The following is a 288,358-nucleotide window of genomic DNA, read 5'->3' as shown; positions in this document are numbered from 1 at the left end:
AAACAAATTATAATGAGGAGATCATACCAACTAAGAGAGTACACGATTAACAGAGCATAACTTCCGAGGTGTAACCAGGAAGAGAGACAGTCAACCAGTGATATGGTGTTGAATCATATTAGAGAAGTTTACATCCGACAGAGGTCTGTAAATCTAGTTGAGGTATGAAATATGAGGAAATATCTATTCCTGAGAAGGCACATAAGTGAGTTGGCTCGAGTGAATACATCAATTGATCAGTATGAGTAGGAATGATTGATGCAAAACAAATTTTACTTGAAAATTTTTTCGGTAGCTCCTTCTTGCGGATATGCTGTACATTCTCACAGGAATAATAATAGGGGAGCCTATAGTACCAAAGTTGATGTGTTCTTCCGGAACATGGTTGAAACGTAGGCGAAAGTGAAAATTTATGGTAATTCGAAAAAAGGTTTTGCGAGCTATGCCCTCTCATTGCTGAAATGAACCAGTATGAAGTTTTTCATGTCTAAACAAGCCAAAACCTGTGTCCAACAGGTTGAATAAAAATAAAAAAGTGTTTCCTGAAAAAAATTGTCATTGTTGCTCTAACCATGAACGAATATTCAGATATTTCCTCGTTGCGGTTCAAGAGTGTTTGTTTATGTCGATTCATCGGACCCCATCATCGAGATAAACCCGAGACGATCGGAGTGGACGAAAGAAACGGGGAAAATGGAAACAGCTCTCGCTCCATCGCAGTCCATATCAGCGGTCACTTTCAGCACTGTCATTTCCTAATGTTTGTTTGGTTACCTGAAAAGGGGGAAGTTGGTATTATTCATCAAGGGGATTTCTCCCCCAGGGATACACTTCCGCAATTCACCCGAACGATGCGCCATTTTTTACCCAGCCTCTCCGCCCCAGTTGAAGAATGAGTTACCACTTCTTATCGAATTTATTTTCCTCTCCTACCCGGCGGTGCGTGAAAGTGAAATTGTTTCATCTGCCCGGTGGAAGAGACACTTGATGCGCTGAATAATTTCATTCAATTGATACTGGATGGAAGAGATAAATGTAATCTTCGTAAAAACAAAAAAAGTTTAGGGTTGGAGGGTGAGCAGTGACATTTTTCAATGGTTTCAGTTACCAATATTTCCCATTTTTTTTTCAACACAAATCTGGGATCGTTCAGAGTTCATTCAAAAGACCGTCATGATACCATGAACAGATCTGCCGTTAGGGGAGCAAACGAAGCAGCTCATTGACCATTCCGAGCCGCATCGAACAGCTCAAGATGGCGACGATCTCCATTCGAGCGGGATTGTCGGATATATTTCCGAACTATTTAATTGCCAACTCTCCGAAACAAATTATCCCGTTTAATGTCATTCGTGGGGCGCAACGCAATCAGGATGACTGATGTTTCCGACATTTGACGGCATGTGGAGGTTGCCATTTATCTTGGCTAATTGAATTTCGGGATTCACGTACCGGATGAACGCGGTAGATATCCGGATTCATAATTACGCGGACTCCGGGGTTACGGAATCGTATATATTTCAGATGAATAGGTTATAGTTTACTTGACGCGTTATCCTCGAGTTTCGGGTTTAATCCGATGGTTTATTCGGGGATTCGGAGGGGTGGGTGTTTGTTTTCGATTAGATGGGTAGATTAACGAGTATTTTCTGCATTGCTTCTGCATCAGTTGTTGGTAAAATGTCTGTATTTTCGTTTTTTATTTCATTAATGTCAAATATTTCTCTGATAACCCTGGAAATTTCCATTTTAGGTTAGGTTAGGTTATAACTCTGGAAGTTTCTATTTCAGGTTAGGTTAGGTTGGGTTAGGTTAGGTTATAACTCTGGAAGTTTCCATTTCGGGTTAGGTTAGGTTGAGTTAGGTCAGGTTGTAACTCTGGAAGTTTCTATTTCGGGTTAGGTTAGGTTGGGTTAGGTTATAACTCTGGAAGTTTGGTTAACTTCGTTTATTACGTTAACTAAATGAAAGTGATGTGATCGACCAGGCAATTTCTTTGTTCGCAGTCAGATGAATAGAATACGTTGTGAGGAACGACATTTCAAGTTCAGACGTCGAGAACAAGAATAAAAACAAAACAGATGATTATCCAATACGTAAACGCAACATACAACTGGCCATGAGAAAATTAATTTTTTATGTTCTCGAAATTCCAGCCTCAAACACTCGAGAATTAGCATTGAGGGTCATTTCAATTGTCACATCAAACACAAGACGAATATTACATTTAATCCATTTAAAATCGAATGTCATATCGATCGGTATCATCGGAATTCCGGAAATGGGAATTTCTTCACCTTCATGCACTAATCAAAATATTTCTTTCGAGATGTTTCACTATTAAACGTGTCCGTTTGCATAAAACTCAACCTTCAGTTGTGAATCGTAAGGTGGCAAACCAGGTATATCAATAGGATTTAAAAACTAATTACGATAATTTTTCGATTCGTTATCGTTTGTTGCTTCATCAAGCTAACTTTCTTTCTTCCAACTCTGGAAGTTTCTATTTCAGGTTAGGTTAGGTTATAACTCCGGAAGTTTCCGTTTCAGGTTAGGTTAGGTTATAACTCTGGATGTTCCTATTTCAGGTTAAGGGTTTTTTAAGTGGAATCGACTGAAATAATGATAGATGTAGATTTTAGTTGGAACGTCTTGAGTTTCAGTTAGTCCAACTTGATGATTTTTTCATGCAAACCCTGTATATTTTGGATCCAAACAGCAAACAGTGTTATACAGAGTGGGTATTTGTCCCCTACGAATATTTTAACAGTAGATTCTTGAGGTGAAAAGAAGCAATTTTTTCCTTCAACATTTTTTCCGAGTCGGTTCGGTTTAAGAGATACAGGCTGTTGAAAAACCATAAGAAAATGTTATTTTTAGTTCTATATCACAAACGCTTTCATCGAATGAGATGAATTCCGGAATATAGTGTTATGTTATGAAAATATTTCGTGGAGAAAGTTCATTGTGAAAAACACTGCTTAATGTCTTTCTTGAATTATTATAATTATCTCAACTGGATCTTACTAGACAAGTCCTACTATCTTACTATGGTAAATCCATGAGCCAAACGCCCGTACAACTCAGCAGTGAGACTACACAACTCGAATTAAGTCAACTAAACCTGTACGTATCGTATCCCAACGTTCGACGTTTCCCGTCCCAAAAAACTTCCTTCCTCTCCCGTGTTCTCCCCGATGAGGATCGTTCTAGCGCGAAATCCTCGGAATCAAGCCGCCTCCGAGAACGCCGAGGATGTTCACATCCAGCATCACATATCGACGGTTTCGTGACACGAATGTGGGACGAACTCACCGACCCCTGGTGGCCCGGGGGAGTTGCAAGCCATCGCCGTAACTATTGTCTGTAGCTAATAGCGTGTTATGAATTACTTAGCTATTCGCAAAGTGAATTTATGTCTCGGGAGGAATAGCGTAAAGCCGATAAAACAATGGCATCGGCGTGTAAAGCGGGCTCTGCCGCATGGTGGATCTTGATCGTGGGGACGAAACGATCGAGGCAACCCTTTCATGTTTTGTTACGGGGTTTTGAATGGTCGGGGGTTTTTTTTACGATTCGGGTGAGGGTGGAGAAGGATCGATGAGGTTGTAACTCGGTCTCGGAATTATGCGGGTTTTATGGGTATTATCATTCGGAAAATTGAAATTGGGAATTTGTACACGCAACTGGACAAACTTTCAAATGGTTCCTTCCACCTCTAAGAAATGTTATTTTTTATTGAAGCAGAAGATTAATCAGGTCAAATTGACGTACAAACATGGTGAACGTCGTTTATTACGTTGACTAAATGAAACTGATGTGATCGACCCGGCAATTGCTGCGTTCGCAGTCAGATGAATAAATTACGTTTTGAGGAAAGACATTTTAAGTTCAGAGGTCGGGAACAAGAATAAAAACAAAACAGATGATTTTCCAATACGTAAACGCAACATGCAACTGGCCATGAGAAAATTAATTTTTTATGTTCTCGAGATTCCAGCCCCAAACACTCGAGAATTAGCATTGATCGTCATTTCAATTGTCACGTCGAACACAAGACGAATAGGACATTTAATCCATTTGAAATCGAATGTCATATCGATCGGTATAATCGGAATTCTGGGAATAGGAATTTCTTCGCCTTCATGCACGAATCACAATATCACTTTCGAGATGTTCCACTATTGAACGTGTCCGTTTGCATAAAACTGGTTGGATGCGATTCTTAACCTTCAGTTGTGAATCGTATGGTGGCAAACCAGGTATATCAAAATGATTTAAAAACTAATTACGATAATTTTTCGATTCCTTATCGTTTGTTGCTTCATCGAGCTGACTTTCTTTGTGGCCTCCTGGCCTGCAATCAAAGTTGTCAAGTTAGTGTTAGTGATGATCCTCGAACATTGGTCTGAAGTCAGTTGTGCAACGTTTCGTATGTTCAAACTCCTCCTCATTCCCATTCACACATTTCTTTGAGAATTTTCCTCCAAATTGATTCGCCGGTATCCCCTCTAGAGTAATTAGCTACATAACTGCATGAAAGAAATTGGAAGTAATCTCCAAATTAGATCGAAAATGTCTGAATTCCGGTCTTGAATTGGGAAGGGAGTATTCGGAAATACCTCCGATGATTAAAGAAGAAAGCGTTTCGCAATGGAAAGTGGATTAAATTAAAACAGAAATAAAACCCTAAATCAAGTCTGATTCACAGGAGATTGGAGTTCAGTTCGCTGACTTGGATGAAGTTTGGAATTCGAAAAAGGGGACTACAAAGGTATTAAGAAGGGATCAAGGGACGTCTTTATCGATACGAAAAGGTAATATTGCGTATTATTCTCGATTTAATCCTTCGATACACACTTTTGAATGAGTTTTTAATAAATTGAGTAGGTAGCAATTTGTACGTATATTTCCAAATGAATTGGACAGAGGAGCTGCTTTTCTAGGCTCAGATGTACTTCTTGCAGATCTGCGAGGGAAATTTCCCTTTCAAATGGTGCTTCAAATGACCAATGGACCTGGCGTTCGCAACATCCCTCCCGCTCGAGTGTACAAGTTGGGCAATCGATCCCATAACACCATGTTTTAATTAAACCAATTACCTTATCAGGGCCAAAGTTCGACCCGACTCGATTACATTGATTACTGCTTCGACTGACTTATACAGCTATACGAGGGCTGAATATCGAAGGAAAATTGCTGAAACGTTCCGTGATAGTTAATATTGAGTTATAGCAACGATTCTCCACGTAATAGCTGTGTATATAAATTCAATCGATGCTCAGGGATTAAAGTATTCAGATTAGCTGAGTTAATCGTCATAATTGTCTTCGTTTTGGTTTACTACTGAATTATTAAGTCAGATACATAACATCAGTTGATATAATTTCAATTTCAAGATCAGTCAAAGTATCAACAGATATACCATTCCGTCCTACTGACATATTTGTCGAGGTTGGAGTTGTGTTGCTCTGATGAGGTCAAATGAGGCTGAAACCATGGTCAGCATCTACTATTTCTGTTGAAACTTTGTATGATTGTGACTGAAGTTTGATTTAGATCGAAATGAACTGTAGAGAAAGCATTATCACAAATCTCCTAATCCTCGTCGACGCAAGACAAATATCCCAATGATTTTCGGCTGTCTGTAATACAAACGGCTCATTATTAGTCCATTATTTTAATCGAGAGTCGCTGGCAATTAAACCGTACAAAGAAGCACGATGTTAATAAGTTTAAGTGGGGAACAATGAGAAAAGTTAACGAAATTCGTTAATTGAGTCGAAACACGCGAAATGGATATTAAGATACTCGTTAAGATTAAACCGCGAAGCCTGTTCGGCAACCCCAACGTTTTCTGAGTGACGGCTGGGCGTTGGTTGGGACAGATCAGATAGGGAAATGCACAAAAAGCTTCGGTTTCGGCTGCAGAAATTCGTGTTCGTCAGTTTGTTCTCATTGAAAGTGAATTCGACACTGGGAAGGTGAATTAAGTTAATTATGTCACTTCATACTGCCATAATGACGTGTCTACAGATATATGAGGAAGCTGACTTCCTAGATACCGCAAATTTCATCTACTGAGGGACCCAGAAGGTACCTATGGTGTTTACACTGACAAAGACGCTCCTTCAGCAGTTCTTCAATGTCTAGAAGGTCAATTCCTGGTAGCAGGAGGATGTGTTTCTGTATAGGGATTGTCCAACTACAGAAACCCTACATCTGGATAGCTGTTCTGTGGTCTTCTTACGCATGCCCATGGGAGGATTTGGGTATAACAGACCCTAAACTTGAGACCAACGGAAAACTTCTGCAGTTTCTGCAACCAAGAGAATGTCCATCATCCTAAACAAGCATACGTTGCAAGTAGGTGTGCGAGTGCTATGGACTATAAGAATCATTTAGGCAAAAGTAGTGATGAATAGTTGAATTGAATCTTCGTGAAGTATGAAGTCGAATATCTAGGAAAAACGTAAATAGCAGGTTTCTGTGGAATAAACATATTGAGCTAACTGTTAGCACACCAACAAAGACCTTCATGACTTGCAGAAGTCTGGCTGGTAAGGCTTGGAGATCTTATTGGACAATAGTCTGAGGGAGTCCTGGATAAAAAACAAGGTAAACCTGTGATTGTATCACTGGTTCTCTGCCTAACTTGAACATCGAATCCAACCCAGGAGTTCATTGGAACTCTACAACTGGAGGACAAGATGTAGACTACGGAGTGACGAGAGTAGCTCTGATGGGGACACAATAGACGTAATGAAACCACCCTTAAATCTACAATCTTCGTGCATATTATAAATGGAGTTAAATTTTGAATTTGGTTCACTGCATGTGAAAAGTTTTCGTAGAAAACCCTTCATTTTCTATAACGATAACACTCTGGCCAACCCTCGATTTACTTCAAAACCTCTCGAAAGCCACTCTATAACACAGCCGCCTCGTCGTTGCAATACATCACGAGGTCTTTAGGTGAGTAATTACGGTCGGGCCCATAGAAACGAGATATGTGAGGTTAATTAGATGAAACTCCACTTTCGTGGAAGCAAGACGGAGAAGAGTTACCTCGAGTGTCTCGCCGGTTGTTTATCGGATTAAGAAAGTTCTAGGTGGCTCGGAAATACTGTGGCATCCGCGCCGTCTTTCTTATGATTAATGTAATGGGGGTAAAATGTTCTTTCGGACAATCATTCACCGAACTGGGGCTGTTTTCTCCGCGAGTGGAGAGAAATTTTCAGGACGGACAGTGGGATTATCATAAATTATTTCAGTTTATTTTGATATGGACGACAATTAGAAATATTGTCAAACTATAGACCGGTTTCGGTCCCTCATCAGTACACTGCAGTGTAATACATCTCAGGTGGACCGCTTTCACACTTTAATTGTTCAGTTTCCTCAACATTTGAAACATAATACACATAAAAATTATTCAAATCGAAGTATTTATGTGTTTTATTATTTGTCAGTTAGAGTAGCTGTCAGTCAGAGTTTCCATTAGGGGAGGTACATTGAAGGCTGACTTCTACGAATGGATGCATGGATAATGATCAATATAACCGACACTGATGGAGTGCCTCTGCCTCGAGCTCATGGAAATGTAACAATTTGCATAGGTGAGCTCATACGGAAACGTCTTTTATAGTCGGTGATGCATCTGTAGCTCGTGTCATCGCTTCGTCCCGCAGGAATTCGAACATTATTTTCATATCATCCTCCTGGGCCGAGGCAACGCGCCAACCAGGAAGGCATTATAACTAACGGCTTTATAACTCCCCGTATTATTTCCACACATTACGCCGTTTCTTATGCCGCCTCTTGGCAGGGATCTGCAATGCCGGCTAATGGCGGAAGCTCACATCCAAATGACTTCTGAGCCTTTTCCCTGTCTCCGTTCAGCAGAACGTCAATTATTCACCATGAGCGAGTATTATGGAATAATTTCCAGATGGTTGCTCGGAGCGTCTATGTCGGCGGAAATGGAAGATTCCGAAATGGGATTATATATTCAATTTCTGGGGGAACAATGAGCGTACAAACGCGAAGACGTATGTAGTTTGTACGGGGTTAACTCGGTTATTTATTCGGATCGCGTTTGTTGAATCTCATAAGTCATTTACCATTACGAAGTTTCCTCCTTCGCCAGGCCGGACCCAAGGCTCGCACTTGACTATCGGAACTCCCCCTGGGTTTCCACACCAGCAGAGAGATAAGAGAAAAAGAAACGCCAGTTCATACCAGATTGCGTTCTGTTGCCCTGGGTTTTTAACACCAGCAGAATAGATTCAGTTGAGAGGACTGAAATGACGTACCTGTCCTGTTCTTTGTTCGATCGAGTTCCCCAGCCATCTATTATTACGTTCGATTTCGTCTGGATACGGAGTTGATAAAGCATCAGAATCATATACGGCGTCAATCATCGGATCTTCATGAATAATTTCCCGAATGGCTACAACTATGTGTAAACATAGGCATGACTAGACGGAGCATTGGACGCAGATCAAACCGAACTAATATTTATGTTGAATTGTTCACGCTATGCGAGCGCGTCATGTATCGTTGACGTACGCTATAATCCTATTCCGTTCTCTCTTTGACGATAATGAACAGAATGCGTCGAAACGCACTGGGATTCGATTCAATTTTATCGGATAACGAGAAATTCGAGGTATTGGTCATAGGGTTTTCACACTTGTGTATGTAATTTTCGGGTTTTAAATCTATGATCGAGCTATCAATGTTATCAATTTTTTTCTGATAGGAGCCACTGTTCGTTTGGAAATATCTAATGTTCTATTTTTATTTTCAGGTGAGTGCAATAACGCTGTCTGTTTTTTGTGAACTGGAATAGGGTAAGATCTAAAGAAACTGTCCATTTAATACACAAACATGTCTCAATGGAAGAGAATCCAATGAAATGTAGTTGGGAGACTTTTTTCCAAATGCAACCCTTACTTCTCTACCAAATATGGATAGACTTCATTTTACCAAGGGTGATTTGGTAATTGGTGGATATTTTTATTGTAGTAATGATAAGATTCGAATAGGTTGCTCCTATAGTACGGATCGTAAGTCCCAAAACCTTCCGACGAACTACCCCCTTAGGATCGTTCTTTCAATTAGAAATTCGGAAGCCAAATTCGCGATTTAATCACTGCCAAGTGATAAAACATAAAAAATTCATAACCGGCCGTTTTAAAAACGCGTCTATGCGATCGGTAATTAGGAGCCCCCAGTACCCCGTTTTAATCAAGGCAATTATCGTTATCCCCGTCCCTGGCAGGGAGCGATGTTATGGCCCAATTAGATTATTGCCCCAACTGTGTTGTAATTGAAACCTGTTACTCTGGTGTGTCGGTTAGAGGTGAACGCGTTCCAAAAAAAAAAAATTGGGTAACGAGATTGTGATTTCGATTTGATTGGGGAGAAAATCTTTCTGAACGCGGTGTCCGATACATTCTTTTCGGAGTTAACGATGGGATAACGGGGGAGAATAATCCGCTAATATCAGGGAGGTAATGGATGACGCTTTGTTGCACGTTTTTCTGGGTTATGTTCTCATTTTTTCATTGGGAACAAGCGTATCTCCCAGAAAAATCATCTTAGAACTTGAAGTGTCACATATTCTGAAGAAGCAACTCGTCTTGTTATGGATCTGAGAATTTCATCCATTTTGGCAAAACTGTTCGGTCTTGAGGAAGTTTTAACTTAACCCAACTTTTTGGGAATTTTTCGAAGGTCATTTTTAGAGTGACTTATCTTCCAGGAAAATTATCGTGATCTGAAAATGATACACATTCTGAAAGAGCAACTCTTTTAGTATTAAATCCGAGAATTTCATTCATTTCGGCAAAACTGTTCGGTCTTGAGAAAGTTTTAACTTAACCCAACTTTTTGGGAATTTTTCGAAGGTCATCTTTAGATTGATTTATCTCATAGGAAAATTATCGTAGATCTGAAAGTGATACACATTCTGAAAGAGTATCTCTTCTAGTATTGAATCTGAGAATTTCTTTCATTTCGGCAAAACTGTTCGGTCTTGAGGAAGTTTTAACTGAACCCAACTTTTTGGGAATTTTTCGAAGGTCATCCTTAGAGTGATTTATCTTCCAGGAAAATTATCGTGATCTGAAAGTGATACATATTCTGAAAGAGCAACTCTTGTTGTATTAAATCTGAGAATTTCATTCATTTCGGCAAAACTGTTCGGTCTTGAGGAAGTTTTAACTTAATCCAACTTTTTGGGAATTTTTCGAAGGTCATCTTTAGAGTGCTTTATCTTCCAGAAAAATTATCGTAGATCTGAAAGTGATACATATTCTGAAAGAGCAACTCTTTCAGTAATAAATCTGAGAATTTCATCCATTTCGCCACAACCGTTCGGTCTTGAGGAAGTTTCAATTGACCCCATCTTCCGAAAAAAAATTTTTCTCAAGTTCTCAAAGGGGGTCCATGGCCCCCTCACTAGAACCGTCCTTGACCTTCGATTTGTCCAGCATCGAGCCTTCGTATGCACGTTTCCTACGCTGCCTGTGACCTTTATTCAAGGAAATCCCGCCCCCTCCACCGTACCGGGACCTATAAATTAATAGCCCCCGGATAAAAACCCAATTATTTTTTTCCCAGTTCCCGCAAGATTGTCCCCGGCGCGCGAGGCTTGGCATCAAAGAGCCGCGCTGTCGTCGAGCGAATAAAATACGTTCGGTCGAAATGGAGTCGAAAACAAAGCCGGAAAAATTAGCACCCTTTTATCTGACAAATGTGACACTATTCAAATGAAAACAGAGGAATATATTGTAGTCGGTCCTTCTTCTTGACTAGGGTGGGATAAGTGGTTTGACTTTTTTCGGCACCTCGCTCTCGTGATTTGTGTCTGGCGCGTTAGGAAGGAAAGGAATCTCTTGCGACAGTCTGTTGATGTCGGCGATGTCGTTTTTCGTTTGGGAAACGGAAGGGATTCTCCTGTTGGATTTATTGGACGTTGGCAGTGTCCACCTGCTTCGAAAGACGAATTTTCTTCATTTAACTCTACTTTTATTTCATATAACTTTACTTAACTTTATTTCATTTTCTTCTGCTATACACGATTCTTTACTCCATTCACTTTTATTTTAGCACTCGGTTGGCCATGGAAATTTGACACATTTCACTCTGTATAGTACGAAACTGTGGGGTTATGAAGCTTGTCAAAACATTTTTGGGTTTTAAATCAACGCTATGTTGCCCGTTCTACGTAAAAGTTTCTGTTATTACGTATTTTATCAAAATGTCGAATCTCTTCGGAAAATACGTGACGAACATAATTGAAGTTTATACAAACTGATTGAAGGCATACCAAATACAGTTATTTGCATGGAAAATACAAGAGATCAGTGTAATATCATGATATGCACTAGCTTTAGGAGAGTTAATGTTCGTTATCTTCTTTGTCTAAAGGTTGAAGACGATTCATCAGTTGTAGATTTCAAAAATATTAATTCGAAGATGAAATGCATATGATGCAGTGGTTGGGAATGGGTATCTCCCGAAGGAATTAACAGATAATTACAAGAATTTTAAATTCTTCAACAAAAATCATCTTGCATCAATAATAGTAAAAGGAATTAGGAAGTTTCAAGTCAAGATGAACTTCACCTTTGAACAAAAATTCCACACGAATAAACAATAAACTGGACAACTGGCGCGTATTTGTGACTGTTTATATTAATACATTGATATAATAACAATAATTAGGCATTTATTGGTACCAAGACATTTAAAATGTATCGGACAAGTCAAATGAAAAATAGAAAAATCAATTTTCGGGAACTTATTCTACGATAACATTAATCGAAAATGCTGTAGTAAACTTTTCGCGTTAATTCACTCAAACATAAAATTCTCAAATGCCAACACTTTTTTTAGTCTGCCAGTAGAAGGAAATTCTTTGTCATCCTCTTCATTCACAAACTTTCTGATTGTTGAAACATTCAGCTGAAATATAAGTCGTTTAGATTCAGATCAAACATTATATAAATTACATTGAATATGTTCGCTACCGTCTGACTTATTGTGGATTTTAGAATATCAGGGTATAACTATTTGAATGAGTGGACCTGAATTCTGATTAGCACTTCCTGAAATCCTGTCTCATTTTTCAATCACTTTCGGCATTTTCGTAATAAAAATTGATATTAGTTGTGGCAACGGCGTTATGACATTAACCACATTTCATGAGTGCCAACTTCACTCCGTTCTAGTTACAAAAACTTGAGAAAATTATTTCATGGTCAACCGACTGCTAAAATAAATGTGAATGGAGTATACTCTAATCTACTCTACTCTTGCTCTACACTACTCTTTATATACTCTCTACTCTACTGTTAGTGTAGTTTATTCCATTCTACTCTACCATTTACCATACTTTACTTCACTTTTGCTGTCTGTCTGAGGTTTAAGGTGACTTGGCAACGTCGTCAACCTCAGCTCACGTCTTCGATAGGGGATAACTTCGGCGAAAAAATCATTCCGCCCCGTTGAATCATAATGCATCAAATATCTGGCAAGCCCCTTCAAACTCTCCATAAAATTACAATATGGTCGAGGTTCCTTCTTCAGTTTCGGTCAAGTCACGACGACGACGTTTGATCGAGTTTGTTCTCCCCTCAGAATATGTCTCCCATAACTATGGGAGATTATAGTAGTCATAATTTACAAGGTTAACATGCAGGAGGGACATAATGGTCCGTTAGGGTGAATGCATTGGATGTGGTTGATTGATGATTGTCAAAATAGATTTGAGGGATGAAATGGGGAGTTAAAGATTGAGAGATTGGTCTTTGTTACAACATGGATGTGCCTTCCTGACTTCATCTTACTAGAATTTACACGCTGTATCATAACATAATTCTCATGAATTCGCCCCAGACGAAAACAAATATCCTCGAATAAAATATGAAAACGTAACCGCTCCACGCGTTTATCCTAATGCCTTTTCCTTGAGTACCCTCTCAATCCTGACCGTAAAAATTGCAGCACGACTTTGACTCGGTGAATTTTCATGCACCGTAAAATTGAGCGAATAGTATAGCATAGTCTAATTCGGCAAGAGTAACGTGAATGCAAATGCGGAAATTACACATTCAGAATTGTCGTAAAACATTTTTATAATGTGAAAGTTTAAATGGAAAAGCTTTCCACGTAGTATCCGGTTATTTCGCGATTCGTTGAGTCGAAATGAAGGTAATAAATATGATTTCCTGGGAGGATTCAAGTATCAGATGGATTTAAAGTGAGGAAGACACCAGGTTTGATTAACAAGAAATATGATTGTGTTTTTATGCCTATAATGAAACGAAGAACTTCGTTCAATAAGGGCGTACATGCTGATTTCATTTCCAATGTTTGTTATTGCTTCAGTTTTATGTTTTCTTATGCTATGCCACCTCAAGATATCATTAGTGAAGTAGGGTCTATTATATACTAAATGCAGTTTGCACGACATACAAAAAGAAGCTTGCTGAGGGAGTCTGCATGTTTGGGAGTTATCATGGTTGAATTTTGAACTTGATGACTGACCTTATAATTGTTGAACATATTGAAGCCCACTCTTTTTAACCCCTCCCAAGACTGATTGATCGGCTCTCCGGATTGAAGTAATCAGAGTTGCCAGGAAGGAGGACGCAGGATGACAGACGATGGACCCTAATTGTCGACAATCAATAATGTTAATGGTCGCGAAGGAGATTAGGGACCGTCCCTAGGACAATGTGTCTCGAGAAAAGAAGGATCATCCTCTTCTCTTTGGTCCATTTGAGGACGAGTTGTACGTCTCCGGTGGACGGTCGATCAAGTTCCGTGAGAAGTGTGCCGATGTTAGTGATGTCTTTGGAAGGATTCTAGTCCATCAATTAGATGGGTTCCGGATGTGGGTTACCAATAATCAGGGATGCTGAATTCTTTGAAACGATTTGAGAACACCGGATCTGTAATCAGCGTTGCCAGGGCTTCTTCCCTTGCGAAAAAAAATCGATTTTGAAAATCTCTTTTTTTATGTCAAAAATGAGCAAGGGGTTAGATCCCCTTAAAATGACGTATTTGCTACTCTGTCTGAAAATCAGGATGTTCTATTATTGTCGTAGGATATTGAGTGCATAGAAGTTCTTTTGAAGATCCTAGAAAACCAAAGAGTTGATGATTCAATAGAGAATTGCACACCACAGAGCTCTTCGAAGTCAACTCGAAAATGAAAAGTGGAAAAACAAAAAAACTTATTTTCTCCTAAACAGAGCCAGATATTTGAAATTTCGGTATGGAAATATAGGTTTTCGAACACGCTGAATCTATTGCGAGCAATTTCGAAAGCCTATCTACCTTCGTTCAGATTTTCATCTTGGAAATGGCAATTTTTAAAAAATCGCAATTTTCAATCTGCGATATCTCCTGTTATATTCGTCTGATCCAATTGGGATTTCCAGTTTTGTAATCAGCATTGCCAAGGCTTCCACCCTAGCACAAAAACTCGATTTCGAAAATCTCGATTTTTTGGGTCAAAAATGAGCAAGGGGTTAGACCCCCCTAAAATGACATATTTGCTACTCTGCCTGAAAATCAGGGTGTTCTACTACTGACTTAGGACATGGAGTGCATACAATTTGTGCTGAAGATCCTAGAAAATCAAAGAGTTGATGATTCAATAGAGAATTGCACACCACAGAGCTCTTCGAAGTCAACTCGAAAATGAAAAGTGGAAAAACAAAAAAACTTATTTTCTCCTAAACAGAGCCAGATATTTGAAACTTCGGTATGGAAATATAGGTTTTCGAACACGCTGAATCTATTGCGAGCAATTTCGAAAGCCTATCTACCTTCGTTTAGATTTTCATCTTGGAAATGGCAATTTTTAAAAAATCGCAATTTTCAATCTGCGATATCTCATGTTATATTCGTCTGATCCAATTGGGATTTCCAGTTTTATAATCAGCATTGCCAAGGCTTCCACCCTAGCACAAAAACTCGATTTCGAAAATCTCGATTTTTTGGGTCAAAAATGAGCAATGGGTTAGACCCCCCTAAAATGACATATTTGCTACTCTGCCTGAAAATCAGGGTGTCCTACTACTGACTTAGTACATGGAGTGCATACAATTTGTTCTGAAGATCCTAGAAAATCAAAGAGTTGATGATTCAATAGAGAATTGCACACCACAGAGGTCTTCGAAGTCAACTCGAAAATGAAAAGTGGAAAAACAAAAAAACTTATTTTCTCCTAAACAGAGCCAGATATTTGAAATTTCGGTATGGAAATATAGGTTTTCGAACACGCTGAATCTATTGCGAGCAATTTCGAAAGCCTATCTACCTTCGTTTAGATTTTCATCTTGGAAATGGCAATTTTTAAAAAATCGCAATTCTCAATCTGCGATATCTCCTGTTATATTCGTCTGATCCAATTGGGATTTCCAGTTTTGTAATCAGCATTGCCAAGGCTTCCACCCTAGCACAAAAACTCGATTTCGAAAATCTCGATTTTTTTGGTCAAAAATGAGCAAGGGGTTAGACCCCCCTAAAATGACATATTTGCTACTCTGCCTGAAAATCAGGGTGTCCTACTACTGACTTAGGACATGGAGTGCATACAATTTGTTCTGAAGATCCTAGAAAATCAAAGAGTTGATGATTCAATAGAGAATTGCACACCACAGAGCTCTTCGAAGTCAACTCGAAAATGAAAAGTGGAAAAACAAAAAAACTCATTTTCTCCTAAACAGAGCCAGATATTTGAAATTTCGGTATGGAAATATAGGTTTTCGAACACGCTGAATCTATTGCGAGCAATTTCGAAAGCCTATCTACCTTCGTTTAGATTTTCATCTTGGAAATGGCAATTTTTAAAAAATCGCAATTTTCAATTTGCGATATCTCCTGTTATATTCGTCTGATCCAATTGGGATTTCCAGTTTTGTAATCAGCATTGCCAAGGCTTCCACCCTAGCACAAAAACTCGATTTCGAAAATCTCGATTTTTTGGGTCAAAAATGAGCAAGGGGTTAGACCCCCCTAAAATGACATATTTGCTACTCTGCCTGAAAATCAGGGTGTCCTACTACTGACTTAGGACATGGAGTGCATACAATTTGTTTTGAAGATTCTAGAAAACCAAACAGTTGATGATTCAATAGAGAATTGCACTCCACAGAGCTCTTCGAATTCAACTAGAAAATGAAAAGTGGAAAAACAAAAAAAAATTATTTTCTCCTGAACAGAGCCAGATATTTGGAATATTGGTATGAAAATATAGGTTTTCAGACATGCTGAATCTATTGCGAGCAATTTCGAAAGCCTATCTCCCTTTGTTCAGATTTTCATCTTGGAAATGGCATTTTTCAAAAATTGCAATTTTCAATCTGCGATATCTCCTGTTATACTCGTCTGGTCCAATTGGGATTTCCGGTTTTATAATCAGTTTTGCCAAGGTTTCCACTCTAGCACAAAGACTCGTTTTCGAAAATCCCGATATTTTTGGGTCAAAAATGAGCAAGTTGTTAGACCTCCCTAAAATGGGCTTTCAGCTTACCAACTCCACTTATCGAAATCTGTAAACCTCAGTGTATAAAGGTCAACTGTAGGGCCGAGTCAATTCCATGGACAATTTTCAGGATCACTTTCTAAGCAACCGCCAAATAATTTTCTTCATCGTTCAGGCAAACCGAACGAACCATTCACCATCACGATACGCAATTCTATCAAGGCAATCCGAGACCGAATGGGAGTCATCTTCGACGGACAGAGCAGGAGCCAGAATTGAATCGAATATCTGAAAAGCCAACGCTGAAATTGTTGACGGCTATGCTTAACGTTGACAAGAGACCAACTCACGCCTGACAGCTCAATTTCCCCGTCCTGAATAGACCCGCACAGCACACACACGTCCGCGTGCTCGAAGCCTCTAGAGAGGGCGAAGAGAAAAACAGAGAGGCCGAAAAGAGTACGAGAGCCATTTTCGAGTCGTGTTTTTTTTTCTCTGTCGAACGAACAATTTGTCCGTCAATTAAATGCCGGAGAATTGGGACAATTTCGAGCCACCAAAATGGATAATTGGGGTTTTTTCTTCTTTTTTCTGGCCTTCTCTTCCCAAAAAGGGCTATTTGATTCATGGCGTAGGGATGAAAATCACTCTGCAAGTGTTTACAGAATTTATATTGATCTTTGAATCCTTCTAAGTCTTGAATTACATTTCTGAACTATTTATATTTCATCAAAATTATTTTTCTTACTGGAATATGTCTTCAAATTTCGTAGGGACAATATTCAATAGCCTTGTGATACTCAATTCATCATGAACCTATAAAATTCCAAATCCTACCTGAAATACCAAACTGTCTTTGTTTTCGTACGAGTATCAGAGATAACTGTTCCAAAATATGCACATAGTGTCTCAGTTTTTACTGTCTAAGTCTACTATAGTGCTCTGTGATTGAATTCAAGAAGTCACCGTGGGTTGAACGTGGCAAAAAATCTGCAGATAAGGTTGTTTCCGAATTGGCAATTTAGATACACTCAAGACTTCGTCATGAGAGAAACTCCGATGATAATTAAGCTTCCGGAGAGTTGCTGAAGTGGTAAAACTACGGTTCAAGAGTTTTATATCCCTAGTTGCGGACCACGTCTGCGATTTAATGCTCTCTCCCTTGATTTTACGATCTATCCACTTCCCAAAAGTGGCGAAATTATATTTTGATACAAAGATATCGTGCCACTTTGAGTGCCACCGAAGTTTCGAACAGAAACTTCTAGGTCTGAGGTTATTATTATAGAAAAAAAATTATAGCAAACTCTCCGATGTGAATTATTGTCGTGAAAGTGAAACAGTATATTATTATATTACTTTTGCACAATTACCTCTGGCTAAAAGGTATATCCGTTGTGAATTTTGGTGCCAGCTGAACATCCCTTGCCTCCCTTGACCACACCACTGACTTCAACATGCTATACTATCCAGGATATAAGTGATAAAATAAGGCATAATATTAGACCAAAGACAGAACCTTGCCTGGTACTCAAAGGGGTACCTTCATCTCCTACAGATGACCTTCGACACCTAATACTGCAGCTTTTCTAGTAAAATGTCATGAACAGCGGTATCAAAAGCCTCTGTAAAGTAGAGGTAGATCAGCTCCATTATTTCGTGGTGTTTCCAGGCAGTAGCAATCTTTCTGATACTCACCCAGATTGATGATATTACTGATCCTCCCCACCTGAGAATGTGGACGTTTCGGGAGTGTTTTGATGTTATCAAATGAACTAACCAACCTTTTTTCATAACAATGAAGTTATAACGCCTTCAGGCAATGAATACAATAATAAAAATAAAATTCAGATGCATACCACTCGCCGATGTGTTAGAATCTGAATTTGCCATCGTCAGGACAACTAAATGGAGAACGTTCCACCGAAGAAGAGCAGATGCTGACCATGGTTTCGGTCAAATTTCGGACGAGGTCATTTTCATTATGCTTCAGTTGTCGAAAACACTCAGAATAAGGTTGAAAAAATATCGAACACTGAGGCAGAACAACATTTCTTCCGATAAAACAAGTCCAAACGACATATGCGGTCGAGGAGGGTGATATTTCACCCTGAGCTCGGTAAAGTCGAAACTGTAAAACCATTCTGCCTTCATCGGAACGTACGAAACCCACCCGAACTGCACAAGCCTCGCCGAATACATATTTCTCCTGCATCCGCAGTAAATTCCTTTTGTCTGGGCGCGGAGAATTTACGCTGAGGAAAAACGATCGGGCCAGATCCTCACGTAACGAGCAGCGCTTCACATCCTGCTGTGTTATTCATGTGGTAATAAAGTCATATTTCTAGTTATTTTCAACGACGTTCTTATTACCGCGAATGCGCTTCTTTTTGTCATGTAAATTGTGGCAGAGGAGAAGAATCGAGCGCTTTCGTCTATGACGGTCCCCGCCCGTCTCCATTCTGTGCTACGTGAGGGGGGGGGGCGTTCTGCGAGGAGACGCGTTCCTGAGGAATCTCTCGGAAACTCGAAACTTTCGGAGTTTTTCCGAGTTCGCTTTGTTCTCGGATGGGGAAGTTCTTCCTCGTAAGTAGGACACTTGGATGATTGTAAGGGTCAACTTGATTTCGTCGAATAGTCGGAGATTTCTTGAAGTATCGGGTGATTTTGATGAAAAATCTTAAGCTTCAAACAGTGAAGCATGATTGCAATAGTTTGATAAGCAAGAATTGGTTCATTTCCTCACTAAAAGCTACTGAGATTGAATTTGAGCAATGTATCACATCTAGTCGAGCAAATGGAACTTCTACAGAAGTTTATTGAATGAAAAAGTCAAATATTATTCCAATTAAACATTGAAAAGAAAATCACGATAATAATAACAAAAAATTACCTGAACATACAACGTTGGCTGCCTATCCATGTGTTAAGAATGAGAATACACGTATACCTGAGATCTCTGAGGGATTGTGCATTGGAAAAACAGCTTACAATGCAGCATTCGACTGCGATACCTAAAACGTATCAAAATGCACATTCGAACCTCCATCGCTCCGTGAAAAATCCCGTCTCGCAACCCTTTAGAAAGGGACTGCTTGCTGCCCCTATCTCAGCATCTCTTGTTTCGATTATGCACACAAGAATGGAACATTTCATTTTTCGATCACGATAAGACCGCGTATAATGGGAGAGCGGAGAAGTACTGGAAACGCGGAGGAAATGGAAATTACACAGCCCCCTTTTTCTCTGAATTACGGAACGGCTCAACCCTGCGATATGATGTTTTCGGCATTGTAGTATTGTACGGGAGTTTTCCAATAGAGGCGAGTTGAGGCGGATCGGACTATTGCGTGTTGATACACTTCGGTCTGGGGTGGCACGAAGTTTTTTCAGAATCTTAAGGAAATGCAGCGTCCAGATGGTGGATGGATGAGAATGCTGCACGTATATTAGTAGTTCTTTACAGGCGGAAAACGAAGCTCCAGCAGTCAACCTGTAACGTATATAGATCATAGCATTGTTCTGAAAATTTGGGGACTAGGGTTCACCATATCTCTGAGATAGGTCAGGTATGGACAAATATTTCTTATTCTGAACAAAACCCACTCCAAGTACGACAGAAACCCTTTTCTATACCTAAATTTTTAACGGATACAAAGCAACATTGGAACATCCATCTCGTGATAACTTTTCGGAATAATGAGTAATCCCGATTTTCACCAGCTTCGAATGACGGAGTGAATTGTCAAAACCGCCTATACAACCCCCTCAAGCTATTCTTCTTCCCATTAATTAATCATCCCCCGAGTCGAGACAAATTCACCATCATCGGAACTTTGGACTCCCGGATTTTTTACGCGCCCGAAACCTCTAAAAGCGAGAGCGGAGAGAAAAAAAATGGTCTTTAAAAGAGCGAGACCGATCCACTCTCAGCACAAAATGAATTCGCCACTCGGTCGCGCGGCCATATTTCAACTTATCTGTCATACACTCGAATATAAAATTAAAAAGTGCTTTTCGTGATTTGCCGCAAAAACCAATTTTTCGCCTTCTGCTTTGTGCGAACTGCGGAGCCTGATAAAAAAACACGGTTTTGCTTTCTTTGCTCGAATCGAGTCGTTAGGGGGTTAGGTGGATCTTTTAATTCGGTTTCGAGAGGGCTTGTAGGTGATACTGATGGATTTGATGTGCCTGTGAGGATCGGCGAGTATTCTGGAGCCAATAAAAATATTATATCGGTGGCGACTCACTGCGTCACTTAAAAAACAGCCCGTAACGATCGAGAATTTTTCGCCGTAATCCGACGCGTTTAATATAAATGCAAATAGGAGCCGAGGGGGTCAATCAGCGGGGGGGACTCCAAGTGAGCAGCCTAAACAATAAACGGCCCCGTAGCAGGATGCCCAGCCGACGACGTATCCTAAATTCGGCGGGTATCGATATTGCCGGTGCTAATGGGATTTGGCAACATTTTACGAGGGCATATTCGCCGATTAAACGGTCTATATTAACCGTTTTATACAGTGATTCGGCAATTTGGCGAGTTATGAAGCTGTCAGGAGTGCGGTCACGCCCGGCTGAACGCGGGCGGTTAATTCAGCTCGTACGGCTTCTGATTAGTGGCTGCTGTACTGGGCGTTAATGGATAGTTGCGGAAAAATTCAGCTGGTGATTCACCAAAAAATATTATGGGTCTTTCATATGATTTGCTAAGATACAACTCCCTAAAGATGGCATTTGAGAAGCACTTACTGTTCGACGGACGAAAAGTGTTCAAGGACGAAAAGTGTATGCGGACGAAAAGTACTTGCCTCCAAAAATGGTCGACTTTTCGTTCGAAAATCAGTACATAAGATGTCATTTTTTGTTTAGGTCGATGAAAATGAACTATGAATGTATAATTTCATTTCAAATGCTTGCATATATTGAATTCAGTGACGCAATTCCTTGCTCGAAGGGTTGTTTTACTAGATGTAAATTGCTCAAACTAGACTACTGAAGCTGGAAATTCATTGTTAGCGCTTGTTATGAGCTGCAACACACAACTTCCAACAAGTTTGGTCTATTAAATCAATTAAGTGGAAGGATAGTGCGGAAACTTATATTAGATTCGTAGTCAAGAAGCAGAATTACGTTTTCGCTTCCGTTTACAGTTATTATTCTGAGGTATCTTTTCTATTTTCTGCTGGACAACTAAGAAAGGCATAAAAAAGGAATGGAGTTCACTTATCCATTAGAAAAATAATACATTTCTAGTATATTTGGAATAATTTCATCGAAAATGAAGCAAATAGTGATTGGGTTATTTTTTAATTGTAGAGAGGTTACAATTTTTCATATGATCATGTTGTTTGCTGTCAGTACTAGAGTGGGTTATGAACTTTCAGAATAAGTTGAGTAATTTGAACTTCTCTCAAGACAAAACTTAACATAAAAATTAAAATGGCTATATCTTTTTATCAGGGCCGAATCGAAAGAAATTGTGAAGAAAAAAAGTGTTTCTTTTGACCTCAAGAATTTACTGTTGAAATATTTGTACGAGTCAAAAACTGTATATAAAATACTGAAACATATCGTTATATTTGAATTAAATGATTAATTGCCTAGATGTTTGAGAAATAACACGTTTTTGAGTCAGGTAGAAAATTCCATCGTGAAAAAATCACAGTTACCTGAATTCTCCGTGTAAAACACTGAAAAAATTGTGTTGACGTTGATCAATATCGAAGGAATATCTGGGGAATTTGATCTAATATGGAGAATCAATCGATGAGCCTCATCAAATCACAAAATAAGAACAGTTCTCTCAGTGGAAATTTTTTTTCTCGTGAATCTCCGTCAAATATCCTCCTGCAGGGAGTCAAACTCCGGCAGTTATTATCCGCCAATTTTCCATCCTCAATTAAATGTTAATCGTGACTTCTGAAAGTTCCGCACTCGACTGTACAAAGCGTCTCCTCCTGGACTTTGCCGCTCGCAAATCTCATTTTAATGAGGCTTTTCCGCCCATTGAAATATTCGAATGTCCGAAGTTGGCCCTGAATTATTCGTTTTCCCCAGATGCAATTGTACAGTTTCATCGGTTCCGAACCGAGGACCGTTCTCGAATATGATTACCCCGCAGATTGCCCTTAGAGATGCCCCGACGCATCCAGCAATTTGCGGTGAGAGGGTGGGAAATGGTGGGATGTATTCCACCTCAAGTTTGGATGCAGTTTTACGCGTCTTTTCTCTTTAGTTTTTTCCCGTAGGGTGGTCAGTAATGTCGAATAGTAATCTCCGGTTATTGTTCTACCCTTATCCAAGAAATCAATCATGATTACTCCATGGCAATCCCAAAAAACTGAAGCAAGAACTTTTCCAGCAGATTTTTGGACACGAAACTTCTTAGGTCTTGGAGAACCAGAGTGTCGCCATTCCATCGATCGTTGCTTTGTTTCTGGATCGTAGAAATGTACCCAAGTCTCATCCAAAGTAACAATTTGTTTTCAAATCGAGCACAGATCGAACGCGATGCTTCTACCCTTGCACGCTTTTGGTCAACATTCGAACATTTGGGGATCCATTTTGCAGCAATTTTTCTCATGTCCCAATCGACTGAACTATATGATGAACGTTCGTATGAAATATTCAGTGCTTCAGATATCCGTTTCAGCCCAATTCGACGGTCTGATGAAATCATGTCATGAGCTGCATCGATATTTAGGAGGACTGACACAGAAACTGGCCTGCCCGATCGGTCATCATCTTCAATGGAAAATTCACCTCTTTTGAAGCTTGCAGTCCAATTTTTTACGGTCGCATACGAAGGACATTGAGCACCAAGGGTATTAAGCATTCGTAAATCTATATAAACAGTGAAAAGTCTTGAAAACACTTCTATACTTTGAAACCATATATTTATATCATACAGGTGACATGTTTCGGCCATTATCAAAAAATGAATATCTAAAATGTAGAGAACAATGGAAAATTAAAAAGACGCAAATAGAAATGTACATATAAAATTTGTAGGTTACACATTGGAATGAATAAATAAACAAATGAACAAATGAATAAAAAACAACAAAACGAATAAAACTTACGATTTTGGTTCCAAAATTGTCACGATAGTCAGTCATCCAAGTAAAAATATGTTCCACCCGTCTGTCTGACATTGATGTGTCACCTTTTTAACTTTTGACAGTCGACCTGATGTGTCTTTGTTGTTTACTGTTTATGAGTAACTATGTTTAATTGTAACTTTACTTGAAACTAAGAGCTTATATATTTTCACTTGGATGACTGACTATCGTGACAATTTCTTCGAACCAAAATCGTAAGTTTTATTCGTTTTGTTGTTTTTTATTCATTTGTTTATTTATTCATTCCAATGTGTAACCTACAAATTTTATATGTACATTTCTATTTGCGTCTTTTTAATTTTCCATTGTTCTTTACATTTTAGATATTCATGGTTTGATAATGGCCGAAAAAGGCCGAAACATGTCACCTGTATGATATAAATATATGGTTCCAAAGTATAGAAGTGTTTTCAAGACTTTTCACTGTTTATATGTACTCAACACTTCAAAAATGGGATTCTATGAGTTTATTCGTAAATCTGCTTACCTCTTAACCCTTTTAAACACAGGTAATTGATGATGGCTCGATACTCCAATTTTTCGATTTCATAATTTCGGTGGATATCTTCTTTCTTTTAATTTATTGCATAACTCTGGTTTATCTTTTCGACCTCAAACTTCACACTGACATTTCTAATGAGTTATTGTTCGTTGCTATGGTAACGCAATATTTTTTTTATGCATGGAACTGGTCTAGGCTAACTAGATATTAATACATCCCCGTAGTTGGTGTGTCTCTACTTTGAGATCTGGTGTCTAGCTCTCATTTTCTTAGAGAATTTCTTGATAAGCGTTCGATATCATCAGACAAACAGAGAAAAGGGAAAACCTGCTCAGACTAACTTCAGTCTGATCGGAAAAACTAATTGCCAAAAGGACCATAATAATTCATCATCGAAGATCGTCAATTCGTATTATCGAAGCTGAACGCCTCCCCCCACGAAAAGGACCTCATTATCCAGGACGAAGAATCCGATGAGAGGATCATCGGCGAAATTATTCCAGATCCCGACACGCCGCCGTCCAATCAATCCCGACATTCCGAAATTGCCGTATTGTTACGTCCGGAATTAGTAGCTACATCGTCGACGTCATCTCCAGAGACAAGGGACACTTCCGGACGGGGGTGCGGGTTCGCGAAAGACTCCGGAGAAAGTAGGAGCCATTGTTCCAGCGGAGAACGGCCGGCATTCCGGGAACAGGAAAAATTACTTAGGCAGGTGCTTTTGTGTTTCGCACGATGTTTCTTCCCAATTAAATATTAAGGAGACGAGAGTTTCCTAGCTGATTCGGTGACGTTTCTTTCCAGACTGTTTCTGACGCTGCGGGAGGAGTTTTTCCTCTTAGGAGATTGGAGTGGTGGATTGATTACCTCCTTTGGATCGTGTCCTGGAGCTGCTGTCGGATTTATTGGGGTTTTTTTGCTTTTCATCGACAGTGACGATGGGGAAGGATTTTGGAAATGAAAGCATCGACTCAATCGGGATTTAGTTCCTACAGGAGTTGTTTTGATGGCTTCATCAGTGTCCCAATGGAACTTTTCAGAGATAAGCTTGTCGTTCGGTGGTCAAAATGGCTTCTTTTGAGCACCTGAGCCAGTAGGCTTAGACATCTGAGTCTCAAGAGAAAGATGATAGCTGAAACTCAACACTTTGGTTGAATCTTCCAGCTCTGAATCATTCCAAAAAGTTGCTTAGAAACTCTAATACGTATCGTAGTAAAACATGCTAAACCCCCACTGGCTTTCTCCAGGGCATAGAGACCTCAAGAAGCCCCTGATGAGGATAAGGCTGGCAGAAACTGATGGCAGTATATTTGTGGGGAAGATGAAGGAACTCTGGGTAACCTATGTAGGTACCCGGCCTCGGCATTAAGCCAGATCCTTTTGATATTTTGTTTGGGGTGGACTATCAGTATATATCTCCAAAGTTTTGAACTTGGGTTTGTGAGTTTCGATAGTTTTAAATTTACTCAAGTTGAAAATCTTATTGTTTTTAAATGGGTGGTGAAACAAAACGCTCCTAGAGCCTTTCTACGATGATTTCAATGCACAACTATTTTGATAGAGATCACTTTTATTATCGATAGGATATTTTAGAAGATACGAGGATGTATTGATATCTAGTTAGCCTAGACCAGTTCCATGCATGAAAAGAATATTGCGTTACCATAGCAACGAACAATAACTCATTAAAAGTGTCAGTATGAAGTTTGAGGTCAAAACAGTAAACCAGAGTTACGAAATGAATTGAAAGAAGGAAGATTTCCACCGAAATTGTGAGGAAAATTGGAGTATCCAGCCTGTATTCAAAAGGGTTAAGAGGTAAGCAGATTTACGAAGATATGCTTAATATCCTTGGTGATCAATGTCCTTCGTATGCGACAGTGAAAAATTGGACTGTAAGCTTCAGAAGAGGTAAATTTTTCATTGAAGATGATGACCGATCGGAAAGGCCAGTTTCTGTGTCAGTCCCCGAAAATATCGATGCAGTTCATGAGATGATTTTATCAGACCGTCGAATTGGGCTGAAACGGATATCTGAAGCACTGAATTTGGACATGAGAAAAATTGCTGCAAAATGGATCCCCAAATGTTTGAATATTGACCAAAAGCGTGGAAGGGTAGAAGCATCGCGTTCGATCTGGGCTCGATTTGAAAACGATGTAGACTTCTCAAACCGAATTGTTACTATGGATGAGACTTGGGTACACTTCTTCGATCCAGAAACAAAGCAACAATCGATGGAATGGCGACACTCTGGTTCACCAAGACCTAAGAAGTTTCGTGTCCAAAAATCTGCTGGAAAAGTTCTTGCTTCAGTTTTTTGGGATTGCCATGGAGTAATCATGATTGATTTTTTTGATAAGGGTAGAACACTAACCGGAGATTACTATTCGACATTACTGACCACTCTACGGGAAAAATTGAAGAGAATCTAACCTTCTTACCAAACTATAACTATAACTAAGACTTCGTGTATTCCATGAGTGGCAAAAACTTAAGAAAACATTTCCTGTAGTTCCCTGGATGGACTCAGGATGCCGGTGGAATCATATCACATAAAACCAACTGAAAAAAATCCGCTGATTACGCCGCATCAAAAATCCGAACAATGAAGTTGCAAACTACCCGACCGCCCTACAAAGTTTCCCCCGAACCTCGAGTACAGACTCAGCGCAAAACTTCTATCATACCGCTTTCAATCAAATATAATAAGAGCAATTCAGCCCAAAAACGAAAAACTCCCGGTCCGTCCCCCCTATATTCCCCAAGCCAGAAACTGTAATTATCAACTATAAAATCGACGATAAATCCCGAAGTTTCGTTTTTATTTATGGCTGTTGCGGCCCCCGTACAGACGTACCATTATTTCGGGAGATTGGAGGAAGTTCACTCGGTGTAAATGACGTTTATGAGTTGCTTAGTTGTTCGGGAGGGAGGACAGGACTCGCTACGGTATCGGAGAGTGGCGTGGCTGTTGGCTGTTTGGGTTGACGCTACAGCTATAGAGCTACGCTCGCCTCGGAATGGATGGAGAGGGTTGCGACGAAAGTTTTCTCGGCGTGATTTATTTATACGCGACAGGAACTCTCCTCAGGATTTGAAATTGTTTCTCGAGAGGGTTGACAATATCAAGGGCGCTTTGAAAAAATCGGATTCAAGGAGTCTCGGAATTTCATGGAACTCGGTGCAACCGTTCGGTCTTGACGAATTTTCGAGGTGCGTATCTCCCAGAAAAATCAGCACGGATCTAATTGTGAGACACATTCTAAAAGAGCATCTCTTCTTGTAAGAAATCTCGAAATTTCATTGAGCTCGGTGCAAGCGTTCGGTCTTGACGAATTCTTTTGCGACCCCAACTTGTTGGGAATATTGCGAAGGTCAACTTTCCAGACGCGTATCTCCCAGAAAAATCATCGCAGATCTGAATGTGATATATATTCTGAAAGAGCATCTCTTTTAGTAATAAATCTCGAAATTTCATGGAGCTCGGAGCAACCGTTCGGTCTTGACGAATTTTTAAGCAACCCTATCTTTTTGGGAATTTTTCTAAGGTCAATTTCGACACGCGTATCACCGTAGATCTGACCCTTTTCTCTTTCCTCGAACAATTCACACATCAGCAGTTCCCCAAACACAGCCCCATAAAGACCCGCCCCCAGAACTCCATCTCAGCGAACCAACTTAACATCCTATTCAATAATTATCTTCCCTCGATTGAATCAGAACTCTCTCCATCATCGCCGTTATCATTTCCCTTCATTTAATTTCCTCCGCCGTGGAACTTGGAAGCGCCCGAGGGGCCGCGTCATCCCTCCCCCCCCCAACCAACCAACCCCCGTCGTACTATTTCAATATTAACTTTTCGCCCGGGTAAAAACTATGATTTCAATTAGCCGGATACGGCGATAGGCATCGGTCTTCGGCCGTTTTTGCGAACAACCCCTTTTTCCTCCTCGTCTTTTCGGGGATCCCGGATTAATTCGGAGCAAGCGGGCCGTGGACGCTGACCACCACGGCCTCCTGAGATATCTCATTCATTAGGTGGAAAAGGGAACGTCGAAATTTAATTATTTTGATTCGTTAACGGGAATTTTGCAACGACGGCGGAACGGTCGTCGGCGGTTTGGCGCGCAGGGCCGGATTGGTTGTTGAATGATTCGTTATCATTACGTCATTTCGCCAAACGTTGCTTGTATTCAAGATGGCGGAGCTATAACCCCCGGAATTTCGACTAAATTCCATTAAATTTCAATCCGAGTCTATCAAATTACATAATTGCATCAGGTCACTTATAAAAAAAATTGTTGTACCGTGTGATTCGACGTGGAAACAGTGTAGAAAATTGAAACAATTCATTGAAAGTGGTCTTGTTGACAGAGTGCTTTTATTGCCACCTTATTTCACCACATTCTTACGTCGGGTAAGATTGTAGGAGGGTTCCAACAAGAGGAAGATTGTGATGACAGTTGTAAATAATTTGGAAGAATTTTATTGGCGAGATTTATGACCAATATTGTATAAGTCACAGAGTTGTTTCAGAGGAACCTATCTCAAGCCCGACTTATAACACTTTGCGAAACACTCAAACGCTGTATCTACCCTATGATTCGGTCAAGTTGCAGAGGAGCCAAACGTATGGTTATGGTCAATTCTAATCGAATGAGAAAGGAACAGCCTTATTAAGAGTGAGTCTTTAACTCGTTCAAATATATTAACAGTAGATTCTTGAGGTCAAAAGAAACGCTTTCTTCCTTTGCCATTTTTTCCGAATCGGATCGGTTTAAAAGATACAGGCAGTTGAAAAACCATAAAAAAATGTTATTTTTAGTTCAGCTCACAAACGGTTCTATCGAATGAAATAAACTTCGGAATATAGGTTTCAATTTATTTGATAAATCTTTTTCGAAAACAAGATATCACCCACGTTTTCCAGTGTCCTTATTATGACCATTACGTACCATAAAAATACCAGAAATTCAAAGAACCCAACTCCTGAATAGGACGTCATTTTATGAATAGTTGAACGTTTTAAGAAATAAAAGTATTCCACATAGTTTCTCGTATAATGCGCCGTTTTCAAGCAATGTTCAAAAATAAAAAAATATTTGGAAAATTTTAGAAATTGGGTAATTTGGCTGAATACAACTCTGCTCAAAGGAACCACAGATGTGTAGGGTCACGATTCAGCTAGTTATTCTGAAGGTAATTCTTTTCGTCCAGGGTTGGCACTGCTTATTATGAAAACTTAAGATGGCTGTAACTCTTTATCAGGGCCGAATCAGAAAAAATGGTATGAGAGAAAAGTGTTTCTTTTTACCTCAAGAAACTACAGTTTAAATATGAGTAGGAGTCGAAGACTCATCCTGGAGATCTTCACGGAACATATATTTTTTACACCTGAAGTCCTGACCTGCGGATCTCCCCAGAGTTCCCTCTTTTCACCGATTCAGTTATCCCGGTCGTAGAAGAGACCTACTCTCACCCGTTCCTTCTTCCCGATTTGCTTATTTCAACAGTCATACGGGCCCAAACCGCATCCCTCCTGCTCTCGCTAATTCACGGGAAATCCAGTTCTGACAGATTAACACATTACGCAAAACTGGGCCCATAACCTGATTCGTTATCCCATCGCGAAATAAATTATGCCGAATCGGGATCTATTTCAGCGGAAAATTCTAAACGGACGCGCGTATTTTGCCGGCACGCCGATGCTGGAAATCGATATCCATTAATCATATGAAATCGTAATGGGATGCGCGCGCGTTTTTTTCCTTCTTACCCTGCGGAGTATCGGCATTTAGCCATTTTATCTCGGCGCTAGGATCATAAGTTAACCATTCTACAAGGTGCTCGCTGAATATTAAGAGAATATGCCGAAATCATCAATATAAGGTTTGAGGTACTGATCAAAACTGTAGAGGACACGTCGATGAAACTGCTAATTGGATCTTGGCGAATCTTTCCTTGAGTTCCTTATGATCGACATATTGAATGATGAGGTTGTTTTCAAGAGTGGACGTCACCAATTATCATAAATTAGCCGAATATTTGGAGGACTTCAAAGGTATATTAAGTATTGAATTCGGTCTTGAGAAGATTGGTTTCAATTTATTAAGGTAGCAACCAAGAGCCGATTTTAATGAATAGATTGGGTTCTTTGGAACCATTTCTTCAATTATTGTCAATTCAAATCGAAGTTTTGCGTTCAAACGAGGAGAAAACGAGGAAAAACAAGTTCGGCAACAAATAACACGTGATTTATTATGCCACTATCTGCACCCTACTATAATTAATCAATTTCAGAGGTAAGAACTTTATAAAGTAGGAAAACAATATGATAAAAACGACTTAAAATATGCCAGTTTCTCTGAAAGAACACATTCATAACAGATGTTGCATATAACTTAACAAAAGCTAAGAAAGAAGAGAATTTTGTAGAGTAAATACACAGAATATCTTCAAATACAACATATACATATGTATATACGTTTATCATCGATAAATTACCAATAAAATGGCGAGATTTTGTTAATAAATGAAACGACAACGTTTTTTCTCTGTTCACCATTTCTACATTAAGTCTCCGATAAAGTTGCATATTCAACGAATAACGTCACGTGCTGAAAAAGCAAACCCGTATCGCGATATCGAAAAAGGAAGAACGAGGGAAATATTCAATTTCTATGCACCGCGCAGAATACATTCCTCGTGGCATATGTCGAACTCCGACAAAGTTTATCCAATCTTGGCAGCGTCGCGCCGAATATTTGTGCAAACTTTTCGCATCTCGTGTAATCTAAGTTGGAATCACTCTATCTGTATAAAAAATCGCGCTCGGAAAGATCCTCAGAGGTGCGATATCACGGGAAACGACTTTCTCCGAATCGGCCGTTTATGGGTGCGGACCGGCAGGAAGTAGGATAAATGGTTTCAACTTCTGCGTTACATAATATAACTCTTTATTGTTCCCTATGGTGGTTGTTCGGTCTGCGTATTCTGAACGGGTGACGGACATAAGGCCCGCGAGGTCATTCAGGAACGGACGAAGGATAATTGAAGGAAACTATAGGAGAGACCTTTCTTCTGTGAGCTCAGTACTTGATCCCAGCCTGAAGAGTCATTACTTGTATGATCATCATGATAAGGAACCTCTAGTTGGTTTTATTCGATACGAATTTCACAATTACGAAGTGGATCCTCTTGTAGAGTTTTAGTCGCAGGATGAAGACATTTTTCTGGCACTGAAAGAGATGTGAATCAACCCAAAACAGAATCTGCCTAGGAGTACGATGAACCTAAACCTGGAATCTACCATAAGGATACGAAATCCTACAAATCTCTGGTTTATGAGTTTACCAGGACCTCAAGAAGGCAAGTGGCTGTATTGTTGTGTGTTTCAGAAAGTGCTTTTCACAGTCATTGCCTACTGGATGCTTTTCTAGTCGACTTGATGAAGTCTCTTGCAATCTTCAGGCTCAGTGGTTCTTCCTAGAGATTCCTGGTCATTTCATTTGATGTAAGGCCTTCTAAGAATTTACTTGGTGAGCTTTTATAACTCTTCTGTCAGTTTTCCTCAGATAACTCCTCAATATATAGCCTAACAGAAGATAAGGTTTCTTGGTGCTTTGTTTTTTCGTTTCATGTTCTGTGTATATATCATTACGTCAAGGAATGTCACTGATTGTTTTATTGGGCTTCCATTGTTTTCTGAGCTTTTGTTGGTCCGGGACCGGCGCTGCCTATCTGTCGTACATCTGTCAAGAACTTCTTCAATAGATAGCTGGACAGGAAATTTTCCTCTGGATGGGGCATGAGAGGTGGTCTTAGACAATCGAGGTTTCTCATTGAGAGACCATCCTCTGTGCCTGAGGTCAAAAAACTCTTAGCTCTTGAGAGGAAACAACTGAGTCTAGTGACTGGAGCAATGACTGGCCATTTGAATCTACCATAAGGATACGAAATCCTACAAATTTCTGGTTTATGAGTTTGCCAACACCTCGAGAAGGCAAGTGGCTGTATTGTTGTGTGTTTCAGAAAGTGCTTTTTATAGTCATTGCCTACTGGATGCTTTTCTAGTCGACTTGATGAAGTCTCTTGCAATCTTCAGGCTCAGTGGTTCTTCCTAGAGATCCTATGGTCTTTTCATTTGATGTAAGGCCTTCTAAGAACTTACTTGGTGAGCTTTTATAGCTCTTCTGTCGGTTTTCCTCAGATAACTCCTCAATATATAGCATAACAGAAGATATGGTTTCTTGGTGCTCTATTTTGCAGGCATCTTGGTACACCTTACTTGTATTGAGGTTATGGTTGGATTGGAAATAGAGATATTGTACTATGTTTGTTCGTTTCATATTCTGTGTATGTATCATTACGTCAAGGAATGTAACTGAGTCTAGTGACTGGAGCAATGACTGGCCATTTGTTCAATATTAAACTTAAATAGAATGGAACTGACTAGCTGTTCCCTGTGCCGCTGGTGCAGGAGCACGGATGAAACGGTTGAACGCATTCTGTTCTTCTGTATCAACCTCGAAGACTTAAGGATGACACACCTAGGAAACGCAACACCCACAACTCCTATGGAGAGTCGACTTGTGGCATTTTCGTCAGAATGTCACAGAGTTTAAGTCTCTCCAACTACAAGCGGACGAACAATGGGTCACGAGGCCTCAGTTCAGCCTAGTGGGGCATCACACGTAGAAGAAGAAGCCACAGTTTTGGCTTCAAATCATATGATTTCAAAGCTCTCCTCCCGAAGTCCTACCTCAATATGAAAGGCATTTGTTAGTACCTACTACTACAGCCAATTATTGTTGGTATAAGTTGTCGTCTACTGAAAGTATATGAGTTGTATATGGATTTAAGTTTTAAATGCAATTATTGCGTCTACATCCGCTGTGGTTCTTTCAGCAAGTGTGAAATCTGCCCCAAGTTTGTCATAACAGCATCCTGACAGGCGTTTACGTTCAATTCGGCGTCGATTTCGAAATTGCTAACATCGATCGCGTTTGATTACACGGGTGAATCGGCGTCGATCAATGGTGCACATCTATCACGAGGTAGCGAGAGATATACGGCGGTAGAAAGTCAACCGTGTGCGGCTCGCTGAGTGCGTTTCGATGTTTCACCTCCAGAGAAGGCTGGTCCCGATCGGCCCACGCTATAATTCATCTTTATTACAGGAGACCGACCACCACACAGCGTCGTTAGTTCTCATTCATGCAATGCATGTCGGCTACAGGGTCGAACAGCGCTTTGGGGGCGAATCGATCGGTATAGGGGAGTGGCGGTTTGGTATTTCGGCCGAAAATACACTGATCTATCAATTTACACTTGGATTTTCCTGAGACCCAATCAGAACAAGCATCTGGACTCCCAACACCTCAATTTTGCAACGGGAAATTTATCCCTACTCGTTTCTCTCGGAATTCATCGCGCGCGACGTCAAGGTGCAAAAAAGAAGTAATCCCCGACGAACTTTTTACGGGGTAAAGTTTCCATCTGACCCTCCGACGCCATGAATACCGAAGGTGTCAACCGGTGGACCGATATGGAAATTATCTCTAATAGGAAGCTGCCGTTCGGCTCGATATATCCCCGAATCACCGAGACACCGTCCGGATTAGATTTATTCTCCTGCTGGCTGCTGGTCCGGATTTATCGGGCTATCCTACGGTCCCCGGATGAATAATTCGCATTATCGAGTTGGGTGCATGTTTCCCGCGCGTTTTCAATACGGAAGACGGGTCGGGAAACCCGTATATCATATTGCTGGCGATTCTTTTACTGGCAAATGGCGGGTTACGCTTTTCAGACCGGTACCTGAAAGGATGATGAAGATCCTCATCTGTTGGGACCATTGCCCGTTATTATTCACTTTGAAAAATGAAGAACTGAGGAATTTATCGGTGAAAAAACAGAACCTTTTCATTGTTCGATGATGGCACGCCTTCTGCCAATCAGATTGGTCCCTTTCTTAGGTATGAGTTCTTAGTGACTCTGCATGAGCTCACCAGCGATAGTTACTCACTCATCTGAAACATTTTTCTGGCCATTTCTTCACAGTTTCAGGTGAAAGCGAAAATTCATTTCGAGTATTTGTAGTACAGAATGAGTTCATTCGAGAAATAGTAAAATGAAATTCCGTTAAGAGTATGGTTCGCTCAAATATCAGAACAAGGGTCTGACAAAGCCATCGCATACTTCCGATCAGATTGTTGAAGTACAGGGTGGGCAAAATTCGATGGAATTGAACGGCAGAGCTGTAACAACGGTTGCAAATTGCCGAATGCGCCAGGTCTAATTTTGGTGTACTCAAAACGACAGGTTTAGCCTTTGGCTTCTACGTAATATTCAAAACTGTATATTTAAGAGTCTAAAGGTACATCTAATATTCCATACTTATAATCTTAAAATAAGTTCTCAGTGTATCGTGCAACTAACACTTTAGTCAGTCTATCACTGTGAGAAAAGAGTACACTTTGCACATATCTTCGGTGGGCTAGAAGCAATCCATTCAGGACTCTTCCCGCGAACTTTTAATGGACTTTTTCCAACAAGATAAGCCGTAACAGAAGAACTATTAGTTCTGCAGGTTGATCCGCAACGGCGTCTCCCCGAATAAAAAACTCCACAATTCTCCCCGTCGCTGTCTCGTACGAAAATACAGGCGTGTAAAACATTTTTCAGCGCGGAGTTAAGAGTTCAAGAGTAGCGGGATAATCTCTTTCATCTCGGCATAAGCCGATAGCCCGATGCGGGCGTTTGCCGTCCCTTTAAAAAGCGAAATTTTCATCGTCGGCGTTTTCGGGGAAAGTTTTTAATTACCACCATATACCCTTTTTTCATTCATACTTGATTCGGGGTTTCTTTGTATTTTTATTATGTGTACCGGAAGGCTTTCGGTGCGAGACGGGAGATTTTTCGGCAGAGACGCAACTCACACAAAACTGTGCGGTGCGAATTATTGTTCACGGGATGTTAAGGCCTGGGTTAAGACTTGAAAAGTTGAAAATTCATGTCTGGGACGAGAGAAACATTCTGAATGGTTATTTAGCACTTTGTTGCTCCCAGATTGTTCAACATAATTCCAGAAGAGTTGAAGGCCTCCATATATAGGTATAGTTTTAAGGAGGAAGTGCAGAAGTGACTGAGAAGTATTGAAAGAAGGATCATACACGACTTGATTAACAACAGATGACATCCTGGAAGTTAGAGAGGACGCATGACGGAATATTACGATCCTGTTGTGAATTGTGCTTTATGTGGCTTTTTCAAGGAACTTTTAATGATGTATGGCATATATTTTCTTGAGTTGGAGTGAATATGTAGGTCACATACAAGTAGTGTGACGCTAGTTATTACATTACATATTATATATTATACTACATATTATATAGGGTGCATTTGAGGGTGAAGCTCTTTTTCAACAGAAGGTGGAACTGGTCAAAATGAAGCGTTCACCTAAACGAAACTTTCAGAATGACACGGTTGAAAACAAAATTGAAAATGATAACTGAAATAGATCCTAATACGATCCTAGACCGTTTGTTAGCTGAATTTTCGCAAAACAGTGGAAAAAAACTCATATCCTGATTCGACCATGTGGTTTCGTTTAGGATGTTGGCTCGTTCGATATTTACGTGGTAATGAAAATGGAAACTTAGGATTGCCGAATTGTTCTCATTATTTTTTTAGTAACTTACACGATTCTATGAAATGGCTCATTTCGATACCAACTGACATAAGAGACTTAGGACACAAGTGTAAAAAATAGAATAATACTTCAAAATCTCACCAATAAAATTCGTCCAAATTATTCACGAATTTTCTCAACAATGGGCATCACAAACTTCTTGTTCGAACATTCCAACAATCGTCGTAAAAATGGGATGAAATGGGGAAGCATCATAGCACTTTTTCAACATAGGCACTTTCAAGAAACTGCCTCGATTTTCTACATTTTTTTTTTCACCCTAAATTGCACGATACAACAATGATGATTCTCTCAAAAGTGACCTGATGCATCTAATCCGATGAACTTGGTACTGAACCGTTCATTGCCCAGCCATATGTTTATGTTTTGTTTCGTATTTGCGATGCCAGAGTCACCTTCCACAGTCCTGTACTTGAAATTCAATGAAATTTTGTCGAACTTCTATCTCAGCAATCTTGGATATTTTATATAGACAATTTTTGGTTAAAAGACTTATTTTGATGAGTTCTACCTTCTGTCAACAAAAAAGCATCACCTTTGACCAAGAAACAACTAGATATCAATCCTGATAATTGACTCCTCTCTTATTTTGGCCAACAGATGGCAGAATTCTGTCTTGTCTGGATGCTCCGACAAGTGTCGCCCGCCCGAAATTAATAAAAGAAACGAGTTCATCTTTCACGCTCTCCAGGACCAGGACCTCGGTCGAAGGAGCAAATATTACGAACCAATAAAAACAGGACGTGAATCCTTCCGACAGAAATTTTCCCTGGAAAAATATGAGCCCACAAGCGGCATTAATTTCACGGTCTCCCCGTTCATCTTGGCCTAGGGTCATTCTTTCCGATGGTCCTGCCATAGCGTAACGCCCGGAAAATAAAATAAGGATGCGTTAAATAATTTTTCAGGGAGACGTTTTATACGTGTTTTATATTAGCCGTAAATTTCGTCTATTAGTCCGATTTATAGGGTCTAGTAGCAATGGACGATCGGCCCTGGATTAAAGATAGGGGGGACCAGACTGAATTTATGGTCCGAGTAGAAGGGACGAATTTTCTTCCGATTGGCGGAGTTGGAGTTCCTGTTAAATTTTATATTGTTCGATACGGTCGTAAAATTTTTAAAAGTTACGGTTTGATGGGCGAAGATCGGAACTGTGAATACACGGTTGGTTTAAGGGTGGACGAGGAAATGGAAATTTTTATGAATCGTTCGACGATCCATTTGGAGTTTATCAGGACGGAAGAAATCGAAATAATGACGTCCACGACTATCTATATGGCAAATAACTGCAGTGTTTATGGGTTAGTTGATTTTCAGGTTATATTTCCAAGCTCATTTCAACCATTGAAATATTCCTGTTGGAATATTACCTGAAATACACTGCGCTAGTGATCAATAGTTTTTCTTTCGTTTGATTATCTACACTCCATCGCTATGCAACGCGAAACACGCAATTTGACCCAAGAGGAATATGCCCAAGCGGTAGTTTTGCGAGAAGAAGGGTGGACATACACAAGAATTGCAGAAAGGTTTGGAGTTTCCCATACAAGTGTGTCCAGAACGTTGCAGCAATTCAGGGAGACAGGTATGAATGTCCGAAGACCAGGACAGGGTAGACCACGGGTAACAACTGCCATTCAAGAACGTTACTTGAGAGTTTCTTCGTTGAGACAACGGTTTGCAACCGCTCGCCTCCTTCAAATTCAGCTTGAGCAAACTCATGAGGTGCAAATTAGCTCTCGGACAATAAGAAATCGTCTCAGAGAATATGATTTAAGGCCTCGTGTCGCGGCAAGAGGCCCAGCTCTTACCCCAGCCCATCGAAGGGCGCGTTTGGATTTTGCGAGAGAGCATATCCATTGAGAAGAGTCCGATTGGGAAAGAGTTCTCTTCACAGATGAGTCTAGATTCTGCCTATACCATTGTGATCGACGTTCCCTTGTATACAGACTTCCACATGAAAGATATGCTCAGTGCAATTTTCTGAATACTACTGGTTTCGGGAGAAGATCGATTATAGTATGGGGTGGAATATCTTTGACTGCTTGCACAGGCCTAGTGGTCGTTGATAATGGAGCTATGAATGCTGATAAGTATATAAGGAACATTCTTGAAGAGCGTGTAGTGCCATTTGCCCCATACATTGGTGAAAATTTCATTTTTATGGACGCTTATGCCAGACCCCATCGTGCGCGCATCGTTCAGGAGTACCTTGAAGAGGTCGAAGTCTCTCGAATGGAATTGCCAGCAAGAAGTCCAGATCTCAATCCGATTGAGCAAGTTTGAGACAACCTCAATAGTAGGCTGAGAAGTTCAGAGAATCATCCAGCTACACTTAATGACTTAGGAATCTAACTCAGAGAAATCTGGGAAGGATTAGATCAAAACATTTTGAGATCACTCATTTCTCATTTTGAGTATGAACCGTCGTTGCCGAGCTGTAATTAACGCAAGGGGTGGAAATACCAAGTATTTAATCACTTATCAGCATTTCAGTATTTTGAAAATTGTTCATTTCCCTTCTTTCACATAAGATTCGGTGAAATCCTGGATTTTTCTTTTATTTAATGTGTTTCGTTCAAAACCTTCCTGAGAGAACATAAAAAATAAGTTATAAAGTCAATGTAGAGTTAACTCTCATTAAAATTACGATTTTCAGAATGTGCGTTAATTTTTTTGCGCAGTGTTTATGCGAACAGCGGTCGTGCAAGTTCTACCAACATTCCAAATCCCAAGATACATAATTAGGTTACTTACGCCATGTACGTTTTCTCACGATACCATAACGATGGAGTATTATTCAATGCCGCAATTGATTTTTGCTACGTGACGCTGTTGCATGTCGCTCGTCTATTAAGGCTGCGTCTTGCTGCATAGTTTTCAACTACCGAATGCAGAGTTATGCAGTTTGTACTTCCCCCCTACATTTATGGGGTAGTTTCTGTGTTGACGTGAATGATGGTGCTACGGTTGGGAGGGCTAGGTGAAGTTCCATTTTTCATTCACGTAAAAGGCAGCAGCTTTGAAGATCGTAAACATTTTATTCCTTCACGTTTGAGCATGATCTGAATATTCTGAGCGCTACTCTGATTGGATAGTGATTGGATACAGCGGTTCTGGTTTTAGTGAAAGTATATTATTCCTCTTTAACTTATGTGTAATGTTGTGTTTTTGTTGATGATTATAGTAGTAATTTCGAAACTTTGAATTACAGTGTCCCACAAGGATCATTTTTAGCATCTCTTCTTTACGATTCATATCTTTATGATATCCCTACTACTTCTTTTGAGAATTGTGTATACGTTGATGATATTGCCCTCGCATTCTATTTGATCCTCACCTATTCAATGGTTACCAGTTCTTTCAAACATTGTACCTCCCCATACTCAAGGTCTGTTGAGAGTTGCATGCCAGTCACTCTAGAATCAGAGAAAATGAAGAGGCTGGCACACTCACCAGGACAAGAGCAGCAAACCCTTTCAATGGCACCTTTTTAGTGGCTGAACGATTCCAAAATGTTTCCTCCAAAGGAAATTAGTCTTGGGAGTATCAATAGAACAGTGAAAGTTCAGCTACAACACTCAGATTGGACAGAGGAGGTAAACCAATATTTCAAGTACTCACAAAATCTCTTGAAGTCTCCTGGAAGATGCCCAATTATGGAGTACGCTGGGCATGTTTGGTGGCCATCAAGAAGGAGGATGAAAATCTTGTGGATACAGGTTGTATGAAAGGAAACAGGCTAGAAGGTCAAGGTCTGTTGAGTGTTGCTTCCCACTCACTCTAGAATCAAGGAAAATGAAGAGGCTGGCATACTTGCCAGGACAAGAGCAGCAACTCTATTCAATGGCACCTTTTTTTGGTGTAGGAAAAACGTATCTGAAAGAAAAAATATCAGGAGAAGGAATAAACCTAGAGAAAAACACTCTGGCAGAAATTTTCGAGGCTGGAGAATTCCAAGAAGTTTCCATGAAACACTGCGAGATTTAAGGAGATCAATAAACAATAATCGCAGCTTCTTTCTAGCAGTAATACGAAATCCACCAGGGAAGGTCTAGGGAAATGTCAACTCCAACAAGTCATTAGCAGTCACCTTGTCCAGTGTCTGCTCATTCTTCAGTTTTTGCAGAGGATCTGTTCGAATTTGGTTGGATAACTGTAATTTTCATTACTTGAAGCTCAGTCTGTAGTGACATCGAGATCTCTGCTCCGTTTTTCCACCATATCAGCATCTACAGAGGTCTCTATCTCTCATCAGAAGTGAAACTGATCCAAATTGGCTGCCAGTTACTGGTAAACCATCATCAGTACACTTGGATAAGATTCCTTCAGTACAAAACGTACCTCTTACCAAAATATACAGGAATTATAAACTTCGAGCTCATTTATACACTCCGAGCCATCATAAGTTCAACTTCAAAACTCGTAACTCCATAATGTGCAAAAAGAATGTCCGAAACTTTTACGCCCGTACATACCCTTTACGACCGATTGTCTGCAACCTCCGGTCTGCAGTCTTTCCGACTCGGACAGATGCGCACGATACGGAATTTCCGAATAACCATTACAGAAATGAAAACACGGCCGGCATGGTTGAACGGATTCAATACGGGCGGGTAGATAGGAGAGATAGAGTATACCGAATTTGATGTTTCAGCAATAGAGGCCGCCTATGATATTGCATGCCATCATATCGAGACAATCGGAACGCTATCCGCATTGTGTCCGTTAAATGCGGCTACATAGGTTGTGGCATTTAGTAATCTATTACCTCGTCACGGACGGAATAATGAAATAATCCAAGGATTCATTAGGTCGGCCGTGATTCATAGCGAACGTCCGCATTCGATGGAATCGATGATGGAGGGTCTTTTTGGAAAATGTACAAAACGTAGATGGTGCATTCATTCAGACTGTGGTGCGCAAGGATTCAGGAAAGCTTCTGCTTTTGGTAGCCGGTCACCACTTCTCCTCAATTTGCAAATTGCTGGAAGAAGGTGCTGCAAGCAAAGAAGGTTTATTTTTGAGGAGTTTCACTGGAGAGCGACCTCGAAGTTCATTTTAACTCCTTTCAGAGCTGCTCTTGCCACAGCTCCATCCGTAGCTTACCCACAATTTCTAGAATCTTCCTTTGGAGGAAGCATTTTGGAATTGGCCAGCCTCGAAAATTTTTGCTAGAGTGTTTTCCTTTTGGTTTTTTCCTCCTCCTAATATGTTTTCTTCCAGATTTTTCCTATACCAAAAAACGGTGCTATTGAAAGGAGTTTCTTCCTGCTCCTGTCCTGGCAAGTGTGCCAGCCTCTTCATCTTCTTCGATTCTAGAGCAACACTCAACAGACCTTGTAATTCTTGCCTGTTTCCTTCCATATAACCTGATTTCACAAGATTTCCTTCCTTCTGGTTGATGGCTACCACCCTGTCCATAATTGAGCATCTGTAGGGCTTGAGGTGAACCTTTCAGCAGCTTTCGAGAGGTTTTGTGAGTACATGAAATATTGGTTTCGTTCCACTGTCGCATCTGAGCGTTGTAGCTGAACTTCCACTGTTTTATTGATACTTCCAAGACCAATTTCCTTTGGAACTGACCTCTATTATATCACCTGTCAGATAGACTTGACGACTCTATGTTATAGGGTCACTTTCCTATATCTGGAGCATCCACACCTTGCAACTCTCTGCCACCAGTCTCTTTTCCGAAGAGCCTTAACATGCAGACCTCCAGGTACAATTTACTTTTTCAACCTTGAAGGTTTCCTATCCTACAGATGATTTTTGCATGAGATCATCCATTTGATGAGTTATAACTCCTGTTGTGAATAGACTGATCTTCGAAAACACCCTTTATTTCTGCTCTCTACGAAGACTCTAAGCCGATCGTACAGCTTTCATTTCCGCCGATATCTCCTCGAATTTAGAGGCCAGATTAGAAGGCATTCCGCCACGTTGGTCCCGAAACACATCAAATAATCGCCGATAGTGGCTTCGGGCTCGAATAAAAACGGACGCGTCGATATTTTCAAGTTACCAGTCTTCGGTGCATTAACTCGATGACCACTTGAAAGGCCCACTAGGCAGTTATGAGACTCGCCGGTGATAAATCAGTTTTATCCGGTTCTAACTTCTGTACGAGAGTCGTAATTTCATTCTTTCCATTAATTCCTGGCTATACGGCCATTCGCGAGCGGCATTTCCCATTGTTCTGGATGGGATAAAGCTCTTATATGGGTTGGCGGACGATGAGGATAAAAGACTGGTTTCGGTACGGGGTGAAAGTGAAAGGTAATGTACTATGACGTATGGGGGTACGTCTGACACCTCGGAAATTAACGTGTATCACGTTGATAAAGGTTTAATTAGGTTGGGAGTAAATGTTTGTGTACGTGGGGAAAGCGATAAGATCCGGGAGAACGGAAAAACGCATGTTCCATTTCGAATGATGCAGACTGTTACTTGGAAGAGGTCCTAAACGAACAGAGCTCTGAATCATTGCAGAAGTTCGACTCAAACAACGAAGACTTATCAAAAGAAGAAGCATCACATTCAGCCTTCCTGAAACAACCTCTTCAGACGAAGTAACAGAGTATTAGCTCTGGCACATCAGAGTTTTGGCATCTCAAATATCAGTAAAACCTCAACTTTTGAGGACCAAGAAACTTCGGAATTCTTGACCTTTTTTGGCAATTTTTACCCAGAAGAGAGCGTATGACGAAAGTTTCATCCCCTGCTTCCTTTTGTAGAAGAACTCTTCAAACGATATCAAAATGATTCAGATCTTCCGAGTGGTTCAGCCAAAATCGATCGCCAAAATTCGGATATTTTCCCTAACTCAGCTCAAAAGATCACTGGATTGGGACCAGTTTCGATTGAATACCAGCCCCAGTTTTTGGATCACGTCTGCATCTGTAGAGAATCAATGATGGTTGATGAAATATTTTATGGGCTACTTATATCATACTTATGTATGCACAGATCACAGTGGAGGTCTTTGGTCCACAGCTATAATGGAAACTTGAGAAGAATACAGCGGCGGCTAGATCTGGATGGTGACTATCCATGCCTAGAGTGTGGAAGGATCTGTAGGTCACGGTTAGATCTCTTCAGTCACAGGAAGGCACACGGTCGCAAGTAGCCCTAAGAAATTATAAGTTTGATCGCAACGGTAGTCTGGTTTACGTAGATTTATTCTCGGATACGAGATTCAACAATGAGTATGCATATGATGTATCTTAAGGGTAATTATGTCCTTAAGGAGTGTTTTTCTGCAACTGGTTTTGGTGGGTGGCATACTTTCCAAGTTGAACTTGACTTTGGAGAGGCTCTTCTCAAACAGTTGCAGCCAAATGTTGTTTGTCGCTGACACCTGAATAGATAGCATCAATGTATTGTTTGCCTGAGTAACTTTCCCAGCTGTGGCGTTGGGGTGCAAGAAAATAGTGTTCTGGAGGTTTGGGCTTCTTACAAATGCCTTTATGTACTTCAGTTTTCACTGCCTGAAAAAGCCTGACATGCTGCCTCGTTCACTGAAGAAATAATGTTAGTTTTTTTGTTCTTTTGACAACTAGCAAGTGTGATACGTCCACCCATACGGAAAAAATTTCGGTATGTTCAAGAATTTCATTTTTACCGAGTAGTTATAATTATGGTTACCTGATTTCTTTGGCAGAACTTATTAATAAGAACTCAAGAACCATGAAATTCAATTCATGATCGAGTGGCTGTCAATTTTGAAATTTATTTCGGAACTCTCTTCAGAGGGAGCATCACAAAGATGCTGGGGATCCAAAAAACTACGTTGATGGTCCCAACACTTAACTCAGTTAAGGAACTCCAAAGCACCAATTGCCATTGTAACCCGGTTAGAACCTCTCCGCGACTTCGGGAAACATCGATAAGCAACCTTGTTTGGAAAATATTCCCGCCGATGATTGAAGTCGATCGGTTCAGACCCGAGTGATCCGCGCCGGGAATTTTTCAATAAGCTCATTATCGAGGCCCGATTCTCGACCGGAACCGAGGGAAAACAGATTTTTACTGCTTCCTTTGTGGTTCTCGAACAGCCGTCTAGTCAATTTCAGCGCCTTTCACGGCATTCGATAAATCTTCCGTCCGCGCCTGTTAGGACCTCTATATGCTACCTCAAGGCGTTTTCCAGGGAGACGCCTGGATGAATGGAGGAGATAAACGCGGCCTTCGTTCGGGATATTCGAGGCATCAATCAAAATGGGAGAGAGGAAGAAACTGCTGCTATTGCTCATTCGAATCTAGTATTCCGTTGTGATAAGATGGGTATCTTTTGGATCACCAGGAAAAACCAACTTGAGATTACTGAGAATCTGTCGGTTGTACTTGTTCTTGTTACTGTTGTGGTAATCTCTATAAACCACAATGTCAGCATCCCAAATCCAGCGTAATATTAACGGAATATCTCCACAAATCCACGCCTCCAACGAATATGAACAGCACTTTCATCTAGTCGTAAATGTCGCGACATCTCTGCATCCCCTACAATGTCTAGAGGACGCTTCGTTCGACACGTATACACGTATGATTGTTTTACGTCACTAGGTAGTAAAAGTCCGGATGAATACGTCCCGGAATTACTCCCTGGAAGAGCAATAAAATCCTAGAGCTCCCGAGGTCGGAAGGACCATTTTAATTTTCCGTTATTGGAACATAAACGGAGGAGAATGCGCAATAAAAGGACGGTATATAATGAGTTTTCGGTCAGGGGAATAATTCATCGATTATTGATTAGGGCAAGTCGGAACGGGTTATTTGTTTCGAGGTCCGTGAGAAAGAACAGGTGCTCCAGCATCTTCGGAAGGTGGAAAGAAGGTTTATGGGTGCGCTCCTCTTATTTATGGGTCTTTTATTTCGGGATTCGATGCTTTTTATGAAGTACAGGATGCTTTTGAACTGAGTGCCAATATCGGCTGTTTATAGATCTTGACCCATCCCCTGATATAATTTTCAGGATGTACATGTTGCCGATAGAGGCCTCTATAGGCAGAGACGCTAGCTTTCTAGACTTCTACTCAATTGTATCTTGAGAGGGACCTAAGAAGGGTGCACATCTCTACTATAACGGACAATTAGGACTCACTGTAGGCCCTGCATCTAGAGTACTATGACATAGTACCTTCAAGCCAATAGCCAGAAACTCCTATGGTGCCAGGTTTTGGTAAGAATCGAAAAGGCTGACCAAATTGAGAAGGACGCATTAACTTCCTGCACCTAAACCACTTTATAGTCATGGTAAAGACTAATGTAAGTCAGTGCAACAATGTGAACAATATGAATATCCTGTGGGGGAACCTTATTGGACTTGCAGATTCCATCTTTTCCACATCAGAAAGCTTCTTGAGCTTCCACCTGCAGAGTTTCACGAAACAGCTGAGTGGATAGTATCGTATAGGTTTTGTTGATCGAAGTTAGAAAAGCTGAACTCATTGTATGTACCTGTAGAGACCGAAGCAGTTGTTCAGCATGGTAAACATTGCATATACGGGAATTATGCTCTTCCAACAACTCAACAGATCCACGCAATGAAGCCAGATGAAGTTCTGCTGGAGAAAGAGCTCGAAAACACTTAAACTTGGCATTATCCTTCCTCCTTATTTGATGAGAGGGGACAGAAATCGGAAAATTCAATGTTAGAATTGGGACACTATACCCGGAGCCCAAAGATTTGATGTTGGTTCTGATTATACGAAGCTGAATTGAAGATGATTCTAGACTGTAGAACTCTGGCTAAGGTATGGGCATGCAGAATGCAGGAATCAGTATGTCAGTGACCAACGAGTCATCAGGGAAGCTTGCATTTCTTGTTCAGGGATACTGTAAAGAAAGAAATAAAATTTTTCCCAAGAATGTGTGGGAATTCCTATCATAATATCTAGACAATAAATTTTAACCCTCCTAACCATCGCTGGTTGTTTTGAAAAACTCACCAAGCCCCCAAGTCACCATCGTCGTCCATTGAACCAGCCAAACGTCAAATCTGCGTGGGAATCAGACTGACGGAAAACCGAATGTTGTGTAGTATATAAATCGTATTATCCTTACGGAACTAGCGGAGATGCTCCTGTGGGATTGCGATAAGCCGGTTTTTAATTGGAATTCCCGCATTGCGACGTTTCAGAAGCTTCCGATTGTAACTTTTTTTTCGTGGTAGATAGGGGTAGGGGAGGTGCGAATGGGAGGTCAGAAGAGACTCTAGGATTCAGTTGAAAGTTAGATTTTCTATCTAGTCTCTTCGATTCATATGTTTGCGCTTGATTACCTTTCTCCCTAGAGGTCTTCCAGTCCTCTTTCGATAGGGTACGCATTGCGTGTCTAGCTTCTATACCAGATCCGGAAACTATACTAATCACTAAACACAACCGACATACTATCAACTATCTGCCTCCGGAGTGGAATAAACGGTGGTGATAGTTTCAGTGCAGGTCGACATGCGAACGTGGCTTTTATTTTCATTGCCGCGATACGACTGTAAATTAATGCGAATCGCACTTCGTACACTTGGGGGTAAGTATAGAAGCTTGTTTGGTAATTTTCGACGATTCCGGTAGCAATTTGTCGCGTCAAAGTGTCAGTCTTATCCACCCTAGGCGCTGCTAGATGATAACGATATGTTATTTTGTTTCCCGTGTAGCTCGTTGAGGTTGAAAAGTGGAAATGTCAGTAGCAATTAGCCTCGCCTTTTTTTCGATGGTCTTGAACATTCGAGCTCCATCGAAACGACTATAGTGGCTTGTTTGAATCCTCCTTGTTCCTAGAAACGTCGTTATTGAATGGCAGTTGAAATTTTCGGATCATACCGCTCAAGTGAGGCATCTTTCGTATGAAAACCTAACCTATATCCTCTTCATCCCCGTTGACTCTCTCCTTCTACCCCCATTTCTGTGCAGACAACCAAAAAGCTAATTTCGGCGAGTCTAATGCCGAAATACGGGAGAAACATTTCGTATACGCCGTTACGTCAAGAAGTTTCCACTTATTCCTGTTTCGCAGCGAAATAATCCTTTTCTAAACCGTAGCTAAACGATAAAGACTATCCGGGATGGTAACTTCAGACCCAGGCTGACATAAAAGCGTCGTGGATACGAATTGAAGAGAGTCTGAAGCGAAAAGAAGCCAATTGCGGTCACAGAATGTTGTTATGAAGAACGTATTCGGTTCAGAATTACATCTATGGGTATTTTCGACACGGAATTGTTGCTCATTTCGTTTTCTCGGGGGCCAAGTACGTCCCTGACTCCGTCTGGTAGATTCCGAGCTATGGGGAGCATTTAGCCCAACTAAGCAGGGTGTTTAGGTACTGAAGATGCAGCATATTGCAGTTTACTTGTGGTCGTCAACTTCAAAAACGCAGAACACTGTTTGAAGTCAGAATACTCTTCTGAATTTTCATGTATTTTCCGGGAACCGCTGTTCTAATTCACTGTTCCCGCCCGTTTTAAAATTATGTATATATTCTTCTTCTTCCCAACCCTCGTAACTAACAAATCTGTAAACTATTCTCTCGAAACAGGAGCATCGTTTTATCCTCTTATAATTTCCATAGTGTCTCAGTCGACTTAAACCCCCGAAGCCGAATTGCTTAATAAAATCTTTATGTTCGCCCTTGCGAAATAAGACACCGCCATATTTTATCCGCCCCTCGTGTACCCCTACCCGTTGGTCCATGCAAATTCTGTTGAGTCCCCAGACGACGGTGTCCCCTTTTTTAATTAGACGTTGGAAAAGTTCGAAATTGCGGCATATGACGGGCACGGTTGCAATTGTTAATTCGATCAAATAGACCCACGAAGGAGGGGGTGGTTTGCGGCGTTGCCATACGTGTGTGTGTGTTTGGAGTAAGGACGTTTAGGACGTGCGGTAATCGACTAAACGTAATTCGAACAAAATGATGGGTTGTCGGGAGTTCAACATATTGATTGTTCTGATTCGGTTTGTGACCTGTCATAAAACCATAGATTACGATAATCGTTGGAAAATTGGGTAGTTCCACTCCTGGTAATGTTGAAATTCAAAAAAAATTCTCAAAGTAAACTCATTTGAACAAATTAAATGCGAAGATCGGAACGAAAGGATACACAGGATGTTTTCAAAGGTGAGGCTTTTTGTGACAGAAGGTAGAACTCATCAAAATAAGTCGTTTAACCAAAAATTGTCTATATAAAATATCCCAGATGGCTGAGATATAACCCTTAGAAGTTCTACAAAATTTCATTGAATTTCAAGTACGGGACTGTGGAAGGTGACTCCGGCATCGCAAATACGAAACAAAACATAAACATATGGCTGGACAATGAACGGTTCAGTACCAAGTTCATCGAATTAGATGCATCAGGTCACTTTTGAGAGAATCATATTGGTGTATCGTGCAATTTAGGGTGAAAAAAAATGTAGAAAATCGAGGCAGTTTCTTGAAAGTGCTCATGTTAGTTATGTTGAAAAAGTGCTATGATGTTTCCCCAGTTTATCCCATTTTTACGACGATTGTTGGAATGTTCGAACAAGTAGATTGTGACGCCTATTGTGACAAAATTCGTGAATAATTCAGACGAATTTTATTGGTGAGATTTTTAAGTATTATTCTATTTTTTACACTTATGTCCAAAGTCTCTTCTGTCAGTTGGTATCGAAATGAGCCATTTCATAAAATCGTGTAAGTTACTGAAAAATAATGAGAACAATTCGGCAATCCTAAGTTTCCATTTTCATTACCACGTAAATATCGAACGAGCCAATATCCTAAACGAAACCACATCGTCGAATCAGGAGATAAGTTTTTTCCCACTGCTTTGCGGTAATTCAGCTAACAAACGGTCTAGAGTCGTATTAGGATCTACTCCTTTCCATACAACTCTGGTTGGTTTTTATTCACTTAGGATGAGCAGAGTTTCCAAAAAACCCTCGAGAAAGTTGGAAAAATTAACCTATACATGTTTCTTAGACCAAGTGAATGACATCATATCTCGTCTTTTTGGACTAACTCAAAGGTGTGGTCCTTAGTTGAATCAGTTTTGTGATCAGAAGTTTTTTAGTGTGTTTATTATTCAATCTGGATTAGTCTCTATTACCTTGACTCACTTCAAAAACTCCACTTTTCTTCAATAATAAAGAAAAAAACAGGATAAACGTGAATTCAATCATCTGGATATATATTGCACCTCCAATTCATCTTTCAATTGATAACCTGAAGTCTAAACCGAGGTATCCATTCATTCGTGTCGAGATATAATGAGAAAAGACTTCCATTTCGAAAGTTTTGACTTCATTTTGACCAGTTCTACCTTCCGTTGAAAAACAAGCCTCACCTTCGAATACACCCTGTAGATACAGGGGTACCTATAGGATATGTATAAAACTCATAAAAAATAATGCCCCGCCGAACAATTCCTTGCTTCTTCACGCCTTTATCTTCACTCATACCGCGATCGGAAACGCCGCCAACGAATATAAAGCCACTTGTATTCAACGCCCGCTCCTCGAAACCACACAACGACCAACAACGGCGTCCCGTCATATTCGACGGCCCATCTGATGCCCCATTCGCAGATGTCCCCCGTCTCGACGATCCGATTTTGAAACGCACGAATTTCGACGTACGATTCCCTTTATTGCGGCCGAAACAATTTAGTCCCCCGTATCTTCCCCCACGTGTGACGTCTGTGCCTTTGGCGCCTCCGGCGTTCCTCGGCCGTTCATCCTGGATATTAGCCTGTCGGCTGACGTCCCCACTTCGATAAGCGCCCGACCATGTGTAGGTGTAACGGGAGGAAAGATAAGATTGGATCCTATCCGGCTCGGGGGTGTAGGCTGACTGCGGTATGGCACTTATCGCCGTTGATACCTTGTTAGTTGTCGCGCTGCTTGATTGTCCGAGGTCGAGATAATGAAGGGGGTTGTCCTGGGTCAAGTAGGGTATTCTACGAAAGCGCTGAAGGGCCACACACAAAAAAATAATCCAAATTCCGACTTGCTAAGTCAGAATTTTGAGATACAAGTCGGAATTCTGAGATACAAGTCGGAATTCTGAGATACAAGTCGGAATTCTGAGATACAAGTCGGAATTCTGAGATACAAGTCGGAATTCTGAGATACAAGTCGGAATTCTGAGATACAAGTCGGAATTCTGAGATACAAGTCGGAATTCTGAGATACAAGTCGGAATTCTGAGATACAAGTCGGAATTCTGAGATACAAGTCGGAATTCTGAGATACAAGTCGGAATTCTGAGATACAAGTCGGAATTCTGAGGTACAAGTCAGAATTCTGAGATTCAAGACAGTAGTGGGGCTAGAATTGGCCGAATGTTTTGTTGCATTCGATTGTTGCCGAATCATGTGAGCAAAATGCCCTCTGTAGAGCAGATTTGCCTCATTTAAGGCATGTATAGGCACATTTGGACCCTTAACCTACACCCACTCTATCTCTTTTCTTTCAAAAGTTTCAACGGACGTTATTGATTCTGACAAGCTCACAGAGCTTCTGAGGGGTTCGTCGTAGTATCCATATATGCTTGTAGGGTGACAATAAGTCGATCGCTTCTTCGTGTTTTGACACGATTTCCGAAGGCCTCTCGCGAGCACTTTATAGGGATTACAAAGGACTAATGGCCAGTTTCATAATCAAACTTAAAGCCCCTTCAATTTCAAAACTTTTCTTTAACCCTACCGAAACTGACACTAAACGAAACTTAAAGTGACTTTGAACTTGATTATGAAACTGCATGTAGGAATTTCGATAAAGTGCTCGAATCACTAAGCAGTAAGGAAGGTTTCGAAAAGTTCCCAGGAGCATAATTCTCGGGAGTACAAAAATACTCCAAGTGCTTTCACCAGCACTGAGCACGAAGCTTTGGGGAAGCTCAGCTATGGTGCAACCGAAGAGAAAAATAGAATATCATTTTTTTTTTTTGGTGTGGCACTTCAGCGCTTTCGTAGTATTTCAAGGTCTCTCTGAGTGACGGTGGTTGGCCAGTTCGATACAGACGTCCGGGCAACGTTCAGGTGAACTCGACCGTTTCCTAGGCTCCTCTCGACTGCATGATGGCCGCGTTCTTGCGAACGGATGGAGTTCACTCTGGGAGTTGAGGAAGTGCATTGAGTGACATCTCGTTGAGTGTCATGTGGCCCTAGGGTATGGGGTAGCATCTACTGGCATCTAATTCCACCATTTAATTCTTCTTTTTTTCTTTCAGGTGAGTCTCCTCAATTTACATAGTCTTTGAGTATGCAGTTGGAAAGTGGTAAGTTCAGTAACCTCATAGTTGTTTTGGTTCATTAGATTAGACTGTAAATAACACAGAAATCGCAAAGTGAGCCTTCCTGGACATATCTTGGGCCTCTGACAACACAACACACGTGTTTGTAAGAGAAGCACTTGTAAGACGTTTATCCCTCATGAAATGGATGATTGTGGCGATGACGACGAGGACAGCTGAAACCATCTCTGTCAAAACTACTAGCGGAACACCACAAGGTGTAGTAATATCTTCTCTGCTATGGAGTTTGGTAATGGATGAACTACTGCACAAAATAACTGAGCTTGTCTTCGAATCTGAAGGCTATGCCGATGATAAAGTAGGAGGTAAATTCGAGGATTCTCTCTGTGGTTTACTACTGCAGATCCTTAGAATTATTGAGCAGTGGTGCGTGTCAGTGGGGACCAAGACCACAGTAATTCTATTTGCAAGAAACCTTGCCACTATGAAATTCATCTCCTTGGGTGAAGATATCGCAGAATGGAAGTGGGAAGTCAAATATCTGGGATTAACCCTAGATAGCTAGCTTCTGTAGAATAAGCTCATCAGAAATACTTCTAGTACTGCGATAAGAGCCTTGATGGTGTGCAGAAATCTATCAAGTAAGACAAAATAACCTATAGAGCACGACAATAATACTCGACAAGGTACAAAGGCTGGCCTCTGCAAGGATCACTGGAGCTATGAGAACTTTTCCACCTAGACAACCTGGGGTATTCACATATCTCACACCTCTACGTCTAGCAGTAGATAGGGTGGTCCAAGAGGCCATCTTGAGAATATATAGGGAAGGTACAGGTATTGAGGCTCATTTTCATCATGACATGAGTATAACATCGGATCTGAGTATCAATATTATCTATTCTATTGAACTCATCTCTGCAACCAAACGGTTTCTTCCATTCCAATCTTCAACATTTCGATAACGATCAGTATTTCATACTGATTCAACAGTTACGACGCCAAATTCCATCATCTAAATGCAAGCGTTCATTCAAATTTCCCTTCCTTTGCATTCTTCGATTTTTAAATCGCGGATCACGTAGCTCTTATCGAGAATCCGACTGTACAACGATGAAATAAACGAATGAAAACACTCCTAAAGCAACGACAGAAAACAGGGTACAGCGGTGTTATATCTGGGGACGGAAATTGCAGATATAAATCCCTTTTCATTCAGTTGCAGCAAGATAAATATGGTAATTCAATGAGAGTCAAATAATATTGGATAATCCCCTCGACCCCAACTAAATTCCTTCGCCTTTGTTGGTGCAGTGGCGTAGCACGAGGGAGCTAGCAGGAGATCGAACTAGAATCACATCAGATAGATAGATAACCTCTACTACAATAACAAAACTTTAAACATAGTCTAGGTGAGCTTCTAATACTCTAACCCAGAGAAGTATCGAGAAGTCATGTTGTTGCCATAATAGAATCTGAAGAATGGACTAAGAAAATAATAATATTCCGATGTTGTACCTTCCCTGATCCCCCACAGCTTTGTGACGAGACGCTTATTTCTCCACTTGTCCGTGATTCTCTAAATAATGCATCATTATTTGCAGTCGGCCATGAATCAAGCCCAATCAGCTACGCCAATATTTGCTGCCGAGTTCGATCTTGTCTCGATCGGCTTGGAGTAGGTACGTCGCTTTTTGCATTATTGATGGCTTGCTGCCCCCCACTGCCGTCTTTACTCGTTCCGTAAACAAGGATATGGCCCTAGGAAAAAAAATGGATGGGGTTGGTAGATGCAAACTTGGAGCTAAGCGTTTGTTCATGTTCTTATCGTGCATAATTGATAGAATCATTGAAAAAATGTGCAAATATTAATCAGGTATACGTTTAAATTTTCATATAATTTTTGTAGCCATATCAAATGATGGCAAACATGCCGTGTTAGCTTTTTTTGCTGCCTTGTTGGCAGTATCTGGGAAGGCTTCAAGATGGTTATTTCCTGACTCAACTTCATGATCAGGTTGTCTCTTTTAAAATACTTTTTTCTTGGTTTATTCACTGTGTTCCTTGGAAGTGAGGGTTTGGCCAGAGATGCAAGCTGATGGAATGCCTGACGCATCTAGGTAACAAATCATTTTGAATTTTATGTGGGCCTATGGGAGTGCATGTTACCCACAGTCAGAACATGACCAATGAATTAAGGGACCAAGCATAGAAGCAAGAGCCCTGAAACATTTCATATGGCATATGATGTTGCTAAGTACATACTCATGGCATAACTTCGTAAAGACAAAGTTACTGAATCCAATACTAATCGTTGTATACTTTTTGAGTAACAACTCGAAGTGTAATCTGATGGAGACCGTAAGGCTTATCGCCCCTATCGGATCGCACTCAACATTTACTGTTGGATTTTATTAGTTTCACTTTCAGGTATTGCCTTATGCACTCTGCAGTTGTACAACGGACGCTCGCACTGTACAAATTGGAAATGAATGTATCGGTGTAACGATCGGAAACGGTGTTATTACACTGGGAACCATGATAAAGTGCAATTGTGTGTTGTTGGGTTTGCGCATTTACCCCACCGGGCACGTATATACGTTGTGTCCATAACAATGAAAACGTTGGTTTTCAGAGGATTTTTAGGTTACTCGTTTAATAATTCATTTTTACGTTATTCTGTCTGAAAATGATCTTCGAAACATGCGAAACTTGGGTGATAGAAGTGATTCATTGCTATAACTTGATACTTCAAGTCAATGATTTATTTTCGATTATTTCTTGAATAAAAGCCTTCATTTCATCCAATTCTAGATTGAATACACGATATACAGAAAAATGGTGATCATTATTTTCATAATGCACCAAGTCGGAATTTATAGAAACTGATAAACCCAGAAGTGCATTAACTTTCCCTTATTTCACGAAAAAAATTATTTCGTAAATATATAGTAGGTTGGTATAATTTTAGGATAAATCAAAGTTGAACGAACGTAAATGATATCGGACATGATTTTGGGCTGGGTGCGCTTTCTAAGATTAGATCTTTCCAATCAAAAATAATGAATTCATCACATTAATGCAGTTGGAAAATTAGGCCATTATTCTAGTCACGCGACTGTGTGAAGAATAGAAGTATTCCGATTGGATTTAATGCTATTGTTCCTGAAAACATTTGTTTCAACTACGAATGGGAGTAAGTTTTCAGTGGAGTTATTCGTTATTCACTATTCAAGTCAGAATTAAGTTTTTCCACTATCTATTCATTATTCACTGAGTTCAGAACACGTTGGTGATCTACGAGGATTTATTGAAGAATTCTTACCCTACTATAGAAACGAACAAAATTGTCAAAATATTTTATTACTCAACATATTCTCATCTTAATTGGAAACATTTATTACAGCGAACCTGCAACGTCTCTAGACCTTTCCAAAAAAAATGTTTCTTCTTGCTCTGCAAACCAGACCTCCACAGCTTCCATTACCTCCTCGTTGGAAGAAAATTTACGACTTTTCAAACCTTTTTTCAGTTGAGGAAAGAGATGATACTCGAATGGAGCCAAATCTGGTGAATAAAGGTGGTGTTCTAGTTATTCGAACCCTAAATCACAAATTTTTTGCATAGCAACATGAGATCTGTGTGCATGGGCGTTGTTCAGCAAAAATAAAACACCTTTACATAGCTTTCCGCGTCTTTTCTCTTAAATTTTTTCCTGTAGAGTGGTCATTAATGTCGAATAGTAATCTCCGGTTATTGTTCTATCCTTATTCAAAAAATCAATTATGATTGCTCCATAGCAATCCCAAAAAACTGAAGCAAGAATTTTTCCTGCAGATTTTTGGACACAAAACTTCTTAGGTCTTGGAGAACCAGAGTGTCACCACTCTATCGATTATTGCTTTGTTTCTGGATCGTAGAAATGTACCCAAGTCTCATCCATAGTAACAATTCGGTTTGAGAAGTCTACATCGTTTTCAAATCGAACACAGATCGGATGCAATATTTTTTTTACATGGAATTCGTATAGCCTAACTAGATGTCCTCGTATATCGAATGTTTCTACCCTACGTTTCAATCTGTATTGGCATTAACTTATGGTATGATGTGCATTCGTTGAAGTTGCATCATCCTTATGTTTCCTGGCTCATCTCGTATATCCTTACAAATTTTCCAGTTTGAAATTGAAGCTGTAGATCTCAGTTTCCGAGACTTTATAAGGATTCGTTTAAAAACGTCGAAAAACTCGCTGAACTTTTCACGAGTTCTCAAAGACATCGTGTTTGTATAAAAAGGAGCATAGACTTCCTTGCAACCACCCTCCCTTCCCCAGTTTCAAAACGAATGGCAGGAAGTCATTACTCTTTTTCGCATCTGTATTCCGGAGCGGTCCAAATTCATAGGATAGCCGAATTTTTAAATTTCACGACTAAGGGCGGATCCTCCAGACCGCCGCCACTCAGCTAAATGAATATTAACTCGAATCCATCGGATTAATAAGGAACTCTTTTACGTTTCCCCGAAGATGCACGGGAAAGGGGGCCAGTCAGCATCGACCCACAGCGATGGGATCTCTTTTCACGGCGGATTCTTCATCTCACCGTCCGGAAAATTCGGTGTTTGTCTCCACGTATTCCCTAACAAACTGCGAAATGAGATTTCGCAAATGAAGCGGATCCCCCTCTGCCTAACCGACCGAATTCGGGATCCCTCTTCATTTTAATACTGTCGAGTAAGGGATAAATGAGGAGTCTCGAAGATGCCGTAATAATTTGGGAAGTTGCGAGCAGTTATTCGCGGTGATTCGCAAATTGCTTGTGATACGAATCCGGTTCTTGAAAAATTGGTAATTGTCAGAGGGAAGTTGCAATCAGTGACATCAACCAAAGCCATGGTTGTTTTGATTCACAAGGATAATATTCTCAGATTTGTTACTAGACGAGTTGTTCTTTCAGGATATGTGTCATACTCAGATTTACGACAATTTTCCATGGACTAAAACTACACGGAAATTGACCATCGAAAATTTCCCAAAAAGATGGGGTCAGTTGAAACTTCCTCAAGACCGAACGAGTATTCCGAAATGGATGAAATTCTCAGGTTTATTACTAGACGAGTTGCTCTTTCAGACTGTGCATCATATTCAGATCTACGATAATTATCCTGGAAGAAAACTACCCTAAAGCTGACCTTCGAAAAATTCCCAAAAAGTTGGGTTAGGTTAAGACTTCCTCAAGACCGAACGGTTGCGCCGAGATGGGTGAGCTTCTCAGATTTTCTACTAGAAGAATTGCTCTTCCAGAACATGTATCACATTTAGATCTACGATGATTTTCCTGGAAGAAAACTACCCTAAAGCTGACCTTCGAAAAATTCCCAAAAAGTTGGGTTAGGTTAAGACTTCCTCAAGACCGAGCGGTTACGCCGAGATGGGTGAGCTTCTCAGATTTTCTACTAGAAGAATTGCTCTTCCAGAACATGTATCACATTTAGATCTACGATGATTTTCCTGGAAGAAAACTACCCCAAATCTGACCTTCGAAAAATTCCCAAAAAGTTGGGTTCAGTTGAAACTTCCTCAAGACCGAACGGTTGCGCCGAGATGGGTGAGCTTCTCAGATTTTCTACTAGAAGAATTGCTCTTCCAGAATATGTATCACATTTAGATCTACGATAATTATCCTGGAAGAAAAGCTACCCTAAAGCTGACCTTCGAAAAATTCCCAAAAAGTTGGGTTCAGTTGAAACTTCCTCAAGACCGAACGATTGCGCCGAGATGGGTGAGCTTCTCAGATTTCCTACTAGAAGAATTGCTCTTCCAGAATATGTATCAAATTCAGATATTCGATAATTTTCCTGGAAGAAAGCTACCCTAAAGCTGACCTTCGAAAAATTCCCAAAAAGTTGGGTTCAGTTAAAACTTCCTCAAGACCGAACGGTTGTGCCGAGATGGATGAGCTTCTCAGATTTTCTACTAGAAGAATTGCTCTTCCAGAATATGTATCACATTTAGATCTACGACAATTTTCCTGGAAGAAAACTACCCTAAAGCTGACCTTCGAAAAATTCCCAAAAAGTTAGGTTAAGTTAAGACTTCTTCAAGACCGAACGGTTGCGCCGAGATGGGTGAAGTTGTTTCGAAGATTCTAGTGGCATCAGTTGTGCCAAAAGCTAGAATGGATCGGGGCTTGAACCATTTATATCACTGAAAGGATTGGAAAAGTTCACGGTCGTTGGTCCGGAATATCGGCTTTCGTTTTCCAGCTGTGTCACCGTTGAAATCGAGAACTGACGCCGGAGGGAAAGCAGCAGTTTTTTTAAGCGATTTCCGTACAGTCCATTTCCATCCTTTAATCTGCGACGTCGGCCAATGTTATGATTTCGAATCGGAATTTTCGTAACGCCTTGGTCGGGCGATAGAGAATGGCAATTAGATCGGTTAACGGATATCGCTGAGCCCGTTTTGGGTGGCCCGGAACGAAGGGCACCATTAAAAAAAAAGATGAAAATATCCCATCCACGGTTCTGAATTCGATGTTTATGAGATTGGTTTTCGTTCGCTTTCGTTTCTGTTTTGTTTCTGATCCTGGATTAAGTTTTCGCGTTGACGAATTTTGAAACAGCTTCTGGCTCACTTACTTTCGTTTTTATTCGTCGAATTCGGAATCTTTTCAGAACATCGTTGTTTGGGAATTATCAGGAAATGTTCAGCATTTTAGTGTCTATAGGGCAGTGAATAATTTGAAAGAGGAAAATTGCATCATTATAGTTGATCGATAACCATTGTAATATCCTTTATCCTGAGAGAGTACAGAGTAGCGCATAAAATTAAAACGTCGTATAACCAGCGTTGTCAAAGCTACCACACCCTAGCACAAAAAATCAACATCTGTCATCAGGTGGTCTTACTCTGTCCTAGGATATGGAGTGCATACGGGGATATATCGAAAAATTCTTAGCCTACTATAGAACCAAAAAAAATTTCAATGTCAAAATATTGTATTACTCAACATATTCTCCTCTTAATTGGAAACATTTATTACAGCGAACCTGCAACGTCTCTGGACCTTTCAAAAAAATATTTCTTCTTGCTCTGCAAACCAGACCTCCACAACTTAGATAAACTTCTCGTTGGAAGAAAATTTACGACCTTTTAAGCCTTTTTTCAGTTGAGGAAAGAGATGATAGTCGGATGGAGCCAAATCTGTTGAATAAGGAGGGTGTTCTTGTGATTAAAACCCTAAATCACGAATTTTTTGCATGGCATGAGATTTGTGTGCAGGGGCGTTGTCCTGCAAAAACAAAACACCTTTGGATAGCTTTCCGCATCTTTTCTCTTCAATTTTTTTCTGTAGAGTGGTCAGTAATGTCAAATAGTAATCTCCGGTTATTGTTTTACCCTTATCCAAAAAATCAATCATGATTACTCCATGGCAATCCCAAGGAACTGAAGCAAGAACCTTTCCAGCAGATTTTTGGACACGAAACTCCTTAGGTCTTGGAGAACCAGAGTGTCGGCATTCCATCGATTGTTGTTTTGTTTCTGGATCGTAAAAAAGTACCCAAGTCTCATCCATAGTAACAATTCGGTTTAAGAAGTCCACATCGATTCTTCTACCCTTGCACGCTTTTGCACAATTTTTCACGGTCGCATACGAAGGACATTGATCACCAAGGGTATTGAGCATATCTTCATTAATCTGCTTACCTCTTAACCCTTTTAAATACAGGTACTTGATGATGGCTTGATACTCCAATTCTTCGATTCTCACAATTTCGGTGGATCTTCTTTCTTTTAATTTATTGTGTAGCTCTGGTTTACTCTTTTGACCTCAAACTCCACACTTCACACTTACTATTGTTCGTTGCTATGGTAACGCAATATTTTTAATGCTAGAAGTGGTCTAGGCTAACTAGATATCAATACATCCTCGTAGATATTGTTTTGTAGATTCTAGAAAACCCAATCTTAATTCCACACGGGTTCTTATTGCTCAACCTCCGACTGGCGTTAAAATGGAATTTCGTCGATAATCAAATCACTTACTCAGGGCCTCCTGCTCGTCATATCGATCGCGGATTCCCGAGCGAGTCGGACGTCCACCCAAAAATGCCCCTTGCTGCGGCTACCGGCCGCAACAACGTTATACAGCACGTTATTTACATCGTTCGACGGGCCCGAACGGCGTGCGATATTACCATCGTGATTTATGCGACCTATTAATTACGCGATTAGGGGTAGAGAGGGTGCAACGGTCATAGGTCGCGTTTACTGACCGAGATGTCAGCGGAAGGACCTGGACGATCCATCTAGCGGCCCGTCGATGCGGACAGGCCAACGGTCGTCTTAGGCTGTTCCTGCTTCGGTGTCGACTGATTTACGAGGCTCTGTGGTCCTTCAGGATGCGGACGCTACATGGTCGACTCAAGCAGAGGCACACGCATACTGCGGTTCAATCTGGATACAAATTACAGGATACCATTTTGCGAAAATGCGAAATATTGAATATAACATAAAGTTTTTCAACTATAATCATTTCAAATACAAAATAAAGATTACGAAATACAGTCAAGTGTCAGATTATGTAAATGGACAAGATCTAATTCAGCTTAGCTTATTAATCTGTCGTCCCTCTTCCAGAACTCTCATAGTACATCTACTTGCATATACAGGGTAACAATTTGAAAATTGCCAGGCCAATTATGTCTCGACAAGGATGTTTTCAGAGAAAATACCGGAACAGGTCAATCTCCTCAATCTTAGGTGTAGGGGTTGTTACAGCTAAGTTCTTAACAAGGAATGGAGGGAGAGCTATACCTCAATTGGAAGACAATAGTATTATGTAGAGGGACATATTTTCTTCCTGTTGTGGTTTAGCACACCCTCTATTCCCTATAAGGAATTTAGGGGTGACAGCCCCTACACCTAGGTTTGAGGAGATTTGGGCTTACAATTTTGCTCAAAATATGTCCCCCTCCCTTTAAAAATTGACCTGATCCGGCATTTTCTCTGAAAACATCCTTGTCGCGACATAATTGGCCTGGCAAGTTTTTAAATTGTCACCCTGTATGATTCTATAGGGCATTTAGAGGTGGGGCTTTATTGCCAGAAGGTGAAAGTCATCGAAAATGATCTACATGAAATATTCGAGATGACTGAGCTACAACAGGTGACTCTAACATTGAAAAAACGAAACAAAACAGAACCATATGGATTTGGGGTGGAACCATTGTAAAAATTCGAATGTGAAGACATCAGAAGGCAAGTTTTTTCCCATTGCTTTGAAATAATTCAGCTAACACACGGTCTAGGCTTGTATAAGGATCTATTTCAGTGATCATTTCCAATTTTTCTTCAACTCTTGTCATTTTGAAAGTTCTGTATAGGTGATTTTTGGTGAAACGCTTCATTTTGACTAGTTCTACCTTCTGTTGAATAGAAGCCCACCTTTAAATACACCCTGTATGTAGGTCATATACAAGCTAATATGTAGAGTTTCAAATTTCCCTGAAAACTATTGAATTCTTAATAATAGACATCTGATTCTTCTTCTCCTTCTTTTTCAGCCCTCTTTCATCCAGTGTCGGATGGCGGCCTCTGCCAGTTTTTTCCATGCTTCTCTCTCTTTTGCTTTTCTCATCCATTGCTTACCAACTGCAGCGACTATATTGTCTATCCATCTTTTTCTCGGCCTTCCCATGTCTCTTTTTGTTCCCGAGGTCTCCAAAACGTCATTTTGTGTGAACACCTCCCCACACTCTGCCTTGCAACATGTGCCACCCACTGCCACCTTAGTTTCGCTATTCTACTCATGATGTCAGATAGTTACCCTGGTCTTTTTTCGTATTTCGGTGTTCGGAATTCTGTCCCTTAAGCTTATACCCTGCATAATCCTATCCTTAGCCCTCTGGGTTACTCTAAGTTGTTCTGCCACTTTTTCTGTCATTGCCATAGTTTCTAGACCATAAGTTGCCACTGTTAATATACAGCTGTCGTAGGTAATTACTTATACAAGTTGAAAATTTGCATGTTGCTGATTACGACAATGAACTTTCCCTCTAAGACATTTCCAAATCTTGGCAGTTTCCGGTTGAACCGGAAACAACCAATTACAGACTCATCCCAAATGGCACTCCCAGTATATCTGCGCTTCGTCGTCCGCAGTAACTCCCATAACACCTCCCATAACAAATCAATGAATGTACCCATTTCCCAGTCTATCGCGGCAATAATTCCATACGAACAATACCAAAAAAGGGCGCTCAAACCGTCCCTATCGTGGTCAAAAAGAGTTTTTACCCTCCGCCAACCCTCCCACCCCCGTCCTACAACTCTTTTCAAAACTAAAAACAACGCCGACCGGTCTTGTTCCATTTGACGTGACCAAAGGTCTGCGCCTGCCTCCATAAATCCCGCGAAAGACCCCGGCGTTTATATTTATTCAGAGTGCGTAAACCGTTGAATGGATTATTCGTGAATCGGACCTACATCCGCGGTGTGGGGATCAAGCCTCGTTCTCGTCGACGAGCTATGAAAATGGCGTTGCACTTTTGCTTTGTGAGCCGATTTCAATAAGGGATCGACTGGTTTTTTACAGGCTCGGGGGGAGTGCTGAGAGAATGCGTTTTAGTGGTTTTCAAAGGTTTTCGACGGGGTTTAATTGAACTGATCACTCTTACTCTGAAAGAGGCGCCGACAAAGGATGGAATGTTTCACCTGTGAAGTATGCTCGATGGTCCTGCGTATGGAGAGCAGAGAGAAGGAGAACGAACGCCGTACTAAAAATGTGTCCTCGAAAACGGGGAACGTAGGCTAGGAGTCGCTGCGATCGCTGGGGGAATCAATAAGAGGCGGGAATCTTTGGGTCAATTTGAAATGAACTGCCACCATTTTGTTTTGTGTAACGTGTCACCGTAGTTGTTTTTATGACTTTTTAAAACATTTCCTCAAGTCCATGATTAATAAGCATGAATTTTTCTATTCATATGCAATAAAAAACCATAATTCTTATTATAAAATATTAAAGTAAACTAAGGGTAGTGAGTTATCAGCTTCATTCATTCCTAATAATGGAGAAATTATTGAAATTCGTAGGAAATTCAAGTGACTTAAAAAAATAATAACTACATACATGTTTATAATAGTTTATTGAACACAGGATAAACATATAATAGTTAATAGTGATAATTGATTTAATATAATCCTCGAAATTATGCAGGGTGAGTCTTTGGCTCGCACAAATATTTCTACAGTAAATTCTTGAGGTCAAAAGAAACAGTTTTTTCCTATACCACTATTTCTGATTCGTCCCTGATAAATAGATATAGTCATTTTGAGTTTTGATTATAAACTATGCCACCCCTGGAAAAACAATATTACCTTCAGAATAACAAGCTGAATCTGTGACACTACACGTCTGTGGATCTTTTAAACAGAGTTGTATTCAGCCAAAGTATCCAATTATTCTAATTTGGCAAATACTTTTTAATTTTTGAACATCAAATTACTAGAAAATGGCGCATTATACGTGAGGAATATTTTTATTTTATAAAACGTTCAAATATTCATGAGATAGCGTTCAACTCAGTTTCAAGAGTTGAGTTCTTTGAGATTTTGGTATTTTTATAGTACGTAATGGTCATAATGAGAAAACTGGACGACATGATATCTTGTGTTCGAAAAAGATTCATCAAATAAATGAAAAACTATATTCCGAAATTCATTTCATTCGATAAAACCGTTTGTGAGATAAAAAATAACATTAACAGGGTATTTTCAAACGTGGGGCTTTTTTACAGAAGGTAGAAGTCATCAAAACAAGTCAAGATGGCTGAGCTACAACCCCTAAAATTTCGCCAAAATTTCATTCAATTTCAAGAAAGAAACAAGAAAACAAAACGAAAACAGCCAACTTAAAGTAGTTTAAATCAAAAATTAGTTCTCCAATAAACGCCATAACACGAACTATTTACGCAAATTATTCACTTCCATGTCTGAGCAGTGAAGTTGACTTCTGTAAGGGCGGAAGACCAGTGGTCTGTCTAGAGTGGTTAACGCATGCCCTTCCCAAAACGACGACTTGTGATGAAAACTGCACGGTATTCTGAAGCACCCCATTCCGTCCAATATCCGAAACCGTGAATCCAATATCGGTTGTTCTATTAATTGTGAGAAACCGTGACTAGAAGGGAAGCATCTTCCAACCCTCTGCGTCCCCCGGACCATCCCCATTTCCCCGTTGATGGAACGCTCAGGAAATTAAACTCGGCCTATAGCCAGAAGAAACAGTCATTTATTCCCATTGCAATCGGGATTTATTTTAAAGTGGGCCGATCCCGATAACGCCGTCTACTACGGGGGCCATAATCTGGATCGACGTCGAAAAGTGGGCCTTAGCCGTCATGAGAAAGCGACATGTGGCGGGATGAGTGAAATCGGCTCACGGGAATTTTTCTCCCGGAAAGATGCTGTACTGCAGCCTTCCATCCCTCACGGATGGGGTGGGCTGAGGCGCTACGTGACCCACCTGAAAAAACATTTTCCGATAACCTGAAATGTTTTCCTCGCCGGAAGGATACATATTTATGTAGCCTTTACTTAGTGGAATAACAAGTCGATCGAATTGAACGTAAAAGAACGCTGTTTCTTTTCCTCACGCTTAGCGTAACACTTCGTGAAGGATTTTTACCTGACGTGTCCATAATCATGAGGCTCTTGAAACATGATTACTGATGTCGCTCTTCTCTTCTGGTGGAAAAATCAGGTGAGAATCAGAAAATACAGATTCTTCAGACCACATTATAGTTGAATCTACAGAATAGTTTCTATTGGTTCACGGTATTGTATCAGTGGAAAAATAAACCCTCTCTTGAACAACAGTACTATTACAAGAAGCATTTGTGATGCGAAGAGTGAATGATACCATTATAAAATAGATGTATGAGGTGTTGACCACGAGGGCAGCTGACACATTGATCATCTCTGTCAAAACCACTCGTAAGAGAAATATCTCTCTTCCAACGGAGCTTGGCTTTGAATGTGCAAAAAATTCCGATGACACAATATCAATAGTAAAAGGTAAATTCGAAGATTCCTTCTTTGACATGCTACAGAAGGGCCTCAGGATTATTGAGCAGTTGTGCTTGTCAGTAAGGCTGAACAATGACCCAACCAAGACAACAGTAATTCCCTTCACTCGAAAAAGCAGCCTTTCAGCAATGAAATCCATCTCGTTGAGTGGAGATATAGTAGAATGTAAGTCTGTAGTCAAATAACTGGGAATAAACCTAGACAGTCAGCTTCTGTCGAATAAGTATACTTAAAATACTGCTGGTGGTGCGGGGCTGTGACCCTTAAAACACTGCGATGGATGTTCGTCATGATTGCAAGACCGATAATAACCTTTGGAGCAAAAGTCTGGTTTGCTTAGACAGAACTAGAGCACCTAAGGTCGTCACAGATCTCACTCTACACTTCTACATCTAGTGATAGATAGGGTAGCCAATGGATCAATCCTCAGGATATCTAGGGAAGATACAATTCATTCATTCATTCATTGCTGCGTCCCGTTACCGAGAATAAATCTGCAAAAAGACATAAAAGAAGAGACTTATAATTTCTTAGGGTTAATAGCGACTGTGTGCCCTCCTGTGACTGAAGAGACTCAACCGTGACCTACAGATCCTCCACACTCCGGGTATGGATAGTCACCAACCAGATCTGGCCGCCGCTGTATTCTTCTCGAGTCTCCATTATAACTGTTCACCATAGACCTCCACTGTGATCTATCTAACGATAGTTGTTCCCAGTTATGATTGGCATTAACTGATTTAAGGGATTGATGTTGTGTATCCTTTAACCGCTCATACTGGCCTCCTGGTTTCCGGGCTCCCTCTGTCAATTCGCCATACATAGCTATTTTGGGGAGTCTTGTGTCTTGCATCCTCAGAATATGGCCGCTCCATCTGTTAATGGGAGAATTTAAGTCGAAAGCCTGGTCCTCTCTGAAAGTACATCTAATCAGCATTGAGAAGGACTTCAACACGATGCTATGAGAAACATAAGTACGTAAGAGGGTATGCAGTACCAGAAATTCCAAAATTAGTACCATTAAATGGTACACAGACCGTTCAAAACCACGATAGAGGTAGGCACCAAGTGAACACTATGGTTAGGCTTCTGTTCGAGCATTTTTCAGGCAGAAATCAAAGATGCGTAGAGATAAACTCTGAAAGAAACTATAAAAGGTGTGCCATAGTTACCCAGTCTGATGGTCAAAGCATCGAACTCTTATGTCACAGATTCAAAGCTGATATGGACGTGCCGAAGCCAACTTAATGAACAATAGGCAACAAGGTCTCTTCAGTCTAAGTTTCTGGTCACTCTGGAATCAAAGGAAACCAGGATGCCAACACAATCGCCATGACCCAGAGCCTTTCTGTGGCGAAGGACAATTCACCCATAAGAAAGAAGGAGTTACTGGAGAAGGAAGAAACCAAAAGTGGAACACTCTGAAGGAATCTTCCAGGAATGGATCATTCCAAAAAGGTCCTTCGGGATTTTGAAACTGCAGAATCCAAGGAGTATTTGGATCTGAGTAAAAGTGAGTTATGCCTCCTCACTGACCTCACAGGACATTGTCACCTTAGGAAGGATATGTTGGGAGGAGAAGAGAAAAGGAAACTGCTGTTCACCTGGCAACAGGATGCCAAGACAAGGAATGTCTTGGATGAGGAAGTTATGGGTAGAATGAGGACTTGGCTTCCCTGTCAGATACTGGGTTCATTGGAACACTGGAGCTGTTAGAACAGAACAGATGGGTGTGCACTAGACCTTAAGGTCCCAGTGGAATGTGACGTCCTTACAAAATCACAAACTATAGTTTGTTTTAGCTCAGGTAGCAGTAGAGCCGATACTTTAGTCGCAGAAAATTGATGTCTGTGGGATTCTAATGACTAAATATAACGTAGAATTTCTATAGCGCGTACAGTCTGTTCTTACCCGTCCATCCTTCAACCAGAGCTGTTCTTGTGCAGCGTTTCGCCGCTGATAATTATTTCCGTCCGTCATTTCTCCATTCAGGGAACTTCGTCGACTGCGTGTTTTCGTATTGATATTCATTTCAGACGTCAGACAAGAGTTTCATTCGGCCCGGCTCCATTGTACATTCCACGTCAGGAGGACCAATTTTAATCAACATTTTCCCGTATAAATGCGAATTCAGACAAAAACCGCGCAATCCCTGGGACTCGATATTCTCATCCACGCTGCCTGGACGGACTCATTTGCAAATGAACCGTCCCCAGATATCGAAAATTAAAGTTCGAATCAGCATATTTCGCCGATCTCCGACCGACGCCGAAAGTAATTTAGAAAATTGCCAGTTAAAACCCGTTCCGGAGGCTTTCTCGCCCCAGTTTCTAATTGTTGTTACGCGAACAGAGATATACAGAGTGAGTTGGGGGTAACGCACACAATTCATATCTTGGGTATTCACTTTTCTGTGAGAAAATGCTCGAACTACACTCCTGGACAAAAAAAGGCACCATAATAGTTCAAGGTGTGCATAGATTTTGATCATTTTGTTGTTCATTTGTAGCCTATTTTATCTAGTTTATCATCTGCTGTCGAGTCCACAGGAATTTGATTTGTACCTATTTGATGGTATATACTATTATACAGGGTAGAAATCGAGGTAGAAATGGAAGTTGAAATTTCCTGTAAATTTCTGAACACCCTGTGGAGGTAATTCGTGACGCAATTATGGGTTTTTTTGAATAATTTTTGCAGCCTGATCTTCTCTTAACATTTTCCCCTTTAATTCAGGTCAATAGCTCCTTCATGAAGAGAAATACTTTTATCAGAGGGAACTATATGCATTAAGAACAATAATGAATTGATTATACGAGGATATATTGATTTCTAGTCAGCCTAGACCAATTCCATGCATAAAAAAAATATTGTGTTTCCATAGCAACGAACAATTACTCATTAGAAGTGTCAGTGTGAAGTTTGAGGTCAAAAAAGTACATCAGAGTTAAGCAATAAATTAAAAGAAGGAAGATGTCCACCGAAATTGTGAATATCGAAAAATTGGAGTATCGGGCCATCATAAAGTACCTGTATTTAAAAGGGTTAAGAGATAAGCAGATTTACGAAGGTATGCTAAATACCCTTGGTGATCAATGTCCTTCGTATGCGACCGTGAAAAATTGGACTGCATGCTTCAAAAGAGGTAAATTTTCCATTGAAGATGATGACCGATCGGGAAGGCCAGTTTCTGTGTCAGTACCCGAAAATATCGATGCAGTTCATGACATGATTTTATCAGACCGTCGAATTGGGCTAAATCGGATATCTGTTCGTCATATAGTTCACGTCAATTTGGACATGAGAAAAACTGCTGCAAAGTGGATCCCCAAATGTTTGAATGTTGACCAAAAGCGTGCATCGTGTTCGATCTGTGCTCGATTTGAAAACGATGTAGACTTCTTAAACCGAATTGTTACTATGCATGAGACTTGGGTACATTTCTACGATCCAGAAACAAAGCAAAAATCCCATGGAAAGGCGACACTCTGGTTCTCCAAGACCTAAGAAGTTTCGTGTCTAACCGAAAATCTGCTGGAAAAGTTCTTGCTTCAGGTTTTTGGGATTGCTATGGAGTAATCATGATTAATTTTTTGGATAAGGATGAAACAATAACCGGAGATTACTATTAGACATTACTGACCACTCTTCGGAAAAAAATTGAAGAGAAAAGACGCGGAAAGCTATCCAAAGGTGTTTTGTCTTTGCAGGACAACGCCCTGAACACAAATCTTATGATGCCATCCAAAAAATTCTCGATTTAGGGTTTGAAATACTAGAACACCCTCCTTATTCACCAGATTTGGCTCCATCCGACTATCATCCCTTTCCTCAACTAAAAAAATGTTTAAAAGGTCGTAAATTTTCCTCCAACGGGGAGGTTTTAAAAGCTGTGGAGGTCTGGTTTGCAGAGCAAGAAGAAACATTTTTTTTGAAAGGTCTAGAGAAGTTGCAGGTTCGCTGTAATAAATGTATACAATTAAGAGGAGAATATGTTGAGTAATAAAATGTTTAAACATTGAAATTTTGTTTGGTTTCATAGTAGGCTAAGAATTTTTCAATATATCCTCGTATAACAACATTTTTGAGTAGACGCATGTTGGCTGAACGTCTTCAGAAAGAACTAGGAAGCAAGAGAGTTCTCGTGATATATATCCGTTGATGAACCCTTCACGTGGAAACGCCAAAACAACCCCCGAAAAAGTGGAAAGAAATTGCTCCAGTGTATCAGGTGTTTCTATTGTGTTATTTTCATCCCCGCGTCTGTAGCTGTTAGGAGGGTACTTCATAACAGCCGCAACGTTAGGTCTATAATCCCACATAGCTGTCACGGGGCGGCTGACTTGCCGGGGTCTCCCAGGGAAAAGTGACATCTGAAATGCAATTGCGATTGTCTGCGTGATGCATTCGTAACGTCCTTGACTGACAGTTATGTTGCGGATGCAAATTCGTAGGGGATGCGAACGATATTAACTTTTAAAGGGATGCCTGATAATATCTCGAAAATTGACTCGCTTAGGAGGGGCGCCAATGTTAATTCATTAATTTCGGCTTTGACAGTGTTTCATCTCGATCCAGACGAGATTGCGAAGGCCTGATGGGGAATCTGCGTGTATCTTTGTTGATGCAGGAATTTAATTTCGGCTTCTAGTTTAACGTCCGGCATCCCTGGAAGCAGATGCTTGGACTCCCTCATCTGAGAACTTGTTGTTTCGTCATCAAGACAGAAAATTGAAAATTTACCCCCGTCTTGGTGAAACCAGATGTTTCTATTTGGGACAATTTTGATCTTTTACCTCATAATTCAACCTGAACGTTGATACAACAGAAAACTGAGCATAATCTATGTATATTTTACTTTCTCTATACCCAATTTCTGATTAAGCAGATAAAGGCTGTAACTTGATGTGTTAATGAATGAAGGATTGTTTTGAATGTGCAGGTATAACGTCTTTTAGCACTTGCATGAGATCTGAGGATCAAGAATAACATAATAAATGCAAAATTTCAACCTTCAATTGGAATCCTCATAAAATATAGACGAAATGTCTGGATGTGATCTCATTTTCGTTCCCAGAGGTACTGAAATTGAACTGAAATACGAATTGCAACTCCAGTGTACACTCAACGTTGATAAATTGATAAAACGTTTTAAGAATCAAAGAGTGAAAACAGATACCACCTGATTTACTTTCAAAACTAATGTCAGATCAACCTATCATTAAGTTTGAATTTTATACGCAGGCGGATTAAATTCGAAAGAGTTAGAGTCATTGTAAATTATTGTGAGCACAGAGACATCTATTGTGAGTCTCGAGAAAATGGGAAAATTTCATGAAGGGCTCTGTTTTAATGAGAAATCAGATTAATGCGAAAGTAAATCTGCATTTCAATCAGATCATATCGAGAAGGATTGAATAACTGCATAACGACGATAATTTAAAGAAATTCGATCGATCTCTCTTGTACTGTTTTCAACCGTGGCTCCATCTGTGATGATATGGCTTCTCTACTCTTGCAGGAAACTGAAAGCTAGAAATCGATAGGGCATTTCCTGCCGAAACATCGTTCTCTGTAATTTCGTTCCGGAATGCTTTGCGTTGAAGCCACATCGCTAGATGGCGGTAGTATAATTGAAGAGAAAGACTATATATATATATGTATAAGCTGCGACTGATCACAATTCCTATGAGATAAGATCGTAGATATTTCATTCGATTGATTTTTCACGAGGAAATATTGATACGAGGAATTTTCCGACTTCCATGTTTCTGACTCGAAGTGACATCATCAGTGCAAAAGATACAAATATAACAATTCCCATAGAATAAGATATCATCGGAAAGGGTGCGGCATAATTACATTATTTAGAACCTAATATACATTCCCTTTTATTGAGTCACAATGTTTTCCCACGTGTTAGTGTTACCCGCAGTGGCGGCCGTTACGTGCGGACAGGCCACCGCAACATCGGACATGGTAACCCTTCGGGCTTTGTGTATGTTGATTCAATTATATCTGTGGTTATATCGAATCCATTGTCAGTCAATTTGTATCAATCAACCTGATGATAATGGAAATGCACTACGCGAAGAAAACACATGTAGGGGCACTTAATTGAATTCGTTCGTTTTTTTTTCGGGATGAGGGCACGACTGGAAATTAACTTTGACAGGATGTCGATTTTTGGTATAGTTGGGTTGAGCTGTTAATTAAGGTTTTTTGGGGTTGGGAACGTTGGGATTGAACACGTACTGTATTCACGATTGGATTTGAGTTTCGTCGAAAGGGAGAATCATTTTCACTATTTAAAATTTTAATATAGATTTCTTCTTTCGTTTTTCTCATTAACAAAGCTTCAACTTGAAAGTAGTCTTTAATTGGTCAACCTATTGCAGTTACTGAAACTATTTATACGCTGATATTGAAATAAAATGAATTGTGGACAATTGATATGAGATATTCTTCACTTAAGAAGGGTGTACAGTGTTTTAGTGGTCAGTTCAAAGAGGAAAAATTAATATCTTTCGTCAGAAACCACTGATTTATATGGGATTTTCATTATAATCCAATTTAATCAGTTCGTCATCTCGGAAAGTCAGAAATTTTTGTATTCGTCGAACGGTAGAAGAAATTGAGAAGTTTTTTTCATTGAAGAACAAGTTTTCATTCGTGTTTTTAACTTTCCGAGGTGAAATACTCTCTTCTATAAATTTTCACATGGAAAATTTCCTAGAAAAGTCTCGCCATTGGCTACAATTCGTATCCTGGTGAAATTGGAAATCTTTTTAAAGCCAGAAAATCGAGGTGTTGAGTTTTCGTTGGACCACGCTGTATGTGGTTTGTACAGATCTATCAATTCAAGGTGGTGGTTTCGAAATGGCGGACGACCATAGATAAGATCTCTCATAATGCGAGTAGGTACCATCGCAACAAAAAAACTGATATATCATATTGACAACGATACCGAACGATAAACTTATCGCATCCCCTTGTCACGTGTCTTCCATTATCTTATCCGCCGAGACAAATTGAAAAGAGGGCCTTGGGAAAACATACCCCAAGACCAATCGAACCGATAAACGTCGAAGAAAACGAGCTAGCAGCCACCATCGGGGTAGGCCGCGAAGGGCGCACAGATAACGACCGCGATAGCAGCGTCCCGGTAATTAATAGCGGGGATTATGGTAATCAGGAGTGTAGTTAATGCAGCCGATTATGCGGGACAATTATTGAAACTGCGCTGGTTCCGTGTAACCGAGTTCTGTGTTCCGGGTCCCGCGCGGCACTCGTTACGTACCTCTGTGACAGGTCGTGTGTCAAAAGCAATCTACGTTCCGATAATGTATAAAGGGACGGGGGTTCATCAAGTGCCCGAGTCATATGCATAATTCAGACGGATTCGTCTGGGTTGTTTCTGAAAAGGGTTGAATTATTGGTGACTGGCGAGTGGATCAGACGGGGATTAGGGATTCTTGTATGTATGCGTGCATTAGGGGTGTCATAATGTTTTGGAAGAATTAGTGCCGCAGATAGAGCTTTGAATTTATTGTTGGGACAGTCTGGGATGATGTTATTCCCCTGGTGGTTTTTATTTGATAGAATACTCCCAGTGGACTGTGGGTGTTTTTTTATATCATTCCATGACGTGTACTCGGGGATTATTATCCCTTGAATCCACAGAAAAGAGCAAAGAGATCCATACTTTTGTGGGACCACATAATATTCGATATTATTCGCAATTCTGTGCTGATTCTCGAAGAAAATCTCTTGGCTTCAAACTATCGTCCTCTGCGTCTTTCTCGCGGCAATATACGAGGATGTATCGATATCTAGTTAGCCTAGACCAGTTCCACGCATAAAAGAAACATTGCGTTACCATAGCAACGAACAATAAGTCATTAGAAGTGTCAGTGTGAAGTTTGAGGTCGAAACAGTAAACCAGAGTTACGCAATAAATTAAAAGAAAGAGGACGTCCACCGAAATTGTGAAAATCGAAAAATTTGAGTATCGAGCCATCAACAAGTACCTGTATTTGGAAGGGTTAAGAGGTAAGCAGATTTACGAAGATGTGCTTAATACCCATGGTCATCCAGGTCCTTCGTATGCGACCGTGAAAAATTGGACTGCAAGCTTCAAAGGAGTTAAATTTTCCATTGAAGATGATGACCGATCGGGAAGGCCAGTTTCTGTGTCAGTCTCCGAAAATATCGACGCAGTTCATGACATGATTTTGTCAGACCGTCGAATTGGGCTAAAACGGATATCTGAAGCACTGAATATGTCAATTTGGACATGAGAGAAAAATTGTTGCAAAATGGATCCCCGAATGTTTGAATGTTGACCAGAAGCGTGCAAGGGTAGAAGCATCGCGTTCGATGTGTGCTCGATTTGAAAACGATGTAGACTTCTTAAACCGAATTGTTACTATGTATGAGACTTGGGTACATTTCTACGATCCAGAAACAAAGCAACAATCGATGGTATGGCGACACTCTGGTTCTCCAAGACCTAGGAAGTTTCGTGTCCAAAAATCTATTGGAAAAGTTCTTGCTTCAGTTTTTTGAGATTGCCATGGAGTAATCATGATTGATTTTTTGGATAAGGGTAGAACAATAACCAGAGATTACTATTCGACATTACTGACCACTCTACGGGAAAAAAATAAAGAGAAAAGAAACGGAAAGCTATCCAAAAGTGTTTTGTTTTTGCAGGACAACACCCCTGCACACAAATCTCATGTTGCCATGCAACAAATTCGTGATTCAGGGTTTGAATTTCTAGAACCCCTCTTTTTTACCAGATTTGGCTCCGTCTGACTTTCATCTCTTTCCTCAACTGAAAAAAAGTTTAAAATGGTAGAGTAAAAAAGTGTTTCTTTTGACCTCAAGAATCTATGGGTAGAGCTCAACTCCTTTATGGTAACCGAATGTGGATAAACTTCTCATATCTTCTCCACCAGTCGTATCGGACAACAAAGTATGCCTATCCAACGAAATAAACCCTAAACAATCACGAAGAGAATGGGAAACCCGATATACGACATGAAAATTAAGGATATATCCGCTCCACTTTATTTGGATATGAGGAAAATATCGAATTTCAAAGGAAATGTGGCAAAAAGTGCTTTATGTATACCTATTTAAAACATACGGAGGGTTCTTTCACGACGACTAAAGACGACGAATCTTTTATTTTGTTTATCGGTCACATACACGGGGCATTTAGGTAGCATAAACTCCTTCGTTTATTGTAGGCGCTTTGATGAAAGATGATTTGAAGTTGTTCTTCGTTCCATTTTGTTTAGTCGGACATCTATGGATCTCCATCTCCTGAAATTTGATTATTTTTGTCAGTACTGTGGCGGCCTTGGGAAACCAACGTTTCAGGCCAATCATCTATAAAAAAAAAGTTTTGATGGAGATATACAGAGTGAGAGAATCGATTGGAAATTGACTGGTTGAGAAATTCAAGAGTATTTCGATGTCCACTTCAATTTTTCAGTGGCGTCAGTGAAAACCCACGTGTGATGTTAAATTCAGTTTATTCTTTACATATTTGATCATTTGGTACCACATTCTTCCACCTCCACACCCCAAACCTTGCTCAGGATGATGGTTGGGCCTTACCTCTCTCCGATTTTTATATCCCCAATAATCCAGTGGAAAATGCCGACCGAATTTTCCATTGGAAACGCTTCCAAATCCGGCGTTTTCCAGTTTCGCGACGAATTTAATTCGAGACATGATTAATTATTTATTTCCTAATTTCGCATTCCGGTCCTGACTTTTCAACCGTTACAGGGTAACGTCTCTACATGTTACGATAACACAATCGCGTCAACCTAATTCTAATCTGGTCTCCCCGTATGAGACGGGGTTATTAATGTGCTTACGTGGGATTACGAGCGCCACTTTGTCCGCATGAGGCGCAAAAACAAATTGAGTTATGATCTGCAACATATTCGTTAGAGAAAAATATGTGAGTGGCTTATAAGGTCGATTTTCGGTTTTTATCCCCTCAACGTCGAACAAACTCATACAGGGTGTCAATTTGTCAGGTTATCAATTTTTACCAATCCAGTGAGCAGCACTTCAAGTCTTAAATGCGAAGGCAGTTGTTTTGAAAGTACATGAAAGTAGTTAAAAATATTTTACTGTATTTTCCAAATATTGTCTATTATACAGGGTAAGTCCTTGGCTCGTACAAAATTTCAACGGAAGGTTCTTGAGGTCAAAACAAACACTTTTTTTCTTTATCATTTTTTCGGATTTGGCCCTGATAAAAAGATATAGCCATTTTAAGTTTTCATAATCTGTGCCTGGAAAAACAAAATTACCTTCAGATTAACTAGCTTAATCTGCGACACTACAAATCTGTGGATCTTTTAAACAGAGTTGTATTAAGCCAAAGTACCGAATTCTTCAAATTTCACAGATACTTTTTAATTTTTGAACATCAAATTACTCGAAAACAGCGCATTATACGAGAAACTGTGAAGAATACTTTTAGTTTACAACACGTTCAAATGTTCATTAGATAGCGTCCAACGTAGATTCAAGAGTTGAGTTCTTTGAATTTTTGTTATTTTTATGGTACGTAAGGGTCATAATCAGAAAACTGGAAGACGTGGGTGATATCTTGTGTTCGAGAAAGATTAATCAAATAAATGAAAAACTATAGTCAGAATCTACTGTGAAAATATTGGTACGAGTCAAAGTCTCACCTTGTATTGTAAGCAAAATACTCGGCAAAATATAATCTATTCTCAAATTCGGCATTTACGTTTTGGAGAACTTCAATTCAACTTTCTCGGCATGCTGTGCGTATTCTTACTTTCTTCTACATGCCAAGGCTATGCTTATTTTGATTTTCCCAAAAGAAAACACAGATAAAAATTAGGGTTTCATTCGAAAAAATTAAGTTTGGCCGTTTTTGTGTAGAGTGATGAAACGAAGAATTTTGGGACACGTTGTACATCACAAACCAAGGTTTTTCTGCACGAGAGTTATCCTGAGTATCCCAGTGACCTATTTCGAAAATTTCAGCTTCCCAAAATATGAAATGTCGTTTCTATGCTCAATTTATTGGACCCATGTTTTTGGTGATTTTTCATGATCAATTATAGTAATGATCCATAGACCATTCATCGTGGGACACCCTGAATACATACTCCTTGAAACAGTTGGATGTTTTGAAGGTTCCCGACCACATTTGATGAAATTAATTCACCAAATACTTAGGGATGTTTCACACAAGAAATCACGAAAAGAAACCCATTTACTCCGCTTTTCCACGCATATGGGAAAAATCCACCCTTCCTCAGAGGACCTCATTTAATTCGAAAAATGACGGTCGCCCGTTACTCAATCCACTTTTTATTGCTCCGTCTAATTTCCGCGCAGTACGTAAAAAGTCAACCGCTGACAACGGTACAATGCCTCCACGGTTAGGGTTGGTCCCCGTTCACTTCCTGCTTATCGTCCGCGATCATCGAGCCCGAATATTCAAATTTCCTCTTTACCTCATCTGCGTTATGACAGGAGGGGGTTGATGACACCCACACTTCGCTCGCGCCCGTCCTAAACAGCGTAAAAATAGTTGTTAAAAATACCACTTCCGCCGTTCCCAGCCGTCTGATTCATACGCGAGCGCATACGCCGAGCCGAAACGAGGCAAAAACGGCACCTTGTGAAGGTAGGCGCAATGTTGCGTGGCTCCAAATTCGTACAACCTGAGTCGGTAGGTCGGGGGGGTTCTTTAATGTTTTCGGTATGTAGCGGGAGCGTGGTCAATTTGCTGACAGCTGTTCGAGGAGCCTTTGGCACGTTTTTAATCAACTGTACACGTTGTTGAACGCCCGTTATTCTGGAACGGATACGGATGGATGGAGGTGCAATATTATTTATCTCCTGGCAAGAATACGTTGAAGACAAGCCTCTCCCTCTGGACAGCAACAAAAACTCGACAAAGGCATTTCTCCATGAAGATCCATGGAGGCAAGGCAATTGAACTGAACAGTGAGACGTTGCGAGGCCTCATATCACGAAAGTCGTGAAATAATTTCATAAACTCTCAAGGGAAACATTCATCCACACCTGCTTCACTCTCCAGACATTAATTCCTGGTTGCAGACATCAGAAATCGGCTCTCAACTTGAACCGCCTCGGCAGACGAGGCATTTTTTCTAGAATGGCCTCAGAGGTGGAAAAACTAGTAGTTTGTGATGGAGGATACTTTGAGTGATCGTGTCATTTTGTTTAAATTATGTTTAAATTCTTATTGTGGTACGTTACATCTTCAGTGTTTTGACTATATCAATTCGGCCCCACAAAAATTTCGTTTCTCAGCTCGTAACCCATACATTTATTGCTCAAATTCATCTTCAATACTCCGATGTTTGTCAATATGTTTGAGTGTGTGTACACGACCCATTTCCCTCAAGGTTACGAACCTTGTTGAATTTCAAATTGGCTCCTTTTATCTAAACTTCACCTTACATCGCGCCTTGCTTCGAAAAACGACAATCATTTTTCGATATATCAGATGATCGAATTCTCTCTCAAATAGCTCCTATTGACCTTCTTCGGGTGAATAGGTTTCTAACGTTATCGACATGTAAATCTAGCTCGGCAGTGAAAGGATAACGATATCGATCGATGGAGCATGAAATATGATCACTCATCCGTGTACAGTTTTAATAAGTGCGACAATAATTAAGTGAATAAAGGTATTTTTCAGTTACTCCGAGAAAGCATCATACATTCTCCTGCATTCATAGCCTAGACGTTAGAGGTTTATAGGTATATGTAATTGTTCATTTTTATCTTCGCAGAGTTTGAAACTTGTATGTTTCGAATAGTTTTCAATCAAGTCAGATGTAGCTGTAATTATAATTAAATTATTATTCAGTGAGGAAGCAAACGTTTTATATACTGCCATCTAAATGGATTTCAGTTAAGCGAAAACCTGAACATTTACTTTCCAGAACTTCATTTGATGGCAATTTTGTGTTAGTGCTTTTACTGTGGATAAGTAGTTGAAGTTCACGACGTATACAGAGTTAACTACACATCGAGATGCATCAGAAGAAGAGGACATTCATGAATCTTCGTCAAGTTTTAGTTTGAAAGGACGGGATTTTGTTCTGACTTGATATCAGAGATCAGTGTATCTGTAGTTTCAAGGATGGAAAAGGTTAAGGAGGTAAACATCGTTCAGACGAACGAAAGTTACCAATATCGAAGACAGATGGCAAGAGCAATTGGAATGCCAGAATTTTCCCATTATTTGTAGTTTGAGGGACCAAATTTCAGAGTCTTTTGGTGCTGTTTCACTTGATGCAGTCGTGGGCTTCAAAGCCACAAGACTATTTGAGGTTTTGCGATTTATTCTCCATTCATACTCTTTGGACGTGGAGGTCTAGTACCTGTTTTGCTCGAAGTTGTATGCCAATCAAGGTTAATAGTCACAGGAGCCCCCCAAAGAGAAAAAACTGTAGTTACATTGATAATTTCCTTATAACAATGTATGGTGAAGCACTGGATACAGCCCTGCCTCGTATATACCTTCCATTAAATCAGCAGACCATCGGTGGCGTTAGGAACAGCGCAGATGTGTGATGGCATAGTTCAAGCTTATCGCAGACCGAGCCAGGCTCAGTTATATAACCTAATTCAGACCTTGATGTCGCCAAAAGATCCACCCTCTATTTTCTGGCAGAGGAAAAGGATTGGCCTCGATTTGCATTCCGTGATAATGTTATTGGTAGAATTTGCATACATGATGCAGGTCTTCTACAAGGGGAGTTGAGCAGTTGTGGATTTAATTGTGATGGACCTGGACTAAGAAGCGTCTTCTTTATCAGACCGTCGAATTGGGCTAAAACGGATATCTGAAGCACTGAATATTTCATACGAACTCGTTCTCGTCAATTCAGACATGACGAAAATTGCCGCAAAATGGATCCCCAAATGTTTGAATGTTGACCAAAAGCGTGCAAGGGTAGAAGCATCGCGTTCGATCTGTGCTCGATTTGAAAACGATTCAGACTTCTTAAACCGAATTGTTACTATGGATGAGACTTGGGTACATTTCCACGATCCGGAAACAAAGCAACAGTCGATGGAATGGCGACACTCTGGTTCTCCAAGACCTGAGAAGTTTCGTGTCCAAAAATCTGCTGGAAAAGTTCTTGCTTCAGTTTTTTGGGATTGCCATGAAGTAATCATGATTGATAATTTTTGGATAAGAGTAGAGCAATAGCCACAAATTACAATTCGACATTACTGACCTGCCTACGGGAAAAATTGAAGAAAAAAACGCGGAAAGCTATCCAAAGGTGTTTTGTTTTTGCAGGACAACGCCCCTGCACACAAATCTCATGTTGCCATGCAAAAAATTCGTGGTTTATGGTTTGAATTACTAGAACACCCCCCTTATTCAACAGATTGGGCTCCATCCGACTATCATCTCTTTCCTCAACTGAAAAAAAGTTAAAATTTTCTTTCAACGGGGAGGTAATGAAAGCTGTGGATGTCTGGTTTGGAGAGCAAGAAGGAACATTCTTTTTGAACGGCCTAGAGACGTTGCAGGTTCGCTGTAATGAATGTATCCAATTAAGAGGAGAATATGTTGAGTAATAAAATATTTTGACATTGAAATTTAGTTTGGTTCTATAGTAGGCTAAGAATTTTTCAATATATCTTCGTATTTCCAGTGTCCTAGTTTCTACATCTTCACTGCTGTTTGGCCTTGTATTCTATCGATGGTTTTTCTCTTACTGTCCTGACTCGGCCTCGGCGAACCAAACTATTGACTCAAAAAGGATTATTGGTCTCACAATCATGACGTACATCCATCGTAGTATTTTTGGATTCGACAGCTAGCCTTCTGCACGTCATGACGGCCTTCAATGCTTGGATAGCAGCGATTTCAATCGATTCTTTGAGCTTGCCATCAATGGTTATTCTCAGATATTCGACTTTCCAGGGGTCGACGATCCTAAAACATCGGTTCATTGTTTGCATCCCTGCAAACCAGTGAAATCTTCACATACGAATGTCGAGGAAACGAATTAATTTAAGCCCCGGGCAGGCAGGCCGCCCAGCCTCAACGTGCGCGAAACATGTGCGTTACCGAAATGGCTGTAATTGGACCATGAAGGTGTGTGGAAGAGAAGGCCCGGGAGACTTCATTTCCGGCCGCGGGAAAGTTGTTAGGTTGTCTCCGAAGACTCTGTGACGGAACGGGACGCGAAAACGTCGAGTCGGTCGTTTGTAATCGTAGGATTGTCGGAGCGGAAGGATCCTGAGGGTTCAAAGTGAATTGAATGGACGCGCGGGATGGATTCGGTCTTTTCGGACTCGTTTCGGCCATTTCCATTGTGCTGATTCGAGGGTCGACGGGACCTGAAGTGTCGCTATAATGATCTCCGGTCCGAATTGGAGGTATACGGGACGATGTCGACAATGTCGAAGAAACGGGCTGATCTCGTGAAAATAACACTCGTTCTCGTACAATGAACGGATCACAACCCAAACTGGCCGAACCTACCCGAATATGATGAAGAATGTAAATCGGCAAAGGGTTGAAAGGGAAGCCTGAAAAGATTATCATCGTGATAATCTGCTAGCTTGACATCGAGTTTGAAAACCTTAAAAATTCCCCAGCCTAAGATTATATTGGAATTATGACGTTCTTATTATACTATCAACTTTGAAGGGGACGTAAACAGACACCCGGTCTCACAAAGCTTGCCCAAGGAATCAACGCTTGATTGACGGATGACCGTCCATTAGTTTTCAATCGATATTTCACCTTGTTCTCTGGCCAGGACGATCTTTTTGGCCATATCTGATAGTCTGACAGCAAGTTTCATAAGACTGTGATTGTGCGATCAACGATTTGGCAGAGTCACTCGATTTCTCAAACGAAATCACTGAAACCCTTTCCATTCCGAATATATCGAAGAAGTAGCAATTGAGAACAATGAATGAACGTATGAACATCATAATTCGATGCGAGAATGATATTCTGAACGATCATGACTGAATCATCGATTGAAAACCGATCGACGTCCATTCGACAATCAAGCGTTGATTCTCCGATCAAGCTTTATGAAACCCAGGGTAAGTATCGCAGAATCTGAATAGTCAACCTGAAATACGTCCTTTTCCCATTCTTCTGGTGTACATCGCACGTAACCTAACGCCCCACATCGACGGAAGCATCCCCAATTTGCATCCGAGGTGGTATAACTTCCAGCGAACACATATTTTCCCCGCTGACGCGCTAACCGCACAGCTCTGCGATAAAATCCACGCCCGACCCGTTCCTCGATCTCTCCAACCCCGGAGCCGATTGATACGGGTCATCAAAAAAACATTCCCATTTCTGATATTTTCGGCGCGGATAACTGAATCGTCCGGGACATGCAAAAAAAAGGGCGAACAAAAGGGCAGATAACAATCAATCGTGCCGAGGTTCTGGCGACGACGTGAAAAGATGACTTATTCTCGGCAGATTCGGCTAATGAGGAGAAACGTTCGGCTGCGTCGTGTTGTGAGGAATTTTTCAATTCGGCCGTATCGGCTCCGGGAAGAAATGATTTCGTCGAGAAACGCGCTTTATATTCAGATGAGCGGGAGGGTGGCTCGGGTGATTGGTTTGAGGGGGTGGGGAATGGGATGATGAGGATTTTGTGTATTCTTGTTCAGGAGAAACTCCTCAGAACATCTTTCGGTATAATTTTTAGGAACAAGAAGCGGGTTGATCAAGCCTTGTCAATTATTTATTGGCTAACTTCTAATTTTCAAGGCTTCCTTAGAAAGGTTCTTTCACGTAGAACATTTTTACAAACCTACAGACTCTTTTGCCACGGCTGAAAATGAATATATCATAAAACCTCTATTTCTCTCTTCAATCTAATCTTCATATCATTCATCATCCCACAAGGTCTCCAAGATGCTCGACAAAAGCATGGACTCCCTAACTATAGTTAAATCATCCAATCAGCTGCATCGATATTTTCGGGGACTGACACAGAAACTGGCCTTCCCGATCGTTCATCATCTTCAATGGAAAATTTACCTCTTTTGAAGCTTCAGTCCAATTTTTCACGGTCGCATACGAAGGACATTGATCACCAAGGGTATTAAGCATATCTTGGTAAATCTGCTTGTCTCTTAACTCGTTTAAATTCAGGTACTTGATGATGGCTCGATACTCCAATTTTTCAATTTTCAGAATTATGGTGGACATCTTCTTTCTTTTAATTCATTGCGTAACTCTGGTTTACTTTTTTGACCTCAAACTTCACACTGACACTTGTAATGAGTTATTGTTCGTTGCTATGGTAAGGCAATATTTTTTATGCATGGAACTGGTCTAGGCTAACTAGTTATCAATACATCCTCGTATATAAAATGATATCAGCTGCTGCCAGATTCTCACGAAATAATGAGTATCCACATCGTGCACATCCCTTGGCTGTTCAATTCACTGAAAATCATTTTGGACCGAACTGGAGAATTCCGTGAACGCTGCCAGCTAATGTGTTTCCCTCAAAGTCAATCTTCAGTACTTACAATAATAATATTCTACCTTAGGTACTCGGCAGACAAACACAAACAGAAATATTAGTAGTTTTCGCACTTTTAGATGTCTTCTACACAATTTTTCATACATCGTTTTCTCATTTCACGATGTTTGCACCCCTGGATGCATGGGACGTTGGTCTGGTATTTTTCTTCCGTTTTATTAATGACTCCCGAAATGTCCCGTTTATATTTGGAACCGCCAAAGTGTTGTTTTATGGTCCGGAGGTTCGGAGAAATGGATTGCGATTAGGTTTCTTCCCAGTTTCGTGTTTCTTCTTAGGGGTGCCTTTCTAATTATCCATTTTATTACCCCTAGAATTTCGACATTTTTCCGATTTTTTGTTAGGGGATGTTTTAAATAGTAACAAAATTCAGCATCAATCATTGGAGGAGGTACGAGAGTCTAGATAATTGTTCGTGTGAGAAAAGTCGTGTCAATTTAATTATTTGCATTCCGTATACCATGTGTGCGCCTCTAGGGTACAGGGTTTTGATAAATTTCAGGCCTAACTTCGACTTCGCCTTTTCGAACATCCGCGTACTTCCTTCTTTTCGTAATGAAAACCAACCCCTCACAATTTTGGCAACGTTCATGACAACTCATTAACTAAATTTCATTACGTTGCTTATCTTGAATATTTACGCCTGAAGGAAGGCCATCAGCATAATGATGGTGATGAAGTTTGCCATCTCCAAAATTCAATTAGGGATTTCTTTGAGACCCCTGGTATACGCTGGAATCACCTCAGTGTCTTTATGAGAGAGTTCGGTGTATATAAGGCCATACAATTACCATTGAAATAGAGGATAGACCGTTTATACTGTAAGTGATGCCATACTTCTCATTCTTGGGTATATTACTTTCACTGTGGGTGCTCTCTGTTTAGTATGTCGAGTACCCTTCGCACTGCAGATTATACTTGTGGATGCCCATATAATTACAACTGGAGAGGCACCGGTGAACTGTAAACAACCGTGTGCGACATCTATCGCCAGGTAGTCGCCAGCCGCTGTGCAGTTCGTCGATCTCTGTCAATTGAACATGATTTGAAACTAATCAATATTTTGTAACAGCAGAGTCAACTTGCTCTTCCTCATTTAACACGTATTCTCCGAGTGGCAGAAACTGTTCATTAAAATAGTAAATAGACATAATGAATTGCTAAACGAGGAGTTTAACCGTAGTAAATAGTTGAACTCTTCCCCATTCTTTATACTTATCAGCGTATGAACGCTCTCAATTACTGCTGAGCTGTATCTCCCCATTCGTTCGTTATTTAATGAAGGTCTCGAATTTAGAAGGACGCACTCGACCTCTCCAAAAATGAGGGATGGATGCGGAAACCTTTCGTCCCAATTCCTCGTACTCGGGTTTTATCTGCATAATGAGAGTTCGCATTCGAGAAAATTCTGATGCGACATTCTCGACAGCATAGTACTTTGTTCGATATGGATTTTTCACTGCGAATAATCTAGGATCGTTGTAGTTTCATTCTGTCATTAAAAACAAGCAGTTTCTCGAACTCCAAAGACTGAAGCCTTTATCCTGAAGATATGTTTGATACACTTGGTGATCAATGTGCTTATGCGACCGTGAAAAATTGGACTGCAAGCTTCAAAAGAGGTAAATTTTCCATTGAAGATGATGACCGATCGGGAAGGCCAGTTTCTGTGTCAGTCCTCGAAAATATCGATGCAGTTCATGACATGATTTCATCAGACCCCATCGAATTAGGCTAAAACGGATATCTGAGGCACTGAATATTTCATACGAACGCGTTCATCATAAAGTTCACGTCAATTTGGACATGAGAAAAATTGCTGCAAAATGGATCCCCAAATGTTAGCATGTTGACCAAAAGCGTGCAAGGGTAGAAGCATCGCGTTCGATCAGTGCTCGATTTGAAAACGATATATGCTTCTGAAACAGAATTGTTACTATGGATAAGACTTGAGTACATTTCTACGATCCAGAAACAAACCAACAATCAATGGAGTGACGACACTTTGGTTCTCCAAGACCAGGGGCGGATGGGACCACCGGGAAACCGGGAAAATTCCCGGTGGGCCGGTCGATTGTTGGGCCAGAGGGCTGGTCAGTTTGTACCATTTTTTTGTCTTCAGCGGAACATATATTACGTCGATATTTTTATTTTTTACAAATATTGAAAAACAATTCAAAATGAATGTTGGGAAAACCACCAATAAATATATGTTTCAATAAGTTTTGGAAATAATATTGATAAAAATAAATTTTTCCTGAACAACTGTCATAAACAGGGTGGCTTGAAACCTAATGAAATATAGAAGTTGCAAAAAACTCTACAAGTGATTGTATGATTATTATGCTGAACTTGCCTTATACGAATGTTTTAAGTTGCCAGTCCATGGGACACGGGGTGTGAAAGTAACGTTTAGTTATGTGATATTAAACCTCTGTTTTCAATATCACAGTACCAAACTTTACTTTATTACTTTATTCAATATTATTTGACAGAAGCTTGCTTGCTATAGGAAAAACAAAATCTATGTCGGCCAACTTAGTATTTGCAATTCAATTATGTAAAACGAAAATCTCCTAAAAAGGTGGAGGTTATTGAGAAAATATATATTTTCTGACAGGATAGGTCTCTTCTTTGAGATCTATAGAGTTATATAAGTATTCTTATTTCTCAACAAAAAACTCCTACAACTCAATTTTCTTGTTTCTACAGTCAAAATTATCATTATTATAAATTTTTGTGTTTTCCACATCACGAAACTAGCAACATAAGGCGTGTTTAGCTTGATCGCCCTTTAATTAGTTGCAGTATCAATAGTTTATAGATTTTATTCAAGTTTTGAATAATATGTATGTGTGTTTCTTCAAAACTTATGTAGGTACAGTGGGTGTCTTACGTAAATGGGTCACTGGATTGCTCCTTATCCGTTTAGCAAAATCTTGAAGTGAATAATTAATATGATGATATTTCAAGGTATATAAAAATATGATATCGAAAAAACTATCTAACATGATCATGGAAAGGTATTATGGTAAAAAACTAAAAAACCATTTTTCAAATTAGTAAAAATTCTTCAGTGTCGACTGGCTTAGAAATTAATGGTACAGGGATACTATTTCTAAACTTTTTTTTTCATTTAAGATTCCACCAATTTCATTCAAAATTACCCTGAGGAAATTTGAAATCGAAATTCGGAAACTATGCATCCATGTTATGTATGGTTCAAAAAATACTTGATGTCAAATGTGAGAAAATTTGAAAATTTTCATTTTTTCAACCATACCTATAGACAACATGGATAGATTTTCCGTTGATTCTATTTACTCAGAGTTGTTTTGAAGAAAATGGATTGAAATAAATATAAAACTAACATAATGCAGATTGTAAAGGAGTTGTTAATTTAAGGGTCGATTTATAGTTGAAAAACAGTGGGACTTTCATATATTTTTTTTTTTTTGAGCAGCCCATGTTTATATACAGCTTCCTGAAGAAAGCATATGGAAAAAATGTTTGATTTTTTTCTTAGAAACTGGAAGACGGACAAAAATCAAATTGAGTAGTTGTTCTATATAGACAATAAAAATTTTTTTGGTGTTTCCTTATAATGCCTGCATGCTATCCGCCAACTAGGTGAAAACTTTCACTCAAAGCAGGAAATCGAAGATTAATTTCTTGAAAGAATTATATGAATAAGGAAAAAAAATTCTCGCGAAACGATTTTGGAGGTGTTTTTTAATATCCCTTGTAATTATATGGGAACAATTTTTTCATCGCCTTTTCGTTCCTACAAAATGTCTGCTCAATTTTTTGACAGTTTTCTGAATTGTAAGAAAAAATTGAAAATTGCTTTTAAGGTTCCATTTTTAGGGGCTGCTCATCAAAATGTCTTTTTCATGGCAACTCATGCTAGCTACTCCCCTGAACCCCCACGTTAAAAGTACCTTTTTCGTTCTTGAAGTGGGCCGGTCTGAAAGAAAATTCCCGGGCCGGTTCGAGGTAGCCCATCCGCCCCTGTCCAAGACCTAAGAAGTTTCGTGTCCAAAAATTTGCTGAAAAATTTCTTGCTTCAGTTTTTTGGTATTGCCATGGAGTAATCATGATTGATTTTTGGGTAAGGGTAGAACAATAACCGGAGATAACTATTCGACATAACTGACCACTCTACGGTGAAAAATTAAAGAGAAAAGACGCGGAAAGCTATCCAAAGGTGTTTTGTTTTTGCAGGACAACGCCCCTGCATACAAATCTCATGTTGCCATCCAAAAAATTCGCGACTTAGGGTTTGAAATAATAGAGCACCCTCCTTATTCACCAGATTTGGCTCCATCCGACTATTATCTCTTTCCTCAACTGAAAAAATGTTTAAAAGATCGTAAATTTTCTTCCAACGAGGAGGTACTAAAAGCTGCGGAGGTCTGGTTTGCAGAGCAAGAAGAAACATTCTTTTTGAAAGGTCTAGAGACGTTGCAGGTTCGCTGTAATGAATGTATCCAATCAAGAGGAGAATATGTTGGGTAATAAAATATTTTCAATATATCCTCGTATATAGTTTAGCTTAGCTTTGATGCAGCAATGGTCAATGGTTCTCGTCCTCGATATTTCCGATAATTCAAACGTTTGGGATTCGATGAACGCCGGAAGCAACGGTCCATTACATACGTACAGGTCGAGCCAATAAAAGCATACGGAATTCCCTAAGGCTCGCCTCCGAGAAAGTAATCCATCGAGTATATACGGCTCAGTACTTTTCCCGATAAATCCTCCAACTTGTTCGGAAGCCAAACTCCGGCCCATTATTCCAACTTCAAGAAAAACACTCTTTATCGTTCTAAAACCGCCGTGATCGACAAATACCTGAAGCGGGGGACCGTGGGCCTCCCTTAATTGGATTTATCGTATCCGCTCGCTGTTTCGCCACCCCTTTAGCCAGCATCCGCAGAACTTGCTCGCTTAATCGATGTCAAAACGGTGCCGCCGAATTGTTTACCGGGTAATAATATATGGGATCTCGAAGCTTTTGTACGTTTCACCCAGTTAAGTGACGCGCTGTATTGGGGACTTTGATTTATCCGGGCCAAAGAGCCCGATGGAGATCGATCGCGGAGGGGAACAAACAACACCTCCACCTGACCTCCTATGGTAGAAGAAATTAGGATAGGAGAGGTTTTCAGTCGAAGCTGAACTCTGTTGGTAAGTTCCAAAGGATACGATGAATTCAGAACCCTCCGAGAATCAAAATGGCAATCTGAAATCAATGTTTCCGCAAATGGCCCATAATTCAACATTTTGAGCAGTCTAAGTAACACATTTGAAACTCTAGATGGCGCTCACAGCACAGATCATGGCATTCTGAGACTCAAGATAGAGGCTACATTCATTTTAGTAGGAAATTGAAGGATTTGGTAGGCCTGTCGAGATGGAATGCTGAATACAAAACGAACAGTTTCGAATGGAAAGAGGAGAACCTTATTTCATCACAGCTCCGTTGAAATTCGAGCACTCCTCGTAACTTTACAGGGATCTAGGTTCAGCAGCTCATCTACAGTTTTTTTTCTAACCGGAATTACAGCTCTTATATCCGGCCAAATCAAGATGGATTATGCAAAGTGAGCCGAGCTCCATTTCCCAGGCATTAAGATATTTTCGTAAAATAGAAAACCCCGGTAGCTCCGAGCAATTACTAAACTTCGTTAATCTTTCAGAGAATCAACTCGGTGAACTTCTCGTTCTCTGGCGAGGGAACGGTAAGTAGTTTTTCAATTAGGAGCACTCTTGGTCTCATTATCAACTACCCTGTAACGAGGAAGGGATTTTCAGTCGAGGCCTTGTGCAACAATGTGGAAAAAAGGATCATTCTATAGTTTGTACGACGTAATAATAGTTATGTTCATTTGCCGATCAAGGAATATGAACATATCTGGGTAGACGATGTCAGTTAGACAGTTATTAATGAAGAAATTGATGCAGACTTCTTATTCACCATAACATGGTGTAGTCGTTCCAGAAATACAAAGAGAAATTGGGCAAAATGCCTAGAAAAGATAAAAGAAAATCTTCCGATGAGTTACATGGTGAAAAAGCTGTAGAAAATAATGCTGTCGCCCTACTACAGGATTATAAAGACCTACAAGGTCCACGCAAAAGAGTTACCACCAGTGAAGATTGGCTGCAAGGTTGGAGAACTGAATGACCTTTGGAATAGCGTGAACGGGTCTAATCCACTCAATAGGCTTGTTCGTAGAGTGGTTCACAACGGTTGTGAACTGTACAGAGCAAGCGCAAATGGATTTTCGCTAACCTAAAATGGAATTGCGCTTGCTCTGTACAGTTCACAACCGTTGCAAACCACTCTACGAACGAACCTATTATAAATTTAGAGTAAAACACATTTGAACTTTTTTCGCTCTAGAAAATCATTAACGCCTAGCTCACGACTAGAACTATAGAATTCAAGACTCAGCTTGTCAAATGTGGGTTACTACTTTTAACTCCTATTGAATATTTCAAATCAGCCCTGTAGAAAACAGTAGTGGAACACTTGAAAAAATTGTTGCTTAGATCTTTTAGCAATTTTGTTAGAACTCGACCAATAAGCTACAAATCGATTGAATGTCTACACTACTACAAAATTTGAGCTTTTTTGAAGGAGTCTACAGTTCTAACTCAGAAAACTTAAAATAAAGGATCAGACCCATTCACGTTCAAGGCGACGATAGTAGAAAATGTTGAGAAAAACAGAAATTATATACACAATAAAAAACCAAGTATGATAAGAAACCGAAGATTTCTAAGGAAAATTGAAGGAAATTCATTTCATTCGATCAAACCGTTTGTGATATAGAACTAAAAATAACACGTTTTTCAAGAGCCTGTATCTTTCAAACCGAGCCGATTCGGAAAAAATGGTAAAGATAAAAAGTGTTTATTTTGACCTCAAGAATCTACTATTGAAATATTCTGTGCGAGTCAAAGACTCACCCTGTATATTCCAGGCTCGAATGGGGAGATGATTTCATATCTAGGTATACTATACACTAGGTGTAGCTGTATTATTCAAGTCCGTGATTTCTCCACGAGTCTGAGGAATTTTCCGAAAGGAAGATCCTTTGCGATGATCAAGGCAAAGGATTCAAGGACGAGACTGAAGCTAGCAATCGATTACCCCGAGAGGATAGCGACGACAATCCCTGGAAGCACGAGATTCGGGTTAACCAAGGCAGAAACATTTAACGGGCCAACTTCTGGAAATCCACTAATGGTTGAGTCGAGATAAATCATCCGGTACTGAAAAAATTGAGATAAATACGCTTTGCTAGGGATCCAGCCATGTCGCAGAGGAGCCAGAGGGGCATCCGGACAAATTACGAGATGAAAATCCTAGGGAACAACGTAGAAAACAAGATGTTAGTGTGGAGTCCTTCGGTTGACATATAAAATTGAAAACTATGACACTCTTCATGAGTTTGATTGGTGGTTTTGCATCGTAAAGGAAACAGATTATGTTGGCGTATCATTGGAATTTAGCATTCAACAAATGTTACGCTCTGAATGAAACTAGCCACTCAGAGTATCAACGGAAAGAAAGCTTACTCCCTCCAGACTGCTTGATGACCTCAGCATGCGGATCCTGCGAAGTTTTGAGTGAATTTCTGATATTGTTCATCGATGCTTTCGTTCCTACCCCGTCTAGAGACTTCGCTTATGCTCCAGACATTTCAGTCGAATCCTTATTTTACGAACATATTGAAGAAACGCCCTTTTGTCAGCCGCCAGTTTCAGTGGTGCAGAAAGTTGTCCAATCCACCTCTGGCGAAACTTCCAACCGTGCTCCTCCACCTCTAAAGTTATCGGCGACAAGACGATAAAGAGGAAACTTTTTGCCCGTTTCCCGCAATTTTTTTCTCGGCGAATCCTTTTTTCGAATCTAATCTATCCCCGTGCCGGATCACGACGAATTCTGTTCTCCTTTAATTGTTATATAATGGAAGGATGGCGTGTGAGCTACCGCCACGTCTGTGCGTCGTTTTCACCAGGAGAGTTGCTGCTGCCGCCTCTTGGTAATGGATATTTTTCATGATGTGTATTGCCTACTTTCGGGAATTGTGTATGATTAATCTTGGGGAGAGTGGATTTATTGTTGCGAGGAAATTCGGTTGATTGGAACAAAGTGGGCTGAATGTGAAGTTTGCTCGATTCATTTACTGTTACTATGTGCAGAGCGCAGTCTCATTTTCTGAGAAATATCTGAAAAATTCATAGGAATTCATTAGATGAAGAATTTTTATAAAACGTTGATAATCTTCGTAGTGTGGTGGAACCAACCCTTCTTCAAGTCGCGTATTTTCCAGAAAAATTATCGTACATCTGAATAAGATACATATTTTCAAAGAGCAACTCTTTCAGTATAAAATCTGAGAATTTCATCCATTTCGGCACAACCGTTCGGTCTTGAGGAAGTTTCAACTGACCCCATCATTTTGGGAATTTTTCGATGGTCAATTTGCGAGTAGTTTTTCTTCCAGGAAAATCATCGCAGATCTAAATGTGATACATATTCTGAAAGAGCACCTCTTCTTGTTGAGAATCTGAGAATTTCATTCATTTCGGCACAACCGTTCGGTCTTGAGGAAGTTTCAACTAACCCCATCATTTTGGGCATTTTTCGATGGTCAATTTGCGAGTAATTTTTCTTCCAGGAAAATCATCGCAGTTTTAAATGTGATACATATTCTGAAAGAGCAACTCTTCTAGTAATAAATCTGAGAATTTCATCCATTTCGGCAAAACCGTTCGGTCTTGAGGAAGTTTCAACTGACCCCATCATTTTGGGAATTTTTCGATGGTCAATTTGCGAGTAGTTTTTCTTCCAGGAAAATCATCGCAGATCTAAATGTGATACATATTCTGAAAGAGCACCTCTTCTTGTTGAGAATCTGAGAATTTCATTCATTTCGGCACAACCGTTCGGTCTTGAGGAAGTTTCAACTAACCCCATAATTTTGGGAATTTTTCGATGGTCAATTTGCGAGTAGTTTTTCTTCCAGGAAAATCATCGCAGATCTAAATGTGATACATATTCTGAAAGAGCACCTCTTCTAGTTGAGAATCTGAGAATTTCATTCATTTCGGCACAACCGTTCGGTCTTGAGGAAGTTTCAACTGACCCCATCATTTTGGGCATTTTTCGATGGTCAATTTGCGAGTAGTTTTTCTTCCAGGAAAATCATCGCAGATCTAAATGTGATACATATTCTGAAAGAGCAACGCTTCTAGTTAAGAATCTGAGAATTTCATTCATTTCGGCACAACCGTTCGGTCTTGAGGAAGTTTCAACTAACCCCATCATTTTGGGCATTTTTCGATGGTCAAATTGCGAGTAGTTTTTCTTCCAGGAAAATCATCGCAGATCTAAATGTGATACATATTCTGAAAGAGCACCTCTTCTAGTTGAGAATCTGAGAATTTCATTCATTTCGGCACAACCGTTCGGTCTTGAGGAAGTTTCAACTAACCCCATAATTTTGGGAATTTTTCGATGGTCAATTTGCGAGTAGTTTTTCTTCCAGGAAAATCATCGCAGATCTAAATGTGATACATATTCTGAAAGAGCACCTCTTCTAGTTGAGAATCTGAGAATTTCATTCATTTCGGCACAACCGTTCGGTCTTGAGGAAGTTTCAACTGACCCCATCATTTTGGGCATTTTTCGATGGTCAATTTGCGAGTAGTTTTTCTTCCAGGAAAATCATCGCAAATCTAAATGTGATACATATTCTGAAAGAGCAACGCTTCTAGTTGAGAATCTGAGAATTTCATTCATTTCGGCACAACCGTTCGGTCTTGAGGAAGTTTCAACTAACCCCATAATTTTGGGAATTTTTCGATGGTCAATTTGCGAGTAGTTTTTCTTCCAGGAAAATCATCGCAGATCTAAATGTGATACATATTCTGAAAGACCACCTCTTCTAGTTGAGAATCTGAGAATTTCATTCATTTCGGCACAACCGTTCGGTCTTGAGGAAGTTTCAACTGACCCCATCATTTTGGGCATTTTTCGATGGTCAATTTGCGAGTAGTTTTTCTTCCAGGAAAATCATCGCAGATCTAAATGTGATACATATTCTGAAAGAGCAACGCTTCTAGTTGAGAATCTGAGAATTTCATTCATTTCGGCACAACCGTTCGGTCTTGAGGAAGTTTCAACTAACCCCATCATTTCGGGCATTTTTCGATGGTCAATTTGCGAGTAGTTTTTCTTCCAGGAAAATCATCGCAGATCTAAATATGATACATATTCTGAAAGAGCAACGCTTCTAGTTGAGAATCTGAGAATTTCATTCATTTCAGCACAACCATTCGGTCTTGAGGAAGTTTCAACTAACCCCATCATTTTGAGCATTTTTCGATGGTCAATTTGCGAGTGGTTTTTCTTCCAGGAAAATCATCGCAGATCTAAATGTGATACATATTCTGAAAGAGCACCTCTTCTAGTTGAGAATCTGAGAATTTCAGTCATTTCCGCACAACCGTTCGGTCTTGAGGAAGTTTCAACTAACCCCATCATTTTGGGCATTTTTCGATGGTCAATTTGCGAGTAGTTTTTCTTCCAGGAAAATCATCGCAGATCTAAATGAAAGAGCAACTCATCTAATAATAAATCTGAGCATTTCATCCAGTTCGGCACAACCGTTCGATTTGAACTGAACTCAACTTTTCTAGTTATGAATCTCAATATTCAGATTCAGTTCACATTTGTACCTCGGATGATCTGAATGCTCAAAAATATTAACTCTCCATTACTTTAATGTACTTTACTGAACTTGATGAGAACCAATCCCTAAATTCTTGAAGTATTCGATTTGATGACTTGTGGGGAAGATTTACCTACATGAAATTGATTCCGAATTTTTTTTCAGGTAATTTTTTTTCCACCCCTTTGCTGATTTGCTGATTTGAAATGGTAAGTTTTATGCAACCTTTATTTGTACTAACCACAAAACGAGTACCAACCAGAAAACGCCTGGATGCTGCTCGATTCCAAGGAAACTGATTGAACCATCCTGTTCTCTACTGGATTTTATTACAGATTCAGTCTGCCTTATATTGAATGACATAACAACGCTGGTATTCATACGATTTGAGTTCTAATTCACTACTCAATTGAATAGCAACTTTCTTCCGACAATTTTCTTACTGCTGTCATTTTCTTGAAACAAACGATAGGATGACTGACCATCATCAATTTGAAGTCGACAACTTTATATAAATTTTTGAAATTTTCAATCATAAAATTGTAACACAATTATAACTGTAGAGAAAGGATAAGTTAGTGTTTTGGGACATCAAAGTAACAAGTCGTCTCGTACTCTTCAAGAAATTCTATGCAGCCTCAAGAAAAAACGGAACACAATACCTTACTTCCAATATTTGTCGAAGGTCCAGACAGCACTCCGTAAGATTAAGAGAACGTAGAAAGCCTTCGTTATTTACAAATTGACGCGAGAAACGCTGCGTGAATTTCCTCTGGGAAAATCCCATCCCCATTGTATCGAGGCAGATGCAAATCCTCCCTGACCTCCTGGAGAAAAATCAGAGAAATTTCGAAGTTCCAAGTTCCCGCTCAGAATAAACTGCCGCCAATTCCATTTTCATAACATCGATACGGGAGTGCATTTTTTGATATTACATTTCGACGACGATAAGCGGCCCTCGACTTGGAAAATAATAAAAGTTTGCGGAGTTATGCGATGGAAATTCGATTTTCGGAATGCCATCACCGTGGAGTATTTCAATACGTAGCGTGAAGGGTGAGAAAGAAATTATTTTTTTCGCTTCATGCCAGAAACGTATGATGGGAATTTCTGGTTTTATCCCTTTTATACGAGCGTATTTTTCTCGTTATTACTCAATATCTCGAAAATTACGCATCCATTATCGTCGATAATGGACGTGTGGAAACGAGTACGGAAATTTGCGTGTTTAAGCACGGATAAAGCAGAAAATCACCCAGTATTCCACAGAAATAAACCTATTAGAGAATGTTCTGTCTACTAACGGCCGGTTTCATAATAAAACCTAAAGTCGCTTTAATTTTAAAGTTTCCTTTAACCCTACTAAAAATGACAGTAAAGGAAGCTTTAAGCTTAAAGTGACGTTTAATTCGATTATGAAACTGGACGTTAGTTGTTCCAGCTCTATGTATGCTTCTATGGATCTAGACCTATTTTGTCACTTCTGACATGAAGGATTCAATTCAAACGTTGCCAATTCTTGCAATGGACAAAAATATACAGAGTGATTACAAATATTTCAACAGCAGGTTCTTGAGGTCAAAAAAACACTTTTTTCATATACTATTTTTCACAATTCGGCCCTGATTCGAAGACATAGCCTTTTTAAGTTTTATAATGAGCTGGGCCAGGGCCACCTCTAGAAAAAGGACTATAAATAGCATGTTTTTTAACAGCCTGTAACTTTTAAACCAATACGATTCGGAAAAAATGGTATAGGACCTCAACAAGCCACTGTGAAAATATTTATACAAGTCAAAAACTCACCCTGTTCAATGTTCCATTATCGAATGACATTTTTTCATCCACATTCCCTTTTCCTGAAGTCTTTGATTGAAATGAAATCATATTCAGATAGGTAAAAAGATAAGAGTTTTCCTGGTCTACTCTGAAACATGCAAATAACTTTGCTCCCTCGCAAATGATGCCCGGTTAATGATCATTCAAAAGTATCTTTCCTGGAAGGAAAATTGGCCATTTTGCTAACCCCACGCCCGCCTAGTTGAAACTTCAAAGACGCCGCGTAAAAAAAGACATTAATTACTCTCCCAAGGCGGGAATGAGTAGTTGTAATATATTTATCCTTAAATCTTCATTACTCGAACAAAGCGAATTAGCTGACACTAAAATAGAAAATATGCACTTCTACTAGCGGACCAAAGGGTTTTAAACTAATTAGGGTCCTGCTCCTAAACAGAGCTATATTAGCCTGAAGGCATCGGAAGAAAATTGAATTCGGATGGGGATTTTCGTAATAAACCTCTAAGATTTATAGACAGAGCTATTTTTGGCGACGTTGTCAATAAGGAATGTTTCAGCACCACTTTTTTCATGTTGTGACAGTTTTCCTTTGTTTTGAAGGCCCTTCATTCACTAGAAGAAACAGAAAAATTTTCGAAAAAGTGCACCCTTGTCGAGTACTTCAAAGAACTATGGACTCTCCGACATATATTGATGTAATTGATTGATTAATTAACAGATTAATCCCACATTTTCACGCAGCTACACTAAAAATGTCACTTTTCTGTAAGATAGTTCACTCCCACAAGTGACACTTATGTGCAACCAGTGTAATTTTTTTTATTGAACCTTCAAACTTTGCGTCATTTTTCAAACTACAGACTCTCCCTACGTCTGACTATTTTCAGTCGAATTCCTGAAGGTCCGACCTCAGTTTCTACCCCCATCCCCTACGACAGTCTCACCCCATTGTGAACGCGTCCCTCTAGCATCGGAAATATGCGTCATATAATGTGTGTAGGTCGCCCCCGTTTTCAGCATGCACGCCTAATGGCCTCACATGCATCATTCTCCGCCATTACCGTCACCGTTTTAAAATGTTGCATTTTTGATTTGCGAAATTGGCTCTGATGGGGCGCCAACCTCAAGACGTTAAGTAAACGAGCGACAGTGATTCCCGGAATTGAATCGTTAGAGCCGTTCAACACTTGAGGCTTCGTAATTGGGGTGTTGGATCGATTTTTTAAAAGGAGAGTTTGTTTTCAGGTCTTAACAAAGTCGATATTGAGATCCAATACTAGGAATAGAATTAGAATTTCGGCACCTTCGATTATAAAAAGGAAACCTGTAATTGAACAGTTTTCTGTATTTACAGTACGTTTTCAGCGCCATCTCGTTGTCGAATGTGTGAAACACAGACCAAAATGTAGTCGGTTTTCAGTACTAGAGATTTGAGGCAGTTTCCTATCTTTCTCCTCTATCATCTTAGATTTGACACCATATAGATGTTGTCGGATATGGAATCACACGACGTCATGCGTGAAATAGCCAATACTCGCGTAAAGACAAAGGGAAACAACTGTCGACGTCGGATAGTCCGGACTGGACACAAAGGGCACCACACTCCAGACTATCGACTGATTTCCGCCGAATAATTGTCGCCCCGTACGAATCCAACATAATGGAGCTCGATTCAGGTGCATCCAGCGGGGCAAATGCGCGTTTTGTCCCGTTCATTTGCCTAATGAAGAAAACGTGGCGGTGATTTGTCGGATAAGGCGAGACGAGTCGCGCCGCTGCCAAAGAGGGGTTTTTATCAAAACGTCGTCCCGGACAATGGACCCTGGGTGGTTCCCCGAACAAAGGCCGCCGAGTTTCACGGCCGGCTGAGTGTCCCATTGTGCCCCCAGGCATCATAAATGAAAATCTCCAACAAATGAGCTCCGATCGACGCCGTCCGGGATGACGTCAGGGACGCCGGCTAATAAGAGATAGTGGTAAGATTGAGGGCGACTTTGGCGGGAACGGGGGTGTAAATCGCAAGGAGGATAGGTGTTGCCGACAGATGAGGGATGAACGAAGCTGGCATATGGCTAGGTGTTGACTTGGCGTGGTGGATAACCTTGCACTTTGTATTTGTGAAGAGGGAGTAAAAAGTAATCGATAAATTCGTCCGTTTAAAAAAATGGCTTTGACTCTTATGGATGTCTCTAGCTGCTACTGATTCTGGTGGTTTTAGAGAGGATATACAGGGTGAGTCTTCGACTCGTAGAAATATCTCAAGAGTAGTTTCTTGTGGTCAAAAGAAACACTTTTTTCCTATACCAATTTTTTCGATTCCGCCCTGATAAAAAGAAATAGCCATTTTGAGTATTCATAATGAGCGGTGGTAATAAGGTTCGATCTTATTTATCAAAAAAAAGTAAATATCAGGTCTACAATGCGTTTTTTATGTCACATATAAGATACTTAATACCGATTTGGGGAACTTGTGGAAAAACATACTTCAAAAAAATACAAACGTTACAAAATAAATTTATTAAAGTGTTGTTTAATTATGATCGATTAACAAATACTACACAACTTTACTCTGATTTGCAAATACCAAATTTGAAAAAAATATTAGAATTAGAACAATGTAAATTAATTTTTAAAATCATAAATAAAATACAAAAGTGCAATACAGAGTATAAATTTACGAAAGATATTCATAGTTATGAAACAAGAACACATCAAAACTTATATCAGACAAGAGTAAAAAGTCAAAAAGGGCTGAATAACCCAATAGCACAAGCCTCTAAAATATTCAATAAATTACCTACTCCCATAAAATCTGTCAGTTCAATTGGTAAATTTTCTGATCAAATAAGAGAATACTTAGAGTTGGTGTAATGTGATTTTGTCCGCTTTTTCAATAGAATGTTAAGTTGGCATTTTTTGAAATTTGTCTTGATGTGGAACTGCGATTCCTCAAACATCAGGTGTGTATGTACGAAATAAGATTTTATTTATTTTATTTAACAAAGGCACTGGTTAATTTCAATGGAATTCTGTATCTACTATCCTCGATACCAGTTTAGGGTACTGTTTAGAGGATTGTGAATGTAAATTTTTTTTTGTACTTGTATATTTTATTCAATAAATCATTTCAAAAAAAAAGCTATGCCACCTCTGGAAAAACAAAAGTACCTTCAGAATGACTAGCCGAATAGGTGGCACTACACATTTGTGGATCTTTTCGAGAAATTTGATGTTCAAAAATAAAAAATATCTGTGAAATTCGAAGATTTGGGTACTTTGGCTGAATACATCTTTGTTCAAAATATCCACAAATGTGTAGTGTCACGGATTCAGCTAATTATTCTGAAAGTTCTTTTGTTTTTCCAGAGGTGGCACAGCTCATTATGGAAACTTAAAGGGGCTATATCTTTTAATCAGGGCCGAATCGGAAAAAATGTTAAAAAAAATGTTTCTTTTAACCTCAAGAATCTACTGTTGAAGTATTAGTACGAGTCAAATACTCATCTTGTATATCAAACTCGCTAAGGATTTGAAAATTATCTAATCTTCTCATTCATTCATCCATTGCTGTATCCCGTAACCGGGAATAAATCTACAAAAAGAAGAAAAAAAAACTGCGCGAACAGACTTGTAATTTCTTAGGTCTAGTTGCGACCGTGTGCCCTCCTGTGACTAAAGAGACCCAACCGTGACCTGCAGATCCTTCCACACTCAGGGCATGGATAGTCACCAACCAGATCTGGCCGCCGCTGTATCCTTCTCGATTCTCCATTATAACTGTGCACCATAGATCTCCACTGTGACCTGTCTAACGCTAGTTGTTCCCAGTTATGATTGGCATTAATTGATTCTAGGGATTGATGTAGTGTATCCTTAAACCGCTTATACTGGCCTCCTGGTTTCCGGGCTCCTTCTGCCAATTCGCCATACAGAGCTATTTTGGGGAATCTTGTGTCTTGCATCCTCAGAATGTGGCCGCTCCATCTGAGTCGGGCCCTCGTTACTTGAGTCTCAATTGTTGTACAACTCGCGCGTTGTAAGACTTCTGCATTCGAAACTTTGTAGGACCATCTGATGTGCATTATCTGTCTTAGATGACGTTGTTGCGTTTGTTCAAGCTGTTTAATGTGTCGCCTGTAGGGTGTCCAGCTTTCGCTTCCGTGAAGAAGCGTTTGGAGGACCACTGCTTTGTAAACAGCTGTCTTGGTCTTCATATTGAGGTCGTGATTTTGAAATACTCTGTCGTTTAGCTTCCAGAATGCCCGTGATGCCGAATTGATACGGTTTTGTATTTCCGAGTCTAGATTAACCCTACTATTTATGAAGCTTCCCAAGTATTTGAACTGCTCGACCTGTTCTAGAGTTTCATCTAATCTTCTCACGCTTCTTGATTGAAATTGAAGCAGCTCTTACAAGGAAATGATCAAATGCGAATTTTAGATAGAAAATACAATTATCACGTGCTTACTTGTTGTGGTAAACACGTGGTAAACGAATATTTTCCTAGAAATTCTTTCCTGAAGAGTCAATAAAGTTCTGGGTGTTCTTTTTTCTATATCATTTGCCTCCTTACCGAAACTTGGAGAATGGAACATGCACACTATCGAAGAGAGTAGGCACAGAAGCTTAAATTACACAACTGATCTATTATTGTCGATGTACTCCTAATTTTTCACCCCTTTCGATGGCTGAGATGCGTTGTGGTTGTGAATCAGCCCCACGCGGAACATCTCCAGCGCCATGTACCTGTTCCCCGCGACCGAGAAAAAAAATTGGGTCAATCTCCGTGACAAATTGTTCGGTCGATCGGCCGGAATGGATGCTCGTGTGCGCGACTCCCCGGATAATAATTAATGGAACGCAATTAACCCAAGATTCGGCGGAACTCTGTTGAAACAAAGTTGATTGGTTAAATTTCCAGATGGTCTGTATTTGCGTTTTCCTATCAATTAATAGTTTCGCTGTAATGAGCCGGGAGGCGGGAAGGCGTCGATTTGTTTGCTTTGCACTCGATCACTGCCGGAAAATTGAGGCCTCGTCTTGTATCGCGCTTCAGATTGGAGGGAAAATTTTCGTCGCTTATTTATTGCTCAGGTGAAATGAGATAATTCAGAAACATACCACCAAATGTTAGGATCTGAATCAAACTACACAATTTGCCAGCGTCAGGACAACTAAATGGAGAACGTTCCATCGAAGAAGAGCAGATGCTGACCATGGTTTCGGTCTCATTTGACCTCGTCAAAGTAACACAGCTCCCTCTCCGATGGATAAACGTTTGGAATTGATGGACCCTTATCAAATACTGGCAGTCGCTTCTGAGTATTATCTAGTACTCGAGCGCCACCTAGTACAGATCGTTTTGACCTGGAAGGGATTGAACCAGATCTCGAAAAAATGTCGACATATCAGCATGGCTCAGAATTTCCATACAAAATTCCTCATTCTTTCAAATCCATCGTGACGAGTTGTGATTTGATTACTCATGAAGACGAAAAGCGTTAGTCTGTCTGGATCCAAAAATAAGTTTGAGCCAAGGACTTCACATTGATCATGAACTTGACCATACATAATTAGATTTCATTGTTAGTTATCCGAAGTCTCATCTTGGCTAAGATTCAAGAGGCTGCTTCTCACAAAGGACATTTATTATTACCCATAATTCAATGCCAATTATTAGGTAATTGACTTTAATCACCTCAACTTGATGAAGAAAGTTTTCGAATGCCTTCAGATTCATTTTATCCACCTGATACGAGAAAGAATATTCAGTACCAGTTAAGCATTCCTTCCAGTAAGGGATTTTCACTCATAATGTGCATTTCTACTACGTCATCTAATCTCAAATCAATTAATCCCATAAATTGATGAATATTTCAATTTCATTCGTGATCGTAAACAATGCTATCAAAATTTAAGGTCATCGATTACATTTGCATACCAACTAATTAATTTGTCATTATGATATGATTTAAATAGTTCGAACTGCATCGATATAGTGAAGGTGGAAAATTGGACTTTGATAATAATACACATAACCTCGACGAACACTCAGAAAATTATGATAATTCGAAACTCAAGAGTTCAGACAGAATTCAAAAGTTCAAAATGAGGAATATATTTCGTGTTTATGTCACGGTTGGTACTATATAAGGAGCTCTTCGAGACTGTTATTATAGCATAGAAAAGAAGAGAAGTCAAGAGAGACTGACTATGAAATAATTTTGTGATTAAGATGCAGGAGAGTTTTTCACGAGAAAAAGTTTTCCCACTTATCCTCTGAGTGGAATTTCAATACATAGCTATCAATATTAGTGTATTTTGAACAAAAGATAATGATCAATGAATTGTTATTGTCGCTACTTTCCCCAGTTTTATTTGTTGCATACCCCACTTTTGCATTCTATATATTTCTCTTCCTCATCCTTCTTTTCCAACCCCTTCAATCAGTTACAAGTCCTGCCTAAAATGCCAGAGTGCCCTACGAATGGGCCTGGCGAAGTAGGTTTCGATTTTTTTTAACTGGAGAATTGAGGTTGAAACACCTTGAGTGGCGCTCATTCTGTTCAATCATTTCCCAGGCGATGCGACTGACGCAAGCCTTGGAGCTAGGCGCGGTCGGTTACGAAAAAAAAGGCAAGTACAGTTCGTGAATTCAATTTTCCCGATACCGCGTTTTCCGGGAAGATATCCCTTTTCATTGCCACGCGGTCCGAGAACGAATTTTAGTTTTCCCTTCCCCGTCGACATATCCATGGGCGATGAACGGCGGGAAGTATTTAATTGAAGAGTGTTGTTACTAATTTTCGAAACTGGAAACTTTTAATTAAGCGGCGCGGTGAAAAAGTTGGCCGTTTCCGCACGCAGTTTCTCATTATGTCGACATCTTGGGAAATTAGTGGGCAGGGGGAGGCAGAACGGAGAAATAATTAATATTTTTGAATTGAATGCTATATTAATGTGATTCCGCTTCGATTTCAATTAAACGGGCGAAACTCCCCCAAGCTTCGGAGGTGCCCAGGTTTTTCTTCAGCGAAGAAAAGTGGACATCTGTTCGAGATGGAAAAACAAGTTTTAAAACGATTTTTGTGAAGGAATAATGAGAATCTGCTACCATCGTTGTGAAATAATTCGTGAAAGTAATAGAGGACTCCTTTTTCCTTTTTCCAGGGGCTTTCGCACCGGACCTTTTCCCATCATTGCACCACACATGTCCTCGTGATACAATGCCTTGTTTCTATGATCGATTTCGAAGGTTATTTCTTGGAAAGGGCAAACCAAATGAGATTATAACTGTTTCGCACTCTGTATTCGTTTGGAACATCTCCAAAACGCGAAGAAATCCCCTGCCTATTCCATCAACACCCAACTACCGTAAATTTATTATGACCCTGCAAATAAAATGGCTAATAAAGAAGAAACGGCCATCGCTACAATGCGCTAGCGAGAGAAAACGGGATAAAATATGTTGGCGACTAGGAATCTGGAGACACACATTTTAATTTATATTTCCTGTTGTTATCCGCCCGGCTGTAGATACATTTTGCCTACATTTTACTTTTCCGTTTATCTATCCAAGTCTGAAATAATAAAACGGGCGGCCTGGATGAATTGTTGGCGACGAGAGTTTCTACTTCACGGGGAATGCCTTAAACGCCTCGAAAAGTTGGGCGCATCGAATTTATGTCCGCTTATTTTCGTTGTTCCACATCCGAGGCATATTCAAGGATAGACGATGAAGGTGCGGGTGTTTTCAGATGAAGTTTCATTCACAAATTCTCGAAGCAGGTTTCGCAAATCTTTTACTGATCGAGGATTTGACAGTCACTCGATTTCCCAAACAAAATTAATAAAACCTGTTCATTTCTGAATATATTGAACGAGTAACATCATTGCATATGCATTATGTAGATCATAATTTCCCCTAAATAGGTCCTCCATACAAGGGATGCTTCCTGCATCCAAAAATTGACAATTGACTTGACAGTTTGAGTGTTGCACATGGTGTAGTGTTTGCTCAAGTCGTTGTCTTCACGCCCTTAAAATTGTATCCACTTCGATGTACTGAAAATAGAAATCAATGAATAACCGACTCACATGGTACAAATTTTAATACTTACATTTCCATTTACGTAGTAAAGTAAAATACATACTCGATTTCGAGGAATACATTCTATTTGATCCACTTGGTTTGATCCTATGTTCCATACCGCGTACAGAATACGTTATCTGCGACCCAATTGTATTCGTAGGTAATCTGTCAGTCCTCGTCAAATATGAATTTGCGGACCAAGAATTCTTGTAGAAGTAACGAACCCAATTTTCCCTCATCCTTATTATAACAGGTTGCTGTCGCTCACGGGGAGTGATATCCGCTTGATATCTCCAGAAATATTATCCTCGGAAATAACGGAATGCCAGAAATTACAGAACTGTCATATGGATTTCCGGTGCCTCTTCAACCGTCCATTGAATGAAATCCATTTTAGGTTTACCCTTCATACCTGCAAGCTAAATTGTAGAAATTAATTTTAGGGAAGATATACTGAGTGGCCCCGTAAATTTAAGCTACTTTTCAATGTGATATACTCTTGGTCATCATGATAAGGTTGATTCTGTTGCTTCTGAATTGTGTGAAAGTGCTCCAACGAAAGTTCACACAGAGAAAAACCAATTATTCCATTTGCATTTTCCGCAACAAGTATGGGCGTCGGTTTTAACGACGTCGCCGGTCGCCTTTTAATGAGCCCTGCTACTTACTGCTTGACCGATGGCGATCGTTTAGCGCACAATCGTTAATTTCAGACTGTTACCACAACAAACCAACCACTTCGCAATTTGAAGGCTCAGGCTGTGTTATTGTAATTGGTTGCCTTTCGGCCGCATTGATCTATTTGTTTGACGGTCGGACAGAGACTCAATTATGCGGTCGAGTATTCAGGGTTGCAATGAGCGACGGTCTTTTGATGGTTTGGACTTTCGGCCATCCGAGGCTTGGGGTGTTTGGTTTCTCACATCGGTAAAACTTCTTATCGGTCCAGGAAATAGGATAGTACTGCTTAGTTGGAACAACATAATTAACTCTGAAATCTATCAATATTCCCTCCATCCCCAAAAAGTTACCAACGCCTTAAAATACTTCCTCGTATGACGAAAGAGATATCTTCTCTACGAAACAGAGTGTGAGTTCTAGAAAGCGTTCATTCGTATACATCATACATCACTTTCCGTGCTTTTTGGTATTTCACATGTATTAATTCATCCGGGGAAGACGCGGCAAACATCAGAAGGAACAGATACAGATCATCCCTTACGCGCATCGTATGGAAAACCGCTACGCTTTGAGGCGTGATTGATATGCATCAGAACCTAGTGAGAAATTCTCAGATATCTCCATGCATTTTGACATCTCTACCGAATGGATTTACGTCAATAGATCTCATGCGTAATCTTATTGATTGGTGGTGTGATTCAAATTAGAAATAAGAACGTCGATTGGTCATCTGATGAATACAGAGTACAAATATTTTAACAGTAGGTTCTTGAGGTAAAAGAACACCTTTTTTCCTTTGCCATTTTGAGAGAAAATTGATTTTTTTAGCTATATCAACCCGGGTCATTTTATTCGATTAACTCGAGGTCGTAGATTACGAAAATGCAATTGGATTCTTCCTACGATCAGTACTTTGGAAAAACAAATACTTTTAGTGGAAAATTTCTGAAAAATAGTTCAACTTTGAGGATCTGTAGCAGCCAGAAAAATGGCACTGAACATAAGCTGTTTCTTTTTTATGATAGATTTGTCCTTTGCGAATAGGAAAAACTAATTTTTATTCATTGACCGCGAACAGTCTAGATTTCATGAATTTTTCCGCGAAGGTCCAAAATTTCCGATTTTTCATCGACCATAACTTAAAAACAAATGCTTTCAGCAAAATTCTGTTTGCATATTCGTAATCTACGCCCTCGATTTAGTAAATTCTTCAATTTTGGTGGAAATCGAAGAGATCGAAAATTTTTCCAATTTTTCCATACATATGTATGGAAAAATTGCGATTTTCTGAAAAATATTTTTTGTCTCCGATCGAAACCAAATTCAAACTGTACAGTAATTCGAGGTTGTAGATCACGAATATGCAGTTAGATTTTTTGTAGGATCAGTACTTTAGGAAAAAAATCATTTTTAGTAAAAAATTTCGAAAAAAATATGTCAATTTTGAGGAGCTGTAGCAGGCAGAAAAATATAACTGCGCATCGGTTGATTTATTTGACGATAGATTGTTTCTTTGCAAATAGAAAATATCTATTTTCATTCGTCTACCGCGAATAGTTTAGATTTTATGATTTTTTTCCCGAAGGTCCAGAATTTGCGATTTTCCATAGACCATAACTTGAAAACTAATCCTTTCAGCAAAATTCTGTTTGCATATTCGTAATCTACGCCCTCGATTCAGTATATACTTCAATTTTAGTGGAAATCTTAGAGATCGAAAATTTTTCCAATTTTTCCATACATATGTATGGAAAAATTGCGATTTTTTGAAAAATATTTTTGGTCTCTAATCCAAACCAAATTTATACTGTTGATTAATTCGAGGCCGTAGAAAACGAATATGCAAACAGATATTTTTAAAAAAATTTATTTTTCAAGTTATGGGCGGTAGAAAATCGGAAATTTTAGACCTTCGCGGAAAAAATCATAAAAACTAAATTGTTCTCGGTAGATGAATGAAAGTTAGTTTTTATATTCGCAAATAACCAATCTATCACCAAAAAAATCAGCTCATATCTAGTTCTCTTTTTCTGGCTACTACAGCTCCTGAAAGTTGACCTATTTTGTCGAAATTTTCTACTAAAAATAATTTTTTTCCTAAAATACTGATCCTACGAAGAATCTAATTGCATATTCGTGATCTATGACCCCGAATCAGTAAGTAAAATAACCCGGGTCGATATAGCTACAAAAAGTAAATTTTTGCTCGGAATCGAATAAAATTTGATTTTTTCTATTCGCAATAAACCAATCTATCACCAAAAAAATCAGCATAATGTCCAGTGCCTTTTTTTTTACTTTGTCAAGTGTAAAAGAATCACCCTGTACACCTTGATCGTTGTTTGATTGTATTTTATCCCGCCGAATTTGATAGATGATGAACCTAGGTTATGGTGGATGATTTTCATGTCGAATTTTTTGGGGTTCGATTCAATTCACCACTCTCTCATCATATTGTAGTGTCGTTGGGTTGTGCTGTTTAGATTCTGAAGATTTTCAACTACTTCAGCGGAAGATCAAAGATCTGCATGGTCATAAGTGCCACGTCATATGAAAATTGAAGATTAATTGGGATAGAATATTCTATTTGTACTCCCCATGGGCATGTGGAATTGAAACTTCCTACCCAATGTGATAATCAGTGAACATCAATCTCCATCGACAGACTTCGATAACATAATGTACATCATCAAAAGCAGCTATCTCCCAACTCCCCATCCCTCAGTCTCGTGATGGCCTAGGATCGCGGGGTGACTATTAGAAACTACCCCACACTTGTCCCCTCGGTCATAGATAAATTGAATTTGTTCGTCGTATCAGTTAACAGCGAATGTTTCCCATCAGAATCCGCCAGAGGAATTGATTCTAATCTCCGAAGGGGTAGCCGACTGATATACCCTAAAATAATCGCATTTTTTTTAAATGGAGTTCGTGGAACGGCTCCTAATTCGACAGGAAAATAATTTTGGATGCCACGTCGCTTTGACCGTTCTTGTGTGAAATCTCTTCCTGCAACTCGGTCTCGTTATCGGATCATGGAACCACAAAGGGTAATTGCATTCGTTGAAAGTGATTTTTTGGCGCATTGTTCGGCCAGTGATGAAGTTGGATTGCGTCGCTGGTCTCGGAACTGATTCCTTTGATTGTATAGAGATCGTACAACAGATTATTATCGGGCTGTATTGAATGGACTCCAATAAGTATGTTTTCTGGTTCATTATTTATCTTCTGGATAGTGCAAGGAGAGGATATTTCAACTTTGAAGTGGTCCTATAGGCTTGATTTAGGTGAAAAGTCCATTAGTTGAAACCGTTTCAAGATATCTCAATTCTTCTTGAAGATATAACGAAATTTTTATATTTTGTCGATTTCGAAAATGGACAATAATATCTAAAAACAATAACAACCTTCTATAAGCTCTTTTTCACTGGGAATAAAACTCTATATTTGTTTTTTTTTCCATCTTTTGTACTGAGTGTAAAAAAAACATCGTTATTTCAAATACGAAAACATTATTTTTATCTCGTGTCATACAGAATGAATTAGCTCTTCAAAGATAGGCACAAGTTGATATATTACTATTATTATCTCTTCAAGGCAAAATCAGCATTAAGTGAAATAATCACCAAGTTTTGAGTCTCTCATACATTAATCTATGAAAGGAGTCGAAGAATAATCCTTCGAAACATTATAACAATAGGTAATAGAAGGAGGTTTAGATTATTTCCAAAAAGAAGCGTTGCCATTCATAGATATAGGCAAATTTCATATCAGAATAGTTTACTAGGGAATCATGGTCCTGTAGCCTGGCCAGAAAGATCACCAGACGTCAATCCTTTGGATTTTTTCTATGGGTATGTGTTGAAATTGAAATTTCCAAGACTCCGGTCATAAATAGGGCTAATTTAGAGCAGAAAGTCAATCAGAGACACTTCGGGCGTTATGCTTTTAAGCGTTTTTCGTAGGTTGGCATTATTTTCGTAATAGGTTATGGATTTTAACTAGGCAAACATTTCAAGATGGTCATTTCCATTTTCAGTGTCCTGAATGTTATAATTCAACAACAAATCGAGTCCCTAATTTTAAAATGAGCTTCTTTCTCTTAATCAGAAGGATATCTTGGTGTTTTCTGAGAAAAAAACAACACGAGGTCCCAACTATATTTCCGCTACATCCAGATGGCACTAAGCCTCATTCGTCAAGGATATTCCTTCATCCAACCCCAACGGCGTAAAAAAGATACATCGGTGTGATTGCTGCATTATCGTCCGTATCATTCTCGAAGAGGAAACACATCGTTATGCCACCCCAGTTCGGGATTCATGGAACTCCTAGATTTCGTTTCGAAATTGATACGCGCCAGGACTTATCGGAGGGTGCCAAGACTTTTTGGCATAATAAAATTATCTGCATCGAAGACAGCTACCCCGCTCCGCTGCTGATCTCTCGCAAAGAGGGATGAAATGTTAGAAGGGATTGTTTTGATCGGTGAGGGTGAGGGGGCGTAGTGTGTAAGGGTAAGGAGATTTTGAACCGTTGAGAATCAGCTCTTAAAACTTGGGAAAGTTAACCGTGTCTCGTTAAAGAGATTTTTGCGAAGCAATTTTTCACTCATAAGGGTGGATTTTTTCACAAAAAATGGCGTACAACTTTTTCTTTCGAAATTCTTCGAATTTGTTCACTTTTCATTTGTGCACACTGTATTATCATTGAAATGTGGATTTACACGTGAGGGGATTGATCACGTTCGGTATGCTACTATGGGAAAGTGCCTAATCAGCATTATTGATTTTTTTCGCGAGGAACAGTCGATAAAAAACTGACGACGAGGATGGGATTCGAACCCACGCGGGCAGAGCCCATTGGATTAGCAGTCCAACGCCTTAACCACTCGGCCACCTCGTCTTACGTTTGTATTTCGAGTTCCTTATCAGGCATAAATCCATATTGAAGGTGATAACGTTGAAGGATTCGACAAATAGGTACATATTGTGAAATGGGAATTAAAGTACCCAAACTTCTTGCTAAAAGTTGAGATTATGTCATATTTTATTATTTTTTCAATACTCTTGGTAGTTTACGTTATATGGATTTAAATTTCCTGAAAGATTGAACTAGAAATCCCTAGAGCCTCACAGCTTACTATTGTGCCATCTACAGCTTGTCCTCCAGCTCAAGAATTTTCTTTCGGCTTTCTCCTTCTCCTGAAAATGTATTATTTATGATGCATTTTCATATACCACATAAAATTTCTGGGCTTCCCTTCTGATAAATGTATTTTCTTCTGTTGCTTTTGATTCTCGAATAGAGCGACCTTGTTCTTCTTGCCTATCACATTGGATAGCACAATTTCTTTCACAAAACATCGAAGATCTCGTCTTTATCCCAGCCCTCTCAACCTTGCCCAGTGATAATCACTATACATAATGTTATTCCACACCCATTTCAGCAGCTCTCTGCACCCAGCCAGTCGATCACTCAAAAGCCTAAGAGTTAGAGGTAGGACAAGCTGAGGAGGCATTGTAATTAGCTTGATATGCTCTGCAAAACGTTCTTCATCTAATGAACTTGAAGATCTTAAAGTGCGGTCGTTCTTCTGACGCGTCCTGTACCTATAGCTCTTCGTGAACAACCTGATTCCTATCTATAGTGTAGTGTATACCTTGAAAGAGTATGCGTTCTGCCCAGCTCCATTCGTAGGACCCAGAGTGTATGAATAAAGACGCAGGGGTTCAGATCAGGAGTGTGGATGAACTTATACTTTCAAATGAGGGAGAGGGACATAAGAAATTCCATTTCCGAACGTCGAATTGATGAAAACGACATACAACACCTAAAAACGCATCAGTCAACCGAAAAATACATCGGCGGAGACCCGACACAAAGGCAAAATAATAATTGAGACCGACCCCGATAAGAAACAACGAAAAACTACAATAACAGAACGTAACAAACGACGCAACTTCACAACATAAGTCGAATTAATCATCCCGACCGCACAATAGGAATAACAGTCACCGACGAAAAACACAAAGTACATAAATATCGGTTTCGACCAATTCAACAAACTGGCGCGAAACAAAAAGTTAACAGACTAGGAAGAGACGGTGACTCGGATCGTTATTCAACTATCCGAAACGACGCTGGCGTTTGTCGGGAATCACGCAAGAATGAAGTGTGCCTTGTCGGATTAATGTTTCTCGATTGTCAACGTCATTCGTCTTTTGTTTGCCGGGCCTACTGCGATTTGTTCCCGTTTCAACCGCAAGCCGTCCGGATTGTCTACTCGGAGTCTTCTGCCGGGTCGATAAGGACTGGAAATGGGCGAACTTCATTATGAGCTCGACTTCTCGTTCATTATTAACGGTTTTCGTTTCTTATCCTCGTCTCGGGATGGTCTGACGGTTATGGGTTATCTGTCACTCGGAGATGTCTGGCATTGTGGCACAGGAAACTCGTGTGTTTCTTTCACGACTAAGTCTCAGTTAATTGAATACAAGTTGTGGGCTTCACGGGGACTGTAATTGAAACCTGTTGAACTCTGATCCCATTAGTCAACAAATTGTGGTAAATATCCGATCTTCAACGCGCCACGGGTGTTACGGATTCGTTGGCCAGCTAGAACCAAGACCTACACTCAACGGGCAATGCAGTCGGGGCTCAGCTTCGAAATTACTAGATTGCAGGTCTAGAAAACAAGGCACAGCGTTGGGAAACGGTTCTCCACTCTGTTTTCTGCCCCCAACGGTTTCACGCCAGCAGAAATCGTACTTCCAGTGAAGAGAAACCGAAAAGGGTAAGGGAAAAGGGGCACCATTTTTCACGATTCTGGTTTCTGCTCCCAGCAGTGATAAAACTGAAATAAAAATGCCTTTTCCTTGACTTATCGGTACTAACGAACAAAAACTCAGTTGTCATCAAATACAGCATGTTTTTTGCACGGTACTACATCGTTTTTCAGAACTGAAAAAGGAATAAAAACGTTCCGGAGAAAATGAAACTTCATTACGATATCAATCGCTTGCTTTATATGACTCTTCCAAGTCAGTCCTTTATCTATTGTGATACCTACTTCGTTTTTTCACTCCTCTGCATCTTCATGAGTTCCTAAATTGGTACTTTCCGAGTGCTGTATTCTCAAACAGCATCGTACAGCTCTTTAATTCGTTGAGTTTTATTGTGGATGCAGTGGGATGATAGTTTTATCTTGAATTCTCTTCGAGAACCAGAAGATCTTGAAATTTCACACTCTGCTCAACAGTTAACACATTCAATAGACCGTGAAGTTTTCCATCCTGAAACGACCAACACAGCTACGCCCATATTTTGCTCCCAATATCGCATTACCAGAAACGCAGAAACGTCAACATGACCGCCTAGCTATAAATCAAGGACGGCACATTTTCGAACAGCATTTCGGAATCCTGTAGGATATTCCTCCGAACCATTAATACCAGATATATGCGGCATAATGTTTCTAATTAGTGTGCAGATGACGCCCGATGCTCGGCCGTCTGCGCCAAATAAAAATAAAGTGGAAAAGGGGAGTTGTCCTGTCCTCACACCAGCAGGGCCAAAATATTGTTTCTGGTCGGTTTGACGCGTTATTATGCCGTCAACTGTCTTCTCGTTCCCTGCCCTAGTTCGATGCCACATGTGAAAAATTATCGAATGTATTGGTTGAGGGAAAAAACGTCTTATTGACCTTCCTGTAGGTCATGTAGTGGTGTGGATTCTCTCCTGTGAGTGTTGAAAGCTCGACCAGAACTATCCACAGACAAGTCGTCAAATTCCAACGCCAAGAAAAAGAAAGACTGCGTGTTATTAATTAACGACCGAACGAATTTAACGAGTTGGCCTTTCGCAGCCTTCAAAATCGTTTATTTCGAGCGTTATTATCAATTAACGGCAACCCTTTTCATTAGTCGGCCCGTTTTAAAAAGTTTTCGTGAAATTTTTTTACGGACGTCGGCAGAAGACCATAAATCAATTAGGACCGTCAGATGTAATGAATCCCCGGCAGGATGAGGAGCGACCTGGAGGACTTTTGCTGACGCGTTCACGTCTATCTCGAATCCGGACAAGTGTCAACTAGCCCGCGCGCTCGATTTGGCTGGTTTAGCAGCAATTAGGACACGGCCACCTGCGTCTTATGTAACCCGAATAGGGTGAACTGTCACGTTGTTGTTTGTTAACGGGCTATCGGTCTATTCTATTGTAGTTTTGTACCGGTAGTTGCGCTGTCAGTGGCAGTCATCAATTCAGCTTGTCGAGCTGAATGTTTTTGAGGGTTTAGTATTTATATAGCTCCAAAGTCAGCTTTTCGATACAGTGAAGGTGATTTTCATCATTTATCGACTACCAACATTGATGATCTCGCACTTTAGATGAACTCATTAAGCTTAGGCAAGCACTTGTTGTGACCAAAATTTTGTCAGTGATAGTGCCTCAGAGAATTTTCCAAAATACTTCACCTCTCTGAGGGAATTTGCCTATTGGAAATAATTTATGGGCAGTAGAGAATTGCACTACAGAGGATCTTCGAAGTGAACTTGAAAAGGAAAAATGGAGAAACAAAAATATGTATTTTATCGTATATAGTGTCAGATATTTGAAAGTTTGATATGATTATATGGGTTTTCGAAAACGCTGCATCTATTGCTAGCATTTTCGAAGGCCTATCTGCCTTTGTTTAGATTTTCATCTCTGATGTGGCATTTTCGAAAATTGCAAATTTTTATGTGCTATATCTGCTGGTATATTGCTCTGATCCAATTAGGATTTCCCGTTGTGTAATCAGTATTGCCAAGGCTTCCACTCTAGCACAAAAACTATATTTCGAAAATCTCTAAAGATGACCAAAAAGTTGGGTTCAGTTGAAACTTCCTCAAGACCGAACGGTTAAGCCGAAATGGATGAAATTCTCAGATTTATTACTGAAAGAGTTGCTCTTTCAGAATATGTATCACGTTTAGATATACGATAATTTTTCTGAAAGATAAATCACTCTAAAGATGACCTTCGAAAAACACCCAAAAAGTTGGAATCAGTTAAAACTTTCTGAAGACCGAATGGTTGCGCCGACATGGATGAACTTCTCAGATTTATTACTAGAAGAATTGCTCTATTAGAATATGTCTCACATTTAGATCTACTCTAGTTATCCTGGAATATATTTTACTTTAAAGATGACCGCGAAAAAATTCCCAAAAAGTTGGGTTCAGTTGAAACTTCTTCAAGATCGAATGGTCACGCCGGGGTGGATGAAATCTCCAGATTTATCACTAGAAAGGTTCCTTTTCTAGAGTATGTACTACGTTTAAATCTACCATGATTTTTCTGCTAGATACCACCTAACTCGAAAGTTGAAAAATGGAAACAGAATAAATTCGATTTTAACCTTAACAGTGTCAGATATCTGGAAACTTGGTACGAAAATATAGGTTTTAGAATACGCTGAATTAGTGGAGTAACATTTTGATGATAGAAACATGCCCCAAAAATACTTATTATCAGAAAAGGATGCTGGAAAGTTTCCTTTCATTGAGTACTTATAAGTACTATCAATAAAAGTCAGCGATCTCATCTTGATTGATACACCTACACTCTCTCGCAATTTTAGAAATCCAAGATTCCCTATAGTACATCAGATCCAGCAGTTGGTGAAAACGCCTTTACCGGCAAACCCCACAACTAACTGCCCGCCGTAAAAGGACCCCCAGGGAGCGAATATATCCCATTCGATTTCTCGCCGATAAACAGATGTTGATTGTAGATTCGCATTTCTAATAATAATCGCCCTGTGGGTGTCCGATATGGCCATTCTTCATTTTGGAAGGCGTGCTGGCCGGGGAAACTATACTCGTTGAAAGTTTGCCGGATGTTCCCCTTTTGCGAGAATATAAATAACGAGTACAGCGAGAAAAGACTTGAAATTTTTCGTTGGAAAGATAGGCGAGCCTCTCTGAAGTGGTAATTTCTTTTGAAATCAATGTAACAGTCGAAGACTCACCCTGTATAGTGGCACAGGAGTCTATTCTTTCGAATTCAACATTAAGCCTCGGGGAATCCCCAAACGACCACTTTTATATATACGTAATACCAGACACACACGCAGACTTAACGCTCTATTAGTCCCTCTAAGCCCCCCCGATGTAGCCACGTCAAATTTCGGGAAATATGGCTATGCAGAATCCATAAGTTTGAGGGGGAAGGGCATTCGCCATAAATTCTCTATTTAATTAAATCTTCTGCGTCTGATATTAGGCATTAGAAGTGGATCAAGAATATGAATTGGACCCCCTCGTTTGATATCTAATGGCCTCATGTTCCTAATGACGGCAATGTGCTTGGAACTGTTAATGGTATACGTCGATGATGAAATGCAGAAGGGCTGACCACCTATGGTCAATTACTTGATGCATCTCGTGTCCTGAACAACTTTGGGGTGAAGATTTACACGAATTTTTGTTGGAGACAGCACCAGACGTTCGGGAAGCACTTCAAAGCACCGAAACCATCATATTAAGGGTTTCACTTGGAATATTATCGTTTCTTTGGATGATAGAGGATATAAAAAAGATTGAGAAACACGTAGTCAGCTCGAAGTAACTGAAAATCACATCTTAGAACAATCGTTAATAGGAAAAAATTACCTGAATACGATGATTGACGAAAATGAGTCCTCGATGCATTCGTTATGAAATTTCCCATCCCCAGTGGTGAAAAATGCTCGAACTTTTCAGATCCTATAACGTCGAGAGCGTTCAAAAAATCTCTGTTTCGAATTTGCAGAAAATCGAGTAAATATCCCACTATCTTTCTGCTAGAGTCGAGAAGATTATCCCTTTGAACTCTCAACTTGGTCTTGAAGGGAAACTTCCTGTAGGCAACAACGTTCAAACCTCAAGTCCCAGTATCAGACAAAACTCAGCAGGGGCATACTTCGATGTTGTAATTATCTCTAATGCTATATTATAAACATAACTATAACGTAATTGGTCAGAGCTCGATCCTCGCATTAAACAAGCATTAACAGTTTCGAACACATGGCCAACATCATTAAGGACATCGGGGTATTAGATATTGGACAAGGGTCCAATTGATATTTTCTTGATGCACTGGCTCCCTTCAGAATAAGCCGTTTCATTGACACCATTGAGGAGATTTCAGGGAGTTTTTCATGTTGTGAAGTTGTTGCATTAAATCGATACGACCAATATTGATTTATTGACCTACAATTCAATGATAATACTCGATAATACCCAGTAGTGTCTGCCAGCAGGCAATGAGATTCCATCCAATCACTTTCATTGCTGTATCCCGTTACCGAGAATAGACCTACAAAAAGATTGAAAAAATAAAATGAATTGGTGCTATCAAACCCTAATTTCCTAAGGCTTCTTGCTACTGTGTGCCTTCCTGTTACTAAAGAGACCCAGCCGCGATCTGCAGATCCTTCCACACTCCGGGCGTGGATAGTCACCAACCGGATCTGGCCGCCGCTGTATTCTTCTCGAGTCTCCATTATAGCTGTGGACCAAAGACCTCCACTGTGATCTGTCTGAGGCTAGTTGTTCCCAGTTATGATTGGCATTAACTCATTTAAGGGATTGATGCAGTATATCCTTAAACCGCTTATACTGGCCTCCTGGTTTCCGAGCTCCCTCTGTGAATTCGCCATACAGAGTTATTTTGGACAGCCTTGTGTCTTGCATCCTCAGAATGTGGCCGCTCCATCTGAGTCTGGCCCTCGTTACTTGAGTCTGTCGAGGTCAAATGAGACCGAAATCATGGTCAACATCTGCTCATCTTCGGTGGAACGTTCTCTATTAAGTGTACCTAACGAGGGCAAATTGACTTTTTCAATTCAGATCGTAACACTTGGTGATATTCACATCAGCGGGTGGTATTAATTTGTATAATAAAGCCTGTATGTGACTGTATTTATACTAGTCAAATGTCGATCGCACAATTAGCAGTTTGTGTCTGCCAAAAGTTGTTTGATTGATTTCTTGCACTTGCAGCATCGCCCCTAATAATAAAATCATAGAAGTTGATGCAGCTTGCAACCCGTCATAAATCTGCCAAACTTTCGGATACAAGGACGTCATCGCCCTTAACGGTTTTCGGAAATCGGAAACGGCGCACTCGCAGCGGACGCTTTTCCCTAACAATGGCGTGACGCACTCGCATAAGCTCTCCGCAATCGGCATTATCGCAAAAAAATGGGATTATGACGTTTTTACCAACGTGTCAGTATATAAATCAGGCGTGCGGCAGGAAAGTCGCGCTTGTTTTTGCATCCGCCGATAAAATCGGAGGGCCCTCAGATAGTTAGCCTTATCGCGTTAATTTTACAAAATAACCTTTTTCCGCAGAGCAGCGATTATGCGGAAATGATTTATAGGGCGCGCCGTGTATACGTGTATATACGGCGGAGGGGTCGTTTCGTGACTGAAATGCATTCGGGTTGCGAAAAAATTTATGCAAATGGCGTCTTGTTCGTCGGTTGGGTATGACCTTCGTGATTTGCCAAAGATGCTATGTATTGAAAAAAATTAATTAGATACAGACAACTTTAAATTCGTGAAGTTGTGGGTACTTGAAGAAATTGGCGAAATCAATGAAACACTCTGTATCTTGATTACAAAAGGATATAGACCCTTTATCTATACTGGGCACCTCAGTGTCCTTTATCTACCCTTATCTTACACCCATTCAACAATGAACCAACTTGTATGGTTTCTGAGAAACCATACGAACAGTGATTCTTTGTTCTTCTAGTGCTAGATTATTTAAAAGGTTACATTGCATTGCGTGTCTAAGAACTTTTGTCCCTACGCAACCCTTATAATGTCATGGCTAGTGTCACACAAAAAATTAGGGGGAATGATGAACTGTTATTAGTCAAATCTCCAACATTTCACGTACCTATCATTGAAAGAGTTCAGAGAAACATAAAAATTCATCCCACTGGTGGTCCATAATTCATGACAGTTTCGTATAACGTCTCAATTGAGACCATTGTTGTCGGTTAATTTTACCCTCACAGCAACAGACGTGTATCATTTCGTCACCTAACAACCTTTTATGTTTGCCGGACGCATCAGCAAGTTGACACTGAACCGACCCATTTTGGGGTACAATGCGTCGAACCTGACAGATGTACTTGCCATTTCACCCATCCCTGACCGACGACGCAAGCCGTAAATTTAATAAAGCGCCTCTGGGCTGGACTAACTGAAAGATTCACTTCGGTCAAGACAGCTGATCCTCTTCCTCGGGTCTTTAGGACTTTGGGACCCAACCCTCATACGACAAGCTATATTGATACATGTGTTCGAGTGTGTATGAGCCATCCCCACACAATGGCGTTCCTATTGTTGACGGGGATTCACATTTACGACCCGAGCCTGGAAAGCTACCGTTTTGTGTGTTTTTGCGATTGAGAGATTGCGTCCGTTTTTTTTTTTGTCGCGAGACGGATGCGGTCGCCATTAAAAGACCGGAGATCCTCTCTCCTGGATTATATTTTATGTGGTCGTTGAGGACGTTTCATTCGGATCTATTTTCAATTTAAAAGATCGAGTTAGAGCCGGTGGATCGGCGTCTTCAATTGGTCCATAACTTCGGCGTTTTTCGTAATCGGGGAAAGGCTTAGTATGAATTGAGGATTTATTCCCTTCAACTGACAAGGCTTTGGCGAGCTGAGGTATTCTCAATACTAGTTTTGATTGGGTTTGGAACGTTTGCCAAAATAGGTTGGTGTTAGCTCAAGCTGAAATCAATAAAAATAAATTGGACGTCTTATTCTCTGCTAGGAGCAGCTCCCAAACTCCCAAATTCTTGGTTCTCTATCTTGTCCTTACAGCATTCCTCAACAAAAAGATGAGGTGCAAGTTGCCTTCACAGCAATACTATATTTTCCGCATTCTGCACGCCAATACTGCAGGCCGAGAAAACCTTCCATTCAGTTAGGTATACTTCATTCAATTTTATTTTAGCAGTCGGTTGGCCATGGAAATTTGACACATTTCACTCTGTATAGTACGAAAATGTGGGGTTATGAAGCTTGTCAAAACATTTTTGGGTTTTAAATCAACGCTATGTTGCCCGTTCTACGTAAAAGTTTCTGTTATTACGTATTTTATCACAATGTCGAATCTCTTCGGAAAATATGTGACGAACATAATTGAAGTTTATACAAAATGTTTGAAGGCATACCAAATCCAGTTATTTGCATGGAAAATACAAGAGATCAGTATAATATCATAATATGCACTAGCTTGAGGAGAGTTAATGTTCGTTATCTTCTTTGGCTCACATCATTTGTAGATTTCAAAAATATTAACCCGAAGATGAAATGCATATGATGCAGTTGTTGGGAATGGGTATCTCCCGAAGGAATTAACAGATAATTACAAAATGTTAAATTGTTCAACAAAAATCATCTTGCATCAATATATAAGTAAAAGGAATTAAAGAGAGTTTCAAGTTAAGATGCAAAACTTCACCGTTGAACAAAAATTTCACATGAATAAACAAGTAACAGGGCAACTTGCGCGTATTTGTGGCTATTCATCTTAATACATTGATGTAATAATAATAATTATAGGTATTTATTAGTACCTTAAGACATTTACATTGTATACGACAAGTCAAATGAAAAATAGAAAAATCCATTTTAGGGAACTTATTCTCCGATGACATTTATCGAAAATACTGTAGTGAATTTTTCGCATTAATTCACTCAAACATAAAATTCTCAAATGCCACCACTTTTTTGGGTCTCCCAATAGAAGGAAATTCTTTGTCATCCTCTTCATTCACAATCTTTCTGATTGTGGAAATATTCAGCTGAAATATAAGTCGTTTAGATTCAGATGAAACATTATATAAATTCTCTTACATTGAATATGTTCGCTACCGTCTGACGTATTGTGGATTCTAGAATATCAGGGTATAACTATTTGAATGAGCGGACCTGAATTCTAAATAGCACTTCCTGAAACCCTGTCTCTTTTTTCAATCACTTTGGACATTTTCGAATTTTCGTAATAAAAATTGTGGCATTAGTTGTGGCAACGGCGTTATGACATTAACGACATTTCATGAGTGCCAACCTAACTTCGTTCTAGTTACAAAAACTTGAGAAAATTATTTCATGGCCAACCGACTGCTAAAATAAATTTGAATGAAGTATAGTTAGTTCTCATTTCAAATTCACATTGATATATCCTTGAAGAAAATTTCAGATTGTGGTCATATGCGTGATGGAAAAACGGAACGACAATCCGGCAAATTTCGCCAAATATTTGCACACATGATGAGTTTCGGCGAGAAATAAAGAGATCAACTAAATACGTTTGGAACCGCCTGTTTGCACAGGGAACTCGAGCTCAGATAAGAGGTGTATCATGACGATTGCACAGCTGTAAATTCGCATCCTGCTAACACCATTCGACCCAATTCATAGAAGTTAAACAAGGAGAACCCTAAGGATCCTACACTATCACATTCGTGAATTATACGGTCACTGACAATCCAAATGTACATATCGTGAATAGCGTCAAGTTTCTGCTTCAACACGACTCACAAAAACAATTTTTTTGGTTAAATCTTCGTTCGAAATGAATCAAGGACGAATCTAATTAAGTATGCCAAAGGAAAGTCTCATCTTCAATGAGATAGAAGACGTTCCACCAACAACCACCCAAGACTTTAACAAAGACTAAAGCAAAGATCAATTAATTCATGAAGAATGAGCATCACTAGCGCAAACTCGGCATTATACATGATCTAAGACAGCAGATTACGGAGAAGAAAACGAAAGGAAAGATAGGCATCGTAGAAAATAAACCCTGGAGTCAACTATGCACTGATTCGCTCATTGTTCTACAGTCAAAGTAGGCTGCAATACTGGGAAAATCAGACATCGATTATCATTTTAGGGCCATCTGAAATTTCCATTTCAAATGCAACACGTTCACCTCGACCTATTCCCTCGTTTTCGCATAATTAGTCGATTGTTAGATCGCATCAAAGTTCACAGTTGAGACACAATAAATGTCACAGTGAGGTACTCGTCTATGTTGAACCGTCACCGTTTCTTCGAAAATAGTCGATAAAATCGTCTTGTCTGGCATAAATAGGCTAATTTTTTACAGACCATCGTGATTTTTGGGTAGTACTGACCTTCAAAGAGTACTCGTTAGAATTTCATTGCTTTCATTGCAGGCTATAGTCGTCCAAGTGACCCCAGTTTTGGGGTGCTGAATGATCTCCACTTGCTACTCACATCTAGAGGAATTCTTCATTCAATTCGGTATTTATGGGTTATGACATGTTATTTTATGGCTCATCTCGAAACCGAATGAATATATGATACTTGAATCTTGGAGTGTGATATATATGGAGATATTTCTAGCATGGATGAATCTATTTATGGATTTCCTTTCAACGATAATTGTCGAGGGCATCATTTTCTTTACAGCGTGAATTTTGTTAGGCATTCTTAAGAGTGTGTTAAGTATTAGGATTACAAATGTTATGGTCTCACCAGAAGAATGCATAAAGTTAGGATGGTGGTTCTGATTATTGGAGGTTTAGGAGAAATGAGAACTATATGACAGGGGAATATTAATGTATCTAGTTTCTGAATCAACTTGCATTTCAGCAAGGTATCTTGTCGTTTATTCTTTGAGAAATGAGCAGATATTATGATGATGATATGCATTGAGTATTGAGTGTTGAAGAGATTATTTCTTCGTAACTTCTGATCTGTAGATAGCAGAATTCTTGTTGTATTTTCTCGGTTTTTATTAGCTGCCCTAAAGCCGACATCCTCAAAATTTTCGTGCTACGAAAGCAAGATATGCATTTCTGTACTGTTTTAGTTTTCCCATTTCCTCATTCGATATCCGGACGTTTTTACTGCATCAACCCTCAACTATCAACGTCCTCATCTCATCTGGCGGAATCACATTCATAAAGTATTCTCCATTATGGTAGATACGCGAATTAACTTCTGGATCATATTCGATCCAATTTCTGCGGGCGTTTTTAGCATTCGAATGAAAATTCTCTCGAGACATCAGAGTGGTCGTTAAATGCGACTTGTGGAGGCAGGGACTGAGTCTTTTTTTTTTTTTTTTTGTTGCATTGTTGTCGATAATCAGCGGAGTCTTTGATGTTCCACCTTCTTTTGTTGGCCCGTTCGTAATTTGCCAATGGGGATATTGGGTGAGCTGCGGAGATGTAAAAGTACATTGACCTAATTTCTTCCAGATACATGGTGGCGGTGGGTTGATTCGCGTTTTAGCTCAATCAAGGAGCGTTGTTGGAAAAATATGGTTACGAACAAGTTTTATATTTTCGGTATTTACTATTTGGAACAGTATTTGGAGATTTATCTGCAGCATATAGAAGGATGGTTTGATTTTCAAGCTTTAAACACATCTACAGTGGGCAAAAACTGTTCGCTAACTAGAAAACATGCTGTCAGATAGAAGGTTTCGTGTTTTTGTCGATGATAATAGTAGTAATTGCAAAATTTTGAACGATGGTCTTCCACAAGGTTCAGTTTCAGGACCTCTTCTTTTCAATTTATGTCTGTGTGATGTCCTTACTACTTCTTGTGAGAAATTTATATACGCTGATTTTAGATGTTAGGGAATAATCTATGTTCAGATTTAGAAATTTCGAGGAATTACTTTTTCGAGTGGCGTTTGCGTCATAAAACCGAGGTTTCTTGTTTCCATTTAAATAATCATCGAAAATATAGAGAATTGAGCGTAGTTTTTGGTGATTCAATCCAAAATATCTTGGAGTTATGCTGGATTTCGAAGCACATTTGGAAAATCTGCGTCTGAAGTTCAAAACTAGGAATAGTATCCTGCATAAAGTAGCTGGTACTTCATGGGGCGCTGATGCAACTACTCTTCGAACAGCAGTCCTAGTTTTTGTCTCTTCGGCTGTTGAAGATTGTTGCCCTGTTTGGGTTAATAGTGCTGATGTGCAAAAAATTGATGCACAGTTAAATCTCTCTATGAGAATTGTTACTGGAACCTATTCAATGGTAACCAGTTCTTTAAAACATTGTACCACCCCATATTCGTTAACAGAGTTATGAATTCTTGGAATAACTTTCACTCCTATCTCGACTCGTTTCTAATTCTGTCCAATATTCCAAAAATACGATTGTCAGTAGTAGTAGTCAGTCGTGTAGCCACCTATGGTCCAATTCTTATGTGAGGGACAAGGTCTGAATGGAATACGTGCACTATTTTCAACAAAGAATTAGTTAGTGATCCCTCGAATACAGTTCCTGGTTTAAATCTTCCCAGGAAAATATGGTGTATTCTGAATCTTATAAGAACAGGTCAAGGACGTTGCAATAGTATGCTTTTCCGATGCAATTCAGTTGAGAGCCCTAGTTGTGAATGTGGAGAACCAGAAGAAACCATAAATCATCTGGTTGAGCATTGTCCCACGCATGATGGATTCATTTCAGGATAGTTTTAGAGATATTCAGGCAGTTTCCGAATTGGGTTGTGAATTTTAGGTCAATCTGATAATATATAGAACTTAATTTATTATCTCACGTTTTCTGCTTTTGTTCTTTTATTTCAGATCAAATTTTCTGTTAATTTGAGGAAGACTTCCTTGATTTTCTTCCTCTTCTAGCAAAGGATCAATTTTAGCAGTGCGAGATGACCTTCATCATGAATTGTTTCGGCTAATTTTGTGAACACTTTCATCTCTTACACCACACTCACAGGGAGGAAGGGTTTTTTACTGGGGTTGTTTCCTAAGCTCTTGTAACACAAGCAAGATTGTATGGTACCCCGTTTAACCAACCTCTGCTAAAACTGTTTCTCATACGCATGCTTTAATTATTGTTTGATGTTAAAAATTGTAATGCTCTATATCAAAAGAATAGCGGTATTTATTGTGTTTGGTGACAATATGCTGGAATAGTTCATTTTTCACATCAATCAACTTTCTATGAGTATTTCACGATAGATAGAAGGAACTTCAAATTCTGTGAATGGTAACCTTATTCTGTGCCAGATATGGATTCATTATTCTCTTCTATACCTATTTCGAGTAAATTCGACGGTGAATTTTCTACACAAGGATCGAGGATCGATCAGACGCCCACTCTCTCTGTAGCATCCGTCATATCCGCGTCACAGTGCACGTCGAAGCGAGGGACTCCGGTCCCAGAGAATCATGGAGTTCCGCTGAGAGCCCAAAGCAGTCGCGATCCGGGCGTTGAGGCGCGAGGTAGTGAGTATGCTTCTTGGCCGGAGAACGCGCGAAAACACGTAACTTCCGGCTTTGGTCCGCGCCAGGATCCCGGGAAAGGGATTTTCCGACTTCGAAGTGGATTTCGCATATTTGCCCAGAGTGTTTTCGTGTCTGTTCACGGATGACGTCATATCCAGGGTTCATAATTCATTGACGATGTGATTTACGTGTGCCACCATTGTGTTTTACTTCGATCCTTCGGAATTTTGTGAACTATTTTTGTGTTTCGGGCGACATGGTGGACAACAGTTGTGTTATAGAGGGATCCGTCAAGTTCAGGGATGGGAAAAAGGTGAATATGGAATTTCAAAAAAAAAACAAGAAAACACTGCTGATATGACGAAAAGAAAAGATTATTTGGGACAAATTCATGATGGAGAGCAGGCCCTTCACGTACAGTTTTTCTTGACTCCCGATGCGACGCTCCTTCGCTCCATTCCAAAATTCGAACGTGAAGGGTATGTTCACTCCTGGATCGTCTCGCATCTGACTCGGCGCGAGACGTTCCAACCTGTCTAAATTCCTGGAACGAAGGACTCCAGGAGCCATTAAAAACCGAACGTGAAGGGACGACTCTCGCGCCGCTCCAATTCGAGCGAGGATAGTTATAATGTAAAACATCGAAAGAAACAAGGATAGAATTGCTTTCGTGATTTTTTCGCAGTTCGCAAGATATTTTTGAAAGATAGACGCTTTTTTTTTTGAATGGCGAGAAACTTTTCCACTGAATTCATTGGATTATATAAATTTTTCCATGCTTATGAAAAATTAAATGCAGTAGATATTCCAACAAAAATTTCAGGGAGTTTAAAATTGTTTAATTGATTTCTGCAAAAGCATTCAACCGGATGCAGATAAGGCCGCTCCTCATGAAAATATGGGAATTAATGAATTTGGCGTGCTGGATTGGAATGCACGTGTAGTTTCATCTCTACACTTCGCTCCGGGAATAACACGCCAGGAGCATCGCATCGGGAGTCAAGAAAAACTGTACGTGAAGGGCCCGCTTTAGAGTTTGATAACGTTTTCATTCATTTCATCGCAATCTATACAGGGTGTCAAGTTGGATATATTCACTTTTATTCTCATGAAATATACCAATAGATTTATGCAAATATCGTGTGAAAAACAGTTGGGAAAGCTGTCATGTTCAAGAAAAAAACTAAATTCAGGATTCTATCATGGAATCTTATGAATAATTCTCTTTTTGTGGGTTATATATACATATATGTATATATTTTGAATGTCAGCAATACATTTTTAGTTATCAAACAATATAGCATATGTATGAGTTTTAGCAAAGGTTAGTGTACCAGGGTACCATACAATTTGGAGTATGATACAAGAGCTTAGGGAAAAACCTCAGTAAAAAAACCCTGTCTCCCCGTGAGTAGTGTAGTGATGTCAAATTTGTTTACAGAATGAGCTTTTAATACTGAAGGGCTCCTTTTCCATCGATATAAAAATTTCTTTTTCCTTTTTCCATTTCGAAATAATATCTGAAACAAAGAAACAAAGCAGAAAACGAGGAAAAAAGTGAATAATAAAGCTTTCATCAAAACTTATTCAAAGACTTGATGATGACTGAAGAAAAAATAAATAATCATAGCTACATAACTTGTCCTCCAATTGCACTGGGAGGAATATCATCTCTGAGTCAAAAATCTTCTGCTGATCTTGGTGGAGGATCATCCTCGTCGTTAGAAATGGAGGGTCTATCGACCAGGTCCACTTTTCCAAGTGATGATTCTTCTATTCTTCACTTGTTCGAGGAACGCTACAGGACCCTTATGTTGGAGAATCACCTCCCATAGATATACCAGTGGTTATTCAGAATAAGATTGAAAAAACGGGGAAGAAATTCGAAAAACTAAGTTTTGTTGGAAGTCTGAGTGGCCAACAAATTGAAAAATGCGACTTCCACACAGATTCGAAAATGGTTCTAGGTTTTTTTGGTCCTAACTCATTGAAAATGGCACGAAATCCTTGGCTCATTTTGAAAAACACAAAATACCGAGAGCAATAACTGCACCTTTAAAAACAAAACTCTCGAGCCACAATTAACAAAACGGTTGAATTGAATTTCATTTTCCACCTGGAACAATGAGGGGGACTTCATTTCCTCATTCGACTAATCAAATTACATCTTCCTGTTCGAAGGTCATTCAGCCTTGTCATTTAAATTGAAGGGTCCACACGTAATAATACAATTAATTTGTTATTACACCGCTGGCGCTGGTAAGAGTGAACTTTACCTCTGATGTAACATCGCAGTGAAAAAAAAAGTGTTTTTCCAGACGTTGGAACTGGAGGATGATGATTATTGAAAGAATACAACACTTAATTAAACAGTATGTATCTTGACCTCGTCTATGACTATCTATGCTCATTCAACCTATTGAGATTGAGCTAAGTTCGGATCTAAGTCAATAGGTAAGTTTTGTGCTTCTCGAGAGCCGATACCTTCATCTGGCGTGCGATGAGCTTGGAAGATCTTATCACTCAGACTCATTCGAAGAGATCTGTCATTGAGGTTCCCGGCTTTCATTTGTCATCTTGACCAAACGGTCCCCGAGTAGGTATCTGTCCACCAAAAAGTATCGATTTCTATCAGCTGAACGAATCGCACAGTTTCCCGTCAAAGTCGATATCGAACATTTATTGGGGAATTCTATGCGATCCGAAATTGAATAGGTACTCTTATTCTCCGTCTATATGGGTATTTCAATACTTGTAATTCCCGATTTGCTATTGGATTCCCGGTTGTAATAAAACTGAGAGATATGGATTGAACGCCGAATATCCTATTCAATGGATATTACATCGGGAAAACGAACTATTATCAAAAATGGGAAACATTTCCATGGGAGAGGTATTGATTCCACGAGTGGGCTTCTTCTCGTGGCTTGAACGATATAGAATTTGAAGGAATTAATCAGACGTCAATCTCCAGATGAGAGGTTACTTCTTCAACAATAACGGTCAAAAGCAGGCTTATGTTCCAGAGCCCCACAAAGGATTTTCATAAGATGTTTCTGGGTAGGATGGAGATACCGATCTGAATCATGAATTATTCAGAATAGATCGTCGGTGATACAAAAAATTCAGCCTGTTCAAAGGACCGACATAAATTTTTCCTCCTAGGTCGAATTTTGTGTCAGACTACGGCAGAATAGGAAATGAAATGGCATAATATACAGGTTGAAAACTGTTTGTAATGATTTTATTCTTCCTTCTTGCTGTGAGATTTGCCTGATTCTGGAGCAGTTGCAAATACTTATATTTATGTGAGGAGATCAAAAGCAGAAATTGAGATTGTGATAATAACGAGGATAATAAGGATTATGATGAAAATGAAGGTCTTATTTACACCATAAATCAGTCCCTGCAAAACGGTGGAGTAAAAATTAAATCGTAAACATTCGCGTCTCTCAACCCTTTCCGCCTATCAAGTTATGTCCTAATTCCCAACACTTTTACCCCGTTGCAGTCCCCTCCATATTATATCTTAATTATTTCGGACCGATCTACCCTGATGGTAACACACGACAGTGGTGAATAGCGAGAGGGACACGGAGATTAAACCCCGTTTCTTTACTTTGGACGTTGAATTTTAAACAGGCACCAAGGTAAATTTGGAAAATAAACGATCGCGTAGGCTGTGACTTGCCAGGGCGGAAATGAATTTGTTTCCGTATACATGAATTTCACCATGTCTGATGTCCATAATGTTGCCAGTACTGTTAACCAGAATATTGATTGATCTTCATTGTAATTTTTCTTCCAGGAAAATTATCGCACATCTGAATTTGATACATATTCTGAAAGGGCAACTCTCCTAGTAATAAATCTGACAATTTCATACATTGCGGCACAATCGTTCGGTCTTGAGGAAGTTTCAACTGACCCCAACTTTTTGGTAATTTTTCGAAAGTCAACTTTCGAGTCGTTTTTCTTCCAGGAAAATAAGCCCAGATTTAAATGTGATACACACTCTGAAAGAGCAACTCTTCTAGTCATAAATCTGAGAATTTCATCCATTTCGGCACAACCGTTCAGTCTTGAGGAAGTTTCCACTGTCTCCATCTTTTTCGTGATATATCATCATCAAAAGGAGGTCGATGAAATAAACAACGATATTTTTGTACATAGATATCCAGAATTCAGGTGAACTGATAGTTATCACAGGGTTGCGAATTTCGAAAATGTCCTGGGGTGTCATCAACTTTCCAGTTGTGTGCATTCCTATGAATCTGTTTCGTTGTTGCTGAATCTCCGCTTAACAGGATTCTGTCAATATATACGTGTATTGGTGCGAGCTTGACACAAATTCGATTTTGGTAATATTTACTCAATGCATGGAATCTATTAGCGATTGAACAACAAAACCTATTATCACATTATCGATAGCAATCATAGTGGATGCTGTATGCATATTTTCCTCTCGAATTTCATATGTACAATATCGGATAGTATTGTGCCAGCATAGCTCGGTTGGCGTGGCAAATGAATGTTTTCAATTTGGAGCGGAAAATTATGAAAATCATCGTTCCGTAGGGCCTCAATATTCTATACTTGATTAAATCATCAACTAATAAACGACGTCTAAACGATCAAGTGAAAAAGATTATTGAATTGAAAAGTATTTGGAAGATCAGTAATCTTTCTGCACTTCAGAAATGTTGAAGTATATTGGGAACTTCCTAGAGAATTTTCCGATATTTCAATGCCTCGTCCCAAATAAACTTCCTGACTCGCCTAGTCACTTCGTTAAACAATGTCAACTCGAATCATGATGCCCTTCGAGTTATAACTGTCCGTTGGGAGAACTGGTAGTCCCTCTATATCCTTGAACACACAACAGCTCATCGGAGGATATTTGAATAGCTTCGCAGATCAAACTAGATAAGTCTGTTTGCTTTGACCACATCAGGTGTAGGCGAGAAATCGAGACTTGGACGTATAGATTTTTTTACCAATCCTACATAGTGAAGAGAGAAGAGATTGAACCTTCCGAAAAAAAAATGATCTCAGTCAAAAAATCGTTCAGCTTATCACCCATCCCCATCTAGGTTTTTAAAAATTTGGAAATGTATGACTGTGATGTATAGAATGATGCAGATCGATATCCAACAACCAAGTCCGTCTGTTCTTACTCAATCATCTCTGCCCGGAAGTGTCCTGAAGAAGATGCGCATCTCCTTTATAATAGCTCGACGATATTTCAACATTCGTGTTCGAAAATTATAAGGTGCACGAAACGAATAATAATGATATTCCAGAAAGGAAATCACCTAATAATTCATTTCAATTATGCAATGTGCAATTGAATGGCTGTCTTCGAATAACTGTAATCGTCGAAAAAACACCCATTTCTCGGTTATCCCATCATTAGGAACAATCGAGAAATTAGCCATTCCTCATGGACGTCCAAATAAAAATAAAGCCAACAATAATTCCACATAATCATCGGCCTACACCGATGAAAACAATGGTATCGAACCGCTCGAAAAGGTATCATCGGATATCGTATTTCGCCCAGCGTAATTCAAAACTGGGGGAACAAAATATACCTGGAACTGGGCTCTGAACGACATTTCTTCGATTCGCGTCATATTTCTTTTTTCTCCGCACCTTCACTATTTTTATTCAACCTTCGATTTTTTGCGATCCGATCGATCGTTGAATGTTTTTTTTTTGTTCGGGAATGAAATATGACACGATAAGAAACACAAGCTCTGTTTGCCATTAATTGGACGAAAGATTCGTATCGTTTTGTAATATCTCGTTCAAATATTTACACTTGTCGCGTTAACCTATCTGACAGATATGTTATGGAGGAGAAAGATCGATAACGGCTGAATTTCGCGTGAGCTTTCTCGGAAGAAAGGTTATCTTTTCAATGTGACGATATTCCATATCAGTCGTGTTTGAATTAGGCTCAATTTCGTTGATATTCGCAATTTATTTCATGTGAAAGGGGTTCAACGAAATGTGTCCTTTCAAGGCCATCTGAAAAAATTGTCTGTGAAAATGTGTCGCTATGTCACATTCTAGATAGTTTCGTTCCCAGTTTCATGACCACATATCTCTCGATTGCAAATATTTTTGCCTGAAGAACGCTTAGAAATTTGGTGACATCACCGAATACCCCAGCTCCAGTACCTGTTTAGGTTTCAGAACCACCTGTACTTCATTAAATGGTGGTTTTTGGAGGACTTGGAGGTGGATCTTGTTCTTGATCAGAGAGGACCAAACTAGAACACCTCAATCTCTATAACTGTCACACTTTCATTTGTGTAATATGATGGAATAACGTGTTTTTGTCAGCAACACAATGATCTACTCTGGACACCAGAAAACATTCCATTCAAATCCGAGTTTTTGTGTTTGCTTATAATTAAACGAAAACAACATATCATCCAACAGACCAGACATCATTTATCGACATTCATGTTAATGATACGACTTGTCCAAACACAAATTTCAATAACTGTTACTTGATTTTCATCCTATCGATACTCGAATATCTGGGATATCACGAACTCTTTCAAAACGCGGATTGTGTCCTAGGGCTTAATGATCTCGTGAGACAATGAAGTAATCGTTATCCGAACAAGTGCGTTCGATTGAAAATGGGTAAAACAAACAAGCGTTCAATAAGAAAGACGAGCGTAAACACTCGAATCAGATAAGAAGAAATGAGCAAACATGTCAAGTGTTCCGTCAGGTTGTAAATAATTTCTGTATCTGTTGTGGTGTCACAATTTTTATGTGAAATTTCCGCAGAGAGGTGTTTCGTACAGAATTTTATTGCTGCCACTTCCGTGGAAATTTTGAAAGAACGAAATTCTCATACCATACATCGGGCACCAGTCCTACACAGAGGATAATTTGGTGAAATAATATATTGAGATGGATTAGTGTGATTGAGATAGAAGAAGTGCTTTTTGGAAGATCTTAACTATGTACTCAGATCGAAAAACCTTACAGAAAAATAACTGGAAAAGGTTTCATCAAAGCGAACAATGTGCTCCATCCAAAAATATTTTTTATCGCCACTTTTTGTTTGTGATACCCACATTAATATCTCACCAACGTAAAAACAATTAGATGCGCCTGGGTTCGCATAATTTCTAGGAGAGAGACCTCGATAAATCCTTTGTTCTGAAGATGATCCTGTTGTGCATTAGGTCGAGAAGTTGGCGAAATCGTAATTTGGAACAAATCTCCGAAAGAGTCACGATATGGTAAAAAACAACCATAAAAGTTATCGTTGACGCGAATGGTAATTTTTGCTATTGTGAGTTGAAGAATGATAGGCCATGCGAATACTTGAATAGCTAACTTCCACAGATTGACGTCATCGTCAGTGTAACGAGAGAAATCAATGTAAAAATACAGCATGGGCAAAAAATCCTCCGAACGTATGCAGATGAGTTCCACGAATGAATTTGCTGATTCAGTGATTGAATATTCAACAGGTAGTAAGAGAAGTCCCACACCATTTCTTTTTGATGGATGATGCGAAACATAAATATCTCCTAGAATTCGAGCAAAGTGTTATAGAAACTTTTTATATTTCAGGCAGAATCCCAAAAATGATAAAGTTATCCTTAGTAACAAGAGGTCTGTCTATTCATTCCTGGCGAAAAAGTAAACTCAACTACCCTTTATCCATCGTGAAGGGTACACGATCTCCTCCATTAAAAATCAAAAGTTGTGTAATTTGAAATGAATTCTACAAAATAATAAATGACGAAAATACGAGCAAAAATATGAATTGTGAGGGAGATTCTTCAAGATATATAGGTTGCATAAAGAGAAATACATTTTCTGGTATATTTGAAAAAAACCTTTCAATATCGTGACGTTAATTCTGAAAAATAGCATCTTGCATACCTAATAAACAATTATTAGATCTTGACCGAAAACGTCGACCTTGTAGAACCGATAGACCTCAAATTGTCTTGCAGAATTCATTAAGATCTTTCGAAACGTCAGACATTCACATTATAAAAGGTAATTTATCGAACGAGTGTGTTGTTGGGGATTAAGTCCTGCATTTAATCACACCCAGAATTGGTTTGTTCGCTATTTTGTGTACGTTATTAATAGATTCTCGCACAGCTAGCGTTCCACTTCTAATGGGCATTATATCCGAGAAGTACCGTTGACTGTAGAGGAATCAGATGGGAATTTTTTTTTGTGTGTGTGTTAGAATCGCTAATGATCGGATTGTGTTGATTGTATGGGCTGGAAGTGAGAATATTATGTTCCCATTACATGGGCAAATAGAAATGTGCGAAACCAAATCTTAATCCCTGAACATACATTGAAAAAAAAAAACGCTTTTCACTGAGAAACTGGAACTCTGTTCTTACTCAACCTGTATAGACGAAATGGCTAAGAGCTAAGAGTTCTCAATTTCAAAGGAGGTAGAATACAGGGCGAGTCTTTAACTCGTATAAATAGAAAACTGGAAGACGTGGGTGATACCTTGTGTTCAAAAAAGATTCATCGAATAAATGAAAAACTATTCATTTCATTCGATGTAACCGTTTGTGAGATAATGAAATTTCTTAATGGTTTTGCAACAGCCTGTATCTTTTCAACTGAGCCGATTCGTAAGAAATGATATAGGAAAAAACTGTTTCTTTGGACCTCAAGAATCTAATGTTAAAATAGTTGGACGAGTCAAAGCTCACCCTGTATACGAACCGAAGTTCATCTTTTGCATTTTTCACATTTTCTATTAGACAAAAAGATGAAATGTCAAAGAGAAGATTCAAGTTATGAATACGCAGTTTCATTATGCCTCAAAAATTCTTGACGAGCTTTCGGCTACCCCGGATCCGACCTGACTTAATTAGAATTTCCCAACGGGAAAAACATCGGAAAAAAGATGGGCTTTCATGTACTCGTATAAAGCAACATAATGCAATCCGGCCAAATATGCCTGTTCGAGGAAAATATGCTTCCCAGGCGAATAACATGCATGCACGTTATAGAACCCCACCATCCATTTACGAAATGAAATCTGCAGGTAATTACCGAGTAATTAATAACGCACCCCTTTCCTCAGACGACGGCATCAAACGTTAGCCTGGAATATGAATAATCCGGGCAAGAACGAATCAGTTTTCTTGAGACGCGAATCAGGCGCAGCATTCAGACCCGAATAAATTGAAGTCTGGGTACCTTAATTGGGTTAATGAATGGGGAAACGATGTGCCTATAGCCCCCCGCTCTCGCTGGGATGCTGTCATTAGCGCTAAAACCGAAATATGAATCGAAAATATACGCCCAAATGACTCGACGTCAAATGGGGTGCTTCTGTTCTAAGTTATACGTAATGACGTGTATGCTGTTTTAATAAATTGTACTTATACGGGGTTGAATTTCCTTTCGCGAATCGCGCTTGTGTATAACTGCCATTTGTGTGGAAATTCTGGCTTGATTATGGAAGTCAGTCCCGTTCGTTTGGGGCAATTCAGGATAATCCATAGATAAGTAATGGTATAAGTATAGAGCGATTAGATTTTGTTGGGTTAAAGTGTTTCTTTTGACCTCAGGAATCTACTGTTAGAATATTTATAAAGATTACCCTGTATAGGGGACATTTTATATCCAATCGCCATGAAATTCGATTCCGGAACTATCTCTGCAATCCTGCATTCTGCAAGGACAACTCGTATACAATGTTTCCACTGAAACCGACTGCAACAAAGTGATTCTCAGACGTTTGATGAACATACCTCGTAAAATAAAGTAGTAAAGTTCGAAATCCCCTCAGGGGATACCATTCGATATACTACCATGTAATTTGAAGAAGTTATAAAAACTCTGTAATAGCCCGCCGTCCTCATTTCATAACAGTTTCTTTCCTGTAAGCCCAACGTCGGACAGGGATCTACTTTTTTTTATCCGCGAACCTTTCCCGGAGATGCGTATCTCGGCCGAGAAGCTATTTTGAGGATGTAATTGATTGTATATTGAGCCGTTCATCTGGAGGATGATGAATTGGCTCCGTAACTAGCTCGGAATCGATTAGTTTTTTTTTATTTTTATTCTCCATTAATTGGAGCTTATAATTTCGCCATTCGATCGATTAGGATTGAAGTACTTAATTTATTATCGAGGGTTATAAGCTTGATTATGAGATGGTCTAGATTGGATCTTTGAGGCTTTCTAAGGAAAAATATTTTTTACTATTTCCGTGATTCATTTTTTCACGTAGAGTGGTCAGTAATGTCGAATAGTAATCTCCGGTTATTGTTCTACCCTTATCCAAGGAATCAATTATGATTACTCCATGGCAATCTCAAAAAACTGAACTTTTCTAGCAGATTTTTGGACACGAAACTTCTTAGGTCTTGGAGAACCAGAGTGTTGCCATTCCATCGTTTGTTGATTTGTTTCTGGATCGTAGAAATGTACCCAAGTCTCATCCATAGTAACAATTCGGTTCAAGAAGTCTACATCGTTTTCAAATCGAGCACAGATCGAACGCGATGCTTCTACCCTTGCACGCTTTTGGTCAACATTCAAACATTTGGGGATCCATGTTGCAGGAATTTTTGTCATGTCCAAATTGACGTGAACTATATGATGAACGCGTTCGTATGAAATAATCAGTGCTTCAGATATCCGTTTCAGCCCAATTCGAAGGTCTGATGAAATCATGTCATGAACTGCATCGATATTTTGGGGGACTGACACAGAAACTGGCCTTCCCGATCGGTCATCATCTTCAATGGAAAATTCACCTCTTTTGAAGCTTGCAGTCCAATTTTTCACGGTCGCATACGAAGGACATTGATCACCAAGGGTATTAAGCATATCTTCGTGAATCTGCTTACCTTTTAACCCTTTTAAATACAGGTACTTGATGATGGCTCGATACTCCAATTTTTCCATTTTCACAATTTCGGTGGACATCTTCTTTCTTTTAATTTATTTCGTTTACTTTTTTGACCTCAAACTTCACACTAACACTCCTAATGAGTTATTATTCGTTGCATTGGTAAAGCATTTTTTTTTTCATGCTTAGCACTGGTCTAGGCTAACGAGATATCAATGCATCCTCGTCTAGTGTAAAATTCGTAAATGACAGTCGAAGGACTGCATCAGTATTCCTTTATGAAAACACAACGTTTGACGAGTTTTCCAAATATGCCACATCCGAGGTCATATCTGATATCTCGTACAGTTTCGCAGGATGAGTTCAGAGGTGATATCAATCCATACAATATTCCCCAATTTTTTTTTCAAGATACAAGCGTTGAAATATCCGCCTGGATATTGGACGTGTTGATCGGCGAACCGGCGCCTATGTTTTCCAAAATGAGAGATAACCTCAGTGAACCTCGACTGTCGTAATTCGTTGTCTTGAACGAGTAACGCGAGATACAATGTGCGAAGCGAAATTCGAGATAAGTAACAGATTTGCGGTGTCGCATTTCATACATGTATACTGCTCTTCATTAATGGGACACATGATATACGATGTAGAACAACGGGTTTGCGAATGAGCCATTTGCTGATGCCGAGACACACATGTTGATGAAGTTCTCGAGTGAAAAACTATATTCGGAAAGTCAATTCATACGATAAAACCGTTTCTGATATTTTTTTATGGTTTTTCAACAGCCTGTATCTCTCAAATCGGGTCGATTCGGAAAAAATGGCATAGAAAAAAGTTTTTCTTTTGACCTCAGGAATCTATTGTTAAAATATTACCCCGTATGAATTAAACAAAACCTTTAATTACAACTTCTTCAAGAGGAAACATGCTCCCATTGGTAACAAAATTATTAGAGCGTAACACGCTCCAATAGATCCACCAAAAATACAACGGGATCAAGGGATAAAGCCGTCTCAGGGATTTCCCAACGGGTCTGGGTAGCTTTAAAATCGATTTAAAATTTATCATGCACGTACTCCACTAGACTTAGCAATGAAAATGTTATATTTTATGCAACAGGGCTAGATGCCTCATACCGCAGTTCGATAAGGGACTAATGATTGAAGTTTCGATTGGGGCGATATAGGGGGGGTTCTTAATCCCCCCAAGGGGATCATCCATTGTTTCGGGCACTAAATCAATCGTTTGTTTGAGTTCTGACGCATCTGTATGATACACAATAGGAGTGCACTCTGGACGACGCTGAAGAGGTGATGCGAAGAGTGATTTATGTTCGGTTTTAAGCCGGAGATTTGTAACACGGATTTTACTCGATAATTTGTTGTTTTTTTAGTGAGAACGGAGCTTGCGTTAGACGTGTGTCCCCTCTGAACAAAAAAGTAAGGGTCTCAAAGATTTAAAAAAATTAATTGCATGATCGAAGGTAATATAGCGTCTCCCAGTCAGACACCCTGTATAATCTAGATCACAGTGGAAACTGAGAGCCCCCTAACCTGCCAGAGCTTTGGTGCCATTCAAAAAGTTCATTTTATCAATGATATGACAAAAAAATATATACAAGGCAATAGCTTAGGGAAAAAATAAGGAATGTGTAAACATCACAGCTTTTCTATTGAGTTCAAGATGTAATCGTAGGTCTACCAGTTCTTTATTTATTCTATCGACCCAGTTTGTTTATTCATGGGTTTCTTGAGACATCATCTATTCCCAGAACTAACCGGAGATCCCTTAGTTTTTAGGTCCAGTTTAGTAAAGGCATTTGGCGAGTGCTAAATTCTTAGGCATGAGAATTTATGTTGTTTTTATAGGTCAAGGGAACAGCATCCGGTTCAGACTTGGTCCCCATTAACTAAACCAGCCGTTCCTCATTCCTGCGTGGTGTTTTTCTACTCTCCTTTCGGGATTTCAACGTCTGTATCGACACAATTCTCAGGCCTCTTAATGGTCCTTCAATAATTACTAATTTCGTTGATTTTCACCATTATTAAGGTAGCATATTTGTAATACAAGGTGTTCCAGGAGGGAAACACCATTATTTGTAGGGATGATAATCCAGAAATCAGAAATTCTAGCCTGAGTAAGTTTGTAGGCACCCCTGGTCCATCCTGTATGCAGTGTTTCCCGAACAAACTTCACTTAAAATCAATTATTGTACTGAGAAGGGATTGAAGTGATTGAAAACTATTAATCATGTGGGCAATACTTTGTATTGATCTTTTTTTCCGTTCTCCCTGACCTCCCCCCTACTTCTCGATCGTCCGACAGTTTTCCCTCAGAATCCCACCCCACAAATTTAACGCTACATTAAATATTCGGTAATACCGCTCAAAACCACCTTCAGCGCTAATCTCCCAAAACCCAAACAGATCCGGATATTCGGAAAAACCGAGCCTTTTCCACCCGTAGCTCCGAATCCCCGGTTTTTCGCCGAAAAGGAAAACCACCCCCTGCGATGATCGGCGTTTATAATAGGGATACGATAAAATCGGACTATTGGTCTGCGACGGTCGTACAAAACAAGCGGAATTGAATAAAACTCGAGATGCTGCATCGTAATTCAATCTGCAACCCCTGGTTTTTCTCGTCCGCTTTTAAGAACCGATACTCGGAAGTATTTATTAGATAGGGGAAGCTCGGCCTTCGGGGTAAAATCGATATCTGATCGGGAAGAATGTATGTCATCTTGGTGTTCCGGTTTATTTGTATGAAGGAATCGGCATATCAAACTGAGATGATGATCAGAATCTTGCCACAGTTCCTCTTTTGATAACTGTCCATACGGAAAATGGAAGGAGCTCAGCGTTTTCAGTATAAAAAAGTGTAAAAAAGTACCTGAAATAAGAAAAATAACTTCTATCGGATCATGCGTAGTTGAAAACCTCCAGCCTTTTACCAAGACAACAGAATTTTCCACATTTCCTACAATTGCAATGACAAGCAAATAGTTTTCAAACCAATGTACAAAGATCTATGACAATCATTCAATTCATTTTTTAAACATCGACATGTTTCTCTGAAACAAATATAAATCTATGAAATGAACACCATCGAGAGAGATTAAATACTTAAATACCTTGGAATCGATATTGAGAACAATCCACTAACATATTCCCAAGGCAGGAGCAACTTACTGTAAGAAATAATTAATGAAACTTCTGCGATTACTTAAAACTTATAGTGAGTTATGAAATAATTGATCCTCAATCCTTACGAACGAAGCTATCATAAATTTGGAGCCTGATTCGATGAAATTTGGTGAATCGGAACTTTCAATATGAAAATTTGGTAGTTCAGAAAAGAGCTGATCGTTAAAAACTAACAAAATAAGAATATTACAGACGAGAATTGATACTAGACAGCCAAAACCGATGATTATGGAGTTAACCTAACTATTTGACCAAAAGGAAACGATTGAAAGAAAAAGATAGCACACCGGCAACGTTGCATGGTGCTAACAACATAAACCGTCGGAAATCGCTCGGTTTTGTGCGAATTCCAAGGTGGTCACTGACGCGGCGTTCTCCTAGATTTTCGTTCCTAGTATTCCGTCCACTTATGGATTCATCGCTTCGGGAAAACGTATCGTTTTTCCGTGAAAAACCACGGGACAATCCCCGAGACAGCTGAGTTTGCCGACATCGCGTAACGTTTCCATAACGAGACTAACTAGTCAGTCGGATTCATTAAAAACGGCTCTTGTCGCATCGTCTGGAGGATTTCGACGTCAGCGTCCCCCGGCAAGAATTATGCGGAAATTTGTTGTCATTTTCCGGTATTCAGACCGGCGATACGCCGCCCCCCCTCCCCCGACAGGTCGGAATTAATCAGGGTACCGTTCTTTGCCGGATACAATTCCCCGGTGAACTTTTGCATAATCCAATATCGTCGTATCGATTCGTAAGGCCCGAGGGGAAGGGGGGGGGGGGAGTGAAAATTTCGAAGTTTGTTAACTGCGAAACCCGATACGTCGACGGCGCTGCGAAATCCACCCGGTGTGGTTTTTGTGCGAGGATCTCAACCCTGCAGATATTGGCGGTATTGTTGCCTCGATTCTTGAAGTTTTCCTAGACTATCGTGGTCGTTGTGGGGTGAAGAGATTGGATCAACAGGTTGGTGGATGAATCGATGTATGGGACGACCCTGGAAAATATATTTTTGGTGTCGTAATACAGGGTGGTCCAACGAAAACTGAACACCTTGGTTTTCCGACTTCCAAATGACACTTCCATGATCCTCTATAAGGGTGTTGCACAACCCCTTGACTTTGAAAGGGGACGAGGATGTTGCGATTACTAATTTTGAAGATCGTATCGATTACTATCTGACCATGCAATTTGGCTGCGAAATATCCATCGATAATGAAATGACAGCGAAAATAGTGAAAGAGGCAATGTGGAATTTATCTCAAGAATACGAAGATTTACGCCGCCCAGCCTGGATCAAAATACACCAGGAATCTTGAGTAATGTACGTGAACGTTTCCAGCAAAACTTACATTACTGCGTGGAAGTGAATGGTCCCCATTTTCACCATTTAATAAACTTATAACAAAAGTAAGTACTCTTCCACTATTTTACCTGTCATTTCGTTATCGATGGGAATTTTGAAGCGAATATTCAGGATAAGATAGTACTCAATAAGACCTTTGAAATGAGGTATAGCAACACTCCTTACCCCTATTCAAAATCAAGGGGTTGTGCTCACCCCCGTCAGGGGTTGCAGTTAGGGGGATGCAAACATCGAAAAAGTTGTTCCTCCTCGAATCAGAAATTGACTGATGCGCTGATTTTCTTGATTTTCATTTTAAAGCCGGAAAATCGGGGCGTTAAGTTTTCCTTGGACCACACTGTATATGGCGGCTCATGCGGGCAACTATGAAAAATTGTCATTGGTCGTTCGGATTCTAACGTCGACGCCGCGTTTCGCGAATTAATAACTCGAACAAGTGGAGAACTGGCCGGAGGAAAAATGGCCCAGATAAATATCCAACAAACTAGCCCATATTTTCGTTTTACGACCGGCTATTTGTTATTCCAGCCGGTCCCCCATAAATATCGGGTGGCGAAAAAAAAAGGCAGAAATATGGAAACTGATACAAATTTCATATTCCCGGCACCGCCTCTATCCGGTCCCATTTCTCTTATCTCGTAAAAACTGGCAGAGGTCCGGCCGTTATTTTCTTTTCAGTTATCGAAAACGGCGAAAATGACGCGCCACCCCCAACGTATAAAACGGGGGATGGGGGAGAGCCCTCGCCGATAAGTCGTACGCGTAGATGCGCCCTTAGATACGTCGAAAATGCGTATAGGTCGGATAGTTTGTATTTTTTACGCTTGGCCATTATTTTATGTCCTTTGTGGAAGCGTGACGTTTGTTTGAGCAGTTTGTATCGTGATAGTTGCGCTCGTAGATTACGCTAGATGGATGGTCGGTTGCGTAAAACGTTCTAGATTTCGGTCCCGTAGAATGCATTAAGATGATCCAGTTAGATTGGGATCTGTGCATATTATTAATTGGACGTGTAAAAATTGCAACATCTCGGTTATTTCCTCGTGACTTTTCGCGTCCTAAATGAGGTTTCCATTAGAACTGTGAGCAGTGATGGTTGAGCGTAGTTTGATTTCAAAAAGAAGTTGCTAAACGTCTCCGGATTTCGAAAAAATCTAGACAGCAAAGCGTGGAATCGTTATCCTTCTTTTGAAATGTCACCGCAATAACACCGCCTATTTGACCCACCGCAGACATTATAACAGCTCGCCGATGCTTCGACGGACATTTGGCAAAACAGTCCTCGAATATCCATTGATAACCTCCATGAAACAATGGTGAAGAGAGTAGAAGGACTGCGAAATGTTAAAAGAGTCCCCACCCGATATTTAACCTTGATTTCAAGGGGTTTGTAGCAGAAGGAAACTTTTTTGAGCCTACAGACTCCACCTGGTACAATCTTTATATTGTTCATCGTCGCAAAATTTAGGTGTTAAGTTTTCATTGGACCACTCTTCAATTTTCGAGATGTGATTGTACCATCATGACAAATATAGCGAGAAACGTCCCACACTTGTCCGAGTATAATCTGACGCCAACATCTCCGAGATATCTCCCCCAAAATATCATCAGCGACCGTCCCTTGTAACCAAATTAACGTTAAATCGTAGGTTCCGTTTTATGTTACTCGTACATCATTCCTATCCTTTAAGCTCGAGCTTCTTGTCCCTCTAATCTCGCATATTTCATAATAAACCTCCGGCATTACGCCTAGGAACGGGTCGTACTTGTCCGTAACAAAACATAACCACGACGAGTGATGTTCACGATACATCCCATTATACCCCGGTGCGCACGGAATACACCCTGTGACTTCTTATGTGAATGGAGCCGATTTATCGATTCCTTATTCCGTTGTTCTTTTGAATGGTCTATACCACACGCAGAGGGGCAGCGAACATCTGTAGCTATACCAGGCCGAGTTTCTTGGGGCTTTGTCGTGCCACCGACGGCTAAGGAACGCCCCGTTATGTCGGGTTTACCAGGGTGAAATATTGGTGTGGACCACTACCGTTTACCCTACAGGGGCGGACCGTTTAAACAACAGAGCTACGCGACCCATAAAGTGTACAAGATTGATCGATATTGCTGCTCGGATGTCGATACAGCCCTGCAGGGTTTCCCGACTAAAACGCGACTTATTTTTGTGACCGGTACATGGAAGTAGAAGTGTGGTCATAGATTATGCTAGTTGGAAAAGCACCTGCGGCTTTACACACTTTTTCTCTTGAACAAATACCTGTAGTTTCTAAATTTCAAGCAGCAGAATATTTCGAAATTGCTCTCATTGATGAAGTCTTATCGAATGCTCGAGATCCCTGACCTAGGCCGTCCCTGTTTCGTCCTTCGCAGGCCCGGACGTAACCTAAAATAACACAAAAAAATTCCTTCCACCAACGAAACCCCGTTCAACGGGGATCGTATCGGGTTACGCTATTCTTATTTACGGAGGAAATTTGGCCAGTTAAGGTTTCACGTAACCAGCTGTCACAAGCACACCCTTAAATCTCGAACCGGAAAATATTCACAAGACTATAATTTACTGCTTGCTGCCGCCCGTTATGCTGCTGCACGATTCTTTTTCCTACACCGGTGTTGTACGCAATTGATTTAGGCCGGCTATACCACGCTGTGGAGGAGCAATTCGATAATCTTGAAATCGAATATGGTCCCGAACCTGTTTTGACGGCAATCGCGCAAGAATTGATAGTCTGATTTGGAATTTGGGTATGAAAATATGGGTTCTAGAACAGGCTGAATGTCATACGAGCAATATCCCTTCGTTGAAATTTTAATCTCTGAAATGGTATTTTTCAGAATTTGCTAATTTCAATCTGCGATATCTCCTGTTATATTCGTCTGATCCAATTGGGATTTTCGGTTTCGTACTCAGCGTTGATAAGGCTTTCATCCTAGCACACAAACTCAATTTCGAAAATTTCGATTTTTTGGGTCAAAAATGAGCAAGGGGTTAGACCCCCCTAAAATGACCTATTTGCTACTCTGTCTGAAAATCAGGATGTTCTATCACTGTCTTAGGATATGGAGTGCATAGAATTTGTTTTGAGGATTCTAGAAAACCAAACAGTTGATGATTCGATAGAGAATTGTACTCTAGAGAGCTCTTCGAAGTCAACTCGAAAATGAAAAGTCGAAAAACAAAAAAAGTTATTTTCTCCTAAACAGGGCCAGATATTCGAAATTTTGTTATGGAAATATAGGTTTTCGAACACGCTGAATCTATTGCGAGCAATTTCGAAAGCCTATCTGCGTTCGTTTAGATTTTCATCTTGGAAATGGCATTTTTTCAAAAATCGCAATTTTCAATCTGCGATATCTCCTGTTATATTCGTCTGATTCAATTGGGATTTCCAGTTTTATAATCAGCATTGCCAAGGCTTTCACCCTAGCATAAAAACTCGATTTCGAAAATCTCAATTTTTTGGGTCAAAAATGAGCAAGGGGTTAGACCCCCCTAAAATGACCTATTTGCTACTCTGTCTGAAAATCAGGATGTTCTATCACTGTCTTAGGATATGGAGTGCATAGAATTTGTTTTGAGGATTCTAGAAAACCAAACAGTTGATGATTCGATAGAGAATTGTACTCTAGAGAGCTCTTCGAAGTCAACTCGAAAATGAAAAGTGGAAAAACAAAAAAAGTTATTTTCTCCTAAACAGGGCCAGATATTCGAAATTTTGGTATGGAAATATAGGTTTTCGAACACGCTGAATCTATTGCGAGCAATTTCGAAAGCCTATCTGCCTTCGTTTAGATTTTCATCTTAGAAATGGCATTTTTTCAAAAATCGCAATTTTCAATCTGCGATATCTCCTGTTATATTCGTCTGATTTAATTGGGATTTCCAGTTTTATAATCAGCATTGCCAAGGCTTTCACCCTAGCATAAAAACTCGATTTCGAAAATCTCAATTTTTTGGGTCAAAAATGAGCAAGGGGTTAGACCCCCCTAAAATGACCTATTTGCTACTCTGTCTGAAAATCAGGATGTTCTATCACTGTCTTAGGATATGAAGTGCATAGAATTTGTTTTGAGGATTCTAGAAAACCAAACAGTTGATGATTCGATAGAGAATTGTACTCTAGAGAGCTCTTCGAAGTCAACTCGAAAATGAAAAGTGGAAAAACAAAAAAAGTTATTTTCTCCTAAACAGGGCCAGATATTCGAAATTTTGGTATGGAAATATAGGTTTTCGAACACGCTGAATCTATTGCGAGCAATTTCGAAAGCCTATCTGCCTTCGTTTAGATTTTCATCTTAGAAATGGCATTTTTTCAAAAATCGCAATTTTCAATCTGCGATATCTCCTGTTATATTCGTTTGATTCAATTGGGATTTCCAGTTTTATAATCAGCATTGCCAAGGCTTTCACCTCAGCATAAAAACTCGATTTCGAAAATCTCAATTTTTTGGGTCAAAAATGAGCAAGGGGTTAGACCCCCCTAAAATGACCTATTTGCTACTCTGTCTGAAAATCAGGATGTTCTATCACTGTTTTAGGATATGAAGTGCATAGAATTTGTTTTGAGGATTCTAGAAAACCAAACAGTTGATGATTCGATAGAGAATTGTACTCTAGAGAGCTCTTCGAAGTCAACTCGAAAATGAAAAGTGGAAAAACAAAAAAAGTTATTTTCTCCTAAACAGGGCCAGATATTCGAAATTTTGGTATGGAAATATAGGTTTTCGAACACGCTGAATCTATTGCGAGCAATTTCGAAAGCCTATCTGCCTTCGTTTAGATTTTCATCTTAGAAATGGCATTTTTTCAAAAATCGCAATTTTCAATCTGCGATATCTCCTGTTATATTCGTTTGATTCAATTGGGATTTCCAGTTTTATAATCAGCATTGCCAAGGCTTTCACCCTAGCATAAAAACTCGATTTCGAAAATCTCAATTTTTTGGGTCAAAAATGAGCAAATGGTTAGACCCCCCTAAAATGACCTATTTGCTACTCTGTCTGACAATCAGGATGGTCCATTACTATCCTAGGATATGGAGTGCATGAAATTTGTTCCGAAGATTCTGGAAAACCAAACAGTTGATGCTTCAATAGAAAATTGCACTCCAGAGAGCTCTTCGAAGTCAACTCGAAAATGAAAAGTTGAAAAACAAAAAAAATTATTTTCTCCTAAACAGAGCCCGATTATTGAAATTTTGGTATGAAAATATAGGTTTTCGAATACGCTGAATCTATTGCGATCAATTTCGAGGGCCGGTCTCCCTTCGTTTAGATTTTCATCCTAGAAATGACAGTTTTCAAAAATTTCAAATTTCACTTGGGAATTTGTCAAGACCGAATGGTTGCGCCGAAATGGATGAAATCTTGAGACTAGTTGAAAGGAGAGTTACTTTCTCAGAATATGTATCACATTTATATATACAAAGATTATCCTGGAAGATACACGACTTGAAAGTTGACCATCGAAAAATTCCTAAAGAGATGGGGTCAGTTGAAACTTCCTCAAGACCGAACGGTTGTGCCGAAATGGATGACAGTTTCAGATTTATCACTAAAAGAGTTGCTCTTTCAGAATATGTACCCCATTTAGATCTACGGTAATTTTTTTGGAAGAAAAACTACTCGAAAGTTGACCATCGAAAAATTGCCAAAAAGATGGGGTCAGTTAAGACTTTCTCAGGACCGAACGGTTGTACTAAAATGGATGAAATGCTCATATTTATTAGTAGAAGAGTTGCTCTTTCAGAATATGTACCCCATTTAGATCTACGGTAATTTTTTTGGAAGAAAAACTACTCGAAAGTTGACCATCGAAAAATTGCCAAAAAGATGGGGTCAGTTAAGACTTTCTCAGGACCGAACGGTTGTACTAAAATGGATGAAATGCTCATATTTATTAGTAGAAGAGTTGCTCTTTCAGAATATGTACCCCATTTAGATCTACGGTAATTTTTTTGGAAGAAAAACTACTCGAAAGTTGACCATCGAAAAATTGCCAAAAAGATGGGGTCAGTTAAGACTTTCTCAGGACCGAACGGTTGTACTAAAATGGATGAAATGCTCATATTTATTAGTAGAAGAGTTGCTCTTTCAGAATATGTACCCCATTTAGATCTACGGTAATTTTTTTGGAAGAAAAACTACTCGAAAGTTGACCATCGAAAAATTGCCAAAAAGATGGGGTCAGTTAAGACTTTCTCAGGACCGAACGGTTGTACTAAAATGGATGAAATGCTCATATTTATTAGTAGAAGAGTTGCTCTTTCAGAATATGTACCCCATTTAGATCTACGGTAATTTTTTTGGAAGAAAAACTACTCGAAAGTTGACCATCGAAAAATTGCCAAAAAGATGGGGTCAGTTAAGACTTTCTCAGGACCGAACGGTTGTACTAAAATGGATGAAATGCTCATATTTATTAGTAGAAGAGTTGCTCTTTCAGAATATGTATCACATTTAGATCAACGATAATTTTTCTGGAAGAAAAGCTACTAGAAAGTTGACCTTCGAAAAATTTCCAAAAAGATGGGGTCAGTTGAAACTTCCTCAAGACCGAACGGTTGTGCCGAAATGGATGAAATTCTCAGATTTATTACTAGAAGAGTTGCTCTTTCAGAGTATGTATCACGTTCAGATCTACGATGAATTTTCTAGAAGATACGGGACTCCAAATTTGACCCTCGAAAAATTCCCATAAAGATGGGGTCAGTTCAAGTCAATCATCAATGAAATGATCGAAAAAACAATAAAACCTTGCGACAAACTTGCCAAATTTCCAAATTGACGTAACCTCTGATCACGCCCCATTACTTTATCGACAATTAGCAGAATTGAAAATACCAATGTCATTTCCCTCCGAACGAATTTCTCGTTATCGAACGAATATCGATTATAACAGTCCGACAATGGAGTAGCGGCCGATCTCGATGCAGTTTCAATTTCCATAAAAATAGGCAGCGACCCTGCCGCCGCCGGTCGTTACGCGAAACGTGGAACTGATACCCCCATTCGAATAATTGGACAAAATGGAACCGTTAACGGACGATCCGATCCGAATTTTTTTTTTCTCTCGTACCAGTCGATGTTACGAAGATTGTTCCCGGTAGAACTTCGATATTAATGCCTCCCCCGACTAGTGAAAAGCAATAAAGAGACGTCTCGGTTATCAGTGGAGCTATTAGTCAAGGGATAATGATAAAGACGATGTTGAAAGATGTAATGGTTGTAATATCCTAGAGACGGCCATCGCTATATAGGAATTTGTTGGGTTTTTTTCTGGGGAAACAGAGACGTTCATATTGGAGCAGGTGATGAATGAAATACGCGATGAGATGATGGTGGAAATTGATTCGAATTTAATCTTTGTTGGGGGTTTTTCCTGAGAGGGGGAGAGTTTTTCATTAGTTCCTTTGTATGGGGGTTATTATTCTTCTTTGAGTAAAAATATTGGTAGAATATGTTGCTATCGTAGAAGACTATAAGCTTAGCGTTCGTTGTTCAGGGTGAAATGGATCACTCCATAAGAATCCTGTTAACGAAACTTTTTTTCCATAACAAACTAAGTTTGATCCATGAAATTTTTTTTGTTCACTCAACCAGTAGAAGAAGTTTTCACTGCATTGGCTTTCCCAATATTCTTTCCTGTGTCATTATCTAAGGTACAGAGTGGGCAAAATTCGTTGTCTACTGAGAGGGCCTCGAGAACTATAAGAGCTAAAAGAAAAAGAATGACACATTTCCGAGCTCTGTTTCAGAGAAACAAAGATGGTGAAAACCGTAGCCTCCTATGATTGTTCGTTTTTGAGCTAAGCAAAAAATGAGGTTTTGACGATTTCGAAAAGTTCTGATAACTTTTTTGTCTTTAAAGTTACAGATTTGAAACTTGAACGTTCTACAGGCACTTTTTCACGTAGAATCAACAGACGAACTCAAGATATTTTTTCGTTTCGGATCTTTAGGCGAATGTTCGTTATTTCAAACGCGAACTCTTATTGAATTCGTTATTTTTGAATTGGAAAAAACTTTGTCAGTAGATTATACGTATAAAAGTGCCTAAGAAGGTTCAAGTTTCAGGTCTGTAACTTCGAAGACAAAAAAGTTATGTGAACTTCTCGAAATCGTCAATATCTCATTTTTTTCTAATAACTCAAAAATGAAGGATCGTAGGAGGCTACGGTTTTCACCATTCTTTGTATCTCTGAAAAAGAGCTAGGAAATGTGTCATGGGTCATCCGTTTTCTTCTAGCTCTTATAGTTCTCCCCTCAGTGGACTACGAAATTTGCCCACCTTGTGCAGTGTTTCCGCCAGAAAGGACCTAACCTAACCCAAACTAACCTAACCTAATCTAACCTAACCTAATCTAACCTAACCCAAACTAACCTAACCTAATCTAACCTAACCTAATTCCGTGAGGTTGGTAATCCATGGTTTTCAAGATGTGATCTATCTAGAATATCGACTGTAAGTCAAAATCCCATTTTGCTCGCACTAACCATAATCTTCAGTCAGATCGAATAAATGCCTCACCTTAGAGAACACCCTGTATAAAGAAACACAATCATTAAATATTCACGATGAGTATTCTCGAGAGGAATACCAGAACAAATATTCTCCTCTGAACTATACAGGTGTTTCCTTATTTCGAATCACGTAGAGTGAGAAAGGACGTTAATGAATCGTAAAATTTATATAAAGGCTCCGACAGGGTTCAAGTAATTCCTTAGTTTCTTCTTGAGGTTTCCCTTGTCGGCGTGAACGTTTATGCATTTAAATTTTTATCGTGAAATTGTGGGAGGAAGGAACTAATGAAATACAGGGATTTTTATCGTACATTATCCCGTGAGAATTCATGAATCGTCATATATTTCATTCATCGAATAAAGGGTGAATTTTTCCCATGATTCATTGATCATATTATTAATGAGCCATTTCTCAATGGATGCAGTAGTGACATTTTCAGTGGCATATTTTTTCACACCTCATATCAGCAGTGTTTGGTCGAAATGAAGTTGATCGATTATTCTCAAATTTATTTTTTTTTAGTGGAAATCAAGATGGTGTGTTATGCGAAAACTATCACCAGTAGCAGGTAAGGCAATCTATATTTTTTTATTCCACTTTTCTTCTTTTTAACTTAAGAGGAGTTTATACCACGGGACTTTCTCGCCATCCGTATAAGGCTTAAAGGGGGAAAGATTACCAGAATGTTCAATTGTACCAGGATACGAATTGTAGCCAATGGAGAGACTTTTCGAGAAATTTTTTCCTGTGGAAATTCATAGAAGAGTTAATTTAACCTCGGAAAGTCAATAACATGAATGAATATTTGTTCTTCAATGAAGAAAAATTTTTTTTCGTTAGACGAATATGGAAATTTCTGACTTTCCGCGATGACGAACTGATTGAATTGAATTATAATGAAAACCCCATATAAATTAGTGGTTTCTGACGTAAGATATTCATTTTCTCTTTTTGAACTGACCAATAAAACCGTGTAGACTCCTCTTTTAATTCGAAAAAAGTCTACACTCAAATGCTGAGGAACAAAGCCGTCATCCCTGGCATTATTTATAATAACTAATGCTTCCACACTACCAGCCGATAAGCATCGCCACTTGGACTCAGCAAACAACCAAATTTCCTCTAATTTAACCTTCAATAGGTCATTACCTTCTTTTTTCGTTTTCGCACTCCGCAACACTAGCTATTCCCTAATCGACAATGCAAATAAAGAGCAGATAATAACGATGTTTCATATTCAGCGAATTATAGCGGAACCGGATTAGCATTCAATATCTCGAAACTCGCTCGAAATTCGAATAAATTACCCCATTATACGGCAGACGTTACGTTGACCCTGATGAGGAGCGATCATTACGTGTCGCGGACGCCAATTCTACTGTTCGCGGTACGTCTCGCCTCTGATTGGCCGACACCGACGTTTTTCCGCTAGAGAGCACCGTTGGAAATTCATATATTCTCCCCGCGGCGTTTCCGAATATCGCGGCATTACCATAAAAAAGAAATTAGGTTTATCTGTTGGTCGAAACAAAAAGAATTCTTCGGTTGTAACGGTGGCTACGAAATGTGTTGATACATGGCTGGTTTTCGGGATTTGCGGATCATATTATAGATCAGACTTGGAGTTTTGGTTGACCGTTGAAATCGTCGTCGTCGAAATATGAAATTACTTCTTATTTCGCACTTTCGGAGAGATCCAGCTCTGTATTCACTGTGGATCAGTCCTTTTAGTGGGGATACAAATAAACCTAGAAAGAAAGTGACATTCTTCTGGGTTCTATCCCTGCTTGAAAAAAGATTATTGGCTGGTGTGCAAACACGCTGGGAGCAGAAAACAGAGTGGTGCCTTTTTTCGTCACATTCGAGTTGTACAACTGGAGGAGTACACTATGGCGGAATCGTTTTGAAGCTGGATCGATCCAAAAGGTTCTTTTGCTACTTTAGAACTGCAAGATTCAAGGATTCCTACGAGATTCCTTGCAGGGCATTCCTCTCTCAGGAAGTATCCTATGAGCTCAAATGACGAGTGCAGATTCTGTGGAGGGAAGATGAAACTCCACATCCCCTGTTGACGGAATGCCTCGCTATTGTAAGCCAACGCAAAACGCGCTTTGATAGAGAAACTTGCTGGAGTAAGGAAGTAACCTCCTGATACTGGAGTTCATAAGAACTGAAGGGAGAATTGCAGATGACCTAATGGTGAGAACCTCTGATAGGAGTACAATGAGAGATCTCAAGATGGTAGTGCAATGACACTCGTATTAGAAGAAATCCATAATCTACCTTCTATCTCGTAGAAAGAGGCACATATTAGAGCGAAATCCAAGCAGTACATGGTCACAGAGCGTCTGGTAAACCAGTTAGGAACTTAAAAAGCAATGGTGAAGACTGTAGTATAGACTAGTGACTCTATCAGGGATAATTGCCTTGAAGGTTTCTTCGAAGCAGAAGCTGGTTGTCTGTTCTACTGAGAAGGGATACTTGAGCATACTCCACCATCTTCAGAGCCTTCGTGAGCCTCCTAAAAACCCTGTCGTGACCCTGGCAAGATATTCGAGCTAAAATATCGAAACGTCGACATCCAGTAAGGCTCGTTGGAGACAAACATCTATTTTCTAGAAGTTATTACAGATTACTTGTGCAAAATCTATCAAATAAGCTTGCAGCTATCGAACGCAATGCCTTCGAAACCTATAGTCAGAAATTTCATGGCGAGAGAAGTCGGTCCTGACCCATTGCCCAATATTCAAACCCTTCGCCTCCGATCCTCCGAAATACCCTTGAAAACAATGGATCCAGACGCGGGAAGGCCCTCCTACTTTCGCGGTTTGCGGAAGTAGGAGTATAATGAGAGATCTCAAGATGGTAGTGCAATGACACTCGTATTAGAAGAAATCCATAATCTACCTTCTACCTCGTAGAAAGAGGCACATATTAGAGCGAAATCCAAGCAGTACATGGTCACAGAGCGTCTGGTAAACCAGTTAGGAACTTAAAAAGCAATGGTGAAGACTGTAGTATAGACCAGTGACCTCTATCAGGGATAATAATCTTGAAGGTTTCGTCGAATCAGAAGCTGGTTATCTATTCTACTGAGAAGGGTTACTTTAGCATCCTCCATCATCTTCAGAGCCTTCGTGAGCCTCCTAAAAACCCTGTCGTGACCCTGGCAAGATATTCGAGCTAAAATATCGAAACGTCGACATCCAGTAAGGCTCGTTGGAGACAAACATCTATTGTCTTGAAGTTAACACAGATTACTTGTGCAGAATCTATCAAATCAGCTAGCAGCTATCAAACCCAATGCCTTCGAAACCTATAGTCAGACATTTCATGGCGAGAGAAGTCGGTCCTGACCCATTGCCCAATATTCAAACCCTTCGCCTCCGATCCTCCGAACTACCCTTGAAAACAATGGACCCAGACGGTGGCTGCGAGGGCTTAATTTCGAGCGCGTCCTTCCCTACCTAGAGTCGGCGTCGTCGAACCGCCCGGGCTTTTTGCCGACACCGGATGAATGGGCAGGACGTCGGTCCAGACCGTGGAACTAGTCCAGTAAATCTTTCGGTAATTTAAAACGGGCGTCTCCGACAGCGTCGACCGCCGTCGTGACGGCGAGAAATATCGGCGCAGGAGGAAAAAGTCATTAGCTTGGAGCGTGGGCGGACCGCGATGCCGAGGATAATCTACGTCGGCATAATGTTAATTCGTCATTGCGAGATTTTTTTTCCAGGGTTGATTCCAGACAAGATCGTTTCGTGGCTGATGTAATTTGTTATTGGCCATGTGCGGAGATCTCAAAAAGGTGAAATTCAAAGATCAACAGAATATCTCTATCTCTATCTATATCTAATCTAATATTGATTTCTGACTTGGTGATGGAGGTTCAGCCGAAAAGTTCATACATTCAGTTGGCAAGACTTTTAATTCTGTTGTACCTACCTATTCTTGGCTAGTGTGCAAACCCTCTGGGAGCAGAAAAGAGAGTCGTGAACCGCTGTGCCTTTTCTCGTCTCATCCAAGTTTTACTCCTGCTGGAACTAAACTCTGGTGGAGTCTTTCTGCTGTAAAGTCCAGGCATTTCTTTGGCAGGACCGTTGATTCTGTTGGGGTAAACATCTAGTCAACAGTGCGAAGTCCTCTGCGAATAAACTGGTATATCTGCTCAAAACAAGATCAGATTCTCCTATTTCACTAGACCTAGAACGAACTAGGACTTGAATAATACTCCCATATTTGAAGCTCATCACCACAATTCATCAAATTTCGTCTAGGAAACACCAGGACGACCGATTGGTTGTCCAGTTTGAAGAGCTAGTCTTCGGCAGTGGGCACATAGGAAGAAAGTCTCAGAGTTGTCGCTGTTCTATAGATATTTTCGAGGTTGTACTTGAAATGATGCCAGTTGCTGCCAAACTCACACACAGCACTGTGGCAGAATTTCAGTAGTAGGATATCCAACAATTCACTATAAGAACTAAATGTTCACGGCTTAAAATGGCGGAAAAACATAAACGAATGACTCAAAGGGTACTTTTGTTTGGAATATACATTGGCTCTAGTTGAGTTCGACAAATTTTGGAAATAAAGCGAATGTTTCATCCCAGAACTCTCTGAACGACTCACCCTGTTTCTTCCTGACATTTCTGCGTCATGGATGGTCTCCTGGAAAGGCTCAAGGCATACGATTTCAATATGGCGATGATGTAGTGAACTAGTGGTAACCCTAAGAGGCAAGTATGAAGATACCTTGTTGCCAAATTCGAATAATCCTCAAGTATCATCGGAATGTGGTGTGGGAAGGAAGACTACGTTAGGGACACTTTGTTCTCTCTCAAAAAAAACCCTAGCTTGCTCTACTGTGTCTCAAAACCAAACCTCAAAGGGGTGGCTGTACAAATAACGATGGACAGCAAGGCTGAGAGCTCTGCTTACCATAAAGACACTGGCCAGAAGAAACATCTTTACTTTCCCATAGAAGCTGAGACATTCCGCTATTTAGGCAAATGAGAAAACTGATAAACTTCCCAATTTGGCAACACAGATGACATCTATTGAACCTTCTGTTGAATTGGAACGAAACACCAGAAAGCAGCAAAGGGGCATACTCTGGAAATCATCATTCCAAGCTTTCACCATATGGTGTTGATCAAATAAACCAAGGGATACATGGATGAGGATCAGAAAGCGCTTAAGTAACAATTCCTGTGACCTGAGGAACACTGATGAGACACTACTCCATCCACCTGGATGGAGTAGTGCATATATTCTATACCTATATAATTTCATTGACATCCATATCCCACCTATGCCAACATAGTAATCCAGTACCACATCCGTCAGTTTTTATCATTGTAAAGGGCCCTCGGGGCAAACTTCTCGCTGGAAACTGTCCCGCTGAAACACATCCTGATCCGGGACAAGAACCGACGCCAAATCCCGTCCGGGATATCGTTATTTGTCCTTCCAGGTTCGCAACCTAACCACCCTTTCCATATTTCGCTCTATCGATTACGATCCTTCGCGTCTCTATCCGAACTCTCGCTTTCCGCCAAAAACCAATTAGAGTGACTTATGTTTGTCATGAACCAGCATATTAATTGGGTTCGGTCTGCTCGTCCCATATTAATTATCGACTAACTCGTAATTAAATCGGGCAAATTGGAACTGTATAAGGCTGAAACGCGGTTCAAAAAAAATAAACCGCGTTCTTCCTGCAGAGTATGCTTTTCCTCCAGATTTAATCGACAAACTCGCTTTTAACTGCGAGATTATTATAGGGCTTATCGCTGGAAGCTGTTTTGGGGAGTCTTGTGTCTTGCATCTTCAGAATGTGGCCGCTCCATCTGAGTCGCGCCCTCGTTACTTGAGTCTCAATTGTTGTACAACTCGCGCGTTGCAAGACTTCTGCATTCGAAACTTTATGGAACCATCTGATGTGCATTATCTGTCTTAGATGACGTTGTTGCGTTTGTTCAAGCTGTTTAATGTGTCGCCTGTACAGCTTTTGCTTCGGTAAAGTAGCGTTGGGAGGACGACTGCTTTCTGAACAGCTGTCTTGGTCTTCAGATTGAGGTCGTGATTTTGAAACACTCTGTCCTTTAGCGTCCAGAATGCCTGTGATGCTGAATAGATACGGTTGTGTATTTCCGTGTCCAGGTTAGCCCTAGTATTTATGGAGCTTCCCAAGTATTTGAACTGCTCGACCTGTTCTAGAGTTTCATTCTCCAGGTTCGTATATATGTTTAAAGGTGTCCAGCATTATCTGTAGATCCTCTGGGCTGCTAGCGATAAGTGCCAGTCGTCTGCATATTGAAGTTCCGTGATAAACTTTGAACGGGTTTTTGCTCTGAGGCGCTTCAGGTCAAATAGGCCTCCATCAAATCTGAATCTTATTCCAACACCTCTTACAGGCATACTCATGTCAGCAATTGTCGAGACAGCTATTGCGAAAATATTGAACAGTAAAGGCGCTAACACAGGGTACATACAGAGTGTTTCAAAGGTGAGGCTTTCATCGACAGATGATAGATATATTTAAAATATAAACAGATGGCTGAGCTACAACCCTTAGAGGTTCGACAAAATCAATGAATGTTTGAGGGATGTTTTGCCAAATGTCCAGAACTCTTCCTGCTAATTTGAATCCAGGAGAACCTTCTAGATATGATACAATTGAGATTGTTCGGACCCTACTATCAATTATTGTCGTGAATGTGGCATTAATATTTAGAATAGATCAACCGTTCTCACAGAATCAAATAGATTGGACAAATTTGATGTCTCTGGTTGGTCCCCAAGGTGTTTTTACCAAACCGTTATAGTTAGACCTCTTCTTCGGTGAATAAAGCTGGTACCTGCATAACTGAATTCGAGCTTCAAGCTGAAACAGACAAATACGAGCTGTAAAGCTTCGTTCGACGTATTGAGGACCATAAAAACGCCCAAGCCATCTCATCAAACCCGTCGTTCTAGGTTGCCATGTTTTAATTTCTTTTACGGCTCGTATGCGACGCGCACTTGAGGTTTTATGGCTACGTGTTTTACATTAATCAACATGAAAATTGCAGCTGAAGATTCGACTTATTAGACGGGCGATGTGAGATTCATACGTTTCGGGATTGCAGAAAATGGCTCGGGATGAGATATGTAATTTTATAGACGCGCCGTATGAACGGTCGATGAATTACTTTCGTCAATTCTGAGAGCAAAGAGGAAAAATCATCGTGAGACGCTGCTTTAACTGCGTTTTTATGGACGGCATCCACTTCGGGATCGCCGAGTTTGGTTTCGTTTTTCATTACGTCGTTTTATTTCTAGGGTTTTACGAGGTGGATTTATATCTTTGCTTGAAATGCTCAACACCCATTGATATAAATATCAACAAATATAACGATCCAAATCACTCCATCGTTTGGGTACAAGATGGCGGAGTCGACATTCCACCAAGTCTTATGGGATTCCATCAAATTTTGAGTACAGGTCGAGGATCACCGCATTTGGACAATTGAAGATTGGGATCAAACAATAATTTTAAAGCAAGTGTATAAAATACAGTTTTAGCAGAGGTTAGCGTAACAAGGTACCATAGAATTTTTCGCAGGATACAAGTGCTTATGGAAAAATCCGAGTAAAAAACCTTCTCTTGTGGAATATAGGACAGAATTGGAAATGACTAGGAGTGGAATTCATTCCAAGAATTCATAAAAAACAGCTCTACGTCTCAAGACGTACTGAACTGAAGGAAACTGTCCTCCAGAACCAGTGCCAACTCTGTCTATGTCAGGGTACTCAAAACCCAATCATAGAAAATGAAGAAAACCCAATCGATCGAACCGTCAATTTCAATTTCAACGGCGATCCTACCAGCTCTAATTGTACAATCAGATGACAATAACGAAAGGCCGGCTGTGGATATTGACATAACAAACAATATAGCAGAACGTTATAATCATAATTCAACTTCGTCACAGAGAATTGCCGATTTCATAATTAGGTCTGTACTACGACCACATACAAACAGGGGATGGGAGATTGAATTATTCAGTGCCGGAATGAGGGCGTATCTGCGGGCCTTTGTCAGAGCTGGAGGACTCTTGGTATATGCCTAATTATCTAACTAGCAAACTCGACTGTACCATCTCTTCAGAGTATTGGATGATGGTTTCCTTCGAGCGAAACCGATGCAGCGATGGATGAGCGTGCATTGCGAGCATGTGGTGATAACCTCAAAAATTATAAGTTTGAAGCACGTGGATAATACATGCCACCGTTATTTCTTTCTGGGGATAGGGAAGAGTTGAATTTCCATCGATAACGTGATGACAGATCATCCAGAAACTGAGGCTGGGTAGAGTAAATCTTGGATTTCAGGTAACTCCCAAAGAAAAAAGTCCAGTGGAGCCGACTCAGGTGATCTGGGTGGCCATTCAATATGTCCCCTTCATTTGGTGGTTTTCTGCATTCTTCAGTGATTGAACCAAGGCTGAATGAGTAGCGTTCTTCAATAGATCTGAATGAAGTTGGCTAGTGGGATTACTGGGTATAACAAAGGGTAGACTATGTGATTTCCATAAATACAAAGTTTCAAATCCAAGTCTTGCAGCATGAGAGTTGTATAACAATTGAGACTCCCCAAAATAGCTCTGTATGGCGAATTCACAGAGGAAGCTCGGAAACCAGGAGGCCAGTATAAGCAGTTTAAAGATATACTCCATCAATCTCGAAAATCAATTAACGTCACTCTTAACTGGGAACAAGTAGCGTTAGACAGATCACAGTAGAGGTCTTTGGTCCACAGTTACAATAGAGACTCGAGAAGAATACAGCGGTGGCCAGATCTGGTTGGAGACTTTTCATGCCTGGAGTGTGGAAGGATCTGTAGGTCACGGTTGGGTCTCTTCAGTCACAGGAGGGCATACAGTCGCAAGTTGACCCAGGAAATTATAAATTTGATCGCATCACAGAACTGGAGTCGGTGATCGGTATCATTTTCATTCAGTTCCTGAGTTAATTGTATGTTATAAGGATGAATTATGTGTTGTTTAAGGATTCTCATGATTGTTTTGCGAGAAGCACCAGATAAATCGGACAATTTCCTAGTACTAAAGGTCGAATCCATTGCTACATGACCTAAGACAGCCACGTCCCTCGATTCGTCTCTTTTATGAACCCTCTTTTTCTTTCCGACTGAACCAGTTGTAGATTTTCCTCCTACAGGGGTGCCAGATGGTGTCAGTTTTTGTAACTATAGAGTGAGTACTTGGTTGTGTATCTACATCGAGAAATTTTTGGTGTTTTTGGGTATTAGAGTTTCCATGCCAGTGTATTGAAACTACCGATCTACTTACATCGATGTTATATCTATTTTTAATCTTGTTAATGGTACTTCCATGTCAAAAAATTTTACGACATAGTTCGAAGATTTCGAATGGAAGTAGGTATCGAATTTTCATGTTTTTTTCTGAACGTAAACTACTGAAATATTCCCGTTTTCGATCCTGCATCGATAAAACCTATCGTCGCTACCCCTAGGGCAGCACCAGTCATATCCGGACAATATCATGGGAAATATCCCAACGTTTCGAATTTTCATTGTCGTTTCGGGACCATAATTTTAGCGTATATACCTCCACGGTTGAACGGACGCGGTCGTGGCCGTTTTCAATTTATGCGGACACGCCATAACATTCGATTTGGAAACGCATCGACGTTTCGGTTCAAAGGGTGGTATTGTGTAATATGCATTGCGGTCCAAAAAATTGAAAAAACGGCGAGGCTCCGCTGGATCGTTGGAAAAACCAATGAATAGGGAACGTTTTTAATTTCATTTCGATATTATACGATTGCGAATTCTCTGAACTGCGATGTCGCTCGATACAGGGTGTTTTCGATGGTGATTCTTTCGTTGGACACAAGGTAGTCTTCATCCAAATGAAACATTTCACGAAAAGTTGCCTAAAGGTGGCTGAGCTGACATTCCTTCAAGTGTTATGTGATTCCATGAAATCTCCAGTACTTTTCACGTTTTTGGTCAATAATTTGAAGTGTACCCAACGAAAAGTTGCCTAAAGGTGGCTGAGCTGACATTCCTTCAAGTGTTATGTGATTCCATGAAATCTCCAGTACTTTTCACGTTTTTGGTCAATAATTTGAAGTGTACCCAACGAAAAGTTGCCTAAAGGTGGCTGAGCTGACATCCCTTCAAGTGTTATGTGATTCCATGAAATCTCCAGTACTTTTCACGTTTTTGGTCAATAATTTGAAGTGTACCCAACGAAAAGTTGCCTAAAGGTGGCTGAGCTGACATCCCTTCAAGTGTTATGTGATTCCATGAAATCTCCAGTACTTTTCACGACTTTGGTCAATAATTTGAAGTGTCCCCAACGAAAAGTTGCCTAAAGGTGGCTGAGCTGACATCCCTTCAAGTGTTATGTGATTCCATGAAATCTCCAGTACTTTTCACGTTTTTGGTCAATAATTTGAAGTGTACCCAACGAAAAGTTGCCTAAAGGTGGCTGAGCTGACATTCCTTCAAGTGTTATGTGATTCCATGAAATCTCCAGTACTTTTCACGTTTTTGGTCAATAATTTGAAGTGTACCCAACGAAAAGTTGCCTAAAGGTGGCTGAGCTGACATTCCTTCAAGTGTTATGTGATTCCATGAAATCTCCAGTACTTTTCACGTTTTTGGTCAATAATTTGAAGTGTACCCAACGAAAAGTTGCCTAAAGGTGGCTGAGCTGACATCCCTTCAAGTGTTATGTGATTCCATGAAATCTCCAGTACTTTTCACGACTTTGGTCAATAATTTGAAGTGTCCCCAACGAAAAGTTGCCTAAAGGTGGCTGAGCTGACATCCCTTCAAGTGTTATGTGATTCCATGAAATCTCCAGTACTTTTCACGTTTTTGGTCAATAATTTGAAGTGTACCCAACGAAAAGTTGCCTAAAGGTGGCTGAGCTGACATTCCTTCAAGTGTTATGTGATTCCATGAAATCTCCAGTACTTTTCACGTTTTTGGTCAATAATTTGAAGTGTACCCAACGAAAAGTTGCCTAAAGGTGGCTGAGCTGACATCCCTTCAAGTGTTATGTGATTCCATGAAATCTCCAGTACTTTTCACGACTTTGGTCAATAATTTGAAGTGTCCCCAACGAAAAGTTGCCTAAAGGTGGCTGAGCTGACATCCCTTCAAGTGTTATGTGATTCCATGAAATCTCCAGTACTTTTCACGTTTTTGGTCAATAATTTGAAGTGTACCCAACGAAAAGTTGCCTAAAGGTGGCTGAGCTGACATCCCTTCAAGTGTTATGTGATTCCATGAAATCTCCAGTACTTTTCACGACTTTGGTCAATAATTTGAAGTGTACCCAACGAAAAGTTGCCTAAAGGTGGCTGAGCTGACATCCCTTCAAGTGTTATGTGATTCCATGAAATCTCCAGTACTTTTCACGTTTTTGGTCAATAATTTGAAGTGTACCCAACGAAAAGTTGCCTAAAGGTGGCTGAGCTGACATTCCTTCAAGTGTTATGTGATTCCATGAAATCTGCAGTACTTTTCACGTTTTTGGTCAATAATTTGAAGTGTACCCAACGAAAAGTTGCCTAAAGGTGGCTGAGCTGACATTCCTTCAAGTGTTATGTGATTCCATGAAATCTCCAGTACTTTTCACGTTTTTGGTCAATAATTTGAAGTGTACCCAACGAAAAGTTGCCTAAAGGTGGCTGAGCTGACATTCCTTCAAGTGTTATGTGATTCCATGAAATCTCCAGTACTTTTCACGTTTTTGGTCAATAATTTGAAGTGTACCCAACGAAAAGTTGCCTAAAGGTGGCTGAGCTGACATTCCTTCAAGTGTTATGTGATTCCATGAAATCTCCAGTACTTTTCACGTTTTTGGTCAATAATTTGAAGTGTACCCAACGAAAAGTTGCCTAAAGGTGGCTGAGCTGACATTCCTTCAAGTGTTATGTGATTCCATGAAATCTCCAGTACTTTTCACGACTTTGGTCAATAATTTGAAGTGTACTCAACTTGAGTTTGTGCCAAAATGGGTGGAGAGAATTTCATACAACCACATTACAGTGACCATGTTCATTTTTTGGTGGGTATTTTTTGGAATGATCTGCGAGTAATAACTGTTACGATTTACAATCCTTCAGTGTCATTTTCACGGAAACTGTCAAGCCTATTACTAATGCAGTTTCCACAAGTTTCCCAAGTAGGCCCCAATAAAAAACTACAAGCCCGTATTCGTATAAATCTTGTCAAGACAGACAAGAAAGATGAGACGCCATATGCGACAAAAACTCGGATCTCCACATAGCCTTTCCTCATACGAAATTTCGTCGACGACGTTCAATAAATCAAACAAAACCCAGAAAATAGACAAACATCTTCAGAAACTCCGGCTCCTTTATATTTTTACCCCTCTCCTAATCGAGTGACACGAAACCACCCCCGGCGAGATGCGAGGGGTGAAAACGCAGAATCACCCCCGTTTTGTGCATACACTCATTATCTGCAGGTTGTTACAAATTAGCCGGAGGTTATAGAAGGAGGAGAAGTGAGAGCCGAGTTTGCTTTGGGGGTTACACTGTTCTTCCCCAAGGTGACGTCACATCGTATGGATACGCACGTCACGCTGCGTGACGTTGCTTATTTTGGTCGTATAAGGGTTGAACGATTGTATAATTACGACCCCGTTCGGGAGTTATCAGTTTGTCCGGGGATTGATAGTTGTTTGCATGTCATAATACGGAAGGTAATTTGGTCTTTTGAGCTGGGAACAGTGTTAGTTTCAAGCTGCCATACTTTTCTTGTATTATGTTACAGTAGCCGAGGTAATGTTCATTTAGATGTTGTTTGTCGATTTTCCAGAGCTTCGTAGGAAGCCTTCGTTGTTTCCCAATAGGGTTTATATTTTGAACCTTGACTTGAATAACTGTTTTCGAATATACTGGGTGATTGGTACAAATATTTTAACAGTAGATTCTTGAGGTCAAAAGAAACACTTCTTTTCCATACCATACCAGCCTGCATCTTTTAAACCGAGCCGATACGGTAAAAATGGTAAAGGAAAAAAGTGTGTCATTCGACCTCAAGTTGTACGAGGCAAAAATTCGCCCTGTATAGCTGCAGTTTTTCGTTCAAGTCTAATAGTTTCTTGTTGCACTTTGCAAGTTTCGCCGTGGGTCCACAAAAACTCGCTCTGGATTCCTCTAATTCGCTGAAACTTGTTTACCCTGCAGCCAGCATCTTGAGGCTTATGACCCTTTGTGGATTGGAACTTTAGAGTCCAGTAACTAGCCTTGTTTACTGCCTAGTTTGGCCAAACAGTTAGCCATTCTCCTCTTACGTTATTCAATTAGGGCCAACCAACATATTTGTGGGGAAACAGGCGGAATAACGTTTTGCAAACTCGATTCATTAATGGATTAATTACGCTGTGAGTTCTATCGGATGATGCCCCTTGTAGATTCGAGAAATTGATCGAAGATTTGTGGGAAAAAATCATATTTTGCATCAACGTTTGTCTATATCCTTTGACAATGATTCTTGTTTTTGTTTCAGGTAATTATACTCATCTTTGAGCAATTCTGCATGGCGTTTTTCATTTATCGTGGTGAGTTCTCCATTTTTTTCGTAAAAAACTCCAAATAACCAACTGACAATGCAAATAAAACACTTTTCTTCTCGCACCAAGAACATTTTCTATAAATTTCTTCGATGAACGCAATATATTGCCCTTTTGGGCCATATTTGGATTTCCACAGAGCAAATCCAATAGTGGACTAATCTAATATTCCGAAGTGGCTATTTTTCAGGTACGTGTGTATTTTTTATGCCGTAACTTTAACGCCGATCCCGGCGTCCATTTACATAGAGCCATATCCAAAGTTTACGTCGCGCACAGAAAAGTTATTACATTCATTTGATTTACAGGCGATGGCCTCAACGTTCGCCCTGCTTCGCCAGCAGGCACTATTCTTTTGTTTTCCGGCAGACATAAAAAAGTTTATAACTGCGCGATAGAGGGCACCACTTGGTATTGCGACTTTTGATTTATGGCAGATTCGTAGTGCGGTTGTGGATGTGAAAACAATAACCGTTAAATTATGTATGTATATTAAAATCGATAGATCGTAAGTTAGTGCGTCGTTCTGCTTTAACGGAGTACTACCACGATGCCTTGACGCCGTAGACTTGTTTCCCACTTTCAGTGTCTCTATGATGTTTCGATAATAGAAATACAATTGACTATTTGTACAGATAAGTTCTAAATTTCGCGTTTTCGAGTTTAACGGTTTTGCACTCTACTATCGTTAGTCTCTCCTGAAAGTTGAGTATCTCCTCTTATATTCCTTTGATCCAATTGAGTACTCGATTTTTGGGTTGAAAATGAGCAAGGGGTTAGACCCCCTAAAATGACCTATTTGCTACTCTGTCTGAAAATCAGGACTTTCCATTACTATCCTAGGATATGCAGTGCATAGAATTTGTTTTGAAGATTCTAGAAAACCAAACGGTTGATGATTCAATAGAGAATTGTCATAGTTACAAAAAGTAACTATGTCTCTTAAAGGTAGGTAACTATGACTCTTCTACTACCTTAATCACTTTCAAGAATCATAATTACTTTTTGTAACTATGACTATGAAATTTCGAGATACTAGAACAGTTGTTCTTTCAGAATATATCATTTACGATGATTTTTCTGGAATATACGACTCGAAATTTGACCATCGAAAAATTCCCAAAAAGATGGGCTCAATTGAAACTTCCCCAAGACCGAACGGTTGTGCCGAAATGAATGAAATTCTCAGATTTATTAGTAGAAGAGTTGCTCTCTCAGAATATGTATCACATTCGCATCTACGGTTACGTTTTCAGGATATTTACTTGCAAACCGAATTTTACCAGTTCAAAGTTAAATCACCACTACCAAAAAACGTCATTTACATTGTTCCTCCAGTCTCCCGCATGAATTTACAATCCGCACAGATCTCGGAATGGTCCGCGATGCAATTCATAGCTAAAAATAAGGACTTCCAATGTATAATTCATCCGGACGACAAATCCAGCGAAAAAAGGTGAAGGATGACTTGTACCGAGAGCGTTATTGTTATTTCACAATGAGATGTCGCTAATGTTCCATGGATCGTTCCGTTTTGAAATATCTGCAACGGAAAATAACGAATTGTGGAAATTTATATGGCGCAGACATGAGTCACAGAAGTATGGGGTGCATTTTCTGATTTCCTGAGTTTGGGAGTAGAATGAACATTTTTTAGTGGAAACATGGGAGCGGATAACAGTGGAGCACTAAAGTTATCTACTTAATTTTGTTCGGGAAAAAATCATGAACATCGAGAAGAGCTTTGAAACGCCAACTGGTTTTGATAGCCCCATATGCATGTATTTCTTACGTCTTGATGAGCGTATAGTTCTCACACTTCCTTTATTACTTCACAACCTATGTTTGGGCTCAACAAAGCTTCTGCCAGTCAAAGCTTTGTGCCTGACTGGAACAGAAAAAATAATAGCAGTTAGTTCTTTTATCGGACTCACAGATTCCACGTGAGTATCTTTGAAGGTAAATATCCTGAGACCGCTGACATAGTTCCTTGCTTCTATACTCACTTAAGAGATACCCAGGACAAATAAAGTGCTCCTAGTGGGGCAATTAAGGTACCAACAAGTTTCAACCTACTTATACTTAATTGAAATACTCGCTGTATCAACCAGGACAGTGGAGCACCCAATCTGCTAAGGAATATTAGGTTATCAGTGCTTGACCACTACCATTGTAGATGCTGAAAGTATTCAAATGAAATAACAGAAAAAAAAGTCAAATAGAGGACTGGAAATTTATGGATCTTTAACTGCGAAAAGATTGAACAAAGGCAGAAGACATCACTCGACGGACAAAAACAGTATGAATATTTACAACAAAATTCACCAGACAAAAGATTATAAGAAAAAGAGCAACGATGAAAACATAATAAAAAGAGGTAAAGAATGAAAATAAAACAAATTTTCTGTTGGTTTTGTGGACTCATGGTAGGTAATGAGGGAAATTGCTGAGCGTGTTAGGCGGTAACTTGATCTCAACTCCTGTTTTTATAAAAAAAACTATAGGAATTTTCTTCAGGGTACTAACTGACTTCGTTGAGTGAATCTCAAAAATAACTTTCAGTTTACATTTCGTTCATGAATCAATTCCGACTGGACCGGAATTCGCGGAAAATTGTTAATCAAAATACCACCAGTCCCTTGGGGTCACGACCCTCGATACGGGGCGTATTGGACGAAAAAACAAAACGACAAAAAGCCCGCAAAAACACCCGACAAAACGCCATCGATTGCCCCGGCCCGAAAATGCCGATAAACTGTAATTGGAAAAGTTCAACTGAATGATTTTCGGTCAACTGTTGCAGCGCACCCGTTCGTTGCTGTCATTGAAAGGTCCATCCTATACCACCCTCCACCCTCCGCAGCGTGCCGACGCACCCTCCCACACACACACACACATAGAGATACATACACACGTACGCATCCATGATCAAAGGGTGCCAAGTTTGCGGAACAAATTGAAAACTGAAGCTACTCCAAATTAAATCATTACAAATAAACGCGCAGGAATAGACGCCTTCGCTATCCGACGCCATAGGGGCGTCTCGTCGTTTGTCACATAGCAGGTGTTTTCTGAGAACTCTGTGTTGTTGTTTCTTTGTTCGCTCGTGATGAGTTCGGGGAAATGATCAATTTGAACCTTGTATGTAGGTGAACTACAACATTTACGAACATTACGCTGTGAAGAATAATGAAAGTGTACAGCCTTTCCAAAAAACTAGCTAGATTCCCCCTAAAATGACCCATTTGCACCTCAGTCTAAAAATCAGGGTGTTCTATTATTCTTCTAAAATATGGAGTTAGCAGGAGTTGTTTTGTAGATCCCAGAAAACCACACAGTTGATGATTCAATAAAGAATTGCACTCCACAGAGTTTTCTCGAAAACAGCGTCAGATATTTGAAAGTTTGGTATGGAAAAATAGGTTTTCGAGCACGCTGAACCTATCGAGGACAATCCCGAACGCCTATCTCTCCTCGTTTAGATTTTCATCCTCGAAATGCCATTTTTCTAAATTTGCAAATTTCAATCTACGATATATCTGTGATATTCGTCTGAACGAATTGGGATTTCCTCTTTTATAATCAGCATTGCCAAGGCTTCCACCCTAGCACAAAAACTCGATTTCGAAAATTTCGATTTTTCAGGTCAAAAATGAGTAAGGGGTTAGACCCCCCTAAAATGACCTATTTGCTACTCTGTCTGACAATCAGGATGTTCTATCACTGTCTTAGGATATGGAGTGCATAGTATTTGTTTTGAAGATTCTAGAAAACCAAACAGTTGATGATTCAATAGAGAATTGCACCCCAGAGAGCTCTTCGAAGTCAACTCGAAAATGAAAAGTGAAAAAACAAAAAAATATATCTTCTCCTAAACAGGGCCAGATATTTGAAATTTTGGTATGGAAATATAGGTTTTCGAAAACGCTGGATCTATTGCGAGCAATTTCGAAAGCCTATCTCCCTTCGTTCAGATTTTCATCCTAGAAATGGCAATTTTTCAAAAATCGCAAAATTCAATCTGCGATATCTCCTGATATATTCGTCTGATCCAATTAGGATTTCCGGTTATATAATCAGCGTTGCCTAGGCTTCCTCCCTAGCATAAAAACTCGATTTCGAAAATTTTGATTTTTTGGGTCAAAAATGAGCAAGGGGTTAGACCCCCCTAAAATGATATATTTGCTACTCTGTCTGAAAATCAGGATGTTCTATCACTGTCTTAGGATATGGAGTGCATAGTATTTGTTTTGAAGATTCTAGAAAACCAAACAGTTGGTGATTCAATAGAGAATTGCACCCCAGAGAGCTCTTCGAAGTCAACTCGAAAATGAAAAGTGAAAAAACAAAAAAATATATTTTCTCCTAAACAGGGCCAGAAATTTGAAATTTTGGTATGGAAATATAGGTTTTCGAAAACGCTGGATCTATTGCGAGTAATTTCGAAAGCCTATCTCCCTTCGTTCAGATTTTCATCCTAGAAATGGCAATTTTTCAAAAATCGCAAAATTCAATCTGCGATATCTCCTGATATATTCGTCTGATCCAATTAGGATTTCCGGTTATATAATCAGCGTTGCCTAGGCTTCCACCCTAGCATAAAAACTCGATTTCGAAAATTTTGATTTTTTGGGTCAAAAATGAGCAAGGGGTTAGACCCCCCTAAAATGACATATTTGCTACTCTGTCTGAAAATCAGGATGTTCTTTCACTGTCTTAGGATATGGAGTGCATAGTATTTGTTTTGAAGATTCTAGAAAACCAAACAGTTGATGATTCAATAGAGAATTGCACCCCAGAGAGCTCTTCGAAGTCAACTCGAAAATGAAAAGTGAAAAAACAAAAAAATATATTTTCTCCTAAACAGGGCCAGATATTTGAAATTTTGGTATGGAAATATAGGTTTTCGAAAACGCTGGATCTATTGCGAGCAATTTCGAAAGCCTATCTCCCTTCGTTCAGATTTTCATCCTAGAAATGGCAATTTTTCAAAAATCGCAAAATTCAATCTGCGATATCTCCTGATATATTCGTCTGATCCTATTAGGATTTTCGGTTTCGTAATCAGAGTTGCCTAGGCTTCCTCCCTAGCATTAAAACTCTATTTCGAAAATCACGAGTTTTTGGGTCAAAAATGAGCAAGGGGTTAGACTTTGTTTATAGGAACATTACACTGATGAAGAATAGGAAAAGGTTACAGCAAATTGCTCATCGTAGAGGATGTTCTCACCATTGTCTTGAAACTTAGGCGGTTTTTCTTGAAATTCTTCATTTCGATAGGTTCTACTCTTACTGGAAATGAAACAGTAAGAAAAAATTGAAAATGAGGTGGGAGAAATCAACAATTGCACTAGAGTCTGGGGGATGAAAGCTTCACCGTCTATCTTAGTCAAAAAACCGACCCGTCCCTGGAGAAACCATTATCTCCGCTATATTATTTTCACCATGATTGTCCAATAAATTTTTTCTCACGAGAACTTTTTGAAGCTCGCTTTCCTTCATACAGTTTCCTCTCCAAACCGATCCTTGTTTGGGAACAAACACTGGTATAGATGCCATTTAACTGTCACCATGAGCACGAACGCTTTAACCTTTTTTCAGGTGAATCGGTAGAGCGAGCAACAAACGTCCCGATTTTTAATTCTCATCGTTAAAACAAGCATTAAAATGCTTTATGTGTTCAACGTGACGGCGAAAGCGATTAATTAAATTGCCCATTTATCAGTTTTACGTTCGGTGTAGGTGACATGACTTTCGTATTAGATTGCTCTGCAATTAAACGAATTTTCTGAATGATGTCATTATACCGGCCAAAGTGTACTTTACTTTTTTAAAACTATGACTGGAGTGATAAAGTTCGATCTATCTATACTTCATTCACTTTTATTTTAGCAGTCGGTTGGCCATGGAAATTTGACACATTTCACTCTGTATAGTACGAAAATGTGGGGTTATGAAGCTTGTCAAAACATTTTTTGTTTTAAATCAACGCTATGTTGCCCGTTCTACGTAAAAGTTTCTGTTACTACGTATTTTATCACAATGTCGAATCTCTTCGGAAAATATGTGACGAACATAATTGAAGTTTATACAAACTGATTGAAGGCATACCAAAATCCAGTAATTTGCATGGAAAATATAAGAGATCAGTATAATATCATAATATGCACTAGCTTGAGGAGAGTTAATGTTCGTTATCTTCTTTGGCTTACATCATTTGTAGATTTCAAAAATATTAACCCGAAGATGAAATACATATGATGCAGTGGTTGGGAATGGGTAACTCCCGAAGGAATTAACAGATAATTACAAGAATGTTAAATTCTTCAACAAAAATCATCTTGCATCAATATAAGTAAAAGTAATTGAAGAAAGTTTCAAGTTAAGATGAACTTCACCTTTGAACAAAAATTTCACATGAATAAACAAGTAACAGGTCAACTTGCGCGTATTTGTGGCTATTCATCTTAATACGTTGATGTAATAATAATAATTAGGTATTAATTAGTACCTTAAGACATTCACATTGTATAGGACAAGTCAAATGAAAAATAGAAAAATCCATGATAGGGAACTTATTCTCCGATGACATTTATCGAAAATCCTGTAGTAAACTTTTCGCATTATTTCACCCTAACATAAAATTCTCAAATGCCACTACTTTTTTGGGTCTCCCAATAGAAGGAAATTCTTTGTCATCCTCTTCATTCACAATCTTTCTGATTGTGGAAATATCCAGCTGAAATATAAATTCTCTCACATTGAATATGTTCGCTACCGTCTGACGTATTGTGGATTTTAGAATATCAGGGTATAACTATTTGAATGAGCGGACCTGAATTCTAAATAGCACTTCCTGAAATCCTGTCTCTTTTTTCAATCACTTTCGGCATTTTCGTAATAAAAATTGATATTAGTTGTGGCAACGGCGTTATGACATTAACGACATTCCATGAGTGCCAACCTTACTCCGTTCTAGTTACAAAAACTTGGGAAAATTATTTCATGGCCAACCGACTGCTAAAATAAATTTGAATGAAGTACAGTATGTCCGATATCTTCTACCTTTATATGAAAATGAAATGAACAACTCTCATATTTGTCGATGAACACAGCCATGCCTAGAATGGCTTGAGATCCTTTAAATCGATCTGCTCTGGGTTCGCAGGCATTCAATCAAAATCCGGTGGGAACAAACACAGCTGTAGAACAGGGAATGAATCGCAGCACATACAAATTAATTGAAAATTAGCACAATCTGATCGAGCACAAGCTGATTCGGATTGAATTGGGGTTGTCTTACCGTTCGTTACAAACCGCTATATCGAATTAGTTCCAGGGGGTTCTCACAGAAACCTGCGCGGATCAAACTAACAATCCAATCATTCGTGGAAAAAAGCGAGCCTTCACCTTGAAAAAACTAACTCAAATCCTCAGCTTGAACTGAACCAAACTATCATTTCTCCTAGTTTATGTTCAGATGAAATGTGTTGTGTTTTTCCCTCAAGATACAAGCTCGAGAATAGGGTTTTTTCAAAGGTACATGTAATTTATTCAGTTTCCACCAGCGTGTCCACGTAGTCTCGAAGTATGTGACTTAAAATCCATTGTTATTCATGAAATTGCCATCCTCATCGAAAACATCTTCGATGCACTCTTCACATGTGGGTCTTCCGATACTTACAGGTGGTCTACTAGTGGATTCTCATTTTTGGGAATGTATACGGCTCGCCTAAAGGTGCAGGCACCTAAATCAATCATTTCTACGTTAGCGTCTTCCTCGATGGGTTTTCGAGGTGTAAGGTGAATGTCAGAATTGGGTTTGATGAGTTTCTGGTATCTCATCTCGTGGCGCTTGGACACTTGAAGAAGATTGATTGGAAGAAGCGTTGGCGTGAATTCTGACTGATATATTGTAGGTTTGTGTTCTTTAAAAAAAAAATTCCGATAACATTTATAGATGTATCTCAAGAAACTTGGCTTGCTAGAGTCAAGGTATGTTTTCAATTGAATGGACTGTCTAACCCTTCTACCATTTGCAAGAAATTCAAATACAAGTTTTCGTGAGTTTTGAACTCTTCACTAGCCTATTCAGCATACAAGCGGCCATTTATGGCCCAGTTTTCATAAATTCACCAGCATAGGTGTTTGGAAAATCTTTATGTGTTAGCATTCAGCATACCTAGGTGAGAATCTAAATGATATTTGTCAGGAAAAGTCTTGAAAGCCCTTCTTTAACTCATACTTTTACGAAATCAAAGTTTGTCAGCTTCAAGCCATTGTTTTATTCTCTGATTCTTGCACTTTTTTCCTGTAGAAATCTTTGGAGGGTGGATCTTGCAATATACATCATGTGCCAGTTCCGGTACGTTCATAGATCGTCAATCCCACATGCTGTAATCGAATAACATTCCCCATTCACACAATACTAATAAAAAAACATCTTAATCGTTGTCAAATAAGTGGTCCACTCATTCATTGATCCGGATTGAGACAGAGTCCCAGATGTGAGTCATTCAAATCACATAAATCAAACAGAGACACTCAATCTACAAACAAACCAACTGTGGAATAGAGACAATGGTACTGTTCGCCAGGGCAAATAAGGAAGTGATGATATCCGCCTAAATTCCCTGTTAAATCCTTCTACGACTGCACAATAACAAACAATGATCGACACGACCTTATTCGTCGGAAAAACCACAGTAATCTGAAGAAATCTCCACGAGAAGAAACTGTTCATTTTCGAAGTGAATAGGATCTATTTAAGCCATCTTAGAGTTCGGTATAAATAGACGTTGGTGGTGGTCCTCTACCTCTTCGTTGTGCTCGAGAATCCCTATCTCGTGGCACTTCTTCATTCGGTTTGCTGTTCATTAATCATGAGATCTTCTATCTCGACGTCCAATATTGAAAATCCGTTACTTTCGCAGCATTATACCAATATCAACGAAGGGGATTCTATTTATTGACTTAAGTAGTTGTTTTGTTGATCCTGGAACAGGCTTATCATCTTGGAAGATCTCCAATGAATAACCACTGAACGAAATGGCAGCATCCTGGGCGATTTTCTTGAGAGTGGGTGTATAAAATTGATGTGATAACGATCGTTTCTCATTTTAGATTATCGGATATGTTATTTCTTAATCTGATTGGTTCGGAATAGAATGGGGTTACTTTTATTCGATATTATCAGGGTATGTAACGATCTTTTACATCTCAATTGGCATCATAAATGACGGAAATTGGGAGAGCCTTCTGTACATTCTTGTGTTCGTCCATGAGTACTTGCAATCAGATTCGGAAAATAAGAATTTTGACAATTCGGATGCACCAACTTCACGCAGGAATTTATCATTCGTTGCAGACATAGTGAGATGTTCTACCCTGTCTATGATGGCTCTGCTTCTTCTATAGGTCTGACAGTGAATACACTCAAATCATAAAACAGTTCGCGAAATTGAAAAAGTTCTAGAGTAGGCGGGACCGAACATTGTCTTCAAGATTCAATTTGAAACATTCTCATATCTGGATATCGTTTCTCATTTCAAAAACCAACGATCTCCGCAAGAAGTTAAATTACACAAAGAATTCCGATATCGATTTGCAAATTTCCCAGATGAAGTTAAGAGTCGCATAATTTCATCGTAGGAATTTATGAGTCGAGTTAGAATATTCGATGAGATGTTTTGGATGGAATGGATCTGGAGAAGTTTCAAGGATACTGCAGAACGTTCGGTTCAAATCACGAAGGGGAAATAATAAGAAATGAATATCGATGCTCTTCATACGTTCTCCGAATACCTCAAGGATGGATTAATTAAATTCAAGTTCGATTTAATGAGTATCTAATGGGTTTAGCTGAAAATGATGTACAAAGGTGACATGTCTCCGGAAATTTCTCTGTTCAGGTTGAAGTAGAAAAGAAATACTGCGATAGATGTAAGACATGATTGTGAGACCTATAGGGCAGTAGGCTCATTGGCTGAAGAGCAGACGACTACCAGAAAAATACTCGACAAGGTACAAAGGCTTGCCTGCGCGTGCATCACTGGAGCTATGGCACGTGCCCAACTAGAGCACTTGAGATCATCACAGATCTCACTCCTCTACATCTATTGATGTGCAGGGTAGCCCACGAGCAAGAGTTAAAGGTAATGAGAGAATTAAGAGTCAGAGAGCCTGGTCCTCTCTATGAAAGTACAACTCAGCAGCGATTGAAAAGGGAGCATTGAGAAGAACTTTAACAAGTTGCTTTGTAAAGAGAAGAATGGGGACCAAAGTTAATACCATTAAAAGGTACACAGATGGTTCAAAAACCACGATAGAGGCTGGAATATACAAGTGAGCACTATTGTTAGGCTTCTGCTCGAGTGTTTTTCAGGCAGAAATACTTGTAATCGAAAGGATCGTGATCCATTCTGATGTCAATGTGCCATAAGAGCACTGAACTCCTATGACTCAGAGCTAATATGGGATCGCCGAAGGAAACTCAATGAAATAGGCAAGAACAACAAGGTATCATTAGCCTTGGTTCTTGGTCACTCTGGAATTAAAATAAACGAGGAGGCCAGCATACTCGCCAGAAAGATGGTACAAACGTCACTTACTGGCCCAGAGCTTTTCTGTGGTATCTGAAAATGCACCTATAAGAAAGAGTTTGTGGAGAAGGAAGTAACCAAAAGGGAAACACTCTGGAGGAATAATCTTCCAGGAATGGATCAGTCCAAAAAGTTCCTTTGGAATTTTGAAACTGCAAGGTCCAAGAAGTATTAAGATCTGAATAATAATAAGTTTTGGCTCTTCAGTGACCTCTTCACAGGACATTGTAGCCTTAGGAAGCATATGATGAAAATGGGCTTATCAGAAAGGATAGGAAGAGGAGGAAACTCCTGTTTACGTGGTTAACGAATGCCCCACCATTGAAAGCTTGCGCAAGAAGTGTCTCAGACGTAGCCTTCTTGAAGCCCTCTCAGATGCTGGAGTTCATTGAAACTCTGGAGCTGGAGGAAGAGCTGTGGTGAGCGCAGTTGTGAGAACAGCACTCCCTGAAGGTTGCAGTGGAATTTAACCTCCCTACTAAAGTTGTACTGTCGTCATTGGATGCAAAATCTCTTCGGCAATTCGCCATGACGCGGTCGGCCGTCTGTGACTGACACTCAGCGCCACTTTGTCGCCGTGATTAGCCTAATTGGCTGAATAAACCAGCCCATCTTTCTATCCTGGAACGGCGCTGCTGTTTTGAAGCCGACGGGATTTAATAATTTATGGAAATTCGTACGGGAAACCGAAATGCTACCCCACCCCATCTCCGTCGCCCGTTGGACTGGTTATATTAATATTCTCGGAACGATCGGCCCATTTTGAGGATTAGCTCATTAGGGGCTGGATGGGGACGTAGTCGAGGTTTTCCGGAAAAATCCGGGCTCGCTATTTAATTGGCCGAATATCCGGGAGCGCGTCAATTGAAAAAGTCCCGTAAATTTTTGGGGTTATTGCGCGTTTTTTGAACTCCAACTGAACCTGCTTTATCGGTATGGTATCGTGCGCTTGATAAAGTGTAAGTGCTTATTTAAGTACCTAATAAGTTGTCGATATATTCTATTTTTAACCATGCCATATCAGAATTATGACTTGGTCATGGAAGGAACACTCTCTCTCTCTTTAGCTATAGGAAAACTTGCTGGCTTACAGCTAATGAAGAATATGGATACAGTGTGGTCCAACGAAAACTTTTCACCTCGATTTTCCAGCTTTAAAATGAAAATCTGGAAAATCCCTCGGACCCGTCGATTTCTGATTTGAGGGGGAACAAATTTTCCGTCCTTTGCATCCCCGCAACTGCAACCCCCTAACGGGGGTGAGCACAACCCCTTAAATTTGAATAGGGATGAGGGGTGTTGCGATACCTCATGTTGAGGATCTTATCGAGTACTATCTGATCCTGAAATTTCGCTTCAAAATTACCATCGATAACGAAATGACAGGTAAAATAGTGGAAGAGTACTTACTTTTGTTTATAAGTTTATTAAATGGTGAAAATGGGCACCATTCACCACTATACTGTAATATACGTTTTGCTGAAAACTTTCACGGACATCACTCAAGATTTCTGGTGTAATTTGACGGTATTCGTTAATGATCCGTGTTCGCAAATCATCCAGTGACTCAGGCTGGTTAGCGTAAATCTTGGATTTCAGGTGACCCCGTAGAAAAAAGTCCAGTGGGGCCAGATCAGGCGATCTGAGTGGCCTCTCAATATGTCCCCTTCTTCCAATCCAGGCGTGGTGAGGAAAATTTTCATCTAAGAACTGGCGCACTTGTTGAAAGAAATGGAAAATGATAGTTTGATGTTCTTCTGCATTCTCCAATACTTGCACGAGGAATGGATAAATAGTGTTCCTCAATGGATCGAAATAGATTTGGCCAGTGAGATTATAGGGTATAAAAAAGGGCCGTCTATGTGATTTCCATAAATACCCACCCAATTATTTAATTATTGAGGAAGCTCAGTATGTACCTCACGAAATAATGCTGGATTTTCATCTGACCAATACCAACAGTTATGTCAGCTCAAGAGTAAAGCGTCAACACTTATGAATTCATAATTTTTTATCCATTTCTCGATTTATATTCCTCAAAATTCGGTCCTGAGCTGCAGTCAGACCCCAAACCGGTTGCAACTGATCTCGCGAAAGAAAAGCCGACGCCACAGAGAACAATCCTGTTGAAGGTCTCAGAGACGTAAGCCCCCAGGTACATTATTCAATTCTGGTTCTGCATAAGCGAATGCCAAACATCGCTGCGAATGAAATTTTCATTAAAACGGACTAATGGAATATTTGTTTCTGTCGGGTCTGGGACACGAAAAAGTTTGGAATATTAAAATGTTTTCAATTTAGATCCGCAACTATTCCACCTGACGGACCCTCGGGGACGTAACGAGGCCAAATTGCAATAATTATTTTCGACCTTGCGAGACCGAATTTATACGAAGAAAACGATGGGAATTAGGTAGTAACTGGTGGGCTGTTGATTGTACGGGAGGGACTAGGAGACTCGGTCGTTTTGCACAGCGATCTGATAGAAATCGAAAAAAAATTGATAAAAAGCTGAAACGTCTGACCATTGAACATATTGTGTATATTTTATATACAGGGTGTTTCAGGAGCGATTGGCCATAGCCTAATGGTGAATGAAGATCACCTTGGCCCTTCATAGTAGTTGCTCCTTTTGAATCCAAAAGGCATGTAGTGACAGAAGCAATTAGTCTTCGAATTTGTCACCATATGACTCAGAAGAAAGATATCTGCCCCGAAAAATATGGTCTAAAACCATCGGAGAATAACTTTACCCTTCAGAATAGACTAGAAACCTTGTCTGGCTCAGGTCTATGAACACATTGGGCAGGTATAACAAGCCAGAAGCACCAGAGATAGATTCAGTATCAATTTGACAAGTTACCATTCGTAACCAAAGCAAAATGAGCTATATTTTCATCTTCGTCAAGTGTTTCAATGATACCCATGAACGTAATACCCCAAAGCCTTTAGATTCGTAGATATTTACAAGGTGATTGATGGATTTCGACTTAAATTTTCGATATCTATAACTTAAGAACGATCAGTCCAATTTGGATGAAAATTTGTAGGCTCGTTTACTTCCAAGAGCCCTTTGGGATGGCACAGGCGATTCGAAGATTATCAGGACAGAACTCAAAATATTGAGACCTGTTTCTCAAATGTCAAAATCTATATTTTCTGGATCAGTTGAAGAATTTTCCTTGGCAGTTTTCATTATTATCAATGGATCTCTATAGTTGTCACATCAGCCAAAAATCATTCCACGAAAAAATTTTCAGTACTGTCCCGAGCTTGCCGAGAATGTTCTCATGGAAAAATCCAGAGGGAGAAGATTAAATTCGTACATTTTTGGGAACGGCATTAAAGTAACCGTAACGGAAACGCTGAGAGAAAAAGCTGGCTTGATTCTTTAGATTCGTCCTTTTACGCGAGAGCAAATAAGAGTCCAGAGTAAATGAAGGAGCGCTTTTTGCTGGAGTCCGCCCGTATTGTTTCGTTTTTTCTACCTAGTGACGTCTTCAAGACTGGAAGCGTTTCACGGATCGTTGGGTTGAGTAGTCGTGCGTCAGACCGCTATCATAGTTAATTGGAGCAAGATATGGACCGTTTGAGTGGACTATCGTGTATTGGAAGATGCCAATTTAAGAGCATTAGTAAGGATGCGAAATGAGATCAATAACTTGATAGAAACGACACCATTATGTGCATTTAAAACGAATTGACCAGATGTTGAGGAAGTCGATACTTGTTGGGAAGTCCATCACTTGATTTAACTGATATAAGTATGTTGAAGTATAAGAATTAATTGATATGGTCATATCTTTGTATCTTCATTTTATACAGTGGATATTGGATAGAAAACCATTGGTATTTCATTATTCAGTTAGATGCCAGAAATCGGGCCTGAAATGTTTATAACACGCTGTATTACAAGTAGAGACAACAACATTCGTTGCCGGTATTCGTATTTTTAGACAATTATGTTATGAAGACGTTCATTGCACATCGATTCAAACATTTTGAACGCTGTATGGCAATCACATTTCAATTCCGAAAAAACCGGGACTACAAATAGACTTCCAGAGTGTTGGTATACCTGTTGCTTATTACTGTGATTAATTGGAACTATACTGTAGATCAACATCTCGAAAATGAGCCAATTACCAATATGGAATAGCTGCATCTTTACGTAACGTCCTGGCGAATCCATTTCCGTGACCATATTTCATAACGTCATGCACGTTATGTGTTCAATTTTCTTTCTTGGTTAACCTCGGCTGTGGGACGAGCGGATACGCAAAGATAGATTGCATGAAATCGATTTCATAGTTCTCACCTACGGATTCTTCGAGCTACACATTCGCCATAGCCTTATCTCGATAATAAACCAGAAGTTTTTATGGTGGATCTGGAACATATCCCAGGCATTGTTTGCCGTGGAAAAACGAAGAATGTTGACATACCGTGAATATGTAATTTTCCGGGGATCAGCCTGAGATGATGGACCAATCGGACACGGATTTTAAACAGTATAAATAAGTTGAACGTACTTGGTGTTACGATATTTGTATTAGATATTTTAGATTACTATTGTTTTTCACGTTTTTTTTTTGTAATTCTTGGAGATCCAATTCCTTCACGCTGTCGATTATGTGGACTCATATTTCTGAGGATTATTTTTTCAGTAACTGAGGTTTTTAACTACCCTTGTTTGATGTTGAAGATGAGAAGGTTTAATTAATTCAATTCGATGAAGTTTGAAGGTTATATTATGTATATATGAGAATATATCGATATCTAGTTAGCCTAGACCAGTTCTATGTATAAAAAAAATATTGCGTTACCATAGCAACGAACAATAACTCATTAGAAGTGTCAGTGTGAAGTTTTAGGTCAAAAGAGTAAACCAGAGTTACGCAATGAATAAAAAAAAAAGAAGATATCCACCGAAATTGTGAAAATCGAAAAATTGGAGTATCGAGCCATCATCGAGTACCTATATTGAAAAGAGGTAAGCAGATTTACGAAGATATGCTTAATAACCTTGTTGATCAATGTCCCTTGTATGCGACCGTGAAAAATTGGACTGCAAGCTTCAAAAGAGGTAAATTTTCCATTGAAGATGATGACCGATCGGGAAGGCCAGTTTCTGTGTCAGTCCCCGAAAATATCGATGCAGTTAATGGATTTTATCAGAGCGTCGAATTGGGCTAAAACGGATATCTGAAGCACTGAATACTTCATACGAACGCGTTCATCGTATAGTTCACGTCAATTTGGACATGAGAAAAATTGCTGCAAAATGGATCCCCAAATGTTTGAATGTTGATCAAAAGCGTGCAAGGGTAGAAGCATCGCGTTCGATCTGTGCTCGATTTGAAAACGATGTAGACTTCTTAAACCCAATTGTTACTATGGATGAGACTTGGATACATCTCTACGATCCAGAAACAAAGCAACAATCGATGGAATGGCGACACTCTGGTTTTCCAAGACCCATGAAGTTTCGTGTCCACAAATCTACTGGAAAAGTTCTTGCTTCAGTTTTTTTTGGATTGCCATGGAGTAATCATGGTTGATTTTTTGGATAAGGGTAGAACAATAACCGGAGATTACTATTCGACATTACTGACCACTCTACGGGAAAAAATTAAAGAGAAAACACGCGGAAAGCTATCCAAAGGTGTTTTGTATGTAATTAAGAGGAAATGTTGAGTAATAAACGATTTGGCATTGAAATTTTGTTTGGTTCTATAGTAGGCTGAGAATTTTTCAATATATCCTCGTATAGACAACATCAACCTTCAAATTACAGAACTTGCTTGGCGACAAATATTTCGAACTTTGACGAAAGTCAATGTTCAATGTCAGTAGATTCCGAAGTTTTTTCAATTAAAACTCCTCGTCGTGGTAATGTGTAATCTTCGTTTTTTCTATGGGAACAAGTGTTTGCCCTATAATTATTCGAAAATGCTTAACACATCTTAATTATTCACTTTAGTCGACCGTCCCTGTATCTACCCGATCCATATCGAAGATCAGGATCAAAAGGGACTACCAACTGTCCGGATAGAGATGATTAATGCGGCCGACATGGACCACGATCTTCAATAATTGAATACATCACGCGAAACTATCGTTTTTATTACGTGTAATATTTCATTCCGTTCACGTTTCTGCTGCTGCTCCGGAACATAGGATATTTCTTTAATTATCTATGGTGGGATCGAACGTGCTGTTATCGGAGAGTGGGTGGAGTATATCGGGAGATTTATCCCCAAGGAGAGGATCAGGAAAGTTGACTGAGGTTGTTCGTTAGGATTGATTATGGCGTTTCCCATTCTTATGATTACATTCACGTATTTCTACGTCGTAATTGAGATAGAGTTTCCTTGGGATCGGAGTTTGTGGATGTGGTCAACCGTTTTTCGATTCGATTCGTGTACAGGGTGGTTTCGCGTAGGTGGGTCACTGGATTCTGTTCCTCGTTCAATTGGAAAAACGAAAAAATTATTTTCTCAGATGGGGTCAGTTGAAACTTCCTCAAGACCGAACGGTTGTGCCGAAATGGATGAAATTCTCATATTCAATACTAGAAGAGTTGCTCTTTCAGAATATGTATCACATTCAAATCTGCGATAATTTTCCTGGAAGAAAAACTATTCGCAAGTTGACCATCGAAAAATTCCCAAGAAGATGGGGTCAGCTGAAACTTCCTCAAGACCGAACAGTTGTACCGAAATGGATTAAAATCTCAGAATTTCTACTAGAAGAGTTGGTCTTTCAGAATATGTATCACATTCAGATCTGCGATAATTTTCCTGAAAGAAAAACGACTCGAAAGTTGACCTTCGAGAAATTCCCAAAAAGAAGGGGTCAGTTGAAACTTCCTCAAAACCGAACGGTTGTGCCCAAATGGATTAAATTCTTTGATTTTATACTAGAAGAGTTGCTCTTTCAGAATATTTATCCAATTTAAATCTGCGATAATTTTCCTGGAAGAAAAACTACTCGAAAGTTGACCTTCGAAATATTCCCAAAAAGAAGGGGTCAGTTGAAACTTCCTCAAAACCGAACGGTTGTGCTGAAATGGATGAAATTCTCTGATTCTATACTAGAAGAGTTGCTCTTTCAGAATATGTATTACATTCAAATCTGCGATAATTTTCGTGGAAGAAAAACTACTCGCAAGTTGACCTTCGAAAAATTCCCAAAAAGAAGGGGTCAGTTGAAACTTCCTCAAGACCGAACGGTTGTGCTGAAACGGATCAAATTCTCAGATTCAATACTAGAAGAGTTGCTCTTTCAGAATATGTGTCACATTTAAATCTGCAATAATTTTCCTGGAAGAAAAACTACTTGAAAGTTGACCTTCGAAAAATTCCCAAAAAGTTGGGGTCAGTTGAAACTTCCTCAAGACCGAACGGTTGTGCGGAATGGATGAAATTCTCAGATTTTCAACTAGAACAGTTGCTCTTTCAGAATATGTATCACATTTAAATCTGCGATAATTTTCCTGGAAGAAAAACTACTCGAAAGTTGACCTTCGAAAAATTCCCAAAAAGAAGGGGTCAGTTGAAACTTCCTCAAAACCGAACGGTTGTACCGAAATGGATTAAATTCTCTGATTCTATACTAGAAGATTTGCTCTTCCAGAATATGTATCACATTTAAATCTGCGATAATTTTCCTGGAAGAAAAACTACTCGCAAGTTGACCTTCGAAAAATTCCCAAGAAGATGGGGTCAGTTGAAACTTCCTCAAGACCAAACGCTTGTACCGAAATGGATGAAATTCTCAAATTTATCACTAAAATAGTTGCTCTTCCAGAATATCTATCATATTTCGATCTGCGATAATTTTCCTGGAAGAAAAACTACTCTAAAGTTGACCATCGAAAAATTTCTATAAATATATCAGTTGATAAATATCAGTTGAAACTTCCTCAAGACCAAACGGTTGTGCTGAAAAAGATGAAATTCTCAGATTTATTACTAAAAGAGTTGCTCTTTCAGAATATTCATCACACTCAGATCTACGATGATTTTTCTTGAAGAAACGCGTATGGAAAGTTACCCTTCAAAAAATCCCCAAACTTCCTCTATACCAAATTCATTATCATTATCAACAAAATCGATTTTTTCTGGGTGAACTCTCAAATCTACCCCTCAATTTCTCCACTTAACTCCGATTCTTTGTTTCAGGTACGTAAGGAACGGATGAAGCCGAAAATTTTCCCTCTCGGACGTAAGTTTAATCAAACAATGTCGACGCCACTCTTTGCTCAGAGAGCTCCTTTTATCCCCGACTTCCGGTTTTCAAGAAGTCGAGAATGATTCGATAGAGGAATTAATCGACCGTCTGACGAGTTGTTAAATCTTCTATCAATATTATGGCTCTCTACCCCGACTTCCATTTTGATTCGGCTTCCACGCTAATCGAAAGAAACGAAAGGAGAAAGAGGAGGCTTTTATTTACCATCATAATAAGAGGATCGGGGAAACTGCTCCTCCTCGGCTCTTCTCGGACACATTTGGCGATGAAAAATTAATGCGTTTTAATTTCCTCATCTTTTTCTTTTCCTTCTTGACTGACTGACGCTTTCTCGGCTCTAATTATTGAAGACAAGGGAAGGAGAAAGAGCTGGGGAACGCAGGGATTAAGGGAGGATTCATCTTTCGGACTTTCATCCCCGGCGGAAACGAATCCGCTTGATGATGAAGGAATCCCCAGATTACCTGATGATCTCCGAGTCGGACCGAAACCGTTTTAATAACCAACGCACTTAGTTTGATCAATTTTCATCCGAAATGATTTCTGTAGAACTATTCGTTTACGTGCATTCGATCAAGACTGGAAACGGCAGAAATACAAGAGTAAATGAACGATTTATTGTACGTTTAGAATTCTACCATACAAATATTTCTATAGCTCCTTTCTTTTAGTGCACGGTATTGTTATTTGCCCATTATTGAATAATAACCCGCTTCTGCAATTTGCATATGTACCCAAGCCCGATCGCAATTCAGTTCAGATGAACAAATCCGATAAGCTATTCAGCATTTATGTGGAACCGTGGCATTACAGATCGCAGATTTGTATCCGGACTATGTTAACTTTATCGGTTAAATTAAATCACCCGTGTTCGATATTTGACGTATTGTGCCCTCTTTTAGGCCCTTCCGCCGACCAATTCTCCGCAACATCAAAAATTCCAGATAGTGATCCATAATGCTCTTAGTTGGTTGGTAATCGATAAGATTAAGAAGTTAATGACAGATTTGTGCGTAACAGATGTTTTCAGCCCATCAATCCTCGTACATAACAACTGTAATTTTTCTCCGCCCTTTTTATGACTAGTCAACACGGCGTTTTTATTCAATGTTCCCGAACTCATTATTAAATTCGGAATTAATTAATGCAGTACCCCCATTGTCTTGTTGCTTGAGTTATCAATTATAATACAATGTAAAATTAAACCATTAAGAGGTTAAGAAGTGAGCTGTGGCGTAGGTTGTGGGCCTTAAATGGCGCCTCTGGCTTCCTGAATTGGATTTGAATAATGTTTCCGCTACCAGGAGGGAATAAGAGTGTGGCTTATGTAAAACGGGTCCACGAAAAACAAGGGACAAAGTCATCAAACATAATGACAATGGCAGCATAATATGCCGGGTTGTTACTGTGGTTTTATGCGGCGTTGTTTTTCCAAGAGGCCTCTGACAAAGAACATTACTCAACACTTTTCTTACAAACCTGCCTGATCGTCTCATAGAGCAGCAGGTAATTTTTAGTATCAACATCAATGTTCGGTAGAGAAAAAACAGGTATTTTTGTATTAATACCAACCAATTATACCCTGGAATTATCTTTTAATTAATTAACCCTGTGGATAACGATCAACCGTAAGTGTTCAACCGAGTGTTACATCGTTATAATTCGTATCTCTAACAACGATCTACAAAAGATTGGCAATTAGTTCTGAAACAGAAACAAGAGGAACATTTATAATAACGTTTTCATTGTGTTTGAACTTCGGGAGGTTTATTCAACGTAGAACAAACATCAATGTGGAATTGAGTGAACTGTTAGGTATAACATGTTTCGTACTGTATGGAACTTTGTTATTTCCCATATTTTCATGCATGAAGTTTAGGTATAATATTTCCAGAGAAGTGTGAGAAGTGTAACGATGTTTCCTCGCCAACTATTCCTTAAAGGGGAAAGAGCAAACCTACCCTGGTGTTATCTGGGGTGTTAGTGACAACCAGTGAAAGTCAAAGTCGGAGTTCACAGATTTTATTCGTTGACTCACAATGAGGAACACAACAGGCACTCTCAAACGCCAGCCAGAACCAAGACTCACACTTAAAGGGCAATTAAGTCGGGGCTCAGGCTCAGTATCAAAACTACGGGATTGCAGGTTGGGAAAACAGAGCACAGTCGTTGGGAGACATTCCTCTACTCTGTTTTCTGCTTCCAATGGGTTTCACGCCAGCCAGAATCGTACGTCCAGCGAAGAGAAATCGAAAAAGAAAAACGGCGCACAATTGTTCACCACTCTGGTATCTGCTTCCAACGGGTTTGCACACCAGCCAGAAAATCTTATCTACTCCAAGAAGATTCCAAACTAAAAGTACTTCTTATATACCTCTGGACTAGGTGTAAGAAAGTTGTATCCAGAGGTTTTTATGGTACTGGCTACTTGATCTGTTAATTTCACTGTGGCGTTTGAATTGTTTACGAGACACAGAGTGTGAAAGGTGAAGAGTTAATTTGTCGTCTTGGAATTCTTAACAATGTGCAGAATCGACAAAACGCCTACGAATTGGACTCCTCAGAGACTGTACTATGTCATGGAGATCTTTTGTCTATTCAATTTAGACAGAGAAAGGAAAAACGTGTCCAAGACCGGGAAGGTACCTGGAGGTTATCGGCCATTTCGGAAATTTCAAGAGCATTAGCCAGTTGTTTGCTCCCGAACTATTTCCACTGCAGATATTGGAGTTATCTGTTCTCGTGAGGGTGGACTGTTATCGCCCAAACTTTCTTCAATCTGTGCGTTATAACTCGCACTTTTAGGTAGAGGATTTTATGGAACTTTGCTTCTTCTGTTGGGTTGCTATTTCATTCATCCCATCCATCCCTTTTCAATGTAGAATTCGTCAGCCTCCGGTTGTACCAATTTCGCGATCCGTAATTCGGAAAGGGTAACAATGCCGCTAAAATTACTTTCCCCAGCTCTAACCGAAGTTACGGGAAATCCACTCAAACATCAGAATCCCTGATCCACTCCGCTACTACTGCAGTAATCAGAAATATGGCGGTTCGGCATTATTATGATGTTTCGTTCGGCATTCGGCGATGCCTCCTCGAGGAATCATTTGCGCCCTGGGATGCTGATTAAGGGCGGATTCCCGAAGCTATGGACTTTCGAAACTGTCAACCTTTGTCAGATCCGAGTTGGGTACGACTTGAACTATGTACAATTGCCGCCGACAACTTTTGACAAAGTGTTTTTGAGGGTCGTTCTGCGCTTTTATGTGTATTGCGAAGTTTCTTAATCATCCCGGGAGTTCTTCGTGATGAACTTCCAACATCCCGGGAGTTGTTCGGATGTCTGAAGGGTCCTCGAGATGCCCGGTTGCTGAAACTGGCTGTAAATGGATGGTTTCGATGAGTTGTTTCGATGAGCGTGAACATCTGCGTTTCCAGTTGGGGGTTTTTGTTGAAATTATTCGTAGATTCGTACCGGAGATGTTAAATCCGAATCAAAAAAATTGCCTGATTGGAGCATGTTGAAATATCAGAAAATGCTTTCAACTCGCGATGCCCGACACGAGTTTTCTATCCCGGAAAAACATTTTCCGCATAAATTTCCCGCTGGAATACGCCCTTCGATAATACGGGTGTGGATTTTTATTTTCGTAATCAATTAGATGATTGGAAATGTGTCGGTGAGCTCGGTGCGTATATCAGACCTAGAAGTGGAAAAGAACACTTGGTTTCCACCCTAATTATTGTAAATAACCGGAGAAAAACGTTTCCGAAACGATTATTGGAAATCGTTAGCGAAACCGGGGCGTGAAATTGAGCAATTACTGGGAAACCGAAGGAAATATTTATGGATCAAAGGGGACCAGTGGCGTACGACGAGCGTTCGCGACCGTTTGATCCCTTCGAAATGCTACGACACTGGCGAAATTGAAATTTTTCGATTTTTAAATGAGTTTATGACGTTAGTTGTTATTTTTGTTGTGTCATTCACGTGAAGAAAATTATACAATGGCCTGATAATCATAGTTAATACACATTATAATCGAAATAATTGTAAAGCTTCGTGTTGACCTTCAAGTATCTCCACAGATACTTCGTCCTTATGAAATGTTTCGTTCAATGTTTACGTAGAAAGTGTTTGGAAGTCTTAAAAATGATAGATTCCGCCATTGGCCGACAATTTGGAAGCCTTTAATGTCACCTGCCCCTTCCAAACGCCAATAGTATCAGCCAGAATCGTTCCTTTGGTATAAAAGAAGGGTGCTAAGCATCTGGACAGTAATGCTAGAAATATGCTCACCTTGTACGCAGATAACACAGGAATAGCGTTCAGACATCGACGCCCAGAGATCATACACCGGAGACTGCAGGAAGCCATAGATGAATTACTCAAATGGTGCATCAAATGGAGAATCCAAATCAATGGAAGAAAGACTCAAGCAATAGTACTGCAAAAGAGAAGATTGAGGATGGAAGAAAACCTTGAAGTTGATGGAGAAGAGGTTGAATGGAAGAATGAAGCAACATACCTAGGAGTGACGCTTGACAGAGGACTTACATGGAAAAACCACATCAAATGTGCTGTTGATAAAACAAAAGCTGCAATGAGTAAACTTTATCTACTCATAGGCAGAAGAAGTCATATGAATAAGAACATCAAGTTGACGATGATTAAAACTATTGCGCGACCACAATTCACATATGGATCGGCGGCATGGGGCTTCGCAGCCAAGACCCACATCAAGAGAATACAGGCCACTGAGAATAAACTCCTTAGAATGGCGATGGACGTACCCTGGTTTGTTAGGAACAAACAAATCTACAAGGACTTGGAATGGGAACCAGTTACAGAATTTATGAAGAGAAAGGCGGAAAGGATATTCGACAAAGCCAAACAACATCCAAATGAGGAACTACGAAGATTAGTCGACTACGATCCAACGGAAGAAGCTAGATGGTCAAGAACCTACCACCGAAGACCGAGAGATCAGTTAAGGATTTAAATGTAACCAAAGAAGAGCTTAACCTATAAAAGTTATAGGCAGCATACAACTTTCAACACGACTATGATCGTGTGAGAGTCCAGAAACCATAAGGGTCAACTGGTTAATAGGCAAAATGCCCGGAACCTATGAAGAAGCAGTTAAGGGTTTTTAGTGGGTCTAGAGCTCAGAGAGTGAGAATCCCCACACTGTTCCCCCTCAGGAGACGGTGTGTTCGTCTGTTTTGCAGATTTTCCCCCTGCTACACCAGAAAAAAAAAAAAAACTGGACATTAAAAGGTAGAATAGTTTAAAAAACCATGGTTGCGTTTCATCTAGGAGGCATCTATGCAAGTATTTTTCGCAGCATATCCTAGAATTTTTAATTAAAAAACAGTTTTTCATCGTAGAATTCAGGTTAACAGATCGTCCGGCTGTTTTAGATATTCAAGACATTTCAATTAGAAATGCAGCAAATAACCATGTGCTAACTTGTGCTAGACGAATCAAAGTAAATACCACTAATGAATTTCAATTATCAAACATCAAAACACCCGTCTCTAAATTGATAGACTTGCAACATGACAGCGACTTGCCTTTCCCTCGTCCCACACGCTTACAATTAATAATTACGATTCCGACGACTATCGCAAGCTAAAACTTCTAATCATCGTTCGAGTGCGGACCAAAACCGAAAAAACCATACCGCAGAGGCGAAAAGATGGTCCATTACAGGTGACGGACAGATACGCCGCCCCGCCTTTGAGGAATTCAATACAGGGAGAGACCTAGAGGTCCATGAATAATTCAGGACGACCCGATCTGGCTCCGGAGTGTTCGCGAAAAATATATTCGGCGGCCCATCGGAAATAGCCGAAAATTCGGCCGATGATTCTGCGGGTTATAAATGGCAGGTAGTAAAATGTATTCTGCGGATGGAATAGGAATTGCGATGGAGGGACTGTCGGTTTTTCCTTTGCGACCCGAGGTGATTTCTATGAAGCGAGACGTATAGATGGACTTTTCGCAGAAGAATCTACGAACTTTTACGTTCGTTCGGTAATGCAGAGAATGTGTTGTATATTGCAGATGGTATTTCGTAGTTTTGCTCAGGTGTGCCTAGATTTTTGCTAGTCGTATAACTTATGTACTATTTTTCAAGGCCATATTGGTGCTGCCTTTATTATATCAAAGCTTAGATAGATCTGGTCAAGAATATATAAGAATGGATGTAGCAGAGCGATGTACTAGTATGCCTCGACTTATGATACATTTATGCGAAATTTGCTGCGTTTTCCAATAGAACTGCTTCGCCCCATCATCAGCCCGATTGGGATGTATCGGTTACATGTGGGAACTTGAACGGCAGGCCCAAAATCGATGTTCGTTACGAATTCAGCGGCCGCATCCAATTTGATCATCGGCTTACGTGCTTACCTGAAGTTATTACCTGGGGGTTATTAAGAGCAGTTAGCATAGGATCATGTAATCAATACTCTGAGCTCTTGCTGTTGCTAGTATCCATTTCTGAGGGCTCTGTTGCAGATCGACGGTGTGTCGGTTGATAAGATTCGAGTGCATGTTTACCTTGCCAGGCTCAACTGTGCCAAAGAGCCGAGGCGGCATTTGACGTCTTATCTTTGTACGTCATCCTGAGGTTCGATGTTGTTCCTGTGCGAAGACGATGCGTTTGTTTACAATCCACTGATGTGTTTCAACATATGCAGGGGCGATATACGATGTGCGGGATGTGCCAATTATGATTTGCGACCTCTACAGGTTATCCCAAATTGCTTGACTCTGGCTGTTTCTGCTACTCGTCTTCGACTCTTACGAATTTTTAACAGTGGATTCTTGAGGTCAAAAGAAACACTTTTTTCCTTTGGCTTTTTTTCCGAATCGTCTCGGTTTGAAAGATACAGGCTGTTGAAAAATCATAAAGAGATGTTATTTTTAGTTCTATCTCACTAACGGTTTTATCGAATGATATGAATGTCGGAATTTAGTTCTTCAGTGGTGTGATGAATCTTTTTCGAACACAAGATATCACCCACGTCTTCCAGTTTTCTCATTATGACCATCACGTACCATGAAAATACAAAAAATTCAAAGAGCCCAATTCTTGAATCTGAGTTGGACGTTATCTAATGAATACTTGAACGTTTTGTAAAATAAAAGTACCCTTCATATTTTCTCGTATAATGAGCCGTTTTCTAGTAATTTGATGTTCAAAAATATCTGTGATATTCGGAAAGTTGGGTACTTTGGCTGAATGCAACTCTGTTTAAAAGATCCACAGATGTGTAGTGTCACAGATTCAGCTAGTTATTCCAAAGGGAATTTTGTTCCTCCAGGGGTGGCATAGCTCATTATGAACACTCAAAACGACGATATCTTTTTATCAGGGCCGAATCCGAAAAAATGGTATAAGAAAAAGTGTTTCTTTTGACCTCAAAAATATACTGTTAAAATATATGTACGAATCAAAGGCTCAACCTGTAGTGTCGTATAGTTTCCGGATATTTTCGAGAATAAAGAAGTTATGGAACATTTTCGAAAACTTGGTTATATCTTCAAAACAAATAAAGATATTGGGAAACGGTTTCCACGAATGGACTTTTCACGAAAACCGAGCCCAGCACATCTATCAACGCTTTTCCTATCTGGTCTAGAAGTACCAGGAACAGCCCAAATCGAGCAGTTTGGGATACCCTGTACAACATATGAGGCAGAACCAATGACCAGTTTCAAATGGCCATAAAAAAATGGTAAGATTTCAACCCAGTTCTTCGATATTTTAGGGTAGGCCTCTTCAAGCCTCCAATTGGGTCGGAAGACAATCTTCTGACTGCATTCCATCCACAATCCTCGGATATCATCATAATACCTTCCACGAATCTCCACTCATTTTTTTTTTCACCTCTATCTGTCTGTACCTGTTTCGCGAATCCAGAGGCGTCTCCCCTAATGACCCCTTTTATTAATGACGGCAATACCAAATGGTCGGATGACCCCTCTCGCGTCCCCATGGCAACGGAAGAGAACGGGATGTTTGAGCGATTACTGGCCTGGCCCGGAGGCACGGAAGAACAGCCTAGTCCGCGGAGGACTCCGAGGGGTGAACCGGCAGTTTCACGAAAGCGTCTGTATCCCCGAAATGAAACTTATGAATTGCCGAAAGAGAAGAAACGGGGGGGAAACAGCGTAAGAGGATTCATTTCGACGTAGACGGAAGGAAAATAAAGTTGGAGTGGAGGCCATCGTTTTCAGCGAGGCATGGAGGAGTTTGGGAAAGGCGCACTTTTGACAAGTGATGAATTTCGCTCATGTTTCACGCTGCATTCCGAAGGAATAGGCTCTGGCGATGATGCACGAGATATTGTATGAATTTCGGTATGGGCTATTTTCGTGAGGGAAACTATTCACGGCTTTGGACGCTCCAGTGTTGAAATTTGAAGAACTCGAAATGTCAGATGCGATAGAAAAAATGGTTTTCTCTTAGGAGTAGGAGTCTCGTGAAATTGGCCAACAGACTTTTATCCTGGATGGCCAGTACGAGGATGTATTGTTATCTAGTTAGCCTAGACTAATTCCCTGCATTAAAAAAATATTGCGTTACCATAGCGACGAACAATAACTCATTAAAAGTGTCAGTGTGAAGTTTGAGGTCAAAGGGGTAAACCAGAGTTGCGCAATAAACTGAAAGAAAGAAGATGTCCACCTAAATTGTGAAAATCGAAAAATTGGAGTATCGAGCCATCATCGATTACCTTAAAAGGGTAAGGAGGTAAGTAGATTTACGAAGATATGCTTAATACCCTTGGTGATCAATGTCCTTCGTATGCGACCGTGAAAAATTGGACTGCAAGCTTCAAAAGATGAATATTTTCCATTGAAGATGATTACTGATCGGGAAGGCCAGTTTCTGTGTCAGTCCCCGAAAATATCGATGCAGTTCATGACATGATTTTATCAGACCCCGTCGTATTGGCCTAAAACGGATATCTGGAGCACTGGATATTTCATACGAACGCGTTCATCATAAAGTGCACGTCAATTTGGACATGGGAAAAATTGCTGAAAAATAGATCCCCAAATGTTTGAATGTTGACCAAAAGCGTGCAAGGGTAGAAGCATCGCGTTCGATCTGTGCTCGATTTGAAGACGATGTAGACTTCTTAAACCAAATTGTTACTATGAATGAGACTTGTTTACATTTCTACGATCCAGAAACAAAGCAACAATCGATGTAATGGCGACACTCTGGTTTTCCAAAACCTAAGAAGTTTCGTGTCCAACAATCTGCTGGAAAAGTTCTTGCTTCAATTTCTTGAGATTGCCATGTAGTAATCATGATTGATTTTTTTGGTAAGGGTAGAACAATAACCAGAGATTATTATTCGACATTACTGACCACTCTGCGGGAAAAAATTAGAGAGAAAAAACGCGGAAAGCTATCTAAAGATGTTTTGTTTTTGCAGGACAACGCCCCTGCACACAAATCTCATGACGCCATGCAAAAAATTCGTGATTTAGGGTTTGAACTACTAGAACACCCCCCTTATTCACCAGATTTGGCACCATCTGACTATCATATCTTTCCTCAACTGAAAAAAAGTTTGAAAGGTCGTAAATTTTCTTCCAACGAGGAGGTAAGAAAAGCTGTTGAGGTCTGGTTTGCAGAGCAAGAAGAAACATTATTTTTGAAAGGTCTAGAGACGTTGCAGTAGGCTAAGAAAATTTCAATATATCCTCGTATCATCTGAATCTAATTTCAAAAGGTTTATCGTTCAATTGACATCCATTTAAGCGTTTATAGTTGTGGGAAACAATATTTTCCAACTAGACGTTCTCAAGGTCTCGATGTCACGATCACTGTCTATAATTTCGATTTCAAACTCGATTATTCGACGTTTAACGCGTGAATAAGGGATGTATATTTCTTAATCCACGTCCGAGAACGACTCACGTTTTTCCCATACATCACACGGCTCAAAAGTTACGAAACGGTCTGACGCCTGAACCATTAGGAGATTGTGAATTAATTCGATTGGAATTGCGAAATATACGATGTAGTTGGCTGTGTTTATCGATTGCGTCTCCCCCATTTAACAGTTTCTCCTTACAAAGTATTCGTTCTGGGAAAAACAAAGATGTCGGTTAGTAGGGTGTGCTTGTGTATTGCTGTCAATCCTGGGTGTGTTTTAGAACGATTCCTGTTGAAATTCAACATCATGATAGGAGCAGAGTGAGGACACGTGTACCATTCCATGTTGTGACTTGCCAAACAGAGCTGGGCCCAAAATTCCAATCGAATAAATCGTCACAACACTTTAGGTCATAACGATAATTAATCAAAACCTCGTCAGCGTGTCCTGTGGCTGTGCATTAACAGATCTGTAACCGGAGTTCAGGCACCGATATACCCCCCGTCCATATCACTCCAATAAATCATAATAGACCTCCGGAACAGGACAGCCGGGCTTCGCAACATTGTCGTAGACAGGACTACATGGATATCCTTTTGTACTTTGCGATGAAGGGAGGCGCAATATGCCATCGGCCAAACCGTCAATGCGCCTACCGTATATATAGGCGAGATTTTATCCAGTGGTAGGTCAAAGACTCCTGGGAGGTTGCGACCGAGGTATTATTTATTATGTCGTTTAGTAGCGCGAGAAATTGTTATCGACTGAGCTATTTCAAATGGCAGGAAGTTCGATGGTGTTGCACGAGTCTATTCTACGGGTGGAACTTCAGATTCGGCCGTATACACGGTGAGTCTTCGACTCTTACAAATATTTCAACAGTAGATTCTTTAGGTCACAAGAAACACTTTTTTCCTTTGCCATTTTTCTAGAATCGGCTCGGTTTGAAAGATACAGGCTGTTGAAAAACCATAAAAAAAAATTATTTTTAGTTTTATCTACCAAACGGTTTTATCGAATGAAATGAATTTCGGAATGTAGTTCTTCATTGGTGTGATGAATCTTTTTCGAACACAAGATATCACCCAAGCGATCCAATTAAGATTTGCGCCCTCTACACGTTATTCCAAATTGCTCGACTTTGGCTGTTTCTGCTACTCGTCTTCGACTCTCACGAATTTTTAACAGTGGATTCTTGAGGTCAAAAGAAACACTTTTTTCCTTTGCCATTTTTCCAGAATCGGCTCGGTTTGAAAGATACAGGCTGTTGAAAAACCATAAAAAAATGCTATTTTTAGTTCTATCTCTCAAACGGTTTCATCGAATGAAATGAATTTTGGAATATAGTTTTTCGTTTATTTGATGAATTTTTTTCGAACACAAGATATTACCCAAGTGATCCAGTTTTCTTATTATGATCATTACGTACCATAAAATTTCCAAAAATTCAAAGAACCCAACTCTTGAACCTAAGTTGGGCGCTATCCAATGAATATTTGAACGTTTTGTAAAATAAAAGTATTCTTTACATTTTCTTGTATAATGCGCCGTTTTCGAGTAATTTGAGGTTCAAAAATAAAAAAATATCTGTGGTATTCGGAAAATTGGGTACTTAGGCTGAATACAACTCTGTTTGAAAGATCCACAGATGTGTAGTGTCAGATTCAGCTTGTTATTCTGAAGGGAATTTTGTTTCTCCAGGTTGGCGTAGCTCATTATTTGTATTTTTTTGTCAGGGTCGAATTGGAAGAATGGTATACAAAAAAAATGTTTCTATGTAACATCGAAGATTTTTCTGTATATTCTAAATCTACGTTTGCTAAATGGGATTTCGTGAAAACTTTTTTTGTTTAAGTTAAAATTCAAAATCGAAAGGGATGAAAAATAGGCTCATAAGAGCACATTTAAGAATCATAGGGACAAACTTCATTCATGAATTTACATGTTGAGAAAGTGTTCAAACTGTGTTTTAGATTAAATACCTATTTGCAGTTAGTTAAGCTAGATCAGATAAGGAAAACAGTGAATAATTTTGAAGAAGCAAAATTTGAAAAGTCTTCGGAAGACTGCGGAATAAATTCCAATAAGGTTTTACCAGAAATATCATATGTTTATCGAACAAAAAGGGGATTGTTATAAAAGAGGGTACCTTCGACATATTATAGAGCGAAATAAGAGGATGGAGAATTAAACGAAAAATAATTTTATGTCTGCTCCGAAACGACTCTAGCCAGCATAAAATCGTTTATGTTTTCATTGCCAAACTTCGCTGTCGATTTTTCGTCGTTCCATTTTCCATTTCCATTTTGAAGGTATCAGGCAGTTATATCAACGGAATGATTGATAAAGTAAAGCAATGAAGTGTTCTCCATCGCCATTGGCTTCTACCCCATTCCGCGTATCATTTATACGGCTTATTGTTCCTGTTTTACGAGCAAATCTTATATCTACCTTAGTCGACTTAATCGAATAATGATTTCATACAGTCGCATAACCATTATTCGCGTTTAAAGGTCGTATAATGAAGTCATCGAAACTTTTATAAATGTTTCATACATATTTATGTTGAGAAACTCCTTCCTCTTCCAACCAAAGCCGTGGAAGAAGTCCTAGAAGTATGGTAAACAGCTGGCAAAATTTCATCTCGATCGATTCCTGTATCCTAGTAAATTTTCACGATAGAAAACAGGACCGAACGAAAATCTGAGATGTCAGGTGTCAAGGGATCAAAATTCTGTGCAATTGCTGTGAGGAGTAATATCAATTTCCTCATCTTCCCTTCTATGGAATCCAAGAGAGAACACGCATGAGGCATCTATTGAATTTTAGCTTCCTGTCGTTTTTTACGGCGCAACAATTTGTCACGAAATTATGTAGCGTGAAAATTTACAATCTCTCGCGAGGTTCAGTAAGGCGAAAAGGTGAGGGTACTGAGCAGGAACCCATAAATAAAAGACGAGCCTACTCCTTTACCGTCAAAGGACTGAGCGGGGCATTGTTTCTCGAAATTCACTTCAAAGATTTTCTTTCACCATGACGACGCAGGTTAAGATGAGGGAAATGTAAATCGTTCCTCTGTCGAGGAAGGGTTTAACTGGCTTCTAGGTGTCCCCAACAATCGGTTCAATACAAGGAGAGAACCTTGGAACAGAGTGTTAGTCAATTAATCTCTGTTAATTGCTTTCACATCTCTGCAGTTGGTTGTTTTTTTTCTCGGCAATGTATGTTGGATGACCTACTGCCAATTATAATCCTTCTGAAGTACACTTTTCACAAAAAATTCTAATCCGAAGTAAGCAACTTACCAAATTGTTTTTAAGGGTTCCTCGACATTTCAACCTCAAACAACGAGAAGTTTTCAAGGTACAAAGTTCTTTCGAGTTTTATTTTTTATTTTGTAGTGATACGATGTCATGGTAGTTTTTCGAGGATCACCGTGTATATTCTTCCACGTTTCGGGCATATCACGTATATGACATTATGTATTCGAAATGAATTCAGCTCATTTCATGCCATTCTCGGATTTCATTCGGTCGTAGCATATATTTATAGACAATCACATCTCGTGATCATTTCAAAAGATTAACCTTTGAATAGAGATCCTTTGTTCCCGTTTTTTGCGACACACGATATTGGTATGCATCTTCGCAGATTGCCGAGTAGGTGGATCTTCGAAGATGCGGACTGAATAAACACTTTGCATCGCAAAACCTGATTTACATTCAAGAATGAACAACTTCCTCGACTTTCAGTGAAATTTCAAAGGGATACTGTGAATTTGCTACCAAAATTATGGAGGAACAAACCTACTCCAGAATTATTTGGTTAATTATTTCGAATAACCAGCGTTTGGGAATAACACCCATCATTCAAGCAATATAGTTTTCAACTATACCTTCACACAAGCTAATCCAGTCGGTACAGGTTGAACTCAGCATGTTTCCCGATAACTTTCCCTCAATAGAACCTAGCTCGCCGAAATCCGAAACATACGGGGTCCGAAACTTGTAATGAAGTCCTGCTGGAAACGGACAGGACCTCCATTCCTGCACACCGGGGCTTAGCCAACTCGGAACATTCACCTGATGAAAGTAGGCGCGCACCTTCAGCAAGATTCCTGCTAATTTCCCCCCATTCGTAATTTACATAACAATCGCTATCCGGGGCATTACCCATAGCCGGGTTCGCGTGTATGGAGCGTTCCCGTTCAGCATCTTCCAACCCTTTTAATCCAGCCTCTGGAAATCTGGCTTAATGGATCCCCTTCCTGAGGAGAAAGTGGACTCGGACTCTCACCTGCTGAGCGGGCTCTCGAAGCGGCATTTAGGTGGATTTTTGTTGGTCCTTTGAGGCCATTTGCAGTCTGATCGGCGATCAGACGAAGTACTTCAAAGAATAATGCCATTTAATGATGTATGTTTCCATACGATTATACGAAACCTCATGGTTACAGAGTACGACCACTTTTGCTAGTACTAGTACCGAAATTTTCAGAACAATCCTATGATCCGTTCTCTGTAAACGTCCACTAGGCCACCCACCGTGGGACACCCTGTGTATCGTCCTCCTAAAGTCCGCAAAAGCGATCATTTCAAGGGGTCAACCACTCCGTTGCATCATGAAGTAATCCGCATTGAGTAATTGATTCATTCCACAGCCAAGCTGTTCAATGAAGCCTCTTTCGCTACGAAAATAGAATAATAAAACGCGTTCCAACATTTTTCCCAATACAATCGTATCCTTTCTCAATTAGACCCCTCCGATGGGTCGATAAGCCGATCGTTTTCCTTTGTAATACGTGAGATTTTTCTATTAACGATTATTACTATTATCTTCGATCGATTAATGTTCATTGGCGGTCTCCTCTACAATAATAGTCATTGTTATTCTTAAAACAAACATGTCTATATCGCATCAGAAATACTGGCGTTTAAGTTCAGAATATCTGCGATGATTATAATTTTTTGGTGGTTATGGTTATCGATGTAGTTGATTTATTGATTTTCAAAGATTTTTTAGTCAAATTCAGGAAATTGTAAACAGGTTGGGTCTTTGACTCGTACAAATATTTTAACAATAGATTCTTAAGGTCAAGAGAAACACTTTTTTCCAATGCTGATAAGTGATTTAATACTTGGTACTTCCACCCCTTGCGTTAATTACAGCTCGGCAACAACGGTTCATACTCAAAATGAGTGATCTTAAAATGTTGTGATCTAATCCTTCTCAGATTTCTCCGAGTTGGATCCCTAAGTCATTAAGAGTAGCTGGATGATTTTCTGAACTTCTCAGCCTTCTATTGAGGTTGTCCCAAATCTGCTCAATCGGATTGAGATCTGGACTTCTTGCTGGCCATTCCATTCGAGAGACTTCAACCTCTTCAAGGTACTCCTGAACGATGCGCGCACGATGGGGTCTGGTATTTTCGTCCATAAAAATGAAATTTTCACCAATGTATGGGGCAAATGGCACTACATGCTCTTCAAGAATGTTCCTTATATACTTATCAGCATTCATAGCTCCATTATCAACGACCACTAGGTCTGTGCGAGCAGTCAAAGATATTCCACCCCATACCATAATCGATCCTCCCCCGAAACCAGTAGTATTCAGGAAATTGCACTGAGCATATCTTTCATGTGGACGTCTGTATACAAGGGAACGTCGATCACAATGATAGAGGCAGAATCTAGACTCATCTGTGAAGAGAACTTTTTCCCAATCGGCCTCTTCCTAATGGATATGCTCTCTCGCAAAAGCCAAACCCGCCCTTCGATGGGCTGGGGTAAGAGCTGGGCCTCTTGCCGCGACACGAGGCTTTAAATCATATTCACTGAGGCGATTTCTTATTGTCTGAGTGCTAATTTGCACCTCATGAGTTTGCTCAAGCTGAATTTGAAGGAGGCGAGCGATTGCAAACCGTTGTCTCAACGAAGAAACTGTCAAGTAACGTTCTTGCATGGCAGTTGTTACCCGTGGTCTACCCTGTCCTGGTCTTCGGACATTCATACCTGTCTCCCTGAATCGCTGCAACATTCTGGACACACTTGTATGAGAAACTCCAAACCTTTCTGCAATTCTTGTGTATGTCCACCCTTCTTCTCGCAAAACTACCGCTTGGGCACATTCCTCTTGGGTCAAATTGCGTGTTTCGCATTGCATAGCGATCGAGGGTAGAAAATCAAACGAAAGAAAAACTATTGATCACTAGAATTGATCGAGAACAACTGATTTTAGAATGGAGCCAATACATTCAAAATCTGATAATATCATCTTTTTTTATTCCTGCTGGGAAAAAACATCTGTATTGAAGAAAACCGTTGAAAGTGGATAACATATGAACTAAAATATCGTTTTTTGTGGTTTTCCAACAGCCTGTATCTTTCAAACTGAGCCGATTCGGAAAAAATGGTGAAGGAAAAAGTTTCTTTTGACCTCAAGACACAAAACAACTGATTATACTTCGGTCATTTCATCCCCTTCAAAACTGTTGATGCCACAAAAAAATACAAAGGGTACCATGTGGAGAATGCCAACAAAAAATATCTTCACAACGAACGTGTCACGAAAACCTAATGATCTTTCATCTTTCCTCCCTCCCAAATCTCGAAAAACGCGACCGAAATTATCATATATCACATTTCATCTCCAGAAGAATTTCCGTGGGTGTAGAATTCAACTAGCTGGGTGGTAAAACAGATGTCGCAACATTCATTCACCTCGTAACTAAACGAAATATCATTCCCTTATCTCCTTCCTCAACATGCGAATCCTCCTTTTACGTGACTTGTCTGCAAAAAGTCCCACACGTCCACAAAATATTCATACCCATAACCGCTGCCGTATTATTGTTATGAACTGGTAATGTTCGCCAATAACAGAGGATCAGGGGGGACCCTCTCTGTGACATTTCGTCTGATCGAGCGTGACATGTGTTCAAACAAGAATATAAAATATTCTCATGGACCCGACTTGACGTTGCACTCATTCGGCCCAATCTGTTCGTCGATTTGTCTCAATGATATATGCCACGTGAGCGACGAAAAAAGAACCGATGCGCGCGCTAAATTTAGCCCACCCTCATATATTTACCTAGTGAATTATGCAATTTATATCATGCACCTGAGCACCTGTCGTGTTATCTAATTTGTTTGCTAACAACCAACAATAATACGCTATAAATAAAAGCAATAACCTGAAGGTTCACATTGAAACTGTCACCGGGTGGAATTCATGGTTCCTGAAGGTTCCACGAAAAATGGAAACGTTGTAAGAATATGATAAGTACCCGGTTTCCCATACACGAGTGTTGGGTTTTGTCTACTCACAGTTTCTCGATTTGTGAAATTCTCAATGAAACTTGGTTCTCTTTTCTATGTCATTTAGTATAGTTTATGGCGATCTTTCTGAACTATCATGATCCTGTTTTTTACCCTCATAGTGTTTCTATTGTTTCCTTAAAAATATTGTTGGACGAAAGAATGGTGCAAATGCAACTTCATATCGATATATTAATACATTCTGTCCAAGCTTTGATACAGAATTTATATTGAAGTAAAATTTTGTTGCAGGTAAATAATTCGATGAAATTTCAACGTATGAAACTGATTTTTGAAATAAAAATCAGCATGAAGCTCTCAACTACTCACTGCATGAGGCTTTTGATCCCTTCATGTGTTTGTTTTGTTTGGGATAATAATAAATGGTGAGTAAGAATCTTTTACTAACTCCATATCTTTACTATGCCTCAAGGCATGTTACTGATATTGATTTCTGATAGAATCATGAAAATGACATGTGACTCCGAAGATGAAAAATCTGTATTTTCCTGATCATGAACAAATATTAGACTTTGATGATGACCAAAACGGCTGTAGATCCATCAATTCTGTTTAAGACAGGCAGAGTTTTTGGTATCTCTCCTTTTCCATACTTTACGTTGGGATCAATTTGTTTGCTTCATGCTTGATATTTTTACCTTCACACAATTGAGAGTATTTAATTAATTTATTAAGAATTGACTTCACCTCCTGCAGTGTACTCTGTATGTAATGATTTTCTATGAAATTTCTCATGTTGAAATATGAACTTTTGTAATTCAGTACAAAAAATTAGAAAAGTTGCTCAAGAGTAAGTAACTTACGAAACTCCTCAACGGATGAAAGAAGGATGAAAATATTACCCTTCGTCTTTATTCTTTTTATCCCTTAGAAACGTTAAGTTAATCTGATGAACTTCCCCTGGGCATGTTCAATTTTCTTCATACTTTTGATTCCCAACGATCCTCGCGGAAGTAAAATTAACATGGCCACTCAGTGGGAGGGTGGAATAGCGTAGCGACCAAAAATTGGAAAATGCCCAGCGGCGGACCCAAAAATGAAATTAATAATTATCGCTCCCCCAACAAGGGTAGGTTATGTCGGCTCTCGCGTACACCGCTGGATGGAAATTATCGCCCCAAGGTCCTGTGCAGGACCTTTCCATGCATACAGCACATTTCCCTTAACATATTGGAAATATGTCGGTGTATTTCCATATTATAATTGATTTGTCTGCCAATGACGATATTTTTTTTTGATATTTTTATATTTCGTTGTTTTTTCATAATATTCAGGCGCATTTTGTGTAAAGGACACGCCAAACATTCGGTTAATTGAAAATACATGTGTTTATTTCAATATTTGTCGAGAAAAATCATCGGCATCGCTAATTTCTGGTTACCTAGTTAGAAAACGCTTGGAACTAATAGATCGAAGCGTTTTTTCATGGGAGAAGGAGCTGTGTTGCTCTGACGAGGTCAAATGAGACCGAAACGGTGGTCAGCATCTGCTCTTCTTCGCTGGAACGTTCTCCAGTCAGTTGTCCTGGCTGTTGATATTAATATCGGCGGGTGGTATGCATCTGAATCAATTCTTATCATTGTTTCTATTGCGTCCATGTTGAGTCGTTATCATTCTTTCGTTCTCCTTCTACAATTCTACTTTGTACCTGCAGAACACAGAAAAAACACAATCCAATTTCTAGTTCCTCCGAATTCCCTTTGCTCGTCCAGTCGAGTTAACTCTGTTGGATTACCATCTTCAAACAACCCTATAGGAAGGCATCCCTAACTCTGTATCTTCGGGGCGTCCTTCGCCCCAGATAAACCTGGATACCGTCTGCGACCCAGCGTTATTCTTTTCAATTTATCCCTGCCTCTGGAAAAGAAGCATTCGGGGTTATCCCCGTGACTATTGTTTGCGGACGAGATATCAAACTTCCTGCATGTATCCGAAATCGGAGAGAACAAGCCAAATCCTTGGCCAGAGTCGATACGGGGGTTTAGAGTTTGTGATATTGACAGCGGCAAACAATGCCGACTTCTTTGGGCCTTCAGGTAACTGACACACATACGAGGAAAAGCATTCATGCGATTGTTGTCGGAAAATGGGGAAGCAAATTGAGACAGGAGAGCTGTTTCGCCTGTGTAACTCGATAAAATTATGGTCCATTGGATTTGGTTCCAACAGATGTTCTCATTGCTCGAAGGACCTTATTAGTGACCCAATAAGATTGTCCTGGAGGCGAGATTGACTCGAAAAAATGTTCCCGTGAATGAAGCTATAATATCTCTCAGACTGAGTGACTCTACGATGGGTACCAGGGCACTGTGGTGTTGAAGGAAACGAGAAAGCCGATGAACTTGCAACAAGAGCATCAAGGTTAACACCTGCTGGATCTGAGCCTATCTGTGGGCTTGGGAAGTACCAAGCAGATTAACCCTATGGAGAATCACTCCTGGACTTACTCAGTCAAAGAAATTCGTTATGATTTCAACGACCTTCACCAGAAAACTGCTGAAGATGTCACGAGCTGAGCTTCGGGTGATGGTGGGACTGCTGACAGGGCACTGTCGGTACAAATATCATTTGCACCGTATGGGTAAGTCAGCAGATGAGATTTGTAGGCTCTGTGGATCATGAGCAGAAACAGCTGAACACGTGGTATGCTGTCCAGTGTATGGTGTCCAGAGCTGGCTGACCTAAGAACCACTCATATGGGGAAACCGGTCCTAAATACTCACGAGGTAACAGCTAAGGCCCCTTAGGATGTTGTCAGTTTTATCAACACCATTGACTACCTCCTTGGGTTCCTATGAATGAGTAGGGTAGAGAACAAAATAATAATAATAATACCTCAGACTACAAACAATTTCACAGGCAAATACATTCCTGGACAAAAAAAGTCGGACAGAAAAATCTTCACCAAATTCATTTTGAGATAACTTTTTAAAGTGTGCATCGATTTTGATCATTTCTTCGTTAATTTGTAGCCTTTTTCATCTAGTTTACCACTAGATGTCGAGTTTGCAGTAGTTTCAATTCAATTTGATGGTATACATGGTAGAACTGAAAGATGTAATTTCCTCTGAATTTTGAACGCCCTGTGCAGGTAATTAGTGACCCAATGATGGGTCTTGAAATGAGTTTTTGAAGCCTGATCTTCTCCTAACATTTTCCTGTGTTATTCACGTCAATAGCTTCTTCCTGAAAGGATTTTTCAAAGGGAACTGTGCATTTCATAACATTAAGATATTAAGAACATTCTCGGTTTTTTTTCCAAGAGTGTATGATGAAAAATCGACTGCTTTTATGGTCTCTTCAGAACATTCTCATGTAAGAGCTTCAGAGGACCTTGCTCATGGCTTCAGTTGCAAGAACTGACCTTCAGACAGCTGAGGAAATTTTTCCTAGACCAGTTGATAGTAATGAGTTATAATTTCCAGCAAACAACAAACAAACTACCGAGATGGGTAGGCCAGGGAGAGGGTTTCTCGCCTCTATGAAGAATAGAAGTTTTTTCTTGAGTCAGGTGAACGAAGGGGTACGAGTCGGGAGGAACATTAATTAACGTGCCAAAACCAGTCCCACGCGCGACTAACACCCTCCTCCAATATGACAAAACGTTCGGGAAAACTTTAATAACTTTCCGGCTCACTTCCGCGATGCACCTGAATACCGGAAGCGAAAACTTTTTCCCTCTACGTCAACTCCCAGTTTCGCGAGATTGCGGTGCAAGTTCTACCACTAGATCGACTTATTTGAATTCCGAGAAGATGCAACTCGAGGAAAAAGAGGAGGAGTAAGTCGAAACTTATCATCCGAGCCGGTTCCCGTATTCATAGTGGGGCTTCCCGATCCCGGTTATTATATTCGACAAATATGTATTCCTTGTGCGGTGTGACGTGTAAAAATAAGCCGGGAAGCAGCCGCTAAGTCCTTAACAATATAAGGAGTTGGGAGGACTGATCCCGTCGCGAATGTAGTGTTACTATTACGTTGTTATTTCACTTTACGGGCTTCGCAGGATCTCCGAGGAGGGTTTCCGTCTCGGCAAACTTTTGTAGTTTTGGGATTTTCGAGTCTTCGTCGGGAGTTTCATCGGATTAGAGAAATTCGCGTTTACTTTGCGTGCTCGGACGGATTTCCGCGTATTCGTTGGTGGTGATTAGGGAATCAGGGTGTGTTATTGTTAACTGATACGTTCGAGGATTTGCCGTTCGAGATTCGAGTTTCTACGCCGGGTTTTCGGCGGGAAAATCAGGATGTCCTACTGCTGTCGTTGGATATGGAGTACATAGTACTCACTTTGTTGAATCCGGCAAAATTGCGAGCGATTTCGTAAGCCTATCTCCCTTCTTTTAGATTCTCATCTTGGAAATGGCATTTTTCGAAAATCGCAATTTTCAATCTGCGATATCTCCTGTTATATTCGTCTGATCCAATTGGGATTTTCGGTTTCGTAATCAGCGTTGATGAGGCTTTCCTAGCACAAAAACTCAATTTCGAAAATCTCGATTTTTTGGGTCAAAAATGAGCAAGGGGTTAGACCCCCCTAAAATGACCTATTTGATCCTGTTCCTGAAAATCAGGGTGTCCTACCAATGTCTTAGGATATGGAGTGTATAATACCTACTTTGTTGAATCCATCAAGCCAAACAGTTGATGATTCAATAGAGAATTGCACACCAGAGAGCTCTTCGAATCCAACTCGGAAATGAAAAGTGGAAAAACAAAAAAAATTATTTTCTCCTGAACAGGGCCAGATATTTGAAATTTTAGTTTGAAAATATAGGTTTTCGAGCACGCTGAATCTATTGCAAGCAATTTCGAAAGCCTATCTCCCTTCGTTTAGATTTTCTTCTTGGAAATGGCATTTTTCAAAAATTACAAATTTCAATCTGCGATATCTCCTGTTATATTCGTCTGATCCAATTGGGATTTTCGGTTTCGTAATCAGCGTTGATGAGACTTTTATCCTAGCACAAAAACTCAATTTCGAAAATCTCGATTTTTTGGGTCAAAAATGAGCAAGGGGTTAGACCCCCCTAAAATGACCTATTTTCGACTCTGTCTGAAAATCAGGATGTTCTATTACTGTCCTAGGATATGGAGTGCATAGAATTTGTTTCGAAGATTCTAGAGAACCAAACAGTTGATGATTCAAAAGAGAATTACACACCAGAGAGCTCTTCGAATCCAACTCGAAAATGAAAAGTGGAAAAACAAAAAAAATTATTTTCTCCTAAACAGGGCCAGATATTTGAAATTTCAGTTTGAAAATATAGGTTTTCGAGCACGCTGAATCTATTGCAAGCAATTTCGAAAGCCTATCTCCCTTCGTTTAGATTTTCATCTTGGAAATGGCATTTTTCAAAAATTACAAATTTCAATCTGCGATATCTCCTGTTATATTCGTCTGATCCAATTGGGATTTTCGGTTTCGTAATCAGCGTTGATGAGACTTTTATCCTAGCACAAAAACTCAATTTCGAAAATCTCGATTTTTTGGGTCAAAAATGAGCAAGGGGTTAGACCCCCCTAAAATGACCTATTTGCTCCTGTTCCTGAAAATCAGGATGTCCTATTACTGTCCTAGGATATGGAGTGCATAGAATTTGTTTCGAAGATTCTAGAGAACCAAACAGTTGATGATTCAATAGACAGTTGCATTCCAGGGAGTTCTTCGAAGTCAACTCGAAAATGAAAAGTGGAAAAACAAAAAAAATTATTTTCTCCTAAACTGGGCCAGATATTCGAAATTTTTGTATGAAAATATAGGTTTTCGAACACGTTGAATCAATTGCGAGCAATTTCGAAAGTCTATTTCCCTTCGTTTAGATTTTTATCTTGGAAATGGCATTTTTCAAAGAGTGCAAATTTCACTTGAGAATTCGTCAAGACCGAACGGTTAAGCCGAGATGGATGAAATTCTCTGATTAATTGCTTGAAGAGTTGCTCTTTCAGAATATGTATCACATTTAAATCTGCGATAATTTTCCTGGAAGAAAAACTACTCGCAAGTTGACCTTCGAAAAATTCCCAAAAAGATGGGGTCAGTTGAAACTTCCTCAAGACCGAACGGTTGTGCCGAAATGGATGAAATTCTCAGATTTTCAACTAGAAGAGTTTCTCTTTCAGAATATGTATCTCTTTCAGATCCGCGATAACAACACACGTTTCATAATGAAAATTCCACAAAATCTATCTCTGCGTATCCGCAATCCTGGCGGCAGTATCGATCTCTCCATCTTCAACCCCCAACGAAGTGGCGCATTTCATCTCCCTCGTTATCCCAGTTGACAAAATGAAGTACGTGCAGCCTCCCGTCGTTCCGGCACGGATAAACCACCCCAACGTACGTCCCCCCGACCTCTCGACGTACGCCGGCACAAAAGGTGCATTTTAATCCGGGAAATGCATCGGTCCCGGTTCATCGAACCCTCCCCGGGAGGAAGGAGGACTGGCGGACCCGCACACGCCTCGGACAAATCGCCAGGGAACTCAGAAAGAGGTCCCGGAAAGCCCCAAAGAGGCTCCTCGTGATTGTGATCCGTTCGCGAGAATAGGAGATTCCGTCGGTTATCGGTGCCACAAAGAAGAGGAGGACTATCGACTCGGTGTGTGTGTGTATTGCCAAGGAACGTGACTGCGCTCCGGGAAACGCTGCCGGATCGGACCCGATGGGATTATGCAGAATTACGATCTTTTTCAGGTGGATGCCAGTTACGCCCGATTGAATTCTACCCATTGTGCCTCCTAATGAAGGGGTCATTGTGAAACGGACCGTTTGTAGGGACGAATCGATGATGATGAATACGGAACGAGCTATTGGGAGGCTGCTTCGCCTCCTATCGAGGGTTGATGCGTCGAAAAAACGCCATAAATGAGAGGAAACTACGAAAGCGCTGATATGCCACACAAAAAAAATAATTCCAAATGTACAATTCCGACTTTCAAGTCGGAATCCTGAGATACATGTCGGAATTCTGAGATACAAGTCGGAATTCTGAGATACAAGTCGGAATTCTGGGATACCAGTCGGAATTCTGAGATACAAGTCGGAATTCTGAGATACAAGTCGGAATTCTGAGATACAAGTCGGAATTCTGAGATACAAGTCGGAATTCTGAGATACAAGTCGGAATTCTGAGATACATGTCAGAATTCTGAGATACAAGTCGGAATTCTGAAATACAAGTCGGAATTCTGAGATACAAGTCGGAATTCTGAGATACAAGTCGAAATCCTGAGATACAAGTCGGAATTCTGAGATTCATGTCAGAATTCTGACTTGCAACTCCGAATTCTGAGATACAAGCCAGAATTCTGAGATACAAGTCGGAATTCTGAGATACAAGTCGGAATTCTGAGATACAAGTCGGAATTCTGAGATACAAGTCGGAATTCTGAGATACAAGTCGGAATTCTGAGATACATGTCAGAATTCTGAGATACAAGTCGGAATTCTGAAATACAAGTCGGAATTCTGAGATACAAGTCGGAATTCTGAGATACAAGTCGAAATCCTGAGATACAAGTCGGAATTCTGAGATTCATGTCAGAATTCTGACTTGCAACTCCGAATTCTGAGATACAAGCCAGAATTCTGAGATACAAGTCGGAATCCTGAGGTACAAGTCGGAATTCTGAGATGCAAGTCAGAATTCTGAGATACAAGTCGGAATTCTGAGATACAAGTCAGAATTCTGAGATACAAGTCGGAATTCTGAGATACAAGTCGGAACAAGTCGGAATTTTGGGATGCAAGGCAGGAGGAGGGCTAAAATAGGTCTAGCGACTTTTGTTTTTTTGCATTTGATCCTTGAATGTGTTTTTGGCTTCTTGGAGGAATTTTGGATGTATGAAATGATATTCTATAATATTTTTCTCTTCGGTTGCACCATAACTGAGCTGTCCCAAAGCTTCGTGCTCAGTGCTTGTGAAAGCACTTGGAGTATTTTTGTACTCCCGAGAATTATGCTCCTGGGAACTTTTCAAAACCTTTCTTAGTGCTTAGTGATTCGAGTACTTTATCGAAATTCCTACATCCAGTTTCATAATCATGTTCAACGTCACTTTAAGTTTCGTTTAGTGTCAGTTTCGGTAGGGTTAAAGAAAAGCTTTGAAATTGAAGGGGCTTTAAGTTTGATTATGAAACTGGCTGTTAGTCCTTAGTCATCCCTATATAGTGCTCGCGAGAGGCCTTCCGAAATCGTGCCAAAACACGAAGAAGCGATCGACTTATTGTCACCTTACGAGCATATATGGATACTACAGATATATTATCATATTATCCTGATTCCCCGTTGGTAACGACGAACCCCTCAGAAGTTCTGTGAGCTTGTCAGAATCAATAACGTCCTTTAAAACTTTTGAAAGAAAAGAGATAGGGTAGGCGTAGGTTAAGGATCTAAATGTGCCTTAAATGAGACAAATCTGCTCTACAGAGGGCATTTTGCTCACATGATTCGGCAACAATCGAATACAACAAAGCAAATGTCATTCGACCAATTCTAGCCCCACTACTGTCTTGCATCTCAGAATTCTGAATTGTATCTCAGAATTCTGACTTGTAACTCAGAATTCCGAGTTGTATCTCAGAATTCCGACTTATAACTCAGAATTCCGACTTGCAAGTTGGAATTCCGACTTGTGTCTCAGAATTCCAACTTGTAACTCAGAATTCAGACTTGTATCTCAGAATTCCGACTTGTAACTCAGAATTCCGACTTGCAAGTTGGAATTCCGACTTGTGTCTCAGAATTCCGACTTGTAACTCAGAATTCCGACTTGTATCTCAGAATTCCGACTTGTAACTCAGAATTCTGACTCGCAATTCGGAATTCCGACTTGTAACTCAGAATTCTGACTTAGCAAGTCGGAATTATACATTTGGATATCGCTCAAGTTCGTTGCTGCACCTTGAACCACATTCATAAAACCGAGTATGTGTGCCCTAAAAGGGTCTAACGAAAGCAGTCGAAGCAATAAATCGCGGTATTAAGTCCAGAGGAGAATATTCCTGAGTGCGGGACGGAAAAATATCTTACTCTTCCGCACGATCTCTCTCTCAAGACCTCCAACAGATCCTGACCTTGCCATTGTTTAACGCTGTATCTCTTAACCTTGCGCCTCCGATAAATCATCAGCTTTCTCCCTGCTTTTCCATTTTTGCGCTGCGTTCGTATAACTCATCCTCTCTCTCTCCGGTTGGAAAGCTTCTAACGTTTCGAGTCAAAAGTCGACAATGTGAGGATTTACGATCGGGAATAATGTGGGACGAAAGATGCAGTCTCTGGAGTCTTTTGCGGCGGTTTTGTTTACATGGGAGGGCGAGGGACAATCGATATGAGGGGAAAACTTGGTGACAACTCCTCCACTGGAGTAGATGATGCCGTGTTTTGGATCAAGGATACTCAGTTGTCTATGGATCTTTCTTGTCTAGAGCTGTTGAAGATTCAGTTGATGGGATATATGGAAATCTGGATACATAGACGAATGGATAATCTAGCAGCATAACGTCAAGCGCGAAGGGTTAGAGGAACCATTGGAATATTTCCAAAGTTGGTGATTTCCTGGGAAAGGAACTAATAAAATTAGAGGCTCCTTTGGTGTGATAATCAGAAATGGTCCAAACTCGATGAAGGCTCATCCCAATGGGAAACCATTATTTTAGTATAACTGTCACGTATCTGTTGGAAAATTCTCAAATCATGGAAGTCGAATTACCCTGACCAATATCAACATTTGGTGCTGTTGGAATTTCCATGGTGAGGCTGGATGAGTCATCTAGCTAAGGTCAATGGACCCATGGCTCTGTGCTGTCCACAGGGTTTGGAGTTTCGACCAGTTGATTGTGAAAGGACTGTTTCATTGTGCACGCTGGAATGTTGGCTGAATATTGGAGAATACCAAACATATCTATATATGTTGTGACAGTCGGGGGAATGAAAGAACGCCTTGCTGGGTTCTGAAGACATCGTGAAAGTTATTTGATGTCCAGATGAAAACCACACCTAAGAAACCCAACTCCCACTGCTCATGGTGATGGCTTTGATTAGCTATGGTAAGGGGGAATCCTCTTGGTCAACTAGTCGATCATTTTATCGTCGTGTCTCTACAAATGGATGCGAATGAACAATGGACCACAAGGCCTCGATTAAGAACCTCACGTAGTTGAATGAGACGGCCATGGGTGTAGCCTATCTATGGTTTTGGATGACCCAGTGGGCAGTTCCCTTGAAAAAACACAAAACCATTTGCTACCTTTCGATAAGTCCAGGTCATTTCATCTGTCTATAACAATGGGTGTCTGGGAGGCAGTATTCCTGGAGAAAACCCTCGCCATAGGGAAGTGAACTAGCAAAAAAGAAGAATTTACTTAGAATCTGACAGCTAAGCAGCTCTACTCAGCTCTGGAATCCATAAAAGTTCGGTCAGGTTGAGTTAGTTATTATGGAAGTTCAATGGGGGTTGATAACCAGGGCAAACTTCTCTGGGTAGCTGGTCATTCTGGAGTGCCTGGAAAGGGGCAACTCCTTTCATTGGATCAGAGCGTTTTTGGGAATATCCAAGCCATCAATGGCTATAAAGAAAAAGGGACGAATAAGAAAGGTTGATCTCTAGTGGATGATCAAAGGACAAAGACAACCCAAGGTATTCCTTCCCTACTCGAGGAGCTTGACCAAAAAGGTTCTCCTACTCGGTGAATTAGAGCACTGTCCATTGAGTTATGATTTGCGAAACACGGGAAAGGTTACAGATGATAGCTGTGGATTCTGTTAAGTGAAGAAGAGGCTTCTGCACCTTTTCTCGTGGTACTTAAAAGCAGTAGCCACGATGGAAGTGAAGTTTTCGAGGCTTCGCTCAATAAATCTTTACAGGTCAAGGTGTTGTCGAGCTTTGCAAGGCCACATCATCCCTCCCATAATCTAATTCGATCTGAATTCTCTTTGTGGCGATAAGAGTGACGAAACTACCCTTTCCTGAACTTCTGCGACTTTTCAATACAAACCACAACGGTCTTCGCAAGCGTGTAACGCCGGATGCGACCTGCATACTCTACGTGCCTCCACCAGACCGACCCACGCGTCCCCCCGGGTCCCCCACGACCGATGGAGGAAATGAGGGATACTAGACGCATTTAGTTGGGATAGTTGGACGGCTAAGCTGAATTAGAATTAGTCCGCCATTCGCGCGGTGCATTCAGAGTTTGCGGAATTATTAGACTTGGCGGCCGAGGCTTTAGGTCGTCCGAAAGTTTGGCGCTCGACTCCGGAGGTCGTAAATTGAATAGAGCAGCGACGGAAAAATGAGGGATGACTTGTGGATTGTGGCGCTGGCAATAATGGCGTTGTTTGTTCGCTATATCATAGATATTGATGGGAGTTTTCGGAGTGTTTACTGTTGCACCATAGAACTGGGCGGACGATTACATCTGCAGTATTCGTAACTGTCAGGAACTTCATTGGAATCATTTGAAGGCCTTCGAATTTCCAAATTTTACTGCGGTTGGTTGATCAGTCTAGTGGTAACTGGCTTCAGATCCATGAAAGCTCGAACATTGATCCATAAACAAGGATACCCGGCAACAACTTGCGTGAATCTGTAAAAATTGGGAACTGCCTCCATTCTCCATTGAAAACGCAACCTAGAAGGTTCCTATCTTGAAGAAACGATTAAAAATGTTTCCGGGTAGGTCTGAATGGTATTCATAGCCACGGCGAAGAATGACTGGCAGTCAGTGGCCACTATCAATAGCCAGCTTGTTGATCTAACGCGATATCCAGCGCTATGTGGAGTCGTGATTCAATTTCAATCGTTCTATTGATCCGTTCAGTCGGGGAATCGTTTGTTAGACTGTTTCTTGTTTCGTTGTGAGGAAATGACGATGTATGAAGCAGGAACTACTGGTGTAAAATTCAGTGCATGGTCTAGCCCACACGATAGAAGGTGGCATCTCAGTGCTGCTGTTGTGGACACATTGAAAAATATGTATGAATTTGAACAAGCAGACAAAAGCTCCAGACTTCATCCCTTTTCTTCATCTTTTATTGCTATCGATATCCCCTATGCGGGTTTACCATCAGAAATAAAACAATTTAAGAATGATAACACCTAAAGGGAACATATTGCCACAAAATTAAAGCGACCAAATAAATTCTCCAAAATGAATTCATAGTTTGGCACAGGGAGCAATCCATTCCTCAAGAAACTCACAAACAGCAACGAGCTATATCGAATGGAAAATTATTTATTCATCCTATAACCACCGACTTGAATAAATTCATTTTCAACCGTGTGAACAATGCTTGGCCTACTGAGATTTCATGACCAAATGACTCAGCCGTGTATTCTGAAAAAATAAATGACCGCATTCGAAGAAAAATTTTTCTACGAACCGCAATAATTCAAGGTGATTCACTGCAAGGTCGGCCACCGATTCTACCAGCCATCAAGAGAAGTACGCAGAACAGGATCGTAAAAATGATTAGGTATAGATTGCGAAAATAAGCAGGTTCTAATACCCACGATATAAAAATGAGCGATAGGAATAGTATTCTTCATCAGATCTCAAGTTATACGTGGAACCAATATTCATAAATAAATCAGAGGGCTAGTCTGTAACTTCGGATGAATTAAGTTAATCAAAGACAGTTTTCTTGTGTTAATATGTAAATATGTTGCTGTATTGCTTGAGTTTCCAAGGTATTCATTCATTCATTGCTACATCCCGTTACCGAGAATAAATCTAAAAAAATACTCAAAAACTAAACTATCGGTGCAATCAAACTTATAATTTCTTAGGGCTTCTTGCCACTGTGTGCCCTCCTGTGACTGAAGAGACCCAACCGTGACCTACAGATCCTTCCACACTCCGGACATGGATAGTCACCAACCAGATCTGGCCTCCGCTGTATTCTTCTCGAGTCTCCATTATAACTGTGGATCAAAGACCTCCACTGTGACCTGTCTAACGCTAGTTGTTCCCAGTTATGATTGGCATTAACTGACTTTAGGGATTGAAGCAGTATATCCTTGAACCGCTTATACTGGCCTCCTGGTTTCCGAGCTCCCTCTGTGAATTCGCCGTACAGAACTATTTTGGAGAGTCTTGAGTCTTGCATACTCAGAATGTGGCCGCTCCATCTGAGTCGAGCCCTCGTTACTTGAGTCTCAATTGTTATGCAACTCGCGCGCTGCAAGACTTCTCTGCATTTGAAACTTTGTGGAACCATCTGATGTGCATTATCTGTCTTAGATGACGTTGTTGCGTTTATTCAAGCTGTTTAATGCCGCATGTAGGGCGTCCAGCTTTCGCTTCCGTAAAGAAGCGTTGGAAAGACCACCACTTTATAAACAGCTGTCTTGGTCTTCAGATTGAGGTCGTGATTTTGAAACACTCTGTCCTTTAGCTTCCAGAATACCCTTGAAGCCGAATCGATACGGTTGTGTATTTCTGTGTCCAGGTTAGCCCTAGTATGAAGCTTCCCAAGTTTTTGAACTTCACAAGGTAAATTCCTTAGTACACCTTCATAAAACCTTGATGTTCAAAAAGCCGGTTAGTCACCCAACATCACAAAATAGCTCCAATTTTCAAAATGCCGCGAAAAAAATTCACAAAGCGTCGATCAAACTCGGACCGCTGAAAGGTTAATGAACATTCGCAAACAAACCTCCATTCCCCAATAACCGTAGGGCTGATCGATCCGCAGGTCATCTGGATAAACCGATTTAGAGCGACCATGCCGATCTGAAATTCAAATATCTCCCCCGACTTTCCTATGCCTCTCCTAACGGCCAGCTCATCTGTAACTAACCTGATCGGATTGCGCCCAATTAAGCCATTATCAATTTCAATTGTTTCGATAACGACCAAAATGGACCGACATCGGCCGGTCATCCATAAAACAATATGCAAATCGACTACGGTGATCGTGCCCGCCGCCGGACCTTCCAATATTCCTCTCGCGCGATCGGTGTAGTGCTACAGTGATCGAACATCGAGATGTTGGCTACAATTCAATAGTTGACAGTACCATAATGAAGCAATGTATGAAAAAAGCCACTTTTAAGCTTGTGCCAGTTTAGGAAAACAGTTGTGCTGCGTCTAGGCATTGTTATTTGGGTTATTACGTTCACGGGTGTCATTGAAGCACTTGACGAAGTGTTGGTTACAAATGGTAACTTGCCAAATTGATACTGAATCTATCTCTGGTGATCCTGGCTTGTTATACTTGCCCAAGGTGTTCATAGACCTGAGCCAGACAAGGTTTCTAGTCTATTCTGAAGGGTAAAGTTATTATCCGATGGTTTTAGACCATATCTTTCGGGGACCTCGAGAACGTTGAGGGTCAAGTCTATGTTAGTCATTGTTACTAAACACAGATATCTTTCATTCTTTTATTTTCGAGTTATATCGACCTGGATCATTTTTTTGACTGAATCGAGGTCGTAGATTACGAATATGCTGTTAGTTTTTCTCTACAAGCAGTGGTTCAACAAAAAAAAGACTTTTCGTGGAAAATTTCGAAAAATTAGGTCAACTTTGAAGAGCTACTGCAGCTACAAAAATGGGTCTAGACAGATGCTGATTTTTTGACATAAAGATTGATCCTTCGTAAAAAGAATAGTCCAATTTTCATCGAGCTGTAGCGTACAGTTTGGAAGTTATGATTTTTCCCGCGAAGGTCCAAAATTTCGAATTTTCCATCGATCATAACTTGAAAAGTTATTTTTTTCAAAAATATCTGTTTGCATTTTCGTCATATACGCCCTCGTATTAGGTAGGAGTATCAATTTGGTGTCGATCGGAGTCAAAAATTTTTTCCATGCATATGTATAGAAAATTTGTCAAAAAATTCATCGCCTCCGGTTTCCACCAAAATCGGACTGTTTACTAAATCGAGGTCGTAGATTACGAATATGCAAACAGATTTTTTCTATGAGGATTATTTTGTAAGTTATGGTCGACGGAAAATCCGAAATTGTAGACCTTCGCGGAAAAAATCATAAAATCGGAACTGTATGCTATAGCTGAATGAAAATTGGACCTTTTCATTTGCAAAGGATCAATCTATGTGTAAAAAAAATCAACACATATCCAGTCCAATTTTTCTAGCTACTACAGCTCTTCAAAGTTGGACAAATTCTTCAAATGTTTTCACAAAAAGTCGTTTTTTCATTAAACTACTGACCTTAGAAGAAAACTAATTGCACATTCGTGATCTACGACCTCGAATTAGTTCAGTACAATTTTTCTAGCTGATCTAGCTCTTCAAAGTTGACCAAATTTTTTCAATTTTTCCACAAAGAGTGACTCGGTATCTGATGGCTTTGGTCACGACAGTTATTTCATTTATACTCGTTTATAGACACATAACTGTCGATTCTAAGCCCAACATAAATGGTAGCTCATACTGCTTGTAAACATTTCTTTTCTAGGCCTAGGATCACACAATCCTTAGCCGACGGTCCATGTCAACTAGCTCTTATCAAAAATGGTACTTTAAAGCTTGCGCCAGATTGGGAAAACAGTTGGGCTGCATCTAGGCATTGTTATTTTGCTTATACACCTTGATAGACACATCACTGTCGATTCTAAGCCCAAAATTAAATGGTGGCCCATACCGCTTGTGAAAATTTCATCTCTGGACCTAGAATCTTGCCATAGTTAGCTAACGGTCCACTTCAACTAGCTCTTATTGTCCTACCCAAGCAATATCATAGAATTTTCTCCAAATTCTTCAGAAATTAAGGAAGCAGTTACACCATGCCCAAAAGAGAAAATACCCTGCCCAGTAACATACAGATCGAGTATCCCTTTACTTCTGGATCCAACATCAGGAAAATAATAAAGATTTTACAACTAGTCAACCTCAACTATTGGTGGTTAATGATCATTCACATCCATACCAGAAGGTCTAACCTGTTACCTTCCCATTCAAACCTTCGGCCAAGCATACTTTCATCAGATTATCCACAAACAGGATGAGTACAACCCTCAGGTGGACGAAAAATCTTAACCGCTTTAAAATTCCTCCTCAACCCACATCAAATTTCCCTAATAGTTTCCCGAACAACCCCGACTCTTTCGTCGCTCAAAGTTAACAACAGCCGAATCCTCTCCGTCGCCACAAAGCCTTTCGGAAATAATCCGAAAACACTCGCTCGCCCACGTTGCGGTACACGTCGGAACCTGTTCCATTTATGATACACGTCGCTGCCTGCAGAAGCCGTCCTTACATTCTAGGATCCGGAAGAGGAACAAGGCGAGGTTTAACTTATAAAACGTTGCGCCTTCAAAGGCCGACTAGGATATCGCAATCATGACGACGTAATGGAATTTGGCTCGCAGGAAGCGTTTTCTATAACGGGGATCACGTGACTTGAGCGATGAGGGTTAGATCGGTTCGTTAGACGCTGGAAGGATTTTCCTGTAGAGTCTTTTGATCGCCATGGTCCCACGTAATATTCCTGGAGTTATTAAGGTACGGGTGAAATTGCAGGTCGTGTCTCCAGCTCGAAATGCCCTCTTTCGGTTCTTTCATAATGAAGTCCGACGCTCTTTTGTCTATTGTCGTTATTTTTCATCGATGATATAATCAAAGATTATACAGGAGAAGATAGGTCTGTGTTTGCCACATTTGACAATGAGATGGCGCTGAAAACGTTGTGTCAATATAGAAAACTGTTTCATAACAGTTTTCTGTTTTATAATGGGGAATTCTCCTCAATTTGGGTTATCAAGTTTACGATTTGGCACAGCGCCTACTAGAGAATGAAAAGAACAATGTCGGGTCAGCTTGTTCATAAAATAACAGCTGTTGATTTACAGGCGCGTACTTAAGCGACCTACAGACGAGCAACCTAGTTGACAACTTGGTTGTCAACACGGCGTGTTGACAACCAAGTCAACTAATTTGCTCGTCTGTGGGCCGCTTTACTGGCCAGCCTCAAGTGCAACCGGCCATAAAAATCCCATAAAATTTCACGACCTTCCTCGTTCGTCGCAGACTTCATAGACAGCCATCTTTGTCTATTTCATCAAGATAATGTATTTGTTATCCTTTATTATCAGAGCATATTTCAGCAGACGTTGCCAGCTTGTGCGATTGACACAAAACGCTTCAAATTTTAAATACCCATTTTATTTTTCATTTTTAAGTCCTTTTTTCAATAATTTTCTTTGGGAAACAGTTGAATTGGTTATTTCAAAATGTAACATTTCAAAGATATTTCTTGAAAAATACATTTTGTCAAAAGGAGTGTTCCTTTTTGGGCGTGAAATTGGTTGAATTTGTACAATTGTCCATAAATAAATAAGATTCAATACTCAATACACCACCATAGCATACACATCTCACTTCTTCACATATTATTTACGGAATTTTCACGATTAAAAAAACCTCACAGAAGTACACAAGGGTTGTTTGTTTGCCCTTCACTATAGTTTCTGCTTTCTCATTTGGAAGACCCACTCTATATGTACCCAGACGTTGTCATCATCAGTTAACAGAATAATCTTCCCCTATGGGAGCAAATCTGATATAAAAAAAGAATTATTCACCTTGGTTTCCTCCAAAGGTGCACATTTTCCAAATCGCCACGTCTCCGGAATATTAAAAAGCGAATAATAAGGGTGGCGGATGCCTTGGCGGAACGGCAAGGTGTATTTTATCAACCTTGTCGTGTAGAATCTTACGGGGGCAGAATGATTTTCGATGCGTGGGGAATACCTAATCGCTCTGCGAACGTTGAAGTGAGATTTCGTGTAAAACACGCTTCTTAAGCCCGTTTGCAACAGCCGAGAATTCTCTGGAGAATTCTCTACAAAATTCTTGCAAGAAAAGGGCGGAGCCTATTTAGTACGCAACTGAACAGAGAATTCTACCGAAAGTGCGTATGTAACGGTACATAATTCACGGCGCATGAAATCTCGAGTAAATTTTCTAGAGAATTCTCGGCTGTTGCAAACGGGCTTTAGGGTGCATAATTCCGGCGTACGACAGGAATCGTTAATGGAATACACATAAATTACTCTGGATGAATACGAGGTATTAGATTTGGACATAAGTCGACGAAGTCGGTGTCAGATTGAGAAACGTCTCGTGATGTTTGTCTTGTCTACGACGATTTATCTCCGGAGGAATCGGTGATGGATCCCTTACGAGGGATAAGGCCCTGATGGATTTCAGGATTAAAGGCGCACGTCTTCGGCTATGCCGTTGTATCGGAGACAATAAATGGATAATTTTCAGCCTTGTTCAGTACAGAAGTCAACGTTTCTTCTCCAAGAACAATGTTGCAGGGTGTGGATGAATTCAATGGGTGATTTCCTGCCAAAAATTGGATGTTTAATATGATTTTTTTCTTCTGATTCAGCTCTTGAAAGATTCACCTGAAAAGCAGTTTTTAATTCTTTCTTACCACATTATGGGAAAACGCCGCCAAAATCAGTGGCAGTTTTTGAAAAAAATGTTGACCAAAGTATTACAGGCTCCAAAAACTTCCATTCTTTCATATTGTTTCAATAGAACTCCTATAACTAGTTGCCACGTCAGAAATCGGAATCCTATATAGAATATAAATATGGGAACGATTCACGAACAGCCTGTACTTCGAATTTTCCGTGCTCTCGGAACAAACGGATTGTTCGAGTTCATTCTACTCTACTCTGGCTCACTTTGCCGTAGCTCGTTCGAAATATAAAACACGAAACAATGAATATTAAACACAAAGACCTCCCACAAAGGGAATAGTGGTAGTTGCTAATTCATTATATGTTAATTTGGTTCTTTAAGCAGGGCGCCGGTATACCAAAGTGTTCACCATTGTTGCTTTCGTGAAATGCCGCGAGAGTTGTATCGCGTTTTGAGAAAATTACACCGGCGATAAACAGGGTTGGTCTTTGATTACTACGAATATTTTAACAGTAGATTCTTCAGGTCAAAAGAAACACTCTTTTCCTATACCAATTTTACCGATTTGGCCCTGATAAAAAGATATACAATATGACCTTCAGATTAACTAGCTGAATCTGTGACATTACACAAATGTATCTCGTAAACCGAGACGATACGGAAAAAATGGTAAAGAAAAAAAGTGTTCCTTCTGACCTCAAGAATCTACTGCTAAAATACTTGTACGAGTCTCATCATGAATGGAGCCTATCATCGCTTTGTCATCGCATCACGTGGAAACAGCTGAGCCGATTTCGTTCATTTCTTCTCTCAAACCTTCCACATACTCTATAGAACGTTTATACGAAAAAAAATTCGAAAATCCTGCCCAGAACACTGAACGTAATTCGAGTGTCGCGAGGAAGTGTATGTTTGGTAGTCTACCCTGTATACACAGTGAAACCGTGGGATGGTAATTCAAAGGCAAATCCTAGTTTTCAAGTCGGTGTTTTCGATAATATTCGCGCCTTAAAGTCTAAAAAAGTGAGCCTTCTTCAATTAATAAAGTGCCCAACTAGGAAACTTGCGAACTGGAGGTCATAACAGAAATGGGGGCACTGATGGGGGGTACAATAGATCTTTTAAACGCACTGCAACTCCAACCCCCTTCGAAATACAGAATCTATAGAACCCACGCACAGTCTTCCCTTCTACTTGGCATCGTAAAGGTCTTTTCTAAGCTTATTTTCCTGATTTTACCCCCTCGATCCACCCATCCTCGATAAAATTTGAAAGTCAAGCGCCCACATTTGAATATAATAATGGCCCCAATTACGCCTTCCTACCTATTCGTCTCGTCCTCCAATTTTTCCATCCGATCAAAGTTTCACTCGTCCCCTAGGAACCACCCCATAAATTCCCTTCCCTCCTACTCCCAATCTTGGAGGGTCAGCGTTTAGCGCCCATAAAGCGACGCCGTCTGACCAATGGGGTGTCGTTCTCTCGCGACTTTTGTGCCTCCTCGGCACGTAAAACTACCGTCGCATCACGTATATTTCAGGATTTTTATTCGGCCAATTTTTCCACGCGTCCCACACCCGGGTAGTTGTGATGAAATGCGACGTTATTCCGATCACGGGGACCTTATATTTTCCGAGACGACGGATTGGGGTTTTCGGGCTGGGAAAGTGAATTTTATTTATGCATTAGGTGGGTCGGCGTTCGACGGTATGGGGGTTTTATTGATATCGTCCATGTCGATGATGAGATGCGTTATGAAGACTGGTAAACGCGTCGTTCTGAACCTTTATAAAGTTAAATCGATGTTGAGATCTCGTTGTCCATTTAGTTCATTCGTCAACCGCCATCAAACGGCGATCTCTTGTCCGTCGAGGGTAGACTACCAAACATACACTTCCTCGCGACACTCGAATTACGTTCAGTTTTCTGTGCAGGATTTTCGAATTTTTCTTCTTATAAACCTTCTATGGAGTATGTGGAAGGTTTCAGAGAAGAAATGAACGAAATCGGCTTAGCTGTTTCCACGTGATGCGATGACAAAGCGAGGATAGGCTCCATTTATGATGATATCCATTGACAAAACCTTATCAATTTCTGAACAGCGCTTCTAACAGCTAGAGTGGGGAGAGGGAAATTGACGCCATATCCTCAAAGTAGTTGAGGTCGTTGTGGCTCGATTAGCCATGTAGATCTTTTGTTTTCTACCCTACTCATTCATAGGAACCCAAGGGCTTCGTCAATGGTGTTGATAAAACCGACAACATCCTTAGGGTACTTGGACGTTACCTCGTGAGTATCCAGGACCGGTTTCTCCATAAGAGTGGTTCTTAGGTCATCCAGCTCTGGACACTAGCATACCATGTGTTCAGCTGTTTCTGCTTCTGATCCACAGAGCCTACAAATCTCATCTGCTAACTTACCCATACGGTTCAAATGATATTTGTACCGACAGTGCCCTGTCAGCAGTCCCACCATCACCCAAAACTCAGCTCGTGACAGCATCAGCAGTTTTCTGGTGTAGGTCGTTGAAATCATCACGAATTTCTTTGAGTGAGTAAGTCCAGGAGTGTTTCTCCAGAGGGTTAATCTGTTGTTCAACTCCCATTGATGAAACGCTGCCTTATGTTGGTATTTTCTAAGCTAAGCTATTTTCTAAGCCCACAGAAAGGCTTAGGTCCAGCAGGTGTTAACCTTGATTCTCTTGTTGCAAGTTCATCGGCTTTCTCGTTTCCTTCAACACCACAGTGCCCTGGTACCCGTAGTAGAGTCACTTTGTTGTCTCTGGCCAGTTGCTTTATGGTATTATGGCACTCCAATGTCAGCAGAGATCTCTGACAGAGTGATTCCAGGGACCTCAGCGTGGGCTGGCTGTCCGTGGTGATATAGGTATGCTCCCCTTCGAGGTTCATTTTGAGACACTCCTGAGCGCATACGTAAACAGCCAGTGTCTGGGTCTGTAAAATAGAGGGTTCACTTCCCAAGGCTTCAGAGATCCTCAGTTTAGGTCTATATACGCCAATGCCCATGCCCCTTTCTGATTTTGATCCATCAGTAAACCACATAAATGGTCAGCTATGAGGGTTTCAAAGGGTATTTCGAAATCGAAGATGATTGGCATGTAGGCAAAGTAGGTATAACAAAGTCGAATCAGTTAACACCATAGTTTCGAACATCTTAGGCGCAACGTAACACAGATGTCCATAAAGCCTCGACCTAACAAGGGGTATGCTTTCTATGTCAGTTATCCAAGTTGTAAAAACGGAGAGGGTACATGCAGAACAGGTCGCACAAAGTCCCGTATGCCCCATTTGTTATGCATTGCCCCGGCCAGACGACGGGCTGTAATTTAATTCAATAGAGGAACGCCGGATCGGCCCAGTTCGGCGGACTGATGACGTTTAGCGAATGCGTCGTGCCGCCTGTGCCACGGTGTAGAAGCGAAATATTACGGGAGGTTAAGGGGAGAGCAGAACGTACGGATGAATGCTCGATTTGCCTTCAGTCGGGTTCGATGGAGCGTGCAACTGGAGATATTTATTGCTTTGAAGTCCGAGGAAGTGGTCGATTGCCATTTCAATGATCCGATTTGGGAATAACTGATACTTCGTTTTCTGCGGGTGATCCTGTAGGGACCACGTCATGTGGAAGGGTTTCTCGTGGAAACTGTACCAAATACTAGCGATATACAGTGGAAATGGAGTACACAGTACCCAGAGAAGTCGAAGCATCTAAACGCAACTGTAGACCAGTTTTGGGATCATTGTCCCTCGTCAGTAGAGTTGTATATTCCAGAGGATGGGGTCTTGTTCGAAACCGAGGTGACGTTTTGAGAAATTCTCATCGAGAGGCGCCATCTGTCCCACAAAGACTGAACCAATGCATTTTTGAATCTCTAGGAACACTCTAGGAAATATTTCCTTCAATTTACAACGAAATATTTTTAATTTTCTGGATAAATTCAGTTCTACATGTATTTAATTTTGTTTCAGGTATGTACCACTTCGATCAACCTTGATGTAGGCTTATCGTGAGTATGGAGATAAATTGCAGCATTCAATGAAAACTCGAAAGTATTTTCATGGAAGTATGAGTAATCAGAAACTGTCGATTCAGAAGAGTTTCATTTTAAAAGCGGTAGAAAACTTAATTCACTCTTTGATTCTCCTCCTTTAGTTCTTTGGCGTAGATTCAAGGGAATATAGGGTAGGGAGCAACAGCCATGTTTGTTAGGAGCACCCTGAATTTGATGATCTACATTTAGATCACAGAGATTCTCTCCTGAGTAGTACATTCAGATAATGGAGAAATTTCCTTCCTGAATTTCTTTTCACCTTGTATTTTTTCTTGTTTTGACATTTGGTATTCCAGAAATATGTATAATGATCCTTGGAGTGAACCGAAAGTTATTTTCGCGAATCGTTTATTCCATTATACCGAATAATGATGCGAAGTCCCCAAACTCATCAATTCTCGGGATGTTTGTTCGAGTTGTTTTTATCCCATCCGAAGAAACTTTCACCGACGGCTCCTAACTTATGATTTGAATGTCGAAACGACCCATTTACTCAACAACCTACCCCGCAAAGCGTGGGAAACGCCATAAATCAACATAAAATGTCGATGATGTGAAAAAAACAAGCTCTCCCCGGAGACATAAACAACACTGTCAATTTCAGCGAGGCCATCTCCGCGCGTCACGATCCCAGCTCCGGGACGGTTCGCAAAAAACCGTATCTGGACCGATGGGGACGTATCTGAGCGAAGTATTAGCGACCCATTTTCACCGCACAACAATCGTCGGAGAACAGTCGAAGAGCGACCTGAAGAAATCCGATTTAGGGGATGATTTATAGCTGCGGTTTTTTTCCCGGACTTCTCGGGGATAGTGGCGGTACACGTCGGCTGTGTCCGTGAAGTTATCGAGAGTCTGGAAATAATTAATGATCTCGGGACGGAGGGCGATAAATTATCGCACAAAGACGTGAAAATTGGAAAGCGGTCCTCTAAAGAGGCCATTTCGGGTAATGACGTTTTCCTTATGTTTCCCCTTCGACTTTTACGCCCCTCGTATCTTCGATCGAAGGACCAAACTGGACACGTGCTCCGAAAACTGCATCGTACAGTTTAACGATGTATAAGGTTAACGGTTGGTCAGAAAGGAAGTTGCGATACATAACACATATTCAACGTCTCATTCAATTTGGTATTTTCAGTCCCAGAACTTTTCAGTGGTGTTTAAACGTGTCCGAAGTTATTTCTCATCTTTATCTCTAGGGAAAAAATATAAATCGTAACCCCGTTAGTGGAAAATGTTCCCCCAGACGAAATAAAGTGAAATTGGTGAGGAATTCCAGTTTGAATGAAACGAGTCTCTGTCTGCGTATATCATTATGGCGAGAGGTGAGAATTTGGAACTTCAGAACGGGGCGTAAAGCCGGGTCAGAACGACTCTGTTTAACGACCGCTTTCCCGCTTCATCCAGCCGTGTAACCCATAAACACATGCACCTATTTCCCCTTATCCGATTCCATCTTAACGATACGGGATACAGAGGCAGAGGTGGATAGTTTTCCGGAAAATTCATTTGGGATTGCGGGCTTTTATTGTGAGGGAGATTTCGTGATTTCGGTTTTGTGGTGCGTTATCAGGGACTAACGAGGATGAGGAAGGAAATACAGTGTGTAAAGCGGGCAATAGACGCCTTGCACACATGAGCGTTTGCCACAACACAAGCATTTCTGAGATACGTGAAGAAATGTCTTGTTTTAAGGCTATTACAGGTACTTTTAGTAGGTAATGGTGAGTTTTTGGGTTATTACATTCACTGGTATCATTGAAACTCTTGACGAAGATGAAAACATGGTCATTTTGCGGAGATCTGTTCTGGTTACAAATGGTAACCTGCCAACGCACAATTTATAGGATCTAGGACCAGTCTGATTGACAGATAGCGAGCACGTGTTTGCCATCTACACACAATACCTTTCTTAGGTATTAGTTTTTAGCAACTCTGCATAAACTCAACATAAAATCAAAGGCCAACTAAATGAACTAACAAATAATCATTGGAACAACTCGTTCATTCATTCATTCATTCATTGCTGTATCCCGTTACCGGGAATAAATCTACAAAAGACATAAAAAATAACAGAGTTATAATTTCTTAGGGCTAATTGCGACTGTGTGCCCTCCTGTGACTGAAGATAACCAACCGTGACCTACAGATCCTTCCACACTCCGGACATGGATAGTCACCAAGCAGATCTGGCCTCCGCTGTATTCTTCTCGAGTCTCCATTATAACTGTGCACCATAGACCTCCTCTGTGACCTGTCTAACGCTAATTGTTCCCAGTTATGATTGGCATCCCTCTGTGAATTCGCCATACAGAGCTATTTTGGGGAGTGTTGTGTCTTGCATCCTCAGAATGTGGCCGCTCCATCTGAGTCGGGCCCTCGTTACTCGATTGTTGTACAACTCGCGCGTTGCAAGACTCCTGCATTCGAAACTTTATGGAACCATCCGATGTGCATTATCTGTCTTAGATGACGTTGTTGCGTTTGTTCAAGCTGTTTGATATGTCGCCTGTAGGGCGTCCAGCTTTCGCTTCCGTAAAGAAGCGTTGGGAGGACGACTGATTTGTAAACAGCTTGGTCTTGGTCTTCAGATTGAGGACGGGATTTTGAAACACTCTGTCCTTTTGCTTCCAGAATGCCCGTGATGCCGAATTGATACGGTTGTGTATTTCCGTATCTAGGTTAGCCCTACTATTTATGAAGCTTCCCAAGTATTTGAACTGCTCGACCTGAGAAATTCGACATCACTTGAGCCTGCTGTCGAGTAACAACTCATAAAGCACAGATTTCCCATACTGGAGAGTCGGAAAAATCCTCGATTCACCTTCCCCCTACACGTGAGGAAATTTCATCAACGCCTCTTATGAAACTTATGAAATTCCTCTCGCATTTCGCCGTCAGTCTTCACCTTTTTTCGCCTACTCATCGCTAAAGACACTTTCGGGAACGCGGTCCTTATCAGAGTCACGCAATTTCAGATCGACGGAGCATAGAATAAATAAGGGCGCGTGCAATAATGGGACCCGGTCTCGGGGAGGGTTTTTCCGCCGTGGAAAAGGCCTGGGTTTTCGTAATAACGGGGTCACCGTGTGAAGAACGTCAGGAAATGAGGATCCCGCCCCTGCTTGCACGCCAGACAAAGAAACAATTCGGTAATTGAAAAGATCTATCACGGAATCTGCTTGTACGCAGCGACAGGTTGATTATTTGCCGGGGGTATTAAGATGATGGATGGGGCCTTTGATCAAAAAGGATTTAGGGTTGGGCAAAACGCGCTCACCCGGACTGAGCCGCTTGAAGATTCTTAGCCGAATGGTGTTAGCGCAATACTTTCTTGAGGCCCTTATAGTCTTCGACCAGGTGTGGCTTGCTGCTTCTCTGAAAAAACTTCCCTGCTCTCTTTACTTTACTGTCTCAATTTTCTTCACCCTAAATCGCACGATACAACAATTTGACTTGAAGCAACTGATCAGATAGACACGGATATACTGAACCATTCTTTGTCCAGCCATATGTTTATGTTTTTTTTCGTTTTTTCAATGCCGGAGAACCTTCCATAATCCCGTACTTGAAATTTAACGAAATTCTGTCGAACTTCCAGGGGTTGTAGCTCGGCCATCTTGGATATTTTACACAGACAAAATCAACCTGTATATTCCCGATAGGTTGGAGCCGCCACCTCTCTGGACGATCTCAATTTGTAGCGATCCAAAGCAATTCGTTCCGCATTATATTAACGACATGTTCACGAGCAAGCGGGCTGGGACGTGTGTCTCTGACACTACACGGAAAACAAAAACTTGGCTGTCAGTTCCTGCGACAAAACGTATTCGAGAATCCGAGCAATCCGTTCGTAATTAAACGCATACCTTGTCGGGATTATGCTTTATTCTTCGTCCTGAACGGTTACAAATGGGCATCAAGTGTGATCTTGTCGAGAGGACATCAATTAGCGGTTTAGAAGGGACAGGACGTGGTTTATTGTTCCTAAAAATGAAAAGGGTCCAGAAAGAGCTCGAAACTGGTCAGGGCATTGAAATTTCTCACTGAGGCATGGAGTTCAATGATTACCAAGTACAGAAATGTTTGGTGTTATTAATTCAAGCCCATTTGACTGTTGTGCCATTGTATGATCAGCCTAAAGGCGTAAATTGTGTGGTTATTTACTTGTATCATCGTCCCAAGTAGCATCAGAAGGAATTATTAAAAGTGGGTGCCGAAAAATACTGTCTCCTCGAGAAAAAGTAGATGGTTTCGATCTTATTCGATCTCGTCAGAGCAACACAACTCCTACCTCGATGAAAACACCTCTGTCCAAATGAGGAGAATCACGGGATGCGGTATTTTCGTTTCCACTTTTTTTCCATCGGCTTAAAAAAGATTGGTGAATCGATAGAACGTAAAGGCCCAAAGAAGAACCTCATAAACCGTGTAACATCCAGCGTAAAGCATTTTATACGGACTTGTATACATTGGTACCCCCGGGCAAATCCAGGAGAGGAATCGATCGCAAAAAAACACACCATATTTCACGAACGATACGAGACATCTAACATTTTGTTTTCATGAAAAACCCCCACAGCCTCCGGGGCGGCGAACGGAGGGGAAAAACCTCCGGAAAATCATTCCGAACGATTTCGCAGATATCCCATGAAAAACGACCGATTTTCGAGCCGCGGGCAATTATTCAAACGGCAGATTCCTCTGCCGATCCACTTCTGGAAACTGGGATGGTGATATCGTTTACATTTAGATGACCGCATCAGTTCCGTATCGGCCAGTTAGCCAGATCGAAAGGAAACTTTGAAATAAGCAAACAACTGGATGTTATCCATAATATTGCATCTCCTTTGCTTCATCTTTCCGGTAAAGATTACTCTTCGACCCCCGAAGATACCAGAACAAAATCCTCGACAATCCAATTCCCACCTGTTCAATTCTGTGATTTCGCATTGCCGCCACTCTGTGCTCCCCCATCATCCCCGTAATTCGGAACTTTACAAGACCTGAACGCCCGTTTCTTCCTCTTTTTATTCCCATCCTCCGGGGAGAGGTACAATAAAAGATGACACACTTACGGAATGAATCTTTTATCTGACCCTAATGAAAAATCGATTCTGGGGGGGGAATAAGGCTCTGTCCCTCTGTCCCACTCCCCGAGGACTTACAACATCAGTTTTCCGTTTCCGGGAAACTTTTCGAATATTTAACAGTTGTTTTACATCGTCTGAGAATGCTAAATTATTTATTCAGATCATTTCCGAATGAATAATTCTGAGGCGATTTCGAGGAGGCCCTTGGGAGGACTACAGGAGTGTTCTGTGCGGATTTGGGGAGTGGGTGGGGGTTCTTCCTGAGCACGGGAGGGGTGGAAGTCGATCGGAATCAATTTCCGGGACGATGAAAGGTTTCCGTTATGTTTGCTTTTAGCCGGGCATGAATTTTTCATATGAATCTATGACCACTGGTGTTTTTGTACCTTTAACAAGTAGCTCAGGATCTCCTTTGTAGTTCAACATTGATATTTGAATCCGATTATTGCTATTGCACCAAAGCCAGATCAAAAAGGTCGACTACTGACATTATACTCACGTAGTAGAAAATGAAATGCTCACCAAGAAAGCAAAAGTTTTCCTCAAGGAAATTTTTTGTGCTGAAATTTTGCTTCAATAAGAATGTTGTATTTTAGATTCACTATAGAAAGGTACATTTTTCTACACCAATGAAGGCGGCTTGTGCTCCTTTTCTGATGACCAAGAACTCAGGCTTCTCAATGCGATGCGATGAATAATAATTACCGACCCAATCAATCATGAAATGTTTCCATTTCGTTTGACGAGCCGTAATATTTTCCAATTAGCTTGTTTTGCAAATTATCAAACAATATCGAACATTTAATTAGCGATGAGGTTGATAATTATTCAGAACAATGCACTCTATTGGTGGATGCTCATCCAATAGGGGTAACATGTTTTTAAAAGGTCATATCAGCCATATTTCAACTACAATGTTTGGTTTAACCTAATAATTATTCATCGAGTCGCAATGGACACTTCAACAACGTTTATTTAGCATCCAAGAATTTCGAAAAAGTAGTGATCCACGTGATTCTACTTCTACACAAATTTTACTCCTCTGAAAGTAGAGATACGTAGAGAATATTGATTTTTTTTCGAGCTATATCGACCCGGGTCATTTTTTTGACTGAATCGAGATCGTAGATCACGAATATGCAATTAGTTTTTTTCTTAAATCAGTGGTTAAACGAAACAACGACTTTTTGTGGAAAATTTCGAAAAATTTGGTCAACTTTGAAGAGCTACAGCAGCAAGAGAAATTGCACTCGGCATATGCTGAATTTTTCACACATAGATTGATCCTTTCCGAAGAAAAAGGTCCAATTTCCATTCAGCTATATCATACAGTTCAGATTTTATGATTTTTTCCGCGAAGGTCTGAAATTTCGAATTTTCCGTCGACCATAACTCAGAAAATAATCCTTATAGAGAAAATCTGTTTGTATATTCGTAATCTACGACCTCGATTCAGTAAATAGTTCGATTTTGGTGAAAATCGGAAACGATGAATTTTTCGACAAATTTTCCATACGCATGGAAAAAATTCGATTTTTCGAAAAAAAATCGATCGATACCAAATTGATACTACCACATAATTCGAGGGCGTAGGTGACGAAAATGTTAACAGATATTTTTTTAAAAAATTACTTTTCAAGTTATGGTCGATGGAAAATTCGAAATTTTGGATCTTCGCGGAAAAAATCATAACATCCCAACTGTACGCTACAGCTCAGTGAAAATTGGACCATTCAATTCGCGAAAGATCAATCTATATGTAAAAAAATCAGCATCTGTCCAGACCCATTTTTGTAGCTGCAGTAGCTCTTCAAAGTTGACATGATTTTTCGAATTTTGTCACAAAATGTCGTTTTTTTGTTGAACTACTGATCTTAGAAAAAAAATAATAGCACATTCGTAATCTACGACCTCGATTCAGCCAAAAAAATGACGCGCCTTTCTCCCAATTCAAAACAAAGTTTTTTCGCGGATAAATTCGCGAAACGGGATCACCCGGTATGTACTCGCGGCTCGAACAATGTCCGTTGTCGGGCGAAATTAGGTCGATCAAAGTGCAACACGCAGAAACACGCCGCTAGTCTAATAATAGCGCGCATTCAGGCTATCAATCTGATGCAACAGTCTGATGACAGAAACACGATCCACTCCATAACTCACCGGTACTCCTGATTTACTAACCGGCCGCGGTACGTGCCCGTCATTACTTTAATGTCTCTATTAATCGTAGCGGCTCCGGCAAAACGGATTTTATGCCCCCAGTCGCCTTATCAGATATCCGCGTCTGGTGAAGGAGAGGAGGGGGATGTAACGAAGGAGTCAATGAAGAGGCTGAAAATTAGGTTGGAGGAATTGACTCTGGAATAGCTGAGACGAATGGATTGTGCCGTTGGGTTTTCATATCTGTCAATTAGTTTGGCAACAGTCACCAATCTCACATTATTTTCAAAACCAATGAAATTTCACCTTCGAGATTGGAAGAATCAATCCTGCATTCTCAGCTTCGTCCAATATTCATCCTCTCAGAGTAAAAGCTTCACTTGGAAACGACCTCCTTATGCCTGAAATCCGTTTTAACTTCGCGAAACGTGGAAATTCTTTCCGCACCTTTATCTCATTTCGTTCTGTCAAAAACACGCATTTTGCGCCCGAAACAAGAGGAACGTACGTATACATCTCGGTGCAGAAATTGAATTTCCATGATTTATCGCCGGGGGTTGAAGCTTCTTACGCGCGGTAACTTGTCGACGCCTCACGTGACCGAATTCTCGTCACGTTGTCGATGGGCCTAAGAAACGTCTCGCGCCTGTTTTGTCTTGTCGCCCCGAACAGATTCGGCAGATAGAAATGGGTTCACGGGGACCGAAACGATGTGTGGAGGGTGAGAAATTCGATGGGTCACGTACATATAAATCTTTTTTTCATGTATATACAGGGTGAGTCTTTGACTTTCGCCTCGTACAGATATTCCAACAGTAGATTCTTGAGGTCGAAAGAGGCACTCATCCTGTAGATCCTCGCAAAATATATAACGTGCATTCGTCAAATTTCGTCGTCAAGTGAGCTGTGAAATTCTTGAACCAAAAATTAACGACTTCTCCTGGAAAATAAAGGGTTGTAAAATTTGACCCTCTATAAATTAGTTGAAACCTTTTCTGCACAAACGTGAATACGTTATTCTTACCTTATCGGATTTATTGGAAATAACAGATCATTTTTTCTCCTTAAACCTCCAACATTTCACTGAAATCTGCCACTTCAATGGCCGATGAACTGATCGGAAGAATTGAAGGGTCCATTCACGTGCTCCAGGCGATAAAATTCGGCCCATTCGGCAGCAGGATTCGCGATTCGTTCCTATATGATCTGTGACACATCAGTCAACCCCCTAGTTTTCCGGTCGTAGGATACGCAGCTGCGTAGGCGACATTCATAACGATAACGATCTAGCCGCGCACATGACCTACGTTATTATTTTCGTGATTAATGCTCCACGCTATTTTCGGCTAATTTTCTGGGTATATTAATAGTCACCCTAATTGGAAAAATTATGACGGCTAGATGGATTGTTGATTCAGATGTTTTGCCGCTAACGATGAGATAATTTATTATAGTTCTCCGAAAGTCCCATTCGAAACAAAAATATGAAAGTATGGGACATACCCTTCACATTTCATAAATTTTTCCGCTGATATTTCAGCAATCTTTTCGCCCAACTATTGGCACAGCCCCAACCCTCGTTCACAAAGGGGTAAGCCCGAGTGTTGACATCCGCATATCGAAGAGAACCCATAGAAATAAATATCTCAAGCAGAGACATTTATATTGGTCTCTTTCCACCAAAACGTGCTCTATTCATAAATTATAGTGGCACCCCTTCTGTTCACATGTGTATGAACACGATAAAATCTCGGTGTTGATTGAAAGGGATCGAGGGTTTATTAAAATTGTTTTCATAGAATGTCAACGGTTTTATAAGGAAGCATATCTGGAAATATTTATTTCCATAGCGTGTGGATAGTCGAAGTAGAATCATGTTTTGAGAAACTACGTACGATGCATGTGGGATAACAGTCAGATTTTGAAGAAATCTCCTCATCAGTAGAGCTGAATGAACTTTACTTTGAATTCAGTCAAATAAAACGAAATTGACTGACGATTTTGAGATTACATTCTAAAGATGTTGATTAAAGTAGAAGACTTACTTAACATCTTGTAACGTGGTTACCTCGGAGAAAACTTATCTCGAGCGCCAGCTATTCTTTTCACCAGGAAGAATAGCAAACCTACCAGAGTAGCTGCTAGTCGGAGACAGAGTTCGCTGTTATCTAGGGTGGTAGCGATAACGAAGTAGTCAAAATCAAATTATGTACCAGTTTATTCACACCTTCGGGAACATACATTCGGGAAATTCTATCCGATCACGAGCACTTAATAAAGTTTATACCGGTTACAGTGAAAACTCAAAGGATGGTCTATAAAACGCGCCAACCAGAACTGACGAAATGGATACTAAGGATGACCTCGCGAAGTGAAATGACTTGCTATACCGTATCGGGATGTAATTAATTGTATTTCTCCAGAAATGAAAGAAACACAACCAGGGCGGATCTATTCGAGACTTTTATTCGCCACCCCAAGGGCTAACGCTCCATGACTGATAGCGAAGAAAAGGTCTATTTTGAGCGCAACTACGGAATTTCACTGACCGAGCGGTATCTCCCATTCTCTACCCCAAGGGCCTACGCACCATGACTGATAGAAAAGAAGAGACCGGAGAGCTCCGGTTTATCGCATATCAACATCAGAAAAGCGTCAAAATCTTCAACGGCATACAAGAAAAACAACGTGAAACACAGATAAACGGTATTTTACATATACTCTGCCTATCGGAACTCCAATTTTTCTCAGAAAATCGGAGATCATTACAATCTTTAAGTTTTGGCAGTACCATTGAAAATGTATTATTGATATCATTAATAATTTTCAAAAATTCAACAGTTTAAGGAAGTTGTTACAAGTTCTGTGTCCTCACAAAATTGCTAGTCTCCTGCCCTTACTTCTATTTTTTCAGTAAATGCAGTCGGTTCATTATCATTCTTCCAGCATCGTTCTAGGGCTCCTTCAGAGTTGTCAGGTCATGTCAAACTAGACACGAGGTTGTTAAGGAACAACTCCAACCGCAAAATCCGGAAATGAACAAAACTCTCTTCCCCCCAGCCTGGAGAAAACCGGCCTCACCGGATAATTTACGGGCTAAACGCATTTCCCGAACGATAGAAATGTCCGCCCGATGAAATATACTTTCCCCGATATGTAACGCGCGTTCCAACCCACCCTTCTCTTCACCCCTCTCTCAACCCTTGTTCAAGGCGCAGCTGTTTCCCCGGTAAACAGCGATAATGATGCTGCGATATAGTGTAACTGTACTGGAAGCTCGTGTTTAAAAACAAACACTGTTTATTTCGGGCGAGGTGTCACTTTCGTTTTAGGTGTTTGGAGACCGTTTAAGGGTGCTCGTAGAGCACGGATTATGAGGTCCAGCCAGCAGTGTGTGTCAACAGGATGATTCTGAAGAGAATGGGAATAGTAAGGATAATGAACGAAATCTCTTTCCTAGTGATGAGTCTTTAAATCGTAGAAATATTTCAATAGTAGATTGAGGTCAAAAGAAACACTTTTTCCTTCACCATTTTTTCCGAATCAGCACAGATCCACAGCTGTGTAGCTTCACAGATTTAGCAAATTATTCTTTTTTCTTTCTAATTTTTGAAAACTCAAAATGGATATATCTTCTTATCAGGGCCGAATCGGAAGAAATGGTATGGGAAGAAAGTGTTTCTTTTGACCTCAAGAATCTACTCTTAAAATATTTGTACGGGTCGAAGACTCCCTTTGTATAAAGTCTGTTCCTGCACACAGTTCATCACAATCATCAATTATTTCAGAATAAATTCCACATGTATATGTCCCTACCCTTGTTCAGAGGTATTCGCTCATCATTTTTGTCAAACAAGAAAGTCAGAAATATGAATCAAGTACATCCTCCCCTGGATGTCAAGAAAAATTAAGATGGATAAGATCAAGAATACCTGACAAACTCCAGCACGTCATCCATCGACTGTCAAACCCCGTTCTGGATGTCCTGAAAAATTTTCAACCGGAAAAAAACATCATCATCAGTTACCCCAACGCCGGATATCATTCGAGTTCCAACTAATCAAGTTAGCGGAAATTCGAGCGTCATCCCTCACGGGGCAAAAATGACGTTTCTCAAATTGAGATTAATCCAAATGGAAGAGCGCGATAAGCCCAGATACGGTCATTGATGATTAATTTTTCAGCCCCACGGTTTATCGGAGTGTGTCGACCTCGTGCAACTGAAATGTCGCCCCTAGAAGGCGTATACGCGAAATCCCTTTGTCGTAATTGACGTTGTCACAGGGATTCGAAAATCCCATCAATTTTTCTTATCTTTCATTGTCAACAGCGCCACAAATTTCGTCGATTTAGATGTATTACTTTTGGTGGGTATGTCGTTAGTCCAACATTTGCAAAAAAAATTGATAGTACCTATATCTACCGTTGTATGAGCTGGTGGAGGCAAGATCCACACCTTCTAGACCTGAACCCTTGTGAGGGCCAGGTGATGATCATTAAGCATTGGTCGAACAGTGGGATATGACCAATATTGACAGAACCAAATCCTGGTAAGTCTGGCAGAAAGCCTTCAAACAGATATTACCCTGGAAGATGAAACTCTAGAACAGGTCGAGCAGTTCAAATACTTGGGAAGCGTCATAATTACTAAGGCTAGCCTGGACATGGAAATACACAACCGTATCAATTCGGCATCACGGGCATTCAGGAAGCTAAAGGACGGAGTGTTTCGAAATCACGACCTCAATCTGAAAACCAAGACAGCTGTTTACAAAGCGATGGTCCTGCCAACGCCTCTTTACGGAAGCGAAAGCTGGACGCCCTACAGGAGACATATGAAACAGCTTGAACAAACGCTACAACGTCATCTAAGACAAATAATGCACATCAGATGGTTCCACAAAGTTCCAAATGCAGAAGTCTTGCAGCGCGCGAGTTGTATAACAATCGAGACTTAAGTAACGAGGGCCCGACTAAGATGGAATGGCCACATTCTGAAGATGCAAGACACAAGACTCCCCAAAATAGCTCTGTATGGCGAATTCATAGAGGGAGCTCAGAACCAGGAGGCCAGTATAAGCGGTTCAAGGATTTTCTGCATCAATTCCTAAAATCAGTTAATGTCAATCATAACTGAGAACAACTAGCGTTAGATAGATCACAGTGGAGGTCTTTGGTCCACAGTTATAATGGAGACTCGAGAAGAATACAGCTGCAGCCAGATCTGGTTGGTCACTATCCATGCCCGAAGTGTTGAAGGATCTGTAGGTCACGGTTGGTTATCTTCAGTCACAGGAGGGCATACAGTCGCAAGTAGCCCTAAGAAATTATAAGTTTGATAGCACCGACAGTTCTGTTCTTTAGTCTTTTTCTAGATTTGGTCTCGGTAAAGGGATACAGCAATGAATGAATGAATGACCAGAAGATATGTCAGCAGATGGGACAAGCAGGATATAAGGATCGAAAAAAAAAACACCTGAAGATACAGTATGCAAGTTTCCAGACTTGACAGGCCTATAAACCATACTTCTGACAAGCAATGTCAGTTTGTCGGAAGTCAGATACTGATCACATATAATAGTTGGTTCGAATCATAGAAGAGCGAACAGTGATGTATCGCGCCACGGAAATTTAAATTTCATCTCATTGTTTTCAGTGAATCGGTGAATCGGTTCAGAAAGGTGCATCCCCAGGCCAACTAGTGATGAATAAAAATAATACCCTCATGTATACTCAGACAAGTACGATATCACGAGAAACTTGAAATAACCGTTGAACCCGAGACGATATCTGGAATTTAGAACCATGAAAAATCACCGAAATGAAACCGGTAGCTTCGTGTAGAAACGTAACACTTCAGTGCGTCTCCCTCTGATGTTACCGCTCGGGATTGTTCCTATTAAAATCACTTTAATTGCCCGAAACTTTATATAGGTGTTCTTCCCCTCAACCGTCCCATTAAAGTAGGGGAATTCCGACAAAAGATGTATTTCTGTGCTCTGTCGTCCGACCGCTTAAAATAATCGGTTCGGTGTCGCGTCTCCCCAGGTTGATGAATCGTTCGATAAGAGGAATTCCCGTCAGCTGAGAAGGGGTGTTGATTTCCTGCCTTACGAAAAAAAATCCGGTGTTGAATGAGCGGTCGAGGCTTGCGTAGATGTGACGGTGAAAAAAGACGATAAAGGATGCAATTGCAAAGTTGATACATTCCCAAAAAGATGGAGTCAGTTGAAAAATCGTCAACACCGAACAGTTGCATCGAGGTCGATGAAATTTGAGGATTCATTACTAGAAGAGTTGCTCTTTCAGAATATGTATCACATTCAGACCTACGATAATTTTTCTGGAAGAAAAACGACTCGAAAGATGGGGTCAGTTGAAACTTCCTCAAATCCGAACGATTGTGCCGAAATGGATGGAATTCTCAGATTTATTACTAGACGAGTTGCTCTTTCAGAATATGTATCACATGAGAAGTTGGCTGGATTTACATCGGAGCATTTGTGGTTGAAAATTCTCGGAACTATCGACAGATTTCCAGCGCGCCACTGTCCTTAAAAAAAGCGGCTTATACCTCATTCTTCTCGCAGGCGGGGTCCATCGTGTGTTTCTAATTTAAAAATCCTCCCCGGCGAAAGATAGAACTCAAACAGATCCGGTATAAAAGCGCCATATATCCCGACGCGTCCCTAAATCTATTTTCTTTTTCGATCAGCCTCCTATATATCCTCCAGGACTCCCATTGTTTGTTGCACTGTTTTCGACAGTGCCGTACCCGATAAATTGTCCCGGGTAGCGATTCTTCCCGGGGTTATTTCTGCCGGTTCCCGTTGGTTTACGAGTTTTCATTGGTGGACGGGAATGAATAAAACGGGATTTATGGCGGGAACGGCGATGTATACGGAGGCATTGGAACATGTTGGTAAACAAGGTGATATTTATGTCCGGCTAATTCTGGCATATTTTTCGGGAAATCATATACAATTCGAAGCGGTTAATGGATTTCTTGATAGACGACTTGGGTTTATGGAATTTTATCGAGGAAAGTTGTCGAGAGGTTTCTTGCTGAAAATCAGAGAAAGATTCACAAGAAATTATGTCATTTTCGATATTTGTCTGTGAGTTATTCCATTGCCTCCTTCTCGTTTTGTATCACTTGTCCCCGTTTGGAATTTTCCTAGATTGGTCTCAAAATATCTTATTACGAAAGGGTGGACTGGCCAGCTCGCTGTCCAGACATGAATTGCATCGATCAAGGCTGGGCAGAGGTGTCTAGACTACTATCCTTTTTGGAATTCGCAGCTTTCTAACGCTTTGCTGGATAAAGGAAGCCAAATAATTAATTATTTTATTTTTAAACCATACTGAAGGTTAGACTTATAATCTTCTGGTAAACGAGTTGTTCATCCCATCAGTTCGAATAAATAAAAATGTATGAAACACACTTTTTTGGATGGTGAATAGCTCGAATTACTCGACGACATATAAATTCCATTATTGAAACGTAATTATGAATTTGTCTGTATAATTATGGCGAGGCGCCTAAGGTTAATTAATTACCAATTCCTGGAGGCCATAAAGAACTCGTGTTATTATTCCATACTAAAATAATCAATCAATGCAGAGTACTTATCATCAGACGTATACATACACACTGATGACACTTATTCATTTCGAAAACTGGACATGGTTTGAGGTTTGAAAATGGACGAAGGACGACAATAGTTATTTTTCGAAAGTTCCTGAAAAACACCTTATAAGTGGAGTTGCGTTCAGTTTTTATGCCCACGCAAGTTACAGTGCGATTTAGGCCTGTCAGGAATGCGTAATGATGTTATGAGATTTTCCTACAAGGATGAAGTCCTTAGATACGTTAGATCTCCATCAAATCCCGAGTTGTTTCGAGCTGAATCGAATCTCGAAGTTGGAGAATACGTGATGTACAACAATCGCATTTTCGCCAATCGAGAGTTCCTGATGGAATCACATCTAGACTGCCTCGCACAAGGAAAACCCGCAATCCAATTTCCCTCCTTGCTGATTTGTCGGTCGTTCTCTGCGAAAAAATTAATATTTTCGTCCGGACGTATCCGAGCCGATTCGGATGATGAGGATGCTGGAACAGATATCGATAAAAAACGCCTCGACTATAGGCGGTTCGAGGAAATTGAAATTTTCAGACGCGATGCAAGGAAATTATGATGCGACACTGATTCATGCGAAGTAGATAATTTGGGAATTATTATGGAGCTTCAGAATCAGATATTTCAACGGATTTTTCATTTTCTTCGTTCGAATACTGACTAGAAAATCATTTGGGCTTCATAGGAAAAACGATTCTGCCACAATTCTTGAGTTTCGAAGTTAGAACATTGACGAGCTATTGTAGTGTCCGCGGTGGTTCATGTAAGCCGTGTAATTGCTGTTAAATTGTAGACCAGATATCCGTCGTGCAGTTGACCGTGTTGGCCGATCTTGTGCGACTATGGTAGCGCTTGCTCTACCACCCCATGAGCAAAGATTATAGAGTTAGGAAGATAGGAAACCGCCTCATATCGCTAGTACTAAAAAGCTTATACGTATTGGCCTGTGTTGCACACAATTGACAAACAGGTGGCGCTGGAATCGTACTCTCAAACTGTTGAATGACAGTTTTCTATTTCATAATTGAAGGGCGCGAAATTCGAATTCTATTCCTTTTATTGAATTCGAGTAGACTTGGTCGAAACCAGAAAAAATATCCTGAGCGACAAAACAAAAATAGGCCTTTGTTTTGTGATCAAGATGTTTTTTTCATCTAAACATTGTTGTGAATCAATTAATATTAATGAAATACTGTGTTAGATTTGCTATACTTTTTATTTGAAATATATAGAAAATTTGACAAAATTGAAGATTGTACATGGTGTATTCAAAGATCAGGCTTTTTTTTAACGGAAGGTACAATTGGTCAAAATCATTCACCTTTGAAAACATCTTGTACACAAATAATTGAGCTCTGAATATAGGACACAACAGAACATGGTGAAATGTTATATATCAAAGGTGTAATTTCTACACAATACATTTTTTTTCCAATTAATAGAATCAGTCGAATTTGTAAAATTTTTATCAGAAATTAATATGAACAAATATTTGATACAACATATCTCAAGAATTCTTTTACATATTAGTTACAGAATTTTCAGAACCACAATTAAAAACAAATTTACATAGGTGTAACCTGTATATCGGTAAAGATATGTAAGAATAACAAGTCAACTCCAAAATGCAAATAACATGCACTAATAACATGAATTGCATATCAACCTAATAATACATATATCCAGCTATAAATGATAAAATTCAGTGATAAATTGAAATACGTGTATCTATTCTAATGTATAAAATTGTAGTATAAGAGTACAAGTGCATTTTATTTGGTTTTGAGAAAATCAGATTTAAACTTAAAAATTATTCCCAAATTCGACCTGTTGGTTTCTCTAGTACTTTGTATTGCTCTGTTTTTTTCACTTGAAGTTTTGGACTTACTCTTTTATACCATCCTCAGCTTGTCTCACCACTTACGCATAGACAACGTGGTGATCGCCAAAGTGCAACTCTTCAGATAGACTAATTTCATCGTACATCAGAGAACAAATTTCTTTTTTCTGCTCAGCATTTAGGAGATGCAACCTCAAAGAAATTATAATGACTCTACGTATTCCAGGAGAAACTTTTTTACTGCAGTTCACCAAGTTAATGTCTGGACATACTGAAAATCCTATTCACTTCAGAGTACTGAAAATAAAAATCAATCAATATCAGAGTCACATTGTACGAGTTTCAATACTTACGTTCAGATATTTATGGTAAATTCAAAAAACTTATATTCGGAGAATCTTTCGTACTACAGTTTCCACAGTTCCTCACCATACAATAGTTTCCATAAGACATTTTGAGCAAAGATATTTTTCTTTGATTTTGAAGTTTTCACTAAGTAAATACACAAAAAACTCTAATCATAAACGACTTAAATGAACTAAATAAACGACGAGCGGAAAGAGAACCAAAACAAAACGGCCATGTTTCTTCAAATCTTACAAAAGTCAAATTATGTTTCTCCAAATGGCCGTCGAATAAATATTTTAACCATTCTTGGCATCTTAGTACAACAATTGAACCACCAGGTGGCGCTACAGCAAGTGTATACGCTTGGTTTCCTATCTTCCTAACTCTATAATCTTTGCCCATGAGTATATTCAGCGCTTCTACTAGTGTTATAGTGATTTCACTCTACACTATGTACATTTTTCCTAGTTGGGAAGACTTTTCGAGGATCCTCCGGTCAATGTTTGTTCTAGAAATATTTCATCCTCGTAGGCGACTCGCGTCTTTAGCATTTTAAACGAAGAAACGTCCTCCCGGAATTCGAGTCAGGTTTGCCAACCGAAATAATCCGCACTATCCGTTATTGCGCATAACGCAATTTGTCCATCGTGCCCAGTCCGGCTCTCTATTAGACGTAATTCTATTCCGGGAATGTATTCCCTACGACGTACGCTCCTGGCCCCCGATCTTAATTCGTCGAGGAAGCTCTTCACGGGTCCCCCGGGTCCCCTGGGGGGCTGTTTTGTGGTTTCGTGACGTAAGTTAATCCGCAGTCGCTGGACCGTGTGCTATTTAATTTCAAGGTTTGTCTATGCGCTTATTCGGGGCTAATAAGTCTCTGCGAAAGCCGCAAGTCGAGGGGTTCGGATCTTGGCTGTGCAAATAGTCGATATTAGAAACGTGGTGTATGGAAATGGGAAGTTGTGAGTCCTTGGTACGAGGATATATTGATAAATTCTTAGCTTACTATGGAACCAAAGAAAATTTCAATGTCAAAATATGTTATTATTCAACATATTCTCCTCTTGATTGGATAAATTTATTACAGCGAACCTGCAACGTCTCTAGACCTATCAAAAAAATTGTTTCTGCTTGATCTGCAAACCAGACCTCCAAAGAGAATTTACGACCTTTTAAACTTTTTTGTGAGTTGAGGAAGGGGATGATAGTCGGATGGAGCCCAATATGGTGAATAAAGGGGGTGTTCTAGTAATTCAAACCCTAAATTACGAATTTTTTGCATGGCAACATGAGATTTGTGTGCAGGGTTGTTGTCCTGCAAAAACAAAACAGCTTTGGATAGCTTTCCGCTTTTAGCTTTAATTTTTTTCCTTGGAGTGGTCAGTAATGTCGAATTATAATCTTCGGTTATTGTTCTACCCTTATCCCAAAAATCAATCATGATTTCTCCATGGCAATCCCAAAAAACTAGAGCAAGAACTTTTCCAGCAGATTTTTGGACACGAAACTTCTTAGTTCTTGGAGTACCAGGGTGTCGCCATTCCATCGATTGTTGCTTCGTTTCTGGATCGTAAAAATGTACCCAAGTCTCATTCATAGTAACAATTCAGTTCAAGAAGTCTAATTCGTTCTCAAATCGAGCACAGATCGAACACGATGCTTCTGCCCTTGCACGCTTTTGATCAACATTCAAACATTTGGGGATCTATTTTGTTGCAATTTTTCTCATGTCCAAATTGTCGTGAACTTTATGATGAACGCGTTCGTATGAAATATTCAGTGCTTCAGATATCCGTTTTAGCCCAATTCGACGGTCTGATAAAATCATGTCATGAACTGCATCGATATTTTCGGGAACTGACACAGAAATTGGCCTTCCCGATCAGTCATCATCTTCAATGGAAAATTCACCTCTCTTGAAGCTTGCAGTCCAATTTTTCACTGTCTCATACGAAGAACATTGATCACCAAGGATATTAAGCATATCTTCGTAAATCTGCTTACCTCTTAACCCTTTTAAATACAGGTACTTGATGATGACTCGATACTCCAATTTTTCGATTTTCACAATTTCGGTGGACATCTTCTTTCTTTTAATTTATTGAGTAACTCTGGTTTACTTTTTTGACCTCAAACTTCACACCGACACTTCTAATGAGTTATTGTTCGTTGCTATGGTAACGCAATATTTTTTTTATGCATGGAACTGGTCTAGGCTAACTAGATATCAATACATCCACGTAGGTACCTATGATTGCACTGAAAATTCATTCATCGATATTGGCAGTTTGGTCATAGAAGAGTCAACTTTGGATTTCCGATTTCAATTCGATGTCAGCACGTGGGACCATTTTTTTTATCGTGCACGGACGTATTATTATTTTTATTCCGCTTCGATAACGGTCCCAACAAAATCCCCATAATGCGCTGCAAAAACTGCAGCTTTGCGCTTTGCCAATCTACGAATCAATTATTGCTGGATCCCCAACCCTCGGCTGGCGTGTTGCATTCGGCGCTAAATGAAAACCTTCACAATGGATTTCGAAGGTTGGCGATATATGCAATTTGCTGGGGGAATGGAAAATTGTGAAATACACACGCCCGTCGTGTAGCCCGAGCGCAGTTGTATGAATGCATCACGATAGAAGGCTACGGGCGTGTGAGTTATGAATTTGGCCTTTTGTCCGTTTCGACGGATTTACTTTTTGCACTTGTCGGTCGGTTTCATACGGTTCGTTGCGGGGGTGTATCAATTTTTCATGGAGTGGAGATTGCGGCCACCTGAATGAAATACGGGCAATCGATAGATGTGGTTTGACAGATACACGTAACGTCAAGGATCTTGGACGTCCTACGAGGATGTATTGATATCTAGTTAGCCTAGAACAGTTTCATGCATAAAAAAATGTTGCGTCACCATAGAAACGAAAAATAACTCATTAAAAGTGTCAGTGTGAAGTTTGAGGTCAAAAGGGTAAACCAGAGTTAGGCAATAAATCAAAAGAAAGAAGATATTCACCGAAATTGTGAAAATCGAAAAATTGGAGTATCGAGCCATCATCAAGTACCTGTATTTAAAAGGGTTAAGAGAAGAGCAGATTTACCAAGATATGCTTAATACCCTTGGTGATCAATGTCCTTCGTATGCGACCGTGAAAAATTGGACTGCATGCTTCAAAAGAGGTAAATTTTCCATTGAAGATGATGACCGAACGAGAAGGCCAGTTTCTGTGTCAGTCCCCGAAAAATATCGATGCAGTTCATGACATGTTTTTATCAGACCGTCGAATTGGGCTAAAACGGATATCTGAAGCACTGAATATTTCATACGAACGCGTTCACGTCAATTTGGACATGAGAAAAATTGCTGCAAAATGGATTCCTAAATGTTTGAATGTTGACCAAAAGCGTGCAAGTGTAGAAGCATCGTGTTCGATCTGTGCTCGATTTGAAAACGAATTAGACTTCTTAAACCGAATTGTTACTATGGATGAGACTTGGGTACATTGCTACGATCCAGGAACAAAACAACAATCGGTGGTATGGCGACACCCTGGTTCTCCAAGACCTAAGAAGTTTCGTGTCCAAAAATCTGCAGGAAAAGTTCTTGCTTCAGTTTTTTGAGATTGCCATGGAGTAATCATGATTGATTATTTGGATAAGGGTAGAACAATAACCGGAGATTACTATTCGACATTACTGACCACTCGAAGGAAAAAATTTAAAGAGAAAAGACGCGGGAAGCTATACAATGTTGTTTCGTTTCTGCTGGACAAAGCTTCTGCACACAAATCTCATGTTGCCATGCAAAAAATTCGTGATTTAGCGTTTGAATTAGTAGAACACCTCCTTTATTCACCAGACTCGGCTCCATCCGACCATCATCTCTTTCCTCAACTGAAAAAAAGTTTAAAAGGTCGTAAATTTTCTTTCGAAGAATAGGTTATAAAAGCTGTGGAGGTCTGGTTTGCAGAGCAAGAAGAAACATTTTTTTTGAAAGGTCTAGAGACTTTGCAGGCTCGCCTTAATAAATGTATCCAATTAAGAGGAGAATATGTTGAGTAATAAACTATTTTGACATTGAAATTTTGTTTGAATCTATAGAAGGCTAAGAATTTTTCAATATATCCTCGTATATCCTGAAATTCGTTTCATTCTATAGAACCGTTTGTGAGATGGAACTGAAAATAAATTTTTTTATGGTTTTCAACACCCTGTATCTTTCGAACCGAGCCGATTGGGAAAAAATGGTACTGGAAAAAAGTGTTTCTTTTGATCCCAAGAATCTACTGTTGAAATATTTGTACGAGTTAAAGACGAACCCTGTATAGGCGATTTTTGGTACAATGTCTCACCATTTGAAGCACCCTGTATGTTACGTGCTTTAACTATAACTGTAGCTTTACGACGTCCAGTTTTCGCTTTTCGTTTTCATACAGAAACGGCTCAACGCTGAACATGACCGAGTTCGTGTATTCCAACGCTCGATTCTTCCCTTAAATTCCCACTTTCGGTCCCGCCATTTCTACCCCAACGATTCCTGACGATATCGCCCGGGAAAACTTCCCTCAACTTTCCCGAAACCTCGGGCATCAGGACATTCGTATGAAAAATGACGCTTTATTCAAGAAACAACTCGAATTTGGCACGGGGGCGGCACGTGTATAAATATCGGACGGAGGGGGAGGAAAGTTTTGGGATATTTTCAACCCGGGGACCACCCCCCGCGTCCCCCCGACCTTTGCGGTTCGATCTCGACTCCCGGAATTCCCGGAATCTACATCGCAATTTCGTCTTGTATTCGGAGATTTGAAGGGTCCCGTTTTAGCGTCTCCGTCGGAGGGGAGATTGACGAAAACGTTTTCTTTCGCTTCGAATTAGAGATTTGGCGCAAAAATTCATTTCGAGGTTAAAAAACAGGGATCTGAACGATATTTGTTCGTTTTTCTGAAGGGATGAGATGGTTTTGAACTCATTGAATTCGAATTTTTACTTTCTATGTATTTTGTGGTCAATGATGTACACTTAAGGGCTGATTCAAATTGTTCCTAGGCCAAAATGTAGATGAATTCTTTGGTATCAAAACAAACTCCAGAAAAGTTCACCAAAAACGTTGAGAGCTCATTTACACAAGGCGAAAAAAAAAATTTATTCGTAGTCCAACTTCTTGACCACGGGAATTTTTTAGAATTCACGCCCAGCTCATCAAGAAGACCATCCCTCTGGCCATCTTTCAGTTTTCAACGACATCTAGAAAGTCCCGAACGATTTCCCAACCTAGAAATAGATTTTTCTCTCCGGAGATTCTCGTAAAACTATTCGTACGATCCTTTCCTCGTGCGTCGGCACGGGGAGAGCCTCAAAGTGAAAATGCTGAGAATTTACATCACAATCTCCCTCTATACACGGGGGACGGTATTAAAAATGAAGACGACCAAGGGTGTTTGTGTGTGTGATACTGACGAAGCGACAATATCGTCTTCGTTGCCTTTTTCGCCCTATGTCTGAATAAAATGAATCTTCTGGGGGTGTCTGGTGTATGTCTTTGGGGCGCTTTAAAGGTTGGAGTGTTGCTAGGGCGTGATAAAAAAGGTCAGATTCGAATTCTCGAATAAAACGCGACATTTTGTGTTGAAAAATGTCACATTTATGACCTTCTTCAGTCATTAACTCTTAGGTTTGAGATTCTTTCAGGTTGATATCGCTCAATTTTTCACAATTCCTTTGGTGACATCATAACAATTAATTATAATAGTTTTTTTTTGTTGCAGGTAATACATAATCCTTTCGAGAGTCAACAGAAGATAAGTAGAAAATTTTTTTAATGATTTTCGATACTCCAGAACATTACAGATAAAATTACATTATGAAATTGGGTCTGTTGGTTTGGGTAGGGCTTGTGGCTTGTTAAGATTAACTATCAAACCAAGTAGGTAGTGTTTCAGTCGAGATACAGGGTGAGTCTTTGACTTGTACAGGGTGGGCAAAATTCGTTGTCTCCTGAGGGAATCTCGAGAACTATAGCAGCTAGAAAAAAACGGATGGCACATTCTCGAGCTCTTTTTTCATGACTAATCCAAATCTGAAAACAGAATCGGCCTATCTTTTTTAGATTTCGAGTTATAAACAAAAACTGAGATTTTCACGATTCCGAAAAGTTCTCATAACTTTTTTGTCATTGAAGTTACAGGTCTGAAACTTGAACCTTCCCAGGCACTTTCATACGTAGAATCTACTGACGAAAGATTCTTTTCCAATTCAAAAATAACAAATTCAATAAAAGTTTGCATTTAAAAAAATGAAAGTTCACCTAATGATTCGAAGGGAAAAGAATATTTTGAGGTCATTAGTGGACTCTACGTAAAAAAGTGCCTGTAGAAGCTTCAAGTTTCAGATTTGTACCTTCGAAGACAAAAAAGTTATGAGAACTTTACGAAATTGTAAAACTCAAAAACGAAGTATCGTAGGACGTTCTCATTATGGGTTATGCCACCCCTGGAATCCGGTCAGTTTTCCTCGGAAGCTACTATATCGGAAAGCTACTATATCAGCTTGCAACCACTCATGTCAGCTCTGATTTTCACCTATCAGGTGGACGCTACCACGCTTTCAATTCGCCTCTGGAATTTCCTAGGGAAAACCCAAAATTTCGGACGGCGTCTTTGGCTCTCTGGGATCATCCGAGGCCGAAAGACATCCCCGGCGCGTGTTCTGAATAAACGAACCGTAAATACCAGAAGACTCCGGTACACAAGAGTACAAGCGGACCGCGGTATCAGTTCATGAATATCAAATAAAAACTAGACCATTCGTTCCGGTTCTCCGCCAGCATTTGCATGGCGGTAAACCGGCGATGGTCGGTAGATCGATGAAAAAAGCGAAAAGGGGCAGGAAAGAGAAAGCGACGAATCCTATCCGTACTGGGTGTTTTTTCCGGGAGGAAAAACTCCACTTTCCCACAGGCGTCGGATCCTGTGTGATGGAAAAATATTCGCATCGAGTGGAATGAGCTTATTCTCCGACAAAGGAACTCATTTCGGCAGACATTCGATGTTGAATGGGCTAAAAAAGCATCGTGTTTCGTTTGAGTGTGGAAGTATAATGCGAAACGAATTTCCCGCCATGGGGATGAGTCGATCTGGTATAGGAATTTGCCGCCATTTCCCACGAATTATATGTGTCTGTGTTTTGGTTGTGAAACGATAAGATATATTGAAAAATTCTTAGCCTACTATAGAACCAAACAAAATTTCAATGTCAAAATATTTTATTACTCAACATATTCTCCTCTCAATTGGATACATTTATTACAGCGAACCTGCAACGTCTCTAGACCATTCAAAAAAAATGTTTCTTCTTGCTCTGCAAACCAGACCTCCACAGCTTTCATTACCTCCTCGTTGGAAGAAAATTTACCACCTTTTAAACTTTTTTTTCAGTTGAGGAAAGAGATGATAGTCGGATGGAACCAAATCTGGTGAATAAGGGGGGGTGTTCTAGTAATTCAAACCCTAAATCACGAATTTTCCGCATGGCAACATGAGATTTGTGTGCAGGGGCGTTGTCCTGCGAAAACAAAACACCTTTGGATAGCTTTCCGCGCCTTTTCTCTTAAATTTTTTCCCGTAGAGTGGTCAGTAATGTCGAATAGTAATCTCCGGTTATTGTTCTACCCTTACCAAAAAAATCAATCATGATTACTCCATGGCAATCCCAAAAAACTGAAGCAAGAACTTTTCCAACAGATTTTTGGACACGAAACTTCTTAGGTCTTGGCAAACCAGAGTGTCGCCATTCCATCGATTGTTTCATTGTTTCTGGATCGTAGAAATGTACCCAAGTCTCATCCATAGTAACAATTCGATTTAAGAAGTCTACATCGTTTTCAAATCGAGCACAGATCGAACGCAATGCTTCTACCCTTGCACGCTTTTGGTCAACATTCAAACATTTGGGGATCCATTTTGCAGCAATTTTTCTCATGTCCAAATTGACGTTTAATTTATGCAACCTATCCTAACCTAACAGAATGCTGTCAGATTATCTTGTGTTGGACAAGATGTTTGCAACCAGGGGTGGATTCAACATGCAAATACGTTCTGAAAGTTGCAAAATATCGCTTAGAACTCATGCAGCAACTATGTGGACAACAAGTTAGATACACGAGCCCTAGAGACTTGGCATATATAAAAATTTCATACTCGTGAGAGTATGAGAGTTGACGTTATGAATTTTTCCCCAATTTTATATAGTTTCGACTTTATACCGCATTCAGACTTTAATTCATGCCCCATCTATGGTGACATCCATAAACCTCTTTCAGATCGAGTTGTTCCCATCGTCTACAATAACTTTCGCATCATAAACGATTCGCCAGGGACAATGGAAACAATCGATATGATACCCGTATAAAATTGGGGAACAATGGAATTACTGCGTGCATAAAATTTCGACGGATCCATGCGACCAATAAAAATTCGAGGGTCGGCATCGGTTTCTGGCATTTACAGTTCATAAATTTCGGGGATTTGGCGTGCGCATGCAGAGGATAGACTGTAGGCAGTGGCAATTTGACGATATACTTAATAAAATTTCGGGATCAGTGGTTTTTTATGGGGTATGGTATGATTGATTGACGATGGCTGTTTTTTTATTTCGAGCGGGTTGGTTCGTGATAAATGACGAATGCATTCGCGTTAAAATGCGTGCGTGTCATCGCATACGAGGATTTCGATGGTGCGCAGGTTTTGATCGGGAAATCTATGGTTTGTTCGGTGGTTTAGTGGAAATTTTATTGGGAAAACGAAATTGGGGGTTTCACTGAGGAGAAACACTAAAAATTTCTACGGATTTGAGCCCTCCCATCCTGTAGAGGATGAGGTGAAAGTGGTAATAGTCTCCTAGACTCCTTATGGGTGTGATACGAGCTGATCTAGGGCAAAAATTATAGGAGAGAAAGATAGGAAACTACCTCGTATCTCTAGCACTAAAAACCGACTACATTTCGATCCGTGTTCACCACATTTGACCATGAGATGGCGCGAAAAACGAGCTGTCAATACAGGAAGTTTTCTGTTTGATTGAAGGGCGCGGAATTCGAATTTTATTCGTTTTATTGGATTCCAATAACGACTTTGTTGAGACCAGAAAATCAACATCTTGTGCGACAAAACGAATGTGTATGATCACAAAGGAAAGGATCAATTTTTCAACAGTCTAATAAAGAACCCTTTTTTGCGGCTGATTTACATCCTGCGCTGGATGCAGCATTGCTCATCGCTGTGAAATGTCGGTACGTCACTCCGCATCCCCTTCGAGATGACGACCACCCAATAAACTTCATTATCACCCGATAAATCATATCGTATTCATATAAATTCCACGACGGGGCGGAAACCTTGTTGGAAGGTACATCGGCCTCGGATCTCCACTAATGAGTTCGGCAAGGAACTCCTGTCATCGCGACGAACATTCGGATTGCACTTTTCTATTTCTCCCGCGTCTCCGGGCCTCGAAATAGAACGCGCAATAACCTCTTTGATGTCGCTCGGTTCGGCATCGGTTGCAATCATATGTAGCGGCAAGATCCAATTTACGCCATACTTTTTGCCATGCTGATACGGCGCGCATCCTCGATGAAATATAAATAATCGTTGACGGATGCGTCATGTTAGAGTGAATCTCTTGGAGATTCCGCCTTTACGTGAAGAAAACGCGGAGTATATCATCTGTATCGCGGAATTTTCGCATTTAAATGATAATTTTTCGTCGCATCTTGCGAGTACTTGACTACAAGGAGATTTGCTCAGGTTTTATCTCGAAGTTGACGTGAATAAGGCCAAAAGCTGAGAACCATTGATGGGTTTTCTGTTGCCAACCCTTATCAAACATAGATAGAGGTTCAACATATTACCACGAGTTATGGTTTCATCGAGGAGTCTATATGTATATACTCCATTGGTTGGCCATGAAATAATTTTCTCATCTTTTTGTAACTAGAACGGAGTAAGGTTGGCACTCATGAAATGTCGTTAATGTCATAACGCCGTTGCCACAACTTATATCAATTTTTATTACGATAATGCCGAAAGTGATTGAAAAAAGAGACAGGGTTTCAGGAAGTGCTATTTTTAGAATTCAGGTCCGCTTATTCAAATATTTATACCCTGATATTCTAAAATCCACAATACGTCAGAGGGTAGCGAATATATTCAATGTAAGAGAATTTATATAATGTTTCATCTGAATCTAAACGACTTATATTTCAGCTGAATATTTCCACAATCAGAAAGATTGTGAATGAAGAGGATGACAAAGAATTTCCTTCTATTGGTAGACCCAAAAAAGTCGTGGCATTTGGGAATTTTATAAATATGTAGTTAATGACCTCTGTTGATTAATTGAATTGATGATGGGCTTAAAGGTCTAGAAGGGTTTAAAGAAAACCAACTCAATAAAATGCCGACAGTTTCGGTCTATATTTAAACCATCTTCTGGGCTATTATTCTCTGGTTTTCCGTGTTTTCACTTTCAAATTCGAAGAAAAACACAGTGCGGTGGAATTGAACATACCAGCAGTAGGAGAGCATCGATCACGAGAATTTTATGTTTGAGTGAATTAATGCGAAAAGTTTACTAGAGGATTTTCGATGAATGTAATCGTAGAATAAGTTCCCGAAAACTGATTTTTCTATTTTTCATTTGGCTTGTCCTATACATTGTAAATGTCTTAAGGTACCAATAAATACCTAATTATTATTATTATATCAATTTATTGAGATGAACAGCCACAAATATGCGCCAGTTGTCCTGTTAATTGTTTATGCATGTGAAATTTTTGTTCAAAGGTGAAGTTCATTTTGACTTGAAACTTCCTTTAATTCCTTTTACTTATATTGATGCAAGATGATTTTTGTTGGAGAATTTAACATTCTTGTAATTATCTGTTAATTAATTCGGGAGATACCCATTCCCAACCACTGCATCATATGCATTTCATCTTCGGGTTAATATTTTTGAAATCTACAACTGATGTAACGTATTCAAACTTCAGCCAAAGAAGATAACGAACATTAACTCTCCTCAAGCTAGTGCATATTATGATATTATACTGATCACTTGTATTTTCCATGCAAATAACTGGATTTGGTATGCCTTCAATCAGTTTGTATAAACTTCAATTATGTTCGTCGCATATTTTCCGAAGAGATTCGACATTGTGATAAAATACGTAATAACAGAAACTTTTACGTAGAACGGGCAACATAGCGTTGATTTAAAACCCAAAAATGTTTTGACAAGCGTCATAACCCCACATTTTCGTACTATACAGAGTGAAATGTGTCAAATTTCCATGGCCAACCGACTGCTGCAATAAAAGTGAATGGAGTAAACATACTTATAATTTCTATAATTTTAACGTTCAAATGAAACCTGCAGCTATGGAAGAGGGTGCTAGAATCTATAAATTGAATCTTACACTCAAAAACTCCCAGTTTTCTTATACAAACCTGAAACTACCTTCTCCCCCGACCGTTTCAAAAACTCTCAACGGCTCAACCGACGAAACACACAAAGGGGACAAACGAAGAATAGCGTCGGTCGACAAATATTCCGGATTACTTTTACTTTATTAATCTCGGCTCGATTACGCCAGACCGCATTGTACCGCGCGCCACCTGCCGTGTTGGCGCGGAAGGTCCGCGGGGTGCGAGGCGAGGGTTGACTCGTCAAAACCTTCGTCTTTTATGGGGCAATATTTGTCGACTTTGGGCGGGGTGACGACGCGGCGTGATGAATTTATTAAGGGGTTTGTAGATCGGGGAAAAAATTAATTTCGAGGAAATGTCGAAGTTTAATTTCGCCTGTCGACATTCCCCTGGCTGGATAGGGAAGTTTTTCAATCTTTAAAATCGAATTCATGTGGTTGTGATTTGTTGGCGTTGATTTTGAGGCTTTTCTCTCACGTAGAATTCGAATAGTTACTAATTGATCGAACTTTTGATTCGTTTGACGTTATTGTCCATCAAAATATTGAAATAATTCATGAAATTCTTGCAACGATGCGACTAGAGGGTGAATAGTGAAGGTTAAAAACAACAACCTCAAACTAAATCAGCATTAGGGGTTCAAATGTCCATACTATACGAGTTTCCACCATCCTGGAAGTACTTTAATTGCTGGTGTGAAAACCCCTCGGAGACAACAACGGAAAGGAAAACCGAATCCTACCGTTGTACTCATTTTTTTCTTCGTTCCAATGTAGGAATCAATAGGCAAATAACGCATTGTTCCTTCTTCACCCCAACCCCTCGGATTTATACACACTCAATCAGTGTTTCTCGCGTCGAAACGCCCCCGCAACCGCCCCGGTCGCCCGATACACTGGTCGATCTCTGATAAATGTCCCCGCAGTCTTCGCAGGGGCCCCAAATGAGTTATCCCGACGTGTGGGGGTTTTTATTGCGGACAGCTTTATATTACGGCGGGACATTAGCAGACGCTATCAGCGAGGAGGACTTAGTTTGGGAAGCGGGAAAGGTTTCCCTAAATATCCGAATACGGCGGCTGGTGATAAATGGAAGTTATATGGCTGGGATTGCCGCTCCTTTCCCCTCCCTACCTCCCTTCGCGATAGTTTCATCTTCGGTTGGGGGTTGGAGGAAGCATTAGATGTGTCTTCAACTTGTAAATATCAACGGTAGCCCTTCAGTTGGGCAGCCCAAGAGGGAAATCCTGGATTTAGTATTTGAATGAATTCCGATTCAATACATTTTCGAGCGCGGTGGCTTCTTTATTATTATGAAGCTAACGATTGAAGAAAAGCTGAAAAAATATAGTCTGACAGTTTCAGCAGGCCAAAACAATAAAAATTGACCATAAAGGTTACAAAAAAAATCAGTTTTTTCGAATTATCTCCTCTCCTGGGCTTCAAATTGTTTTCGCATTCATTATAAAAGTTGTAGAGCATAACATCTTCTACAAATTTTGTCGAAAGCAATTTTTTCTACCTTCAAACGTTTTTGAGATATATGGCGATGAATCAGACTGGGTTTCCACATTGACCTTGGCCTTTCGCATGTGTGGCTAAGCTCCTGGCACTTATCTCCCTCTTACTCGAAAACGGTTAAGAGACTGTAAAATTGCTTCAGACAAAAGTTGTATAGAATTTTATCATCTACAATTCTCATAATGAATCCATAAACGATTAGGGATACAGGAAGAGAGATATTTCAAAAAAAGGTATTGTTATCATCTTCAAACTGTCAGATTAAGAAAACCCTCTCTGATTAGTGTCAGATTAATGAGTCAACGCGTCTGCAACACCGAGATTAACCATCTGACACGTTCGAGTATGTACAAGTAACGATTTTTTTGGCATTTTCAAAGGATCACTGTGACTTTGCGCCAAGTCCGAATTGTCAGTCTCGTGAAAGTAGCCTCCTCGTAAATATCAACAAAAGCCTTTCTATGATAGCCAGTCTAATTCGATCTATGATCGATGCCAACTTCACTTGCGTCGTCAAACTTACGTTAACGTATCTCAATCTGACATTGAGTGTAAAAAACCTGTCATGTTCATTTGTCATCGATATCTGTCAATAATTTCCGACGTTTTTCATTCTCCTTTCTCACTTTTGATAGAACGTGCGTGCTCATCTTATGTGTACGTCCAAATTCAACTCCGGCAAACCTAAGAATCGAAAGGAAATACAAATGGAACCGTCCACTTTCGTTGGGAATATCCTTGGTCTCGGGGAAACCCAGGACGCCAGCCACTCCCTGACTGACGGTCGGATAAAAAATCTCTCCAACTAATCCTACGGCACCAGGTGCGTCGTCTGAAGCACGCGCAGCCACATCAAATAAAGCGATCTCCATAAATTTCGGCGACGCGTCTTCGTCACGACGCGTCCGACGTCTTCTTTCCCGTTTCCGGGATTCGAGGTGAAGGAACTGTTCTGTCAGTAACCCGTGACGTTTCCCATATTACCGCAGCCGATCCTCCCGGATTATCGAGTGGGGCCCAGGCATTCGAAAACTTTTCCCCCGCTCTGAAAATCCCTCCGGTATTTTTAATATACCGCGATAACTGGATATTTCACCTAATATTTTCCGGTGACGCTTAAGACGTATCTGGGAAAGGACTGGATCCCCAGTATGATGATATTCTCCTATCTTATCGACGTCACTTCTGGCATTGAGTTGACACTGAGATTGCACGTAGGCCTTCTCGATTGTGAGATATTCATATTATCCTGATTCTCCTCAGGTACCGAAGTACCTATTAAGTATCAGTTGTGTTCTGTGTAGGCCTTTTGTTACTGTGTCCTTACGCCACCTTAGGCACGGCACTGTTAATTTTAACCCAACAGTGAATGGTGGCCCGTACCCGTATCGACTAGAAAATTTCTTTCCTAGTCTGGGATCGAACTCAGTACCTTGCGGTTGAGAAATACTGAGCCGTCGCTTCTAACCACCAAGCTACGGACGCTACGATTTTTTGAACACACCACGCAGGTTAAGGTGCACTAGTTTCCCTTAAAAGTCTTTCCCATGTTTCTGAGTGAAGTGCTTCTTGTGCTGCATGGAAATTTTCGCTTCCTTCATATCCGTGGACAACTAGGTCTTCTCCGATGATTATTTGGGAGTCCCTTCTCCCTCTTGTCCCTTTCCGGCAGATTCTTTCATCGCATAAAAACGGATGCGGGAAGAGTGCTCAGGTAAATTCCGAACGAGCGTCTGCTTTTCGTTCAAACCTGGACGGATTTGCATTTATTACTCTGAAATCAATAAAATACCGTCTACGTCACTCCATCTATATCCGAAGTTGGGGTCGGAATGGAATGGTTAAATCCGAACATTATCAGTTACAATATGCGTACTGGCAGATTATGCAGGGTGTTTCAAAGGTGGGTCTTTTGTTTAACAAGATAACTCACCAATGGTCGCCTATATGAAATACGCAAAAACTAAAGGCTTATTGTTGGTTGGGCACAAAATCAGGATTATATCACCATTGCTTATGTATTCACTCGTCGTTTTTTCATTTTCTGTGTTCTATAATTTTTATATTTATGTTGATTCTCTATATTTCAATTATTTCGCTGAAGCTACTTTGTTTGTAATTAATCAGTAACTGAATATTCCTTCTGCAAGCTTCATTCAGCTGGCTAAGTTTGTGATGTCGAAATAAAATGAAAAAATCATTGGTTTGAGTAGTGGGACGAAGAATTTTAATGTTTGGAAGTGAAAACTGGGACCACTTTATGACCAATATCGATTGGTGCTAGGTCCTCATTGTTGAATGTAGAATGAAGACAAACAAGGAACTAATTTCGAAAAAACCTCCACCACTAAATAAAAAAAATATATATATTTCATTCAGAATTGTGTTAAACAATTCACAATTGGTCGAAAATTGGGATCCCGAGCTATTATGTTCGAATTTCTCGTTCGAAAAAAATTAATCTACTGCGCAGCAAGAGACGTCATTTATCCGACAGAAACGAGGCTTTTTTCGTGCGATTTACGCCAGTGTCAGGGGTATATCCAGCCCGAAAAATGAGAAATATTAGCGTTTTGAGCACATTCTAAATAATCCCCCGAAAAGACCCCCATAAAACAATAAATAAACAGTCACAATGGCCCTTCGCAAATTTCCATGCGGCATAACAATAAATTCCCGATTGTTCGGTATTCATTTCACCGGTTATAAATGAAATCGTCCAGTTTTTGGAGTGTTTCATAATTCAACGGCATATGCTATTCGGAATATTTACGCTCTATGCAGACAAGTTGATTATATATATTTATTGGGACAAATTCGGGAATGCATAACTGAACAATTTTCAATGTTATGTTTAGTTGATGAGATTCAATCAATTGAACCGAATTGAAGATATGTTTTTATGTTTATTTATTCATTTATGTTTCAATATTCGATAGTCTTAGCACAGACGATCCGATACAATATTTCAGCAACTAAACCTATGTTTTTCTGCTTGTCAAATCGAAGAATTTTTTCCGCCAGAAAACCTTCTAACAGATATCAGCCTGGAGGTTGAAACTCTAGAATAGGTCGAGCAGTTCAACTACTTGGGAAGCGTCATGAATACTAGGGCTAACCTAGACACAGAAATACACAACCGTATCAATTCGGCATCACGGGCATTCTGGAAGATGAAGGACAGAGTGTTTCGAAATCACGACTTCAATCTGAAGACCAAGACAGCTGTTTACAAAGCAGTGGTTCTACCAACGCTTCTTTACGGAAGCGAAAGCTGGACGACCTATTAAACAGCTTGAACAAACGCAACAACGTCATCTAAGACAAATAATGCACATCAGATGGTTCCACAAAGTTTTAAATGCAGAAGTCTTGCAGCGCGCGAGTTGTATAACAATTGAGACTCAAGTAACGAGGGCCTGACCCAGATGGAGCGGCCACAGTCAGAGGATGCAAGCCACAAGACTCCCCAAAATAGCTCTGTACGGTGAATTCACAGAGGGAGCTCAGAAACCAGGAGGCCAGTATAAGCGATTCAAGGATATACTGCTTCAATCTCTAAAATCAGTTAATGTCAATCATAACTGGAAACAACTAGCGTTAGACAGATCACAATGAAGGTCTTTGGTCCACAGTTATAATGGAGACTCGAGAAGAATACTGCGGCGGCCAGATCTGCTTGGTGACTATCCATGCCCAGAGTGTGGAAGGATCTGTAGGTCACGGTTGGGTCTCTGCAGTCACAGGAGGGCACACAGTCGGAAATAGCCCTAAGAAATTATAAGTGTGATCTCACCGATAGTTATTTGGAATTGCCAGGTCGATGAATGGTGCTCTATTCTCATCTTTATTCAGCAATATCAGGTCAGGTCCATTTTGAAAACCAGTAGAGCTCTTTATGATCATTTTCTAAAACGGAATCTTGTTTGTAATATCAATAAGGAAACTTTTTATTGGTTATTGTTGGTATTTTATTGCCAATTTTAAATTTCTGCACCTTCGTCGAGTTTGAATTTACTGTCTTCTATTTTGGCTCGGGTTTCATTGAGAAGACGACGCATTTTTCCAATCCAAAGGAGTTTCAAATCGTGCATGATTGTTACAGTATTATTATTTGTATCTGGTCACATTTTCACCATGAAATCATTCTGACAAAAGCCTGCATTTCCCCATTACCCAAAGAATAGTTCTGTTTATCAAATCCGCTCAACTGCGAACCCCCCAGGTCAGCGCCAGAACCGCCAGTTCCCTACGCCGATAGTAAACAGTTAGCCGAAGTTCCTCCCTAACACGGTCCCCGAATCGCAACATAACTTTTCCATTTGGCGAAGTTCGTGCATACTTGATACTTGGCCCGATAGTGTTCTCCATTAAGCTTTTAAAACGGGCACAGAAATTATTATTATCTCGCCGAAAACTATTATCCGCTCCTTGTTTGAAGTTGCTATTAGGGCTTTATCAGTTCCGCACGGTTTGGTTCCGTTTGTGTGTGACGCTCCAGTTTGGCCTGGTGTTTGTGGTTTGTCCCCTGATCAATTCGACCGCGTTCAACGTCTTACAGTTGGTGTCGACAACAGTGGTGGAGAAAATGATCGAAAGATTGTCTCATTCGCAGTTTAGTTATAGGCTTTGGTCTGTGGAACTTCTTGTTCTCTACTTTTAACTGAGATTATCAATGTAGCTTGGGGGCTGGGGGAGACAAGTACCCAAAGCTGTCTACGGGTTTGAAGAGTCAGAAATTGATCTTGTGTAGGAGTGGTAGATCCTGAGCGTCCACTACTCGATCTTTTGGTCACGTAACTAATATTTTCTCCCCAAATGACATCGAAAGAGGCTTCTTAATTGCACCTGACAGGCTTCAGAGCTGTATTTATCTACCCTGTTGAAAAAAGTTGCAATTTTATAGGTATTAATTCAATCTGCCTCTGATAGTAGACGTCAGATGGCCGAATAAGTTATCAACAACTGACAAACAATCAACAACAAATGTCAGAACCTCAAAAACTCAGGTGAAATGTATATATTTTAAAGAAAAAAAATACAATTATGATAAACGATTAGAACGCATAGTACATAAATCTATCGGTGACGTGACATAGAGAGTTATTTACACTCATACCTTATGCTTTTATTGAAGCCCTATACGGTGAGTCTTTGACTTTTACAAGGAAGACGTGGCTGATATCTTGTGTTCGAAAAAGATCCATCAAATAAATAAAAAACTACATTCTACAATTCATTTCATTCGATGAAGCAGTTTGTGAGATAGAGCTAAAAATAACATACAACAATAACGATTCTGAAAAAATGATAAAGGAAAAAAGTGTTTCTTTTGACCTGAAGAATCTGCTGTCAAAATATTCGTACGAATCAAACACTTTGTTTCAAAAGATACTGAATGAAGAAAAACAGTTTTCGTTAATTGTATTTTCAAACCGTCTGGTGGAAACTGGTGGTAATTCCTTCGAAACATCCTTTACTTCACACATAATCCTTCAAACGACGACAACCTTCTCCACGACTTCATTGCGGCTCACATAAAACGCCCCCACAAAAACCGACCGGCCGACTTATGACAAATGGACTGCATTTCTCTGAATGATTTCATCCACGACAGCTGCTCCCCAAAACTCCTCCACTATCTCCGTGGGCGTGTACGGAATTGAAGTGAAAGCGCACCCTAAAGCACTCAATTTGGATACGTTTGGACAGTTATAACTAATATCGGCCGGGACCGCACAAAAGTTTTTTCGTTTTATCCTTTTAGTGGGTTTAATATTGAATAAGTGGGTAATTTGTATACGCCCGAAACGGTAGGTCGGACGTACTGTTAGAGCTTCTTGAGTGCGTCATATTTCTGGCCGAAGTGGAATTGACGTCTGCCACTGAGGGCTTAGTGGCGCGGATATTTTGGGTGCCTTCGAGAGACTTGACCGAATTCTTTTTCCTTTGTGGTTAATCTGACTCAGGCGCAGGAGTGGTCTGATATGAATGAGGGAAATTCTGATTGGCCGTATCTACGAAAAATAGTACACAATCGTTTGAAATTTTTCGAGGGTCCAATTTTGACACTTGTATCTCCCAGAAAAATCAACGTAGATCTAAATGTGATACATATTCTGAAAGAGCAACTGTTCTAGTAATGAATCTGAGAATTTCATCCATCTAGGTGCAACCATTCGGTCTTGACGAATTTTTAACTGAACCCAACTTTTTCAGGATTTTTCAAAGGTCAGCTTTCGAGTCGTTTATCTCCCAATAAAAGTGACCGTAGATGGAAATGTGATACATATTCTGAAAGAGCAACTCTTCTAGTGATAAATATGAAAATTTCATCCATCTAGGTGCATCCATTCGGTCTTGACGAATTTTTATCTGAACCCAGTTTTTTCAGGATTTTTCGAAGGTCAGCTTTCGAGTCGTTTATCTCCCAATAATAGTGACCGTAGATGGAAATGTGATACATATTCTGAAAGAGCAACTCTTCTAGTAATAAACCTGAGAATTTCATCCACCTAGGTGCAACCATTCGGTCTTGACGAATTTTTAACTGAACCCAATTTTTTCAGGATTTTTCGAAGGTCAGCTTTCGAGTCATTTATCTCTCAATAAAGGTATCCGTAGATGGAAATGTGATACATATTCTGAAAGAGCAACTCTTCTAGTGATAAATCTGAGAATTTCATCCATCTAGGAGCAACCTTTTGGTCTTGACCAATTTTTAACTGACCCCACCTTTTTTTGCATCAAAGTTCATGGTCACTAGATATTGCCTGATTTGATGGCAGCTATGCACTTCGAATAACACGCCATTTCCCATGAAATTCTTCAGGAAATTGAAATCTGGATTAAGTGGATCCTCCTCCGTTCATCCCTTAACGATCCGGGTGTCCGAATCTTCGTGGAAGGGTGATCCTCCCCCACCGTAATGTCGATCGCGAAAATGAGCAATTCCGAATTTTTAATGAGTCTTATCGTCATTAATTTCGAATTTGAAATTCAAATGCAATTCAATTCGGCCGGAGGGACGTCACCAAATACCGTTTCAATTATCTTTGAGACGCCCGGATGAATTAAAGGAGCGGTTTTGCTGCCTCGTAGGATTCGGCACATCGGTCATCCCTTCGGTGGGTATTATTGTCTTTTAGAGGCCCATTTCGGCAAGGATGAGGGAAGATGGGAAAAAGAAAGGAAAATATTTTTATTCGAGGTTTTATGCCCGTAGCTTCTCAAGTTTGATTACTCCAATTGGAATGGTTGTCTTCGATAGGAATCTCTGGATGTCATACTTTATGGAAGGCATTCAGATAAGGTTTTACGTTTTATTCCTCAATTTTTGAACTTCAACCGAGTCGTTTATCAATGCAAGCTGTAAGATTCAAATCGATCCGACCTTGGAAAAACGTAAATGTTGAAGATACACGGTGAAAAACGATCTTAGAGGCAAGACATACAGTTTGCACTTTAATCAAATGTAGAGAGGTGTAAGTTTGCCTATCACAATCTCACAAAATATGGTACTCGTGAATAAATGTCTTAATTGATAGAAACGACACCCTTAAGAATGTATATTTTGCTTTCATACCCCACAGTTGTGAGCGTCTTCGAAATGATTTGAAAATGCTGGAATCATTTTGTAACCTGCGCATTCGCCATATTGCTACTAAGAACTTTTGGTTTATATTCGAAGTAGATCATCCAAAATTAGTCGAACGAAGTTGATCTTTCCCATTCCCGTAATAATTTCAGCTTTACTCAACATCCAGCAATTCACATTCGCAACCTCTGGCCCAAAAACACTCCACAAACAACCAATTAAAACTTACAATTACAGACATCAAACGGTTTTGGTTGAATGGGAACATAGAGTTAGAATTAGAATTCAGTTATAACGGATGCTTGTTAGTCCTTCTGTTGTTGCTTTCTGAAGATCGCATTAAATTCACTGAGGTATATTCCACTATAGTGATAGAGTTAGAGGTCGATGTAGTGTGGATCATATTAAAAATTCTGAGATTTTTCTCAGTTATGTCCCTGAACACACTGAGGTTTAGCAAAGGAACAAAACTCGTGATCTAGTTGAAGTGAATCCACTGCTCGAAAGAAAAATCGGACGAAAAGAAATCTCGGACTGAAAGCCCTGCTCCCAAAACTCCTTGCCAATCCCACTAACTCCCGCTCTAAATGACAATAATTTCCTCAAGGGACAAATATATCTCGGCGTTCTCCGTTCTTTTTCTTTCGTGCTGATTCAGAAGATTTTCAGGTTTAGAAATCATCCTGGTTAGTGTTCAAGTAAGTAATACACATTTTATACGTTTCTTTCGCTTGAATGACTGAAAATGCTGAAAAAATATGAAGAATTAAATGAAAATTCTCGTTAGTATTTTATCTCCCACATCCTGTGAGATGTTCAATTTTCAGCAGGTCCTATTTCTGAACGCGTCCTACTTTCTCGGTCTGATCCCACCCAATAGACGATATAATTGACGTCTAAGAACGGCCGCGATCACGTATCTACAAATTGCATCCGAGTCGAAGGGCCAATTCGCAAAATTACTACGATCCCGTTTGATGGCTTCGCGTCTCCACGAAAATGGATAGGAATATACGTGGGAGAAAAATGTGGGGCTTGGTTCTTCGCTATTTTTAGAAAGGAGGCCTAGATCTTGTTAGGGAGGCGACGAATTGGGCTTAGCAATCACCATGAGTTAGATTAGATTGGATATTTAAGATAGTATGAGCTTCAGGGTCTTCATAAGTTATCATGTTCCTCACAATAGTATCGACGTTCACTTTCACGGCACTGGAAATGCTTGGCAAAGACCCAAAAATGGAAGATCACTTGCTGCAATGACAGTAGGGGGCCGCTTCTAACTCTTTCTGCGGGAAAAAGCCCCTCAGCACTTGCAGAATGACATGACAACGTCAAAAAACGTTTCCATGCAGTCAATCTAACATTGAGAAGCGTTTCACTCGCTCGCGAACACATGCGTGAAAGATTAGGGTGAGCAAGGGAGTAGATACTCTGGTGAAATTGATGGCGATACGTACTAGTCCAGATTTGGCCGTTTTTCTGACATGCTCACGCCTATAAAGTTTGATTCGGTAGCAGGAGTAAAAACTGCTGGAGAAAACCAAGGTTCTTCACATCTAGCCTCCAAGATACTTCGACCTAAATCCAATCGAATACGAATAACAAAGATCCCTTGATACTCACAGACCATAGCCGGAAACAGCTCTGATCTTTCACCACAGCTTTGGCAACAAATTGATTATATTCTCACTTTTCTTGGGGGAACCTGTTGAGCAGTTATTAATATTCGTGCTCGTGTAGATTGAACTTTGTAGTGAGGGCAAATAAGTCTTTAAATTCTTTGTCTTTTGGTAAAATTTTATATTTCCAAATGTTTTATTCGTTTTTGTTGATGTGTTCACACAACTTAATCTGATGTCGTAATTTTTCAGGATAGCTTAGTTATCGTAGTTACTCTAATTGTTTAAAAACTTGCTGATTATTGATTTGGTGATTCATTCTATTTTTTTTACAAATGTTTTCAAAGTTATCAACATTCTTGATATATCTTGAGGGAGTATAGTAAGGCGGATGTTCTTCCTCATTGGTCTGGGAGAAACAAAGTTTCGCAAATCTCCTGCGATCATTCTTGGACCAACAATCCACCTGATTTATTCCCGGAAGTTACAAAAACTTTCAATTTACCCCTCCGATCGATTCGAAAGAAATTAGAAGGTGAGAAGCTGATACGCTATCTGCTCAGATGTATGGCCGTACTTTCTCAACTTCTCTCCTACACTACTCCAATCCACTTAGACAGTTAGACTTTTTATCAGGTCCCAATAATTAATTAGCTCAAACATGGGAAGCGGGGGTAAAATGAAACAGATGGAAGATCCGAATCGGAGAGAAGAATCAACTCGAGACTAATATAATTTATACGTAACTGATTTCTTGTGATTAGAACTCGCTCAAAGAGTGACGGTATTCCTTTAATCAAATGAACAAAGGAGGGTCCATCATTAATTAATTCGTTAGGATTTTACAGGAAGGCAGGGATTGTTCGGGAATTCGACGTTATGTTTTCATCTTGATGGCCTATTTGGAAGTTTTGAAGTGCAAATTTTCTCATTTATAATCCACCATTTCGGAGAAGGAGCTGTGTTGCTCTGACGAGGTCAAATGAGACCGTTACCATGGTCAGCATCTGCTCTTCTTCGATGGAACAAAACCTTATAGTGGTCCTGGCGCTAGCAAATTGGATAGTTCAATTCACATCGGCGGGTGGTATTCATGTGAATCCTTATTATTGTCGAGCAGTTCGAATAATTGGGAAGCTTCATAAATACTAGGGCTAAGTTTGACTTGGAAACACACAACCATATCAATTCGGCATCACGGGCATTCTGGAAGCTAAAGGACAGAGTGTTTCAAAATCACGATCTCAATCTGAAGACCAAGACAGCTGTTTACGAAGCAGTGGTCCTCCCAACGCTTCTTTACGGAAGCTAAAGCTGGACTCCCTACAGGCGACATATTAAACAGCTTGAACAAACGCAACAACGTCATCTAAGACAGATGATGCACATCAGATGGTTCCACAAAGTTTCAAATGCTGAAGTCTTGCAGCGCGCGAGTTATACAACAATTGAGACTCAAGTAACGAAGGCCGGACTCAGATGGAGCGGCCACATCCTGAGGATGCAAGACACAAGACTCCCCAAAATAGCTCTGTATGGCGAATTCATAGAGAGAGCTCGGAAACCAGGAGGCCAGTATAAGCGGTTTAAGGATATATTGTATAAATCCCTGAAATCAGTTGATGCCAATCATAACCGGGAAAACTACCGTTAGACAGATGACAGTGGAGGTCTTTGGTACACAGTTGTAATGGATACTCGAGAAGAATACAGGCGTCGGCCAGATCCGGTTGGTGACTATCCATGCCCGGAGTGTGGAAGGATCTGTAGGTCATGGTTGGGTCTCTGCAGTCACAGGAGGGCACACAGTAGCTCTAAGAAATTATAAGATTGATCACACCGATAGTTTTCGTTTTTTTAGATTGATTCTCGGTAACGGGATACAGCAATGAATAAATGAATATTCATTGCCTACCTGTTAAGGGGTGAGAATCTCAATTGTATTTCATATGTGCCTCTTCACCAGAGGCACAAAGGACAACCTGTAGGGGATAACACCTTTACCACGTAGCCCTTCGATACATACCTACCCCACTTAGTTCATTGATGCACTAATAGAAGGCCAACTTGTATCGAATCCCCCGGGATAGGGGTAGTTCAGTCCGACAACCGTCAGAGGGCGCCTCGAGAGCCGTCGCCCCTTTCGCAGGTCGGTCCTTTCCCTAATTTGACACGTCCGTCGAGATTAAATCGTGTTTGTGATATATAACGGCCCATTTTACCTTGTTATTCAATATTAACTTTGTGCTGTCGCGGGTAGTTCGGTGGGTCGCCCAAGTCTGCGGGCGCGCACCTGAGCATCGGCCCGGATTTTAATGAAGTAATAAATTCTCGTGGGTCGCCTTCTTCTGTCGTCTGGTCTCGGTGGCTAAAGGACGGATTGCCCCGATAATTTGTCGGTATTAATTGTTGTTTGTTTATCTGGGATTTCTTGGGGTTCGGCTTCCGGCACCCGGACTCTGAGGGATTGTCCGTTTTTGCCGAGGTTTTTGCTCGTTTATTCCCTGGTACGGGAGGTTTCGCCTAGATGACTTGAAATCCTTGAATTTTGAGACGAGTTTGGTCCTTGGAGCTAGGATTTCAAATTTTCGGAGTTGTAGGGTTGAAGTCGTCGATGGGTTAGATAAATCCGCTGAATCGGAGTTGTAGGTATCTAATATTTCTTCAACATTTTCCATTTTTTATGTGAAAACTTGAATATTCGATAGATTTCTTGCGAAAATGATTGATTTTGGAGAGTTGCAAGATGGCGAATGCGCCAGGTGCAAATATCCGTATGCATGCAGATTTCTGCACGCCATTCAGTGTCGTGCAACTATCGTAGATCTAAATGTGATACATATTCTGAAAGAGCAACTCTTCTAGTAAGAAATCTGAGAATTTCATCCATTTTGGCACAACCGTTCGATCTTGAGGAAGTTTCAACTGACCCCATCTTTTCGGGCATTTTTTGAAGGTCAACTTGCGAGTAGTTTATCTTCCAAGAAAATAATCGCAGATCTAAATGTGATACATATTCTGAAAAAGCAGCTATTCTGGACATAAATCTGAAAATTTCATAAATCTCGGCACAAGCGTTCGGTCTTCGGAAGTTCGGAAGTTTCAGCTGACCCCATCTTTTCGGGAAATTTTCGATGGTCAACTTTCGAGTGGAATGAATATCTTCCAAGAAAATCATCGCAGATCTAAATGTGATACATATCCAGAAAGAGCAACTCTTCTAGTAATAAATCAGAGAATTTCGGCACAACTGTTCGGTCTTGACCCTTGAGGAAGTATTAACTGAAATTTCATCCAGCTGAAATAGGCTTCGTTAAAAACCTGACGGTAAAAACCGGACGGTGTCATAGGTGCCTTAGAATAAAGATTACCCACAAATAGTGGCTCATCAAGTATAGACAAATGAAAACAGTTTGTTCTCTCATACAGCAACTAGAATTATATGGAGACTCAGCCTCCCATTCCTTCTTCAATGAGCAGTATTTTGAACTTGAAACAGATCACACGATTTTCACTAAATGAGTTTTTAAATCACGACACGTGTTTCGCTATCACAATAGTATCTTCAGGAGGGTGAGTGTAAACGTATCGTGGTTTAAAAGCTCATTTTGTGAAAATCGTATAATCTGTTTAGAGTCCATTTATGGATTTTCATCAAGTATGGGCGACATCAATTCAATATAAGCAGCATTTTCTTGTGTCCTTCATTATACTCTCATTATAACATCATTAGTTGTGATACTAGGTGAAAAACCACCAAATATTTCGTTACTCAGTACTCACGAAAGGTGTATCAAATGAGTGCTAATCATACAATCTCCGGCCTCATCGAGACGTACGTGAGCAATGAATAATACTCCAGATGTATGCAAAATTCCGCGTACTCGCCTGTCCGGAACCTAATCCGACGGAGTTTCATGTATATTTATGATCAGTTAACCCGGATTTATTCAAATCGGACGGGTAGAATTCATATCATTACAATATGTAAATGCTGTAACCGCTGAAACAGCGTTACCGATCAAAGTTGGCCGTATCCGCTCACAACCGATCGCGTATGTTATGGACTCCTCTCGTCGGGCCATATTTATGTATATTTTATGTAGAACGCGGGTGCGTGAATCTGTCGCCGTCCGGAATTGACGTACGGTTCCGGCAGTGAGAGTGGATTGTCTGAAAAGCGAACTGACGGACCCTCACCAGCGGTATACAATCGAATTCTTGTTAGTCGACAGAGAAAACGTTTTAAATTTTTCAATTATTCGATGTGATGAAAAAGGGTTAGCTGAGATTGCGGTACAGTTCGTATCGGAACAACCAGAAGATGTCTTCTGAATCTGGCAGATTTGCATCTTCTCTGTCTTGAAATTACTTCTCGTCTTGATCTTTTCTTGAAGTCTTCAAGAACTTGGCAACCCCTAATTTCTAGATCAAGACAGGATGAAGGAATTTAGGTACTCTACACTATTCACGGGGAAACAGAGTTTTCTTACTGAGGTTCCAATATTTTCGGGCAAGAAATCGCCTCCTGCATTTTTGCAGCGTCCTCAGTGAACACCCTGTATATTTCGATCATTCGGAGAGGAACCTAAGTGATTTCTCATTCTTTAAATCCATCGACCAAGAACACAATGAGACTACGCCACTCCGATCGTGTAGCATTTCCATCCCCGATCAGAATTTCCTTCTGGGTAAACTAATCTCTCGAAAAACACGAGAGCGGTCTTGTTCGCCGAAATTTCATCATCTCCCCGCTCGCATCTCCCGCATCCGCATTCACGATTGAAGCTGTGGGGGTCAGAGGTTCGTCTCTATATCGATTGTCCCTTCGAATCTTCGAGACGCTACCGCCTCCTTAAAAGGAGGCACGTAAGGACCTACATCTACCGCTGATAAGATCGTCCGACTGGGGACATCTGCGGAATTCGAAAACGTGAACGTTCGATGGAGGAATTGCCAGTGGGGCACTAGCAATTCGACATATTTCAGGGCGTTGTCAATGGAGTCGTGCCACACAAAAATCTGTGCGAAGGAAATATGTAGGATCTCCGAATGAAACATACAACTATTCAAACTGGCAAATAATTTTTCCTAAACCATAGGTTTTGTGAGGAAGACTCTCCTATGGATGCTAGGGCAGGGTGGTATTGAAGGAAACTTACGAAAAGGCAGCAAGGTTATCTCCTCTTTTGTGGGCTTGGCGAAGACCAATACAGAACATCAATGGAAGGGGAGCACCTGGAGGAACTCTCCTGGAATTGCATGGGCAAGAAAATTCTCCTATCTACACCAAGAAGCTCCTGAAACTGAGCTTCTGATCCTGACAGGACTCTGTCGGTACAAACGTCTTTTGTAACGTAGGGGGAAGTCAGCAGATATGACCTGCAAGCTCTGTGGATGAACACAAATGAACTTGTCCAGAACTGACAGGCCTACGGAGCATATATTGAAGCCAGTCCTGGATCGTCACAGGTAAAAGCTTCTAAGGACGTCATCGGATTTGTAAGTACCATTGACGATCTCCTCAGGAGCAGATGAATAAGGTGGCAGAACGAAAGATCCAAATGGTCGCAGTTCTAGGCTCTATATAAATGATTCGATGGAAGGTTGAAATATCATGGAGAGGACACGTTTGAAAGAACACTCATCAGGAAAAATCACGTAGTTCTTTAGTCGTGTGACATTGGCTATGAGAAGTGTAAGAACAAGCTGGAGTTCTGATGGCTCTTGCCATCTTCTATCACGAATAACTGTCGCATTTTTTTCCTTCCCGATCCTTCGGCAATAACTGATCGACTCCTCCCTGTGACACAATTCTGTCGAACTGCTCCGAGAGCTGCACTCTCGTCCCCCGTCTGCCTTAATGCGATAACAAGAATCGTTATTCCGAACTAGGCTCCCAGGTCTATCGAATCGAACGCTTTCACGACTAGGCGGGACGTTGTTCCCGACCCCGAGGACATGGTCGCTCCACCTTGTCCCGACGATGCTACAACCGCACATCGCCGGCAGATCGGTGTACTCGACGAGAGAATGGGATTTCCTCATTCTTTCCAATTTCCGGACCCCGGAGGAGGGAGAATTCTTTCGGTGTATCGGGAGACAGAGGTGGAGCAGCCATCTCGGCTGGTTGTTAGAGGTGTAGCTGTTCAGAATACCCAGGTCAGCGTCGAGTACATTGAGAAAATGGTCTGTTTCTTTCGCTGGCCATGGCTTTGAAGAAAAGTCAATAGTTTTTTGACACAGAAAGAATCTAGACCTTCATTATTATTATTCAAACTGGGGTCGTTGTGGCTCGGTTAGAACTGCGACCATGTAGATCTTTTGTTCTCTACCCTACTCATTCATAGGAACCCAAGGAGTTGATAACACCGACAACATCCTTAGCAGCTTTTGCAGTTACCTCGTGAGTATCCAGGACCGGTTTCCTCATATGGGTGGTTCTTAGGTCCGCCAGCTCTGGACACTTGCATACGATGTGTTCAGCTGTTTCTGCTACTGATCCAAAAAGCCTACAAATCTCATTTGCTGACTCAGCAGTCCCACCAACACCTGGAGCTCAGCTAGTGACAGCTTCAGCAGTTTTCTGGTGTAGGTCGCTGAAATCATCACGAATTTCTTCGACTGAGTAAATCCAGGAGTGTTTCTCCAGAGGGTTATTCTGTTGTTCAGCTCCCATTGTTGAACCGCTGCCCCATATTGGTATTTTCCAAGTCTACTCAGGTCCAGCAGGTGTTAACCTTGATGCTCTTTTTGCAAGTTAATCGGCTTTTTCATTTCCTTCAACACCACAATGCCCTGGTACCCATAGTAAAGTCACTTTGTTGTCTCTGGCCAGTTGCCTTATGGTATTACGGCACTCCCATGTCAGCAAAGATCCCTGGCAGTGTGATTCCAGGGACCTCAGCGTGTCCAGGCTGTCTGTGGTGATACATGCGCTTCTTTGAGGTTCATTTTAAGACACTCCTGAGCGCATACGTAAACAGCCTGTGTCTCGGTCTGTGAAATAGATGGTTCACTTCCCAGGGCTTCAGAGACAGCTTTCTGGTATATGTCGGTGAAATCATTACGAATTTCTTTGACTGAGTGAGTCCAGGAGTGTTTCTCCAGTGGGTTATTCTGTTGTTCAACTCCCATTGTTGGACCATTGCCTAATATTGGTCTTTTCAAAGCCCATAGAAAGGCTCAGGTTCAGCAGGTTCTAACCTCGATACTTTTCTCACAAGTTCATCGGCTTTTTCATTTCCTTCAACACCACAATGCCCTGGTACTCATAGTAGCGTCACTCGATTGCCTCTGGCCAGTTGCTTTATGGTAATACGGCACTCTTATGTCAGCAGAGGTCCCTGGTAGTGGGTATCTAGACCTTATCTGGTTACAGAAATGCTATTTAGATTCAAACTTTCAAGGAGTGGTCTTTCGCAAATCTGACGATACTGGAAACGCTGATATCATTGGCTGGTTCATAGCTATTCGACTTTAGCAGAGATGTCTATTGTTTTTGAAATGTTGAACTGCACCATGTTTTGTTAGTATGGGTATATTTCTGTTCCTGAGTCTTCAGTTAAGAAATTTGTTTGTATACTGATGAAGATGGTTCTGGCATTGATGCACAAAGAAACCGCAGATAATATGGCACAGATTGTAAACTGTAGTTATCAAGGAGGCTGGCATTGCGTCCTTAAGATCAATTGTGCCCCTATCAGAGCTGAGATTGCCACATTATCTTCTACTGCTGGCCTTCTTTCTTTTCCTCCTTCTTGCTCTGTGAGGAATTCAGTCAGGAGTCCCAGACCATCTTAGAATATATGATATGAGATCTATGGCTGATAATTGCTTTAGGAATGGCTGTTTTCCCGAATTCGTGCTAAGGTTCTGGTGCCTTCACAATATTTGAAACCACATATTTGTTACTCCACTTTATAAAATCAAATATGCAATTAGCTATAACGAATGTAACCTCATTGATGTCACAAAAACCAGGTTTGGTGTTCTCACCTTAGCAAATCGATGAAAAACACAGGATGGGTGTTTTTTTCTTCGAGAAACAATGCGCGTTTTATACTCGTATGGCGTTCTAATCATTCGAGAGTTACCCCTAAAATTCGCTCGTCTTTCACTACCGAAATCCGAACCATCAGATAATCTCCACGGTAACAAACACCGTCGTTCAGGGGTAGCCTTCGATTAGGAAGAAAAAGGCCATTTCGAGCTTCCTAAGTGTTGGTTTTATGGCTTCTGGATGCGAACCTCGTAGTCGGGGACTTCATTTTTTAAATAAACTCTAATTTAAGAGAATTATAGGGGTGGGACGTGCCCTCAGACTGAGAATTTTATCGGTTTCGTGCTACCCGAGGTCCGATAACTCAAAATTTGCGAACTATAAAGAGGAACCGGTGAAAAATGGGAACGGACGAAGTCGTTGGGGGAAGAAACTCGAATTTTATCGATAAATTATTTGACCGGGGCTATTTTGAGCATCTGATAAGGTTTTTTCTTCGATTATGGGTTCATAAAAACAGATGGCGTCAACTTTTGAATTATGGTGACTTTGTCCATGTAGGTTCGAACCTAACTGAAGAATAGCCAACCCTAAGTTGCATGTCGAGAGTTATTTTTTTATATTTTTCATTTATCTAGTTATTTAACATCCTATTTCCATCTTCCATTGTTCGGATCTGTCCGGTAGAGCGATAAAAATGTTAATCAAACGTTTGATCGTAGAGGAAAGAGAACGAAACAACGAATTAACAGACGCTTACGATAATTAGACAGAAGAGGGGAAAACCCTTTCAACAATTGAAATCGGAGTCCTTGTGTTGGTATCCGACCCAAAACGGCCAAAAAATGTGTCCGACCCGATGGAACAATGTGTTTCGTAATTCGAGTAGTAATCAGGGAAAATTTTAATTATAAAAGCTTTGTCAGGTCGAGAGATTGAACGTGGGAAAGAACAAAAGGGCCGGCATTTCCATTCTGAGTCACTGGCGTACGTGGAAACATCGACTCTGCTGGCAGACAATTCTGGGATCGTTTGACTGTTGTTTCCATGTTGAGAACACGGTTCATTATCATCCCTTTTGAAATATCTGACTCCCCAGAGACGAAATTATGAAATGAACTAATTAAAAAAAAAACAATTCGAACAACGATGTATACATGGTCACAGGTTGAGTCTTTGACTCGTACAAATATTCTAACAGTAGATTCTTGGGGTCAAAAGAACCACTTTCTTCCTTTACCATTTTTTCCGAATCGGCACGGTTCAAAAGATACAGGCTGTTGAAATACGATAAAAAAAATTATTTCTAGTTCTATCTCACAAACGGTTTCATCGAATGAAATAAATCTCGGAATATAGTTTTCAATTTGTTTGATGAATCTTTTTAGAACACAAGATATCACCCACGTCTTTCAGTTTTCTCATTATGACCGTTACGTACCATAAAAACACCAAAAATTCAAAGAAGTCTTGAAACTACGTTGGACGCTATCTCATGAATATTTGAACGTTTTGCGAAATAAAAGTATTCCTCATATTTTCTCGTATGATGCGCCATTTTCGAGTAATTTGATGTTCCAAAATTGAAGAGTATCTGTGAAATTTGAAAAATTTGGGTACTTTGGCTGAATACAACTCTGTTTGAAAGATCCACAGACGTGTAGTGTCACAGGTTCATCTAGTTTTTCTTATGGTAATTTTTTTTTCCACGGTTGGCACTGCGGATTATGAAAACTTTGAATGGGTATTTGAGTTAGTTGTCAATATAAACAAGGTGTTTTCAAAGATTATAAACAAATAGTATCTTGTTCTAGGGAGTTTGCCCTCCTGAAAATAGTCTAGGATGAACCAACATCAAGTATAAGATTCATATCAAAAGTAGTTGAAGTAAGAGATGGTACTGTCTATATAATATTATAGAAAAAGCACAATCATTAGAATTGCAAGATTATTCTCCAAAAAGAGCTCTGTTAAAAGAAGAATCACTGTCAAAACACCCTGTATATTGTATCATGAAACTCTAAAAGCGTTTTATGTGTATTTTCCTGATTGTTCGAACACTATGAAAAAAATTCTACACCAATATCTAAATTTAAAATTTCGAACAGGGTTCCTGGTACGCCACTGGCATCGATATATATCCCGGACAATCGCATCGCCCGAGGCCTTTTCATTGGAACAATAGCGGTTAAAATTCGTGGCTTCTTTCCATTTGTATCGTTATTATTTATCTAACTGGATGTCAGTTTCATACCTCTTTCATTACCATGGACCGGGGGTATATTTCACTTTTATAGAAAGGCAAGAGAGAGGGACCGTCCCGGCGTCGACGACGTCGACGTCGGTCTTTGGAGCAGACGTTTGATATCTGGTCGCTTTTGATCTCGCAATAAGGAGGACGGGGGATAATTTCGATCGTGTGTGTGGAGTTATTCTTGGGAAAGTTTCAACGCAGTCTGAAACTGAATGTACAGGCTATGCAGGCAAAAATACAGGAGGAAATTGATATTTCGTAGAGAAAATAGGGTCAAACATAGTGGATAAATCAAGGTTTTCATACATCCTTTACGGTTTTTCTGAAAAACAATACAGAGACTTATATCAGTCATGTCTTTGTATGACGAGTACTATAAATAGAAAATGGTCAATTGTTGCGTTGTCCGGTCCTGGCACTCCTCGTACAAATTAAAGGAATGTTTGCCTCGTGTTAGGCCCACTTCACACCAGTACCCGTTTAATACCACTCTTGTCAGAGTGACAAGAACACAAAGCGTTTGATGTTCTGCTCAGCTTCTCTTATTTATAGAAGCTATTTCGGACGTCTTTATGTCTTCATCGATTTTTTTTCTACTAATAGCAATCGATATATTTATTCAGATGAAAACCGAGAACAACTCTACTTGTCATTATTTGTAGGTAGATTTATGCGTCCGAAAAATAGATTAGAAATAAACGAGGCTTCAACAAACGAACGATTTCTTCTGTCAGAAATGAACAGTCCTTTTGTTAAACTCATTGATTTTAAATTTCTACTTTTTTGTATCAAATATCTTCGAATTGCCACCCTGTACGCAAATGAGTTGGCCATATTGTATTTTTGACTGGTAGAATAATGATTTATCCTGCACATATCCTATTGAGGATCTTCAAAGTAAATATCCTCTGGATTGATTGACTGATCTTCATCATTCCCCCATGAACCTCCTCCAGTTCCTTCTAATCCTTCGAAAATCCTCATTACGAGTCTGTCCATCGTCAGAGCTGAAAAGAACCTCATTGACATGTCCCTCGTGTCCGTCTGTTCGGTTCACAGCTTTCATATAGGAAAAGATCTTAAGAATCGGCTAGCTCGTTAACGATATCGATTTCTTTAACAAAGCCCAAGTGTTCACTATGACGTTATTTCCTGTTTCTATTCCCTTGTTAGAAATCGCACTTTGTCAGTGTTTCCCTGTTTATTGCCATCTTTAATGTGCGTTAAAATCTCTTTGATCCGACTGGTTGACTTGTCGTTTCATTTTTACGAAACAACTAGGGCGTAGTTTACGACCTAGAGTCACTGAAAGTGCCTCATAATAAACATACGATATTTTGGATTGATTTGCCTTTCTATAAATTCATGCAGGCACTATCAATAACTGTCTTAATTCTTCTACATTCTTCATTACTTTTTGACGATTGAAATTGCAGACTGCAGAATTGGTGGTAATTCATGGATCAGATAAGCCAGTGGCAAAAGAAAGAAAGCTGAATTTCAAATTCGGGAAATGTGAATGCACCGAAAAATATACCGGAATTTATAACCGTACAATCAGCGACAGATAAAGTTATAAATTACCACGTATTACTGACATTTCCGGAGCGGTAGTGGGAACGTCCAAATAAAATTTTCATTACAACGCAAAAGCTATAAATGGGTCGTAACAATAACATTTGAAATATACACGACCGTATAATTTGCATTCGGTCACATACGTATGTGCGAAATATAACATATTTCGAATTGTCAATCGATATTGAATTCCAATAGACATTAATAACGAGCAGATAACGTTTTGGCGAAATCGTTATGATTTTTTTTTAACCCCGACACAGTGGTTCGGTGCATGGAAACTTGATCATCCATGCATCATTATTCGTCGAATTCAAATAGTGGCGATTAGCGAATCAATATGTATTTGATCGTAAAAACCTTATACAGCGAATAGTAACGCCGAGCAATTGCTTATACGGACTGTTCAGAATAAACTGCTCGTCAAATGTCAAGGGTATGGAATTTATTCATGTTTTCTAGTCAGAAAACCTGATTTCCCTTTGAAATGAGTATTTATGGTGAGTTTATGGAGAGTTACCTAGAACTACGACATGTTTGAATAGTCAGGTTAGGTTCAGAATTAAATTTGAAGTGTGCAACCGGGCATAAAAGTCATTATCATTTAGAACTCAGAACACTGATATAATAAAATTGAAAAAACGTCATCAAAACGTCAATACCAGATATGATTGATGCGATATCGAAAGGCCTGTAACAAATAACAATATATTCCGTTATTCAACTCAATATAGCCTGGAATTTGACCCAATAACGTCAACATAACAGTCGCCCCAAAATGATTCAATTATTAGTGAATGCATCATCGTGCCAGGGCCTCTTCAGTATTATTCATATATGTACACTCGAAACCTGTCATCCAGAAATGAATAATAGGGAACAAAATGTATTTGAACCACCCAAAACGCACAATGGATTCGCCTCTTGCGGAAAATGAATCATTTCATACGCGTTAGTACGCCATTTTGTCCCCTCGTAAATTGATTGTAGCGTTGGATCGGATCAAATATCTGTGTTCACTGAAAGTTCGTCGGTAATTTGCAGGTTATCCCAAAAAAAAAATCGAGTATGTTTCGAAGAAAAGAAACAATTGGAAAGTATAAATATTTGGCTGATATTTTTATATTTTCGCTATCACAGTAGCATTTCCTTCGAATTGAGAGAAATGAAGATCTTCTATCGAAAGTTACAGCCTTCGAACCATTACCCCAAGAGTCGTTGCTTTTTCGCTTGTACCATTTTCAGAAGTTTATTATTGCAACTTTATAATATTCAAAAGGGGTTCTGTTGGCTTTGGAACATCCTGTATTCAGGATTAAACTCTTTCAAGCTTCTTTTAATCACGATTTATGAAACCTAAGAGCATTTCCTTACAATTTTCTCCATTCCAGATTGCCTCCACCTCCAACTGTACAGAGACTCCAAAGACCGCTACAAGCAGGGCCAGACGAAGGCATCCCTCTCCCTAGAACACTTCCTCGGCCTTGAATCCGGCTTTACCCTAGACAAAGAATCCCACACGGTGGCCATATTGTGCCAGGATGTCGTCGTGGTGCTCGCTTTCGACAACAGAGAGCGCCTCATGCAGTGGCAGGTCAAGCTCAGCTCCCACCTGGGTGACGGTCCTCACTTCCTGGTGCTCATCTCCTCCGCCCCTCCAAAATCCAGGATACCCCAGGGTCCCGCAAGGCTGCACGTCCAAGAGAGAGGGTTCTGCTTAACGACGGGCGTACCTCCTAGGATATCCGGCCAGTGGCTGATCAGCAACCTCAGGAGGTACGGGGTGGTGGAGGGAAGGTTCTGCTTCGAGGGAGGGTCTAGGTGCGGCAAGGGGGAGGGGTTGCACGTGTTGTTGACGGATCAGGGGGACGAGATCACGAGCACGCTGAAGGTGGCAGCGACTGGCAGTTTGCACAACTCCAGGAGGAGGCCTGTGTCGAGGAATATGTCTGGTGAGTTCAGTTACGATGTTTTTATGGTTTTTCTTCATTGCTTTTCCTTTTTTGAAGTGTGAAGCCTTAAATTTACTCCAGGTCTTTCGAACTGGAGCATTTGAACTCTCTTTCTTCGTCTTTGGACGTCGTATCTTCCTCAGATTATTTTCCGAACCTGCATTTTCAAAGCCACTAGTTATATGTCTCTTCTCCTCTCTGAATTTGTTTTTTCAGTCATGGACAGCCCCCGTCGACCGGCGATACGGAGCGACGGACGCGCCGTGTTAGATTTGAGCGAAGGTTCCATGATGTCCAGAGCGGATTCGCCATACACGGATCTGGAGAGTAACTACGGCTGTGGTGATAGTATATCGAATGACGGATGGGGTCCGCCCCCCATCGAGAGGTGCATGAGCTGTATCAGCAAACTCGGAGCCTTGTCCAGATCCTCGACGGCCACGGTACCCATGGGTCTGACGCCTTTCTGGGAGCATACCTGCGACGGGCACTCCATCAGCAGCGGTTCCGACAGCAGCGGATGGAGTCAGACGATAACCAGGCCGCCGGCCAGGCCTCCCAAACCCGGATGTACCAGCCCGTGCAAGGGGGCCCCGAGCCAGCCGAGCTATGATAACTACGACGTGCCCAAAATACCATATCCAGTGGTGAGTATGGATTTTTTCAATGAGCGAGAACTCGCACGGCATAACTACTCAATAAAGAGAGATGCGGAAACGGTATGTCCCTCATGTACTGAAAATCTCGTCGATAGAATGTTTTTACCGTGGCTTATAGGTACATAGGTGTTGGAATAAGCTTCAGATTTGATGGAGGCCTGCTATCACGCAACTTCAATATGCAGGCGACTGAGCACTTATCGCTAGCAGCCCAGAGAATCTTCAAATAATGTTGAACACCTATAAACATAGGTATATACAAAGCTCTAGGCCTTGGACTCAATATTGACGAAACCAAAATCCTGGTGAGTCCGCCAGAAGACCTTCAAACAGATAGCCTGGAGGATGAAACTCTAGAACAGGTCGAGCAGTTCGAATACTTGGGAAGCTTCATAAATACTACGGCTAAGCTGAACACGGAAATACACAACCGTATCAATCCAGCACCACGGGCATTCTGGAGGCTAAAGGACAGAGTGTTTCGAAATCACTACCTCAATCTGAAGACCAAGACAGCTGTTTACAGAGCAGTCGTCCTCCCAACCCTTTTTTATGGAAGCGAAAGCTGGACTCCCTACAGGCGACATATTAAACAGCTTGAACAAACGCAACAACGTCATCTAAGACAAATAATGTACATCAGATGGTTCCACAAAGTTCCAAATGCAGAAGTCTTGCAGCGCGAGAGCTGTTTAACAATTGAGACTCAAGTATTGAAGGCCCCACTCAGATGGAGCGGCCAGATTCTCAGGCTGCAAGACACAAGACTCCCCAAAATAGCTCTGTATGGCGAATTCAAAGAGGGAGCTCGGAAACCAGGAGGCCAGTATAAGCGGTTCAAGGATATACTGCACCAATTCCTAAAATCAGTTAATGCCAATCATTACTGGGAATAACTAGCTTTAGACAGATCACAGTGGAGGTCTTTAGTCCACAGTTGTAATGGAGACTCGAGAAGAATACAGCGGCGGCCAGATCTGGTTGGTGACTATCCATGCCCGGAGTGTGGAAGGATCTGTAGGTCACCGTTGGGTCTCTTCAGTCACAGGAGAGCTTACAGTAGCAAGTAGCCCTAAGAAATTATAAATTTGATGGCACCGATCGTCTTTTTGTGGATTTATTCTTAGCAACGAGTTTCTGCAATGAATGAATGAACAAGCGAATAAAAAAGCGGTTATCTTCAAATTCAGGATGTTTTTCATGGCGCTACGTCTTTTTTTAGAACTGAAAAAGGGATGTTAACGGTTTCCAACGATATCCCCTTCAAAATCTACTATATATAGTCTTCTACTAAGTGCGAAGACCATTGTTCTCAGTCATTTTCTCTCTTGTTCCAGGAATCCAAGAGCGACGAGCACTACGATACCCCAAGAAAGCTCAAGGAATGTATATTTGATACTGTACAGAAACCATGCGGCTGCATCGTCCGCATCCGTCAACCGGAGGCGGGAAAACAGCCGGAACGCCAGCCAGAACGGCAACAGGAAAAACAGCCTGACCGACCCTGCGTATGCCAACGCCTCATGTCCTGTTGGACCGCCACCGAAGACGTCCACGCCCTTTACGCCACCGTAGACAAGAGCAAGAAATGCCACCGAACCCAACCAACGGCCAGTTCGGCCAACTACGCTAACCTAACGCCCACCAACGAAACAATCGAACATCCGCCAGAGAAGAGTCAATCAACGATCGCTGCCACAAACTACGAAAATATGGAATTTGCTCAAACCCTTCAACTGTACGAGAACTCCAAGGAGATCCAGGACAAATGCAGGGATCTCTGCGAGAAATGCGGACACGCTCAAGAGGACTACCTCATGATGGAGCCATCCAACAACAAACCCGCTCAGCCACACCCGGGCTACCTCCCAATGTCCCCTGCGGTCAAGCAGCGTTTGGAGAAAGTCTTGTCTAATAGTAATCCGAATTTAGGACCAGCCTTAGATCGCACCAACAAACCGTCTGGGTCTTCCATGTTCCAAGCGAACATCTATCAACGAAAACAAATACTAGACTACACGGACAACCTACAACGAAAGAGATCGAACTCTGCGGATTCCTCCAGTAGATGCGAGGAACCTGAAATGTCTTCGCCCACGCCGCCAACCACCTGCCAGTGCAGCCAGCAGATAGCGGTCAGGAGATCCTCTTCCGTGCCCTGCAAATCCAACAGGGACTCGTCCAGTTCCAACGATTCAGGTGTCTTCGAGCTGCCTCGTAAAGTTCAGCTGTGCCCAACCACCCTTCCTAGACGTTCCAAGTCGTCGGATCCCCTCAGGGATCTTAGTTTTCAATTCAACAAGACTGATGGTAAATCTGCCAGTGCCGAGGCCGAGGTTCCTGTCTGTCCTTCGGGATCGACCAGTAGCGGGACGTCGGACATGTCCGATTACTTCGAGACTCTTTCCTTGTCTTCGCACAGCTCCAGCGAGGCGCCTCCTCCTAGCTGCACGCTGAGACCTAGGTCGGGTAACGAATATCTGAGTCTGCAGAGGTTGATAGCTCCTGTCCCGGAGGAGAGGCAAAACTAGTCCGTTTTATTATAAGCAATAAACTTAAACTAGCGTTTAGTACATTATATTTACAGAATATTAAAATTATGTATGTAATCTTTTCTGTATAAAGGTATTTACTTTATAAATAAATTATTATAATATGATTACTGGGTTTCCATTACCTTCCCATTATCCCATCATTATCTCAATGCCTGGATAAGGTAGATTTGATGAAGAAGATTAGAAACAAGTAGGCTCAAGCTCTGACGTTTCTGAGACTTCATATTCACTGGGTCAATCATTAATACAACATAAAAAATATAATGAAAATAAAAAACAGCGATATGTAAGTAGAAGATTTTTATATCCACCCTGAAAACCATTAAAGAACTGGCTTCAGAAGTGGGTTGAGTGGTGTTTTGCCTTCAAGCTCAAACAAATTCGAGAATAGTAAGTAAAAGAATGTGGCAAACGAGAGTTGGTACAAGAAAAGAATGTTCGATATATGAGATAAGCAAAAGTGTAGGTATAAAATACAAATATTAAGAGATATTCCCAAAAAAGAGATTCATTACACATACATACAGCAAAAAATTTCATCTCGACGCATGTCATTTAGAATAGGTTTGAACAGAGTCAAGACAGCTGTTATTGGAGGTGCCACCATTTTTTAAGAAGGATTAAAGGCATGCGCCAAAATTCTAAGCTCTCAGTGTAGACATGTAGGAAAGTAGCGCATCCAGAGTCTGAGTTTAGGGAAAGGGTACTGGCAAGTTTTTGGGGACCCCAATAACTGTACATTCTACAGGGTGAGTCTTTGACTCGTACAAATAATTTAAGATTCTTGGGATCAAGAGAAACACTTTTTTCCCTTACCATTTTTTTCCGTATCGGTTTCAAAAGATATAGGATGTTGAAAAATCATTAAAAAAAATGATATTTTTGTTTTATCTCACAAACAGATTCATCGAATTAAATTCAACTAAGTTAGACGCTTTCTAATAAATATTTTTTTGTAAAATAAGAATTTCATCATATTTTCTCGTATAATGCGCCGTTTTCGAGTAATTTGATGTTCAAAATTCAAAAAGTATCTGGATTTTGAAATATTGGTTACCTTGGCTGAATACAACCCTGCTTAAATGATCCACATATGTGTAGTGTCACAGATTTAGCTAGTTATTCTAAAGGTTTGTTTTTTCAGGGGTGACACTTAAAAAAGCTATATCTTTTTATCAGGACCCAATCGGAAAAAATGGTATTAGAAAAAAGTGTTACTTTTGACCTCAAAAATCGACTGTTCAAATATTTGTACGAGTCAGAGTGGTGATTAATACTAGCTCACCCAGCTTCAGTGAGGAAAACTCTTTTTTGGGGGTAAATTCAGCCCTGTGTACCCCTGAGTGGATACGCCCCTGATGTAGAAAAACAATAGCTTGCTATTTTGGGCCAAGGAAGCTTTCTTAGCTTCCTAGATTCCCTTCAGTCTTGTGAAATAACGTGCTTTCAATGAATTATAGAAAAAAAAACTCAAGTGCGAGTTTAACTTCAATGAATTCTGAATGAGGCTTCATTTCATTCATTAATCGTCATCTAATAATTTCTCCACTTCATTTTCTTGTGAACCGAAAGTATTTCCTGGAAAAACTGGGTGTTGTCATTCTACATTGTACGTAGACTTTGATTTTTCGAGTACATTCGGAAACATAACGTTATTTTTCGGTGAATAAAATTGCATAAGTAAGAAAAATTTCATCAAAATGGAGGGAATATGCTACTATTACAACGAAATAAAACGAAACAGCCATAAAGGATTTACGACGGTTCATGTTTCAAATTTTTTCCAGCTTATGGAATTGGTATGAACTCCTATTGTTCGGAATTCTTCCATTTCAAATCTTTCGGTCTACTCGATGCTAGACGTTGTTCCTGTGATTGGGCATTTTCCGAATAACTCGTTTTTTCATCTATTTCAGCAATGAAGAACTCATTATCTCGGTGCGTTATAAGTACAGCCAAATTGCGATCAAAGCTTCTCATTCTGTTCACATACATGTAACGCCACAATATCACTATACTGTATACATTTCCCGGGAATATAATCGGCTCACATAATAAGGAACATAGTTATTGCGATGCTCAAAGACTTTCTCACAGGCTAAAATGCAAAACACCCCCATCCCATTTATGCAAATCCTTTCGAAATTACCATAGCAAAAGGCGGTTGCAGGATAAACATAATTATTAATTTGTCAGTACTTGCTCTTTGCTGTTGCTGTACCCATCCTCACTACCACACCGAATGGGAGTTCTTTGAGGGGAATCATTTTTCGTTTGAAAAATACAAGGTCTTAAATACGTAGTCGTCTAATTCAGTTATGCAGATTATGCCGCCAAGCAGATATGCTCCACGGATCAGGAAATGACTGAACGAAAAAACTCAAATAAGTCTACGACACCCCCATTCAAAACCTTAAATTTTTCCATAAAAATGAAGACTTAAAAAAGTTCAGAGCATGCAATTTGAAAAAATCGAGTTATTGACTATTTCAAAATCAATTTCGAAAAATTGTGGGTGTCTTTCAGATGCTCCAGTTTGAAAGCAGAACGAATTTCAAAGCTTTCAGATTTCAACAGTTCAAAAAAAAACCTCATATTCATCCAATTCTGGCTCCAAAAACGTTCCAGTACAATTCAGCTGGTGATTTACAGTTTTCTTTCTTCTACAAACCTCGCCAGCAGTCCTCCACAAATCCATTAATATCTTGCAGATGGATTAACCTCGCCAGCCTCCTTTGCAGAAGCAGGCTTGGCTCACTTGATTACGAATGCACCCCATCCGCTGGATAATTAATACCTAACTCGCGAGATATTGGGCATCCTACTCACCTACGCCCTCCACCCCCATTAGGGAGTTTGTTCCGCCTCGACATCACTGAGCAAGTTTGTCTCCGCGATATCAGAGAGCCTTAATTACCTCCCTTTTTTGACCCCATTACTTGTGGAATCGATTATCCCACATTACGAAGTCTGAAGTTGATGCAGAACTCATCCTTGGACTTCCTACTGTTACTGCTAGTATTTTCTACAGGAACAGTCACAAACCACTGGCGAAAAATATCCAAGATGGCGAAGCTATCATCCCCCTTGATCCAATGCGATGAAAAATTCAAGTACAAGTCTGATTCCACATCTGGTTCAACCTGAACTATCCCCATTATGCTCCATTTAATCCCACAGTATCGTTAAGCCGAAAACGAATACTCCGATACATAATTCATACAAAACGAGGGGGCTAGTTCAAAGAGTTGAGAACCCTCCACTTGTCACAGCCACGTTGTTTATTCGGACGCGAAAAAAACCCGAACCGACGGCGTCAAACGCTCATTTTTCGCGCGAGAAAGGGATGTCGCGTCCACTTAACCCCACAATAATTTCCGGACTTTGCCGGTCTGGAAATAATTCGTCCATCATTAATAAAACGGAAATGTTAAAATGTCCGACCGATTATGAAGTTCGTGCTCGCGATGTGATAAATCACGCGTCAGAGGGCGCCACCGGAGTTTGGAACATAAAGGACACATTCTCCGGTGAGGCATTGTAGTTGAGGACCCGGTGATTCCGAAGAATGAAGGGAGTATTGATAGAGCACAGCCTCCTTACAAAGAATCGAGTCAGAGAAAACATCATGGAAATTAAAAATAATAATAATGTGGACTCAAAGATTAAAAGTCTTGAAAAAACACAGTGCATAACGATTTTTCAACCCCTATCTAGTAGTTACCTGTTTTTTTCACTGAACAGTAATTAAGAAATACGTGAATCTGCCCCACAGAGATCATTTCACATCCCAGTCTACTCTATTCATTCATTTTTCGATCAAAGTAGATCAAAGCAAGCTGCTATCCACCTATTCCCTGAAAGGTATGTAATTTTACCCGTAATATAGGGAGCGACGACAACCAGCAATCTCCTGGAACTTTATAGACGTAAACCAATTAATTGCAAACTGTTTCGCGTAACAAAAGCACCCCTGATCTGAAGTAATAAGTACCTTGCTACTTAAAACCCTACTACGATGTAACAACGTAGGTTGAGAGATAGGGTTGGTATTAAATCGTTATATTATAGGTATATGAGGGATGAAACACGACACTGAGTTAATGAATGAATTCGACAACAGAGAATATACAGGGACACTTGAGAAAAACAACTAATGGGAACTCGGGGACGAGGATAAGCTACGATTTGAGAAAAGAAACGGCAAAGAAAAGAGAAAGTACAACATGGCAAACAAAAGATCAATGGGTCAAACAACTTACCCAAAAATAAACAATGTAACATTCAAGGAACAGAGTGAGAATGAAAAATTCAGAATCTACACAGACAAAGACGACCACTTAATAATATTGGTCACAATTGCGACCAACTCAAACTGCCCGCATGGTGTCGCCAGCGACTGGGACAATAAACGCCTAACAAACTCGTGTCAGGCAACCCTTCACGATCTTACAGTACGATTAAGCCAGTCCCAGCAGTTTTTCTTTCATTTTCAACTTTCAAACTTCAGAAGTAGATGGCTTACATCTAATCAGACTCATTTATTCATAATATGAATGAGATCGAAAGACACATCGTGAGTCTCGACGTAATGCTAATCCCTGCTTTCACTTCCCCAGATTCTGGAAATACAGAGCACATGCATGCGCGACAACCCAGGTAACATCCACTTATTCTCAACTAAATTTCCTTAATCGCTTCTTGAGCACCTTTTAATTAATTTCCCGCTGATGTTCTTTTAATTATTTTGCAGTGTCATCCTGGAATTAACCCTGCACATTGTGTTTTCCCTTTTCTCATCACACTCCAACAGAGAAAGCCTGCCAATGAATTTATGGAAACGATAAGTTTTAAGACAATTGGCAAGTTAGAGAAACTTTTTTCTCATTAAGATTCTACTTTCACTCACTATTTTTCTCTGGGTAATTTCGAGTTGCATTTCTCTCGCTTCTCGTTCGTTTGAAATCAAGCAAATGGTGAAGCATCCTCAGATGCAATTTGATTGTGTAATCTCGATACCGAAGGCAGTGAGGAATTCGAGAGGTTAACAGACACAACTTCCCCATTGTCAGTAATTTGCCGAATTCTATATAGTTCCATAGAGACCGCAAAGGGAGCGTACATGAAATTTCACTCGATGAACGCATCCATCTTTGGTCCGCAGCGAAGGGTTTCGAGGAGCAAGTGCTAACGTGTTAATGTTTGATGCCGCTTTCAGCGGGCGTTGAAATATTGATGGAAACGTTGGTCGTTGAGGATTTAGTATCAGCTCCCATTCGTTCTCGATTTGGTCTCATATTGTTGGGCCAAGGCGATGATAAGATGTTTCCGCAGTCTGATGAGACTAGTGTGTGCGCTAAGCTACCATTAATGGATGCTAGTGGGTTGTGTTAGAGAATATTGTATAAGATGCTTCCTGTCGAAAATGACGATGCATCTGTACAATATTCGGATGAACTCCAGACGTTTCTGACCGCAAAATTGCCTAGAACGATGCTGATTCAAATATACAGGGTGTGAAAGAAATTTGAGGGATGATTTCTCGTCAAAAACTAGTGTGGGTCTCTTATATGAAATTTTCATCATTGCCAACAATAATAATTGATTAGGATCGATATTCAGAAAACAGTGAACTTTCCAGACAGCATGGACCAAACTTTTAAACCTTTTCGCTCGACATCTTCAATGATGGGTCTAACTTTCGCCAGAAATTCATTATATAAAACTACGACAAACTGAAACCCTAAGACCCCACCATGTATCGCAGGAATAAAGATGAATAATTCAACAACCTTCCGCGATGTTCAGACAGGAGCATATCGACGTTCATGAAACTTTGCCATCACCAACAATGTTGCATCCAGGAATTTCCTTCTATATCCTCCGTTTGGCTGCGTTAAAATTTCATAGGAGATGGACACTCCGGATAGACAATAAACTGTCTGCAGACTGTTTCGTGGGCATCTCGACGTCAGGGAGAGAAGTTGTTGATCTTTAATAATGTATAAATTAAGAGGCGTTGTTCATTGCTTATTCGTCTAGATATAGAAGCTAGCTCAACGTTACAAGTGTGACAAAGCGATTGTATACAGTGGAAAAGAGGGTGCATGAAAGAAACGAAGAGAGGGACGTGGCTGTCTTAGGTCATGTAGCAATGGATCCGACCTCTAGTTTTGTCCAATGTATCTGGTATTTCACACACAACAAGAGCAGAAAATTTGTATTTGTATAAGGGGTTTTCTACATTTTCCTTTCAAAGTTGAAAAATCGAAGTTTTCGTTGGACCACACCGTATACCAGCTCCGCCTGACAATCCGCAGAAAAATGAACTGGAAAACGCGCAGATCTCCACCAACGATTGTCCGAACAACGGCTATATTTTTAATGGGTTTCTGAAATGAATGAACCGTGCTCTTATCAACCATTTCCATTCCACTTCTTGCATTGTGCTGTACAACCCTCATTATTACCCTTTTTTGCCACCTGCCAACATCTGAAAGAGGACGCGCCGGGACGCCTCATTTCCCGACGTGGACTTTATTGCCCGTGAAAACAAGAAAATATTCAAAGCTCACAAAAGCTGGAGAGAATGACGCGTTGAAAAGGGCAGCTTATATTTCATCATAACCACCGGTGAGGCTCCCCTGTACAGGTTGAGATGATAAATTTATATTGAATTATTAGGAACCAGGTTTATATGGAGCCACCTTCTACATATTTGCTGTTACAAGCCTTTGGCTGATGGTGCTCTTCAAAACAGGTTCCAAAACATGGAAGAACTATTTTATTTCACGTAAAGGATTACTAACAAATGGATATTTTGGACATTTATTCACGTATATTCTTTGTTGGACATTTATATATGGAATGGTTCATGTTTATTGAAAGAATTTCATTGCAGATCCACTTATTTATATTGACCATATCCTTCGCCATTTTGTAATTAAGTTGCTTTACAATTCTTCACTCGACATAGCTCTGAAAGACTCAAACTTAACATTCTGTGTACAGGGTGTCATGGGAGTAACTGTATATACTCTTTTTGGATTTCGTCAGAAAGCTGCATGTTTATCTGCGAAATTCATGGAAATACTGAGATCATCATCAAAGCCAAACTTATCGACGAAATTTATGGAAATTTAGGAGGTTATTGTTCACCTGATTCCATTTCAAGCTTGCACAAAGAAAGTCTGGGACGACAAAATTTGAGAAGAATGAGGACTTGAAGCTCTCTCAGATACTGAAGTTGATTGAAGCTCTGGAGTTCGCCAGAAAACCTTCAAACAGATATCAGCCTGGAGGATGAAACTCTCGAACAGGTCGAGCAGTTCGAATACTTGGGAAGATTCATAAATACCTGGACGCGGAAATACACAACCGTATCAATTCAGCATCACGGGCATTCTGGAAGCTAAAGAACAGAGTGTTTCAAAATCACGACCTCAATCTGAAGACCAAGACGGCTGTTTACAAAGCAGTGGTCCTCCCAACGCTTCTTTACGTAAGCGAAAGCTTTACGCCCTACAGGCGACACATTAAACAGCTTGAACAAACTCAACAACGTCATCTAGGACAAATAATGCACATCAGATGGTTCCATAAAGTTCCAAATGCAGAAGTCTTGCAGCGCGCGAGTTGTATAACTATTGAGACTTAAGTAACGAGGGCCTGACTCAGATGGAGCTGCCACATTCTGAGGATGCAAGACACAAGCCTCCCCAAAACAGCTCTGTATGGCGAATTAACAGAGGGAGCTCGGAAACCAGGAGGCCAGTATAAGCGGTTCAAGAATTTACTGCATCAATCCCTAAAATCAGTTAATGCCAATCATAACTGGGAACAACTAGCGTTAGACAGATCACAGTGGCGGTCTTTGGTACACAGTTATAATGGAGACTCGAGAAGAATACAGCGGCAGCCAGATCTGATTAGTGACTATCCATGCCCGGAGTGTGGAAGGATCTGTTGGTCACGTTTGGGACTCTTCAGTCACAGGAGGGCACACAGTCGCAAGTAGCCCTAAGAAATTAATAGTTTGATCGCACCGATAGTCTTTTTGTATATTTATTCTCGGTTACGAGATTCAGCAATGAATGAATGAATGGAGGGCGAGCTGCAGATTGTGAAGTAGTGAAAACAGCTCTGATGGGGGCTCCAATAGACCTTGAGGTCGCAGTGGAATTTTGTATCACTTGTATCTTCGGCAGATTATTATTCCAACCTGTATACAAGTCAATGGATGATGTAAAGTTACAGATTCGGCTTAACAGGCTGCGTCCAAAATTCACTCTAAAGCCTCAGACTCCCTCGCAAAACCCCCCATCTCAAATTCCGTTTGTTGTGCGGTGACCGAAGGATAATCAAAGAATGGCCGTTTCTTTGACCAGATCAAGAATTCAACATCAAACGGTGGTCGGTGGTCCGGCCTAGACGGCTCAATCGATTACTTGGCCCGAAATTTCAGTGACTTGGAAATTTCTAGACTTGTATTGCGGAGGAGCAGCTCTTCGGGATTTAATTGGGGGACGGTTCGCCGGTTAAGGGTTATGTTTCGATATTGGCATTTATCGGAAAATTGAAGAAAACCGTAAGGATTGTCGGGCATCCGGAATTTCTTGATTAGCGGGCGCAGCGGACGGAACGAGGGCTTATTAAATACTTTTGGAGCAGTGGAATTTACGAGGGAAAAATTGGTAACCGCCGACGGATAACTTCTTGGGCCTCCTAGCAAACCGAAGGTCTATTCGGAATAATTGAAAATTTCCGTGGTATGTTTCATGTCTGTATTTCTTGGTCAGAAATTTGTCCATGTATTTTAAGGGTGGATTTTCCGTATTGGGCATAGTTATAATTGGAAAGTCCGGAAAAAATCCCTTTATCACAGTGGTGGGCTTTAAGGCTTTCATTCATTCCTAGCAACGATCCTGCTACGAGGATATATAGAAAAATTCTTAGCCTACTACAGCCAAACAAATTTCCAACGTCAAAATATTTTATTACTCAACATATTCTCCTCTTAATTGGATACATTTATTACAGTGAACCTGCAACGTCTCTAGTCCTTTCAAAATGAATGTTTCTTCTTGCTCTGCTAACCAGACCTCCAAAGCTTTTATTACATCCTCGTTGGAAGAAAGTTTACGACCTTTTTAACTTTTTTTCAGTTGAGGAAAGAGATGATAGTCGGATGGAGCCAAATCTGCTGAATAAGGAGGGTGGTCTAGTAATTCAAACCCTAAATCACGAATTTTGTGCATGGCAACATGAGATTTGTGTGCAGGGGCGTTGTCCCTCAAACCTTCCAAAAACCCTTATCCAAAAAATCAATCATGATTCCTCCATGGCGATCCCAAAACACTGAAGCAAGAACGTTTCCAGCAGATTTTTTGACACGAAAAATCTTAGGTCTTGAACAACCAGAGTTTCACCATTCCATCAATTGTTGCTTTGTTTGTGGATCGTAGAAATGTACCCAAGTCTCATCCATAGCAACAATTCGGTTTAAGAATTCTACATCTACTCTGGTTTACTTTTTTGACCTCAAGCTTCAAACTGACATTCACAACTAGGGCTTTCAACTGAATTCCATCGGAAAAGCATACTATTGCAACTTTCGTGACCTGTTCTTGTACTATTCAGAACACCCCATATTTTCCTGGGAAGAACAACACCAGGAACTCTATTCGAGGGATCACTAACTAATTCTTGGTTGAAAATAGTGCACGTATTCCATTCAGACTGCCAAATGTCCTTGTCCCTTACATTCGAATTAAGGAAAGTGTTTGGAACATGAGGGTTTACGCAACTTTAGTCTGGGAATCGTTTCTTTGTGGAATATAGGACAGAATTGGAAATGGGTCCGGAAACTAGTGGAATTTATTCCAAAAATTTATAACTACAGGCTGTTAACGAATATGGTGCGGTACAATGTTTGAAAGTACTGGCAACCATTGAATAGTTGAAGACCTAACAGTTCCAGTGTCCAGTAATAATTATCATAGAAAGATCTTGCTGTGCGTCAATTTTTTGCACATGGGCTTATAACCCAAACGGGCCAACAATATTCAGCAACCGATGGATGGAATCTTTTTCTTTAGTGGAGCAGTATATTCGATTCGTCTTCAAGATGCGTAGGACGACCCGAAAAAAAGAATTCGAAAGCTCCTGCCTCAAACTGGACCGGAATAATCGAATCTAGAGGCAAATCCCCGTCTCAGCCCTTCCATAATTCGATAAGAAGAAGAACATCCAGCTCGTACGAAACGTATGGACGCGACCGAACAACATCGCACTCCGACAAACAGCGAAAATTGTGTTATGTCCCGGACGCGCTCCGCCAAAACGAAACCAATTACCGGATTCGCGAAGAACGGCCGACTTTGGCGGCAGCACACTCCGGGCCCGGCTTTTAATTATTTCGAAAAGATGAGGAATAAAACTCGTTGCTCATTCGCCCGCCGAGAGACATGTTTCGAGCAGTTTTTCGCGAGCTTTTCAAAAGCCACAATTATGGCTTTTCGGCGGGATATGACGCTGAAAGTTGCACGATGAAAGTGTATATCATCAGAGAGAGGCTGTTGAGATCGTTCAGGTCGGTTGTACTCGAAAGATGAGATGAATCCTGAATCAGATGAGGATTTTATTCGGGTACAAGTTCAATCAACGCTATGATGAAAAACATTTATTTGTTGATTGAGTATTATACAACAAAAGTCATCCGTACAGTTTACTGATGGATCAAATTCAGGAAGAGCTACAAGTCTAGGGCTAAATGTATCTCAATTAAAAGTCTAATAGGGCCCCTTTCAAGAAACGCCCTTTCCTTCATGGTATAGAAAGTCAAGATCGAATCAAGCAACTCTCCTGAAAAGTTCAAGTCAATTTATCCATTCTCTCTAGAATGAAAACCACAGAACATAATTAATTCGTGATAAGTGTCATGCATACTTATAATTTCCAGAAATTCTCTGTAAGTGTAGACATCGTAGAGTGGAAATCTGAAGTTAAATGCCTGGAAATAGCACTTGATACCAAGTGATGAAGCATACGAGGATATGTTGATATTTAGTTAGCCTAGATCGGTTCCGTGCATAGAAAAAATTTTGCGTTACCATAGCAACGAACTAATAACTCATTAGAAGTGTCAGTATGAAGTTTGAGGTCAAAAAAGTAAACCAGAGCTACGCAATAAATTAAAAAAAAGAAGATGTGTATCAAAATTGTGAAAATAGAAAAATTGGAGCATCGACCCATCATCAAATACCAATATTTAAAAGGGTTGAGAGGTAAGCAGATTTACGAAGATATGCTTAATACCCTTGGTGATCAGTGTCCTTCGTATGCGACTGTGAAAAATTGGACTGCAAGATTAATAAGAGTTGAATTTTCCATTGAAGATGATGACCGATCGGGAAGGCCAGTTTCTGTGTCAGTCCCCGAAAATATCGATGCAGTTCATGACATTATTTTGTCAGACCGTCGAATTGGGCTAAAACGTATATCTGAAGCACTGAATATTTCATACGAATGCGTTCATACATAATATAGTTAACGTCAATTTGGACATGAGAAAAATTGCTGCAAAATGGATCCCCAAATGTTTGAATTAACCCAAAACCGTGCAAGGGTAGAAGCATCGCGTTCGATCTGTGCTCGATTTGACAACGATGTAGACTTCTTAAACCGAATTGTTACTATGAATGAGACTTGGGTACATTCCTACGATCCAGAAACAAAGCAACAATCGTTGGAATGGCTCCACTCTGGTTCTCCAAGACTTAAGAAGTTTCGTCTCCAAAAATCTGCTGGAAAAGTTCTTGCTTCAGTCTTTTGGGTTTGCCATGGAGTAATCATGATTGATTTTTTTGATAAGGTTAGAACAATAACTGGAGATTACTATTCGACATGATTGACCACTCTACGGGACAAAATCAAAGAGAAAAGACGCGGAAAGCTATCCAAAGGTACTGTAATGAATGTATCCAATTAAGAGGAGAACATTTTGAGTAATAAAATACTTTGACATTGAATCAAAATTGATTTGAAATTTTTTTTGGTTCTATAGTAGGCTAAGAATTTTTCAATATATCCTCGTACAACTCAATTTTACCATGTAACATTTTTCTGCTATTGTATCTCATGCACATGCTTCAATTATTATTGTTTGATGTTGAAAACTGTAATGCTCTGTATCAAAACAGCATTATAAAATTGTGAGCAGACCGTCATTCGTAGCTACTGAAAATTTGTGCATATCCTAAACCAACCATCCAAAAAAGTAGATTCACTCGCTCGCGAAGCAAATAACCTATCTATAAGTAATCACATCCAGAAGGACTCATGAAAAGTAGGAACCTGAACAAATATTCCCCCTAAATTTCCGCGTACTCCGATGAAAACCCCGTAGAAAATGCCAATTGGAGCCTCAGAGAATTCATTTCGGTCCCCATCCTAGGTCTACTTCAGTAATCAGTGTTTGCTTAGGTCTCACTCTCTTAATCTCGGGGGTTTGTTGTTTGGTTTTTCCATTGGTGCTAGAGGCCGAAACGTATTTGTATTCGAGCAGGGTGTGACGCGAAACCTAATTTGCCATTTTCTGGGGTCGGAAAATTGACAGCTGCATTTCTAATTCGCACTGAACACATAGCCGAATGCTATCAGGACGAGGGAATTTCGAAATCAAAAATTAGAAAACGTTTGACCCTTTCTCATTCGTCCCTATCGTTCAACAAGTTCATTTCAGGTAGAGTATTGTCTCATTCATGCCATAATCTATACCTACACCTATATAACGTGCGTTCAAAGACATTCCATCACCCTATAAACATCATAACTCCCAAATCTCACCCCTTCAATCGGTTCGGGTAACATAACAATGATCCAAACCCTGATTCAATTAGCCAATGGAATCGGACCACTCAAATCATCACCTGAAGGGCGAAGAAGAGCCCAAACAAAGACGATGGCTTCCTTGAGAATCCGAGTGTCGCATTTCCAGAGCGTGCTCCTCTCTGCGCTATCGAGATCGGGTTGCTTTTGATGTGCCTACTCCTTTCGTCAGGACAGCGAGAAACCCTGAGTCTGCAACATTGATGGAGGGTAGCTTGAACACACACTTCAGGAACCGTGGGGCCGGATGGTCCTTCACGTCGGATTTTATCATTATTGGAGTTTTTGAAGGGAGTCGAGGAGGTGTGTGTTTGCTGTGAGTTTCTGAAGATGTTGATGGAGAGGACTGATAGGTCTTGAGGGTGACTGCTATTGTTGGTTTTAGTTGAATTACCAGGTGTATGGAAACGAGACCTTACTTCGTAGGTGTGCACAAACTTCTACTCCATTTAAAAGCTATTGGAAAGCTTAAGTTTCAATCAATTCACAACATACGTAGATAAAATATTTTGAACCACTTCGTAGAACAAT

The 288,358-nt window shown here is 40.2% G+C and overlaps 1 protein-coding gene and 1 non-coding gene across 2 annotated transcripts; one reads left to right on the top strand and one right to left on the bottom strand.

Moving 5' to 3' along the window:
- Positions 1 to 107,933: 107,933 nt before the first annotated feature.
- Positions 107,934 to 108,015, bottom strand: Trnas-gcu. The gene has a single exon. It is a non-coding gene; the product is annotated as a tRNA-Ser (tRNA).
- A 14,342-nt stretch (positions 108,016 to 122,357) lies between these two features.
- On the top strand, positions 122,358 to 275,043 carry LOC123316550. Its single transcript, XM_044902678.1, has 5 exons — positions 122,358 to 122,716; positions 146,928 to 146,973; positions 271,165 to 271,725; positions 271,942 to 272,372; positions 273,722 to 275,043. Exons 1-5 carry the CDS (start codon positions 122,660 to 122,662, stop codon positions 274,913 to 274,915), a joined length of 2,289 nt encoding a protein of 762 aa, XP_044758613.1. The 5' UTR covers positions 122,358 to 122,659; the 3' UTR covers positions 274,916 to 275,043.
- Positions 275,044 to 288,358: the final 13,315 nt, after the last annotated feature.

The sequence above is a fragment of the Coccinella septempunctata genome, chromosome 7 (genome assembly GCF_907165205.1).
Source record: "Coccinella septempunctata chromosome 7, icCocSept1.1, whole genome shotgun sequence".
In the NCBI taxonomy this organism is placed as follows: Eukaryota; Metazoa; Arthropoda; class Insecta; order Coleoptera; family Coccinellidae; genus Coccinella; species Coccinella septempunctata.
Note: the sequence above shows the minus strand (reverse complement) of the source record. Positions and strands in the feature narration are given on the sequence as shown.

What these genes read in the sequence shown, in the direction of transcription:
- LOC123316550 (XM_044902678.1), top strand. Translation starts at nt 122,660, where the DNA reads ATGGTGGACAACAGTTGTGTTATAGAGGGATCCGTCAAGTTCAGGGAT. An exon ending in TGTGTCGAGGAATATGTCTG is followed by an intron (nt 271,726 to 271,941) that starts GTGAGTTCAGTT and finishes TTGTTTTTTCAG; the next exon opens with TCATGGACAGCCCCCGTCGA. An exon ending in CCAAAATACCATATCCAGTG is followed by an intron (nt 272,373 to 273,721) that starts GTGAGTATGGAT and finishes CTCTTGTTCCAG; the next exon opens with GAATCCAAGAGCGACGAGCA.